General features: G+C 38.7%; 1 protein-coding gene and 1 pseudogene across 1 annotated transcript; both read left to right on the forward strand.

Moving 5' to 3' along the window:
- The first annotated feature begins 11,615 nt into the window (after positions 1 to 11,615).
- On the forward strand, positions 11,616 to 175,950 carry SKAP2 (src kinase associated phosphoprotein 2). Its single transcript, XM_019726141.3, has 13 exons — positions 11,616 to 11,895; positions 21,547 to 21,652; positions 22,260 to 22,285; positions 30,602 to 30,709; positions 106,682 to 106,759; positions 107,782 to 107,865; positions 119,867 to 119,991; positions 120,865 to 120,928; positions 121,281 to 121,418; positions 154,625 to 154,702; positions 160,225 to 160,337; positions 173,048 to 173,149; positions 173,566 to 175,950. Exons 1-12 carry the CDS (start codon positions 11,829 to 11,831, stop codon positions 173,138 to 173,140), a joined length of 1,080 nt encoding a protein of 359 aa, XP_019581700.1. The 5' UTR covers positions 11,616 to 11,828; the 3' UTR covers positions 173,141 to 173,149; positions 173,566 to 175,950.
- Positions 175,951 to 279,842: 103,892 nt separating this feature from the next.
- On the forward strand, positions 279,843 to 279,931 carry LOC141567076 (U6 spliceosomal RNA; annotated as a pseudogene).
- Positions 279,932 to 288,358: the final 8,427 nt, after the last annotated feature.

Below are 288,358 nucleotides of genomic sequence, written 5' to 3' on the forward strand. Positions count from 1 at the left end.
CTCTGGGATTGACCATGTGACTTGCTTTGGCCAATGAGATTTTAGCAGGTGGGATATAATCAAAATCTCTGGGCATGCTCTTTTGCATCTCTGCCATTGATATGAGAAGAACATGCCCAAGACCAGAATCATGTGGAGTAGTGCAAAATAGCTATAGCTGAGACTGGCCTGGATTAGTTAACCTTCAGCTGCCCAGTGGCCACTCCACAGATACCTGAGGATAAATTACTGTCGTTTTAAGTCAGTGAATTTTGAGATAGCTTGTTATGCTTCATTTTTGTGGCAATAGCCAATAGACAGTAGAGTTCTTGGATTTTCCTCTTTCCTGACCTTATTCGCCACTTCTGGTTATTTTACTGCTAGATAGTATTTATTCATCAGACATTCAACAATTATTTAACTACTAGGCAGCAGGTATTGTGCAAAGTTCTGGGCAGACAGTTGGAAGCTAAACCTCCATGCTCCATTCACATGGAGCTCCTAGACATTCCCAAAGGAGAAGAAGGGTATAGGGAAGAGATAACACTTGAGATCATTCTGAGTTGGATAGCAAAGATTTGATTGACCTGATTCATCATATCTACACTGATGTACCATTAAATGGACACATTTTTTTTTTTTTTTAAGTAGCTAGTTTGTTAGTGCATAGATGTTAGGGATACATACAAGAAGAAGATACAAGTGGTTTAAATAGTATTTAGAAATTACATTACTCATAGTGTTGTAAAAAATGAAACTAAGTTAATGAAATCTTTTTATTTTATTCAATTTGATTGTGTATTCGTAACAGGTATTGCTGTTCTGATTTTTAACAAACAAATTTTTTTCATGATCTACTGCTCTGGGCTCAGATTGTGATTCTGCCCCTGTGATACTGTGATTTATAGTAAGAAATAATAAAAGACATAAGTTACTAGGAAAAAAGTTTAAAACTATTAGTTTAACATTGGGTAATATCTGTTGAGTTTAGTTATTTATACCAGGGCTTCTCAAGCTATCTATGGTGAAGAATCATTTGTTTTTTATTGTTAAATTTCTAATCCATACTGACTGATAATTAATAAAATACAATTAGAGATACTAAGGCAAGGTCAAATTGCTATGAAAGTTTCTAAATACTCTCACTTTTTTTTTTTTTTTTTAACAGGACTTAATTGGGGAACAGTGTGTACTTCCAGGACTTTTTTTTTCCAACGTCAAGTTATTGTCCTTTCAATCTTAGTTGTGGAGGGTGCCGTTCAGCTTCAAGTTGTTGTCCTTTCAGTCTTGTTGTGGAGGGTGCAGCTCAGCCCCAGGTCCAGTTCCATTTCTAGTTGCAGGGGGCGCAGCCCACCATCCCTTCCGGGAGTCCAGGGATTGAACTGGCAACCTTGTGGTTGAGAGCCCACTGGCCCATGTGGGAATCGAACCGGCAGCCTTCGGAGTTAGGAGCATGGGGCTCTGAGCCACCAGGCCGGCCCCTAAATACTCTCACTTTTGATGCTTGTCTTTTCATTCCCTGGTAACAGTTTGTGGATGGGCATCTGCCTGTAGACTATGCTGAGTGACACTGATACTGTCTCTTATGAAAATCAAGAATATGAATATATTTGAATGCACAAAATTTGAGGACTTTTACTAATATTTCATGTGTCAAATTTGTTGTTTTCTTATTTCAGCTTTTATTTTTAAAATTAAGAATGATATATAAAATTCATTCAGGCCACATCTCAGAAAGACATGTGATGTCTCATGACTGAAACTGAAATGACTGAATGACTGAACATTTCAAAGTGACTGAAACTTTAAACTGTGAAAATCATTTTCAAATATTTTTCAATTAAGAAAAAAACCAAAACCAAACAAACCAAAAAAACCCCACTACCACACAAAAAGGTAAACCACAAAATTATCTAGAAAAGCAGAAGACACTTTCTTCTGTTAACTGCCAGAGGAAATTATTTCAAATATTATCTAAGATTTGCCTTTTGGCAGGTTCTATGCTGAATCTGTTTTGTCAGGGATGCCTAATTAACATGGATGATATGTAAGTGCTTCTCTTTTGCAAACACTGTGCTGCACAAATTTTATATATTATATTAAAATATAGTTTTACCTTTAACAGTAATATTTTATTTGAGACAAATAAGTTTTTTAATGTTATTCGAACAACTTAGAAAATATTTAACCTTGCCTTATTGATATATGGTCTAAATAGTTCTTAATTTATTTAGGTTAATAGCATGACAATACAGGTATTAAGGATATATAATGTATTTTTCTATATAGAAAAGCTCACAAAACAGTATTTTCCTCAGGTCAGTTAATGTGTGTAGTGTGCTTCTCACTTTTGAAAAAACAAATATTTCCCTGAAAATGTTCCATGTGAACATTGTGCCCCCTAAGTACATGGCTATGTTTTACTTGAAAATATAAAAATGAGCAGTATCCTCTTTAAATGTGTAGTAGTTAAGTGCAATAAATGAAAGCATGTACTTTGGGGATGCTTTGGGAATTCCTTTTTTGTGCTCCAGAAAGTTAAAGTAATTTTTCTAGACTTTAAAAAGTATACCTTTTGAAAGCACTCCATAAAAATAAAATAATAATTTTTTTACCTCTCTGAAAAAAATTAAGATGGCTATTAAAAATATAAAACTGAATAGTCACAGAAATATAAAGCAAGCTGGCTGGAGCGGAATCTGGTTTATCAGCGCTTTTTCCTCTGGTGTGTGATTCTTGGAGGAGGCATAATGCTTTCAGGATCAAAGCCGAGAACTAAAATGAGGAAACAAGTTCCCAACAGACAGCAGTGTGTCTTCAGAATGTTGACCAAATGGACTGAGGGACAACAAAGCTCATCAGTACAGTACATTGAGTAATTCTTGATGTCCTTCTTGTGCCACAGACGTGTCTGTGGCAGTCCCCAAATTGTGAAGACTGGGTCACAGCATTGACTTTCTTTCCTTCTCAACATTTAACCCATTAAATCAAATTTAACCCCAAAACACATTAAAAGTAGTCATCCAAAAAGTAAAACATAAAACTTGGATCTCATTGGAAGAAATGAGATCCAAATTATCAAGGACAAATGTCATCAAATTATGCTGTTGGGGATGAAGGTAAAAAGATTGTTTTGTGTTATGAAATGGGACTGCACAGAGGGTGCCAAAAAATGTGTACACATTTTAAGAAAGAAAAAAACTGTATTAAAATTGTAATAGTCAATATATACCAATAACAAAAGATGAATAGAAGTCATGTGTATACATTTTTTGGCACCCCAGTGTATGTGTGTGTGTGTGTGTGTGTGTGTGTGTGTGTGTGTGTGTATCTGTATTTTTATATATGTAAATGTAAATATTATCTCTATATAATATTCATATCTTCTCAATCTTTCCTTTTTAATCTTTTGAGTTAATATTTGCCTTTTATTATTCATGCGTTGAATTATTGCACGTCCAGCCTCCTGCTTTGGTCCTGGCTGAATTGTATCTGTTGTATAGCAATTATTAGCAGACCATATTTACAATATTGAAAAAAATCTTGTTATGTAGGTTTTGAAAATGTTTACTTCCATTTTCAAAAATCAAACGCCATAGGTCCAGTGTTGTATTTATATTTTCCAGAATATATAGTAGATCAAGTTTATTTCCTCAGGGGAGCACATTAAATAATTTTAAATAAGAGCTAGAGTTCTTACTTAATTCTTGAAGAGTAAAGCATCAGCACCGAAGCTAAGACTTTATTTTGGTCCATTGCCTTTTTCTTTCTTTTTTGGTGTGCCTAGGTCATTAAGAAGAACAGCCTCCGTGTGTTAGCTACCCTTATTGTGGTAAACACTTTGCAAAATACACATATTCCAATCGTAACATTGTACACTTTAAAACTACACAATGTTACATGTCAATTATGTCTCATTAAAGCTAGAAAATCAATAAATAAAAATTAAAAAACCACATGCCTCACATACTTGTTAGGAGAATGAGGACAAGTGTACTTAATTTTTTCTCGCTAGTTAAGGTTGTTTATATGTAAGTGGACCTCCCCAGTAGTTTTCCAGATTAGTTTTTTTTTCAACTTTCGCGGAGATATATGAAAAAAGGCCAAAAATAAAATGAGGATGTGGAGGATGGGGAAGGAATGGAAGAATTTCTCAGTATAGCAATATACAATGCAAATTATAGGCAAATATACACAGCAGTGCTTAAAGTCTTGTAAAAATGTTTTTTTTTCTTCTTAGCTCAGTATTCGGACACTATAGATAAAGGGAGAATTTGAGCCTTTTAAATTCTATTTAATTTTACTACTATTGGTCTTAAAGTAGCCACTTGTAAAACACTACTGTTTAATATTGACAACTTTGAAAGTCACTGAAAAAAATTAAATGGCAATTTAATGTTAACAGCTACTTATGGTTATCAAATCCATCAAAGTCCTTCATGAATATATTAAGCACAAACCCACTGAATTACTGTTGCTGAAGACAGCTTGGTATTTTAAAATTGCCTGGTGAGAATAGATGTATTATAATAAGAGGAAGGACTCTGATCACAATTTACTATTTTGCCTTTACATAGAGAAAAAAACACACCCTTGATCAGTTTCTAATTATTTAATGATCTAAAACCTGTGCCAATTTAGCTATAAGATGATCTGTAGAAGAGTATTAGAAAAATTATGTTTCATCTACATTCATGTTCTTAAGCAATAACTATAATAACAAAACAAAAATAAAATAAAATTCCTGTAACAAAAATAATTAATATGGGTAAGGACAGAAAATTGAGTAAATAGCTCATATTGAGCCAATGATGATTCAGAGCCCAGACGTGAGTCCTGCAAAGTTTAATCCATGAGGCAGTCATGCTATTCAGTGTCATTCTTCTCGAAGACTATCTTCTCATTAAATGTTGGTAAGTATGTTGTGGGACCAGAGCTATCCTAAAGAAAGAAGAGGCCACACAGCATAAAATATGCCCACGAACAAACACCTTGCTTGCTTTACATGGCTCGTCCTGAAACCATTCCTTGGAAGGTCCATGGAGCCTGCCTTCTTTCAGGGTGTTCTAAATTCCAAAATATTGTCTCAGCTATTTTTCATCCAAACCACAGTGTGCTTAATCCCGGTATCAGAAGACCTGAGTTCTCCAATCAATCAAGACTGAAGTGCAAAGGGTGATAGTCATCAATCCACTCTCCTACGTCTCTAACTGCTGGAGTCCCAGGGAGTGCAGGTCATGGTTACCACGTTACCACTTAGATTAAGCTCAAGGGTAACTCTTCCTAAGTTTGTTATGAGCCAAGAATAAAATGGAATCTTCAGGGTCACTCAGTTGGGCCTCTGAGGTAGAAAGTAGAAATTCTGATGAAAAGAAATAGGGGAGAATCAAAAATTCTTTTTATGCACATGCTCCAAGTTCAAGGTAACCTCACCAAACCAGAGGAGTAAAACAGCATGGAGAGGGAGGGGGTATGCAATCAATTGCATATAGGACTAAGGAGTGAGGATTTTCTTGGCATGCTCCTAATACACACTCCAGAACCAAAGCTGATTAGAATACAAGACAGGGATTTGGGTCTATCTCTTCTCCGGGGTTCCATCTAGAACATAATGGCAGCCTATAAATCAACCTACAAGAGTAAGGCAGAGCCATAGTCCAAGAGGGCGAGAAGGAATCAAAATAAATAGGTCCCTTTACTGAATGTAGGTAAAGTAAAAGACATGGTCTCAGAACCCAGGCAGGAGAAACTCAGTTACTAGGACTAGGACATAAGGTCAGAGCCAGACTATCATTAGGGCTGACCTTGTGATGGTGCGGTCTCTGAGAATTTTGAGTCTGGATAGGGGAAATCAACTGTAGTTAATTGGACAAAAGAATTGTTATCTGAAAAGAGAATCAGGTAGCCTTTGACAGGTCCAAAATGGGATGGACAGTTCTCTCAACCTTATTCCTAATTTGTAGAATCCTAAAGACACACAGCATCTTAAGACCCCAAATCCACTCTATATTAAATTGCTTATTAACCTTACATTAAAATGATTGGCCAGAGCAGCAAAATGCCTGAGTATATGTTCATGTGTATGCAAATGAGATGGAGAGCAAAAGAGAGAATATGTTTCCTTATCTTGCTAAATTAATAAATTATACTAATAGGATTAATAATAATTATAACCTAAATATTCAAAAGACAAGTTAGTGAACCACATATGTCAGAACCTGTTGGTTCTGGTGGGGTTCTGTATCACTTCTTTTAAGGGTAAATGACTTCATATGAATCCTAGTGAGAATATAATCTTTTTCCTGCTGATTGCCACCACAATGATAAACTTATACCTACTAGCCCTAGAAGATTCAAATGAAGAGAGGGACAAGAATTTAGAAAATAAAACCAAATCTTCATTTCTAAAAACTTTTAAAAGAGCCCTTACTAGATGACTCAAAAGACATGATAGGTTTAAAACTTTTAAAAATGTATTAGGCTATAAAATAAATATGAAATTTCAATTGCTTCTTTTATCTAATATACTCTTTACTTAATGATAGTATAGGTGTATGCGTGGAGGCTTTGCAATAGAGCTCCTGGAATTCCCTTTTCTGTCTGTTTTTGGTTAGAGTGGGCCACAGAAGAGATTTTACGGGAGATTTGCAGAAGGGAAGCAGCAGACATCTTGTAGCTCCCATGTATATTGTAGCTTATCTGCTAGCTCACCTCCACTGTCATGAGGCAGCAGAGGGTCCTGCACCTGCTCCATCTCCTGCTGGTTCCATGTTTCAGCTCTCTGACTCTAGAGGCAAGTGTGTGTGTAACTCTGTAACGAAGGACCCTGGCTTCTGCGGAACATTTGCACTATAAAAGTCAGAGGCAGCAAGAGCTTGACTTGGGTTTCAGGTTGTCCTCATGAACTATGGCTTGTGCCTCTGTGTTCCTGCTGGGCGTGAATCTCCTCCAGCTTCCCTTCCTGACTCTGCTCTGTGGACTGCAAGCTCCAGCATCAGTTTAACCCCACTTTCCACAATTGTGTAGGGTCAAATCTCTGTGACAACTTCCTTTATATTATATCAGTCTGTATTTCTATCTCCATTCTAGTGGCTTTGATTCTTTGGTTGAACACTAATAGAGACTGGGATAGTGATGGTATAAAATGAAAAGCAGGTTGAGAAAACTATGCAAATGAAAACATAGGCTATCTTTCACGGGAAAAGAAGGATGAGTCAGAGGGCAGAACCGAGATCCATGGAGAAGTTATTCCAGGTGGGAGTAAAACTGTGTTCTGATCAAGGAACTTTTTACTTTTCCTGGTTGGATTTCATCATTGCTATGAACCAGTGATCTCTGTGTACTCTCATTGTCCCCACCGCTTTTGAACAGGAATGTCCATAGTGGTTATTGTATGCCTATCCCACCATTGTATGTTATGTGGGGAGCAGATAACTTGTCCTTTTACTTTATACATCTTCAGATCAAGAGAACTGTACTTGACGAGTGGATTTAAGAAGCATCATCCACAACTGGACTTGATTTACATGAGATTCTGGAGTTTGAGCTGCTGAGACTTTGGAATGGGCTGAGACTTTGCAGGTGGCTTTGGGAGGGGATGGGTGTATTTTGCACTGGGAGAGATGAGACTCATTGGGGGCCAGAGGGCTGAGTGTGGTAGTCAGTTTTCAATATGGCCCCAGTGATTCTTACCTCCTGGTATTCTTTCACAGCCTTGTGTAGCCCCTTCCCTCTATATACCAGCTCTGTGTCACCAATAGAATATGGCAGCAAAGTTATGCCACTTCTGATATTAACTCATAAAGATATTGCAGTTTCTGTCTTGGTTGTGCTACCTCTTGGATCACTGGCTCTGGGGGAAGCCTGTTGTCATGTCAAGAGGACACTCAAACAGCCCTGTGGAGAAGTTCATGTACTGAGGAACTATGGCCTTTTGCCAATAGCCAAAGAGGACTGGAGGACTCCAAACAACAGTCATGCAGGTGAACTTTCTTCAAAGCTGGTCCTGTAGCTATGGTCAAGTCTTCTGTTGACGGTAACCCAGCCTACAGCTTGACTGTAACCTCATGGTAGACCCTGTGTCTGAGCCATCCAGCTCATCTGCTCATGGATTCCTGACCATCAGAAATTGCATGAGATACAAAGTGTTTGTTTTAAGCTGAGTTTTGTTATGCAGCAAACCATAACTAATACAATGCCTAAGACCTTCTTCCACATGCCTATGAAAGCCAAACAAAAGGAAGATAGAGAGAGGCAGAGAAAAATACATCGTGTTTTAGCTCACTGTTTTTCTTCAGTGCTCATTTATATATTTTTAAACCCAGGCCTGTGGGCAAATACTTATTTAGCTAAGCTAAATTTGAAAGATGTAAGGAAGGGGGTTAGCTTTAGTTACACGGAGGTATATAGTCATGTGCTGTATAACAACATTTTCGTCAATGATGGACTGCATATAGCCTAGGTGTGTAGTGGTCTATACCATTTAGGTTTGTGTAAGTACACTTTGTGATGTTTGCACAATGACTATAGTCTACCGTATATATATATCGCCTACCAACCCATTTCTCAGACTGTATCCCTGCTATTAGGTGGCACATGACTGTATATATACCGTCTTTGAACTGGAGGATTTACTCTTTTTATTTTCTTTTTTTTTTTAGGATTTATGTTTGAGAAGACAGATCATGAGCTTTTTCCAGAGCCTAGTCTTCTTTTTTTTTTTTTTTTTTGCAGAAGGGTAGAGCAGCTGCTACCTCTCTTGGGTTGAGATTTAAACTCTCATTTATTATTCATTTTTACCTAATATGACTGGTTTAAAGAATGTAAAGTATGATTTGATTTCCTTCCTAGATTTTGTTATGGAAACAAGAGAAATAAGAATATATTTCTTCTAGCCTCTGTTTATTTGTCTTTCTGTCTTATAATCAATTTCAGTAACTTTAACAATAAACAGTAAAAATGATAGAGTATACAAAGCACTACTGAAGTGAATCCATCATAAACCTGTGTCTGAGAATGGTTTCCTAAATAGGGGAAATGTGTTTCATACAAGAAGTCCATTTTCTGTTATTGCCTTTTTTATTTGGACTACTAGATGCTATATATTTTAAGGCAATCTTAATAGTTTCCTGTCTCTCAGTAACAAGAATGACTTGTCATAATGAGCAGTGTAGACACTGTCCATTTGATCCACTCCAGAAAGCTGTCTATTTGATACAAGAGTAAATCACCTCAATTCCTTTGTGGAATGAGTGGAGTATAAATAAATAAATGAGCCACAAGAATAAAAAAAAACCTCGTCAGTTCCATCAAAAGGAAACAAAGGATACCGTGTTTCCCTGAAAATAAGACCTAACTGGAAAATAAGCCCTAGCATGATTTTTCAGGATGACATTGCCTGAACATAAGCCCTAATATGTCTTTTGGAGCAAACCTTAACATAAGACCCGGTCTTATTTTCGAGGAAACACAGTAGGAACATTTGGAGGCCTAGTTTTATTTTTATTTATTTATTTTTTTACTTTATTGGGGAACAGTGTGCACTTCCAGGACTTTATTCCAAGTCAAGTTGTTGTCCTCTCTATTTGAGTTGTGGAGGGTGCCGTTCAGCTTCAAGTTGTTGTTCTTTCAGTCTTAGTTCTTTCAGCCTCAGTCAGCTCCAGGTCCAGTTGCCGTTGCCATTGCTAGTTGCAGGGGGTGCAGCCCACCATCCCTTGCGGGACTCAGGAGTTGAACTGGCAACCTTGTGGTTGAGAGCCCACTGGCCCATGTGGGAATCCAACCAGCAGCCTTCGGAGTTAGGAGCACGGAGCTCCAACCGCCTGAGCCACCGGGCCGGTCTGCCTAGTTTTATTTTAAAAAATGCAACAAGACAAAGAATTATATGTGATAACAGTAAAGGGAGGAAGAATCCGCACTAATGTAAAATGCTCATGAAATAGTTTCTTCCTTCTTTAGGAAGGAAGATAATTGTATAATTTAAGAATAATAATTCTCACAATTCTTTGAAGATGGAAGACCTATGTTGTAAAATGACTCTATTCACTTTTATGTCCATGGAGAATAATTCTAATTTTTGGTATTCTTTCTATAATTCATCACATTTCTAAATCTGAGTGGGGATTTCAGATTCCATTTTAGGAAATGGGTTTGTTTTGGTAGGTGTCTTTTTTGTTGTTATTTTGCATGTTTTACTTCAATTGTAAATTTTTTGTTTTGGGAAGAATCCAAAATGTCCCCATTTTCCCTTTTACAATTAATGTGGTGTACCTCTTAGAGAATTATACAAAAATAGCATTGCATTTGACTACTTAATTTTTTTCCTATTTCTAAAGTGTTTTGTATGAAATATTAATAGAACCATTTTTCTATGTCAGGTGTAGGGTTCCAGGTGGAGATGTAAGTTATGGCAAATTTTGTGCCCTATTGGAGCTAGAAAGTAGTAAAATAATTCTCAAAATCAAATCTCAGGATGTCTAGCATCAGAACCACCTACAAGGCTTGTTTACGATAAAATAATCAGGTCCCACCTAAACTAACTCAATCTCTGGCAGTAGGACTTGAGAACCTGCATTGCAATAGGCTCTCGCTGTGGTTTTAATGCCAACTAAAGTTAAAGGGCTATTGATCTAGTGAGGGTTGGAGGGTAGAGGAATAAACAATTTACATTGCGATTTGGAGCCACAATACAATCTTCAAAACACAGGATCTGGGAAAGAGTTTTGCCATGGCAGTTCCTATTGGAAGAAATATAAATATATATATATATATTTACACACACACACACACACACACACACACACACACACACACGGCACCAGAACGTGTCTTTTTTGGGTTTTAGAGAAAACCTGTAAAACCTGTAGACTATAAAGATAGAAGACACTCAATAACTGTTTGTTGACTAAACGATCAGGTTGGAGCGAACAGATTTTGTAAGTCCATTCTACTAATTACCATCAATTGGTTGCTTATAGAAGGACAGTGGTATCCATGTTTATTTAGCTTTCTCTGTATTTTTTAACTCAAAAGGACAGTGACTAGAAGTTTCCACTCTTAGTTTGTCGGGGAAAATCAGTCCTTCCCCCCGCCCCCCCAAGAATCGGAATTCGGTGCAACAGTAACGTAAGCCAATGGGATCGCGCTCCGGAGCAGCTCGCCCGGCCTCTCAGGGAGGATTGGCGGAAGGTGGGCTTCGTCACCTTCATTCAATCGGACAAAGAAGGCCACAATAGTATAGGGTGGACGAAAATGCCTGTGGGATACCAGGCGAGGTGTGAGACCTCGGCGACGCTGACCGTTGGCCAGAAGGTCTCTTAATCGGGAAACGTGAAGGCACTGCGGGGACCTTATTTTCCGACATCCTGGAGAAACGGCCAGCACGTTTGGGGGTACCAGTAAGCAAAATGGCAGCGGGGCGCTTCAGGCGCCGGGTCAGGTGACGCGGCCCAGCCGGCTCCCTTCCCACCGGCGGGCCCGCTTCCCACCAGCCGCTCCTCCTCCCGCTCCCTGACGTAGCGGTGGGCGTCGCCTGTCCAGAGGCTTTTTTCGGAGCTTCGGAAAAACGAGGGAGACACATGCGCAGTTGGGTTCCTCAGGACTTCGGGCCTTCGCCCCGCCCATCGCCCCGCCCCGACCTGCCGGGCGGGGCTGGGCCAAGAGTCCAGCAGCTGCAGGCTGGGGATTCAGTGACTTCCTTGTTGTGAGCCCCGGCCCGGCAGTGTCCGGAATCGTAGCCCCGCAGTGCTTACTCGGACCGCTAGCCAGAGTCTAGGTCGCAGCCGCAACCCCAGCCCGTCGTTTACCCTTGCAGCACAGGTCCTTTCCCCGCACGCCCCGCGCTCCCTAATATGCCCAACCCTAGCAGTGCCTCCTCTCCCTATACCCTCCCTGAGGAAATTAAGAACCTGTTGGCAGGTAAAGAGCGGGAAGGGGGCGGGAAACGCGGCGGGGGCGGGGGCGAGCTGATGGGGACTGAAGCCTTCAGAGTCTCTACCCTCCCTCCCCGCGCTCCCCATGTCTCCTGGCCAGTGGGAGTGGGAGTGGGAGTGGGAGTGGGGAGAGGGGTCTGGCCGTGTGTGTTCAATTTTGGTGCTAGGATGGTGGGGAAGCCTATTCTGTATGCATTGTAAAGACACCGCGCGCGCGCGCGCGTGTGTGTGTGTGTGTGTGTGAGAGAGAGAGAGAGAGAGAGAGAGAGAGAGAGAGAGAGAGAGAGAGAGAGAGAGAGAGAGAGAGAGAGAACATGAATGAGAAGTGAGAAGTGTGAGAACTGGGAAGGGATCAGTAATCAAAGAAGTAGTTCTTTGCTGGCCTGGCCAGTGGAGGAGAAGGGGGTATAGATGCAGAGAGAGGTCTGAGCTACAGGTGTTAGGGGTTATGGAATGGGAGGCTTGATCATTTCTAAAACTCCCATTTTTCTTGAACATTCAGTCCACCTATATTTAAGACTTTCAAAGAGGGCCTGATTCTTAAATGGCCACTTGTCTTCAGCCTGAGTAACATATTAAAAAGGAAGGATGTGTTAAAGTCCAACTTCCTGTCACACGATGACAGTACTTCATGTTTGCACTCTTATCTTCCCCTTTTCAGCTTTAAATTACCATTTATAGGAACTTACTGTACTTTAGGAGTTCAAGATGCGGTTGGTCAATGCTATGAACTAGATGTGGAGATGTGTATTTTCACTAAGGGCCACTGGAAAATTTATATTTCTGCACAAAGTAGAAAATACATTAGGGTAGCACAAATCTTACCTATGCTGATGCTCTGGAATTCTTACCATTATTCATTTTATCATACATACATCAGAATTCTGGAAACTGAATTTTGATAGCTTTACTTTAGTTGTCTCTTAAAGCATTTCTCTTTCAATATTGGTCATGAATACCTGGATTTAAAAGGTTCCTCTTAGATGCCTATGTTGCTTATTTTAACTTTTGAAAATCAATTTCTAAAGTGAGACATTTTAAATAGTATGTTACTGTTATAGCGTGAGGCCAAATCTAACATGCTGTTATACTGTTTTGGCAGTTAGCATCATGAATACGATAGAGAAAATAAAATCGATAGTGTATGGATGCAGACTTATGTTTGTGTGAACATGATTACAGTGTAATGAATGCATTTGTGGTTGGGTTCGTATTTTACTCTAAGAAATGCTTGTTGTCATTAGTGGATACCACTGAGGGAAATACTGAAAGAACTGTAAAGACTGATTTAAGGCAGCTTTTATTCCATTATATGAGAGTTCACATGAGTACTATTTTGTTTTACTACAGTTAACATTTTTGTTGTTGTGATACTGAAATTGCTGTTTTAGAGTGTTATTTTAGTAACCAGATCAGAGTGGGGTTTACCATTACCCAATATTCGAAGTCTAGGTCTGAATTTTTTCCCTTTATTTTAGGTATGAATTTGTGAACTTAATAAATAAAGCACAGACCTCTGGGTGCATGCTATTAAAGCTTGACAGCTGCCACAGTAGACAGTTTGCTATTTGGATCCATAATGACACATTTGCAGATAATATGATATGTAGGTTATGAGACCCTTTATTCTCTGATCCCCATACAAATGTTTCATGTGGCCCTTGTTTGAGTAATTTAACTGAAAGCTCAGAATTACATAATATTTAAATTATCTGCCAATACTAACTTCCTATATACTTTAGCCATCTCTTTCTCTTTAGTCAGATAATGTACTTGCATAATGTCTGAAATCAGCATCTTAAAAGTTATCTTATTGACATTTCCAGTATTTTTTTATTAGAGCAAATAATATTAAAACATGAAGTATTAAAAAGAAATGTTAAAATATTAAAGTTTTTGAGATGATAAATTTGGCTTCTACTTTATTTTCAGAGGATATTTTCAAGGGTATGAGAAAAAAATATTTTAAAGAAATGAAACAAGTGAATCTGTGTTTTTCATTTTTCTTTTTTAACTTCTTTAAAGGTGGTTGTTAACATTTTATGTTTGACTGTAATTAAAATCTTTTTTTGAGGTAAGGAAGGTTTCAGTAATAAAATGCTTTCAGCAGTATTTTCAAGTTTTTCATCCAAAAAAATTCTGTTAGGATTGTGCATGGTGATTTGCATAATTCTAATATGTTGGGTAAATAGTACATGGTTAGATGTAAAATTACTAAAACTATAGAGGAAGAGTTGGTATTGATTTGAATGTTAGAGATATTGCTGGCTTACCTAGTTCTTTCTTTGAAACTAAGAATTTGAGATATTGGTAGTGGTGGTTATGGCCAACAGTTGAGTTGAGTGCTCTTAGAATGCATGGCACTGTGATAGAATTTCAAGGTAGAGAAGATAAGGAACTAAACTTTTCTGATGTTTAAAATCCCTTGCCTTCAGAAAAAAGAATATAAAGTCCAAAGAAAACGCCTTTCAAAATAATATTGCTTGGACTTTTTCCTTTGTATTCCATGTGCCAATTATTCAATTCATTATATGTTGTGTGTTAAATGTTTGACATTTCAACTGCTTGATAGAAATAGGTACTCAAATGTATTGTTATCAATTTATTTTTTCTTATTATTTTTCTTTATGATTATAACAGTTTTAGACTTTCCTTTCAATGTTTGTTTTTCCCTCCTTCTCATTCCTTCCTCCTTTTAAAAAAAAAACATTCTACAGAAATGCAAAAACCCAGAAAGGCTATCATTCTCAATTTACATTTAATGATACTCTTGAAAAAGTGGCTGTGTAGTTTGATTGTTAGTTGTTTATATTTCTGTGGAATCAGTATATTAAATCTTCAAAGCCTATGCTTTTTGTAAAAGTGTTGAATTATTCTTTTGTTTCATGAGTTTTTGTTGTGCAAAGCAAATTTTGAATATTATGCCATATGTGCTACAGGAAATCTTTAATTTTGAAAAAGAATAACAATGGAAGAACAGATTTAGGCTGGATAGTTAGAATTAAAGGATAATCCAAAATCTTGTTCATTTAATCTTTTCCCACATCCAAATATTTTGACTAGGACTAACAGCAAGAATAATCTTGATTTATGTGAGTTTTTCCTCCAGGCAGTCAAGAAAGTGAGAGGAACTGGAACAACTGGCCCCCCCCAACCCCCTTCATTTGTTTAATCACCACCCTTTGACTGCTGGAGTGTTAGTGGTTTGCAATCAGATATTCTCATTCATTTATTTTTGGACAACACATTTAAAAAGGAGAGCTGTAAGAGGATGTTAGTTTCTTTCTATTAAACTAGAAAATGAAACCAATGTTAAAAAAAGAAAATAGGGGATTATCAGTACTATGAAAAATCAAACCAAACCAAACAAAGTGGCTGTATGATTTCTGCAAAGTGACCCTGAGATTTTGTTCATCCATCCAGCAGCCTTGAGTTGAAATATTGCATTTTCCCCTATTGGGAATTTCCAGAACATTTTTTTTTTTAAACCTTCATGCATTATAATCAGTAACCGCTTTAGGGGTACTAGGTAAAGAATACAATTCAGTTGAAACAAGCAGAGTTTTATTTCAATGCCGAGAAGAGTGTGGTTTGATTTCCACCTTTCCAAAGTTCCATTTATAATTTGGTCAACACTTGGGCTTTATTTTTCCTACCCTGTTTCCCCGAAAATAAGACCTAGTTGGACAATCAGCTCTAATGCGTCTTTTGGAGCAAATATTAATATAAGACCTAGTATTATATCCAGTATTATATTACATTATATTATACCCAGTATTATATTGTATCATATTATATTATACCAGGTATTATATTATATTATATTATATTATATTATATTATATTATATTATATTATATTATAAAGACCCGGTCTTATAGTAAAATAAGACCGGGTCTTTTATTAATTTTTGCTCCAAACAACACATTAGAGCCGATTGACCGGCTAGGTCTTATTTTCAGGGCAACACGGTATGAGTATTATTTATGGTATATCTAGTATCCCATAACTTTCTTCTGGGGCATTAGCTGAGTATGTAAAGGGAAGAGTGCCACCTACTGAGTCACCAATAGTCACCTACTTCTTTAGCACCTGGATTTTCCTATAGAGCAAGAACAAGCCTGTCCCGTTTTGGCAGGAATAACTAATGAGCATAAAGTTGATATGAGAACATTTTATCTCAAGGTGGAATCAGTCTAATATACCTCTAAGATTTTCTCTGCTAGAAATAAGAAAATGTGGTAGTAAATCAAGGGACCAGAAATTTACAGTTCCTTGTATGGTTCATGTAACATAGATGAATTAAGATGTGATGTTAGGAAAATTGTTTGCCTATCTTAAGCGTATGATATTCTGCTTTTTCTTCGGAGGGCATCTTTGGTTGGCTTGTTTTCCACATGGGTTTCCATTGAAAGTATTTTCATTTCAGATTACTAAATAAGACATTTGATAGTACACACAGGTATTATAGTGACTCAATCCAAATTATCACTGGTTTTCTTTTTTAAAAAAGGAATCTAAATATACTACAAATGAGAAGTATATAAAAAAAAACTTCCAAATGGGTTTATCTCTACGTTACCAGCATTAAAACACTATTAGAAAGAAGATAGAAACAACTGAATAAGAAAAGCCTCTGGTGATTTGAAACAGTTCAGTTGTCTCTCATAAATTTAAGATTAAGTGTCATATATGGGTGATAAAAGTGGCATAGGCTAGTTTTTATATACTCATTATTCACTTAGTTTGTCTTTTTCAATTAAAGCCAAGTCTATTTTTTTCATTCCACTGAGTTTACATTTCTTTTTCAATCACATACTGAACACATTATAATAGGTGCTGCCTAAGAGTGAATATGGCGTAAATCTCAGACTAATGTGTTATTCACTGTGGCTTCTTTGAAAATGCGTAGTAAAAAGATTTTGATTATCATAAGGTACTGTTTATCATGAGCCATCTTTTAGAGGTGAAAGATGTTCATCCCTATCTTTCAACAGCCCAGTTTTCTATCAAAATAAATCATTTAGCCTGCAAAACCAATTTTGGTAATTTTGTCAGATGACTGGATTGTAAGACTCAGGTGTGTTTTCTGAGAACTCCTGGTGGTTATTCACATTTCTTCTTCCCTATTTGAAAAGTCCACAGTTCCACTATAACCTGTAAAACTGCTAAGTAATCAAGAGAAAGACATTGATTAGAGCAATCAATAACTTTTCAATTAGCCATTTTCCAACTTTGGGCACTTGGCTTCATTGATCTACCTGTGCCCGGTTTAATTGATTTTGTAAAAATGTATTCACCAGTAGGTGTTTGGTCAGACCACACCCCCCTGTACCAGAGAAGAAAAGCATGGCGTCTTGTTCTGGTGCCAGTTTAAGTTTGGCTGGGATCCTTACCACATTAAGTTTGGTGATAGCACTTCAGTGCACACAAACTGAAACCTGGCCCAATTCATAAAGTAGAGAAAGATATGGAATTAAGTAGTAAAGCCATGTGGGGTGTGGTGTGATTAGTTTTACACTTGTTTTATTGATCTGGGGCTGAGCAAATAGTAGTGGATTCAGTTTAATTCTTGCCTCCCTCTCCTATACAATTCAGGCCATCACAGAGGGGTGTGTGTGTGTGTGTGTGTGTGTGTGTGTGTGTGTGTGTCTGAATGCATGTCCCCTCAGGAAGATACCGCGTAATTGGGAACAGGCTGAAGACACCAGGTGTTACCTTGGTGACTTGTTTACAACCTGCAGCCTGGCAGTTATATTCCAGGCTGTTTGCTGTTGGAGGATGGGAAAGGCATGTAGTCAAACATGGTTTCTTTGAGTGGGAACCTGTGCTATGTACTCAGTTTCGAGAAGCCAACAGTTAATTTTATTGTTTGCAAGAATTTAAAAACTGTTCTAACATTGTGTGGTTTCACATTTTCACTCTATGTGGAAGTTGATGGAAAACAGTGTGTGTGTGTGTGTGTGTGTGTGTGTGTGTGTGTGTGTGTGTGTGTTTGATACCTGTCCTAGCCACTTGAGGACTCTAGGGGAAGCCCTGGTGGCAGTTTTTCTAGGGGGTCCATATGTACATAAAAAGAGAAAAAAAGGACAATTTGGAGTACTAGTCGGTGATTTGGTGTACGCTGAGTGTTTGCCTCTTAGGGGTTGAGATGGCTATTGAGAGCTTTCTAACTTAAACTGCTTGAGGATTGCTGAGCCAAGATATGATATCTTTCAATTCTGTTCTCAGACAACATTTATCTGCAGAGCAGTTGTAAATCTGCTCTCTTCAGAGGCCCTTTCCCCCAGATCTTTACAGTTGTACCGGGAGGTAAGGTTTGCTTCTGACAGCGTTGAGGGGTAACAGGAGCAAACCCCACCGCCATATGGGATAACTTTCTCCTCCGTGATGACTGGGGCAGAGGCTGATGGAGACGGGACTAATTCTGGGGCTGCCGGAGAGCCGACCTGGTTCTAGGTGGCTGCGGGCGGGGCGGCGGTGGGGTTTAGACCCGTGCGTTGGGGGCAGCCACGAAGTGCCCTTTCTCCTCGCGTGCACGGTGGGTTCCACGTTTCTCCTCTCCTGTGGCGAGTGCGTGTCTGAGGAAGAGGAATTCTAACTCACTAGTCCAAGAGGCGAGGGAGGAGGCAGGCTGACCTTTTCTCGTAATCGAATTACTGCCTTTCCCCGAATTACAGGCAGTCTGGAGTCAGTGAAATCGACAAATTCACCGAGGGACACGACCCCTAAAGGAAGGTAGAAGAGGGCTACCGTGCTCGCTAGTTTACCGTTTGCAGGGCTATTCAGAGCACAATAAAAAGCTTCAAATCTCTTTTCCAACCAGCCAGAGGAGGGCTTGATTCGCCCAGGACTTTTTTATTGCTTGCTTTTGAAATATTACCCTGGCTCTGAGCTACAAAGCCGCAGATCCAAGTCCCATTTGTCTGGCGAAGGCGCTGCCCCAAACCTAGTGCCCCCGGCTCACAGCTCCGATGACGGGGACCCCGGGGTTTAACACTCCGAGTGTCGAGGGGCGGGGATGGCAGAGTCCGAGCATCTCCCAGGAAAGCCCCCACTAACTTCTCAGTACTCGCTCTCTGCTCTGGGACCCTGCTCCAGGCCCCCGGCACTTCCAGAGGGTCTCCTGTGCCTGGGAGAGGCTGGTTTCGTTGGATTCGAAATAAATGGGCACATTGTGGATTTTAAGGAAGAACCCAGATTTCAAAAACTTAGAAACCTAACCGAGTTCAGTGGGCACCAACAAACTAAGATTGCATCAATTCCATTATAAAGTTCTTAACATATTGTTAAAAAAAAAAAAAAAAAGGAAGAAAATAGCAAAGCAGTTCCTATGCATTCCATGTCTCTTTTGAGAAATATTTTTAAAAAATCAATGTTTATTAAATCTTTTTCATTGCCCTAGACTCTTTTTCTGGGATAAGTTTAGGAATTAATACGTTAAGACTACTCTAAAAATACAGATCTTTTCTCTTGCCCAACCTCGGAATCTCCTCCCCCTGGAAAAACAAACAAATAACAACATAGATTTTTCCCTGAAGTTTCACTCTCAGCAAGTATTTCCTCGGGGATAGCAGGGATCCTTATTTTAATAATATTTTTTGGGGGAGTGTTAGGAAACACTAGATAGAGCGCTGCAGCTTTTTATGTTTTCTGTTTTTATAGAAATGAAATGACCTTTTAAAGAAATAACTCTTGGGCTATAATTCCTGCTGTTATTGCTTCCGGAGATAGAAAATAGATCCCGTTTATTTAAACTTGGGTTGTAAAATGTAAAATAGGCGATTAAATGCTCGTGGACGAGGGAATTAAAGACAAACATTGAGTGAAAGTAACATTAAGCAGACTCTTCACTAATCATCGGGCCAGGGATTCTCCCAAGTACTGAGTCCCGTTGGAGAAATAATCCGCAGTAGAGATGCCATTCTCTCTCGTCCCACTTTCTTAGTAGACTTATTGTGACCATCTTAGGGAAGCCAACGATCTTTTCCAGTTCAGCTAATATCTGGATATCCAAAGAGTGTCTGCTCCTTTGGGTACAAAAATTTTGAGTTTAAAGGAGAGCGCTTTTCTTTTTGATGTTTCATTAGTTTGAACTCACTTTAGAAATCTGAGTCTAATGTGCGGTGGTATTGGATTATGTCTCTATGCCCCCCTCTTCGAAAAATATGGACAGCTTAAGGAAAGAGAACCTGGGACACTTTGCTTTCATTGCCTTTTGATACTTTTAACATTAGTCATTAATGGACCTGAAAACAGAAAGCTGTTTAAAAAATATATCAATATTAAATTTTAATTCTTTCACTTGTCAGATTGATTTAGTGAAAAATGATCTTGACACATTTACTGTGAATGCGTAGAGTAACAGTTTAATCAACTTTGTGCATTGGATCAAGGTATTTTTCATTTTAATCAAGAATTTAAAATCGATTACATTCTATCTCAAATACTAGGTTTTAAATTGTTAATTATAAGTACAGTTGAAAGACTATTGTACTGCTTTGAATTAATACATGTAATATTATTGTATGTTTTGTTACCATCTTTTTATCAATGTGAGTTAGAAGACAAAGTAGTTAAGTAAAAAGAAAGTAAAACATACAGACATCTATTCAATATGAAATATGGATGGTTTACACTCATATGTATTTAAATTTTTTAAATGGTATTCTCAGTATTAGGGAACTCAAAGTGAGATTGGAAATTCTGAATATAAAATTAATTTAGAGTTGTACAATGTTTCAGAAAAAATAAGAATGAGAGCTATTATAAAATCATACCAGTAAGGATTTGTAGGAATTTTATACCAGAGAGAAGTAAAAGACAGAAAAATTTAGAAGTTTACTAAAATTTAAAAAACGGACGCTACGTTATATGGAAATGAGGCCATAGAAATCTGATCTTTAGGTTACTCTAGTTTTAAATAGTGGATGAATCTATTTTTGCCACTTCTTCCTTTATTTAAAGAAATATTTCAAGGTGGTAATACCAAGGCAGGAAGCTAGAGCATACAAAACCACACAACTGATTTATCTTTTTTATTTGACGGTGGCTGGCCAGAGTGGGTGGGGCAGGTAGGAAGGAGGAGGGTTTGGTTTGGGAATCTGGCTAGAAAAAGGGACTCTTTTTTTCTTTTAAAGCGTTAAACATCGTGTACATCTAAAAATGAATTACACTGGGAAAAACAGGCCCTTTCCAGAGACATTAACTTATATTGACATAATATTGTGAATGACCTGTTCATGCAGGACCTTAGAAAATATTGTAAAATGATAGTAACACATACATAAATGCTCTGTGCTTGCTTTTATATGAGAGAATTTGTTTTATGGGGCACCGTAGTTGATTAAAACTTGTGTGCTTCTTCCTGGTGTAATGATGCCAAACATCCAAATAGCATTTGCTGTGCTAAGCATAAGCAGAGCATACAAATTTTATTAGCTAAGTGGTGAACAGATTTGTCCAACTTAGTATTTGAAACATACTTCAACTGTTATGCTTTGGATTGATAAATAACTGTAACAAATTGTACCGATATTAATACTTATGGGTAGAAATAATCATTGTCCTATTTGTCTCCACAAAAAATGATTCTTTCTTATAATTTGTATCCTGTTTCTTATATTTCATGGTTTAGATGTGGAAACATTTGTAGCAGACATACTGAAAGGGGAGAATTTATCCAAGAAAGCAAAGGAAAAGAGAGAATCTCTTATTAAGAAGATAAAAGATGTGAAATCGATGTAAGTCCCTTACTTGCCTTTTATTACTAATTTCTTACTTAGAAGCAACTTTCTAATTAACATTTCAATAAAGAATTGATTGTCACGGAATTAAATTTTTAATTGTTGTAATTTAATTGCTGTTAAATATTTTTAAAGGACAAAATATATTTCCGCTATAATAATTTCTAAAAACTGATGTGTTTATCATAATATCCTTTTTTGTGAAGCTTCTTGAATATATATTTTTCTAAGCATTCTAGCAAAATTCAACTGTTTATTTTGATTAGTTGAGGATATATTTGGTTTAAATGATAAGATATAGTTAGGTTGAGAATTTTAATGTAAATATGGAAAATAATAATCTCCAGATACTGAAATGAATAAATATAAGTCATAGGTATTAAAGATAAATCCTGATTTTACTACTATAACTTAGGTCTTTAAAAATACTTTTATTATAAATCCGTAAACTTTTTGGAATTGTCATTTCAGAATAGGAAGTAGTTTTTTCCTAAATGTATGTTTATAATATAGATTTTTAAATAGATTTGAATTACTGCCACTGATTGGACCTTATTTTGATTTGTTACCCTCATTTTAAAATATAATGTGTTTTTTTTTGCAGCTATCTTCAGGAATTTCAAGACAAAGGTAAATTTTCAAGTTTGTCAAACTTGAATTTTTTTTCCTTGTAGTGATTTTTCAGTAGGATAATCTAACACGTACTGAAATGTGATCATTGGAATAGAAATTTAAATATCCGACTTGTATACTTAGACTTTCAAGATGAGAGTGCTAGCTCCCCCTGCTGAGAAAAAAATTAAAAAGCATATCCAGAATCTACTCTGCACTGTCTTCTGATGAAGCAATTTTCTGTATTTATCATTCTTAGGTTTTATGTTTCTTAGAGTACATTGTGGTAGAAATGTGTTAGGAAAGGCATTTACTTGTGGTTGCACATGGAATAATTTGGTGAAGCAGAGGTGAGCTACCAACCCAACGCCATTTAACACTGCAAAGGAGACTTTATGGTAGTGATGGGAGCAGGGGGCCTGTCGCTGGGTGCTCCTAGGTAATGTTTCTAAAGGATAATTGTTTTAAAAACAGGATCAATTTTTGTTCGAGAACATGAGTGAAATATTTTTCTTGTGCTGGTTTTTTATCACCCTTGTGATTCTTTTGATGCAGGTAAGTGTATACCATAGAAATTTTCAGTTTCGTTTTTTTTTGGAAATATGTGAGAGTGCTGATAACCTGATTGTCTTCCTTTAGATTCGAGAGGCAGCTGCTTAGTGTACTGAAAACCACATCAGGAAAGGCGTAGGAAGTTCCTACTATTTCATGTCTTCAGTTCTTAAGGGAAACTGGGTATGGCCCTTACTTCCATGATGCTAATTCATAGGTCGTGACCTGAATCCTGTGAATGCTGGTCTGAGGGTCACAACATGAGATCAGTTAACCTATGTGGAGCTAGGATCTAGATTTGGGGAAAACAGTATGGCGTCTTCTAACTGAGGCTAGCAGATACCACAGAGTAATTAATTTCTCTGCCAGCTGATAAGTGAGAGAGTAATGACAGTTTCAATAAACCAAGTACTTAGCCAGACAAGCCTAAAATCAAACAGTTCAAAGGAAACCACAGTTTCTTTTTACGTTAAATCATCAAGATCATTGTGATTGGAAGGAACGAGAAGATTTTTTTTCCATATTAATCTTTTTAACACTGTTAAGTAAAGAGCAGAGCAGGAAACTCCTCTCCACGAATATCCACTTCTTTATAGCCTATGATGAACTCTTAACTATGGGATTAATCGTGTTGCATTTTGCTCAGTTGAATATAGAACTAATAAATTTATACATTTTAATTATGGTAACTTTTGTACAGTGCACTGTTTGTATTAGATTCTGCCTCTCTTCTTAAAAGGTGTATTTTGTCCCAGTGATTATTTATCAAACTCTCATTGTGACTTAATTATTTTTATACATTGCACAGTTTTAAGCTAAGCAAGCACGATAATATGAAGTCATTGTATGATTGCATATGATTCAGTAATAGGGTAAGAACTTTCCCTTTGGTACGCTGGTTTAGGACTTGTTCAGGTGTGTGGATATTAAAATTACATTACTGAGATACATTCTTTGTCTCTAAAGAAAATGGAAATTTATATAGTATTTGATAGAAATTGAAAAATGAGCCTAGAATAAGAGTTCAAATAACACAGAACTCAGAGATTCCCCATAATCATTTTCCTCTGAATAAGTCATTTGTAGTTCAATACTGCTCTATTGAGTTAACTAATCACCATGGGTGCCTGCTCCAAAGTAAGCCTGTGGATAAATTAGATGTATACCTTGGAGAAATATGAGAAGCTGAGTAATTTTATGCCATTTTACTCTCAAAGTATATTCAGCTTTGTTCTAAAAGGACCATTCTTGTAGTTTGTTAGGAATAATAAAGGGAAGTTACTGCACATTTAATAGTTGCAAAGTAATTACTCAAGATTACATCTTTTTTTCAAAAATAGGAATTTATTAATGATCAGATTCTACATTGAGTAAATTCAGTGCATCTATGTATATTTTGATAGTACTGCTTTTCTTTTCTTTTCTTTTCTTTTTTTCATACATTTTCCCCTTGGGTTTTGGATTGTCTTCTTCCAAGGAGACCTGGGCAGATTCCTTTTGGCTGTTTTCCTTCTCTCTCTCTCTCTCTCTCTCTCTCTCTCTCTCTCTCTCTCTCTCTCTCTCTCTCAGGTCAATATGAGGTCACAATGAAGTAAACAGAGGCTGTTTTCCTCCTTTTTACCTTTGGACTCCTATTTGTTTCACATACTTTTTTTTTCTCCGAAGGATAGTTAAATACCATCTTAATATCATTATTGGGAGGAAAAATGAGCAGGTAGTGAGTTCTTAAAAAAAAAAGAATTAATTCAGATTTATTCATTTCTATTAAGCGAGTTATTAAGTTTCTCTAAGGTACACAGCTGTCTGTTATCCTTTTTTACTTCCCTCCCACATCTCCTCATCCTTTACGCTGTAGATACTAGCCCCCATTGTGAGACTGAACAACATAGAATTCACAGTCTGAAGTATTGCAGTTCTTAAAATTATTTGAATTGATACATTTGTTGAAACATTAAGCTGCATAGATCTTAGAAGATTTATTTTTTAATTTCTATTTTTTTTAGATGAGAGTAGTTTGTATTGGTAGAAACTTATTTTATTACAGTGGCTCCTAGATATTGAAGCTTGTCCATTAAGTTAATTTTCTACTTGCTATTTATATTCATTTCCATGGCAAGCTGTGGTCTTAATACTCCCCTTTTCATTTCTTTAATTTATTAAGGTCTTCATTTTACCTCTTCATATCCTCGAGTCTAGATTCTCCATTGAGGAGGTCTGACAAATTGTGACTTTAGAATAAATGATCAGTTGGCTTTCTAAAATCTTTAATTTTGGTTGTTCATAAGATTTGAATCTAAGCAACTAGAACTCATATTGCTTAGTCTAGTCCCTGTCATTCATTTGTAATATTGCCTATTTTATTTAGAATAGAGAGTTCCTTCTTATATCCGTCAAATATTGTACTTGACAGACTATCAAACCCTAGTTTCCTATTCTTAGTTACCATATAGCTTAGTATTATAATATAAAGTATTCCTGAACATAAGCTTTATGCACTAGTTGTGCTCATTTTAGAATAAATTTAGAATAGAATTATGATTATTTTGGAATTTGTTCTCTGTCACATAATAAAGTCATAGGTCTCTTAAATGTGACTTGCAAGAATTATTTTTGTAATGAAAATGTATTACTAATTGAATAAAAACTGTTATTGACTGAGTATAAAATAAAATTTTCTAATACACAGAGGGTGCCAAAAAAATGTATACACATTTTAAGAAAGGAAAACTGTATTAAAATTGTAATAATATATACTGATAACAAAAGAGGAATACAAGTCACATTTGACGTCTGCAATTACAAGAGGTGCTCAAAGTGGTTACCATCCGCGTCCAGACACTTCTGATTACGGTGAACTACTACTGCTTGAGCAACGCTGACCAAAGTATCCACTTATATACATTTTTTTGGCACCCCAGGTATATTAGGCAAATGATAAACAAGATTTGATTGTAGTTGTATCTTGCCCTTATATTAGTCTTGTTTTACTTCAGTGATGATTTAAGTATGATTATTTTCTTTATAGAATGATTAAGATAATGTGAAGATACCTATGCATGATACATAGCAGGTGTGATTCAACTTCATTTATCAAGAGAATTTAAGTAAATCTTGATTTATAATTTAGTGTTCAAATAGTTTTTGAGGACATTATAAGTTGTTAAAAGAAGGGCATACATATAAACACGAGACAAATATTTCAAGAGAATATTTTTCAAATTTGTAAAATATTAGTGTCTAAAGCTTTAAAAAAATGTGACTATATTGATTTCAATTCCCTTTAGATGCCATAGCTAAAAAGCTCTCATTTTCTCCTTTAAAATATTTTCCTCTAATTAAAAAAAATTAATAGATGTTTTTACTTAAGACCTCATTGATATTGTTAAATATGCATAGATTTACGTAGAAAGCAATTTTCTTTGACCTTATTTGTATTATTAAGTTTATTAATGGACTAAATTACTTTTTAAAATAGCAGGATTGTTAAGTAAGAAGGGACCCATTTTGGTTTATTCTGATGGAATCCTTAAGAACAGCAGCAAAGTCAGAAGTTTGGATGACATTTAATTTCCTTTCCTTTCCCCTTGCTAACATAGTATGTAATGTTGAAAATTAGCTCCCCTAGTGAAATCTGAGCAGATAACTTGCAGCTCCCCCCGCCTCCCATCTCTGGCTTTGTAAAAATGTGTTAAGCATGTTCAAAATGACAGGGCCTGTAGTATTAGAAGTATATTTCAGAGTGCTTGAGAAATGGTATCCTTATTTTACAACTCTGCCTCATATTTGCACCCAATAAATTAGCGCTCCTCTGGCAGAAGAGTTATGAAGAGACTCTTCTTATTTGTGGTGAATAAATCTTTGAAAGTTTTAGAATTAAACTACAGATTCCCTTAAGAAATGACATAAAGTACAGCATTGGGAATATAGTCAATAATATTGTAATAAGTATAATATGTATCGTGCCAGGTGGGTGCTAGACTAATTGGGGGGATCACTTCGTAAATTATATAAATGTCTAACCACTATGCTGTACACCTGAAACTAATATAAAGTAATATTGAATGTCAACTGTAATTGAAAAATAAAAAAAGGTGGGGGTAAGGAATGACAAGTTAAATGCTTGTCTATTTAGTTGTGTATTATTACTTGAGAAATTAGTTTGGACAAATGAACTGAGTGGAAAATTAGAAATTAATTTGTTTTCACTCGAGTAGTTCCTCCCCCCCTGAAGTTTGTCTTTCATGTTCTGTAAGAGGGAATGATTATCATACAAATTTTAGGTATGTTACTTAGTTTAGTGTTTACCCGACTGTGTTTAAAATAGGGCTGTATTTGACAAAACAAGCAGTAAATTGGTTAAATCAACTTCAGTGGTGGTAGGGGTCATGACTGTTCAGCGGCTGTTGGGCTTCAACTCTAGGCATTTAGGAAAAGCTTAATTGATAAGGAGCCATATGAAACAGGAGGGATCTTAGTGACTTGACCCAACTACTATAAATAAAAAAAATGTTTTGCAGAGAACTATGCTGCTGTGGTACGATGAAGCCTGGGTTTTGCTGTGATATTTCAGTTGCCACTGCAAATGGGAAGGGAAGTCTTGGACCATTGTGTTTTAGACTGTTAACTTTGTATCGTTAATTAAACTTTTGAAAGTTGTGGGATAAATCAAATGCTTTTCTAGGGAAACAAGAAACAGTATTAATGAGCAACAACCCCATAATTATCCTTGTGAGTACATAACAGGGACACATTCATGTCTTTTCTCTGCGCAATAACTTTTACAAAGAAGTATTTTTAAACTGATCATTAATTTTATGACCACAGAAATGAGATGCAAAATTTATGCTGTTGTCATTGGCACAGGCTCAAGGCACCACTGACATTATGTGTGATTGTAATCGAATGGCTGCCAACTAATGATTCTGGAGACATTTCATTTGAGCATGCTTTTCTTCTAGATGTCTGATTAGGCTGTAATGCTTTCAATTATGTCTGTAAATTGTATTGGATACGTTTACCTGATGCCCATCGTTGCTTTGGAGTTCAGCTTTCTATTACATAAACACAAGTTGAACATTTTCCTTTTAATTTATAGAACTCTTTGCAGGTATAGCTGCAAATACTCAGCCCCTGGGGAGAAAAAAAATGCCTTGCCCTACTCGACAGCGACCCCTGTGTTCAATTAAAGTTCCTTATAATGCAGCAGCTCTTTAATGAGTTGAAAAAACTCATTAGGATGGGGAAAAGGGATGGTCATCACTGGAACAACAGTAAAAGGAAGAAGGCTGTTTTGAAAAATGACCTTTCAACTTAATGTGGGCGAAAAAGGAAATAACTCTGTACCTATACTGCAGAGATTCTTATTCTTTACTTTCGGAGTTAATTCAAAGAAAGCTTAAAAACAAAAAGGAAGAAATGAGTTTAGTAGCAGTACTTCATTTTTTTTTGTCTTAGATAAATATAAATACCACACATTGTTTTATAAAACAGCATTTCAAATGAGCTGCAGGTCTTAGAATGGGTAAGTTGACAATTTCACGTTAATGTATATAATTCAAACTTTTTTTTTTTTTTTAACAAAAACGAAAACCACAGAGATTTTTAACATGTGGGTGACCAATTTGTGTAGAATATTTGTAACTGAAATATTACTGAATTTATAGCTTTAATAATGTTCTTTTTGTGCGTGTGTGCATGAATATAGATTGGTGTGTACATGTGTATATCTACATGGACGTACATGTAAAATATATAGTGGACATTATCAAAGGAAAACAAACTAATTCTGATTTTCAAAACTTTTTAAGTTTTAATTTTTTTCTGCTTATTTCCACATAGAGTTTAATAGATTTAAGCCTGAACATTTGAATATTTTTCAAAACCTTTTCCATATAACCATTGGTTTTATTGTTGTAGTTTTATATTCATAATAGTGTAATATACTAAGTGCTAAGTTCTGGTGATGTATTTGAAATATCCTAATACCTTTATTTTCACAGCAAGATTTATGGTTATAATATGAAATATCCTTAGAAAATTCACATCATGAAAATTCTTATTTATTAAGAATATAAGGATACTCTTGCAACTAAGAGCACTTGAGAATTTTGTGATCTTTCCAACGCATATTCCATGAGCTATCATTCCATGTTCAAACATATTTTTACTAGCGCTTTATGAGGCTCTCTCTTACCTCATGTTTTTTCGAAATCAGAGCACTGTTCTTTCCATAAGAGAAATATTGTAAGGGATCACTGAATGTTCTGAAAAATACTTTGAACATCTCATAAGAAAGAGAAACTAAGATATGAAGAATGAGTAGTATATGTATGTGTTCCTTGGGATTTTAATTGGGGAAGAAACGTCACCATATATGGTGCACCCAGTGGTGAAATCACTGAGAACAGGAAGATCGTCATCTCTCTATTCTGCTCTTACTGTCTTGATGGGAGATATTCCTATCTTTATTTTCAGGATAAGAATGACAAATGCTGATGAAATATCACACAATTGTAAGAAAATAGAGATGAATGTTGATTTTTTTTATTACTTTGACAGTGTTGTCTTGAAAGAGGCTATTTCCCCTACCAAATATATGGTGAAAAATAGGGTGCTACCCATCAAATGGATGTCAGAGGATACAGATATACTTTTGGAGAGATGAGTAGCTTTAATCTGGACCTGCTCAGCAGCTATGGTCTCAAAGTAATACTGTAGGTACTCTAGCGTTCCTATGGAGATTTTCACCACACTTTTCGGGTAATCCCTACGGTGGTTGGTTTTCTCTTGAATTGTTAACAGCTAGATAACAGGTAACTAGAATTAACAGTTAGATAACTGATTTAGTGTTAAATATATATTTTCTTTGTTGTTGAATATAGGTGAAAAATGAATGCTTATATATAACTGGGATAGCAAATATCTGATTCACTCTTTTTTAAAAAAATATTCTAAATGAGTATGTGGGAAACACTCAAACCACAAAGTTTAATTGTGGGGATTAAATTACTTCAACCAACCAACCAACCAACCACCCTCCCACCCACCCAACCACTCACCCACCAACCAACCAAGCTGGGATTTGAAAATCATGTAGAAAACAAGCTAGAACACTTTACAATAGATTAAAAATACTTAGTTGCATTTTCAAGAGCAGGAATCCTTTTTGGGAAAAGTTGCTTTAAAACTCAGATAAACCTTTTAAATTCAAACAGGGTTATTTACAAATTAGACACCTTCAGTTTTCATTCAGAGAAATGTTATACCATTTTTTAACGTACTCTAATGTTATGGGATTTTTAATGAAAACATAAAATGTTCATATGGCTTTGAATTATACATTTCTCATCATAATTTTTCAAATATCGAGTAGGTAAATGGTAGGCAAATTGAAGTATTTTTTCTGTTGTGCTTTCCATGTTTTTTTTGTGTGTGTCATTTTGGTTTCATTTGTTTTATTCGTTTATTTTGGATACAGACTCTGTTTTACCTTACTTCTACTTTTTTTGTATTCATCTTTATAGAGAGCATCATAATTTTGGAACTTGTATCCTTTTGTACTAGAAATAAGCAGTTGTATACTGACCTTCAAAAACTCCTGCTTTATCTAAATTACAGTGGATATACATTAAAATAGGACCTGTTTTTTTTTCAGTTCAAAATGTTTTCTTTGTTTTTCCATGACAGTGACTGAATTTAATAGGAAAATTTACCTCTTCCGACAAAGTAACATTTTTTTAAGATGGCTAAATTATAAGAGGCTTTTCTCTGATTCTTTTATAGGTGATGCAGAAGATGGAGACGAATATGATGACCCTTTTGCTGGACCTCCAGACACTATTTCATTAGCTTCAGAAAGATATGATAAAGATGATGAAGCCCCCTCTGATGGTATGTGATATTTTCCCATAGTATATACTTCTTGACACTCTAACGCAAAACAATGTGGTGAGTAGAGATGGTGGTCGTGTCAGAATGCAGATAAATACAGAGGCTTCAGTTAACTTATCTTTAAGGAACAGAAGAGCTCTCTCTAGTGGTTTTCCTAAGTATGTAGTTCCTTCTTAGGAAATTTTCTTCGCTAGAATTTTTAGAAGAGTGTTTGCATCATCGCATGAATATTATTAGTAAATTTGTTGGTTAATTTAATATTATCAGATTCATGCTTAATTTTATTGTGTTGCTAATGGCTTGTTGTATTATTTATTTTATAAATAATGAAAAAGGTTTTTGATCTCTTTTTTCCTGAAAACTTCATACATAATGAGTTCATAAAATATTAAATCAATTATTCCTACATTGCCTTCTCACATTGAGACAGGTTTTCATCAAATGCTTCTTTTAATACACATTTTCATTTTTCTGATTGTCACCTAAAAATGCTCCACATTACGCAGTAACATTATAGTGCTTTGTATTAATTGAATTAGCAATAAAGTTGATTATTTATCTCTTAGTGATGTTGAAAAACTTGCCAAAGTTATGAAACTTGTTTTTAGTGTAGTATGTGCTTTCTCTGTTACAGCCCGTTGAGTGTGTCTGTATTATAGAGATCTTGAAAGGGTGATAAGTAGTTATAAACTAAGAATGTGTATCGATAAATTAGCCGTGCATATTAATTTGTGGCACTCAAAGTTTCACATAGACATAGAAATGAAGAATGCCTTCTGCCTCTATATGATGATCAGACTGTGCGGTTCTGTCTCTAAATACAATTGCTGAATGAAAATATGCTTCCTGCAACAGAGCACTCCACATTTTATGTTATCCAGATTATTCCCTCTGGAAACATAAATTGCTTTTATGAGGTATAAAATTATGTCTATTGCAGAACAGGGATAAGTCAAGTACATGCATAAGTGATAAACATTCTAACCACTGATTCAGAACAACACAATCTTTTTTTTTACATTCAGAACTTCATACAGTGTGTAGCAATAATAATCATATCCATTTTAAGTTGAATTTTACATTTTGACAAACATTTAATTTCTGTTTTTAAAGAGATTTCTGTTTCCTATCTATTTTTTTTTAAAGATACTTACTATCCGAAACAGAGCATTACTCTTTCTAAGGTGATCTTCAAAAGCATTTGTACTAGAAAATATTTTATAAATGATGAAATGATATTTCCAGGCAAAACATTGAATTATTATATGAGTTGAACTATTTTTCAGAAACATTACAATGATTTGTTTTGCTTCTCTGTAAAATGTTAGTAAGATAGAAATGAGTATGTGTTTATGTATACATATACAGAGACAGAATGTTTATACTCAAGAGAATGTACATATATACATATACACATACACAGAATATGTTCATAGAATATATATATATACACACACATATACATACACACACACATATACACATATATACACACTCAGGATTTCTCAAAATAGCATAAATATTTTGATGTACAAGGAAACATTATGTGCATTCTTTAAAAAAATTGAAACCTAAGAAATCCAACAATTAAACATCTGTGGGAGCCAGTGCTTTGTTAGAAAAAGTGAATTGTTATTAAATTATATTGCATTTACATGATTATTGTGTTTTCTCTTTTATGAATAAATAATTTATATATTTATTTTTATAACCATATATACAGGGAATACATTAATAGCAGAAAAATATTTATTGTTAAAAGATTACTTTATCAGTATTTCAATATTATTTAATAACATTTATGTATAACATTAATTTTTTGTTAAATATTGGTGCATTTTCATTAGTGTTTATGTAAGCAATTCTTAAGCAGATTGAAAATTTAACTTTTAGTATTATTCTTTATTGGTATATAAATGATATCATTTTTGATAGTTTTACATTTTCTTCTAAGAATATTATAAATTAATTTTAAAACCACCACTTGGACTTTAAATTCCCACTCTAAAATATCATCTAGTCATATCAGTTTTTCTCCCTGCACCTTAGATTTTGTATATGTTTTCTTTCCTTTGCTGAATAAATTTACTTTCATTATGTGACCTCAGTCTAATGATATATTAATTATAAAAAGATAATGCATTTAACAATAAGTATAACTAAATTAGCACAGGTCACCCAAAGGCCTTTTGTCAAATCAGATTGTTGTTTTGTCCTTTTGACTTTTACCTTATGGTAGGCACTAACAAAGTATCTGAACTCTGATGGATTATAAACTCTAAACATGATATGTATTTTTCATAATGTTAATGTAATTTTCAAGGTACTGAAAAGGTCAAACCTGCACATCTCTGTGTGCATTCTAAGTCTGTCTTTTCCTTTAATATTTCTTTTTCTCTGTTCCTCTGGTTCAAAAGTTCACTCAGTTCCCAAATGGCTACCTAATTTTCCAGTTATTCCCTCAAGCCATATGTGTTTTGGTTTCTTTATGGTTTATTAGGTACTGTAGGAAAGTAGCATAAGTTATATCTTCTAATGAAATTCAAGCACACTTCAGTGATGCTTCGACTTGATTGCTGGTAGCAATTAAATCAGAGCCAAGGAGAATAATGCATAATCTCACAAGGTCCAGACATCCTATAGAAACTGAAAGGGGATGAAAACAGAAAACAAAAACAAAGTCTCCCAACCCTGCCAGACACGCTGTTGCCAGCCTGCCCCCTCCCTTTTTTTTTATTGGCCAACTGCCTGATTGATAGCAAAATCATAACTTGCTGCATGCTAACAGGCAGAGTTCACGTGTAGGTTATTGTGAGCTGAGAAAGGGTTAGATGGAGTTTTGATTTTCGCATTGGACCTTGGTCCACCAGATTAATGGAATTTCAATGAGAGGCTAGAGTAGCCACAGCTTTGTCAGAGAAACAGATGGAGATTCTATAGTCATGTCTACTCATTAATACTAGTTGCCTGAAAGGTGTGCTGCTTCTCTATACAAAAGAGTTGATATAATTGATTTTTGAGTGGTGCATTGAAAAAAAGTACCTTATTGATGACTAGAATTGTAACATTGATGGTGACAGATTTTTGGATAGTTTGTAGCTTAAAAAATACTGTACTTTGTAATTTTTTTCTTCTCTCTCTTTGGACGTGCTTTTTATTTTTATTTTTTTGGGGAGAAATACATTTTAAGACCAATGGCAAAAAAGGAGAAAATGACACGCTAAATTACCTTTTAAGAAAAAGAGTAGGAGAGTCTGTATTTTATTTATAAATGATTGCATGTCTGCTGTTAGTTTCATTTTGATGTGGTAATAGTTATGTAAAAAAATCATACTTATTAGAAATTGCATTATATTAGCTTTGTGCTTTATCTTTTCTCTGGAAAATTTAAAACAAATCACAATGGGTTCTAGACTGTTACAGAGCACCGTTAGGAGTTTTATGCTATTGTGTGTCTGGATATATTGAAGTGTTAATGGTGCATGTCAGTAATCAGATAAAATTAGACATAGTTGACACTTAAAATCTTAAGGGAGAGTATCCCTTATTGTATACGTTAGAGTGTTTGTTTGGGCACTAAGGTGGTAGATGCAGGGCAGCCTTCAGACACTGTATAATGATTTGGGTTTCCATTTTTCTGTTCTGAAATCATTTTTCATTCATTTTCATCATTTGTGGAAGAAAGCTTCTAACCATACAGCATTGTGGAAAGTCCCTGAGGTGAGGTGAAAGGATTTAGTGAGCTAGAAGACATATCGCTTCTGCCCGTCGATGATAGGTCGAAGGATCCCAGTGGACATTTGCTACAAATCTGATTCAGTCCTAGAGCATAATCACTTTGTGGATAAGAATCTGGAACCTCTAGGGTGTGAATATAGGAAGGCTAAAATGAAGCTAAAGAGATAAAACAGTCATTTATTTCCCTGATATCTTCCTAACTAAAAATTCCCAAGTAACACACGTTACTGAGAACTGTGGGCATTGCAAGGACATAGGTTTATATGAAAAAATATTGATTTAGGAATGGAACTATTTTTTAAAACTTGGAGATAAAGAAAAAAGCCTCATTTGATCATAGCTTATAATAGTAAATAATGATTTTCTTCTTTGTTTGGTATACTTTTCTTTAAGAAAATCCAGTGTATGAAAATTTGGATTTATAAAACATATAAATCACTTATTCCAAAGGATTGCTTTGAAAAGGATTATCTCCAGGATGCCTATAAATAATGAACTCTCACAATGCATCTCAAAGAAGCTTAGCAATAAACCCATCTGTGTGTACACATAAATTTAATGTGTAAATTTTTACCCATTACACATCAAACTTTTGAGTAAGATTTTTTTTGTGTGTGTAAAATTAGGTGTAGCACTAATCCAGCAGAATATGAAACAATGTTTAAAACCAGGCAAAAAAAGGTTCTTTCAATAACTTAACCATTTAGGATAAATGTTTTTCTACAATATTATCATATGGTTTTTGATACTTAAAGTCATGTTTTTGTACTCTGAGAATTTAGATTAGTTTTCAACTTGCACATATCTTTGCATATATAGCATATATCATTGTTGCATTTGTGTTTTTTTTTAAACTTTTTTTGTTATTTCAATATGTCAATTGCTAGCTTGTATGTGTTATAACAGTATAAGAATAATGATTATTTTAGTCCTGTAATGTGTATGGCATAGCTTCAAGTACTTTGGTAGAAGTGAGAGGTTATAGTTTAGGGAAATGATAAGAAGTAGAAGACATGTTTTTAACACTCAAGATATATGCTGTGTGATTGGAGATATAAAATACACAGATGTGAAATATTTTTATGCTACAAAGCTATATATGAATAAGTAAAAACACATAGCTGTTGAGAATCATCTTTCTAAGTTTTATGCCATTGAATGGGAAAATGTATCAGAATAAAACAATGTGGGCAAATAAGCCTATGACAAAGTAGGTTATATGAGAAATATTGCAAAGGTAATAAAACTCAACATTATGAAATACAATGCATCTTTAATACAGTAAATTAGCAGTTACTTATACAGTAGATGAAGAAGGGAGCAAGATACCTTGACAGGACAATGGGGAATTCAAAGATTTAGAATAAGGCAAAGTTCCTATTTTTAAGAGACATGTAAAGAGATGGAAAGACAAGACAATCACCTAAAATAAGGTAAGTAGCAATCTAAGTACTAGTAAGGCAGATCCCCAAAATAGTAACTAGTATGTATTGTACTGTGCTTCCCTGAAAATAAGACCGGATCTTATATTAATTTTTGCTCCAAAAGACGCATTAGGGCTTATGTTCAGGGGATGTCCTCCTGAAAAATCATGCTAGGGCTTATTTTCCGGTTAGGTCTTATTTTCGGGGAAACACGGTAATAGTCAATTGATTTGGTCTATACCAAGGCAAAAAAATTGGTATCACTGATTTTCTTCCTTAATTTGTTGACTCAGTCAATTGTATGTTTTGGCACCATGTTGAACAAACCAAAGCATAAACTTTACACTACATTCTGAGAAGTTGTGGAGTAAATTGTGGAGGGGAGGGCCTTTTGTTTAAGTGAGTTTTCCCTGCTTCTCGAGGGTTCCTGGAGAGAAAGTGGGAAAAGATGCAGAAAAGAACATTTGGAGTGGAAATCCAAAAACCAGTTTTCTTATTAATAATATTGCTAATAATTTTGTTGTCAAGGCCGAGTCACTTATCTCTCTGGATTTGTACTTTCTGGTTTGTGAAATGAAGAATTTGGACCAGGAGATTGCTTAGAAGTTGCCTAGATCTCTAAATGCTTGTGTCCGCATTTCAGAATTAGTAAATTTAGTGGTGGCACAGAGGTGATTTGCCTGCAGAAGGTAATAACCAGAGGTGATGTTGAATGGGAAGGAGTGGGAGGGGTCTGGGCAGTGGGAGCTGAATACTGAGTGAAGTTAAGGATTCTACCTTTGATTTGGTCATTAAGACATTCCCGAAGCAATATACTGATGTGATGAATGCAAATTTGAGGGAAATTGCCCTGGCAGTTTAAACGTATGATGAATTAAGGCAAAGAGACCATCTAGTGGAAGCAGCAAGCTAAGTGCTTTGCTACATTATTTGTAATCTTGACAGCCTCTCTGTGAGGTAGATATTATCACTATATGACAGTTGAGGCAGCTCGAGGATGGAGAGGTTTAAATGATTTGCCCAAGGTCACGTAGCTACTAAGTGGCAGAACTGAAATTTGAATTCATGTCTGTCTGAGTCCAAGGACCTGTTCTGCTCTCGAAACCACTCTCCGTCGCCTCTTCCCCAGCTAGGATACTGTTGCTTTTGGGGGTGTTGATGAGAGCCAGGGTTAGTGTGGTGGACATTGCATTGAAAAGGAAGGGATTTCTAGCTCCTTTCTGCCCAAAGTCTGGTTGGCAGACCGGCAGGATCAGTGTCACCTGGGAGCTTGTTAGAAATGCAGAATCTCTGTCCCCACCCAAGACCTACTGAATCTGAATTAGCATTTTAACAAGATCCCCAGATACACATTCAAGCTTGAGAAGCTCTGTTCTTCAGGCATTTATCATATTGGCCCACGCAGCTAAGAAGGAGCATGAGCCAGACCATGCCCGTTGCTCTTGGGCTGTTTGTGCAAATGGGTGACCTGGCATGGCAACGGGGCAATGCCTTGAAATAGATAACAAATATCCTTCTAGTGTACACCTGCCTTAACTTCCAGCACTCTTCTGGGGTCCCTCAGCACCCTAATACTTGGCTTCCTTGGCTGCACAGGGCCCTCTCCCGAGACTGCTGTCTGTGAGTAGTTGTCTCATTTTGGAACCTGTTTTCAGTGGCACTTCCCTGTCAACTCCAAGTCTGGGTTAAGCACATAGGAAAGGTTCTGATCAATTACTCCTAGGAATATTTGCACATCAATAGAGAAAATGCCTTAACCCGAGGGAGTTAAGTCCCACTCATAGATCTTTAGGTATCAGTCTCAGGCCAGTGCTGACGATGTTTTTGGCTGTTGCAGAGTACCATGTCTCACAATGTTTAAGCACAGAGCAGGCTTTTCTTCCTTGCTGGCATCTGTGGATTTGACCTGCAGACTTCGGAGAAGTGGCAGTGGAGAGCTCCCTATTTGCAGGTGTGTCTCCTGTTTGAGTCAAAGTATGAATTTAGAGTTTGACAATGGAAAAGCAAAGATTCTTTAAGACACTGGACTGACCCATTTGATTTTAGAGGAAGGCATGCTAGCCTAGCACAGGATTCCAAAGAAAGCGTCCTTTCTCTACAAGTACCTTAGAGGGGGCTGTGCTGGTGGTTGGGGGAGCATCTATAAGAATGGAAATGTTAAACAATCTTTAATTAATATTTATTGGGAAGCAAGTCTGGCACTGAACTAGGTTTATTCAGAATCAGATTATTTCCTTTAATTGGCTCAAAACTGCCCTGTGAGGGAGACAGTTTCCGTATTTTGCTGTTGTGGAAACTGAGCTTCAGAAAGGTCTAGGTCTCTTGGCCAGAACATCCAGCTCGTAAGCAGCAAACATCACCTCCTTTGGCCCTTCCTTCTATGTCGTGCTACTTAAAAAAAGTAGACTAGTTTTTTTTTTTTTTTTTTTTTAATTAGAAGAGATATGCTATGATTAAAAATGAAAAAGAACAGAAGTGTGTACAATAAAAAGTAAGAGCCCTCTTTTCCACCCGACCCTGGCCCCTACATCTGCTTCCCAAAGCAGCCACTTGTTACAGTTCCTTCTGTTGGTACCACAGTAGCTGTGGACACTGTACTTCTAGTTTTTGTCTGATCACCTTGAACAGTGTCTGTTGTCTCCCTCTTATGATGGTTGGTTCTTCACATGTCCTCTCCCACTTCTGCTTCCTGTTTTTTTTTGTTCTCTTATTTTTAGTTCTTTTTGTGTTTGCTTTCGACTTAAGTAATGTTCTTCCTAGTTTGTAATGTGCCAACCTCAGTGTCTATTGACTCTTTGTTATTAAATGTGTGCAAGTCAGTTATTAAATGTGTGCAAGTCACCCCTGCTTCTCCTATCCATTAACCCCAAAATTATTTAGGGACCCTATACTGTAAATATAGTTTAAACCAAAACGTTAGATTGTGAGTCTAATAATAGAATATAAAACTTCTTATTTACCAAGAAAGTATGCAAGACCTGCTAACTCATGCCTCCATACTTGACAATATGGCTTTCTTACACTTCTAAAGGATGGTAGTTATCCGTTGGCCTTAGGAGTCAAAAAATTGGTGCAACTCCAAACCTTCCATCTCTTCTCCTACTCTTCAACTCCAGTTTTGTTAATTAAGTTATGTTTGTATTGTTACGGCCTCTAACAGTTATATTTGATTCTCCGAGTTCACTGTACTTTGTCTACAAGTTGGATTGTAAACATTGGTCCTTGTCATTCATGTTTATTGGTTTTCCTCAACTGTCCGGAGAGCCTTGGCTATTGACTCATGTTGATGAGTGAAAGACCCGGTTGAGTAGTGTATGTGAGTAGCTGGGGGCGGGGCGGGAGGTGGGGGTTCCTTTGCTTTTGCATGTCTGTTATGCCAGCCTTTCCCTTTTAATGGGAGGTCTGAGAGGGGGGTTGAGGAAAGTAAGGAAGCCTTGCTTCGAAGCAGCCTGCCTACAAGGCATCTTAGTGAGGAGCAGAGAGGCAGAACGGGACCCTACAGCTGTCAGAATAAGTAGCACATTACTGAGGGGGAAGTTGAATGCTTTTATTTCATTCCTAGTTACAGGTTTTTTTAACCCCTTGTGGTTTTTTGTGTGTGTGTGTGCGTGTGTTGGTCTGGGGGCAGTCTCAAACTCTCTGAAGCTCTGCTCAGCTTCCCTCCCAGCTTTAGTTCCCTCCCTGGGACCCCTCAGAGGGCTAGTGCACTTTGTTTAGAGAGCGGAGTTCGGGATTTAGTTCGAGCACAAATGCCTTTACAGCTAGCTGCTTTGGACTGGAGCGTTCTAGCTTCTTTGATTCTAGTTCTTTAAGGAGTGACCTCCTCACCACCCTGTAATTCTGCTTGTAGCATTTCCGAGGCTTCTTTGGGAAAACTAGCACTTACTCTCCTTGGTGTCCTGGCCTTTGGGATCCTCTGCTGTGTCTTCGTCACTCCAGCCTCATCTGCCTTCCAGTTGCTGGGAATTACTCAAAATTACCCATTGAAGATACTCTTTCTTGATTGCCAATGTTATTAAGGCTTTAGTCTTTAAAAACAGCAACAAAAAAGAATTTCAAGGGGACTCTTAGGAGGAAAGGTTTGTACTCAGTCTATGTTCCCTTTTTAATGGTACCAGGAGGCCGCTTTATTCTAAAACATTTTCACAACCATTTCACAACTGTTCCAGTGATCTGTTGGCATCATTCCTTGGGGAAGAGGTATACTGCCTGGCTACAGATCAAAGGTAGTCCAAATACGTATGTCAATCAAGCTTAGATATAGTCACTTGGACTGAATGCTAACTTTCTAGAAGAACCCAGATGCTATAAGCAATAGTAAAAAACTATCCATTGGCCTAAAATAATTACAATCTTACTGTGTGGATACAAGACACAATGCCTAATAGTTGGGAGCCATATAAACTTTGTTCAAATACAAAAATGTGTGCCATTGACACTCAATACTCTAGGAGGTCAGAAAAGGAAGAACCTATTACAAACTGGTGTCAGTGAATGTTTTATGGAAGAAATTGGAGTTTGAACTGGAACTTAACAAGGATGGGTAGAATTTTAATTAGTAGACGTGGAGGGGAGAATGCTTTTCAGATAAGCTGAGGGAATGGGGACAAAAGGCAATGGAACTGGAAATAGGCCTAGTATGAGGAGCTGTGAAAAGAGTAAGATGACTGAGAAAGAGTGACGAAGATTGGGAGATGAAGATGCAAGAGTGACATGTAAAAAGCACGGGCTCTGGCTTCCGGTCCTCCTTCGGCCACTGAGTTACTCTGGCCAAGGTACTACTTTCATGGATTGGTTTTTACTTCTTTAAAAAGAATTCCATTGTTTTAGGCAAGGTGGAATTTAAGTGTAGAAGACTTTAAATGGTGTCATAAGGAGTTGATTTCGTAGACAAAAGGAATATTCATTTTAGACTTTTGAGCAAGAGAATGTTGCAATGAAAAATATTTTAGAAGTATTTTGCTAGTTGTGGGATATAGGTGGGTTGACGGGGATAACAACTTTAGTCTGTGAGATAAGAGAACACTCCATTACGCCAGATGTAGAGTAATCGGAGACTAGATCAGGGTAGGGACCCTGAAATTGAAAAGGAAAGGATACATTTGAGGAAGAATGGACATGACGTGGCAAGTGGATATGTGTGGAATTTTAAAAAGAGAAAAGCCAAAAATGATTACAAAATTCTAAATTTGGATGACTGGGAAACTTGACTGAAATGTGAAAATTGAGAAGAGAATAAGTTTGGAGGAAGATAAAAATGATGATGAGTTTGGGGTTGAACAATTGAGTCTGTGGTAAGAACAGACATCCAAACTAGTAATTAGTTAGAAATACAGGAATAGAGCTTAAGCGAGCCTGAGCTCGCTCTTCTCTTTCTAGTTTCATCCCTTTTGGGGCAGATATGGGGTGAGACCTACTTTGTTCACCCTAAAAATGAAACAATGATTGGAACAGGTTCTACAATGATCATACAGCTGGGGTCAGATATTGGCCTCTTCATTACTTATCTCTGTGACCTCCAGTAAGTTGCTTAACCTGTTTGAGTTTCCTCATCTATCAAGTGAGGATAAATACACCAACTATATCCTATGGTTATTAAGAGAATTAAACAGGGTAAAGCACATAAAATGGTCAGAATACTTCCTGGCCTGTCATAAGGACATAATAAATGCAAGATATTACTGTTATCCAGCTTATTTTGGGGATTGCCTTCAATAAATGTTTCTTTCTCTGTTTGACCCAGCTATGTGCCTGAGATGTTGTCTGCTTTCTGTATTATATAGCTCTTCTGTTTCACTGGCTAAGTTGGATTTTGTAGGATTTGCAGTTGGAAGTTTTAGAGATCCAAAATACATGATCATTTTTTAAATTGAGTATTCTATGTTGAAAATTGTTCATGGTTAAATATGCTGTAGCAAATTTATCATGCTATTTCCCTTTCTACCTCTCTGTGCCGTAGCTTTTCCCTGTTGAGTAAATAATGAGAATATGAGAATAAAGGACTTTTATACCTGGAAACATTTTGTGGATTGGCATCATGAGCTCATGAAAGGAGTCCCTCATTTTATACATGAGCTCAGTAACCAGTCACTAAAAAAATTTGCAAACTTGAGAGTATTTGAATGAGCTTGAACTATATTAGATTTCATACACTGTATGTGGGGGAAAAAAGTGAGGCAAAAAGTGGACTGAAATTATTGTGAAACAAGGATACCAATTAATGTCTCGTTAGTCTCATTCAAGAGCCAAATGGGATAATGTTAAAGAAAATAGCAGGTCCAAACAGAAAGAGTAGTACACACAACTCAAAATACAGGGCTGGAAAGTCATTAGTAGCAAATAAAGGCTCTGTTTATAAATAAACCCAGAGTGGATTATGGCAAAAAATTGTTTTTATTTTTACACAATTAAACATGGAATACAGTATTTGGTATCTGCTTACCAAAGTATTTTTTCAAACTGAGAGTTGATATCTAGGATTCTTGCTTCATTACTTGAGGGAAAATTGGCTACAGCATGCTATAGATGTTAAAATAATACAGATACGACTGAGGAAAATGTCCCTGCAAGGAAGGAGTAAGAATCAACTTGAGTACATTATTTTCTTGAGGAGCTTTTTCTCTACAAAAAGCAACTTGCAGTACAGAATTAGGGGTGAGATTAAGGCACCCCATTTTCAACTGGGCTGTCTTTTTATTCTTAAGTTCCAAGAGTTCTTTATATATTTTTGCTATCAGTCTCTTATCAGACACGTGATTTGTAAATATTTTCTCCAGTTCTGTGGCCTGAACTTTATTGATGGTGTTCGTTGAAACACAAAAGTTTTTAATTTTGATAAAGTCTAATTTATTTTTTCTTTTGTTTCTTGTACTTCTGGTATTATGTCTAAGAAGTCATTACCTAACTAAAGATTCTCAAGGTTTTCATACTTGAGACTAAGCTACTTCTCAAAATAATGAGTTCTTTTACTCTAAAGAATTGTGAGATTAATATACTAATTAGAACAAGGACATATTTTAGCCCACCTTTAATGTTATTGTTATTGCTGCTTAGTGCATTTTTAAAAAATTGTGCAAATGGCAAAAAGTAATTTTCTTGCTGTGCCTTTTGGGTTCAGTGAACTCTCGAATGCTGTAGCCTTTAACATCACTGAAAAAAAGAGTTCTTGTTTTATGTTGTTGCATATGATATCACTCTTCTCACTTTGAGTAATATCATTCATGCCTTTTGAAATGTAAATGCAGTAAGGTTTGGTGCATTACAAATATAAATGTGTCATCACATAGCTCTTCTTCATGTCAGTTTAACAAATGATTTCAGAGAACATATAGTCTAAGTAGATTATTTTGTTGATTTTCTGGCTCTTTTTGGGCTAAGCTTTGTCTATGTATAGTTGTGGTGGTGGAATTTAACGGGGGGCTGGGATGATCAGCTTAGAAAAATGATTACTATTTTTAGCTTTCAAAACGAAAGTTGGTTTGTTTCTTTGAATTTGTCTCTTCTTTGTAAGGACACGGAGGTTTTTCTTTTTTCTTTTTTCCTCCTTCTGTGTCAGTCGCTAAACTGAGCAGTCTGGCCAGGTAAGGAAACTGAGATACCAGGAAACCGTGTAAATTATCTAAGCAGTGCTACTCAGTGTGTAGTCTGCAGACGGGTCTGGGTCTGTCATCTATTTGTTACTAGCTTGCAACAACATAAGTACAGAAATTGAGAGTAAGCCCTTAATGGTGGAAATGTTTATAGCACTTTGACATTCGTGCATTATACAAATATGTGATCATTATTTTTTCTTGTAATTCATATATATATACATATATATACATATGTATGTATGTATACATATGTGCGTGTGTGTGTGTGTGTGTGTGTGTATATATATATATATATATATATATATATATATATATATATAGTGGTGTGTGTGTGTGTGTGTGTGTGTGTGTATTTCTTTTTAACCAAAGTATTAATTTGTGATGTCTTGGGAGGAAACTGATTCTTCACTACAGCTTGAAATATTGATCTAGGGTTAGAAAGAGATTTTTATTATTATTTTTAGTTTCAGGTATACAAAAACAACATAGTGATTAGACATTTATATACCTTACACAGTAATAACCCCAATAAGTCTATTACCCGTCTTATACTGTACATAGTTATTACAATATTATTTAACTGTATTCCCTATGCTGTACTATATATCCCAGTGACTATTTTTTAAAAATTATACTTGACATTCAATATTATTCTATATTACTTTCAGGTTATGGCATAGTGGTTAGACATTTATATAATTTATGAAGTGATCCTCCTGATAAGTCTAGTAACCATCTGACACTATGCATAGTTTTTACAAAATTATTGACAATATTCCCCACACTGTACATCCCCGTGACTGTTTTGTAATGACTAATTTATACTTTCCAATCCCTTCACCTTTCTCACCCAGTTCCCCAACCCCCCTCCTATCTAGTAATCATCAGTTTGTTCTCTGTATCTATGGGTCTGTTTCTGTTTTATTTGTTCATTTATTTTGTTCTTTAGATTCCACATATAAGTGAGATAATACGGTATTCGTCTTCCTCAGTCTGATTTATTTTACTTGGCAAATAACCTCTAGGTTCATCCATGTTGTCGTAAATGGTAAGATTTCATTCTTTTTTATGGCAGAGTAATATTCCATTACATATACATACCACAGTTTCTTATCCAGTTACCTGTTGATGGGCATTTTGGTTACTTCCATATCTTGGCTATTGTCAATAATGCTGCAGTGAACATAGTGGTGCGCTTATCTTTTCGAATTAATGTTCTGGATTTCTTTGGATAAATACCCAGGAGTGGAATTGGGTCATAAGGTAGTTCTAGTTTTAATTTTTTGAGGAATCGCCTTAGTGGACATTTTCCATAGTGGCTGCACCAATTTGCCATTCCACCAACAGTGCATGAGGGTTCCCTTTTCTCCTCATCCTCACCAACATATGTTGAATGTTGATTTATTGATGATGGTTATTTTGATAGGTGTGAGGTGATATCTCATTGTGGTTTTGATTTGAATTTCTCTGATGATTAAGTGACACTGAGCATCTTTTCATATGTGTATTGGCCATCTGTATGTCCTCTTTGGAGAAATGTCTATTCAGGTCCTTTGCCCATATGTTAATTGGATTGTTTGTTGTTTTGGTGTTGAGTTGTATGAGGTTTTTTTAATTACAGATTTTGGATATTAACCCCTTATCAGATATATCCTTGGCAAACATCTTCTCCTATTCATTAGGATGTCTTGTCATTTTGTTGATGGTTTCCTTTGCTGTGCAAAACGTTTTTAGTTGATGTAGTCCCATTTGTTTATTTTTTAACTTTGTTTCCCTTGTCTGAGGAGATATATCAGTAAAAATACTACTAAAGGTAATGTGTGAGAGTTTACTGCCTATCTTTTCTTCTAGGAGTTTTATGGTTTCGGGTCTTACCTTTAAATCTTTAATCCATTTTGAGTTTATTTTTGTATGTGGAGTAAGAAGGTGATCCAGTTGCTTTTTTTTTTTTTTTTTTTTTTTTGCATGTATCTGTCCAGATGTCCTGGCAGCATTTATTAAATAGACTGGCTTTACCCTAGTGTTTATTTTTGCTTCCATTATCATAGATTAAATGACCATATAGGCATGGATTTATTTCTGGGCTCTCCATTCTGTTCCACTGGTCCATGTATTGGTTTTTATGCCAGTGCCATGCTGTTTGGATTGCTATGGCCTTGTAGTATAGTTTTATATCAGGTAGCGTGATACCTCCAGCTTTGTTTTTCTTTCTCAAGATTGCCATGGCTGTTTGGGGTCTTTTGTGGTTTGATATACATTTTAGAATTATTTATTCTAATTCTGTGAAAAATTCCATTGGTATTTTGATAGAGATTGCGTTGAATCTATAGATTGCTTTGGGTTGTATGGATATTTTAGCTATATTAATTCTTCCTATTCATGAGCATGGTATATACTTCCATTTATTTGTATCTTCTTTCTTTAATTTCTCTCTTTAATGTCTTACACTTTTGAGTACAGGTCTTTTACTTTCTTGGTTAAAATTATTCCTAAGTATTTTATTATTATTATTTTTTGATGCAGTTCTGAGTGGGATTGTTTTCCTAATTTCTCTTTCTGATAGTTTGTTATTGGTGTATAAAATGCAACTGATTTCTGAATATTAATTTTGTATCCTGCTACTTTACTAAATTTATTTATCAGTTATAATAGTTTTTTTGGTGGACTTTTTGGGATTATCTCTATATAGTATCATGTCAACTGCAAATAATGACAATTTTACTTTTTCCTTTCCAATTTGGATGCCTTTTATTTCTTGTCTGATTGCTGTGGCTAGGACTTCCAGTACTATGTTGAATAAAAGTTGTAAAAGTGGGCAACCTTGCCTTGTTCCTGATCTTAAGGGGAATGCTTTTAGCTTTTCCCCAATGAATATATTAGCTGTGGGTTTGTCATACGTGGCCTTTATTATGTTGAGATATGTTCCCTTTATTCCCACTTTGCTGAGAGTTTTTTAAAAAATCATAAATGGTGATGGATTTTGTCAGTCACTTTTTCTGCATCTATTGATATGATCATATGATTTTTATTTCTCATTTTGTTGATGTGGTGTATCACTTTGACTAATCTGTGGATATTGAAGAGAGATTTCATTATAGTAGTCTTAGAACTCTTAACTTCTAAATTTTGGGTTTTTTGGGGGGAGCCATACATCTCCATTCATTGTCGTAGTCATATTTTAATTTAAATATTAAGTTCATTTTCACTTGAGAAATTTTAATGATTCTAAACCCATATTTCTTGTCAAATATACTTACAAGTTCCAGTATCATATTCAGATATTTAATTACGTTTTCATGTGAAAGTCCTGAGAGCAGTCAATGAGTTTGGGTGTTATGGAGCAATGGGATAGCTGCAAAAGTTTTCATTCAGAAGATCTAAAGACAAGGTTAATGTAATTTGAATAATATCTAGTTCTTTTTCATGCCCCAAAAGCAGAAACAGATGGTGTCATACTTAAAAGTCTACCAGGAAAGTAATTTCATCTCAGAGATGTGCTTTTGGTTCATTTTATTTAAATGTCTTCAAAAGCTCCTCCCCACTTTCTAATACCACTTTTAAGCTTTACTGTTTTGAACATGCCCATTGCTTTCTTTAATACCAAAGGAGGTTGATTAAAAACAATATTTTAATATCAAAAATAGTAAAATGTCTTACCATGGAGAAAAAGAAATACACACATATTTCTTTCATTGACTAGGACTTGTTTTGGAATTGGTATCCAGGGATCTGTGTCCTGGGATGTATGCATGCTATAAACCTCTAATATGCTTAGAATAGGATTTCTTTGCTAAAAGAAAATGTGTCTTATAGTAGGTGAAGAATTGATTTTTAAAAATATAAGTCGTGAGAGAGAGTAAAAGTGTTTTATGTTTTAGGCAGTGTGTTAGATGGAATAAAAGTTTAATTCAACAGATTTTATTTGTTTTGTTAGACCGGGGAAATAAAATGATTAATAAGACATATCACTGTGTTTAAGGATCTTATAGATTAGTAGAAGAAAGAGAGAGATAAATATCAACTCCAATTCAAGGCAGATTGATAGAATCACTACTATAAGACAGATAAAGGGACAAAGAAGACCATAATTATGATTGGAATAAAGACAGCCTTCATAGGGGACGTGGCATTTGAGCCAGGTATGGGACAATAAGGTTTATGACATGTGCAATGGAAGCATTTCAGATTTGTGAAACAGCCTGGTAAAGGGATGTATTGGTTAGGACTCTCAGTGCGTGGGCCAGGAAAACCCAGCTCAAACCGGTTTAAGCAACAAGCATGGAATTTATTGGTTTGCCTGTGAGAGAAGGATAGAGCTGGAGTCTTGCTTCATGGCCACCTGAACGCAGGTGGGTGTTCAAACTGTAGTCACTATTCTCACTCACATCCTGCTTTGCTATGTATAGCTTCCTTTAAGATGGCCACTAGCAACCAGCAGCTTCTTAGGTGTTTTCTACCAGCTTAGTAAACTGAATGGAAAAAGAGATCTCTCAGCAGTTGTAGCAAAAGTCCTTGCCTTGGTCACGTGTGCATCTGAATCAATCTCTAGGGTCTGGGCAAGAAAGGGGTTAGGAGGCTGGGGGTCATAGTGTTCCAATTGGCCAGAACTGGGTCATATGTGCAGAAAGGATTTGGGGGTGGGGGAGGGGCGGTGAGGTCAGCTCTACCTGAACCACATAGAGGTTCCAAAGGAACATTGAGGCACTCTTACTGATAGAAAGAAGCAATTCAGGGCAGGCAAAAACAGATATCGACTACAAGGTATGATGATATAAAGGTATGACTAAACTTAGACGTTGTAAAGGCATGTATAGGGAGATAGGAAAATAAAGGGCTGGGGTAGACAGTATTTTCAGATACTCAGTCAGCAGTGGGTATTTCAAACTGATTTGAGAGTGATATCCTTAAAGCAGTAGGTTAAAATCATTATTTAGCATGCTAAATTTTGGATTGATTTATAGAAGGAAGACCTGGAGGCAAAAAAAAAAAAAAAATGCTGTTAAGAAGGTTAACTGTCTAGACTGGTTAACCTTTTTTTTTTTTTTTTTTTTTTTTAAACCTGTTTGCTGTTTGGCTATCCTATTCTCTCTCTCTCTCTCTCTCTCTCTCTCTCTCTCTCTCTCTCTCTCTTTCTCTCTTTCTCTCTCTCCCCCACCCCTCTCCCTCTTGCCCTTTCTCTCTCTCTCTCTAGCAGTATAAGTATAACTAGATTAAATAGATGAAACAAATACTAAAAATATGAAATATTACAAATATAAAGGATTAAATAGATGAAATGATCACCTACTTTTTAGCATCCATATAGAAAGGTAGAGTTGTATATATTAGAGCTAACAGCATATAGATTTTTAGATTATTTGAATTCATTGTCTACAACAAACCTGCCTTTTAATTTAGTTTTTTTCTAATTTGCCTTGTTTTACACCAAAACTTGAGGCAGTTAACAAAGATAAATATATTATATACCAAGGTTAAAAAATGAGTTAGGGAAAAATATGGGGAGAAGGAAGGTAGCTAGCAAAACTAAAGTGAAACTAGGATTAATATTTGTGTCTCAAATGTGTACCATAACTACTCTAGACTTTTGCTGGAGACCAACCCCTTATTTGGCCCTGAGCTTTTTATCAGCCAGTGTGAAGAGGGAGAACTGAACAGGTGTATGATTTATAGTGCCATTGATATAAAAATAAATAAGATACTCAAGAGACGTGTAGCTCTTAGTAGTACTGGAATCTAGCAAAATGTCTTTCAAGGGGGCGCCCAAAACAAGGATGCCATATGGCGTGATAAACAAAACCCTCAAGAGTACATTCAGTGACGCTCTGGAGTTCTTCCTTACAAGATCCATCAACATAGGCATGTAGCATAACGCCAAAACACAGTTTAGGGCAAGTCATTTAATGCAGGGACAAAATAGCTGTCTGCATCAGGGGTTGGCAATCTATGGCCCATAGACCAAACTTGGCCTGCTGTTATTTTTATAACTAATTTTTAACTGGGACACAGCCACACCCATTTGTTTACATATTAGCTATGGCTGTTTGTTTGCTACAACAACAGCAGTAGGTAGTTGTGACTGAGTCCAAATGTCCCACCCACAAAGCCTGGAATATTTCCTATCTGACCCTTTACTGAAAAAGTTTGCCAACCTCTGGTTTAGATAGACAACTCTCTGATGGATTGGTTTAAAATGAAAATTAAGATAGCATGCAAAGTGTGGAGAGCGGAGGTTGCAGTTTATAAATTTGTATTTCATTTAGCCAAATCAGTATTTGTTTTTTGAAAATTTATACCAACCCAGAAAAACTCAGATTTGTGCCTTCTCTGGAATGAGTGGATGATCTGGCATCCCTGGGCTTGTGTGTTTGTCATCTCCTGAGATGCACCGTCTCTTTTCAGTTTGCATTTCGTACTATTCTGTTACTTCCCAGCCCTGGTCTTCTTCACATACTTTTTTTGGGGACTGGAGAGATTTAGCTCTTGGCCAATGAATTAGAAGAATAGCCGAGATGTACATTCTTCAGCTATGTTCAAATACATGTATATTTGAAATGGTGTTGGATAGCAGAGAAATTTAGGATATATTTTTTGATTGCTGCTTGGAGTGTAGTAATCTGTGTTGCTAATTATAGTCATATCTGTTCAGCCAGCAGAATTGGGAGTAGGGGGGATACTCAATTAAGAAGATAAGCAGCTTGTCAAGGATGTGTGCCTACATAGAAAACCATCACACCTGTACGAGACAGTGGTCTCAGGGATTTGGCCCAGAGGCAGAACAAATTTTCCGCTGAAAATAATTTTAGTTCTATACCAATACAAAGACAGTTGGGGAGTCGAGGACCAAATGACATATCTCTTATATTTACTACTTGGGCTCATCAGTTGTCATATTTAACAAAGGTGATAATGGATAAGCTATCACCATAGAAATAAATTAATAAAGATCAGATATGGCAAAGAAAATACTTATCAGATTAGTTATTAATTATTACTAATTATCTAATAAATGTGAATCTATCAGATTAAGCAAGTAGGGATAAGGGTTGTATGGAGCGCATATAAGACAAGTAAAAATTTAAAAGTTTGTTGTGGGAGGGGAGATGGGAGTGAAGAGAGACAGATTGGTACAGTTCTGGGGAGTTCAGGCCTGAGAAGTCCCGATGGAAGGCTCAATGGTCACCTTGATGGTTAGGGACAAGGGAGGAAAAGTACTCAGAGGGAGCCGAGGAAGGACCACTGGTTGACTTTGTGGTGATGCCTAAGGTAAACCCTGACACTTAGATTCTTTTCTCAAGGAAGTGATACCATCTATAAAGAAAATGGAAAAGTGAGTAAGAAAGATCAAGTCTGTGGAACTTGAAGGAGTATTGAGAAATTCAGTAAAAGATATTTAAGAGAAAGTCTGAGCTATTGGATACAGATATGGAGACGATTGATTTATTTGCCTAAACATGTTGAATGTCATGAAAAAGATAAGACTTGCCAGAGATTGTAGGAGATAGATGAAGAGGTTCAGAATAGGTTCATCTGCCCGAACTTTCCTCACAGGTAAACCAGAATTGCTGCTTTTGCTTCTAAACGTATGATCCCAATTTACAGAATTTTAGAGGCCGTTAATTACTTTCCGTCCTTAATGTACATTAAGGGACACATTTTATCTTGACAGTTTTCTTTGGCATTCATTTAAATCTTAGGCTTTTCTCTTTGTTTTTATTGTCTAATTATTTTCCTGCTTGTAATTCGGGTATCATGTTTATTAACTATGGTTTGCCCTGGCAGCTTAAACAATATTAAGTAATATTGAAGGCAGACCAGATGCACTTCTAGTATCTGAAAACTAAATTTTCAAAGGCTTTAAAGGGGCTATATTTTGTACTTCATCATATCAAGGATCAAATTGTATTATTGTGGTTAAGTGTACAGATGATGGTTTCACATATACACCTGGGTTCAATCCTAGTTTATCGTTATGGCTTTGGAAAAATTATTTTCCCTCTAAACCTGAGTTTCTTAATTTATTAAAAAAATAGGGATAATTGTAGTATCTCATAGGATGATTGTAAGGACAAGTGCCTGACACACAAGACTTGTCCATTGTTAGCTCTTGGCTATTATAATGTGTCATAAAATGACTAAGGGATTAGATGATTAGATAATTAGTTTTAGTACATATTTTCTCTGGAATTTTAACCCATGTTTGAATCTAGGTAATTTAAGTTGTGTTAGATGGTATTTCATTTAATCATGTCATACTGTGAGTAGCTAAATGATGTGTTGATAACTCTAGGGTTGTTTTTTATGATTTAATATTCAACTTTTTTACTGTAAATATGGCAGGCACTTTAATATAGTGGTTCACACATGTCACAACCTATGTTAAATTTCAGTGATCCGTTTCTTTTTTATTGGTGTGAATTGTGTTTAGCTTCCTGTCTCTGTTGGACAGTAGGAAAGTAATGAAACAATAGCATATGAATTTGATCAAAATGAGCCTTAATCTTGAGAACCATCAGCTGGATTATTTTGCCAGAATAATAAAAACGTGGATACTTATGCAATTCCAATGGCTCTATTCTTTGGTTGGATAATTGCATACTTGATGGCCAAAAAAAGATACATAGTTATTACAGAGTTGTATTATGACAAAATTTTATAAACCAAGTTGCGTTTTAAATGTAGTAGGAGGTAACATTTACAGAACTTGTTAATGGATCCTATTTTATAAAAGGAAGAGTTATTTTTTGTGACAATTGGTCCAAATTTTAGAAATCACGTTTTTAAGTAGTTGATTTTTTTCTAAAGAGGTAAACCTGTATCATGCAACTATATGTTTGATAATTAAATACAAATTGAAGCCTTAATATTGTTGCTTGAACTTTATCAACTGCAATTTCGCAAAGTTGTCCTTTGGATGATAAAAATATATGAAATAGAAGTTAGTGGTGTTCGTTATATGCATAATATTTGGATTTTATATAGTAGTAGCTCCTTTCGTTTAAGATTGTTCCCCGATACATTTTTTTCTTGCTGTTTTACTACCCATTGAGCTTTTATAAGGTATCTTATCATGAGCTGTTTCTTCTCTGTTGACATTATTTTAACTCCTCTACTCTTTCTGCTCTGATTTTCACCTACCACTAAAGTACATTTAATGCATTTTTATGAATCTTTATGGATATAGGAGCCTATTGACCTGTGTGAATACCGACACTTCTGTGAACTAGCTGCATTCCTCTGAGACTATAAAAGCATTGCTACTCTATTATTGAATCCAGAAATATGAAGGTTGAATGACTATTTATCCCCAAATTATGATGAGGAAATGTGTCCTAAGAAGTTGAAATGCTGATGTCCATTTTAAATTTTACAACAGTGTTCAAACAAGCGACTTGGAGTATACATACACAGTTTTAGTTAGATAAGGAAAAATGAGTTAGGTATAGTTTGGATAAAGTGTAGCCTCTGAGATTAATTTCTCCATCACTGTGGCTGTCAGTACCCACAACAGGGATTCACATAGTGCATTGCACAACTCTTGTTAGCAATTCATATCCTATCCTTCTGCAATATGCTAGAAAATGGATTGGAAAGGGTTTCAGTGAACATCAATCAAATTAGTTTATACCTGTGATTTGATTAATCCTTTTTTAGAAGACTTGTAAATTCAGTCCTTGCTTTTGTACTTACAGACTAATTAACCAAAAAACGTTTTTGCCTTATCAAATTTATTTATTAATCAAATCTCATTGATCTGTCAACTGGTTTTTGAAACGAAATCCAAAGGCCGTCTGTCAGCATAATTGCTAACATATTAAGTCAATCAGCACATATTTATATTGTGCGATTATATATTCTTAGGATTTTAAAAAATCAAGTCTGAATTTTTTTATCTTTAATATCTTAATATTCTTGATTTTCTTATCTTATTATCTGACCTACTTAAGCTACAGTAGTACAAAACAGCTGTTTACATTCATAGGTGATGGTAGGCTAGGGAAAGGTGGTAATAAAAAAACTCAAAAACTCTCCCTTAGCGTAAGTTTTCCCAGCTGCTTCTAGGCATGTAAACTGCCTTACATTTCAGAAGTATGACTAAAACTGACATTGAATTTCTTATAATTGCATAATTTAACAGTATACATCATCTTTTCCTACCATGATTTGACTTTGAACATTTCTTGAGAGGTTACTGTTTCTTTAGCATTCGTTAGCTATCACAAAGTCAGAAGTGTTTTTTTAGTGAATAAAAACATAAATGAAATATTTTTCAATGAAATATGTAAGTCAATTATTAGTCATGACACCATCACAAGTAACTATTATCTCTTCATAATTCTCTTTTTGGAAAATATGCAGAATTTTACTGTCATTGATTATAAGTAAAAAAATAGAAAAAGTATAGCTTTATTTTTCACAACAAAGCCATAACTAAAATACCGGTACTTTGGTTTTTGTTGCATGTGGATCTTAGGCAATTGGGTCAGGTTATCAATGTATTTTGCCAGGGCCTATGATGAAATGCTGAGATGGTCTTACTTTTTACTGTATAGTAGTTTATCATTCTCAGCTAATATTGGGACTCTTGAAACCTTGAACAATTCACTGGTATGGTATTTAGAATCTGTTGTTAGGGTATGATAGGAAGGATGTAGTGAGTGCTGTAATTGATTTATCCCCATCCTACTGAACCTCCCGCTCTTCTTCCACTTTGTCCTCCCTTGGGCAATAATCACAGGGTGGAGCTGCCAATCTGTAGACTTAATTTTTTCCAGCAGTACCATCTGGCTCCTTGGCACCAGAAGTTATATCGCTTCTTTGTGGTTGCTGCTGAATTTGTCATATTGTTAGGCAGCTGATGGGATGTTTCTTGCTATTTGATCCTAATATTCTTTTAACTAATTATTGATTTTTATTTAGAGAATCTTCTTTAGCCATTTCAGAGAACATTGCAGAATTTTATTGTGAAAGGAATAGAAAGCACCTAAACACATACTATGTGGCAGCCTTGAGATTCTCCTCTCTGAACTGTATTCTATTTAGTTCGTTAGTAGTCCTCCCTTTCAAGGGAGATTAATTTAAACTTAATTGTGGAGGTTTTCTGTTTCATTTGAAAACGTGTGTCTCTGTTTAAAAATTATTTGACTGTGTATTTAAAATCCTGTTATGACTGCTGTCATTTCCCAATAATGAATATTTAGAAATCCGTATCAGGGGCACAGATAACCTTTTAACATCCAGCAATACTTTATTCCCTTAAAAAAAAAAAAAGGCCACTTGTGTATATCTTGTGTTTTATTTTGTAGATGAGGTAATTTTGCTGTCATGCCTAGTAACACCCATAAACAGTTTAAAAGAATAGTTGTGAAAAGCACATCTGAATTTCAGTAATTAAAAAAAAATTTCCTAAGCACGCATTTCTCCACACTTAAGTAGTTTTTTCTTATTACATAGTAAACTACATGTTTTTGGTGAAGGCAAAGAGTTACTTGATCTATTTGTTTCTAAAATAAAGATCATAAACAAAAACAAATTATTGCTTAAACTCTCAAAGAATCTACACATAAAGCAGTTCATTTTGACATGCGTTTACTTTATCATATAGGTTGCATTCATTTTTAATGGAATAAAATATGTCTCTTAGCAAGTTTTTAGATGTGGTCATTCATATACTAGTGTTTGGTTTTTTTCTGAGTTTAAACTAACTATGTATAACCGATGTTGGATTGTAATAATGACAGGGTACTGATATGTTAGAAATATTTACTTCAAATCCTTATGGTTTCTGGCATGTGGGTGTTTGAAGTTCTTAAATGGTGCCCTAGCTGGCATTATTTTAATACCACTGTATTAGAAGCCCACTAACTGAAAACTGGATGAAATCAAATATATAGCTGCACTGCTGTAATTTGGTCATGTGGTGATGTTCAGTCCAGTTGTTTATAATTGTTTTGGTTTCAAGTATATAGAGAAAAGGAGCAATAAATGTCACTCTGTAAGAAGAGCTAAATCAGATGCCAGTGAAATGATTCATGTGCTAACTGGAATAGTTAACATGCATTTTATTCTACTGTCTAGCAGGAGGAGGTGGCTATAGAAAAATGAATTCTTCACTGAATAATTTACAACAATTATATCAAATTTTAATAACTTCAGCTAAGAAGGCATACATATGATTCATGTTCTCAAAATCACCGACATTAGAGATTAACTGTGCTTTCTTTAAACAAAAATGTACGCTTATAAATGTTTTTAATTGGTAGATCATCGTTAGTTTTATCTTTATCGAGTAGCATCATTTGATCAGTTTTTAGCTGTAACTTAATGTGAAGCTAAAATATTACAGTTAATCTGTTGTCTCACATGCCAGCTCATTAGAATTTGCCCCTTATATCAAAAAATGCCCTGAATTGTTTGTTGGCTTTATCTTAACTCAAATATGTAAAGGGGACAGTAGAGCATTTTTCTTTGGAATCACAAAGAGTTCAGTGACCTTTCTGTGGCAAATTATGTAGAAAGAAAATATTTATATTCATTTAAAATAACCTCCGTGAAGAAATAGTCTCATTACCCTGTTTGATCAATTTCTTGTAGCCTGAGCTGTAGCATGCGGCTGTTGCCATTGGTTGATGGAATACACTGAGTAGTGGCTAATGGTGATGGGCTCATCAGGAAGGGTTCAGCCAGCGGTCAGCAACAAATAATTCAAGACTGTTTCTAAGTTTGTGGCTGGTGGAATTTGCTTCTTGCCCCAAGCCAGCGGCATTGCTGAGCTGGGCTATTTGATTAGAAGAGAGGCATATTTGCTTCTTAGCAACTGCACATTTGCACAACCCATAGTCCTCTACTGCCTCTTTTCCTTTTGTGATGGGAGAATAATACTTTATTGTTGATTGACGGACAAAAGAAGTTCTAATACAGGGCGAGCTTCTAATCATTTTTGTTGTTGGCTTTAAATATTTTCATCTACACGTAACATTTTTTTTTGTTGAAAAAGCACAGAATAAATGTATGTATAGTGTAAATAGGCATGGAAAACCCAAGTGTGTTAGAATTTTAATATGCATATTACCAAGGAGGTTTGCACAGCATGAATACAATTGCATACTGTTACTTTTTTGCCCAGCAGGCTCAATGATAGGAAATCAATTCTGACCCTAGTGTATGTGTGTACATATATATCCATACTCTGGGTGTATCTTCCAACTAGAACTAATGCTAGAGAAAATTTAAGTAATAACGTTGAAAGAAAAATTAGTGGAGTTTTATATGGCTTCATCAAATTTAAGAACTAGTCTTTACATAAGAAGTCAAATTTTAAATTCTCATACATGTGGATATATAGAATTTGGGACATTTCTCACAAGAATGAATCTGCAGAAGGAAATGTGTGTCTTTAGAATACAAAGGTATTTATAACCCAGCAGTTAAGAAACAAGTGATAAAAGATAAATTTGGGAAGGATACTCTGAGTTTTATGATCCTGGGAAGCCAGGACCAGAAAAAAATAGATTTATTTTTCTTTTTTAAAAACATAGTTTTATGGCTTTTCTCATTCAAACTATGTGGTTAATACTTGAGTTTCAAGATTTTAAGGAAGATGGTATAAAAAGTGTTATGACCACAGATGATATTAATTTTACTCTTGTATTATTTTTGATAATTAAAGAAACATACCTACTATACGTTAGAGCAATAATGCAAAACTGTTTGAGCCTAGGTGTTTTGATACGCATAGTTTAAATTCATTATTTTGTATAAATTGTTGATATAAATCATGGTAAGATGAAATGGCATATGTAAGATTAATATAAGGTTAAATTTTTTAATATTCTATAATGTTGTATTTAGCATAACATAGGACTTTTTTTTTTCCAACTTAAGGGATGTTTTTTCTATTTTTGTCTCCTAAGGTTCATGACAGATATGAGAGAGTTTCCATAATTTAAAATGAACAACAAAAAAGTGCATCGGTGTGAAAATTTCCAGTTAACAAATCTTGAAACGTGTTTTGGGATTTAGGGAAAGTTAAAAGCAAGTGCAGACATTAACATAGACATAAAGTGTATATGGGCAAATACACTCATTTCCCAATAAAAGGACCTTAGGGCATATCAGTGTGCATAATATGACCATCACTGTATTTACTTACTAATAAATAGCCACTTTAGTGGCAACCTAGAGCCCCAAAACAGGAACAGGAGTGAGGTTGAGTGATTTACTATTGCAAGGCAGTAATATGCACCATCGTATCAAGCAGCTGTCCCTTTGCTATTTCGTTAACATCTTTGAAACAATTCCTTTAAAAACAAATTGGAGATCTAGGAGGAAATGGAAAACACATTCAAGAATGGTTTTAAATTGTTTAAAAATTAACATGCCTGCAAGTAAATTGCCAAAGTTAGGATGTGAGTTTGATGTTATATAAATTAAGATTATAGCTTTTGCAAACGTTTTATTTATAAGGTAAATTATGAGTTAGATTTAATAAGCAAATTGTTCTTTAAATTACTAAACTCTTGCAAATAGTTGCAAAAATGGCATTTAAAAAACTCTATAATCTACTACATTAAAATTACTTGTATTTATTAGTCTATATCATTAGATGGCATTTATTCTAAGTGTCCTTTTTCCCTGTTAGCAATTTCTTATTTGGGTGTATGTAGTAAAAGACAGTTTCTTAGTGGGACTTTTATAACAATTGTCACCTACAGGTAGGGGTATCTATTTTATTATCAACTAGGTTCGTCCCTCCACCTCTCATTGTGACTCTAAGAAATACTAAGTAACGTACAAATTGTGTTGTCCTTTTGGACTTCAGTTTTTACAAATATGTCCATTTGCTGGGGGTGAAGGGAAACAGGGACAAATAGACGTTTCTGGTGCTCTTCTTGTAGATAAGGAGGATATAAGAGTAGAGAATGAGCAAGGAGAGGAGGTGGAAGAAAATAATGGGATTTTATTATCTGTTCATCAGAAATTTCAGTGTTTAGGTAGCTTGCTTAGGTCTTTAAGGTAAAGTCTCTAGAGAAATATATCAGAATAAATTTCAATGGCATGCATTGCGGATTGTTGTTTTATTATTGAAGAAGCTATGGCCCAGAGACATTAAGTGATTTGTTCAAAGCCACATTAGGTTGGAGCTGTGGTGGAAATTTAGGTCTTTTTTTTTTTTTTCTTCTCCAAAGCTTATCATCTTTCTCCTGTACAACACTAATACTTGTCCTGCAGGCTTGTAGTGTTTAATAACATATGCTTTGGATACTGACAAACAGGAAATGAAATCTCTGATACCGTGTTTCCCCAAAAATAAGGTGGGGTCTTATATTAAGTTGTGCTCCAAAGGACGCATTAGGGCTTATATTCAGGGGATGTCATCCTGAAAAATCATGCTAGGACTTATTTTCCGGTTAGGTCTTATTTTCGGGAAAACATGGTATTATCTTTGTGACCTGGCCACACTATTTGGCTGCTTTATAGTTCATTTTCTAATTAGATTAACATAAGGATAATAATAATATCTATTGCATGAGGTTATTTGAGGCCCCGATGAGATAATGTATGCAAATTTTCTTTGTGAATCACAATATTTTACAATAAGAGATTGTTGTTTTCCTAAGTTAATGGTGTATCTAAAGTCCAGATGTTTTGAAAAAGGTGAATTCACGTTTCTTGATTTCTAGCCATGGGAATTATATAGTCTTTATATAGTTTAGAAAGTCATTTAGTATGCTACTTCCTCATCTGACAGGTGAGCACATAAGACTTAGACTGGTTCATTGGCTTCTCAAGGTCACTATATCTAATTAATGGCATCACCACCCCTACTGGCACCATGTACTGAACTTGTATGTACCAGGCACTGTGCTGGGTATTTCTAATGTGCTATTTTGAATCCTCATACCATCCTTATGTAGGAAGTGTTATACCCATTTTACTGGTAAAAAAACTGAAATTAAGGGTAGATATGAAAACATATTAATTGAAATAGATATTACCAAAATAAATTTCACTTTAAAGCTATAATCATCTAATTATTATTTTCCTTAAAGAAGGAAAATAGTGACAATTCATACAGTAAACTATTCCAAAAACTATGCTGAGGCACATAATACTAATTTTCAGATGATTTTTATTTTCTCCATGGAAGATTTATCTTCTTAATATAATTTTGCTTGGATTAATAGAGAAATTATTTTATACAACAATAGTGCAAAATGCCTGGGGAATAGGTGGTGGCAACTTTATGATATTCAGTGCACTGGGAGAAACTGGTCAGTATAAAATATTTAAAAACGGGTGAGACAATAAACAATTGTGGGTTGATTTATTTTTTTCAAAATGGTCTTATAGTTTCTCCCTCACAAATAATCAAGTGGTATGTTGTGATAATGCATCTTGGGACTGCCTTATAGTGAGATCACTTTACAAGGATGTTCTTTTGTTACTTCAGTAACTACCGTATTTTGCCATGTATAATGCACACTTTTTTTGCACAAATTTGTGAGGGAAATATAAGGATGTGCATTATACATCGGTAGTACTAATTCCGTATCTATATAAATGTTTTACATTCTTTTATTTATGCTGTGAGTTAAAAGTGTAACTCTAGAAATCAATAATGGTATCCATATGTAAACTCATACTCTGTAATACAATAATCGGTTTTGTTGAATTTATGGCGAACTTGCAATGACGAAGAGCCTTCTACCATATTTCCCCGAAAATAAGATCTAGCCAGACCATCAGCTCTAATGCATCTTTTGAAGCAAAAATTAAGACCCGGTATTATAGTATATTATATTATATTAGACCCAGTATTATATTATATTATATTATGTTATGTTATATAAAACCCAGTCTTATATTAAGATAAGATCGGGCCTTATATTAATTTTTGCTCCAAAAGACACATTATAGCTGATGGTCCGGCTAGGTCTTATTTTTGGGGAAACACAGTATGATAAATATCGTAAATTTGTTACTGGTACATAAAATTTCTTGTACCTTGTATCTGATTTTGTGTTTTGTAATTATTTGTTACATAAAATTTCCTGTACCATAATATGTTAAAAAATAAATGCTAAAATTTCTTTATAATGCAAAACAAGTACCTAAATGTAAACAAATAAAAATTTGAATTAAAAGTTAAAATGAATGATTTTTTCCCCTGAAAATTTGGGCCAAAAACGTGGGTGTGCATTATACACGGAAAATATGGTAAATCTCTTTTTGATGTTTAACATCATCTGCCTTTTAATTAACGAATTTTGTTTTATAGCTAATAGTGTTTTAATTAGGGTAGAAGACTATATAATTGGTATATAAAATAGCACTTTTAAAATAAATATTTTATAGTATAATTTTTTTTTAAATTAAATTTATTGGGGTGACAATTGTTAGTAAAATTACATAGATTTCAGGTGTACAATTCTGTATTACATCATCTATAAATCCCATCGTGTGTTCATCACCCATAGTATAATTTTTTAAGTAACAAAATTCTGGGGTAATTAAGAAAATATGAGAAACCTAGAACATGTGAATATTTTGAGGAAAATGCTGTCAGAATAGATAGGAATACTAATACGAATTAATGATTTCCTGCTAGGGAAACACAAAATAAGACAAGGTCTTATATGACCCTGCTTGTGGTCATATACATTAAAAATTGCAGAACAAAAGCTAAGGGTGATGTAATATATACTATAACATATATGGTTAGACTTTGTTTAACCAGAAGTGAATTAACCAGATTCTCTTTTCAATACCACTTTTAGGCAAAAAGACAAATTCATGTAAGTGCATTTTAAAAAAAATAAGCTCTTTGTTGTGTCTGACCTAGAATTTGTGCATACTCAGCTCACTAGCTAAGACCTTTTATCTTGAAAGCATATTTTAATATAATATTTGTATTTATAATTAAGACTCGGAGGCACTGTAAGATTTAAAAATACAAAACTTCGGTGTGCTGGTAGGCTTTGTATGGAGATACAACAGGATGAGCAAAAGCTTGGAATTATCCCTGAGTATGATGGGGCTGTAATAAAAGGATTCAGTAGAACTTGAGATATAAGGTGCTACCATTGTGGACAGCCAGTTGTCAATGGATGACTTCAAATTCTAAACCCTGTTTAGATTACAAGCAGAGGAGAAGATAAAAATTGCAGTGTGGGAAGGTAAGCTGGTATTTTTATGAAAAGTGGTCTGTTCACAAACAGTAAAATAAAAAATCAACAGTGAGACTACATTAAATTAAAAAGCTTCTGCACAGCAAAGGAGGAAACCATCCACAAAATGAAAACGCAACCTACTGAGTGGGAGAAAATATTTGCAAATCATATATCTGAAAAGGGGTTAATATCCGAAATATACAAAGAACTCATACAACTCAATAGGAAAAACAAAACAAAACCCAAAACAAAAAGCCCCAAGACCCCCCCCCCAAAAAAAAAAAAAATCCAATTTAAAAATGGGCAAAGGGCCTGAATAGCCATTTTCCCAAAGATACTCAAATGGCAAACAGGTACATGAAAAGATGCTCAACATCGCTAATCATTAGGGAAATGCAAATCAAAACTACAGTGAGATACCACCTCATGCCTGTTAGAATGGCCATCATCAAAAGGACAAGAGATAAAAAATGCTGGTGAGGATGTGGAGCAAAGGGAACCCAACCCTTGTGCACTGTTGGTGGGCATGTAAATTAGTGCAACCACTATGGAAAACAGTATGGAGGTTCCTCAAAAAATTAAAAATAGAGCTTTCAGTACCATCCAGCAATCCCACTTCTGGGTATTTATCCAAATGAAATGGAGCACTATGTCAAAGAGGTATATGCATCCCCATGTTCACTGCAGCATATTTACAAGAGCTGAGACATGGAAACAATCTAAGTGTCCAGTGACAGATGAATGCCTAAGGAGAAGGCGCTGTGTATACACAGTGCAATACTATTCAGCCATAAAAAGAAAATCCTGCTGTTTGCAACAACGTGGATGGACCTAGAGGGCATTATGCTAAGTGAAATAAGCCAGACAGAGAAAGACAAATATTGTATGATCTCACTTATATGTGGAATCTAAGAAACAAAACAAACAAAAAACCTCAAACTCAATGAAAAAGAAATCAGATTTGTGGTTATCAGAGGTTGGGGGTGGAGGGTTGGGAAACTGAATGAAGATAATCAAAAGGTACAAACTTCTAATTACAACATAAAAAGTACTGGGGATGTAACATACAACAAGATGACTATAGTTAACAATGCTGATTAGTGTTATTTCAAAGTTACTAAGAGAGTAGGTCCTGAATGTTCTCATCACAAGGAGAAAACCATTTTTTAAATATAATTATATGAAGTGATGGATGTTAACTAAACTTACTGTGGTAATCACTTCACACTAGATGTGTGTCAAGTCATTATGCTGTACACCTTATGCGGTGCTGTATGTCAATTATATCTCGATCAAACTGAAAAAAAGAAAGTGGACGGTTGTAGGAAAAGCATAACGGTGGCCTGGTCACCAACTGTGAGGCTCTTGCAATGAGAACCAAGATGGAAAAAGCCTGATTTTTGCATTTTGATTTTGGAGGGCGAAGTGTCAAATCTTAGAAATGGGATAAAGGAAGGTGAATAAATGAAGTAACTGACAGAAAAAGGAGGGATGGGCAAGAACTCAGTTTGTAAGTCCAGTGACAGGAAATTCATTTTGGCATTTATTCGTTCAACAAAATGTAGGGAGCGTCTCCTATGCTGAATAATTCCTACTGTTAAGTATTGGAGATAGAACTTTGAAAGGATAAGCAGTTATTGAAAGTAATGGGGATGTTACATGAATGATTAGATCACAGGGAAGGGAGTTAAAGTGTTCGCATATCCATGTAAAGATGTCCGTTAGAGTCCTGAACTGTCGTACGAAGTTAGAAGACGAGAAGACAGAAGTAGTTATATAAAATATGAAGCCATCGATATAAAAATTGAGGTTATACTGTGAACTCGTTGAAGACATTGAAATGGCAGAACAGCGAGTTTTTGTTAAATGAGAGGAGGAGAGGAAAGGTACAAAAGAGGTAAAGGTGGCTGAAGGGGGAGTTAAGATGGCACAATGACACAAAGAAAGAGACAGCTTCATTTGAGAGAATAACAGAAAAATTATTCTCACAGAAAAATATTTCTCAGAGAACTGAGAAAAATTATTAGATTCGACAAGGAGGACTTTATTGTTGATCTTAAAGCAATTTAAGTTATTTTTTATACATTATTGTTAACCAGAATGCATACGTCATGCAGATTTCCTTAGTTTTTACGTGATGTCCCTTTTCTGAACCGGGATCCCCGTCCAGGACACCACATTACATTTAGTCAGAATGTCTCCTTAGGCTCCTCTCAGCTGGAGCGGTTTCTCTCAGACTTTCTTATTAATGTCCTAGACAATGGAAGTCAGCAACTTGGTGGAATGTCCCTCGGTTGGGATTTATCTGATATTTTTCTCATGCTTAGGCTCAGGTTTTGGGTTTTTGAGAGGAAGACCCCAGAACTGAAGTGCTGTTTTCATCTTTTATATCAAATACATACTGTCACTGTGATTCTCTCTGTCGATGTAAACCTTGATGGCCTGTCAGAGGGAGTGTGTGTCAAGTTCCTGCACTGTAAAGTACTCTTTTCTCTTCCGTTTTACTTATTTTTTCATTTTTGAATTTTGATATAGTTTGCATATATAGCAAAGTTGCAATAATCTACAGGCAATTCCTGTATACCCCACATAAGTCATGCGCCCCTTACCAATGGGGATATGTCTGAGAAATGTGTTGTTAGGCGATTTCGTTGTGTGAACATCACAGAGTGCAGTTACAGAAACCTAGATGGTACAGCCTGCTACACTCCTGGGCTGTATGCTATAACCTGCTCGCAGGCCACAAGCCTGTACAGCATGTTACTGTACAGAACCACGGGATTAAATCAAGCACAAGAGAAATGATGCACTCAAGAAACTTGGTACATACAAGCTGTATGAGGCTGCTGCCAGCGTAACACGGCGTACTGTTTTACAGCAAACTTTATATAAAGTAGGAAGAGGACACTTGAAAATGATGATAGAAGTATAATATAGTAAATACATAAACCAGCGACATAGTCATTTATTATCATTATCAAGTATTAGGTACTATACATAATTGTATGTGCTGTGCTTTTGCATGACTGGCAGCTCCCTTGGTTTGTTTACACCAGCATCACCACAAACACGTGAGTAATGTGTTGTTGCCCTGTGAGCTTACGACATCTGCAGTGTCACTAAGTGCAGACTAGAAGATAAGAATTTTTCAGCTCCATTGTAATCTCTGGGACCACCGTTGTATATGTGGTTCATTGTTGACCAAAACATCATTATGTAGGGCCATCACTGTACAGCAGGTTTCCAAATAATATAGTATCGTTCAACATTGTTTTCTATAATGTTGATGAGGTGCTGTAGGAACTTAACTCATGTTTATATCAATTAGCCTGTGGTAAAATTGGTTTTGTTAAACATTGTTTCACTTAAAGTCACAGAACCAATCGACACCATTAAGTGAGGACTTATTGTACATAGATTCACCAAATGTTTATTTCTTTCTCCATATGTGTGTGTATGTGTACATATATATACACACACACATATGTATATTTTTTTCTGAGCTACCATTTGAAAACAACATGGAGATATTGTGCCCCATTACTCCCAAATAGTTAAATATGTATTTCATAAGAACAAGAATATTCTCTTATATAGCCAGTGTACAATTATCAACATCAGGAAATTTTGACATTGATTATTACTACATTATCTATCCAAAGTCTTTAATCAAGTTTTATTATTTATCCCAATAATGTCCTTCGTAGCTATTTTTAATTCTGGGTCCGGGATCGACTCCAGGATCACAGATTGCGTTTAATTATTATGTCTCCTTGGTCTCTTTTACTCTGAGACAGTACCTTAGCTTTTCTTTGTTTTTCTTGACCTTGATAGAGTACAGGCCAATTCTTTTATTGAATGTCCATCAATTTGGGTTTGTCTGCTATTCCCTGATGATGAGATGTGGGTTGTGCATCTTTGGCAGGACTTCCACAGATGTGATGTTCTGTTGTCTTCAGTCCATTATAGCAGGAGGCAGTTGAAGTCTGTTCCAGTACTGCTGATGTTAACTTTGGTCACTCGGCTAGGCTAGTATCTTCCAGGTTTCTCCACTTTAAACTTACTGTTGTCTTCTTTGTAATTAATAAATAGATAAGGGGATGTTTTAAGACTATCTAAATAGCCTGTTCCTTGCTGCATTTTCACATACTAGTTTCAGCATCCATTAATGCTTTTCTAATGATATATTTAGTAGTTGGCATTCCACTAAGAATAAAAGTTTCCCTTCTCCATTTATGTATTTATGTCAGTTATGGACTTATAGATGCTTATTTTATTCAATGTGGTTATAACTTTCCCTTACTATCATTATTTTGATGCTGAAATTGTCCCAGATCTGGCCAGCGGGAACCCTTCCAGTTGATCCCTGTGTCCTTATAGTATGATCCCATTAGTTTTAGAGCACTTCATTTAACAAGATGTTCTAGGTCCTTTGGTACCGAAGTCCTGGGCTTGGCCTGTTCTCTAAGAAGCCTTAGATCCTTTTACTGGAGAATTTTGTTTAGAAATCAGGATCTAGGTGCTCAATGTGCTCATGCTGCTGGTGTATCGTCGATTGTAGGTTCTCGTAGTGGGAAGAGCTGGGAAATATGTGTACATATAATTTACATAAGTATTTAAACATATCTTCACATTTCTATATTTATTTCTATGTCTATTGTGTAACTGGTTTCCAAGATGACCCCCCAATGAGCCGTATCTCCTAATGTTCCACCCTTGTGTAGTCCCCTCCTCTTGAATCTGGGCTGGCCCTGTGACTTGCTTCTGACCAGTAGTGTATGATGGAAGTGATGCCGTGTGGCTTCTAATGCTAGGTCAGAAGAAGCCCTGCAGCTTTGTCCTGAGCCTCTTAGAATGTTCCCTGTTGGGATGCTTTCTCTTGGAAACCATCAAATATAAGATGTATCAAAGACTTCTATAACGGCCATGCTAATACTTAACTGTCTTTATTTCTCAGGACTTTCATTCATGCTTATTTTTCTCTAAAGATGCTTCCTCACAATTTTCCCAATTTTACCTTTAAGCCATAAATATTTTTTACCTCCCCCTTTCTTTGAAATCAAGTTCCTTTCCTCTCTGAAAATACCATTCAGAATTTAGCTCCTTCATGTCTTTTGTAGGCCCAAGTCCCCTGGTTCTAATGCTGCAGTCACTCTTCATTCCTTTTAGTGGTTGTATATACTGCTATATATGGCATGAAGTTTGTCTGTCATTATTTGTAATAAAAAAATAACATCTTTTTCAGATATTGGAAGCAAAACATGGTCCTTTTAGTACAATGGTAATTGATATTTTTTGAGCGCTTGCTGAGTGCTAGGTATAGGGCTAAATGCTTCATAGGGATTATGTGGTTTAATCCTTACAACCACCTTATGCATAAGCATTCTTGTTATGCTCATTTTACACAGGAAAAAATTAAAATACACAGAGGCTAGGTCACATGACCAGTAAGTGTTGGAATGAAGATTCAGACCGGAGCAGTCTTAACTCCAGGACCTGCCCCACCTGTTTAATCACTTTTAAGTATGTAATTTGGTGGTATTGAGTACATTCACAATGTTGAGTAACTATCGACACTATTTCCAGAACTTTTCCATCATCCCAAATAGAAACTCTGTACCTGTTTAACAATAGCATTCCCCCTCCCCCAGCCCCTGGTAAGCTCTGTTCTGCTTTCTGTCTCTATGAATTTGCCTATTTCGGGTATGTCCTATAAGTGGAGTCATAATATTTGTCTTCTTGTGTCTGGGTAGCAAAATGTCTTCAAGGTGTATCCATGTTGAAGCATGTATCAGAATTTCATTCCTTTTTAAGGCTGAATAATATCCCATTGTATATGCAGAGGGTGCCAAAAATATGTATATACATTTTAAGAAAGGAAAAAACTGTATTAAAATTGTAATCCAATGAATGACGCTAGCATTCATTTGATTAACACCATTTTTTGAGTGAACGTCATACTATACATTGCTACGTAATTCAATTCAACTTCGAAAAGTAACACATAGATAACATCTCTTGCAAGGTGTACATTTTTTTGGCACCCCTGGTATATGCTGCAGTTTGTTCATTTGTTGATGGACACTTGGGTTTTCTACCTTTTGGCTATTTATGAAAAATGTGTAACCTGCACTTTTAACCACAACCCTATACAGATGTATAGTTATTTATTGCTGCATAGCAAGTAACCTAAAACCTATATATTATTTTATTATTAAATAATAAACATTTTATTATTCTCACATTTTCTGAGGGTCAGGAATTTGGGAACAATTTGGGAGCATGGTTCCAACTTGGGGTCTCTCATGAGGTTGCAGTCAACGTGTTAGCTGGGGCCACAGGCACCTGAAAGTTCGCAGGAGGTGGCAAATGCATGTTCAAGGTGACTCACTCACATGGCTACAAGTTGGTGCTGACTATTGCTGGGGGCTCCAGTTCCTCCACACGTGGGCCTTTCCACTGGCTGCTTCAGTGTCCTCATGACATGGTGGCCTGCTTTCCCCAGAGCTAGTGATCCAAGAGAGAACCAAGTGGAAGCTATACACTTTTTATAACCTGTCCTCAGAAGTCACATAGCATCACTTCAGCTTCATTCTGTTCATTAGAAGCAAATCATTGACGTTGACTGACATTCAGTGGGGGAAGGGATTAGTCTTAGTTTACCATTTTGAAGGGAGGAGTGTCAAGGAATTTGTGAACATATTTACAAATCACCACAACTGGTAAGCATAAAGGAGAAAAGAACCGTAAGTAACAGAAATAATCTCTGCTAAAATTATAGTATGTATCAGTCTCAAGACATTTTTCTGGGTGTGTCCAACCTAACATTCTAGATACTGTTTTAGAATCTGATTTTTCCATATTACATACTGGAGACATCTTTTCATGATGCTGTGTTTTTCTGTATACCAGTTGTAAATTTTTCAACTATTTGCTGAAAGTGGTATTTCATTGTTGTTTTAATTTGCATTTTCCCCCAAATTTTGGGAGATATAATTGACGTTGTTGCATTTCTTTTACTATTAGTGGTGGTGGATTTTTTTCATATTGTTAAAACTTATTTGTATTTTTTGTGAATTGCTTTTTTATATATTTGCTCATTTTTAAAATTGGCATGTTCTTTTTCTATAGTAAACATACATTACATGTTAAGGATTCTAAAACATTATCATGTAAGTTGTAAATATTTCTTCCTTCCTTATCATTTGTATTGATTTAAGAAAAATAAATGTAGAATTTTAGAGTTAGAAAAGATAACAAAGGAAATGTGTCCTCGTATAAATGTTTTAGTTACAAATGAAGATACCTTATTCTCTCTCCCTCCCTGCAGCTCTCTTTCTATTCCTCCCCCACCAAATCTTAACCTGTCAATACTCACTTCCCAGGTATTTTGTGCTCCTCTCATGGTGAAAGAGGATATGATTAATTAGTTGCTATTTGCATTTAGCAAATAAGCATTCCTTAATAACCCCCAACAATTAACCACTGATGATGTATTAGGTAAGAGCCATGAGCTAGTGGGAGAGATTTTGTGTTTTTTTTTTAAGTTAAGCAACTTCCTAGGTTTCTCTAATGGTACCTTACTGGTGACTGCTTTCTTTGTCTCTTTATACAACCATGTCTTGATCATGCAGTTGTTGCCCAGTAAATTAAACAGAACGTGGGTGTCTAAATGACACACCATTTTTATACATTATCTCTTTCCAAAATGGGTTTGAGGTGACTAAGGTTTGGTACTTCACTTATAGTGCTGAAAATTGTACTTTGCTAAAAAAAAAAAAATGTTGATTTAATAAATTAAACTACTTCTAAAGTTATCAAAATGAAGTACTTATTAGTAAGAAAAAAGTTCAAAAATCTACTTAAGAATTTATCCACCCTATGATCTAAGATAAGGTTAAAATGTTTAATACTTAGATAATTTAATCTTATTAGAAAGCTTAGAGCTTTCTGGTGGGAAAAAAGTAGTATGACTTAATATTAGGATATTCATCAGAAGGAATAAATTATTTACTGGAAAAGACCAGCATGTTTTACATTCTTCCTCTTTGGCTGTATATATTACTAAAGTGTATCTATCACAAGTGATAAGAAACTTTGCCCGAGTTTCAGAGATGGGGGATTTTGATGGGATAAACTGAAGCAAATACTGTGTAGCAAGAGGAATATTGGATTTCTGTGGCTCTTATCTTACATACCTTTAGGACTTTCCCTGTTTATATGGTGAAATACCTTGTTTTGTCTACTCCTTTACCCACTTCTCCCTACCCGTAGGAGTATGTGAGGCGAATTATTATCGATAACATATATTGATTTTGCAACTTCTATAAATGAAAATTCAAATTTTACTAATCCTTGCTTAAAAAATATAAGACATCATAAATTATATCATTTCCAAAAAAAAAAAAAAAAAAGGGTCAACTTAAAAATAATTGGGCTCCTGTTGGGAATAGCAGCTCAATTTATTATAGAACCAGATGACTTTAGGGAATTTTCTTTTTTGCTTTTAACTTATTATGACCATTTCCAAAGAGAAAGATTTGATGAAGCACCTTCAGCTAATATATCAAATATTTCTTAGATACTTAACCAGTCTTTTATTCTTGTGTTGGTTTCTTTTGTGCTCTAATTTCCTAGGGCAGGCTCATTTCCTGACAGCCAGGCAAATTAATTGTTTTTAAAGCCTGGATCTTGCTGCTTTAAAAAGTCTGTCAATATTAGCAAGTGTAAAACTTGACTCATTTAATAGTAGCTCTGTATTTCATTCATTTTTAAAAAACGAATCGTTTTTATTCTAGTATGTGAGAGAATCATCAACTGTGAGAGCTGAAAGTGCTCTCAAAGATTATCTTATAGACGAGGAAATTGCAGTACTGATGTGTTTTGTTGTTCATGACTCATCCAAGGTCACACAGCCTGTTAGTGGCAGACATGCTTCTATAACTTAGATTATCTGTCTCTTATTTAAGATTAAGACTTTCTGTCTCTTGGCTTTATTGGTCTAACTTTCTTGCCGGGTCATACACAGTAGTAGTCACTGTTTATACTGCTAAATAAACACTTATTTTAACATTCAGAATGAGGAAAAAGAAGCCTTTCTAGAGAATTTGGCATGATTTCACCTACTGAATGATTTGAGAGTTGTTAGTCTTCTCCCCAGGCTATGGTGGTGAAGTGGCTTCTCTTATCTGGATACCGAGCTGTGAGGAATTTTTATGTACGTGTAGTCCACTTAAGACTTTCCATTTCTGATTCTAGGGCATAGGGTTAAGGAAAGAGCCCCTGGAGGAGTCCTGAAACTTTTTCTCATCTTGGAGAATGAACATAATTTCTGGTCAACCTAGTTGCTTTAAGAGTAGTTGGCAATTGTGCTTTTGCCTGTTTCATATGCAGAAGTTTAAAGTCAGGTAAAAGTAAGCCTGTAGGACCTGGGAGGGTTATCCTAGAAACAGCAGGTAGGTAAAGAAGTTTAGCATTTCAGAAATAAGGTCCTAATTTCTAGCAAACTCCAAATCACTGCCAGTCGGTAGTAGCCTAATTGCCATTAAGAAAGAATTGGTTTCTTAAAAGGGAAAAATAATGGAGAAAACTTCTTAAGAGCTTTATTACATTCTTTTTCATGAAATTATTTCTGCAACGTATTGATTAATATCTAACTTTAAGAATTTTTATGTAGGCATTTCACCATTATGATTTTGAAATATGGAAAGTCCTTGCAAATATTCTTAGATTGCCTTCTGTCTGTCTGCCTTGTAAAAGATCCTTTTAGTTAAATGGACCATCCTCCTTAAATGATGTCATTAGCTCAGATTGAAAAGACATTGCCTGCAGGGAAATCATTTAATTGAACTAAAGTGCCTTATTTCTGTAGATCTTGGAACAGCTCGCTCACTCTTTTCTTCGGATTAGATAATTTATATGAGATAATTTTTTCAACTCTATGAATGATAAAATGTTAAGAAAAGTAATCTCCCTTTTAAGGTATTTTGGTGTTTCATAGTTTTCCATTTATATCAGAGTTAGAATTGATGGTTCTTAAAATGTAGACTAAAGTCTTGTATTCAGATAAAAAGGGTAATAGTTCATTAGACTAAATTATCAGTGCATTTGGGTTATACAGGTCAGTGGTTTCAAAATAAATGTTTGTGACTTCTATAGAAATGAGTCAACTAATTTCACTTTTCAGATCTTTCCCCACTTTTACTGCTTTTTATTTGTTTTGTTTTGAGTCAGGTTTATTGAGGTATAATTTACATGCAATAAAACTCATCCTTTTAAAGTGTATAGTTTGATGAGTTTTGACAGCTGTATGGAGCTGGATAACCACTACCACAGTTATATTGAGATAAGGTACAGAACATTTTTGTTGCTGCAGACAGTTCCCTCGTGCCCCTTTGTAGCCATTCCCATGCCTTCATTCCTGGCTCTTGGCAACCACTGATCTAATTTCTGCCCCCATAATTTTGCCTTTTCCAGAAAGTGGATTGATGTGGTAGGTAGCTAGGGAAGTTTGGCTTCTTATACTTAGCATAATGCTTTTATGATGTATCCATATTGTTGCACGTATCCGTTGTTTATTCCTTTTCATTGCTGAGTAGTATTCCATTGTATGGCTGTACCACAACTTGTTTATTCACTAATGATGGATATTTTGGTTATTTTAAGTTTTGACTTATATGAATAAAACTACTACAAATGTTTGCATCAAATCTTGTGAGGGCATATGTGTTCATTTCTCTTTGAAGTGGGATTGCTGGGTCATATGATAAGTGTATGTTTACTTTATTGCAAACTGTTTTCCAAAGTTGCCGTACCATTTTGCATTCCCATCGGCAATGACAGTAGCATTTGCTTTGCAGCCTCGTCAGCACTTGGTATTGTCGGTCTTTTCATTTTAGTGTTCGTGATTGTACTACCATTTAATTCTACTACCTACCTATCTTTATGGTAATCCTTGAATCCTAAGAAATTAAAATTGGAAACAACTAAAGCATAGCATCTACCTGCTTATTAGTTGAATCTGTTTTAAAGATACTAGGTTGGTTTGGCTCATGGTTCTAAAACTGATTATAATCACTCAGTTCAAAAACTTTTTCATTGAACTCAGTACATTCTAATCACTTTTGTTATTGTGGGAATGAAGCCATTATTATCAAGTATATCCTAAACATATGACATGGTAATGCTGGCTGAAGCAACACATGACTCTTCAACTCTTAGAGTTTGTCCTATTAAGAAACATTTTCTTGAATTTCCTTGGCCATTGTATATATGCTAACATTTTTAAAAAGTTAAGACAAAAAATTTTAAAGTCTCAAGCTACTCTTCAAGAGGTACACCATTCTACTGTCCAAATGTATTTCTTTAAGGAAGACATTTCACCATATTTGACTCTTAAAATCTTGATAATTCTCTACTTTGAAGTGCTCTGATGTCTTAGCATAATAGAAAACATCGCTGTGCTCAAGGCTTTTTACAGAGCATGACTATTTAGTAATAACTTTAAGGTCCTGTTGTTATGTGGTTCCTGCTTCTTTACTTGGATTAGCACGTTTTTGAAAGAGGAATAATTATTTACATAAAAATTAAGGGTGAGTGAATGCTATCCTACAATTTCTTGATAATCTCCAAAGCGTTAATTATTTTTCCTTTAGAAATGCTAGGATATTAGTATGAAAGCAAATACGAATACAAAATGTTTTGTTAAAATAACTAATAAATGAAGGCTCTTATTGAGGTAGAAGATAGCACCAAATAGAACAATATATTAAATCACATCAGTAATTATAACTGGTAAAACCTTTTCTTAGTATTGTTTCTGAAAACTGGTTTGCTCTTAAATAACTGTACCTCATAGGTAGTTTCCTGTATCAAAATGTATCATAACTTGTGTTGTAAAATTCACATGTAAGATTTCTACAAGTTCACCTTATTACATTTAGATGATTTCATGTTATGTAGCTCTTCTATCAGTCATTTGATGTGAACCTCACCCAAATCAGTCGCAACAACATCCAATTTTCTCCTAGTCTCTAGTTCACTGCTAGGTCAGCAAACTTTTATGGAGAAGAGAATGAAAGGGCAAACTGGTCTGAAACAGGTAATAGGCAGCTTTTTGTATCCAGGTGAGAAGGTTCTTTGCTTCCAGACCTAAGTAATTAGGGGGGTAAGAATCCTCCGATAATTCAGCCAATAAAGGTGTTTAATGATAGAATGAACAGTTAGAGGTGATTAATTAGCCTGGGCACTTTGGGCTGGCCAGTGTGCATGCAGTAGTACATACTGGCCATCAGCTGGTAAGCATGCAGTCTTGTAAAGGGCTTTCTGCTCTGACACTGGTCATATATCATTGCAGCTGTGCCCTTTGATTACTGGGAGGGCTTGCAGAGTGATTAATAGCCAGGATCAATGTTTCTGCCCAGCACATGACATTTGGTCACAGAGCAACCATATACTTATTCCCCTTTGGCACAACGCTTAGGAGGAATGAAGGATGAGACCTGCCAATTTATAGCTGAGGAGCTTCCAGTTTATAAAATGAGTCAACTTTGACTGTACAAAATTATTCCCCATTGAAATAATTAGTGCAGCATTAAACACAATTAGAACTAAAGCTACAGGAGCATGCTTGCTGAATCCAAGCCAGTTGACAGATGGTTAAGACCTGATATTTGGCTGCCTGTGATGACCAAGAGTTATTGTTTTGCTGAGAAAATAAAAAAGCTTGAAAGGGAACAGTGGCTACTTAAAAAAAAAAAAAAAAAAAGATTAGGTAATCTGATGCAAAATGCACATTTAAAATACACTGGAATGTTAGAATATTCAGTGTGACAACTCTGTAAATGTCTGTAACACAAACGATTGAATGTCTTTGGTGAATGATGCTTATTAATACAATATACAGCCATTTAAAGCAGATGCTGTTTAAAACAAAATTGGTTACTTGAGAGCTACTTTAATATGATACAGTCTTATTTTGTGACATATGCTGGGCCTCCACTTACTTTCAGTGCCACTTGTAAAGCCTGTTAGAGTAGAAGGTTTCTCAGACATCAAATATTACTAAGAAGTTAACTATATAACAAAAATGTTTGAGTTAAAAAAATCTTTTAATCGAAACCTTTACCTTTGAAATTTTTAGATGTGTAAATTAAGCTCCCTTATGTTAAATATGCCAGCATAATTGAAAAAAGATTATTTTCCAACCATCTAGTTCTTTCATAAATTAAAGTCTATATTCTCTATTTAGTAGAGTAAAACATACATGTTGTAGCCTTTGGTTTTGATAATAATACTTAGAACTAACAGTGGTTCCTATTGCGTTTGAAGTACTGGCATTTAGTTCACAGGGTATTTATTATTTCTACGCCACTGCTAGATGTGCTGAGTCAATTTACATTCTGATCATAATTATTCCAAAAAGGCTACATTCAGAAAATTGTCAAGGTCTGTTGAGTATACCATATAACTTTATAATTATTTCCAAAATACCTATTTACAAAATATCTATATCTGTGTGTGTGTGTGTGTGTGTATATATATACACACACACACACATATATGCTTAAGTATATATACATATATACATATATATACATGCTTTCATGGGTGTGAGAATTTAGTATTTGGAAGAAACACCAAGAAATTGATATGAGTAGAATTTCAGTTTTCCAACTTACACTTGATTAGAGCTAGAGTTGCCTTTTCTACTCATGGTAACAAAAAGTCAGTTTTCTAACCTGATTCTTCTTACTTCTGACTCATTAAAAAGGGATGTAAGACTAATATGCTGTTTGATATTTATATGCCCCTTTGTTTACGGTTAAAAATGGGTAGGGCCAATTTAAATTCTGGCAGTTTGGGGTTAATCACTTAATTTATGACATGTCTCCATTTCTTAGTTTGTAGTGTAAGAAAGACATGCTAATTATTACCTGGATTTATATACTACCTTTTTTTTCTTAAGACTTCTGAGTGCTTTGTGTCTGATTTCTTCTATAAAATCTTTTCCTTTTTTCTCTTAGCTACTGGGAAGACTAAGGGATACAAAGGTTCTGTGCCTTATTCAAGATCCCAGCCAGTGACACTGATGTCATAAGAAAGCAGAGCTTGTTTCTCGTTATCTACCTGCTCTTCTGTTCCTATCACTTTGTAACAACAACCAGTATAATGGTCACAATCAGCTCTCATAGAATCTAATGAAACATCTTTAACAGTATGTTATAAATACTCAGACCCATTTTCTTTTTTCATTCCTTGGACCTACGGTGATTCTGTTCTTATCTAGCCATACATAATATATTCTCTTGACCAATACAAATTTCTGAATTGGTGGGAGTTTGAAAAGAGGTGGTTAAAAGTTACTGATGAATGTGGATTCGAGCAAAATTCTGAGCTCACACCAAGGAATTTAGCTTCATTTTTACCTAATCTGAGATAGCTGGATATGGAGTGCATGAGAGCTAAAAGTGAGGCTTGGATTTCTACTTTTCCTTCATTTCCTGTCCCATGTGGATATACAGTATGTGTTTACATGATTAAAAATTAATTTGTTATGGGGAAAAGAGATGCAAAGAGTTGAGCTAATTACATATTAGGTAATAGCCCTCTGAAAAAGAAGTGATCTGCAGGAGGAGGAGAGATGAGATTTTCCTAACCTAAAAACACTGGAGAACTCTATAGGTAGAATAGAGTCAAAAAGTTGTATGTTCACAGAAACAACATATTCTAGAGCTGTCACTTTGGGGAGGAAGTGTTTGTTTAGGTAGAGACAAGTAATTTACATACTAAAGAGGCCAGAACCCTACTCTAGCTGGGACACTTGTTTATTGTAATTAAGGTCTTTTACCTTTGCCTGTGCACAAGCGCGTGCACACACACGCACCCTTTGAAGGGGCAGACTCACTTCTGCCCGGGGTCTATGTCCTGCCTAGTACTCTGCCTGGACTATTCCCCACCCCCTCCTCCTACTTTATTCCCTCGTGACCTGACTGGCTCTTTTTTATCTCTCAGTTCAGTGTAGAGAAGCCTTCGTGGACCACCCTTTCCAAAATACTCCCCCAACCTCTGCCATCAGTCTGTCCACTAGTCTCTTTTATATTCTCCACAGCACCCTCCATTATCTGAAATTATCTTATTTGTATGTTTCATATTGGTTTCTTCTCACTAGAATGTAATTTCTCTGAGGGTAGAGCCCTTGTTTGTCTCGTGTAACACTGTATCCCCAGTTCTAGAATGGTAGAAAATCAGTTGAAAGAATGCATTTAACTTCTTTGTATTTTCTGCCTTTTTACTTGTAGGTGGGAATTACATGGAATTAAGGTAGTCGTTTCTATGCTATGTTACTCTCTTGGAGGGGGTTGAATTCTAATCTTACTTAAAAAGAAAACTTTTTCCCTGGGTCCTAATTTCTCCTGTCATGACTACTAAATAGTTTGTATGGTATTGCTAATAGTATATTTAGACCCAGAGAAGAGGGGGACCCTGGTTTGGATCCTATACATTAGAGTGCCCTCATGGGCCCTTCTCTAGTTGTACTCACGTCCACAGGTCCAGTGATTGCGGTCAAGGGCAGGTGCCCAACTCATGTATACACCTTATTTCATCTCGCCATGCTCTGGGTACCCAGTGTCCCTAAAAACCTTTCCCAGGTGGCCACAAGTTTGCTTTCAGGGCCTGTGTGGGCCTCTTCCCTGGGTCTGTCATCTGGTAGGTGGACGATAGTACTGGTGTGTGTACACCTGTAGGCGTAGGGAGTAGCTACGGGTTTTGTGCAGGGGAGTGTGGACACAGTATGGAAAGGTGGGCATGTATGCAAAGCTCCTTGCGGGGGTGGGATGGAGCCAGAGGTGGGAAGTAAAGAGATGCAGAACTCAGGAATCGAGATGCTAAATTTAACCCTGGTCTTTTTCTACATTACCATAATGGTGTGTATTTGTTAAATTTGAAGGTTAGGCCATGTTTTAGTTAATAGTTTTGTGAGCTTGATATATAGCATCTTAATATTTAGACGTACGCTATGTGGGCCTCCATTTCTACAGGCCTGCAGAGGTCAGGGGAAGGGCTGAGTGTTGTATCTAAAACTTATTCTTCCTCAGGATCCTAAAGGCATCGTCCTTTTCCCAGAACTTGGGTGTATTACAATGGTTGAGCAGGTTCTTAATGAAGGTGAAAACTATTTGCATACCTTAGGAGCAAAAAGCCTGACAAGTCAGTTTTCCCCCAACATTATGAAAATTTTCAACCATACTGCAGAGAAGTCAAAGAATTTTACAGTGAATGGCTATATACCTACCACATAGATTTATCATGAATACTTTCCTGTCCTTGCTTTATCACACATCAGCTTCCCACCCCTCTGTTCATTCATTCAACTCATTTTTTGATGCATTTCAAAGTAAATTGAAGACACGGGTATACTTTCGCCTAACTACATAAGCATGGGAATTCATTTTTTATAGGGGATTGAAAAAAACCTTACTCTAGACACTTTATGCTTCTAAAACAAAATTTTCCTGTAATTTGATGAACTTAATTATGTTCACTCTTCAACAGTGAGTTTGAGCTTGGGTCCGTCTTCAGAAGGTGCTGATTTGGTGACTGTTGTAACTTGATATAGTACATGGTGATTGACATCTGATTTTGCTCACGTGACTCAGAGTCAGTGAAGAATAGGAATGCCTCAGATCCTTCAGACACAAATTCTAGTGGGAGACCACAGACAGCAACACAGAGAATGATAATACAGGGTGGCAAGTGGTGGTATTCTGGTGCTTGTTTAATCACTGGCTCTTGGGAGGAAGAAACTCTGATTTGTAGCATTTGCTGATTTCCATTGCGTAAATATTCCCACCATGGCCATTTGGGAGGAAAAGCTTTCCTCTATCAGCTTAGGTCTGAACGGTTGTGGTGGTGGTGGGAGTTGTAAATTAACGGACAGTAGACAGATTGGACAGTAGACAGATTAACAGGAGAAAAGATGAGGTTTATTCACACTTGTGTGGGAGCACTCAGTAATAAGTAACTCCCTGAATAGCCAGAGATAAAGGGTTATATACCAGCTTAATAAAAGGAGGGGGTTTAGGGCTTCCAAGGATGGAAGATTCGGCGAGGCTTGTTTACACAAATTTTTTGAAATGCCCCGTGCCCAAGGCTAGTCGCCTCCCTGACTGGAGACCTCTGGAGTGGGGTGGGCTGGGGTGTTATGGCAGTGGACTCTTGTACAGCTCTGTTTTAGTCAGATAAGGGCAGTTTAGGTGAGATTTATTTCTCCATCTGCTGTTGGGTTTTGGTCCCTTCAGCCAATTGATTCCAATAACCAGTGCGATGTCACCGCAGAGTTGGGAAGAGATGCGCACAAGCGGCATGTGATTCAGCTCCCGCCGCCCCAGTGCACCGCCACAAGTGTGTGTTACAAGAGGCCACTAGAAGGATTTCCAGCCCAGAGGATGGGGCTTAAGCTGACTCTTGAAGGATGAATATGAGTCAAATGAGCAGGCGCTGGTAATGCTGGATTAGTAGCTTGTCTGTGTAGGTACTGGAGGTCCTTGTATATATTGCTAAGGAGTTGGAGGTAACCAGGGAGCTAGTGGAGGATATCAGGTTAGGGGAGTGGCATTTTTTCCTCAAAACATCAAGCTAGTAACAGTATCGCTTAGGACCAGAATAAAGGCAGGAAGGAGAGAGAAGAGGGGACAAAAAAGAGATATTTAGGAACTTGTAATAGGACTTGGTTGACTGACTTGAAGAGTACAGAGTCAGTGATAACTTCTAGGTATCTGCCTTTAGCAAATGATGGGGGATGGTACATTTCACCAAGATAATCCAAGGAGGAGAACGATTTGGGGAGATTTAAAAAATAGTAAGTTGGGACTGCTTTGGGGACACGCAGGTTGCAATGTTGGCAGTTAGATATGGGTCTGGAGCTCAGAGAGCCATCTGGAATCATATGTGTATTTCAGAAGAGGCAGTCGTAATTTGTTACATTCTAGTGTACTTTCTGTGCATGTTTCTAAAATGCATTACTTAATACAATCTTTTTTTTAGGTAACTTTTTTTGTGTGGAAACAAAGATAAACTGTAGCCATTCTCTTCAGAAGATGCCTTAGCTAATATTTATTTATTACAATTTGATATCGCATGTGGTGATTGACATTTGACTTTGTTCTGGGAAATCAGACTTTATGGCTGATTGAGACTTATCATTACCTTATATTAACTATCAGTTACATAATTGCCGGTTTAGGTGATTCTTCAATGCGGACAAAAAAATTCTTCAACCTGTGGACAAGTGATTTAATAATGTCTTATAGCATATGTGGCAGTCAGTAAAATCATCAAATTCTTGTTCTGTGTTAGGATTGTGTCAGGTATTGGAAATTCATCAACCCTGCCCCTGTTAAACTTAACGTCTAGTGGAGAAAACAGATATGAATCACACAAGCATGGAAACATAAAAACAATATTAACTACAAGTTCACATGCTGTAAAGGAGAGGTACATGATGCTGACAGGGGAATGTGACCTCGTCAGGGGGTCAGGAGGGCGTCCCTGAGGAAGAAACAGTGGCTGTAGGGTGGAGAACAGTGTGGATAAGAATGGATGGAGTGGATGCTGCTAAGAGGCTATGTCAGAAGTCTGCGGAAGAGGCAAGCGACAGTGGCTTGATCTAGAGAGGGGATGACCAAGACAGAAGTGATGGAGATTTTTAGGAGGTCAAATCATGGGACTTGGTGATGGATGAGCAGAGAGGAAGGTGTCAAAAGTCGAGTTTTAGCTTTCCATTTAAACTCTCGTATTTTATTTAGGAGTAGTCACTGATTCAGTATTCAGATGAAAAAAAGAAGGCAGCTACACAAAGCCTAGGCAGAATACTTAGCTTCCTTTTAAAAGGTCTCCATTAATAAGTCTCCTTTTGAACTAAGGGTATGTTGCAAAATTGATTCATTGACTATTTTAGTAGCAGGCACATATGCAGTATCTGCCAGGAGCAGAACACCCAGTTGGCATTTGCAGTTCCGTCTTCTTTTGACAGGTATTTGGAATTTTTATGAATTGTAATGATATGCAAAGTGAGCAAATATGCCTTAATTTTTTTACTAGGGAAAAAACCCCAAAAAACATTATTTTTTCCATTGGGTTTTAGATGCATGCTGCTGTGTTCAGAGCTAATGTTATGTGAGACACACTGTTTTCTACACACTGTAAGAGGATCACATTTGTACTGATTGTATGTTTCTGAGGGATAAGCTTCCATTTTTCTGTATTATTAAAAGTATGTCTGTTGGCAGGGGTTTAGTGAGACTGGATAAGTATTTTCTTTTGTTCTGTTAATGAAAATTGACAACAGCTCTAGTTATCTTGTAAAATGAGCACTGGTAAATAAAGTAACATCATAATGGAAAGTTTTATGTTACAGTGATCTCCCTGTAAGCTTTGAATTATGTAACCACACCCTTAATACAGTACAACTTCAGACCCAAAAGAAACTTAGTATAATAGTCTTTCCTACTGTCTTAGCCATGATTTTTTTCTCTGGTATGTTTCACTGGAACAAATTGGAGGAAAAATTGAGCCCGTGACCTAGATATTATTCCTCATGTGAAAATAAATGTTGCTTTTGGAACATTTAAAAGTTAGGAAAGCTGACTACATCAATTTGGTTTTATATATTGAGAAATTATGACTGAAAGGGTCATGTATTTTGAAGTGTCTAGACTGGCAAACTATGGCCTGCCACCTGTCTTTACATAGTCTGTAAGCTAAGAGTAGTTTTTATATTTTTAAATGATTGAACAAAAATCAAAGTAATAATATTTTGTGACACAGGGAAATAATATGATATTTACATTTCAGTGCCCAGTTTGTGCTACGCAAGCATTCTCATTAATTTTTGTATTGTCTATGGCTACTTTTGAGCTGCAGCGGTAGATTGAGTAGTTGTGACTGAGTGAGAGTCTTTCTGGCCTGAAAAGCCCAAAATATTTACTGTCTACCCCTGGCCTAGATAGCCCCTCTGTAAGAATGGAAATTATTGAGGTCGTTCAAAACCAAGAGCCTGGTTTTGAAAAAGGCATGACAGAAGTATGAATTGAACTAGCAGAATAAAACAACTCTACTACAATAATAACAGCAATAGCTAACATGTAGTGCAGCTTTGCTTTTTGCCAAGTACTCTTTTGAGTACTTTATACACATTGACTCATTTAATTCGCACAACAACTCTGAGCTTCCAGTTTTTCTCATTTTACAGGAAGCAGCAAAGAGGTTAAACAAAGAGGTTAAACTGTCCAAAGTCAGTCCGTGCTGACAACAGGCTAGTTGAGCTGACTTTCAAATTTATCTCAGTGTTTTCTCACAAGTATTTATCTTGTAAGTACTTTCTGTTGGTATTGCATTTCTTGAGTACGAGGTAAGGATATTGTGCTTTGTACAATGGCAATTGCTTGTTCTCACTGAGGGCACCACCAGGTTGTAAGATGTTTGTACTCGTAAGAGCTTCATCGGTGTAATTCATCTAACTTCAAATTGAAATGGTTTCAAGTGTTTTTCCCATTGTTTATGTTTAATTTATGACCAATCCAATTGTTTTCACCGTTTTTTGTTTGTTTGTTTGTTTGTTTTTTTACATTTTATGTCACTTCCCAGATCATCAAAACCCTCCAGTGGATTCCCATTGCACTTAAAATCCAGCTCCAATTTCTTCACAAGGCTGAGTGAGGTCTCAGCTTCAAAGTCATCTCCTCTGAGAGACCTCCTTGAGCATCCTTTCTAAAATGAGCCTCTCTCTCTGCCCTGTGTTGTCCTTCATCCCTGCTTGTTGCCTAATAACACTCATCACAGTTTGTAATGTTTGTGTTTATTTGTTACTTGTTTTTCGTCCACCTTCTTCATTATATTGTGAGCTCCATAAAAAAAGGGCTCATGAGTCTTGTTTACCATTGTAATCTCCGTGCTTAGCACAGTACCCAACATGTAACAGGCTCTCTCTGTGAAAGGAATGAATGAAAGAGATCTACTTTCAATGCTACCATTTAGTCTGAGACTTCATCACAAAGAATTACTGTGGCTGCCTCCTAAACTAAAAGATCTCTGAAATTTCTTTTATGCTCTCAATTCTAACCTGCAAGGCTGATTTTATAAAATGCACCACTGACAGAATCACTCCCCTTATCAAGATCCTGCAGCAGTTGGAGATTGCTTACCGAGTCAAGTCCAAATTGCTTTGCCTGTGTTGTAAGGCTCTCCACAATCATAATCTTGTACTTTTCTTTCACGTAATCCTTTGCTTTAATTAGGCTGACCTCTTTCACATCAGCATTTGTCTTTTATGCTTACTATCTTCCAACACTCAGAAGAAACCCTAAAGCTTCCGTGCATTCTCCAATAAATCCAACCCTTCATCCCTAAATTCCCATTGTAACTATTGCCTGACCCACCCTTAGAACTTCGATCTTGATCATGTACTTGAATAGATATATTCTCCAAAATAAATCTTGTTTGTACATTGGTATTGAATATTCATTGTGAAAGTTTTGCTTCAGAATCCAATAAGAAGCTAATCCTAACTTCAGACTATGTTTTATAAAATGATAGGAATGGAGGTGCCTTGACATGTGGTTGTCAGTTTTGGGACTAGAGAAAGATTCAAATGATACCATTTCTGTCTTGGATATTAACTGGGATATTTGATACCAATGAACATGGTTGCATTATCTTTATTAAATTCCATTGAGTATAGTTTGGCTTCAGATTTTTCTGATCTGTGGCATGTTGAAAACTGTTTATAATATTAATGGAATTCCATTCCATTAGTTCAGAATTTGTGGTCATAAGAGCAGGAAGTTGTATTCTCTCTTTAAGAGAAAAATGGGTTTATTCACTGCAAAAAACGGTTGTAGAAAAAATATCTTCTTAACTTTATATATACTGTAGTATATATAATACTTGAATTATGTTTACATTACTTAATCATGAAATATATTTCTTTTAGACCTATTAAGAAATATGTGTTTCATATAAGGTGTTGCCTTCTTTCCCAGAAAAGTAGCTTGCTTATGGTCATCTAGCTATGGAGCAGAAGAACTTGAACTGGCAAAGCCAGCCCTGTCTGACTCCTGAGCCCGTGACTTTGACCAATGTGCTAAGCTCTTCACAGACCTACAGATGATCACAGTGCAAAATAATGAATGCAGTGATAGAAGTGTGCCCATTGATTCATTGCTGTTCTTAATGTCCTTTTTATGAACTTAAAAGTCTGAGCATGTATATAGTACTGATTGTTAGCAGAATCATAGACTATGGAGCAAGAAGGGCCTGGAAAACTGTCCAATATTGTTCTAAGTGCTTTACATAAATGATTTCATTTAATCTTCAAAACAATCCTATGAGATTTGTGTTCTTATTATATTATTTACTTCTGCAGGCTAAATAGAGATTAAATAATTTACGTTCCCAAGGGAGCCTATGCTAAACCCAGCCCTATACTTTTAAGCGCTGTGAATTCTGCCTCCCTGAAGAGTTTTTCACAGCTCATAAAAGTAAAGGCTTTCTTATTTACCAGTAATGATTTTCTTGGAACAACTTTTAGACTTGCTTCTACAATTCTCATAGCATGGCAGTGTTCTAAAGTAGGTCTCGGTGGTCAGAAGTCAGTTCAGGGTCATGGAAAGGATTCTGTTACCTTTTGATGTACTTACGTAAAATGTAAGTAATGATGTCGTCATGTAAAAATTTATAGCTCATAAAATTATACATTTCCAGTATTTTGTCAGTTTAAATATATACAAATCAGTTCATTTATAGATGTTGAGTTGTAAAACAATGGGTATGTCTTATTTTACCAGGAACGTAGTTTATTTTTCTGTTTGTTTTTTTTTCCAACCTCAGAATACCTTTTATGCTTTTTTTGGGCATGTTTTCTTATTACAAGTATTTTGTTGTTTGTTGGTCTTGACACCACACTCTGCACACACAAAGTGACAGCCTGTTACCCTGGTAGTCTTATGGTTGCGTGTGTGCAAACAAGGGCCAGCTGCTTTCTGCAGACATGTTAGGTCCTCATTTATATTCCCACAGTGGTGATCTTATTTTGAAACACACTGCTACCCTGTGGATAAGCTGAAGAATACACTGCCCGGGGTGCAGATCGATCAGTCTGTTATCAGTGCTTAAAGGCATAGCAGGAATAATGAAAGACGATTAAAGCTAAATCATTGGGAGGCCTGTAAATCTGAGAACATGTCACAACTTCAAAGAGCTGTTAATGTATACTATTTAATATTTAGCAAATTTCGTCAGAAGCAACTTTTATTTCCTGTTTTTCTGTCATCATTTAGTTTCTTTGGAGAGCAAAGGATCTCACAATATCTCTGGAAAAAAATCCATAATTTAGACTTTCTTTTGTGTTATATTCAAGTATCTAGAAAGATGATAACAACCACCACACTTCTCTTTCTGCCCTAAGTAGGAGGGTATTTTAACCTCATCCTTTGGAGTTAAAGGAACAAAATGGCTACCATCTCCAGACAGGATGTGTTTTATGTTAAATGTTTGAAATGTTTGTTCTTTCCTTTAAATTTAGAATATTTTTAAGCATTGAAAATGTCTTTTCCTCTGACTATCAAATCAATGAGTTATTTCAATCTTCTGCCCTCCTTGGAGTCCCAGCTACCATTTTGGTTCCCTCATAGCGTACCCGATTCTACATTTGGAGACCCAAATCACGGGTTTGTGAAACAGAACATTTGGGAACTGGAAGTAGTTTGGAATGGTGAGATCATAGGATGCAGATGAATGAATGGTGAAAGAAGATGAAGAGGTAGGCAAGGGCCTTGGGTACTGCGCCAAGGAGCTAGGCTTTAGGAACCATTGTGAGATCTTCAGGCAGGAATGACACACCAGATTTGTCTCTAGGTAAGAGCACTTAGCAGATGTTTGCAGAATGGCCTGGAAGACCAGAGTAGGGAGAAGTGGTTGTGGTGATGCAAGTGCGAAATGATAAGAGCTTAAACTAAAGACATGGTAGTGGGGAGTAAGAGGAGGGAACTAATTCAAATATTTCAGGCATAGAGTTGATGGGACTTAGCGATGTGAAAGTGACGGGAAGGAAGTTGAGCTAAGTCTGAAGTTTTGGGATGACTAAACAGACGGGGTACCGTTCGTTGAGATAGGGGTTACAGGAAGTAGAGGAAATGGTTGGAATTGGGCCAGTTGTAGTGAAGAGAAAGGGTAGTTCAGTTTTAGACACATTAAATATTGAAGGTGAACAATTTAGTCATTTGAAAATGCGGATTTGGACTTCAGGAGAAAGACGTCTGCTGGAGTCTTCAGCATATAGGGAACAGTGACAGTTATGTGTGCGGCTGGATTACACTGGGGGGTGTGTGGAGTTTTACAAGAGAGAACGCTGAAGATGGAATGCTGGGCGGCTGTCAACAGGAAGGACTGTGACAGGAGGGCAAGAGCCTGCAAAAGTAGATTGAAAATGATTAGTATAAGATGGCCAAGAGAGAACGGTCTGACTAGGAGCCCAGGGAGCAGAGATTTTTAGGGGAAGGGTGAGTAGTCAGTAGTGTCAGTTGCTTCAGAAGTGCCAAGAAAGATAAGTACCAAAAATTACCCATTAAATATGTAAATTAGGAGGTTGTGGTGATTTTATGAGGTATCTGTGGAGCAATATGGGCTGAAGTCAAACTGCAGTGTATTGAGGAATGAGGAATAAGAAGTAGAGAACACATTTCTTTTTAAAAAATCTAGGTCGTAACGAACTATGGTCCACGAACTGTGGTACCTGGAACACTGCTCAGCAACAGGCAGGAGGGACTACTCATACACGTGACAACTGGGATGAATCTCCAGACAATTGCGCTGCTTGGAGACTGAAAAAATCCAGTCTCTAAAGTATGATTCCTCTTATATAACAGTTTTGAAAGGACAAAATTATAGAAGTGGAGGATGGAGCAGTGGCTGCCAGAAGTCAGGGAGGGGGATGGGTGTATAAAGGACAATAGAGGAGGTCCCTGTGGTGTCGGGACTGTTCAGTGTCTTGACTGTAGTACACACGTTAACCTACGCAGGTGAGAAAATTGTACAGAACTTAACACACACACACACTCAAATGAGCACAGGTAAAACTGGGAAAATCTGAAAAAGATTGGGTGGTTGTATCAACATCAGTATCCTTTACGATATTATGCTACAGGTTTTAGAAATGTTACCATTGGGGGAAACTGGGCAAAGTGTACAAGCGCTGCTGGGTTACGTCTTATAACGGTATGTAAATCTATAATGATCTCAATAAACATTTCAAAAAAAGATCCAAGTAGTGAAGGGGAGGTAAGAGGGAATAGCCAGGGAGAGATGCAAAGTTAAGGGAGGGACTTGATCACGTGTATATGTTGCAGGAGAGGCAGCAGTGGGGAGGGAGGGATTCAAGATGCGAGGGAGAGAGAACTGTCTCTGAATCGGGAGGAAAGTATGAGGATGGGTGTGAATATAAATGCATGTGTTTGTGTGTGTGTGTGTGTGTGTGTGTATGTGTCTCTGAGTGTGTGTGTCTATGGGGGAAAGCTGAGGGTTCCCTCTTAATAGTGTCTCTCCCCTACTCCATCTCTCTATCTCTATCTCTGTCTCTGTCTCTCTGATTCATAAAAACGACAATCCTAGTCATTGCAAATTATCTTTTTAGTTAATGACTGTGACAGACTTGGGTATCCTGACTTTAAAATAAGGTTTAGCAACTCCTTATTCCATATCAGCATGTATGACATGATGCCATTTATCCACCAGAGGCAATAACAAATAAGGTGTTTGTAAGCTTATGGTAGCAGCATCCTGCTCTTATTTTTTTAATTGCAATTGATCTTTCTGATCTATAATTTGAATCAGCACCACAATGCATAGTTTACTATTTATAGCATATCTCGAGACCCAGCGTTTTAGAATGGTATTGCATGCTTATTAGGCTTTGGTAAAAGAAGTTGTGGCATCATTCACATTCATTCAGGGAAAGAGTGTCTCAGGATGATCACCCTGAACTAAGGGGTTTCGAGCTGCCTAGGGATTGGCTACTCACTGGGAGAGACCCTTTCAACTGGTGCATGTATACATTGCATGCAACTTGATTTTGTCCTTTCCTCCACTACCAAATTCCAGCAAGGCAAAGACTCTGGAATTAGTACTCGCCTTTTTCTGCCTTTCAAGATGCATGTTGCTCTTTTTGAAGCCTGTCTCTCCTCCAACTTGTCCTTGATGTGCTTTTAAAATCTGTTTTGACCTGTGAAAAAGATTGACGTGTGGGAGAAAGAGAAGTGTACTAAGGGATCATTTTCCAACCCTGCTTTTCCCACCCGCCCTGGGTTGCACACATCACACCTTACAACCTTACCCTTGGTATTACTGTTTCAGTTAGATCGGGTTTATGGATTAAGCTCGTGTAACACTTGCTGTTTCATCATATGTTGTTGCTTTTTAGGTGTAAGGTATGAGCCTTTTAGAGGCAGAACCGGTGTAGTCTGTGTCTTTATGTCTCCCCAGGGTCTAGCATGGTTCTTGACATCTGCCAGGTTCGTGCTAAATGTTTATTGAATAATGTCTATCGCGCCTTGTTGGTGCAGAATAGAAACGGTGTGAAAAAGATTATATTTTATTCTGAAATAAAGTTCATAATTGAAGTTATGAGGTTTAGATGGAGAAGGAAGAGGGAAAAATTGTTGGGATGGCACTTTATCTTGCTATCCAATTACAGAATTGCTGTATTAAACTGGTGTTTGTTTATGCACCTTTGGAGATGTATTAGCTAGAAGATGCAGAATAAATGTAACTGAGAGAAGCGTGTAGCCTGCCAAGAAGTACCTAAGGGGAATGCCAACTTAATACAAATCATCTTGCCTTCATCCTCCGGAGGGCAATAAATCTCAATTCATATAACCTGAAATGGTAAAAAAGGAGGGTTTTCACCTGTTTATCCTCAGTAGTGAGACAGGAAGAGAAAAAAGTTGATAGGGCATCTCATTCCATTCTGGTGCCCTTCGCCAGTTCTGCGAGAGGGCAGGAGGTGACGTGTGTGGCTGCTAATTGTAGGCTTACAGACTCATACCTGAATCAGCCCCTTTGTTTGGGGGGAGTTTAAAAAGAGTCTAAATTCCAGTTCATACAAAGTGCATTTCTGGAGAACATCATCCTCATCCCACATGGAGATGTGTTTTATAGATGACGGAGTTGTCAAGGCCACGGCCATCAGGGGACTGAGTTAATAGAACCGCGCGAAGGTTGGTGGAACCAGCTACGTCTTAGCACTGAACCCAGCATTGTCGTAAGAGTGCAGAATTTCCCATTAGTGTTAAAAGTTTATTGATTAAATATTCTAGACTCTGTGCAGAAATAAATGAACATGCAGTGTAACTATAAAGTGATATTTTATATCTGCCACCGAGTGAAGTTACATGCCGTAAAAATAACTGGCTCCCACAAAACAAACACACACATGGATTGAGTTTCACTTGGAATTTCCTCCGGCTGGCTGAATATTTGCCAAGTGCTTTGTAAAGTGCTGCATACAAAAAGATTCAATAGGCCTTGGTTTTTATGATGTTTACGTAGTGCTTATGGACTTCAATGAGTTTTATTTGTGTCGGAGGCGATAATATAACTTTATGGTTCACCATGGTTACTCTAATTTCACATAAAAAGTAAAAGTAATCTTGGTGTAAAGGATGACCCCTATAATATATGTCTTTGTTTAATAATCCTTATTTATTCAACATGATTACGTTCCAGGATTTGTGCAATGAGAATAGGCAGATGAATAAAACTTTGAATGTTTCCTCAGTTAAGTAGCTTATGCCCAAACCTGCCTCTCCCCCAGTCAGTTTGTCATCAGATATAACTTTTTCTTTGCTGCTTTTCCGGTGTCATCTTTTAGCCACACATTGAAAGAATGACCTGCATAAAAGTGCTTCAGCTTTTACTTTGATTATTTAAACTATTTTCATAACAGTAATGATTTTTGCTTTATACACAGTACTTATTCGTTGTTTTCAGATCTACCCAATCTGTGGTACTTTCGTCAGGTTTGTATACTTTTTGACAAACAGCTTGTTAATTTCCATTTTATAGATGAAGAAAGTAAATATTAAGTCACAAATATAAAGAAAGCTGGCTACATAGTATTTATTCCATTTTACTAAATATATATTTATTCTGTAAATATTGGTGCATTTTTCTACTAATTACACACACAAGCGTGCATATTTCTGTATTTCCTGCATAAAATCTACATATGTATTTCCTGTGCAAAATCTACAGCTGACTCCAGCCTAGATTTTGTACCCGTTCCCTGATATTACAAGTTCATTATAACTTTGTGAATATCAGTTACATCACCAACTTATCATTAGATGTACAGTAGTCTGTTGTATTCTTGAACTCTACTTGCTGACTTCCTTTCCTTTAAACCATCAAGGCAAGTTTGGACAAGAGTTCAGATTTGTTTTCTCTGTTCAATCTGGGAGAAGAGCTTTAGAAACCAGCCTTTTTGATTAGAATAGGCTGGTATACCTTTTAGTTTGCGTCTTCAGGTCCCAGACTAATTATTATTTAAAAACCTTATTATCACTAGTGATACCTGGGGTAAGTTGGCATATTAACAAGTTATAACACTTAATCTTGCAGAAACAATGCCTCCTTTCTCTGTTAGAGGAAATTTATACCATCTACTATAAACAATAGAAAAATGACTGCTGTGTTATAAATCATAACCAGAAGGTTCCTGAGGAGAGTTACGATTTTACTTCCTTTACAATATTATTGGGTAAGCCTTACCTAAGTATACTTTTCTCCAGTTTTAGTGTTATTTTTTTATACATATAAATAGTATGTGATAAAGAAAAGATTTCAAAAACCATCTTTCCATAAATCAACATATTTTAGTATTATTAGGTTGGTGCAAAAGTAATTGCGGTTTTTGCAAATTTTTTTTTTTTAACCTTTTAAACCACAATTACTTTTGCACCCACCTAGTATTAGAATGTAGAATACTAGAGTTGGAAAGAACCTTACAAATTAGTCTACATGTGAAGTCTAGAGACATTAAATCATCTAGATACCCACAAAAAGTTTAAGGGCTGATAGAAGCAGTCTTCCGTTTCCTAATTTGTTTTTTCTTTTTCTTCTATCAAGAATGACTATGCTATTGCTATTTTTTTATTGCACAGTTTTTCTCAGTATATACATTATGATGTGATACACCTGGTTACAAAAATCTTAACACACACACACACACACACACACACACACACACACAAACACAGAGTCACATTTGCAGTCTACCAGGGCAAGAATCAGCTATTTTTCTTTCCTAAATATTCAATTCTCAAATTGTCATCATTTGTGTAAATTTCAGCTTTTGCATATAAAGAGTATCTGATAGCTTCATTTATTTTTTAAAAAGTTGAAAATACCACCATTTGCAATCATGATAGACATAATTAATTCAGGCAAGAATCATCAATGAATGCTAAAACTTAGTGGGAGAAAGTTGGAGAAGGAACAGGATATTTACGCCATCTTAAAGAATCTTCCCATAAGATGCTTTTGCTTTTAAACTATAAAGTGAAAAATAGTAATGTGACAATGGAGAAATTGGCAGATACTACCTTGAATAGGTATGAAAATTAACATCGTTTGTGATGGCACACATTGACATCACGTGCCTTCTGATATGGTGTACTGCACCATAAGAATGGGATGAAATTTGAAAATGAAATTTTTTTGCTTTTGTATTTTTGTAATTCTTTATAATAAGAAATTCAAACTTTATATATTTATGTCTGAATCCACAAAGAAATTTATGGTGTAACTAGATCAGTTTCAGTGTGACCACTAATTTTCCTGTTTGGGGATTTTCTTATATGGAAAATCTTGATAATTTTTGTTTATTAATATGATTAAAAAACAACAAAAGAACAAGACAAACAAATGAGAAACAGAAACTCATAGACACAGACAATGGTTTGGTGGTTGCCAGAGGGTAAGGGGGGCGGGGGGTGGGGGGTGGGATGAGGGTAAGGGGGATCGAATATATGGTGATGGAAGGAGAACTGACTCTGGGTGATGAACACACAACGGGATTTATAGATGATGTAATACAGAATTGTACACCTGAAATCTATGTAATTTTACTAACAATTGTCACCTCAATAAATTTAATTAAAAAAAAAAAAGAAAAAAAAAACACACAAGAAAAATTGTTTTATTGATACTCTACCTAGAAAATATTTGGTATTATTTAAATAGAAATGAACATATTTATAGAAATCTAAAGTCTAAGACTTGAAGATAACATTTTCTTCAGAACATGTAACTTCAGTTGGTCAATGACACACAAGATTGCTTTCTCATTATATCCTAAGGAAGAAACTAATGCAATTTAGTTCAGTTAAAATGTATTAAGGAGGCCAGCGTTACATGTTTGATCTTATATGGGTGTTATTTTGTTCTCTGGCTATGAATATAACATTGGCAAATTGACTTGCAAGTTTATGGTTTTGGTTACTTGGGTGTCTTAAGTAAGACTATGAAAGGTTTTTGAAAGAAGTTATAAATTGCCTTCCTTTGAAATACTCAGTTACTGTCACCTTAAAAAAATATTTACTGTTTCTTAGAAAAGTATTTTAGTTGTTTTTTTTAAAATAAGCTGTTGATGAACATCACTATGATTTGAAAAATAAGTCAAACAGCTTCCCTGGGATTTATTGGGCAGCATAGCATGTGTGCATTTCACACATTCACCTATGTACACACATTTTACGTGCGTTTGTATGAGAGAAAACATTAAAATAATCATATGTCCAGATTCTTAAGGAATTTCATCAGGAGGTTCAAAGGCAACAGTAGACGTAAAAGATTTCAACATGAGTAAATATGTAGTTTGCACAATAGATGTGTTTTTTTAAAGTTATGTATAAAATGAACTTTGCAATATCATAGTTTAAATATACCAGAGAAATACCACTTTTCAAGATGGTATGAAATAGCATTGGTGACTGTGACCTCTAACTAATTTTTATGATTCAAAAGAGTATTGAAATTTATTTTTCTTAGCTGTTGGCAAACTTCTCTACTTATGTAATGTGCCATATTCTTGACATGGACAGATCACCTATAATATTGAGCTAGTACTGCTGTCTTTTTATTCATTCTATGTATTAGCTTCTTTCAGTAAGGCTAATTAGAACCAGTTGTCTTGTGAGATTTGGTAATGTGTCTAATATAATAGCAAATTTAACTGACTAGCAAATTATTTTGCTTAATATCTGAAAAGCTATTAGATTTTAAGATTGTATTCTTAACATATACAACATACCATATAAGACATTTTGCATTATATTACAGATGTCATTCTAAATTTTCAATGCTAGTTATTATTTTAATTTATTATCATTCATCTTTAACATTACATGTGAATGTATTATTACTAAATAAGGTTAAACATTACCAAAAATTGAAGATTGCGGTATTGGCTTTTAGCTGTTTTAGAGACTAGGTGTTGCATTAAAGTAGAATTTGGAAAAGGGAATATTACTACAAATATTGGATTAGAAAGTAAACTGGAAATGCTTTTCTTCCAGACTGTTATTCCCTTTTTTCTCTCCCCTTTACTACAAGTTTTTTGAAAGATCAATTATCTTTTCCTGCTGCCACTTTCTCCTGTTTTATTCCTTAATTACTACTGGCTTCTGTCCACACTCCCTCTTTCCTGATATCTCAGCAAGATCACTGTAGTGTTCTAATTTCCATAGCTAGTGAACAATTCCTAGTACTTGTCTTTTTTTGTCTTTCTGAAACAACTGATACCACTGAGCATTCGTCCATTCCTCTCCTAAAATTCTACTCGTTTGGCTTCTGGTCAGCCCATTCTCTCTTAGTCTTGTCATACTGTGTCTTCTCAGCCTTTCTGTGGCCTCCTCTTTCTCTTGGGAGGAGTGAAAGGTATAAGACTTAATAGCTTGTTTGATATTCCTTCTTAGACACAACTAACCAGAAGTTGTACATGTAAAGGCGTTGTTCATGTTATCTTTCAAAAAAAATTAATTTCATTTAATAAATATATTGGGTTAGGAAATAATTTTTCTCTCTACGCCTATTCTTTACTCTTAATTTGACAGGAATTTGCATTTTCTTTTCCTTCCACTAGTCTCAATTAGGGATGCATAGACCATCTGAATTGCAGTATCTTTGTTAAGGAGATTTATGTTGCGTCTTTAAATACAATTTAATATATTCCTAAAGAGGAATCTGTTATATCATCTAATTGTTAAGGATCACTAAGCTTCTTTATTTTTTATCTTTATAATATGTTTCTATTAGCACAGAGCACTTTATTTACAATATTGTCAGTCACTTTACAGTATGAAAATGCATCATTTTTTCCATTCAAATGCTTTTTTGAGATTTTCTTCAAGTGTAGAACTTTGAAGTACCGTTAGCTGAGAACAGGGACTTTTATTTTATACATAAGAATTCTCTAAATGGCTCTGTATGTATGAACCTTTTTTCTCGGCTGGAAAACTTCCATATATCTTGACTTAAAAAATTAATAACAAAACAAGCTTTATGAATAAGCATTCTAGAATCAGCCAGAAGACTTTTCAAACCAAACATAGGGATATATTTCTTAAGGAGTGTGAGCTCAGTAAATCAGGTGCCTGGAGTTGGGAAGGGATAGTGGTGAGCCTATTTGTAAACTTTGGGTTTCTGAATGTTAATTTTAAGCTTCCTTTTTAAAAGGCCAGTGTTTGGAGAGCTTATCCTGTCAGCAATATCCTGTGTCAATTGTCAGGCCATGTTTAACGTGTGGAGATGTATTAATCTGCCATAGCTAGCACTATAAGAGGCTGGGATAAATAGAGGGCTCAAGCAGATGAAGAGGGATTAACTGTGTGGATTGAGCAAACTCTTCAATCACTTAGCCAGTGATTTTACAAAGGATTAGCTGCTGCTTTTACAAATATTGATTACTGATTTGCAGCTCAGAATGGAGATGACATAACTTGTGCAGTTGCTGTGTGGCGTGCTCTGTGAACTGTGCATCATTCATATTAATGGATTTGTCATAGGCATTATAGACACTGACAGATTTATTATAGCAGCAGTTGCCAGAACTGTTATGGTTCAGGTTGTGTCAGCATATCTATTAAAACTTCAGGAGTTTAGAAGTTTATGTTATGGCCATAAAATTCATTTCCCAAGTGGATTTTGGAATACCAGTTATAGCCTGGCACAATTATTTTTATGCATATTTTTACATGAATCAGTCTGAAGGCATTTAAGTTGAAATAGAACAACAATAAAAACATTATTGTGTTATTTTTGTAATATCAAAAAGTTTAGATTTGTTTCATTTAAAAAAAAAAAATGTTGAATTAATCATCAGTGCTTGTTTTCCAACCAAGAACATGTCTAGTCCATGTGGACTTCCAAAAATCCACCAGTATTTCGTTCAGAACAGGGTTTGTCTTGAACAGCCTTTGGTTGGAGATTTTCAGAAAATACAGAAATATCTGGATAACTGAAAATCAGTGACTATTTTGTTTCATTTAAGTGACTTTTTTGGAACACTAAAAATCAACAGTAAGAATTATCTATATCAGAGAAAATATCTTCCTTTAATCTTTTTTAAGAAATTAATTCCCTGCTGTTCGATGTTATTAAACGTTTAACGTTTTTGCCAGTATCATAAGTTAAAAACTAGTATCCTGTTTTAGCTTGTTTTCTTTAGTTTTTGTTGGGTTTGTTTATTCATTCAGCAAAATTTAGTAATTATTGTATCCCAGCACTAATCTAGGCACTGGGGATACACAGTGGAAGACAACTGTGATTTCTGAGCTCAAGGAACTTACATCTATCTCCTTACCTAGTGGAGGTAGGAGAATTGCGGTAAAGACAGTTAATCAGTAAACACTCATCTTTTCTCATACTTATTGGCCTTTGTACTTATTCTGTGAATTGCCTGGTTCTATTCTTTACCTGTTTTTCTGTTAAGCTGTTTATCTTTTTCTTATTGATGTAGTTCATTGTCTATTGTGACATGCAAATATTTCCCCCATCCACCCTTTGAAAATGTCATCATTTGACAAATGAATGATTGTATTAATTTTTATCCATGTATGGAATTGTAATACCATATCTGATTTCTTTTTCTGGCAAGAGATCATTGGACCAAGTGTTAAATTTCCATAATTTTCCATCCTTTGAGGAATTTATGAGTTATTTCTTTTCTCTAATTTAATGTATTTTGATATTTTTTAAAAGTACATTGGAAGTTTGGGTCTTGCGTGAGACGTGAGGCTATCCAGATGAAGGGAACTTAATTAATTGATTTAGTAATAACTATTGTCTCATTGTTAGGAAGATCAATATAACATTCAATATGTAAAATAAATTTTTTCAGTGAGAAAATACATCATGATCTATTCACACATTATTTAATTACAGTCTGAGTTCGTAGAAAAACCTGTAGTGGAATATCTTATCATAAGAGCTTACCATACCTGGATCGATTTTGAGTAAGTTGTGTTATCTCATTTATTCCTATGGACATTGAGTGGAATGTATACCTTTTGGATTTTAAGTCTTGTCCATGTTTTTAAGAGATCATTGTGTATTTCAAATATTCACGAGCAAATGACAGAGTCAGAGTTCAGACAGTTTTATCGCCTTAAGCTCCCATGAGGTAACTACCAGCATCTTACATTGCAATGTGAGACTGCAACTGACCTACCTTTGGTGTGATGTTCACCTGTGGCTGAATAGCACTATTTGTTTACATGAAGTTGCATCATTTGTTTCATGTTGCTAGCAAACATTTTATTCCATGTAAAGTTCTATGAATTTTTTTCAAAGTTTTAGTTTTGACATTTTTAATTTTAATAATAATAAAAAAAACTTTAGTGGTGAAATAGTTCTGGTAATGACAACACTTAACTGGGAGAAAAGGAGACCATGAATGATTGGGCTATGTCAGCTCTGTGATCCCAGTGCTGGGATTGTCCACACAGTGAGCGAATTACTGGATTGCCTTATGGTGTCCAAGTCATAGTAAATAATCAGTTTCTGTATTTGGCAGTTGATTTTTTATATCATGGATACTCATTTTTGAAAAACATGCTAAAATCACATGGCTAAAAATGGGCACATTTTATACTCTACATTCAGTCCCAATTTCTGTTTTTTTTTTTTTTTCTTTTTATTGTATTTCTTACTTTATGTTGGTGGTTATAAAGTTTAGAACTGAATTGGAGGGTTGTTAATTGTGAAAGTAGAAGAATTAGAAGGATGACTGCTTTGTTCTTAACTTGTCGTAGCCCTTTCTTGCTATTTTGTCTTTCACTGTGTTTTTCCTCATCAGTTTCTTCTTCCTATACTCTTCATCAGTGGGGGACCACATTAGTTATGGTGAAAGATGGATTAAGTTTTTATAAAATTATTTTATTGACTCAAAAGTTAGATACTCTGTAAATAAAATCATCATCCTCATTATCATTTATATGTCTGATATTTCCCTTCTCTTTTCATTGTTGTGCTGATTTGAGAACTGCATTTTATCTACTTACTGACCTTCTTTTGATTTTGTATTAAACGTTATCTTAGAGCATATTTTATAAACCCTATAAGCAAGTGTTAAATGAGGTTTTAAAAATATACTGTTACCATAGGCAGAAAGAACAGGGCCGCAGGGAGAGAGGGGAGAGGAATGGAAACAGGAAGTGTGGGAAATGAAGGAGGAGATGAGACCATTCTTAAGAAAAGGTGTAGCTACAGCTAATTGTAATAGATTATAATACTGTTAGCATTGTAGGCAGGGAAAAGTCTCCACCCCCTATGTCGCCATGACAGTTCCAACCAGGACCAAGTAAGAATAAGGGAATCCTACCTCCCCATGGGAAGAAGTGGTCAACGGGGACCCACCTTGGGAATTCCTGTGATGCCACCCCTAAATCTTGAATATTCTGTGGCCTCATTTGAATAAAATCTAAGCTTCTTTGTTCTTCAGTGCAGTTGCTCTTCTTCTAGGCCTGCTCACTCCTACCGTCTTGAGAGTGTACTGTACTACTTCCTTTCTTTTAATACATCCACTGCTTGCTCGGCTTTGTGTTGCTTATTCGGTACGCCCCTCAATTCCTTCCTGTTTATCTTTTACCAAGAACCCCCATTTTTCGGTAACAATACTGTTCAGAGCAATGTAGATAGTTTACTTAAGAACTGTACGTCTACATTTTAAATAAGTACGCTTGGTGATTTGACGTACATTCAAGTTTGAGAATCACTCTTATGATCACTTGCTCAAAGTCTAGTGAAAAACACAAACTTATGACCACATTATTTTAGCCTAAGACTGTAGGTACCATGTGAATGTCACTCTCCCTGGCTGGTCTCACACATGGCTGTGAGCAGTCATTCCCCTCTGAAGCTAAGGTTCAGAAAGAGGAGTAAGCACGTGGTATATACTTTTATTTTCAGGTACTGGGGAAAAGCTATGCACTAACTGTTCCAATACTGAAGTTTGAATATGTATTCTCTAGTAATTTACTCAGTTACATGGGTAACAATACTTTCTAAAACTTTCAGTTACGCAGGTGTACATATTATTACCAGTTCATACTGAGGAGTATTTGAGGGCATTTTATCATCCTCACTGACGTGTTCTTTGGATGTTGTTTATGTGAAGTAGGTATATGTTTAAACCTTTTGCAAGCTAGAATTATTCTGGCACTCAGTTTGAACTTTACGGGCAGTTGATTTGTTTTTGTGTTAAGGTGATCTTCATCCAGGCATATGTCCCTGCAAAGCTATTACACTTTATGAACGTATATGTAAATTTATAAATAAGAGCATATCAACATTACCCGTGTCAAGGGTGCTTGATAAGGGACATGGCTCTTAAGCAGTAACATAAAAGAGCTGTGTTAGTTTCTTGCAGAGGTCCATCTTCTGCTTGGGATTTACCAATAGTTGGATGAAGACAAATAGTACTTGGGAAGGATTGTCTGGAAAACGTGCAGGGTGTCTATTCCTATAGAGACTCTATCATCTTATCCTTGAGCTTACTAGTGCTGTTCGGGAGCTATGGACAGTACTTGGCTACCTGGTTTTTGTACTCCGTAGACTTGCTTTTACTGAATTTTGCTTTGGCGTTATGCTGTTGGCTCGATATGAGTGATGTTATACAAAACAGCCCTAATAACTTTTATTTTACTTACTGTAAAAATGTTATTGCGGATATTTAGAACACATGGGAGACATTTTTTTCTCATTTCAGTACCAGGAACCGCAAACAGTTGTTGTATGTTCCTCCCTGAGCAATCATCTGTATTTATCTTATGGGCAGTGAATCACATAATTTATTATTTTTTGCTTCATGTTGGTTGTTATACAGCTTATAAGTGAATTTTTGGCCCACTTCTACTAAGTGTAAATGACTTTGTAGTTTCAGTGTGTTTTGTGTTCTGCCCTGAATCCTAGTTTTGCCTTTTTTTCACTTATGTTTTACATTTTATTTATTTTTTTGTAGTTTACTTTTTGAAATGTAAAATCATGCCATTTATATAAAAGTTGCAAGAATAATACAAAGAATTCCCATCATACCCTTCACTCAAATTTCGTTAACATTAATATTTCTCTACACAGGTATTTGTTTTCTCTCCGTCTGTATACACACACTTTTCTCCTATTTGGTTTTAATTTCCTTACCAAATGTATCTGTACAAATGCCTGTGAAATGCCTTTTTGGGGTCATGAGCAGTGTATTACTAAATTAACAACAATAATAGATAAGAATGTATTAATTTCATACCTATATTGAAAAAAGAGACCTACGGAAAGAACTGTTTCAGATGGAAGATAAATTGTGTGTGAGAGAGAGAGAGAGAGAGAGAGAGAGAGAGAGAGAGAGAGAGAGAGAGAGAGAGAGAGAGAGAAAACACATGTGTCTTAAGAGGATACTTAAAACACTTTGAATGGCAGAAGAAGGGAAATACCAAGGGCTTTTTGATTTAAATAAAAATTCGGGAGCTGTCTTCTTAAACAGAAACAGGTAATAAATACTAAAGCATGAATAATGAGAATGTATTTACTTTAGTAATCCAGCCCAATTTAGTAATCAAGTAATAAGAGTAGGTAGGACGAAAGTAGAGTCTTTATTCAGAAATGTTTACTTTTTATTAATTTAAGTTAGTCATAAAATAATTTCATATTTGATAGTTTTCATACTATTTTCCACTTATGTTAACCACCTCTCAATAATAAGATTCTTTGAGGAGATGGGAATAGAATGACAATTGTTTATATACTTGTTCTCTTTCTTCAAAGCAGAACCAAAAACATGAACTTTGTTATGTCCTACAGTCTAGAGGGCATTCTAACTCTGTATATTCCTATTTCAGATACTTCAGATATGATATGATGTTATTAATGGCTCTAAACTTTTTGTACACAGAATGGGAAAAATAAGTGACTAAAAATGAATGTAAAGAATAATACAGGCTAGAAAAATGTTATTCATATTCTAAAAGTAATTGTACAAAGTTATAGCTTAATACAACATAAAATAGTTGCAAAAGACAAAAAATAAATATTTGCCCTGTAGCCTGTGTGAAAATAAAACTTAGTTGAATGAAAAGGAGTTAAAGGACTCGTTCTAAATTACATTCATTTCTTATGTTCATGCAGTTTGCTAGAGGAATCTGCATACACAAAGAGCCTCCTTTTCGTTCCATAAATATCAGTTTTCCCATTACTAATTTGTCCCATGTTTGTGTCTATGTGTTTGTAAACCAAAATGGAAGTCTTTTAAAATGAGACGATTTTAGGAAGCAAAACTGACTTCTCTAAAATCTTATAGAAAATGGAACAAACGTTTTAGACTTTTAAATGCCTAATATTTTTAAATGTATCATTCTGTTGTTAAGAAAATACTTTTAAATAACCGTGATTACTTTAATGCCATAAAGCAGTAATTCAGTGATGTTTTCTTACACAGTTTCTATAGATGGCATTCACTTATTCCGTTCACAGCAGAGCATGGTATTTCAGAGAATGGGCTTTGCTGGTCAGGTCTGGGATCCTGGCTGCACCACTCACTGTGTGTGACCTTGATTTACGACTTGTAACAGGGAGCTAATAACAGTTACCTCTCGTGGCTGTGTGAGAAGGAAATGAGACGATTACTATATCGTACTTAACTCATGGCAAAGTCTTAATAAATGTTACCTGTTACAGTTCTTATTACCTCACTGAACCACGCTGGTATTTGTTTAAGTATACTTGCTATTTATATTTGATGATGTTTTAATAAAATATGCTTAGCACTTATAGTCTGCCTACATTTTTTTTAAGTGGCTGAAAACAACACAAATTTATTACCTTACAGTTTTGGAGGTCAGAAGTCCACTAGACTAAAATCAAGATGTCTTCCTGTAGACCTATTGGAACTCCCACGAGGCTATTGGAGTTTCCATTTCAAGAAGTAGTGTTAATAAAGGCCAACTTGAATTATCCTAATGGTTATTCAGCTTTTGCTTGGTAGCTTTCAAAGCAACTTGACACTTTACAGAGATGGGGAGGGGGAGACTACTAACAGATGGCAAACCTGTGAGTTGCAACCTCTGCTTTTTGTCCCCAGTGTCATCACATGGGCCACTATATCAGTCTTTAAACCCTTGTCCCCAAGCCTTACCTCCCTGGGAATTCTGTGGTCCTACTATTAAGAAGTTGATTATCTTTGTGTCTGAGCATCACATGAGCCCCCCCGTCTTTTTTACTTTTTAAAGGAAATATCATGATAGCCTCAGAAATTACCAGTATACTAGTTCGTATATTCATTGCTTAATCCTTTCGGAAGAGAGTAATAGTGGTGAGAAAATAAGCTCTGTGAAAGAACCATTCTAAAGTAACATAATTAGTAATCTTTTACTTACTGTAGAGGTTATTTTCTTAAAGGTTGTTGTTGTCTCATTTGTCCATTGAATACATAATAATTTTCTTTTTGCCACTAAAAAAACTGATAAAAATATTTGAAATCCCAAATTTTCTGTGTAAAGAGAATTATTAGAATATGAAAATATTTAATTTATATATTTATTTTCTTTCACAGATATTCCAGGCCAAAATTCTATCTGGAAATGAAACCTTTAAAATGACATAGGATTTTAATTTTAATATTAAGGCTACATTGGGAATATAGTATTTTTCTATTTTTACACAAAATGATAATGCATGAAGTATTGACACTTAAAAATAAACTTCAAGTCTGGTGGCCACTTCTTAATACCAGGAGGTATCACATTTTTATAATACATTAAAATTATTCCTTATAGAATTAGAGATCTAAAGGAAGTTATCAGTTGCTCTACAAAAAAATATGTTGTGAACAATCTCTACATTTGATATCTTTGAAAGTTGACTCCATCTTGGGCCTTGGCTATTTATTACTGAAAGGACAAGAAAAAATATTACTGTATTTATATTTCATGGAATCCTAGAGTTGGGAGGGCCTTAGAGATGACCTAACCTAGTTTTTTTTTTTTTTTTTTTTTTTTTTTTTTTTTTTTTTTTTAATGATTTGGATGAGAAACTGATACCCAGAGGGGCTTACTGACCTGCCGAAGGTCACAAATTTACAGAACTGGGGTTTCATTACAGACCTCTTTGGCCTATACGTGCATCTTGAAGTCAGTATTAATGTAAAACTAAGCTTCTAGGTCTCTGTTATATATACCCTGGAATCATTTCATTTAATATTTATATTCAAGTTAAGTTTAGGTTTCTCTCCCTTGTTAGGGCATAGTCTTTCTCTTTTGTTTTGCTAGTGAATTTTTGGACTTAAAACCTTTTAGAATAATAAGAAAAAAAAAGTCAGCAACTGCGTCTTTGTAGCTATTATTTGTATCTATTCTCTAGAAACTGGAGGAGGGCATCTAAGTTTATGTAAAGTAAAGCGTAATTAAATTGCGCTTGTGAACTGAGTCCTCAGCCAGTAATAGCTCTGGGAACTGAAGATCAATGATACACTGTTTCCTAAAGCTAAGTTCCCAGTGTGCGCTTCAGCCAGAAGTGTCTTGATGTCCAAGATTCTGGACATCATCTGGGAAGATACAGGAAACGGAAAGCATTTTTCTGTTTTCATACAAAATTATAATGCGTGAAATATTGCCACTTAAAAATAAACTTCAATTCGGATGACTACTTCTTAACAAAAATGAACTCGAATGGAGAAGTTAATCTAGAAATAAAATAAGCACCGAGATGATCGGCGTAGGAGAGGGTATTGCCACCTTGAGATGAGAAACTGAAATGATTAGTACTCTTAGAAAATTGAAGTCTAGTATGTGTTTTAAATATAAAGCAATCATTAAGTGGGGGGATACTATTAAAAGAGTCTATCAAATTTGGGAATGCTATAATCAGGCATTTAGTAAAGTTTATCACATGTAAATTTAGAAGAGATAAAAGGAAGCACTAGGTCCTTTTATGTGGTCAATTTATGGAACTCAGTGTCCTGTCAGGTGAAAAGGAAGAATTTAAAAAGACGTAGATAAACTCATGGATGTTTTAGTCATAGGAGTTGAGAGAAAAAAAGATATTGTTGAGGGACTTACCATTAGCTTTTTGTAGTTCGAGGAAAACAGTCACATTATGTGGTGACAGACAGTATTTGACTGACTAAACCAAGAGCCTGACTCAGAGTGAAAATTATTATAAGCAGAAAACAATCTTTTTTATGTATCTTCTTTCTTTTCTAATATTAGTGAAACACAATTTTCAGTTGTGTAAAAGTAGATGGAAAAATTATACTGATTGAAATTTTAGAGTTTGTGTAGAAAACTATGTAAATGCCAAGTAATAAAGGGAAAAGCCAGTAAAAGAAGACTAAATGGAAGCCAGTAAAAGGTGAGACTCAGAAACCAAACAGGAATTTTGTACCAAGTCAAGACTGAACAGCCATATAACTGAATATATTAAAGCAGTCAAGCTCCTAATATTGTAATACTTTATTAATGGCAACATAGTGAAAAAGGAGGCTTTAGATTCCTTAGAAATCTAGCATTTAAAAAATAATCATCAATGTTGCATATCAAAAAATAAAAAGGATAAGGAAAAACAAGTATCTATTTTGAAAAAGTCTCTGAATCACATCCTTTGACACGTATTTAGAGTCCCACAGGAAGAGCCGAATTGATAGAAAGGAAATGGAATAAAAAGTTAATTTCAGGACTCAGTAGTTAGAACGTCTACAGATTGAAAAAAAAAATCTTCTCTTAAAATTGCACTTTGAAATTGATGGCTCACTATATGTGTTAGAAAAATAAATACATATGTAGGAGTGTGAGACTGGGATATAGTTTGAGAGTGTGTGTGTGTGTGTGTGTGTGTGCATTAGGAGATATGTCAATGTGGGAGAAGGCCCAGGAATAGTCCACTGAGACACCCAGTGCTAGACAAAATTGCGAATTCAAGTTTGTTTACTTAGATTATTTTGAGAAAAGAGGCACAAAAGAGAAAGGATGATTGGATCTTTCTTTCCTCTAAACTCTGACTCTTTCTTCCCCCAACTCTTAACTCTCTCTCTTTCTCTTCTCTGCCCTCACTCCCTCTCCTACTCAAGGGATTTCCATGCTGTTCTAGGCCTTTTCTTCCCAGGAAAAGCATTCTATGACCTGGACAATTTTTCCACCTTTCTCTATCTTATGTACAGTAATGCAGCTGTTAACCTTGCTAATGCCAAGACTGGTTTTATACCCAACCAACCTAACATCTGAAACATGCCTAAATACTTCCTGCCAAAGAAAGTTCATTTTGAAATAATTTTTAATAGTTAAAACTTTTCCATAGATAAAACTTACTTCTTAAATATATTACTAGTGTTTAGGCATCCCCAGTATTTTTTTTATCCCAGATTCAAGGAAGAAAAGTTAAAACAATAAAATTGCCAAGATTGGGTAATACCTTAGTTTGTAGGTAATTTCTTTTTTATTTTCATACTTTGGAGCTCTTCTCCATTTTTTTGATTCTAGAATCTATTCCTTTAGCTTGCTGGTAGACTATGTCCACTCTATACACAGTTTGATTTTAAGGCAAAAGTTTCAAGACACATTGTAGAACTCTTGAGTTATCTTTTAAAAACAGAGGACTTGTGAATAAAATACCAACCTAAGAAAGTTTGGATTCCACTACTGCCTTTTCCCCACTGACTTGCTAGGAATATAGTAGGCACTTGATACTTGTTTATTTGAAGCCACTGTGACCTTGTTGCCATTTTTGCATGTTTCAGATTCCCAAATTGCAAGTTAGAGGAAGACCCATTCCTTGTCTGTTCTTGGAGGGTGTTAATTTTAATATCTAATATTTTGAGCTGCTTTCGAAAATTAGACTATTATATAAGCAATACATGCTCATTTTATAAAAAGGAAACTAGTCTATGTCAATATATACGCGTATTTATTTCCTTAGGGTACCGAAAGCTTGTGGCCACTTAAGCCCATGTAGTAAGAGTCTGCAGCAGAAACAGGATGCCCTAGAGTATAGGTTAATTTTTTTTCTCTCCTTAGTTAGAATGTAATTCTCCATCAACCACTTTCACCTAAGGAACAGGAAATCTTTGAACTGCTTTTAAAATAACTACAATGCTTAACTTGCACTGCTACCAAATCATGCTTTTCCCTCCCCATCTTTCTGATTAAAATTCTCTAAGCAACATTAAATAGTCTTACATTTACAATGGCATCCATTTATTTGAATTAATAATTGCAGTTATGCTAACATATAATAATAATATTTAACTATAACAATTAATAAAAGCTAACATTTACTGAATGCCTACTATGTGCCAAAGGATTAAGACTCAGTACGAAATTTATTTTTGGGACAAAGGTGTGAATTTTGATAGTGAAACAGAGCTGAGAATGTAATTGTGAATTTGTTGGACTGTTGTGTAAGTAGCTGTGTTGTATAGTTTCCCATGGTGAGATAATGTAATTGTGGTGTTTGGCACATGTTTGGTTGCTCTTTTTTAGTTGCCTGTCAGATAGGTTGCTATTAGTCTTTACTTTCCTTCCACGTGTCATGATAACTGCATTTGTATAGTCTTAATTCTTTGGATCAATGCGAATCTTCTTCATTGATGACATACTATATTGATCATTGAGGTATAGTGGTATGAGGTCTAAACAATGTGAAAATTTGTGTTGTTTTTAAAGAGAAATTACTACTTTCTATATCTTGTTACAAATTTTCAATTTCTACCATCAAATAGTATTAGGTGTTTATATGTTTACGATGCTATACAAATCAAATAGTTCTTGTGAGAGCATAAAATCTAAAGTATCAAAAGGGATTACTATTAATAAACTTTGGGCTTTTAAAAATTTACATGTATATTAAACAAATCCTAGATATTGGACATGGTTTAAAAAATAAATTTGCCTGTGAGTACAACTAGGAAGAGAGAATATTTGCTACAGATTCAGAGAAACACATTTTAGCATTTGTTTTAGGAGAAAAATTTGTTTTTGAGGAAAAATCATTTTATGTTTTACTTGGTAGGAATACGGACATATAGGTAAGAGTTGATATGCAACAAAACTCTTGAAGAGTTTATCCAACATAAATATAGAGATGCTTGTATGATTTACTTGAAATTCCTGACTCCTCTTTCAGGGATTTATTTCATTTATCTATAATAGTTTCCTAGTCCTTTCCCTACACTGTAGATTGAAAAGTATTGCTCTTTAGAGATCATTCAGTTACATTATTTTACTATATTTTTGGGAGCATAATATATGAAGATACGGGAATACAGAACAATTTTTTTCTCTCTTGAGATTTATAGCAGGAGAGGAACTAGTCTATGGAATGGATCTGAAACAAAATTAATGGACTTGGATTTAATTAATTTGGGTAATTAAAAGTACACTGAATCTAATGAAATCTGGTACTTGATTTTTCTAAAATGGATTACTCACTTTTTTTTTTTCCTTCCTCTGTTTCCCACAGGAAACCAGTTTCCTCCAATTGCAGCACAGGACCTGCCTTCCGTTTTAAAGGCTGGCTATCTTGAAAAACGCAGAAAAGGTAAACTGTAAGATTCTAAGGTTTTATCCTTAGATAAAATATGCTTACCGTATACATGTGGAGCCAGTATTCTCTTTCGGTGATGGAAGAGTTTTAAGACTCTTGAGAAAATCTGGATTACATTATCCGAACCACAAAATGCAGCTTTTAGCTCTCAATAACTTTCAGTAACAAAACATTGGGTCAGGTTTTTAGCTGTCAATCTCGGTTATTTGTAAATGATTCAGGAACTATTTCCTGCCTCTTAGAGGAAGGCTGCAGGCCACAACTGTATTCTCAAGGACGAGACTTCTCACCAGTTTCCGACTCAACTGAGCAGCACGTTATATACGACACACACAGTGTCTGCTGTGGTTCAGGTCCAGCCTGGCACATTGTCTGCCATTTTCTATTATTCGTTCAGTGTTCCTCTTCATTGGCTATGATAATTGGGAGTTGACCATATGGTCCCACTCTTTCAACACCAATATATAATGGAAATGAAATATGGAGGTGGTGTTATGATACAGGAAATGAAAAACAGAAAGTCTCTTCATTACCATTCTGCTTATCTCTCTGGTGGTCACTTTGGGCCATTCTATTTATATTCCATTTGCTTTTCTTAGCTTTCTTAGCTGAGTTTAAAAGCTGAAAGAGATAATAGAAATAATCTAGGTCAACTCCTCCCCCTCCCTTTTCTAACAGATGAGAAAAAGAGGCCCAGATGCATCAGTTATCTCAAGGCTATATGGTCAAATGCCTTTTTGATGGCCCCTGTCAGGAGAGTTTGTTAGCTCGCCATGCCGTTGAGCCCATAAATGTAACAGCTCCTCCTCTGCTTCACTTTATTCCTTTAGGCTTTGTTCTTTGTTTGTCTCTAGGAAAAGAAGATACAAATTAATTAGCCCTAGAATTTGAGAGCTAAAAAAGAAGCTGAGAAATCACATTAACTAACTTTTCCTTTTACGATAAGGAAATGGTGTGTTGTGTTTACATATGTAATGGGTATTATCTAAACTGTTCCTTTTCCGCCTTTGTTGTAGATCACAGCTTTCTGGGATTTGAATGGCAAAAACGGTGGTGTGCTCTCAGTAAAACGGTATTCTACTACTATGGAAGTGATAAAGGTATTACTGGTGTTAGTACTGCTATTGCATGAGTGCTTGGCAGGCCATTTTAACCCTCTTCCTGTTTTGGTACAAAGTAAATTGAAGACAGATGAAGAAAAAATAACTGAGAACTTTAATAGGTATGGTCTAAGACTACTTTATAATTCTATTTCATTATTTGACAAATGCTCCAAATTCCAGGATGCCCTAAAAGTTAACCTGATTGTGTTTTATTGAATTAAAAAAGAGAGTAAAATAACTCATCGGTGTGGCCTTTCAACCTTAGGGAATATTTATCACCCAGGCTATCGTTGTATGGAAAAGTTAAGACCATTAGGATCGTGAGAGTTTTAAAGGGAGGAAAAGATACTTTTTTCCTTGAAATATTCGAAAAGAAAAATTTAGATAAAATGAAATATGTGGAATACTTTTCTCAGCTTATATTACAGATTTAAATAATAGCAGATATCTATACAGAAGTTACTGTTTGAAGTACCTCAGCTGCCTAAGCACTTTAGCTGTATTAACTTGTCTAAATACAGCTTTGTGTGGTAGGTACTATTATTACTAGCCCCGTTTATGTTACTGTTAAAGCTGAGAACAGAGAGGTTAAGTAACTTGTTCAAAGTCACAGAGGTGGTAAATGGCAGATGTGGGATTTGAACCTAGGCATAATGGTTAGAATCCATATTCTTAACCACTGTGGTCACTATATTAATTTAGAAACTACAAGATACATTTTGTAATTTCATTTGTTAGTGAATAAATCTCTTAGTCATAATTCCCCTAATTTTAAGTTTTTTTATTTGAACAAAGAAAGCCATAAAATATTGAAATATAAAGGCTATAAACTTTTTTAGTTTTGCTTTTTTCTAGAAAAAGATCAGAAATTGAAAATTATAAAGTAAGGGTCATATAAAAATAGCTAACATTCATTTCCAGAAAGGACACTTGAGAAAAAGGATAAAAGTCCAATATCAATGAATATGACTTTCCCATGGAATTCTTATCAGTGTTGTTTGGAAATTTATGTTTCACTTGACATTATTTGCAGATTTTAGGTTTTTTCCTTATTATATACATTAAATACAGATATGCATGTATTTCAGAAAAATTTGAAGTGCATATATAATGCTAGAAGTTGATCTCACCTTTTGGCTAATGGGATTACCAAATTAAGAATTAGCTTAGTGGGTAGTTTGCATTCTATCACCAGTTTACAATACGTTCAAGTGTGGTAATGGCATCAGTGAGGTGTAAACTATAAACAGCTGTCAACAGGCAGACTTCTTCTGCTAAGGGTAAGTAGGTGATTTGGTCAGAAACTTTAGAGTCCAAGTTCAGTTATGATTATCATAGGTCATAAACATGTGTTACTATTATAGAAATATCATTTTGTACAGCATTGTGAATTGAGATCAAAATCTTACTTTTCTACAAAGAAATACCCTCTAGTCCATAAGACCAGGGGAGGGAGGTTTCAGATTCTTGTGCCTTTGGTTCAGTTAGGCTCTCATTTCTAACTTCTTTAAGAATCAGATGTCTAAATGTCTTTTTCTTCCGCCCTCAGTCCTAACTCGTATATACCAACTGTTAGGTCAAAGACTAGTAAGTTTTCCCAAACCCTAAGGAGTGTTTATATGTATTTCAAAGGCTACTGTTCAATACATAAATTCTAGGTGCTTTTTTGAAGGGGTGTTAGTTAAATTTCCATTTCTAGTCTTATTTGGTGAGACCTTGTGGTAATAACATTCTTTGTAATTTGTATTTTAAGTCCTTTGTGATCCATTTAGCCACCTCTACCACCACTGCTTTTTAATAGTTACTACTTTAGCATTCCTTTTCTATGTGGATATTTGAAGATCTGGTTTATATTTACTTAAACTCTTCCCTATCTGCTCTGAAGCCTTCTGTTTCCATGGAGATTTCAGATCTGTTTCTAGTGGTTCTTTTCTCTGTGGCTGCTTCCTTTGGAATTCTTGGCCAGTTCTCCTTTTAGGGACTTGGGGGGCAGGGGGGGCGGCGGAATCTATTTTAAGACAGTTTTAATTGCTTGTTTGGCACGATCTGACCTTCCTTCCTTTGTATCTTTTTCTTTCCAGGAAAATGTGTCACATGAAATTTTTATTTTCTTTTGTGAAATCTGATAGCTGATTTGTATAGTCTTGTTTACTGTATGTGTGAATCATTTACCTAAACGTTGGAAAGGGCTATTTAGATATATGAGAACTATAATCCTCCAACTAAGTAGGATTTAGATAAATGGATTATAGAGGCACAGAAGGAGTTGATACCACTTACTAGGTTAAACTGTACTTTGTTACTGTTTGACAGATACATAGTTCATATTTTCTAACATACTGTGTGTGCCAAAAACCATTTTGACCCATCAAGATTGTAATGGCTTAGAAAGAGTAGTTCCAGTCTCTCGGGTAAATAATGCCTTACCTTTTTGTACCCATAAATATTGACTGTATTTATTATTCATGGCCATTTGGGGCCCTTAAATAATATGTGTGTGTGTGTGTGTGTGTGTGTGTGTGTGTGTGTGTGTGTGTGTGTGTGCGTGTGTGGAGATATATATATATATATATATATATATATATATATATATATATATAGAGAGAGAGAGAGAGAGAGAGAGAGAGAGAGAGAGAGAGAAAGAGAGAGAGAGAGAGAGAACATATTTTATCACTTCATGAAATTGCGTCCATCTTTTCATTCTTTGATTGTTCAAATTTCATTCATCAAGCTTCTTTTGTCCTAGATGCTCAGACTGCCATCAAGGTAGTTATTTATTTATTTATTTATTTGATAAACATCTATTGGACACTTGACGGATACCAGGCACTGGGGATCCAAAGCTAATCCTGCCTTAGAAGTACGCACAGTTTAAGTGGAGGAAGAGAGGAAGTCGTGGGATTGGAGGTGGGGGCTGGGTGGGCAAACTGATCATTTCAATCAGGTATAATGAGTGATTTAAATAAAATATCTTTGGATAACATAGGCGGGATGGCTAACTGCCCAGGGGAGTTAGGGAATACTTTCTAGGAGAGACCCTTCATTGGGCCTTAAAGGATGAGTAAGAGTTTGTGGGATGAAGAAGGGTACAATGGGCATTCCAGGCAGGGGGACAGCCGAGATTCTGAGTCGCAAAGGCCTTGGATGAGACCACAGTTGGAATCAAGGCCGAGTGTAGAGTGAGTCAAGGAGGGGGCACATCAGGCTGAGGAGCGGGTTAGGAGCCCGTGAAGCCTCGGGCTCCGTGACCAGGTGTAGGTTTTAGGAAGCCGTTGTGGTAGTATCGTGGAGGATGGATTGGGCTGGACAGAGGCTGGGCCAGCCGGATCATTTTGGAGGACACTGAGCTGGTCCAGGCGGGAGAGGTGATCACAGGCTGCTGAGAGGCAGATTGAGGAGAGGTGCAGACCTTTCCGGCTCCAAAGCCACGTTCCTTGCACAACTGCGTTGTTTGCAGCCCTTCCGATGGGCCTGTAAATGATGGCCCCTTTAGGAACCTGTTCTAAACTCACGTTTTGTTTTGCTTTTTTCCTTTTTCTGTTTACCCTCCATGTGATCTTAAATCAGCATTATGAACCTTACTTATCTGTTCCCATTTCTAAGGGGGGAGTGTTTAGTTTGTAGTATTTTTGCTTTCCACTTACCGGGTTTGCTGCCCCTATCCTCACTCCCCAGTTAAAGAAAATTCTAACGCCATCCAGTATGTGGCAGCTGCAAGTAGCCTTGGTCCTACCAAGTGATTCTAAGTGTAGATCAAAAGGTATTTATTACATCAGGTGGTTATAATTTTTTCACTGTGATATCTTTTCAATATATAATAAAAGTCATTAGAAAATTGGACTTAATATGGATAATTTAAAATAACGAAACTTTCAGGTTGGCAGGGAAGTAAAATTTTTCATTGAAATTGACCTTTCTGCCCTCTTACTTCCCCCAGAACTTCACCATTGATAGGAAAAATAGGACATATCTGTTCAGTGTGGATGAAAATTATAAAGTGTCTTTTGATGTTGAAATAGCATCATAGTTTTAATATTTAAAAAAATATTGTTAAAGTGACAGAGTGTACAATTGAAAGTTTTGTTGTTTTATAACAACTTTAGTAACATCTATAAAAGCTTTCCTTTTTTCTTGATTCATTTGATGGAGGTGAATTCCTAGGTCAAGGGATCAGCATTTCATAATTATATCATGAGCATACACATAAAATGTGTAAATAAACTCTGATATTTAAAAAAATTTGTATTATAATTTTGTTTGTAAATAAGGATAATACCTTTGTTATTCCTTAAGAAATAGGAATACTTAATTCTATTTTTTATCAGGATTATTGCAATTTTATAGACTTTTGGGCCTTTGATATACAAATAACATTTATTACAATAAGTGTTAAATACGAGGCCTTTATTTTCTGCCTTTATAGTTCTCTCACCTTGTAACTGTACAGAGGAGTTAAAACGTACATCTGATATTTAGAAGGATTCCATCAACATGCAGAAACCAGGTGCAAACTAAGTCTTATGAGGAGTCCGATGATGGTGAATCATGTTGGTTTGCAATAAAACAGGACACAGTTTGATTTAAATTTAAAATATAACGACATCTATCTATAGATTGAAGACATAGAGATCGAAGGTAGATCTGTTCTAAATCAGATTGTGCACTGCTATTTCTATATGTAGAGCTATTAGTATAGAGATGTTTTTGTGTCTGTATAGATGGATAGATACAGCAACACCTATACCGGAAGCTTTTCTTTGAACATCTGTGTGCCAGGTATTATTACTACAAAGTGGGATGATACATTGGGTCAGAGGAGTGGGCACGGAGGACCCATAGAACAGTATGCGATGTAGAAGCCGGCTGCCTGGGCAGTAGGTAAGTGACGGCTGTGTGCCAGGAAGGGGCGAGGTTAAGCTGGTACATGTTAGGAGGTTAGCCTTTCCTGTCTAAGGGACAGGTGGTGTGTCTGAGCATTGAAGGTCAGTAGATGGCATGACAGACTCTGATTGGACGTTGGAGAAATCACGTGGACAGCTGTCAGGAGCAGGTGAGACTGAAGGCAAGATGTGTTCTGAAGTTGAGAGTGACTAAAGAGTTCAGAGAGTTTGTTTACCATCTCAGGTGCGTGAAAGAGCTGCAGGTTATCGGAGATGTTTGTCGTCACTCTCATGTTCCATGAGGAGCAGCGGTGTCCTTTATTTAGTTATCGTAGGAGGCTCTAAGAGGACAATACATAAATATATATTATTATGAAGCTATTCTCTGTGTAATGTTTATCTTAATAGCTATATGTTATGATAGTCTCATAGACCATATCATAATTATTATCTAAATTTCAGTTGTAGAGGAAAGTAGTAAGCATAGCCAAAAAAGTAGAAAGAGGGTTTTAAACTCCCAATCTATAAAAATGCCTGTAACTTATTTATTCTCCATTCACAGATACCTCATACTATCTTATTTTTTAATCACGTTTATACCTGTGGTTGAAAATGTGGGGCTGTACAAAAACCGCTTGGTTTTTATGCTTGCAGTGCACTTTGCTTTGCTTTCAAAGAAAAAAAAAAAAGGTTTTGGAAATACCTAACATTTCCTGCCACCAGACCATATCAGCCAAACTTTTAATTCTAAGTAACATGCTTCCCTTTGGACCCATAACTATTGCCTGAGTTTATTATTCAGAGCCATTTGGGGCCCGTAAGTAACAAATATATAGAGCATATAGTATTTTTCACTTCAAATAGTAATAATTTGATACTTCCTCACAGTATAACTCAAAACCCCAGAAGTATGTTTCTGAATTAGCATTAGTAGCTGTATTTCCGTGAGCTGTATAAGCAAGGACAATGTTCGTGTATCTTTAACTGAGGGCCTAGAACAACATGGTAATCAGTTTGATCAAGTTTATTGGACAGGTTTAGTGTTAAGGGGTACATTTTCCTCTTTACTGCTAACGAGCATTAGTACTTATAGAAATAACACGAGTTATTCACTAGGGGGAAAGGCCTTCTTAAGTAAAAGAAGCAAATGTTATTGAAAAATTTCAGAACACATTGCATATCTTTCTGTTTGCTAGCCATTTGTCCCCAAGTAGCATTCTTAGTATGAATGGCAGAAACCACCCTTGTTTAACTGTGCAGAAAAGGAAATTATTGGGAGAATATCGGCTGTCAGACAAAAGTGAGGGGCAGGCTAAACCACCAGGCTCAGAAAGCAGGCAGGGACGAAGGGCAGTAAGGCGGCGAGAACTTCAGCCCAGTCCATGCCCCGAGAGAGTCCACCTGCGCCCCTGCTGGCCCTGCCTGCGAACCCAGGACTGCTCTGTTGCCATGGTGCCCTGGCACCAGTCAGGGAATGCTGCTGCCCCAGGAATGGATTCTGAGCGCTCCCCTCATTCTGCTGTTGCTCGGTGCAGATTTAGGTCCCAGGCTGGAGAGTCTGCTCGAAACAGTAGAGGTCTGCCTCCTTCCAGTGTCTGTGGCAGGAAGCTGGCTGTACCCTGACAACCTCAGGATGGAAATAATGAAGATAGTTGGGTGCTGGGGATTCTCAGATGACAAATGCTCGCACCTTATAGGGATACTCAAATGATCTGGAATCATTTCATTGCTATAGTTATACTGTATTTAAAATGGTAGGAAAGTCATTGGTGTTTTAAGCCTATTTTCTGAGATCCAGTAAAGCAGAGAAACAGTAAGCACATTTGCAAGAAAAATAGGACTGATTGAATTTTAGTAGGTGGTCGTGAGATGGAGGGAGAGGACATGGGAGCCGCTGATGAAAGAAAGGGAGCAATAAAGAGTGGTGTTCAGTTTTCTGGTTGGGAGCGTCCTTTAATGGAGGTGCCAGTTAAGGAGAAGGTGGACCCAAGACGAAAGATCCCAAAGGTTGGGGGAGTGGACATGAGGTGCTGTCCGTTGTGGGCCTATTGGATCCATTGTACCCATGGGCCATGCAAGAGGTGAAACAGATATAGTGAGCAGATGAAGATTTGGATATACAATTCTGAAGCTGGACGAAAATGGAGGATTATGAGTCACAAGCATATTGCTAGGAATTTAATCCTTGGAATTGAGTGAGGTTGCCCAGTGAAACTTGTAAAGTTGGAAAAGAGGAAGGTTTAGACTATAACCTATTATGGCTGTGGAAGAGAGAAGCAAACGCAGAGGAGCCTGTAAAGCAAGCTGAGAAAGTTGGACTCAAGTCGCGGGAGGAAATGTAAGATCATATTTATCTTCTCTACCGAGATGTCATAAATTACATGTTCTAGAACAGTGGTTTTTCAAACATTGAATGTGTATCAAAATCATCTGGGGTGCTTGCTGAAAATTCAGTTCCCTGGGCTCACCCCCAGAGATTCCTATACAGCAAGTACAGGGTGGTAGCCCTTTCTAACATAGATGATTCTGGAAATATACCTGGAGAAACACCTTTCTAGGAGACAGTAGGAAATGATTGAATAAGCAAGGCTTTGGAATCAGACTTACACGAGAGTCCTGGTTTTTACCGCTTACCGGTTGGTGTGGCTGTGAGCAAGTTAGTTATTTTCGGGTTTGTGTTTCCCATCAGTGCTGGGGATATAATAAATACTTTCTCTCTCTTAGAATGATTACAAGGCATATATGACATATGCTGCATTAAGTTCCTGGGATATAGAAGGAGCTCAGTAGGTGTGAGTTGTCTCTTTTGGCATTTAAAAATACCCAGAACACAGCTGTAAACCTAAAAGCCAGTGAAAAAGTAAAAGGAAATAACTATCATCAACTTTGTGCATTTTGTTTCATAGGAGATCAGCACCAACTGCTTTTTACCTTGAACCTATTGAATTAGAATTGTATAAAATTAAGTTACTGATTTAATAGATTTTATTATCTAGTTTCTCCTGGCAGCCTTCAGTTTTGTGGACATTAAATTCGAACAGCATGATGTAAGCAAGGTTAACGTGTGAAATAGAAGCTGAGGGAAATTTAATAGAGGGACGAACACCTCAGAAATCCTGAGGTCACCAGTGTGTTGTAATATAAAAACTAATACTCAAGTTAATACTAGGTCATCAATAATATGTTAAATTATATTTAAAATAATTATTTGAGAAGTCAGGGGAGTGTATATTTTATAAAGATGTCCATTATAATTACACAAACATTTTGGAATTTTGGCACTTAATGGAATAAACTTCTGCTATTTGGGCAGTTAACTTAGATAAAAAATTTTATTAGTCTTTGATAGTTCTGGGTAAATGGACTTATATGACCTTGTTTCTCATTTGATTGGCATTTTACTATTTTTTTTTAAAAAAATCTGTCTCAAGTCAACAAGTATCCTTGAAACTATCCCAGAAAGCACTGTGGAACTGACCTGTACACAAATTATTATGGATTGCCATGGAACGCTAAGGTTTTCTCCTTTTTCTCTGTCTAAAAGAGATGCACATGTGAAGAGAGAAGAGCAGAGTCTTATTAGAGCCAGATTCTGTCCATTTCATGTCTTGAGCTTCTCATCTCACATTTGCTAATTGGAAATAAGGCTACTTTATGGTTATGGATTTGCAAAAGCTATTGAGAAAGCTATGAATTTCCTTTCATTTTCTTCAAACTTTCTGGTACGATATTCTCACCGGCCCTCCTGCCCCCCTCAGATATTTATGTGATTATTTATCCTTGAATACTCAACAGTCAGCTGAATAGGTCTAGATTTTAGTTTCTCTTTATTATTTTTACATAGTTAAATAGTTAACTACGTAAAACAACAATACTCTTTGTTTTGTAGCTTATGTCTTTCTTTGGTGGAATGAGTTTTTTTTCTGTAACATCTTTGATTATTGTGTTGGCACTGCTTTATTTGTTACTCTTCTTCCAGGACACCAATTTTTTTCTTTGATATTTTTGTTAGTCTTCCATATACATTTTGTCACTCTTTCCCCTTATTCTTTTTTTCTACCTACTGAGGGAATTTTTTTTTAAGTACGTATATCTGATCTGATTTTTCAGTGGTGTTCAAAATTTTTAACTTTTTATCACATTAATATATCATTTGTTTTGCTGCTGTATTTCTCATTTCCTTGTACAGTACTTTTCTATTATTTTAGCACCTCCATTCCAATTCGACTCATCTCAGCCATTTCTCTTTATTTTATGTTACATTGTTTCATCTTTAATCTTTTTCAGAATATTTTTTTTCTTTTTACTTTATCAAAGATGCAAAACAATTGTCTAACATTTATTTCTGTTTCTCGTAGTCTTCTGCTTTCTACATTGTGAGTGTTATGTTACGTTTTTGTGTTATGGAATATTTTTATGGCACTTGTGTTTGTTTGTTTGCTTTTCCTCTTTTACTTATCCTTGGACAAGGATATACTGTCCATGTGTCTATAACCTGGGATGCTTAACTGTAGTTTGGATCAGTCGCTTCTCTCTGGTTCATCTGACTAGAGACTGCTCACGTCCCTCTCTTAGACTGTAACAGAAGATCTAATGCATAGCCCCATAGCATATATCTGAGGATTTTATCTAAAGTGGGTCTGCTAGTCTAAAGAGGGAATCAGTTCATTCAGCTGCTGGTTGTCTTATTCCTAAATAATCTAGCACAGGAAGGTATCCTGCTCCCTGCTGCTCTTTTAAACTCAGTCTTTGTAGTGCTAAGTTTGCATCTCCAGATGTAAAGTCCCAATCCTTGTGCATTTGCCATCCCCACTCCTTACATTGCTAAGAATTTTAGACCCAGATTAGAGGTAGAAAGCATGGGCTTTAGATCATATGAGCCATGTGAGTAGAGCAATTGAGCCCTTGTGCAGTAAGAGAGCCAGTTTCCTCCAACTGGTCCTGAAAATCCTGTTTTTCCTGGGAAATTAAAGGAAATCTCTCAAAATTGTCCAGTATGGCTTTGATATTTTGCTTCCAATTACTTCCATACCTTAAAGTGAAAAATTAAATTTTTTTGCAGTCTAGTGGATCATTGACTAATGTTTCTGGAACACTTAAATTTGTTGTGTGTGTGTGTGTGTGTGTGTGTGTGTTTCAATGAGAAGGTGGGAAAGGTCTGGTAAGGTGGTTAACAGCTTTTGTTTCACCATCCTTATTACACTCTCTTGCTTGTTTTAAGTACTCAGTATAAATTTGTTGAATGAGTGAATGAATGACTTAGTCTTCTTGGGGCATTTTAGAAGAACCAACTGTGCTTAACTATTATTTTAATACTTTTTCCTCAATATTATTTTTCTAGTTAAGTATTTTGCAAAATATGTCCCGGGAGTACCAGTTCCATAAAATGCTCTGTGAAAAAGTGTTCTATGGACAAATAATTTTGGGAAATGCCACATTCTGTATCTTTCTCATAGAAATTCAATCAATATGTAAATATATTAAGAACTTCAAGAGGGCCTGCACTAACGAAACCTGCTTAACTTTATTTAATTCAGCATTTCCCAAACTTATTTGATCATAGAAACCTATTAAGATCCCATAAAACACACTTTGGGAAATGTTGGTCTAATTTTTATAGTTTTCCTGAACCTCATAGAGTTCACTGTAGACTTTTCCAACAAAGCAAACTTCAAATTTTTGAATCTGAATTGTCTATTCAATCATCCAAAGAGATGTAAGTTATGACTAACTATGATTAGAATATCCAGATTTAAGGCAGAGATTGCTAACTCAGATTTTTTTCTCATTTGATGTTTTGAACAAGGTGTGATCTTGGTGACCTTTTTAAAAATGTGTGTTATTTCAGGAATTAAATTAGTATAGTTAAGAAAAGGAGATAAGTATTATTTGGTGCATTGAGGTGAAAAAGCCCTTCATCCCCCAATATGGAAGCATTTCTACATTTCCCCCAAGCTCAGTAAAAATGACAGTTGTCCTTATGATTTTAATATTGTGTATTAATCTAGGAAATAAACCTATAGCTGCGCCACTTTTTCTCTCAGAACGGTATTAAGTGGGAGAACTAGGAAAGCTGATTTTATTTTCAGTCTCAGAGTATCAGATCCTTTGTTGTATTCCTACTTTGTCTTTAAAATAATATCTGACTAAGTTAAAGCTCAAGTTATCATTTCTTTCGATCCTTCATCACATGGGGTTCAAACGTGCTTTACCAGTTTAATTGTTCACTGACTGGTTAAGAAACCTACTTTTTTTTCTGGTTTTGTTTGGGTAACTAATGCTTCTGTATTTGCCTTACCACTTTTCTCCAACCAAATACTTTGTTTTCCCCTCACATCTCTTAATAATTAATTTTGTTTGTTCTGCTTTGCTTTTTACATTTAAAGTTCAATTCATACCAATTTAGAATTTTTTTTTTTTTTTTTTAAGTTGTGTTTTTAGAGGTTTTTGAATGGTGAGGGTGGGAGGGTGGTAATGAGAAGAGATAGTGGTAAATAAAGCCCAGTGAGTTTTCAACTAGATGGGTTTTCCCCCTGTAGTGAGTTTGTCTATTAAGTTCTGAGTTCCAGTTCCTGAATTTTCCATACATGAAAGTGTCTTATTTCTATTCATCCTGCTGAGTAAGACCACTATCTGCAGACCTCTTCTCCGATTCCATTAAATACCCTTTTTTTTTTTTTTTAATTTTATTGGGGAATATTGGGGAACAGTATGTTTCTCCAGGGCCCATCAGCTCCAAGTTGTTGTCCTTCAATCTAGTTGTGGAGGGTGCAGCTCAGCTCCAAGTCCAGTCACCATTTTCAATCTTAGTTGCAGGGGGCACAGCCCACCATCCCATGTGGGGATCGAACCGGCAACCTTGTTGTTGAAAGCTCATGCTCTAACCAACTGAGCCATCTGGCCGCCCCGAGATATCCTTTTTAGACCCAACAATCCTAAATACGTCTATGATTTTAGAATTAAAAGTGATATCTAGGAACATTATTTAAACATTATACTATGGAAGCAAGTATATTCTTTCCAAGAACTGACAAAGAAAATCTCAATAAGAGAAAATCGACCGGGTATTTATACTCACTGTAGTAATGAAATTCTGACTTTCGTTTTATCTTCCACAGACAAACAACAGAAAGGTGAATTTGCAATCGATGGCTACAATGTCAGAATGAATCACACTCTCAGGAAGGATGCGAAGAAGGATTGCTGTTTTGAAATCTCTGCTCCCGATAAACGCGTCTACCAGGTTGGAGTGCTTACGTCGTTTTGAAATGAAGTTGATAGAATGTTCTGATTTTTTTTTTTATAAGGACATTAACATTTTGTTAAAACAACTCTCCCTGACATGTTAGAAATAAAGAGAATACTGGTTTTTATACACTGAACGTTCACATAAGAGGTAATACATGTATACAAAAAATTCTGATTAATAAGTGATATCTTCTTGAAAAAGAACAAGTGATATGTAATTTATCAGTTACTTCACATATTGCATCTTATATCTATTTTAATAGAACTGTGTGATTTCTTCAAAGAATTACATAGCAGAAAGAGTAAAATTATCAAACGAAAAATATCAGAGTGTTACTGCATATTGTATTGCTTAGGCTTGTGGGAGAAAACGAAGGTAAAGGCACGTATCAGCTTTGCAATTCAAGAGCTATCAGCTAGCATCAATATGGAATGTATGTTTAATAAGTTTTAAATATCTGAGATTGCAGTTGAAAGCCAGTTAATTAAGTTGTCAGGTAGTGTGTTGGAATCTGACAAGAACATTTTTAAGAAAACTATATCCAGCAGTCTAAAGAAATTCATGGGTGTCTTCTAATTGTCAAGGGCAAATTTTGTTCATCAGTTCTGTCTTTGACATTGATGAAGAGAAGCAGCTTTTTTTCTTGCACAGCTGCCAGCTGCTGATCAGAGTTTCAAATCCATCATCCTCTGCTTCAATTACGTAAATTTGTCAAAATTAACTGTACATTATAAGAAGCATCCTTGCAAGAAAAGTAGTACTAGACATGAAAAGAATTACTAATGGTCTTAAAGAACTGATAAGAGTGTGACATACCTTTCATTTCTACTGTGGTGATTTTTCTTGTTATTGTTTGTTTTTTATTAGTTCACAGCAGCTTCTCCCAAAGATGCCGAAGAATGGGTACAGCAGCTGAAATTTGTATTACAAGGTAAGTGCGATCCATTGAACAAGTTATCACAGTCTTTGAATACTGAATAACTGAATGATTTGGATTTTCATATATAAAAGCTTATTGAATTTCTGTGAGAATGACCACAGGGACGTGACTGGTATGAATACAGACCATGGACCTCAAATTTACAAAAGTATTCTATAAGTACCAATTGGCAATTTTGGAATTCACATATTTGTGCAACCATCAATTTTTAACAATGTTTTAAGTTAAGGATATAGCGTATAACAATGTTGCGACTTTGTAGGGCTGCATTAATTTAGAAAATAGGGTTTGACAACCTCTTTTGCATTCTTTAAAAATTTGCTTCCTGAAATGTGTTTTGTAGATATGGGATCTGATATTATTCCTGAGGATGATGATGAAAGAGGAGATTTATATGATGACGTTGATCATCCTCTACCAGTCAGCAGTGCGCCAGCAGGCGGTCAACCAATCGATGATGAAATTTATGAAGAACTTCCAGGTATTTATTATCTGGCGAATCATTTAAGGATTTTAGAGCTTTTTTTTTTTTTTTTTTATGTCATCAAGTTGACAGTTTGCGTAGAAAATGATGAGCTATTAAGAACAAGGACAAAGAAAATCTTCAAAACTCTATTTTACGAAAAGGGTTCTGCTTGAGATATTTCAAGTGAGTGGATGTACGCTTATGAAAAGTGAACGGAATGTTAAAATGAAGCAGATACAGTCCTGATCTCCTGGGACTTTTGGCTCATTAGCATTGTTTATGCTACATAATTTTTTAATTAAAAAATTGACTTGCCTTACAGTTTTTTCCACCAACTCACACATCATTTTTTATTTATACATCTTGGAACTTCCATTAACCAGAAGTTCTGTGCACACCCCATATGTCAACAACTTCTGCCTCATACATTCCTTGCTGTAGTGTGTGGCGTTGTCTTGGAGGAATATTGTTGAACTGTAAACAAAGGGCTTTTAAGGCTTGAAGTTTTCTCATTTGATGGTTTACTACTGATACGAATAAGTTTTCTTATTATACATTTTCAGGTGTGGTTTAGTGTTTATATGCCCCAGGATCCGTTATGTAACATAAAATTGCCTATTAGCTATTTGACCTGTAGTTTTGAGGGTCAACCTAAAACAGAAAAGCAGGCATCTGGAACTCAGGATACTTAGAATATGAAAATATTCAGGGAATTATTGCATTACTAATACTCTAGGTTGAAGTGAGCCTCTCTCTGGCTGTTAGAAGTGTCAGTACTCAGAGAAGGAAAGGGGATTATAAGCAACATAAGTGAGATTTAACTAACATCTCATGTAGAGAGTCTATTTTTCTCTGAATAGAACAATTGAACAACAGAGTATAAACCTTTAAAGTTGATTTCAAAAAGACTTAAAACGCTCCAATTTAATGTACAAGTGTTATTTTCAGTGAAGTCAGCAGAGCATAACAACTAGCAGATGGACTTCAGAGTCAGAAAGGTTAAATTCTGGCGGTACCGTCTAGCTTGGTGACCTTACAAGTCAGTTCCTCCATCTATAAAATGGGGATAATCTCATGGGCGGGGGAGTGAGGTAATGTATCCAGCGCTCTTACCACAGTGCTTGAATCATCGCAAGCCCACAAGCCCATGTTACATTGCACATCGTCATTGTTTTCATTGGTGTCTCTGCTACGTTCTTGCAAGTACTTGTATGAAGGTATAATAATCATTTTCTGAACAAGTAAGATTAATGGTTTTAATGGTATCATAAATTCAAGATATAAAAACTACTCAGAATAGGCATCTATGTGTTGTCTTTTACTACCCTAGAAGAAGATGATTAGTATAAAAGCATAATTTTGTCGAATAGTAATCTGTATCTTTCTGTTAGTTTAATGAGCTATATGTTCGTAGGTCCTTCCTTTCTGATTTATTGTATGGAAATGCCACCTGCCATAGCACCAGTTCTCCTCCAGTAGGGAAGAGTATTCTCTGACTGCTTGCTTTTAGGCACCCCATATCATTAATACCATTATTTCAGTTTTTAAGATGTCCGTAAGAGCTTGTGGGAATGTATACTGATGTAAAATGGGGGGAGTGTATTACCTTTAAACATACTGTTACTGTCATAGACATTATTCCTTTAAAACCCTGCAATGAATGGATTACATTAGAATCCTTGAACTAACTGTTAAGTTCTGCATTTCTTCAACTTGACCATTCTCTCCCCGCCCTCCCAGTAAAATATTGGTAAGGAATAAAGATCAACTATTCATAGTCATTTTCCTAACAAAGACCCAAGGAAAATCTTCTGTAAGTAGCTTGAAATCTTAGAAATGTGAAACATCTTTTATTTTCTCTTATTACAGATGTGCTTCATTTTTTTGGCCTGGGGCCAAATAATTGTTGGAAATACCTAGTTACTCTTTAAGTAGTCTTATTTCTTGCTGTGGGACTGGAAGAAATCTGAGCTGCTCTGGGATTCCTTGGCCCCTGCCTGGGATCCCAGTTGCTGTACAGAGTGATTGAGCTCGATAGAACCTACAACTGTGCTCCTGGGAAGGAAGCTGGTATAGGCAGCTGTGGAATATCTAGTTCTTTCTTCCCCAGTGGAACCCAGACCCACTGCAACATCTGCACAGCTCAAGTTTGTCCAGTTTGAGCCAGCCGTTACAAAGGGGATTTTTCTTAATGAAAGCCCTACAGTTGTCTCAGTGTTAGAGCTTTTGTTTGATTAAATATCTAAAACTAGAAAGGTAACTTTTTTCCGTTAAAAAATGATCTCTCTTTCAGGATAAGAATTAAGCTAATTGCTTTCATTTCTGTAAAATAGGAATATAATTTTGAGAGGAGGCGAAAACAGTGGAAAGGCAGTGAACACATTTACAAACTGTTGGTCTTTTTCCAGTTCTGTACAAAGAACTGCATTTCTGAGAAATCTGATTGATTAAATTCCCAGAATGAATTAATACTGCCATTTCAACACAATTTTCTGTCAATTACATATAGTTGAAAACTAATCCTCTTAGTTGAAAGATGAAGCATATAAATGTTGAAGAAAAATCTAAGCAAACATTCAACATGTTACTTTAAATCACAGAGTTCTTTTTCTGAGAAAGTAAAAGCTCTTACTCTAATAAATGTATTTTTTAATGTAAAATAAACCTGCAGTGTTTAAGTCTCAAGAGTAAGAAGAAGAAAACATTGTTTAAAAAAATTGTATTGCAAAATATCCCTTGAAAAATGTTTATAATTCTGTGGGAGTGTAAGTAGTTTCATTGTAATTGTTTTTCAGTTAGAATATTCTAACTTTATTACAGCAGCTTCTCTTTAATTTCTTGTTCATTAATTTTTAACTAACTTCATAAAAGAATAAGAATAAATATGTAAGGTTTCTTTGCATTTAGGGGATTTGTGCATATGTACAGAAGAGCTGAGGGAGTGCCATTTCTGGGGAGTAATCAAGGTATTTGGCTTTTCTTCAAATACCCTAATGCACCTTTTATGTCTTAGTACCTATTAGCATAGGTCAGTCAGGTTTGCTTACATTGTAATATTACTAGAGCATGTGTGTGCTAATATATTGATCAAAGTGTATTAAACGGTTTCATAACACAGTAATGAGTTCATAATTTCAGAAGTTATTGCTCATTATTTCATTAAAAATACAGAGGAGCGCTTTTGTTTGATTTTGAATCTTGAAAGGGAAAAGCAATACTAGGGAAATTGCCGTAGAAATCAACCCAGCTTGCTCTTGTCTTCTAGTTACCATGTCACTTGCTTTCTTTTTTTCTTTAATGTCAGGAAATGATGCAGAAGCAACAACAACAAAACAATTTTTCTAGATAGAGACTGAATGGAATCAGCCCAGTAACAAGAATGGTAACCGCCCATTAGCCTATTAAATCTGCAGCTTTCAGGGGAATTGCATTTGAAATTCTTCTGGCAAGTGGACTAGAGGAGAGAGGGCAACATAAAACAGGAAGACAAATTTCCAGTTCCATTAACCTATTTTGTTAAAGTGTTAATTCATTTTTTTTTTTTTTTAATGTAATGACAGATTAAACTATTCTGAGCCAGAAAAGGATGTTTTTGTCCTCTGGTCATTCGATTGCGTTTTAAATTTATTCAGTCCAACTATCCGTATCGAAAATGGGATATAAAGCAAAATGCAGCTGTAATTTTTTTCAATGAAACTGTGATAATTACATAAAAAAGAACAGTGTTTGGGTACTTAAATTTGGAGTAATCTCCAGCAAGTGGACACAAGTGGTAACTTAATAAGGGGTTACAACTCTCCGCCCCCAATACATCATAGCTTTATTTTCTTGCTGAATAATTATCACTTATATTACCAACTTAATATCAAGATTATAGGGGATCCTGGAGTCTTTAGTATTAACATCATTATAAGTGATGGTAGGTTGTGGTTTCACCAAAGAAATTTTCTCATTATTTCTTTAGAATACAATGTAAAAATACCAGTGACTTTCACAGAACCACATATATTCAGAATTTTAATATTGTTTGTGCAGGCAGCCTGCTGGCATTCTTTTTTCTCCAACTATGGTACTGAATTACAAAGTTATTAAGGGTGGTGATAGAGTGTCCTCATAAATGGTATGGTAAATATTTTTTTCCAAGTATGTAACTAGATTAGAGTCGATTTTTTTGGATGATGTTAGCTCTGAACTCTGCTGAGAGGGTTATCTGAAGTTATAGAATATAAGGGAAACATTCATAAATTAGGGTCACTGCACACAACTAATTGTTTCTATTTTTATCTTTGCTGAATATAAATGTGATTTTAGTGTTCTTCATAGAGTTGCCTGTGTCATAATGTGGTGTGAAGCTTTGGAACAGTTGTGCCTGTCATGCAGCTTTTCTCTGCTTTGCTCTTGGTGTGGCAGATGATTTCTTGTCATTATAAGAGTTCGTTTAATACATATTAAAACCCCAAATACCTGTCTGTGTGCATGCAAAACATATTTCCATTAGTAGAAATATAAACTAACCCATCTTTGCAACTTGGAGCTACTTTAGTTGTTCTTGACCAGGGGAGATTTGGGCCCCCAGGCTACACTTAATGATTTAATTAATACTTAGAGACATTTTTGGCTGCCACAACTGGTGTGTGTGTGTGTGTGTGTGTGTGTGTGTGTGTGTGTGTGTGAGAGAGGGAGAGAGAGAGAGAGAGAGAGAGAGAGAGAGAGAGAGACAGGTATCTAATGCATAGGGGCCAGGGACGCTGCTAAACATCTTGTAATATAAAGGACAACCTCCCACAAAGAATTACGTGGTCCAAAACGTCAGTAGTGCTGAGATTGAGAAATCCTGGCACAGGGATGTATAATAGACAGCTTTTGGTTTATCACCTTTTTATCTGTATCTCCTGAGTTGCAAAAACCCATAATCCACACTCAGTATGAGAATTTATTTTTATGGACCTGACATAGGTTTCCTTACATATATGAAACTAGGATTACATAGAATGCCTCTGGATCATAGGGACCAGCTGGACTTGTCTGTCACTGTTTCTTTCGGGGGATTGAAGTGCTGTCAGTCTTAAGAGAAAGGAGAAAACCATGAAAGACAAAAAAGGAGGGAAACATTTTTTCTATTTTCATAAGCTACAATCTGTGAAGGAAGAGTCTTCTTTGATATTGTACATATGTACCTTTCTTATATAGGTACTTGGTTTATCATATCCTGCTGGGGTTCTTTTGAGGCGGAATTGAAAGACCTGTGTGTGAGGTATTGGATTTTCTGTAAAAGGAGTAGGGCATCTTGGAAGAATGCAGGCTAAGAAATTCCAGGACCACCTGGAATTTGACAAGTAGCTTTAAGAGGAACAGGAAGCCCTCTTATGGGGCTTCTCTCCCTTCTTGGGCCTAGATTTTGAAGAGATTAATGGAAGAATGGCAGGAAAAATGGTCTCTGTTTCTGGAGGTCGACAGGGAGTCCCTGAGGCAGCCCCAGAGAGGCTCAGTGAAGATGGGCTCACCTGAGTGTACGTCACAAACCACACGCGATGGTTCTTTATTATTCTTTGTTCATTTCCCCTTTGCTCTTGCTGAGTCTTAATTTTTAATTTTTATTTACAGACAGTACACGCTCACTGGAAAAACCTTAAGCCATTCACCCCCCAACCTAAATAAACATTGTTAACAGTTTGATATGAATCTTTAGTCTTGTTTTGCCCATTTACAAATATGCAAATGCATATACAATTTTTTAAAAATGAGATCTTTTTTCATTTACTTTCTTCTGCCCTTTTATTTCCTTTCATTTTCTTCCTACTCTCTTATTACCTGCCTCCATTTCTCATTCTTTTATTTTCCTCCCTCCTATTTTTCATTTCCATCCTTTCTTTTTTCTTTCTTACTTTCATTTCCTTCATTCCAGACATATTCTTGAGCACATATTGTGTTCCAGGCACTTTTACTAGATGCTAGGAATCCCCCTGCCATTCTTATACAGGCCTCAGAGTATAGTTATCTCTGTCTTTTCTGGCCCAAGCCTTGACTTCTACACACATAATCCCCACGTTTATTTATGTCGTACATATTTTTGCTATATTTATGTCCTGAGTCTGTTGTTTTTGCTTTTCTGATATAGGAATCCTATCTTCTAGCAGATAGTGTAAATATTAACCTTGTGTCAAAGCTTCATGACAAAACTATGGTGACACCTTCTTTCCAGCCATCCTCCACTTCCCCTCCTTCTCTCCATCTGCCTCTTATCTGCTGGTTCCACCCACAGCCTCCATACACAGAATACCTTGCTGTATATCTACACCCAGAAGTCTCTGTGGTTGAGAGCAAGGACTCTGGGAGCAAGCACAGATTGCTTGTCTTCTGGCTGCAGTACGTGCTAAGGGGCAGAGCTTTGAATCCCAGCTCTGCCCCTTACCACGTACTGCAGCCAGAAGACAAGTGAACACCGCAAAGGCAGAGAATACAAGAAACAACAGTGAACTGGGTAAAATATGTCAATAACATTAACTATTGATTATTTTGAAATAAACTTTTTTTTTAAATTTAAAAAATGGGTTACACTAAATTTATCTAACAGTTAAAACATTACCTGGGGCAAGATGGAGATGTGGGTCGTGAAAGCATGCTAAGTGTTGTTTTGTTCAGGAGCAGGAAGAAGAGAAATGCTGAGTAACTTCAGTCTTTGTTAGGAAATGCATGTCAAAATTACAAAATAAGTACTCAATAAATAGAGATGCAACCTCCGAGTTCCCAAAGCAGCAGAGGGGAAATAAAAGGTGATCACAGAAAACAACTAAATCCAAGAGAAGGCGGGAAAAGAGAAAAAAGGAACAAAGAGAAAATATGGTAAAAATATGCCCCAATGCAAAAGTAATTACAATAAATGTAGCTTGATTAAATTAAACTATTAAAAGACAGAAATAATCATACTGAATATTTTTAAAAAGAATCTAGCAACATTTTTCTTACAGGTGATATACTTGAAACAAAATGACATAGAAAGTTTCAAAGTAAAGGAATGTAAATAAATATACCTATCCAAAGAAAGCAAGTATAACAACGTAATGCTCAGACAATATAGAAGATAAGGCATGAAGCAATAATAGAACTACAGAAGGACACTACATAATGATAGTAAAAGAAGGTAAAACTTGCATGCATCTAACTATTAAGCAAAGAAGCAAGTACATTTTTGTGAAGCCACTACAAATTGAAATCTATAGAGCAAAAACGCGTAAGACAAATCTGACAAATCCTCAATCATAGTGAGAGATTTTAACATACCACTTTTAGAAACTGGTAGACCATGGAGGCAAAAAATTAGTAAGGATATGGAAGATTTGAACCAAAGAATTAATAAACTTCATATAATCTATCTGAAAAGATAAGAAAGATATATGTTCTTTTCGGTACACATAGACTATTCATGGAAATTAACTATATGTAAGTTCACAAGTGAAATCTCAACAAATTTCAGTGACTCTGTATCATACAGACCACATTCTTTAATGACAATGAAATTTAATTAGAAACCAACACTAAAAAAATAGTTAAAAATACCAGACTCCCTGTGTTTGGAGGCTGAAAAATAAACTTCAAAACAGCTCATGAGTTAAAAGAGGAAATCACAATGGAAATTACAAAATACGTAGTTCTGAAAGACAATGGAAACAGTACAGATAAAAACTATGGCGTGGTGCTTTACCGGGAATTTCGAGGGAGACAGTGATGAATAAGACAAATGAGAGAATCCCTAAAGAACTGGAATTGGGAGAACATTCTAGAAATTATTGATTGATTGGATTATTTAGCCACCAAATTCTAATTTTTTGGACTCAATGTTTATGTTACATTGTCTAATGGGAATGTAACATTCTAATGGGGACCATTAGAATGCATATTAAAAATTCTGAACCAAAATGTAAACAAATGTCAGCCATTCTAATCAGACTAAAATGCTAACATATATAAAGCAAGAAGAAACATTACACTAATGTGGCTGGGCTATTAAGATTTTTCTGTGAACCTTAGGTGAAGAATCCCAAAAGTGTGCCAGAAGGTCAAATATTCACACTGTAGGTTTTGTATCTGTACCCGGTAAAGCACCGTGCCATAGTTTTTATGTGTGCCTAACTGAGTACTTCATCCTTTAACACCAAGAAATCTCAACAATTAGTTTCAAGGCCTAGCTTCAAATCACCTTTGTATCACACTTTTTAACTGGAGTCTTCCTTCCACAGATATGATTTGCCTCCCATGTAGAATATAAACAGGTCGGAGCCGGCTTTTGTTTGTAATTCCTCCATGCTTTCAGACGACAGAATATGATAAAATTTGTAGCGGCTTCACAAAAATCTACTTGTTTCTTTAGGTCCCAGAAAAAATAGATACACACACACACACACACACACACACACACACACACACACCTCCATGAACACATTGATTGCAGCAGGAGCGCATCAAGCTCCAATATTTTTGCAGATAGGTCAGCTGGGAATATCAACTTCCTAAGAGTACTCAGCTGCTTACTTTAAAGCAATGATTAATACGAATGGACAAGTTCAACAAAATGTCAGTGATAAATATAAGCACTTTTCATATCTGGTCTCAGCAAGTGCTGCAGTGGAATAAGTGCAAAGCCTACAAGAAGGTGGAAGAAAACCAGCTTAACTTAAGCTTAAGTGAAACTTTACCTTGATTTTGTTTCAAATAAAACCTTCTTCTATAGATTTGTTCCTCTTTATTAGAACTTCATTAGAACTCTTGCAAAGAAATAACAGCTCCTCATATCTGCTGACCTTGAGCCCCTGTGTCCTTATTACGGGAGTTGAGCTGGGGCAGGACATGTTTCTGGTAGATGAACAAGGAAAGCAGATGCAGAGTGGCCGTTTTCTAGCTCCCTTTGGAACCAGATCCCAGATCTCCTGCCTCCTTTCGGGGCCCCTTTCCACATTCCTCGTCTGGGTTCACGGTGCTACAACCTAACTCTGCTTCTCTTGAGCATTAAATCCTTGGGAGAACTGTTTGTCCCGTTCTTCATTGTCTGTTCACCTGCTCACTCCTTAACTCCTGGCAGTTTGGTTTTCTGTCCTTATGCCTTCACTCAGCTTCCCCAAAGTCGTCAACGCTCTCAGTCATCAACCTCATCCGCAAATTCATCTCTGGAAATTTCATTGTACTGGTCACCTCTTTCTTCTGGAAACTGTCTCCTCCTTTGACCTTTCCTGTTTTGTTTTCTTGCTGCAGATCATATTTATAAATAAGCATGTCAGCACTGTTTTAGATCCCCTCATCTCCTGAGGCTTGCTGATTGTTTCAGATTGTTTTCCTATTTATCCTGTATTTCTTTAGTAGTGAAGCTTTTTGTTTCTACTTTGTCTTTTCTTATCTTCTCATCATTTGATGTTATTTTGCATTTAATTAATTGATTCAACAAATGTTTACTGCAAGTCCATTATATGCCAGATTCTGTTCTAGCTGTTGGGGGTTTAGGCATAAAAAGGCAGACCTGGGGGTCTCTATTAAGATCATGACAGATTGTAGTAAGCGCTGCAAAGATAAGAGCATGATGTGAGAGGAGTCACTATTTTATAGTCTGTGGTCAAGGAAGAGGTGACTTTTAAACTGCAACCTCTTAGCTAAAACTGGCAAATACAAAAAGCTAAGGGAAGCACCTTCTAGGCAGAGGGAGCACCATGCAAAGGCTCTGAGGCCGGAGAATGCTGAGGTGTTCAGGAATCAGAAAGGAGAACCACAGGCAGCCTCGCAGAGAGAGGTTAGAACGAGATTGGAGAGGCAAAAGCCAGGTCAAGCCGGGTCTTTGCAGGAGGAACTGATCCTTAATACGTCTTGTGTGCATCGATAACACTTGGGAAATGTGTACTGAATTGCTAACGTGAGACGGACATGTATGTTATGTGAGGTGGCCCATGTACATCAAATGCTGTTTAATGGTCCTATGTGACAAAACAAATGGATTTTAAGAGCTCTTGATCTCTTTATTCTCTCCTTGGGCAACGTTATACAATTTTGTGTGACTCCATATACCTACATGTGGTTTGAGCATGTAAAGCATCTTCACTTTGTAGCTAGTTCATCAAAAGAATTTAGAAGGTGACATGATGATAATTAGAACAACAGTGGCTCACAGTGTGTGCCAGGTATTTTCCTAAGTGTTATCTCATTTAACAAGCATACTTATTTTATGGCCCAGCTACTTTTACTATCTCTATTTTACAGGTGGAAGCTAAGGCACAGGCAGATTCAGTAACTTGTTTAGAGTCACAAGCTAGGAAGTGGTGGGATTGGGATTTGAACCTGGGTATTCTGGCTCTGGAGGTCAAGCTTTTAGCCAATAACTAGACTACCTCGCAACAGAATTGTGGTAAGAATCCTTTGTTCTTAGCTATCAAGTAAGCAGTTACTGGCACATGTGTACAGAAAACACCAGAAAGGAGAATATACCAACGTTTTCATAGCTAGCCTCTCCCCTGAGCTTTGGCCTCACATTTCAAGTGACTTTTGCCCATCGTTTCAAACTCGTATCGAAGATCAAATTCACCATCTCTTACAAATACTGTTCCTCCTCCTTTCTTTTCTATTTCTATTAACAGCATCAATACCCATGCACATTTAAAAAAATAAAACAAAACTCAAAACTATCCTTGACTCCTTCCTTGAGTCCCCTCCCCGCCCCGCCCCCCCCCCCCCCCCCCCCAGTCCAATCAGTTGTCAGTTGTCACTGATTCTGCCTCTAAAGCATCCTTCATCCCCAGCTTCACTTGCTCAGGCTTTAATGATTTCTGGGTCATTGTCAGAGCTCCTAAGTGCTCTCTCCACTTCCTGTGTGTCTCTGTCTCTGTCTCTCTCTGTCTCTCTCTCTCACCAGCCAACGTGATAATCTGTTCTACACACTGCCAACTGATAGATCTTCCTAAAATATAACATGGTCAAATAATTGCCTTGCTCAGTAATCTTTATGGGTCTTAACTGCCTAGTGAATCAAGTTCAAACGCCCTGGCCAGGCCCGAACCCCTTCCATGGTCTGACTCACGTCTACATTTCCAGTCCCATTCCTGTTGCTCAGACCCCTCATGCTCCAGACCGACCGAACTCATAATCGCTCCTTACTCCTGCCCTGTGCTTCGCCTCACTGCTTTCGTCACCCACCTAGCACTAGGTACCTTGTGCTAAATTAACATGTTGAGTTAATGAAGTAATTAGAGGACAAAAAAATTCACTCAAATGGTGTATAGATAAAACTGTTGGTTGATTAAGTTTTTTATTTTTTCATCTACACAATCCACAACTCTCCCATATTTTCTAATGTATCTCACTATTTATAAGACACAGAGTGGATGCTAAGATGACGAATAAATAGCCCCTGTCCTCAAATATGCTGTAATTTAATCAGAGAAATGGGTGTATGAATATCTAGCTATAGAAAACACCAAACCTAAACACATAGAGGTAGATCCATGAGCATTAGCTATCAATCATCTATCATCTATCTATCTGTCTGTCTGTCTGTCTATCTATCTGGTATCTATCTATCTAGTCTATCTAAATCACACTCTTACCAATTCCAAGGTCCGACAGTGTTAACTATACACTTTGGCCATGTTTTCCTTATCCACACCTTTTATAGTCACCCTTTATATATAAAGAACCTTCAAAGTCGCCCATCAGAAACAATGAAAATGCCCTTGTTGATTCTGTGTGTTTATCACACCACTGCACAGTACTGGTATGAATATAGTACTTGCTCTAAATGTGCTTAGGTGGAATCTTTGTGGTCTTTCCATTCAAAACAATTCCACAGTGCCCTTGAAGGTTCTGTATATTTATTGGGCACAGTATGGTATTTTTATAGTATAGGATGGTATAATACTAAGCACAGTATAGTATTATGGTAGACAGCTAAATACAGTGTTATAATATATCCTCTACCATTCTCGGTATTAGCACTTTTATTAAGAATGTCTCATCTGATAGTAGGAATCTGATGCATATATAAGAGACTTGAAAACCTTTATAAGTTGATTAATACTTTTTCATTTAATGGGGAAAATATTTTCCAGAAAACAGAAGTCTGAAGTTTCTTTTTTAAAAAATTATTTTTTTCTTTTTCTTTTTTCAATTAAAGTTTATTGGGGTGACAATTGTTAGTAAAGTTACATAGGTTTCAGGTGATGAAAGGAGAACTGAGTCTGGGTGGTGAACACAGTGTGACATATAGATGACGTATCACACAATTGTACACTGGAAGTTTCTTAAGGCATATCTTTCTGTTGCTCTCAAATGTGGGATGGCTCTCCACTGCCCACAGGATGAAGCCTGCACTCCTTACTTCGGGGTTCAGAGGTCTTCCACAGGCTCACTGAAACCTCACACTCGAGCCCAATTTCTATTATGCTACACCAACTTGCCCATTTCAACCGACTGACTGACTTTTCAGTCTCCCCTAGACATGCCGTACTTTTCCAACCTCACATTTTTGTTCGTACACTCCCCTCTGTATGGAGTGCTCTCAGTTCAGTTTCTAACCAGATCCTCCCCACTTTCCAGGCCCAGGCCAAATCCCGTATTCCCAGAAAAGCCTCTCCTACCCATCCCAGCATGAAATGACCTCTGCTTCTCTGAACTTCTATAGCAGCATTCATTTGAAAATTAATCACACCATGTTGTGACATTTTTGTTGTTATCTAGTGTTCTCTAAAGCTTATAGTAATATTTTACTTTTCATGTGATTATTTATTCATCAGACAAGCAAATGGATGGATCTTTATAACTTATCTTTATTATATTTACAAGCTCCTTGAGGGCAGGTACCAAACCCTGTATTTCTTGGCATGCCCTAGAGTACTTAGATAAATGCCTTCCTCATAAAAAGTCAACAAACTAATACCTGAATAATGTAGTCGATAGTTAGAGGTGCATGAAGTTAAATTAGGAGAATATCTCTCTCTCTCTCTCTCTTTTTCTCTCTCTCTCTCTTGCTCTCACTCTCGCTCTGATGACGCTTTTCCTAGTAACACCAGTTACTGCAGAATTCTAAAAGAATGAGATAACTAAGTAGCACATTATGACTAGTACACTGAGGTATGGCTGATCTCCCAAAGCCTCATTAAAATCTAACATTACTGTTCCAGTGAGCATAGTCTCAAATAAATAAACTCATGAAATGGAGTACATTGAGTGATGAAAAGCTCTAATACCATCAATCTTGTGTGCCATTAAAGAGAGATCATGCACTGAAGCAGCGGGACCAACCCGAGTTACCAGTTCCCTGAAGTAGGTTAGTTGTCTCAAGTAAGACATTTCCCAGGAAATGACCTTCTCCTTTGCTTCCACGCATTCATAAAAGACCACAGGTAACGTAGGTTTAAAGAGCACAGGACCGTAACTCTGATTTTAGAAAGCTAACACATGCAAGGACAAAAATCAGAGGGCTTAATGTAACTGGTAAGAAAATATTGAGCTTCATGTTTAAAAATAATCTCAGATATGGGAAGTTGCATAAGCAGCTTAAAGGATGGTGAAACAAAGGTTAAGTAAGAATCAGTGATTAGAGAGATGCTTGGGGAAAGGATTTAAAAAACTGTATTTCAAGCCACTGCTTTGATTCAGTGGGCATGGAGGAGTCATTGCGGGGTCTCGAGAACAGGAGAGCTGAGGTGGAGATTTGCTGTGCTCCCTCCTAGTTCCTTATATTAAGCCTTTGCTTCCCTTCTCCACTCCACACCCTTTCCTTCAATTAGGCAAGCTCCTTTCTCAGCCCGCTTGTTTACGTGTCCTGCTCCACACTTCACATCGCATATTGCACTCTCTCGTCCACAGATAACCTCATTTCACGTCCCTGGTCAGCCTATGTTTTCTTTCAGAAATTACCTTACAAATCATTTCTTCCTGGAAACCCAGCTTGATTGTGAAGGTTGAGGCGAAGGTCATCTGTAGCCATAATAAAATCTAATCTTTTGCTATGTTGCTTAAGATATAATTGTAAGAAACAGTGACCCCAAAACATGTAACCATAGCTATCTAAATGCTTTATAATATGTGAGTTTTGAGCCTACTTGTTATATTTGATAGTTTCTGAGAGCCCAGCATTCATTTAAAGGTATTCTGAAGAGATCATTTAATATTCTAATACGTGAACTGTAAAGAAAGGACAAAGAACATGAAACGTAAAATGAAATGAGGAAAGAAAAACCCCAACATTTATGTAATTCAATGATTCATGCATAAATATAAATATAAATTATTTATTAGGCAGCCATTATGTGTCAGGCAGGTGCTAGGCACTGGGGATGCAGGCGTGACCAGTATGACTCAGAGTTTGTTAAGTAGAAATATAAAATATAACAAATAATAAGAAATAGTTTCGGAAGAGTGATCGGAGACTGATAAGAAACAAAGATCAAAGCCGAGTCTATGCCAGTAGATGAGATATCTGAAAGGACCTATTCAGTCAGTGCTGTGCATACCTGAGGGGCTAGATGTGGTTCTGAGCGCTACCTACAGGACATTCCGAAGATGAAAATAAAGTGGTTACGGTCCGGGTGTATATTAAACAAAGACCCTTTAAAGAGTGTTTAGATATACCAAGCAGTCGGTATATTTGGAAGAGGCCAGATTATAGCATATTCATGTCATAGGAAAAGAGGGGCAATTATATTCATGAAAAGATTTAAGAAAGAGTTAACAAGAAAGAAAAAGACTAAATACAACTGCCAAGTCCCCTCAACATTTAAACCTATTTTTTTTGGTCCCAATGACAACAACAAAAAAAACTTTCCAAAGGAAGTGGTAGAAGAAACCCCATTGCTTGAGACATTAAAAACCAGATGGTCCAAAGCCCCAGAAAATATTCACATGGGATCAATCCTTCACTGGGTGAAAGCAAAGGGACCAGACTAGTGCAATTTTTATTTTGAATCTCTAGCTTAGTAATGCTATAAAAATAAAGAATTACATCTCCTTGGACTTTAATTTCTTAGCTCTTCTCTGTGTTCTTACAGCATTCTGCGTTGATTTCTATTAGAAGAGTACACAGGAATTGCCTGTTTACTTGGGTGTCTCTTCTGCTAGCTACAAGTATTGCGAACTTGTCAGGTTTTCTCCCTTCCGCTGCGGGAGTGCTGTGTGCCCTGGGTTCTGGAATGCTCCTGTACAGTGGTTTTGCACTTGCTTCTGCCACAGCCCAGGAGTTTCACAGTTTTTATGTTAAATTTCTTGGCTTGGGAATACCACACTTGAAGATAGTATAAATTTGGATCTCACACTATACAGGCTTGGAGTTTTGATTTCTCACAGGAAACCCTTTCCCTCCTCCTCTGACTTCCATGGTCCAGAGCCCTGGAAAGACAAAAAAACTTCCTTGTGGCTTCCCTGGGGTGGGGGTTAGGGGGTGTCTTACTTCCAGCTGTCCGCTTCTCATGGCCCCAAGGCCATGTGTCCTGTATCCCTGAAGATGTTAAAACTCCAGCCGCAACCCCGCCCTGCACAGAGTCAGTATTCCTCTTTGAGCAAGTGGGGAGAGACAGGCCTGTCTCATCTTGGTTGGCCATATTGCTAGAGGATGAATTTCTAGTCACCAGTAATCAATTCTTGCAAAAACATTACAGTAGAGACTTAGCTTAATTATAAGTGCTTGATTTATAAACTTTAATTCAAGTCAAATAAACAAAAAAATGTATATATACTGTAGGCAAGGCTCTATGCTAGGGGTCTAATATCTTCTGTCTCCTGAGTGCTAATAGGATTTAGACTCTTAATTACTTCTTGACAAGAAATTATTGTTGAATTTATGAAGGAAGAGATCTTAAATGGATACTGAATTCATGAAGTGAATGACCCTCAATGGTTGCTTATTACTATTTAGGGGAAAATGACGTTTGTATTCGTATATACAAAGAATTACTCAAAAGTTATACCAAGGTCGAGATCCGTCCAGATCCAAATGTGTACCTTGGTTTTATAAGCTAAGAATAAAACATATTTGCATTTGAGGTCATATTAAATGAGGTTAATATGGTTACATGAGAATGTCTTTAAAATGGGGTTGGCATTCCAATCAAACGAAGTCCTCCTAATTTACATAAGGTATTTTATTCCCTGTGCCATCAGTCGTCTCCTCTCCCAGAATGTCAGACCAGTTTTTGCACTATTGATTTGCAAAACTTACATGACATAAACATTATGTGACAGAAGTTGTTTATTATTAAGAGAGAGAATATTATCTCCCAGAAACTTGTCATCTGGAAATAGGAAAAATCACACAAAGTAATTTTATTTGTATCATGGCTTTTTTACTGTTGGCTACATTTGTGACAGCAGATTTCATATTAAATATTAACAGTATTTTGTTTATGCTTGAATGTGTTATAGTAGGACGTAGATTTTACTCAGAATCTTCCTGGTTAGAAAGTGTATCATCCCAGCTAAATGACATACTTGCGGGCTAGTTATAAAGATCACAGACATTGTCTAAGAAATTTACACTACCACTCTAGGGTCAAAATTTTGAATTTTTACTTTACCCCTGAATCTCATCAAGTTAACTGTTTTTGGAGGTCAAAAATGGTAATATATGGTTCAAACTAATACGTAGAAACAGTTGTTAGCAACAAGTATGGCTTTTAGGAAATCATGGATGTTAATATAAATTGCATGGTTATAATGAATGAGTTATGGAAACAATTACTCTAATGCTGGAAAGAGTTATTGTTGGACTTTTGATATAGAAATCAAATTAGAGTTTATATTTTTCACTTTTAAGAACACTAGGACAATAAAAAACATTATGTTTTATTTGTGTTTCTTACTGGGTCTAACAAGCCTTCCTTGTAAATTTTTATGTAACTTTGGTGACATCTACTTTAAAAAAGCCTAACTGAATTGTGTTGAATCTTTTGGGTTTGTGAAGTGTGCCTATGATTTGTTTTGTTTTGATATTACTTTTCAATATATGAAAATACCCAGGAGACGGGCTCCCGCTGAATTTTTGGTCACTGTGTCATCAGTGCTATGAGTGCACATTGTCAGTTGTTTAAACATTGTTGAATCCACTGTGGGCTGGCAAGAAGCATCTGGGAGCCAGACTTTTCCTGTGGACACATGCCAAGTAGTGTATTATATTTCCTCACTAAAGGGAACTCTATTGAGATAATTTTTCTTCTTGAGTTGTTTTAACCCAGAAATTATTTTCCAAAGCTAAGTGAGGATCATATGATAACATTGTTTATAACTACCTGAATTCTATAATAGCTGGTTGAGAATTACTTTTATTTAGCTAGAGTAGGTGTAAATAAGTCGTGCAATTAAACTACATTCAGATCATTAACATTATTCTCCTAATTAGACTGTTCAGGAAAGTTCATATGTCCTTTCATGTATTCTCTTTAAATCAATGATTTACTCTAAGGAAGGACAATAAACATTGAATGACCCTTTAATTAAGTACGATAGTTGGGCATGTCATTAAATTTACATGTGTGATTGCATTATTTAATTAGCTGGAAATAAACCCTAAATTGCATTTTAATATATGCAATTATAGCATAACATTTATGTTAACTAAAAATGCCAGGAAAAGTTTGTAAAATGTTACATTTAACTTAAAAAATTCAAACAGTTGTGGTTTGGGGATGAGAAGGCAAGAATACTTTGTCATACTGGGAAAGAGGCGAGGGGTTAGTCTTGGAGTGCTGACACTGCCTGGATTTGGGGACCCTTGGGTGGCAGGGATTTGTCTTTCCAGAGTAGATACGATTACTCCATCTGCTACCCCAGGGACACTGCTGGGAGAGACCTTCAAAAAGTCAGATCTGGTTGACCTGCCATGTATATTCAAAATACCCTGGCTCTTGTACGTAAGCGCAGACATTTTGTTTATGTTGGCTTTATTTCTAGAATCCAAGTAAGAGACACTTTGCAAATGAAAGTTCAACCTGTCCCATTCGGGGGCCCAAACTGAGCAAGTGTGTTGTTTTTTTAAGCTCAAATGTTTCTTCTTATGTACTTTGAAGAACATCAAATACTATTTTGCAGGAGCAAACCCCCAGACCTCCATCAAAGGAGCCTTCTCTTCTTCCCCTGCAGGTTCTACCTTGCTTCTTCTTGGCAACTCCTCTCTACAGAAATACTCTACTTCTAGATCCTTCATTTTCTAGACCCTGTAACATATTTTGTCATGAATTTGTGTGTCCAAAAAAATACCTCTTATCTTAGAATTGAACATGTCTTGAAAACGTAATTCCGAAAGTCTGTGCACAACCCCTCATAGGTACATGGAAATTTGTGCCATTCTTTCGTATTATATAAAGTGCTTTAATTTGCTGCATTTTTCATGTCTCACCGCAGTCAAATCTGGTGAGGAGCTATAGCTGTCTTCCTCAGGATTAATCAATCTTCTTAGGCTCCTGGCTAGGACGGAAGCTGCTTTCAGCTCTGCTTGCTTCAGGGCTTGGCCTTCCTCTGTTTTTTCATCATATTCAGTCTCTGAGAAGGAGGTGATGGGAGATGATTTTTCCATTTGCAAGCTGCCTTCCAACTGAAAGAAAAATGGACGGGGCAAATGCCAAGCTTTTCACTTTCTATGGCCATTACAAACATGACTCTTCTCCTGTTTTTCTGCAGTGTACACTATTTTTCAAGGGAGGCACTTTTTTTTTTTAGTCTGTCATGGTTAGCCAAGTTATTTTGTCATTGAAGAGTGTTAAAAATAAGAGTATATGTCAGTATGACATCATGAATATTAACTTTCTCATAGGTTGTTATGGCAGTAGGTTAAAGTGCTGTTTAATTAGTTAGCAAATACAGGAACAGGTGATCTATGTAAGGTCTTACATCAAAAGGGAAGGAAAAGTATAGCACCTCAGAACTTGGGCTCTGGAGGCAGACTGCCTGGGTTCAAATCCTGACCCTACTTCTTACAGCTGTGTTATGCTGAATAAGGTCCTTAAATGTTTCTATGCCTCTGTTTCTTCATCTGTAAAATGGGAACAACAGCAATACCTTCCTCATAGGGTTTTGAGGCTTGAATGAGATTTATGTGTATAGTGTTAGCATGGTGCTTAGTACACAGTAAGTCCTCAGATTATTATTATAATCACTGTGATTATAAATCTGTGTACTGGGCATTGTGTTGCCTACTTTACCTTCTTTTATCCTCACACTGATTTTCTAAAGTAGATTTTGTATTTTTATTTTCCAGATTGAAAATTGAGGTTCAGAGAATGTAATTAGCTTGTCTGTGTTTGTACAGCCAATAAAAGAGGGTAATATGAACTTCTGGAATATGAATTTCATTTGCATTTCTATAGTTCCATTGTATCTTTTGGGATTAATATGAAATTAATCTCTGCTTTACTTATTTCATTATAATTAATTTTCCATTAGTATTATTTAGTTAGATATACCTATAGTTTGAAGCTTAAAAGACAAGTGACATTTGAAGATACAGTGTTCTAATTAATTTACTTCAAAGAATGGTAGAACACAAACCATTGAAATGTTATGTAAAAGAAATCCTTGGAAGACACGGCTCAAGATTAGTCATTCTCAAAATGTGGTCCCAGGAGCAGAAGCATGGATGGGAACTTGTTAGCAATGCACATTCTTGGGCCCACCCCAAACTACTGAATCAGAAACTACGGGTGGGGCCCACAATCCTTGTTTTAACAAGCCCTCCAAGTGATTCCGATGGCTGCTAAAGTTTGAAAACCACGGCTCTAGGTAAACAGCATGTCATGGAATTATGCCAGGCACATTGATGTAGCTCAGAATATCTACTCCCAAACTGGAAATTATGCATTGCAAAGGGAGTATGTGGTGTTAACAGAAAAATACAAGTGGGGCTGTTACTTGATAATTGCCCTATAAATATTAAATATCCAATACTGTGTGCTCCGTCCCTTCCATTCCTTGAATTTAGGGCTTCTGAGCAGGTGGTAGTATTAGTTTCAGGCTCCGCCAATTGAGCACAGATACTAAGTAATGGAGAGTGACTCCCCACCATCAGCTTCTCATGGCTGAGACTCAGAGCCAGGGATCAAGGTGGTTACTTCTAGCATTTAGCAACTAGGAATCTTCAACTAAGAGGAACTGATGCTAAGAATATGGAGAGAAAGAAAAAGCAATAAACAGTCATTATCATTGCATCTTTTTCTTTCTTCAGATACAGTTTAAACGTGGAAGTAGCATATTGAAAAGATGAGTGAGGCTGAAGGATATAGGAAATAAATAGGGAACCTGCTGCTGTATCCAGATTTAATGGTGGAAAAAAATAGACAAAAGCAGTTGTCATCTTAGAATCCATCATAGCTAGCGAGGAAAAAACTGGCCATCAGCCAAACATACTTGCCTACATTTTAGGAAGGCAGAGTTCAGAAAATTCAGAGAAAGAATAGGTGCAACTGGATGGTATTAAATGCAAACAAGTATTTAAAAAATACCATTTAATCTCAGATGATCCCAATGATGAAAAAAGGGAGAGAAACTAAAATATGTGAATATTCTTGTGCTAGAATCTATCCAAAGAGTGCAACTTTTAAACATAGATTAACCACTGAAATAGCCAGATAACCAAAGAACACATAAAATAGCTGAAATGTGTAAATTATGCTATGTACAGCAAAAGGTATACAATTGCTATGTGATTTTTTTTTTTTTTTTTTTTTTTTGGAATTTGCTAGGGGCAGTAATTCAAAGAAAACAACTCAGTTTCTATTTTATTTGCTCCTTTTCTGTCAAGAATTATCTTCCAACTGATAAGATTGGTAAGAGGTAACAGAAGCCCAGAATGGGCAAAGAGATTCAAATAAAATACCTAGATAGCCAAAATCCATTTAGTTTTCACTCGACAAACATTCATGGAAAATATTTTTTTGTCCCAGCCTGTGTTAGGCTGTGTAATATAAATATACTCTTGGGGAGTTCACACTTGGAGGAAAAATAGACTTGTAGAGAAGTTTCGAGTCCTCTATGAGAGCAACGATAAGGGAGATCTGCTCCGAGGCTGTGAGAGCATCCTAAATTGGGGGACATTTGAGCCATGTCTTAAAGGAGAGTTTGTTTTTTGGCCCAGATAAGACTACATCACAAGACAACTTGTGAATGAAGTCACTGAACGGCTGTCACTGATTTTGAAGGAAACGTACAGGATGAAAGAGAGATGTTAGACGTATGGAGTCTTTCAATTGAATTGTGAACTTTTTAAAAAGAGTAGAAAGTTGTAGTATCTTAAGTTGGTTTCCCTGAAGCAGACGCTGCGACAGTTTTATATGTAGATGTATTGGTGAGTGATCTTGGAAGATACCCTTGTGTGAAAGGCAGGAAGGCAGAATTGGACCAGAGAAGCTGACCCGCAATGCAGCTGTGACCGAGGCCTCAGCTGGACTTGTTCGGGGAGCTGTGGGATTGGGATGATTCTTCAGAGTTGTGCCAAATTGAGGCAAAGGGGCATGTCTGTATCCCCACACCAACTAATCATTGGCTCCAGGCTGTCCTCTGGGAGGGGTGTGACCTTGAGTGAGGCAATTTCCTGCAGCCAAGGGCAACGCCTGGGGAGGGACACAGCTGTGAGCCAGCAGCAATCTGAGTCCTGCAGTTGGAGGACGGCTGTGTTGGCCCTGAAGAGGACCTCTGGGAGCAACACTGCATTATCCACTACAGGTGGATTCTGCAAACTGTAGACAGTTGAGGAACTTTGAAGTGGACTCCAGAGAAGCTACTAAAATAAGGCGTCCAAGAGTCCTTTGTGCGATCTGAAAGATGAAATGGTAATTACTAGAACCAATATGGGTTCAAAGAAATTTCGGACATATAACTGTACTTCAGTAAGGCATTTGGCCAGGATCCTCATAAAATCTTTTTTTTTTTTCTTTTTAAAAATCTTTATAGATACAAAGACCATTAGATAACTGACCATATAGCTGTGCCCAAAGGGTGGTGGTGAATTGATTTTGTGAGAATGCCTTAGAGCTTAATATTGTCTCAATATTGTCATACCATCATATTCATCAATGTCGTGGATGAAGATATACAGGCAGTGCTCTCAATAGACCTAACTCATGGATCAAATCTAACAAGATGAAATATGATAGGATATCACACTTACTCCAGAAATCTCGTTGCACAAGTATGAGAAAGGAGAGACTTGGCTCTACAGCAAATGGGAAAAACACAAAGAGATTTTGGTCAGTAACTCAGTATGAGTCAACCGTGCAATGTAATTCATTCCTGAGATTGTGTGCTTAGGGAATATAAAGTAATTATCAAAAATGTTCTGGGTTTCATGTTGTGGATCAACAATATTTAGATATTTAACTAAACTGCCCTAGGAAGCATAAGGCAGTGATTCTCAAACTTTTTGGTCTCAGGAGCCCTTTACAATCTTAAAAATTATTGAGAACCCCAAAAAGCTTTGTTTATGTGGGTTATGCCTCTCAGTATTTACTGTATTAGAAATTAAAACTGAGAAATATTAAAAATGTTTATTAATAAATTTAAAAATCACAATGATAAGCCCATTACATATGAATATGACATAGTCTTAGGAAAAATAGCTGTATTTCCCCAAAATATCAGTGAGATGAGTGGCCTGGTTTCCATTTTTACAGATTTCTTGAATGTCTATCTTAATAGGAGACATTTAGAGTCTCATATATTCTTTTTTATTCACTCTGTTATGGTATGTTGTTTTAGTTTAAGTACAATCAGCATATGAAGAAAAACCAGCCTCACACAGATATGTAGTAGGAAAAGGGAACTATTTTTTTTAAAACTTGTATTTATTTAAGTGTGTTTTTCCAGGACCCATCAGCTCCAAATCAAGTAGTTGTTTCAATCTAGTTGTGGAGGGCGCAGCTCACAGTGGCCCATGTGGGGATCGAACCGGTAACCTTGTTGTTAAGAGCACCGCCCTCTAACCAACTGAGCTAACCGGCCACCCCAAAAGGGAATTATTTTAATAGTCCTTGCAGGTAATTGTGGATATTCTTTGATACTGTACTCAAACTTGACCAGAGGTACTTAAATGTTAGTTGCAATGTGGAATCCAAAACCATTATCAGTGAACTTTTCAGACTCTGTTACATTAAAATCCATGAGTCTGTCTTGTTTTGAATGGGTCTTCAACCCATGTGTGTTTTTGTAACTCATTCATCAGTCAGTTGGAAAATATTGGTTCACTACATTGTGCATAAATATTGACACAATGATGATACGATGAAAAAAACCCCACATTCGTTAATAGCACCACCAATCTCATTAGAAAAGTCTTTAAATACTAGGGAGCTGTCAAGCTTCCAGTGGAAGATACAAGTTTCTAAAATACAAGTTTCTAATTTTTGCTTGAAAGCTCAAATTTGATCATTGGCAATAAATAACTGTTCGTTGTTTTCTTTGAAATAAGAAGCTCACTTAATTCATTTCTCAGAAAATTTCTGCCAAATTCCCAAGTCTGAGTAGCATAGTTTGTCTGTCAGTCATTCTTTCGAGTGAAAACAGTGTCCCATGGAAAAAGCTGCTGGTTCAGCATGCCAGTCAGTCTCTGCGTATCTGGAAATGCAGCAGAAATGCTTTATGCATTCATCCCATTTTGTCACACAGAATACTAAAAAGCCATATACTCAAGGTTACCGTGGAATAAAAATAATTTTTTCTGCTTTATCAAGGACGTTCTTAGGTGAGACTGGCCTGTTTGTTTTTAATACTCGTGCAAGGCGGTGAACAATACAGTGACAGTTTGGTGCCACACTGTGTTGATTTATGCTCAAGTGTCAGCAGTTTACCCACCATGGCGTTGCAGCATCAGTGCAAATGTTAGCACAACGAAAAAGGCTAATGTCTTAATTTTATTATGAAAATAGTTTTGATCTCATAGACCTTCCAGCCCCCAAAAAGGCCTTGGAAACCACGGCTGGTGCAAGGGATATGGAACCAATAAGTCTAATGGGCGACAGTTCCTCTTATGGATCTATGTTTTCTCTTTCTTGGATCTTGAAAATTAGGTTAAGGAACTCTGCCCGTAAAGGCGACGAGTGTATTTACATAAACAAATGGATGAAACAGAGCCAAAGCCTATAACAAATGCACTCTGCATCTGTGTATCTACTTTCCCCCTAAGGTTATAATAGACAGTTGTAGATCCTTATAAAACAGCCACGTTACAATTAAATGATCTTAACACAACCTATTTATCATTAGGTGGTATTTTTTTTTTTACAGATTAAGACTTAAAACAAACGAAAATCTAAATTGAGATGAAATAATTTACTGTCTAAAAGGGGATTCAGAACAGTTCAAATGAAATACATATCATTTGGGGATAGTCTTATTAAAAATGAGAATAAAGAAAAACCAGAAACTGAATACAGGTCGTCTGCAAGGAGATGTCAGTTGTGGTTATGGATACGTCTTGGATGACTTGAAAACATTTTTATTTTTTGCTTATCTTTGTTTTCTGACTTCCAACAATGAACAGATACTGTTTTTGTAACAAGAACAATAAGAAAAAGGTTCATTTAAATTTTAAATAAAGAACTTACATGTAGCAAACTATAATTGTACCAGAAATCCAGAGCCAGACAGCAGTTACTATAATTGAGAAATAATTTCATTTGGACCTTCTTGGGTTAAATGAATTTTAATGTTGCAGCATTTATAACACATTTTAATTAAAAAACTAAGAATTTGAGCATTATAGAATAGTTAGAAGAATTTCATATTATAGCCTACGGTGAAGATAAAACCCTGGGACAAGGAGCCACGTTTCATAATTTCCCCTCGTCGAGTAATCTTTAGGAGTCGGATCATTGCCTGACTCACAGCGGCTTCTGACAGAATCTGGCCTGTTAAAACCTGATTTTTAACCTGTGTGCTTTTCTCACCTGCCGTAGTTGCCTGCAGGTGGTCAAGTTTATGTAAGACGCTCCTGAGTAGAGAAGTACATTTAGAGCAGCCGCAGACTTTTTCAGAAATATCTGCAGTGCAAGGTGAGCAGAGCAGGGTCCAAGCTGCATGACCTTGATCCCGTCACTCAACACCCCCCCCGTCCCCCCCCCTTGTCTGGTTACCCTTTAATGAAAGCAGGAAGTTGAACTAGATTATATTTAAGGTTTCTTTCCAAGTTTTCGTCCTTTTCCATTGTCAAATGAGATCCTTGCTTGAATTTGCATTTTTTTCCTCACCATCCTAGCCATGATGTTAACAAGTTTAATGTCCGGGAAAAATAATTATTTTTGCGTGTATCAGATTAATTTTAATATCATAGTGCAGAAATGTGCTGCAATCTAATGGCATGTCTTTCTGCTTTTGAAGTGCAATGATAACCTTTTACTGTTAAGCCCAATAAGAATAGAATGTCAAAGCTGGAAATTGGATTGTATGATTGAACAACTATTGCTTATTGTGTTACCTTTTATATCACATTAACCTTCTTGGTTGCTAAATTAATAAATGGTTGCAAAACACCTAGCTCCTATGGTAATGAACTTGATAGTACATGCTAATTGTGCATTTCCGCCTCCCCTGAGAAATCTGATTATCTCATTGTCCTCCCCAAATCCTGTTCAAAGTGCTATGGAATAGACATTCTTTCTACTTTACAGAGATGACACTGAGAATTAGAAACAGTGTCAAGGTTACATGAGTAACTAGAACTTGAGCAAGAGTTCCCAGTTTGCCTGATTTCCAGAAGAGTAAACATGACTCTACGTTCTTTCAGTCTTATCTTTCTGTTTATTTTGAAGTTCCTATAATACTAAAAGGCACATGCTTCTAACTTTATAAAAGTATATCTTTTATTGCTGTAAAATATATGGCAGTCTGTTAAATAGATACAAAAATTCTTTACAAGTGTCCTATTTTAAATGACCAGTAGTACAGGATCCATAGGCCCTTAAGGAACTCACTTTTCCTCATTGTCCTAATTTTGAATTCCATTGCCCACATCCCTTTGACTCTACGCTTCCACTTTCCTAACCTTCCCACCAGCTTCATAGCTTGCCCCAGGTATGAGCGAGAAGAGGGGGTGAGGTGCCATTTGTGTAAATCCTTCCTGCATTTCTCCCTCCTCTGCATGGTGCTGCTAGGACCAGCCAGAGGTGTCTTCGCTTCCCCTTCCCGTCTGCTCGCTTTTCTCCCCACTCAGGAGCGTCTTGCACGCAGCACCCTGGAGCCTGAACCTGTGGTGCCACGTGCAGGGTAGCCTGTTGCTCTGAAATGTAGGTGAACTTCTTTCAGATCTATGTTTGCAGAAAAACTCACCTTTACCCTCTACATTTAAACGTGTTTTCCTTATTGAAATTAAGTGAGGAAGAAAAGCTGGTTGGCCTGGAAATAAATCCGTTTGCAATTACAAGTTGCATTAGAGTCCTTACCAAGTATCAAACACTGCGAGCTGGCTTTCGGGGCAGTTGAGTATGTGCCACGTTCGAGGTGGGGAGGGAGAGCTGGGAGAATAGAAAGGAGAAGATGGAGATTTGGGGCATCCCAACATGAAATTCCGTTTTTAAATCATCACTAAATGATCACTTAAGATGTACCTCAAATGCAATGCTATGGTAGGACAGAACTCACCCACTTCCGTGAAAATGTTTTCCAAGTCCATGAACAGCCAATATTCAAATGAAATTTTGGGAAACAATCCATCTACAAACTGAAGATTTTAATGAAAATCAAAGAAGTGGCGCTATGGCTCAGAGCTGGGGCTGTAGAGGCACAGGCTGAAATGGAAAGCCCAGCTCTTGTTCTAACTGGATGTGTGAACCTGGACAAATTATTCAAGCTCTGTAAATTTCACTTTTGCATCCATAAAATGATGATAAAGGTACTATTACCTATAACAATAGAATTGTTACAAGGATTTAGTTACATAATAAATATAAATGCATATAGTATGAACATTTAAGCAATAAATATTAACTGGGGACAAATACGTAGTCACGTAATCAAATGAGTCCTGGACAGCTAGGGATCTAAACCCAAGCTTTATTTTGGAGCATAACTGTCGGTTCTGTGTTTTATATCTTTTGAAATACATTCTAATTCAGCAGCGCTCTTTTCTAAAGGTATTTAGTGAGAAAGGTAATCATTGTGTGCGTCAAAGATTTGTCTTTTTTTTTCCGTTTTCTCTGCCAAGTTTTATTTATTTTTCATATTTTTTATTAGCTGAAGGTGTACAAAACAACATAATGATTAGACGTTTGCACCCCTCACAAAGTTCAAAGATTTTTCATGTGTTGTCATCTTCTTCTCCCTGGAAGACATGATAAAATCAATGTCAGCCCTGATGTGAACGTCACACATCCTGTTTGGGTGCTAACACGTTGTCCTTAGCCTTTTTCAAGCAATGCCAGTTACATGTGCCATTTGCTTATCACTTTCCTTTTTTTTTGGCCATTTATCCTTTAAAAAAGAACATTAGTAAACCAGAAATAGCCATTTTGTAAAACCTGCATAGCTAGACAGATTTGTGATACTTATTAGGGTAATAATCCATCTGTTACAGAACTGGATCAATTTGTAAATTAAATTGATTACTCGAGCAGGAAAAAAATAAGGTCTTGACTTTTCCCACAGTAAGCGTTTCCTCAAATAGTCGTCATCCTAAAAAGATTTGGAAAGACTCAATTCTCCACTATTCTTCCTCTCTTCACTCAACTCAGAAAGAAGGCTCAATATCTATTAAAAAGAACAATGAGAGTGGAGTTTAAGCTTTTGGATTCTTTCGGGTCTGATTGCTCCTGGAAGTTTCATATTTTTGATAGGGTTTAATGTTAAAACCTTTCAGTGCCTACCAGAACATTTCTGATACTCATCGATTAGTTTAGTAAATGTATAACTCTATTTGAATTATCTTCTGCAATGAGTTCACTTTACTGTTATTTTCATCTTGTCTGATCAAAAAAATCTCCTGATGATTCTTCTAACAATGTGTGATTGGAATAATAACTTCACATGTTGAAGAGTTTTGTGCTGCAGCTGAGAGGCATGTAAATACAAGCTGCTTATTTGCAAGAAGCTTCCAGATTTCCAATATGATTGCTATGGAAACCACATAATGAAAACCTTATAACCATCTGTGTGGTTTGATGGATTTACTGCATAGCTGAGCTGTTTTTGTTTACTGTTATTAAAATGTTGAATGGAATATATTAACCCACAAACATTGACTATTTGAGGTATTAATTAGTGTTGTATAATGACATTGTGCCTCAACACCAAAATAAAATATGTTTAATAATAAACCTAAATAAAACAACATGTGTGTATTTCTAATATATTGTGAAGGTGATTATTGCCTAGAATTTGAGTCACTTGCCCTTATATATTTTTTGAGTGGTGTGGACAGGTTTGTTCTGTTAAATGAATATAATAGGATATATTTTCATGATTTTTGACTCCATTTGTTCACTCAGTATTTTTTAAAATAATTTTTCAATTATAGTTGACATATAATAATATACTAGTTTCAGGTGTACAATATAGTGATTAGACATTCATATAATTTATGAAATGCGCCTTGATAAATCCAATACCCATCTGACACCATATGAAGTTATTACAATATTATTGACTTATTCCCTATGCTATATATTTGCTAAATATATTCCCTATGCTGTACTTTACATCTCTGTGACTGTTTTGTGACTACCAATTTGCACTGCTTAATCCCTTCCCCCTTTTCACCCACCTCCTCAACCCCATCTGGCGACCATCAAAATGTTCTCTGTATCTCTGAGTTTGTTTCTGTTTTGTTTGTTTATTTTGTTTTCTAGATTCCACATATAAGTGAAATCATATGGTATTTGTCTTTCTCTGTCTAATTTATTTCATTTAGCACAATACCCTCTAGGTCCATCCATGTTGTTGCAAATGGCAAGATTTCATTCTTTTTTATGGCTGAGTAATATTCCATTGTATATATGTACCACTTCTTTACCCATTCATCTACTGATGGATGCTTAGGTTGCTTCTGTAGCTTGGCTGTTATAAAGAATGCTGCAATGAACATAAAGATTCAAAAATCTTTTCAAATTAGTGTTTTGGGTTTCTTCAGCTAAATACCCAGAAGTGGAATTACTGGGTCCTTCTTTGTCTCTTGTTATAAAGTCTGTTTTGTCTGCTGTAAGTATTGCTACCTAAGCCTTTTTTTTTATTTATTTCCATTTTCATGAAATATCTTTTCCATCCCTCTACTTTCAGTCTGTATGTGTCTTTTGATCTGAAATGAGTCTCTTGTTGGCAGCACATGTAAAGGTCTTGTTTTCTCATTCATTTAGCCACCCTGTCTTTTCATTGGAGCATTTAATCCATTTACATTTAAAGTAATTGTTGATAGATATGTAATTATTGCCATTTTATTCATAATTTTGATTATTTCTTCTCTCTTTTTGTTTTTTTAATTTTTTTTATTGGGGAATATTGGGGAACACTGTGTTTTTTCAGGACACATCAGTTCCAAGTCAAGTCACTGTCTTAAACCTAGTTGTGGAGGGTGCAGCTCACTGGCCCATGTGGGGATCAAACTGGCCACCGTGTTGTTCAGAACTCGTGCTCTAAACCAACTGAGCCATCTGGCCGCCCCTCTTCTCGTCTTAAAGCAGTCCCTTTAACATTCCTTGTAATACTGGTTTGGTGGTGATGAACTCCTTTAGCTTCTTCTTGTCTGGGGAGCTCTTTATCTGGCCTTTGATTCTAAATGATGGCTTTGCTGTGTAATCTCGGTTGTAGGTCCTAGCTTTTCATCACTTTGAGTATTTTGTGCCATTCCCTTCTGGCCTGCAAAGTTTCTGTTGAGAAATCAGCTGATAGTCTTATGGGTGTTCCCTAGTAAGTAACTAACTGTTTTTCTCTTGCTGCTTTTAAGATTCTGTCTTTGTCTTTAACCTTTAGCATTTTAATTATGATGTGTCTTGGTGTCACTCAGTGAACATCTTGATTGTATCATATTCAAGATTCAGCCCAAGTTGTTTTCCCTAAGATTAAACACACACACACTCACACACACATACACACACACACACACACACACACACACACATACACACTCACACCATACTTGATTTGTTATCTTTTATATGGAAACTGTTTGTATTGTTAGTTCAAATAAGATGAGTTGTTTGAATATTGTTAAGAAAAAATTGATGTATGAAACGCAGAAAGATTTGGATTAAAAATATCAGTACTAGGTTTGAAATGGAGAAAGGAAGTGTTGTTGATGAGCATCTCATCCTCTAAAATACTGCTTCTTCAGCATCTTACATGGATTTCAATTTGGATACGTCACAGTAAATATTGATTCTTAAGTAAAAATTTTTAATAGTCTGGTAATTTAAGAATAGACTGTGCACATTATAGGTACTTACATTTTAATAAAATAAGAATACATTCCTAGTAATAAATTTCTCTGAATTCATTGTTAACGTTGCCAAAAGCAGTTTTTCTATTTAATTACTGTAATTAGTTTATGTGATAGCTTGACGCTGACTTTGAGTAGAGTCTAAATCTCATAGTCTCTTAAGAGCAAAGTAGGGCTTGATGTGGTTATGGCTTTTGACTCGAGGACAAGCGCCCTTAACTATTTTTTAACTTACTCTTTACTGTTGAATGTGTGACCAAATCGTAAGAGAGGGCGTGCTGGAGGAAGAGCAAGTAAGTGTGAAAAGTAAGGAACGCTTTCTCCTTCACCTTTAAAAAAATTAATCATCTGTAAAATGAGTAGGTTAGACTAAATACTGCAGATGTCCCTGATACCTTTAAATTTATATGAAAACACACTATTCACCCATTTATGATAACTAGTCCTTGAGATTTGGTATAAGTGAGATAACTGTTGTTGAAAAGAGACAGGATTTAGTATCAGACTTTTTATTAGGTCTTCTATGTAATAATTACTACTTGAACTATATGAAATTGCCAATGTTAGGTTCAACTTAATATTATAAAGTGCCAAATATTTCCAGCTGTTCCTTATATTGGAGCTTTCATTATTTTGTTTGAATTGAGTTACAAAAATTCAAAATAGTTATATTTGTCTTATAAGTACAGTAACTCTCCAGCTTTGTTTAAATGCTGGTTTTTATTAATCACCACTTTCAAGTTTGCCTGAGACTTCTAAATTTACATCTGTAGTCCTGACCTCTCTACCAAACTTTCCAGTTGCTCATGGGCATTTCCTCTGAGGAGCCCCACCAGTATGTTAAATCTCTCATGTCAGAAACACAACCCCTTATGTTTCCTCAGCAAAATAGCTTAGCTTGGCTATTCTCGTTTTAGTAATGATGTTCCTATTTCTCAGTTAAATAAGCTCTAAACCTCAGTCATCTTCGTTGCTCTTTTTTTCCCCCTTAGCCTTTCACATCCAGTCCGGCACAAAGTTTATCAGTTCTAGTTCCTTTAGTTTTCATAACCATCTCCTTTCCATTTCCTCTGCCCCTGCAGCTCGGGACCGCCTTCCCCTTTAGCCAGACTCCCAGGTCCTTGCCCCCACGCCCCTCCTCCAGGATCTGACCCAATGGGATCGGATGACCATTCCTCAACCATAGTTTCTATCCTGCCCTTTCTCTGCTCAAAAGTCTTCTGGGGCTTGTGTTGCTTACCAAATAAAAGTCTAAAGTCCATAGCAGATGTTCATGGCCATTCCTCAACCATAGTTTCTATCCTGCCCTTTCTCTGCTCAAAAGTCTTCTGGGGCTTGTGTTGCTTACCAAATAAAAGTCTAAAGTCCATAGCAGATGTTCGTGGCCCGTCAACAACTGGTGCAAACCACCAGCATTGCCTCCCACCCTGCTCGTCCCCTCTGAGGACCACATTTTTTAGCCAAAATGAACATGATGGTGCCTTGTTCTTTTCTTCATGCTTCTCCCTCTGGAAGTTTTCTCCTGCCCATCTCTTCTTATTCAGATTCTCTCCATCCCTCAGAGCCTTCATGGTATCCCCCCGTTGGGTGGTTTCTTCTCTGCAGTCCTCGGGTCCCCACATGTCAGGTTTCTGCCCCTCCTCCCATTTTCCTTTAGACCCTGTCTCTGCCCCCTCTGGGCTGTCAGCTTCCTGAAGGCAGAAGCCCCCTAATGTTCTTGCCTCCCTGGTAGACTCTCTCTCCCTTACAGGTACTTAATAGTCAATGAAGATTTATCGGTTGGATTATTTAACTGTCATATTTGCTATATTTACATATTCTGTGGGTTTTTTTTTTTTTTTTTTTTTTTTTTTTTTTTTTTTTTTTTTACAGTTTTGGGTTTTCTTGAAATTATGATTCTTTTTGAACCAGTTTTTCTGTGGCATGTCATTTTGTTCATATGTCCTGCCGTAAATAGTTTTAAATTGTATATAAATCCTTAGGTGAGGAAAGTGGTAGTGTAATACATGTTTCTTTGATGTAAAAGAATTAAATGGTCTACTGACTCTGTTTAAAACTCTTCTCATTTAATTTTAGCATATTTCTTCCTATTACTTGGGGAAGGAATGTAGCAGGAGCGTGTGGAAATAACATAGTTAAGGTACTGAATATATGCAGGATAAAGAACATGGACTTTATAATCACAGACCTAAATTTGAATGACAAACATTGGAAATTTCTTCACCTTTTTGAGTCTCAATTTACTAGTTTGTAAAATGGGGATTTAAAGATTGTTTACTTATGAAACCTTAACATCTGCTGCAGTGCAGGACACCTAGTAGGTCCTCAGTGTAATTTGGGGGGATTATCTGAAAGGGTAAGGATCCTGTTAGTGTCCTCCTGTGAAGATCAAGTGAGAAAACTTATGAAGCCTCTAATACTAACAAGTGACTTACAGGTATTTTTATATCACACATTTGTCTTTGCGGAGCTGATATTTTAGGGCTCATGATTTTATTCTCTGTTGTGCGCCTGCCACAGTATCATGTAGGCAAGGCATCATTTTACTGGATCTCAGGGCTTTTCTGGATTTAAGGTTGTCCCAGATGAGTTTTGGTAAGTATTTAAAACAACGTATGTACATATCTTAAGTTTATTAAGCCAACTGATAAGGTTGCTATTTGGAAATTGCTAGAGGTTTATTTGTTTAGCTTTAGATCGTGGACAAAGGAATGTGAATGTTGGTGGTTTCCTTCTTTGCAAAGGATGCTTTCTGGGTTATACACTTTGAGTTTTGCTCTTAGGGTGGCGTGAGGGCCGTATTGTGATTCCCAAGGAAACCCTTCAGTGTGTTGTTTTTGTTGTTTCTTTACAGAAGAGGAAGAGGACACTGCCCCTGTCAAAGTGGAGGAACAAAGGAAGATGAGTCAGGACATTGCTCATCACACCACAGGTAATGGGTTGTGTCGCTTCCTGGGAAAGTGGCGCTCGCTTTTGTTCACTTCCTTTTAGTCACTTTCTCACCGCCCTAAAGATGTTTGTGCAGCTCCCTGAAGTTGGCTCCTTCAGTCTAGATATCTTATGGCTGATAAGCTGCTTAGTCCAATTTAGGATGCATGAAAACCACTTGAGGAGGATTTATAAAGTAAGCCAATTTATACAAGGTATTCCTTCCTGAATTACTTTGTAATGACTCAATTAGCTTTCATTTCTGCACAAAGGAGATTTAGTTGCATAAATTAGCTTATCATCATTGAGGAAGTGTCACTGCTAAAGGACAGTTTATAGATACAACATGCAGTTGCTGTCAAACCTATAAGAATGTAATATAGACATCTGTGTATACTTTATGCTTGAGCAGAACAGACTTCTGCCATTCAGAGACTAACAGGGGACAACCAGTTGCCCAGGGGACTGGCAATGTAGACATCTCTGAAAAGGTCAACTTGACACAGCCTCTGACAATCGACCCACAGCTCTGTCTTCTTTGATAAAAATCAGATAAACTTAAGACCGCTAATTGATCTGCAGCCTGTTTAAATGTTGGCCATGCATATCTTCATTGCATATGATTAACACAGAAAGCAAATGAATTGGGTAAGAAATGCCAGGGTCCAGTGACAGCAGCTTCAACATTGGAAAAGGACACTGGTGGCTAGAACGCTAGGCAGGATATTCCCATTATCCATTTCCACTTGGCTCGTGGCCCCAGGTACTAATTAGGCCTGAGACTAGAAAAATAACTATACACGCTGATGTACAAAAGCACATGATATGGGCAACTTTTCTTGCTGGTTGTTATTTGGAAATAGCCGGAGATAAACCATATCTGTAGTGCAAGCATGAGGTTAGTTTTGATAAACTAGCAATGATTTTACACAGAAAGAAGAGAAGGACTGCCTTCTTATCAGGACTTTACACCTCTTCACAGCCGCGTGTCAGCTGGGGCAAGGTCTGCCATATCATCCCACGTCCTGCAAAGAGCTCTAGTTGAGGGTCACCTTCCCCTCCCTGATATGTCCGTACATCACTCTTCCAAGCTGTCAGAGGCAGGGTGGACAAGAAGTGTGTGTTCAGGAAGTAGCTTTCCAGAGTCCTTCCTACTGTGACATGTGGAAAGGAAACAGAGGCCTGATTTCCGGACCTGAACAGGAAAGCAGGAGCAGGTTGCTGCAAAAGGTTTTGGTTTGCTTTTTTCAGAAAGGAAGTGAGGACGAAGTCATTAGATGTTCGCTCTCAGGCCCTGTAAAATGCAGCTATAAAACACTAAGGCTGAGTGAAACCTTGAGGACGATGTTTGGTAGTAATTTAAGTATCTATGTTTTATTACGTGTCATAAAGCTTCTGCCAAGAGCATGTAGTTTCCTTTTTTAAAATTTCAATGCAGGTGTAGAAGATAGACACGTATACATATTCTTTCCACAAATATAGTAAGTATTTTGGCTTAAAGCAATTCTATTTTTCAAAAACCCTTTTATAGCAACTATCTCCTAAGTTTTTGCCTTTGAGGGAAGGGGGAAAAAAAATCAGTTTTTCCTCAGAGGAATGCAGTAACTAGACCTAGCTTTTCATGCAATAGCTATAAATTAGCACTGCAATAATTCTTATCTTTAGTGACATGAAATTCTTTTCAAGCAACAGTTTTAATGCTTTTGCATAGCAGTGACCTTTGCTCTCGCTAGGCTGTCAAAGATGTAACACTAGAAGTTTGTTTGCTGTGCAGGGCAGTGAATTGACAAGGGTATTACTATCTTGCTGAGCATCACATGATGTGAACTTCTAACCTTACTCAAGAATGTTACATATTTTTCACACTGGCTGATTTTACTAAAAAAGAAGGAAAAAAGTCAGACTGTTGTAAAATACGTAAGCACAAACAAAATTAATCTTGTATTTCTTACAAGTTCTTTCATGTTCGAGCTTATATATCTTGCATATATTTATTATATGTACAGTAAAGATTCCCTTTGATTTTCTTTGAACATAGTATATATAATACGCTTACCTTTCTAGAATAGTTTTTAAACCTGTAATACTGTTCAAGGAGAGATTCTGCATTATCTTATTATTTTACATTTCATCGATTGTCATATTTTTAAAAACCTTTTCATGTTTGCAAAACTATCTCCACCGTTTAGTTTCTACTTTCGTAATAATTTTATTATTATTGCCCAGCGATCCGTTTTGTATTTTTAAAAAAGCAAGTACATTGCTTAAATCCTTCACAGGCTGGCTAATTTACAATGTTTTTTTTGTTTTTTTGTTTAACCGTTCATGCCTCTCAGGACAAGAAACATAATGAGGTGATTTTGTTGTTGTAATTTTTGGAAACATAGATCATCATGTGGCTAAAATAGGAAAATTAATGCATGTGGTAGAGACAACTAAACAGACTTAATTTGTACTCAAAATGTATGTTTGTCTGTGGTTTATGACATTATGCTCCATCCAATGTTCTGCTGTTTTTTTTTTTTTAAATCACATCCCACGTGGGTTATTTTTCAATGTATAGTGAACAATGTTAACTTTTGTGCACCCACCGTGCTTCTGGGGCTGTATCTATGTGTATGTAATGTTTTGTGTATGTTTAACCACAGTTAAATTTTTACAAAGTAAACCAGAAGAGCGTGCTGCTTTCTAAGGGAAAATTAATTCCTAATTTTATGTCTAGAATTTAAACCAAGAATCTTAATAGTACTTCCCTGGGGCTAATAAACACACTGCCAGGTTTTCTCCCTAGTTGTGATTCTTCTACTTTGTAACGAGTACTGCACGCTAAAATTGATAGAATAGTGAATTGTATGTACATGTAACCACGTAACATTAGCAACTTATTGTTCTTTACCAGAACTCACATACAGGACACAGAAAAAGGTTCCTTTTTTTGAGTAACATCATCATCAAGAGTATAGAAAGCACAGTAGAAAATGCCTCTTTCCCCAGTATGACCAAATCGCTAGCTCTGTTGCCTCTTACAGCAGTGAGATTTAATGAAATGCTCACCATGCACATCTAGGGAGAGATGCGTCTTGCACACTGGGGGGCGGGGGTGGGTCTGTCTACCCCTCATGTGCTCCTGTGACTCCCATTAGTGTTAATGGGAGATTCTCCAAGTGCATCGAGCGGAAGAGAGACCCCAAAGTGATAAGGATGATTATGTGTTAGAAATCATCATCTACTTTTCCTTCTTTCTTCCCTCCCCCCCTTGAGAATATATTGAACAACAACTATTGTGAGAAAGTCTGAAAAAGGGAAGAGCAGGCAGCAGGCTGGATGGCTGAGGAAGCTAGTAGGACGCCCTAGCTAAGCCAGAACTTCTGCTCTAGTTTTTTGCCCAAGTTTTGTTTCTTCAACCTTTTTTTGGATCCAGCCTAAGGCAGAGCGGCATGGGGAACACACAGGAGCCTTGACTGGGGAAACCAGCGACTTAGCTCCTTTTACCTCCTGGCCAGTGACTGTGGGGGAGGGCCTTGCATGTGAAATGATGTCATCCTCTCTTTGCTCTAATTCCTTGACTTTTAAACTGACACTGACGGACTGCATGGGGCACAACATTTGACCCATTTAGCAGCTGATTTAATCTGACTAGGATGTTTCAACTTCTAAATCTCTATTTGTCTAAATAAGTGGTTTTTAAAGGAAATCAGTCACTTTATTATTTAGTAATTTTTTTCAAAAAAAAAAAAATTGACAATGTTTGGAGTGATCTGTCCAGCCAGAGTGCCCTCTAGTGTCCATTTATAGAATTTACTTAATCTATGCTTTGGGGGGGAAAATGTAATGAAGGGCTGCCAGGAGATGAGCGTTGTTAGTTCTTGGTTGGATTCCCAGGCGTGTGCACATCCCTGCTGGTATCAGTGATGAGTGCTCAAATGCTAGAGTCGAGAAGTCAATAAGGTATCACTCTCTCCCTGTCCTTCGGGGAGATCCCCCTCTTCCTCTTTCCTTTCTATTCTCTTGCCTCCTGCCATTTCCATCCTCCCTCCCATCCCCCCATTTAATTCTTAGAAAAACAAAAGGAAAAAAATATAATAGGGGGCTTTTGCTAGGCTGTGTAGTCTAGTCCTTGTTTATTTTCTTAAAAGTCTAATTGAGAAGCAGCATCTTACCTCCTAAATATTCAGACTCCGTATTATTCAGATTTTCTTTTTGGCTTAAAAAAAAAGTCTCAGGTATTAAAGAGAATTTCACAAATTTCTAATGAGCATACCACTTTGTATGTATCACAAACGAGGTGTAATAAGACGAACGCCCTAATGACACACTAATGTGACTAGTTGTGTGGAAATTGCCAAGAAGCCTGCTGTTTGAGAGGCATGTAACACAAGATGACACCCCTGATGCAACGTGTGTCTCCACAGCGATCCCCTCTGAATTCAAAGATGACATTCCAATGATGGAAGTTGTCAGCACGTGTATGTTCTGCCTGGGTAGTGAATGCGTGGACATCTTATTGATACGACTTGCATTCTTTTTGCGTGAACTCATCAAAACTCAATTATCATGAAATTAAAAACAGGAAACAGTTCTCAGTGTAACAAAAGCACCCAGTGTATTTAACTCTGTGCAGTGTTTCAGGAGACCCACATTGTATAAGTGACAAAGCATTTATTACCCGGTTTATTGTGGTATTGCAGAGCGGAGAGCGCTAAATAATCAATCAGTTAATGGTCTGTATGGCAGTTCGAACACATCACATCCATTGTGCTTATGCTGTTAGAAGGATGAGCTGATAACCGCAGTGTATGTTGCATGTTTATTCAGAGCCTAATGTCCTAAACTAGGGCTGACTGAAATCTTGAAAAATGCAGCTTCAGCATTGGCAATTTCTAAGTTGTTAGATATTTCTAAAATAACTTTGAGAGGCTTTGGGTACAAAAGTCCCTAAAGAACCCTTTGTATTATTTCCACTTTATCCTCTTTCTTTAACCATCTTTAGGTTTTAGAATTAAAAAAAAAAAAAATTTGTTCCCTAGAAAAAATTTGTTCTAAAATTTGGGTTAGATTTATTCCTTAGCTCCTTTATTATTATTATTTTTTATGAAGTGTCCCAGATTTTGTAAGGTGGTTATTTCACAATGTATTTATCACATCTCATGGATATTGCCCATTATGCAGTGTGGGTCTCTTTTTTAAAACAGGTTTCAAGTGGGCTTATGTTCGTATGTAAAATAAGTTAGAAGTGCTGGTATGATGAGACACACAGACAGATTTCAATGACAGATTTTACATAAACAAGAAAGAGTCAGAAAAAAAGACATTCAAAATCAGATTTTTCTGAAATGGTCCTTAATTAGACGATAAAAGGAAGTAGGATTCTTGTGTGGATGTAATAAAATGTTTTTTGAATCAGTAAAGAATTTTTTTAGATTATTTTGGTGGTTTGGGGTGCCCTTTAATTTCTCTGGGTTTATTTTTAAATGAGGGTCCATTACATGAAAGCTCTAACTAGTGTTTTCTCTTTCTTCTTTCCAGGCGATAAAAGCACTGATTATGCTAATTTTTACCAGGGTTTGTGGGACTGCACAGGTTCTCTTTCTGATGAGTTGTCATTTAAACGTGGTGATGTGATTTACATTCTTAGCAAGGTAAGAAGATACCCCAAAATGACAACTGTAAAGGGTGAATACAAAGCTCGATTTTTATCCATTGGATTACAACACTGGGGAAAAATGCCAATTGGAATTCTTCTAGATCCTTGGTAACAATTGGGAGTTCACAATAATTAATTATTTTGTCAAGTGAAATATAATCAAAATTTAAACACAATCAGATAACAGGATTCAACTTAACAGTGTGTTTACCTATCACTTCAGCCTTTGGCTCACATCCACTCACTGCCTTCTCCAGAAACAATATACTTATGTGAAAGTTAACATTGTAAGGTATTAGGTTATTTATTATGTTTTTCTTTCCTCTTCCTTTTTATTCTTCTGTGTGCTTATTCTGATTTTGTCTGCCATTCACTACTGGAAACACTATGTTTATAGTACAAGTTTTTCATCTTTATGTAAATACATCGGGTGTTCCGACAATTTAAGAGCAATGCTTTTCTATTCAGACAGGTTTAGGTAATTTTTTTTAAGTTTAACATAATTGTATTTGTAAACATAATAGCAAAATACATTGCTACAAACTCATCTTTATATATAAAAAATCATGTCTCTGCCTCTTAAGATACTGGTTTATTCAAAATCTTTCTGTCCTTAGATCTAAAAGTTTCTTATTGTGATTACACTTCTGATGACGTGTGTGAGTTCCCTTAAACTTCACATTTTAACTTTCCCTACTGTAATATGGCTATTAAAAATTATCTCCTTCCATCTACTTTATGAGACTATTTTAGAAACAAATGATGTATGGAAACTATTTAAACAGAAGTATGGAAATGTTATATAAATCACAAGTCTAGGAGTTTAATGTGGTTTCTTGATTAGAAAAATATTTGGGGCTTTTCAGAAAAATCATATGACTTGTTAGATACAGAAGACAGTTTGGAAATAAATAAGATCACTTAATGAATTTTAACAATAGGTGGCCAGTACATAAAATTGTAACAGAAAATCATGGAATGCTTGCGTGAGGGATCTTAGGGATCATCTATCTATTCTTCTTTTTTACAGGTTAGGGAACTTGGGTCAAGAAAGTGAAAGAGCCAGTACTTAGCTAGGCATCCTGACGCCCAGATAGGGTTTTCTGCTCTGTTTTTCTTTTTCTTGTGCTTCTATCTGTCTTCCTTCCTTCTTCCCTCCCTCCCTCTCTCTTTTCCTCTTTCCTCCTTCCTTCTCTCCCTCCTTTTCTTCCTTTCTTGTGTTTTATTTGAAACTGTCATAAACTACTTGTAATATGCCAGAACACATTCTAGGTACCAGGCATCCAAAAGAAATAAGCACTTGTAGATAGTTGGGGGAAAATATTTAATAAGTAAATATAGCCAACTGTGATGATTGCTAGTTGGGGTTCCCAAAGCTGAGACTTGTCATTTATTTCTCAGTCCTCTGCTCATCAGTTTGGGATTTTTTTTTTTTAAGATGCTTTTTTGGGAGATGCAGATAGGTATATCACAACTCTTGGATTAAGTCTATTATTGAGCATTTAATTGTCCTGAGTTAAGATAACAGTTTTTTTAGTTAATTACTAAATATAAGAACCAAACTGATTAGTTTCAGTTCTTGACAAACTCTTTTGCCAGCTTTCCTCAAATTTACCTAGCTCACAGTGCTTTCACCAGTTTAGCCACAATTGTGTATAAAATTGAAAGGTTGGTTAGCTTCCACTTGGAATTTCAGATTATAGGGATAAATGGCAGGTAGCCATTATATTCCTATGGTAAAGTAGGAAACTTACAAAGCCTGTGTGGATTTGTTCTTCAAACCTTCTTTCTGAGTCACTGTTACTGGACACCTCAGAGTGCCAACATCCAGGACAGGCTGTGAAGCAAGCAGCATTCCCATAGGCATGTCTCCTTCCTACCATTGCCTTAGAAAATCGTTTTCTGTTAATACGAAATTAAAAATATAATCGTATGGGTGTACCATGCTTCTAGGATTCCAGGGGAGGTAATCCCGGCACTCCCCAAACTGTTTTGTGCTGATTGTAATTTTATGTGTGGAGCCTGACCATAGATCTAAGGTTAGTGGTGGCCCAACATATAGGAAGAGCATACGACCAACTGAAATTTCTAAATGCTATTTGGGTATGGACTGAGAAAGAATACTTCCTGTATCACCCTTTTAAAAGGCTTGAAGTTTCACCTTCAGCATCATTTCGTGAAGGGCCTTCTAGAGGTGGGTATTTTGTGTGGAGCTCATTTTGGTTTTTGAAGGAAGAGACAAGACATTGTTTGCCAGCAAAATGTACCATTGGCTGAATGATTACCTACCCATATTTATTCAGCTGTGAAACCTAGTAGACTCAACCAGGTAAATCTTGGTGATGGTAAAAAGAAAGGACACTTAGCGCTCCCTTGATGGAATTTGGACAAATTCTGGGCCACTGATAGGTGCTTGACTGTTGGTTGTCAGGTTGCTTTGGGGTTCAGTATATTTTGCTTTGGGCAAGTTCAGAATGGAATCTCTGGAGACACTAATAATTTTTTTGTGGCTTGGCCTTCTGGTTTTTATCAAAAGTTTGGCAAACACAGACCATAAGTTAATATCATAAGTTTATTCACTATATGAATGGTGACAGCAGTTTGAATGCTTGGTATTATTATTTATAAATGCAGAACTAAAGGGCCTTATTAGAATGAAAAATTGCTCAAAAGTTTGTTTCTAGATCAAGGTAGAGCTGATGTTATATATTGACAGATTTTTTTAAGTATAATAGTATAGAAATCACGCATTGTTTTATGCCTAGAAATTTGTTGAATCTTTCTCAGAGTTATATTTAGGCTTCGTGGTGATGGAATGAAATTTTACCATTTTAATTTATTTTTTACACCATCTAGTGGCTCAGAATGAGTGGTGCAGGTAATTGCCTCTAATGTGCACAATCAAAATGATGTCATAAATCCAACTTTAAATCGAGCTATGGGTTATTACTTTCCTATCTCATGTCAATAAAGTATTAGCATTAATCATGAAAATTTTTTTCATCATTCTGAATTAAATATAAAAATTGTATACACAAGGAAGAATACGTTTTAAGGAGTCTTAACATAATATTTAAAGAGACGTAGAAAATATGTACTTTGTAAAGAAATGAAAGCCATGACTTTCTAATAACTAACACCATTGAAAATATTTTAAAGAAATACAGCTTGCTTTAATAATTCACTGATCTATAATTTGCAATATTTAAGTATCACCGTTTTTGCCTTATCTTCCAGAAGGTTGTCATTTCTGAAGATGCTCTTTAAAAAAAGAGTTTAAGAAAAGATGCATTCTTTCAATATAAATAAACATTGAAACAAATCAGGAAACCAAATGACATGCGTTATAATAAAGAGGGTTTTGATTTTGTAAATGTAATGACAGAAATAGATTTAACTATTTTGGTGATTAGGCTGTCTTTAAAATTCACTATAGAAATACACTTTGATTCTAAAATTCAGCTTTCTTTTTCTATTTTTGCAAGGAAGCCTTGATGGGGTGTCAGCTGTGCTCAGTCAGCCTGGGGTGATTTATTTATTTTAGATCGCTTTTGAGAGTTTTACAAATCAGCCTTTGTTTTAAAATTTTTGGTGAAAATCAAATGTTGCAATTAAGAAAGAAGAGCAGGCAGATACCCTGCCCCTCCCCCTTCTCTTCTTAACATTTTCCAATTAGCAGCTGTCACGTGACCCCTGGCTGAGCTAGCCCCTCCTTCAAAGGGTCGGGCATTTTCTTAGTTTTAACCCTTGAACCTCACCAATAATAAATCTAAATACTGCTTGCCTAAAAAGGTGAGCCAGTAGCATTTTGCTTACAGTTCTTTTCATATAGGGTTGCTGCTGTTTTTTATGTATTAACATAAAACACTTTAAATACTTTAATAGTTAAGTGGAGATTTAGAAATCTCCCCCTATCGTCCTCCCCCTACCCAAAATGGAGCACATTTTCTAGAGTGGATAAAACTGGAATTTGTAATTTTAATAACAGCTGCATTGTTAGTGAATTAACTCTGAAACACAAGGCCTGGTTTCAGATTAATTTGATGGGGAAGAAATTGTGTTTGAAATAGAAACTCATATTTATTTAGGAATCGGTTGTTTAAAATCATGCTAAATTCTTTTACTAGTCTTCATTTCAATTTTATAACCACCTCAAACGTGGACATAATATCATTGTTAATAGTATTTTCTTAGAACTGTGTTTATGAAATTTTATAATTTTAATCGCAGGATCCAGGTTATATAGCTATAGGCATATTCTGTAGCCCCGCATGCTTCTCTGGTATGTTATTCTACTTGCTGTTCTGGATTTACACCCTCTCTTAGTTTATCTTTCAATCTGTTCCCATCGGTAAATTGCTCACCACATTCCTACTCTTACTTTTAAAGCAATAAATTATTTTTAGAGACTTAATGACAGAAGAGCTATGCTTCAGCAGGAAAGAGGCATGCTACTTTGTCTGGTATTAACAGAAAAATAAGAGAGTTAAGAATCCTGGAATATTTTATCTAGTCTAGGGCCTATGTGACTTGAGCTTTGCAGCTTTTTGAGAAGTGTTTTCATTAAGTCAAAAACAGGAAATGTAGGTTGTCCACTAATACACAATTAAGGGCTTTTTTTTTTTTTTAAGTGTGTATCAGTTGGAGTTCCAAGCATGGCCTCCTTTTATATTTGTGACTTTTTCTAGCGATTGGTGGAGGCTGTCACTGATCATTTGCTTCTTGTTGTGAAAAGGTAAAGATTCCATTTCTAGGGCGTTGTTTGGCTTCAAACCTACCAGAAAAATGGAATAAATAGGAAGTCCTGGTGAGCTCTCCTGGCAGAGGGAAATACAGGTGTTCACCTCAGCTCTTAGTTTTTCCTCTGTGACCCTCTGGCCCATTGTGCCACAAATAGCATAACCAACTGCTGAAGAGTAACTGGGACGTCTCAAAATAGGACACACGTTCTTGACACAAAGCTAGTTCCCAAACTGCTGTCCTCTCTTACAGCCTTTAGGGAAGGAGCAGTACTGCAGTTTGTACTTGTGACTGCGTTTGTTTGGGTCTGGTAGCATTTAGTTTTTAGGCTGTCAGGACGGGATGCTGTGGACGGGGTACAGAGAAGCAGGAACCGGGCAGACCTGCTAGTACCCACCGCTCCCGCGGAGCAGTACGCAGTTTGTGGAAACAGCACCAGTCAGAAGATGTCCTTATCTACCTGGGAACCATGCTCGAGGACTTCCCTATTTTCTCTTGCATAAGATGGAGGAAGCATTCCGGGAAAATGTTGACAGATGAAAGGGGAAGGTGTTTGTGGAGGCAGGCTGGCAGGCTGAGCCCCTGCAAGGGCTTTAGAGGTCGCGGAGAAGACAGAAGGCCATGCGGGAGAGGCCAGGTGAGCGGAGGTGGCTGTGGAGGGGCTGCAGGGCCTATGGGGTTTGATTCTATGTGGATTAATCAAGTGTTTGCCACAAGCCAAAAAAACACACAAAACAACAACAACAAAAACAACCACTATGCTGATCGTTTTGTTTTAAATCCTAAATTGAAAAATCCATGCTCCCATATGTTCCCCCCACCCCAATCAGGAACCCCCTCAATGTATGTATGGCACAGTTTCACTCCTTTAAGATATCTCCCTCCACAGCCCTTTAAAAGTCAGATTCCCTTTGGCTGAGCAGGGTAGAGAACTGCCTGTAATCCTCAGATTGCTTTACAGTACACTCCAAAATACTCAATTTTTTGTTGCCCTGGTATTTTGCCACACCAGTTAGTGGGAAGGGAGAGGGAGAGAATGAACAAGTATTTGTTGCATGCCTATAGTATCCTGTCTTAGACTCAAACACTTGCATTCGTAAGAGGAGCCGGTGGCACAGGTGGTGTAACAATTTTGCAGATGAGGAAACTGATGCTCAGTGAGGTTATTGTGTAAATCGCCTGAGGACACCAGCTAGTAAGTACTTTCTGGAATCAACTTAGATCTGACCCTAAAGCCTTTTCTCTTTCTGCTTTGTTCCCCCTAATGGGCCACGACTAGGATTATCCGTGTCTCTCTCTCAGCCCTGAAATCCTTGAGGTAGACAATATGTCGTAGGTATTGTTGTATGCCCAATAGCTAACGTTATGGCAGACAGATGTTTAATATGTTAATGAAAAAACAGTTTAACATAGGAAATAATCCTGAACTTCTTAAAAGAATTTAGAATCATAGAGTCAGTGGAAACTTCATGCTAGCCCTTCACTTTATAGGTGAGGAAATCTTGAGGCTCAAGATAATGGGGGGGAAATAAATAAAAAGCTGAAGAGAAAAGGACTACACTGTGGAGACCTTAAAAGACAATGGAGTTTCTGCACTCGAGCTTCCAGCTTGGCCCTGAGCTTCTTGGCAACCAGACTAAAAAAGGGAGAGACGAAGAGCTAATAATTCCTTTTAATCATAAAGTCGAGATCTTAGCTTTTCCCAGTACTGGCTACTTAAAAACAAAATTCTCACATGAATTTCTAGAATGTTCACTGATTATTGGACCTCAACAGCTTTTTATAATCTGTACAACAAGCATAGAAAATACCCTCAACAAAAAAATTTAGTATGACAACAAAAAAAATAGTATGACAACAGATTTCATAAAAGTAATTCTGTGAGCGTCCAAATACATAGTAATTTGACTTTTTGATTTATGTTAAGTATGTAACTGGATTATTGTGGAGTCTCAAGGAATGAAGCAAACAGACAAACAGAAAATCATCCCTAAAGAACTTAGGTATTGCCCAAAGTTGCATACATAGTTAGTAACAGAGTATGTATGTTACTACTCTGGGATCAGACTTTGGATCTTCTGAGAAAGTAATCACAAGAATAATAAGAAGGATCTGACAACCCAGCAAATTGTCCCTTAAACCTGCCACACTCTTTCTACCTTTTCAGGGTTCCGTCTTTACCTCTTCAGTACTTCAAATAAATTCAACGGAATTCATTTATTTGAAGAACTGGAATTATTTGGTCCCATTCTGCAGGAGACAGTTACCTTTTTTTCAGCAGGTGAAATTTAAGCTCTTTAGATGAGTTATCATATATAATGTATTGGGAAACGTGGTGGGCCACAGCCAACCATGTGTAGGAGCAACACACTTCTGATTGAAAAGCTAAGCATGTTTCGGAACAAATCTTTGTTGAATCATTATCGAAATTCTTCAAGTATGTCTAATATACACAAAGGAAAGGCTATTCCTTTGGAAACTTCATTTCTTAAGAAAATATTTAGGATAGTCAACTGGTGCATCATCCAAAATAAAGATAGGGTGTGTTTCATCACCCTGTACATATTTATTGAACATGTTTTACACATTCTGCAGTGCGGGGCATACAGATTTAGTGTCAGACATTTCCCTGATCTCAGTGAGTTTGTACTTTTAGTTGAAGGGACAAAACTACAGTATACATGTGGGTATGGATTAGATGATTCGGAGAAAACTTCATGACGGATGGGTAACTTGAGTCGGGTCTCAGTCTCTGGTTGGGATTTGGATGAGGGAGGAGAGACGTCCTCTGGAGACGGAGCACCACGTACAGAGGTAAGAATGCATGTATTGTGGAAGGTTGGACGGTGCAGACCAGAGCAGTGAGCAAAGAATGTTGGAAAAAAGCTAAGCTGAGGCGTTCATAGTTAACGCGTCGAGGAGCTAGTATACATTCTTGAGCGGAAGAGTAAACTGACAAAGGCAGCTTCTGGGAAGAACGGTGAGGCAGAGTTGATGATGCAGTGATCCAGGGTGAGACGATGAAGGCCTGAACAAGAGTAGGGACCGTTGGAATAGAGAGGAGTTGGGTGAGCCTGAGAACAGTTAACAGAGGCATGTATTGGTTGGTGAATACACTTGGTGTGAGTACCAAGACCACGTCCTCCTGAGCTGGATTTGATCCTCCTTTGCCTAACAGTATTTACCATCGTCAGTTTGAACATCACTTTTTACTGTACGGTATTGTAAATGTTGACTTGGTAGCAGTTTGAATTAAGTGTGTCTTGACTCTGGCATATAAACCAAAATTTGTTCTAAGAATTAAATTCTTACTATCAGTTTGCTTACTTGTCCTTTGTCTTTCTTGCTTTAAAAATGGAAGACACAGTGCAAGAAGGAAAAAAAAAGTAATTCTTCAAATGAGAGTAACTCAGAGTCACACCTGCATAGTAAATTATAAAGTAATTAGGTTGATTTCCATAAGCCACCGGGAGACTTAGTGTCTTCAAGCAGGTACATGAATGGTGGCGTTCAAACGTCCTGGAGGAACTTAGAGATTGTTAGTGTCAGTTTCCTCATTTAACAGGTCAGGAGACTGATTGGAGCAGCTAATGTGTAGATAAAAATAGTAAAACACTGAGGCTGTCAAGTTCTTGTGCATTTTAAGAGGACCTTTGAAATGATAGATGTATGAGAAATGAAAGAATTCTTGCAAAGTTTCTAACTGGAGCTAGGAAAAAGGAAGTGATTGAAGAGGTAGTCTTGAAGAAAGTATTTCCGTATTTTAAATAGTTGTCTAGTTCTTGTACTGCTGCCGTTTTATGAATAATTTGAAAAATTGAAATTATCATAGTGCATAGTTGGAACACAGATATATGTTTGAAGAAAGGACCTTTTTAACACCTGTTGCTTTCAAACAGATTGGTAACTAATTTATGGAAGGGGTAGTACATCGCAAAATCTTATTAGTGTTTCAAGTTTCTGTAAAGGCAGCATTCTTTTACCATATGGTTAGCAGAAAGTGGATTAACATACTTGAAAAATGAGAATCATGGTGCTGAAAAGGACTTAAGTAGTAAATGTGGGGACCTTATTTAAGTGTAAAATAACACACCGACAGAGACAGAAGACGTAGTTGTGGTGGGTAAACATGGACATATGTTTACTATTGTGTTGGAGAAAGCCCCTGTTTCACTTTATCAAAACTAGTCCTTTTTTCCTGCCTTATTACATAATCACTTTAATTTATTGCTTAATACCTATTAACTGAGGCCTAAAATTTTAACTACAATAACAATGATTTTAATGGTATGAATATTGAAAACAGACGAGTTAGACCACAACTGTACAGTGCTGCTTTACGATTCTTTTCTTGGATTATTAGGCAAGTTTGGCTTTCTTCTTTGACTGCCACATTACATTTTGCCTTGAAGCCATCTGTTTTGCAGATACTGAATTTCGTTTGAGTAGGATTTTTATACAATAAGCATCACTACACCTCTGGATCTTGATAGCATTACTACGGGAGGAGAAAGAAGCTTTGTGTTAGTAATTACCTAACATTGTCAGAAGCTGACTGCAGGCTTCTTTCTAGTGATAACAGAATAACCGCATAATGTAGCTTTATAGCACATGATTAATAGAAAATAATTACACGTCCTACAAAGGGATGCAATATTTCTTATAAATTGACTAGAATGGTTTCCTGTAGATTAAAGGACTCTTCATTATTTTATCAGTCCTCCTGAAGTGCAGTCACTTGCCCATGTTAGCGTTTCAGTGATGTGAAGAGCCGAATAGGCTGAGGGATACCAGATGGCAGATCGTCTTGTACCTGAGCTCTTGTGTGCCATAAAGATGACATGGTGCTGCCTAACCTTTCCAAGATTTATATGCAGCCTGGTATGGTTTTGTCTCTTTATTTTTTGTTTATGAACAAGATCAGGTTTGAGGGTTGTTGTTTTTTAATGACCCACCTGTGACTTTTAGAATAATCCTCTAATCAGTATGTGGACCACAAGGCAGCATTGCATGGATTGCATTATTTTCCATTGTAAGTAATGTGTTATTCATAATCACATTTGTTTGGGGGAAGGCAAAGAAAGGCAGATTTTCTTCTTCCAAAGGCAACCTTGCATGATACTGAATCTTCAGGCCGAAATTTAGAATACTGTACTCCAGGAAGCATCTTCATTCCAATTTATAGGCTGCAAATGGTTTAATTGGGATTCATGTTGCTCAGGAGGCTCATACAGAGGGAGGTAATAATAAAAGTAACGGCTTCTGTGTTTGCAGTCTTGTAGACATACTCAACGGCGGCAGTGGAAATCCATAAATTTGCCTACTAGATTTTTACCTCACTATATTTTATCTTACCTCTTAATTCCACACAGGAGTATTATCTGGAATCCTTTACGAATGTAAAATAATAAACATTCTGTTTTTTTATTTTTTTTTTATTTTTACCCTTTTCTGATTGAAACCTGTGATATTTTAGAATACTTTTATGAGGTGTGCATTTCACATGCTTTTCAATTATTTTAAATTAAGTGAAGCAGTTAAGATGCTTTTAGTCTAAAACTTTAATTTTTTTCCTAGAATGTTACTTTTAAGGGATTTGTTTACAGCTGAATAAGCTCCTCCCTGCTGTTTACTACTGTGCTTCCTACTTAATGAATCTTACCAGTTAGCGTCATGCAGAATTCTCTCACGTGTGAACTATGTCATTGGTCCTTTGTTGAAGTGATTTGCTGGAAATCAATTTCTTAAATTTGGATGTGAGTCAGCTTTCTGAGAACAATAATATTCTCTTAATTGAGAGCACAGGTTATAACCAAAGCAGAATATTATAAAGTAATATGAACTTTCTGGCTTGTAATTTGAATCTAAACATTGAAACTCAGATTGTGGGCCATTCTCTGAAAGCAGGTTTGGGTCATTGAATGTGTTCTCACTGAACGTGTTCTGTGTCTGCCCTTTGGGGGGCTGGTTCCTTTACTCTTTCCAAATAATCAATTGGAAAAGTCTTTGGTTGGCATTGAGTAAGAGCTTTCGCACTTACGCTTACCCTGTTAACCATCCATTTTGAAATCTTACAGGGGAAGCCTTTGGCCTCTGAAAGGTTAAATACATTTGTTTTGTTAAGCATTAGGCTCTAATTGTATTCATTGCCTTAAAAATTGAAAAGGGCAGTTTTATTAGGTACCTATTAGGATATAATGGTCGCTAATCTTAGCTTTCAGTAAGCTGGTATTTTTTTCTGATAAATACATCCTTCATACACTTTTGTCATCATCCTTGAGTTTTGGGCAGCAGACTATTTTCGTTTCTTAGATAGTTTTGTCCACTAGTTCACATTATCAGTGAACTTTTAAAATCTTGTATCCACTGCCTCATAAGCCAGGGCTATGCCCTAATTAGATTAAGAAGTGTAGGGTTCTCCCCCTTTTTCTTCCACCTTATTCTTTCAATAAACCTAATTCTGATACATCTCACTGTTAAAAAGCACATAATAAATTTTAACCCGATAATCTCTCTATAGACTACATACCAATACACACATACTAACGTTACTACATTTGTTTTGAAGAACTGTATCATTTTTTTCCTTCCTGGTCAATAGCAGACTAATCAGTACAGATGTTAAGTCTGTGCCTGTATTAACTTTCCTCCCCACATGGAACAATATGCATATGCACATTTATCTATGACTCAGATGTTGGAAAATCATAGCCGATTGAATTACGGTGGGGATTGATTTTAAAAATTTATCTATATGAAAAATTAAATTTGGGTCCTACAATGCTTTTGCAGAGTATTGCTTTTGAAAGATATTATTCTTGAAACTTGTAATTCATTTTACTTTGTTTGTATCTCAGTAAACATAAATAAATTTGAGATAAAAATACATTAGTCAATCTGGCAGATATATGAGACCAGTTACAGAGTGTTCACGATGCCTAAAGCGGTGGTGTGTCTATCGGGAGACCGAGGGGAGAAACGAAAGTGGAGGTTGGGCCCACATTGCAAAGTAAAGGCAAAAGTGACGCCCCAGTCACTCTTCTTTACAGCTGGGTTAATATTTCACCATTATAACTTGAGATGCTTTTATTTCCCATTGATCTTCCACTGTAATGGTGACTCGAACACCACCTTTAAATTCTTTCTACCCATCTTTTATCTAATGTAGTTTATGATCAATAAAAAGAACAATTAAATGCCTTAGGGAAGCTTTTTAAAGGGAAACCTTTTGTGAATGGTTTTGTAAAAAAAAAAGATATTTCTTTTTGGTGTTATTGGTGTGTCTTTATTCTCTAATGTATCTGTTTAAAATGTCTATACTTGTAGATTAGAATTTCTACATTCTAAATAATTTTTGGTTATACGAGTTTTTTAAGTAGGAATTAAGTAGTTCACTGTGAAAAAGAAAAATTGTATCTTTGCTAGATGATAAGCTTCTTGAAGGCAAAGATAGACTCCTAAGGATGGGGTTGGGGGGGTGGGAGGGGAGAGAGAGAGAGAGAGAGAGAGAGAGAGAGAGAGAGAGAGAGAGAGAGAGAGAGAGAGAGAGAGAGAGAGAGAGAGAGAGAGAGAGAGAGAGAGAGAGAGAGAGAGAGAGAGAGAGAGAGAGAGAGAGAGAGAGAGAGAGAGAGAGAGAGAGAGAGAGAGAGAGAGAGAGAGAGAGAGAGAGAGAGAGAGAGAAAGGGGCCCCGATAGCTGTACATAGTTCCACTTGCTAGGTTCTTATAAGTGACTGTTTCTGTGTTCTACACAGTAATAAACAGGCTTTGTCTTATACTTTAATTTAAATCTTTGCCTAACAGCATTTTTAAAGTGTCCTGAAACAAAAAAGATTAAAATGTTTCAATTTGCAGCTCCAGCTCTTGTAACTTTATAAAAAGAAATAACATTTCTAAGAAGTTGCATACAAACGACATTGTACTTCCACCAGTCTAAAGCTTAATATTGCATATTGTTTTCAATTAGGAATACAATAGATATGGCTGGTGGGTAGGAGAAATGAAGGGAGCCATTGGCTTGGTGCCGAAAGCCTACATAATGGAGATGTATGATATTTGAGAGTCCTGGGTAAGTACATTTTAATCCAATATTCTGTAATAGCTCATATGTTCTCTTGGTCTCTGCATTATGAGTCTTTGCCTTTTTGGAAGTCTTTGTAGTTTTCTGATAACACAGAAATTATGCTCCCAAATCATCATCTTTTAAAAAAATCTGGTTTAATTTAAACAATAACTTCATAAAATTTGCTTTGGAAATAAATAGTTAGAGAAAGTCCCTTTCATAGTAGCCAGCTGTTTTTCCAAACCTCTTCCTCTTTAGTAAAATACCACTTTTATGGCCTTTCTGAGGAACCAAATTGGCAAAAGGTTGAGTAAACATTCATTTTTCCTTGGCTAAAGATGTCATTCTTTTCTAAGCAGAAAAAATCAACATTTTGATTGCAGAAAAAAAATTACAATGCAACTTTCCCTTTCTGCCTTCAGGAAAGGAGGATTCTCCGACTCTGCCAAAGCTTTGGATTTAGAATCGTCATGAAAGCATGAGTGACTGCTCATAACCTTTCTTTGTTGAACGTCATTCTTCGTGATTTTATGTATTCATTATAGTATTCCTCGGATGTGAAATTAAATGAAGGATATTACTGTAAATTAGAGGCAAGCAGTAAAGTTATACCTGTTGCTATTTTGCAAAGACATAATTATAGTTTTTATTTACTTATTTGATTTGTGTGAAGAATTCAGCACTATTTTATATGTACCACATAGTCGCTGCTACTTATGAGTTGCAATTTCTCTTGATACTGGACATCAATTATTTTTTTAAACTGTAATACATAATTTCATAGAAATTCAAACTGAAATCATGTAAGCTTTTGGTAGATGCTATCTAAAGAGTAAGGATGTGTTAAAACTTTGTAGATGATTTACCTTAGTATTTATTTTTCACACAAGAGTAACACATTTTCATGAAGGAATTTGTACTGATTGGCAAATTTGCTTTATGTGTAATATAGCCACAAGAAAGAAAACAAAGATAGAATTGCAAGGGGCAGGGCTGCTGTTACCTTCTGCAACCCATGTGCAGACCAGAACCATGGTTTGTGCAAAGCCTTGTATCAATAACAAATATCCTGGTTAGGTAATGGGCTTGCCAACATTTACTACCATAGTTTTGTTTAAATTTAATAAAATTAAAAATTCATTAGAAACCCCATTTTCCATGAATATAATGGCATAAAGAATCTCAATGTATTCTCAGAGTAGGAAGCCATAGCCCCAGCCCTCTCTTATCCTGCCTGGTCATGGTGATGCTCTTAAAATCCTACCACAAAACAGCACAATTCCAGATGTGAGTCTCCACTGCACCCCTCCGTGAAAAGAAAAGAAAGACTCAGGGTGGAGAGCATAGATATCCCAGTGAGCACACACACCAACAGGTGAGTGAAGGGTAGCTTTAGCGTGACATTGATTGGAGCTCTCAGCTGTGCTACCTGAGCAAGATTTGCAGAATTATATCATTACTTATCATGTCTATTTGAAATCAGAGGTATTCTAAATGCCTATAAAGTACCAGTATGGCCTTACTATAGTATATCAAAATGCACTGCTGAATGGATAATTATTTAGAGTAGATATAATCTCCTCATATTGACTCACTGATTAATAGTAGGTGCTACCTTCATTGAACTTTTCAGATCTTTGCTTTAAAAAGATAAAGATTCTAACCATGCAAATAAGCTGATAATATTTTAAAACCTCCATTATTTACATAAAACTATTGACAAGCAATATTTCAGAGCGTGTATGTTACCATTATCCCCTCAATACCACGATCATGTGATTTGAAATGTTAAAAAGTACTAAGTTTAGGGATTGTGGGTAAACCCGAGTGTATATTAATAAATTAGACACTGTTGAGCTAAAGCTTTCAGAAATTGATCTGTGCACTCGTTCATCTTTTCCTAATAGCGAGCCCTTGGAATAGATTGAAATCATCTTGAGAAAAGTAAGACAACCGGAGATGAAACTAATGGACTGGTTTTCAAAGCCTGGGAGGTTGAAAAGCAGAAGCAGTTGTGGGTTTGCACATGTAGGCTGCTTGTGGACTGGATGCAGGTTTCATGCTCCTGGTTAAAGCGAAGGTTTTAGCCCTGGGCCAGGAGATGGCAGCAGCTTTTCATTGCAGACCAAGCTGCTTGGAAACCCCTCCCCCACTCAGACACAAACACACAGAATGTAAAGCATTCAGAACATTTCTGCCTCCTTTTACAGTTAATCCAGGAGAGGGAGTCCTTTGCCAACTGATGGCCAACAATTCCAAGCCAGACAGTCTCTCCATGAATGGTGACAATACAGAAATCAAGTATTACTTCTGTCCAAAGCTCCTCTGGCCTTTGTTCTTTTTTTAACTTGAACCTAGGTGGGGAGATAGGAAATAAAACAAAAGATTTAAAATTGGAGTGACAGGAAAAGTAATCATTACTTTCAATTCATGACAACTTGATATTCATTTGGTGAAATCATTTGTACACTGCTAGGGAGAAAGTTTTCTTTACACCCTTGACAATATATCACACACTATTCAAGATCATAATAATATCATTAATGTGAATTTAAACAACATGGCTTGTTAGAAAATATGCTAATCGCTATGTTCTCATTATGTTTGCTTAGCTTTTATTTGTTTTTCTATGAACAGTTAGAGAGCTAATTTTTTTCAAAGGTGATTGTAAGTCATATTTTATATAGCATTTTGCTTGATTATTTGCTCTGTACTGAATTTGTACTCTATTGCCATTAGATCTTACAATAATGTTCCACTCTGCAAATTTTTAAGGTTCAAATAAAGTTTAATTGTTTGCAAACTGTTATGATGCTAATAATTCAACAGCCTGCTGTGTTACTAATGAAATTACTTTGTTATGATTAATTTGGAAAATAGTGTGTTGATTGTAGTAATTAAGCACAACAAGGTGAAGTAAATGATTCTAATGCCATCTGGCCTCCAAACTGAATGAAGAAATGAAATAGGGCTGTCATCTGAATTTATTCAAAGAAGTAAGGATAGTACAAATGACTTGTATTGCTGTCAGGATTTACACTAAACCACAGCTCGCTGCATTCTGTTTTTACCACTTTGTTACACGTGACACTTTCTTTTATGAAAAAAATGTTGTTTAGCCTGGCAATTGTTTTCAATACTTTATATTATTTTAAGTTGATTACTTTTACCTTGTGTTAATTTAATTACATAAAGTATTATAGGATCATAGAAAATCACTTTTCAACCATTCTGTACGTGAAATCTATATATGTAGAGGTTTTTTTTTTTTTTTTTGCTACTAGTGTACAAACACGTGGAATATAGCCTTTCATAAGAAGAGTCCATTCAACTGTTTCTAAAATGTTTCTAGTTAAGACTCTCTCATAGTTCTTATGATTTCTACTTTTTCTATACTTTCTCCAGTCTAATCTATTTCTACTCACTTCATAGAGTCTGGTACCTTCCAGGGTCGTGATTAGAAATACAACCCACAACCGGTTTATGTATTAGAGATCCAGATTTATAGTTCAGTCAGTATAAGAAAACTGATCCTAACATACATGTTATTTAAAAGCTTAAAGTTCATCAGTGAGACTGAGTGAAGAATTTTTAAATCAGGTAAAGTACTTCTAAATTTCAGGTAAGTCAATTGTTTATATATCAATTGTTGAATGGAATTGTACACTCAAACTGTGTAGATATCGCTTTTATTTCTCTTGAGTTCAGTAGATCTCAGGATATTGAAAAGCAATCCTGTGGTAAAAAGAGAGGTGTGGTGGAGATTAAAACTGCATCAAACCCTAGGAAACATAGCTTCACCCAGAGGTTGAAGGAATATCATTAATACATAAAACATAAAAACATTTGTTAAAATGGCCTCGTTTGTTAGTAAAATCCTGAGTATTCCGAAATACAGAGAAACAAATAAATAGAATATTATTAAAGTGACTTTCTACAAACGTAACCTACATCCAAGTGCATTAACTGAAAACAGTTGATCGTCTGAATTGGGAACAAGGAGTTTGTGACATCCTCAACTTCAGCCCACGTTACCATCCACGGCCTTGTTGTTAGTCCTCCTAGAATATCTGTTAGAACCCCTGATAGGGTAACATTTTGATGTGATGAGGTAAATACTTACAAGATTATGTGATTGCAGTAACGGGACGACTACTTCTAATTTCACTACTACTGTGTTTCAGGGGCCTTTGCTGCTGCTTTTGGTAGAATCTGCTCTGTCATTACTCGGTCACACACACACGGTTTATTGCCAGCGCGGTACTTCAGAGTATATGGTGTGGGTCCAGTGAATATTTGTTAGTTAACTGATCTCAAGACCTGAGATTTAAGAAGAGCGTGACTTCTCTACCTGGTAGTACATTCATCGGCTTGTATCAGTTAGGACATTCGCTTTCTGACTGACAATATTCTCTGAGTCCAAAAACCCGTCCCTTTTACTGAGTCTAAAAGTAGTTTCATTGTCCCCATAATACCATCAGCAAGTGGATTGGATTTGATTGTTGCTAACTGAATTGAGTTGAGTGTGGCAGCTGGTCTTTAGATGTTTCCTCCCTTCCTTTTCCAGCGTTCAGTGTTGTCACACTTTCAAAGAAGACAGGTGATTCAGGCAGCTGGGGGCAAGCGGTCTAGTTTCGCTTCCCAGTACATCCCAAATCTGCCCCCAAATGCTGCCCCCGCTGCATGCCACCTGGGCGACATCCGGAGCTCCTGATCTTGGAAGCATTCAAGCTGTCCTCAGATGGATCAAAAAGGAAGTTCTGTAAGTGGGAAGTTTCACAATGATTGCCAAATCCAACCATAATCCAACTTTTGTCTTTTTGCCCTCTGCTCCCCATTTCTTTGAAGCGGTCTGATTATGTTGAGTGCTGTGGCCCCCAACATGGCAGGAACCCGATTGCAGAAAGTGGTCTTAGTTGTATCTTGCTCAGTTTGTAATGTTGGGAAAGAGGCTGGAGGTTGAGCATGACAAAAACAAACAAACACGTGTGAATATGTGAAAAAGAAATTGCCCCCAAAGCCCATCTCTTAAATGCTTTTCTTGATGTGATGTTGGAACTTTGGAAAGTGTTTCCGATTTCTCTCTTCACCATTTTCACGGTTTCCTTTGCTGTTCACCATTACTCAGAGATGTAATACAGCATAGCACTTGCCTGTTTTCTGTTTACTGGCCTCAACATTGTCCTAGAAAACTGTCACTCCTGCTAGAGTAAAAGCAGGTGACATTTTGTAGCTTGAGCCTCTTATTTAAGGAAAGGATACTCTCAAAGGAGAAAATTAATGGCAGCAATGTATGCCAATTAAAAATGGCTGCTTTAGAGGAGGAGAAAATTCCAAAAAATAAGCTGATTCCCATACACAGCCTCCCTCTCCCATCTCCTGGGAGTCCATTTAGAAAACCTTGTGTTCTTAAACTATTATGCCAAAATGATGATAATTTAACTAACTAGAGATAGCAATAGCTAACATTAACTATTTACTACTTGTCGTGTACTTTTCATTCAGTCTTCTAACAACCCTATGAGGTAAGTTCTGTCGTTTATTCCCATTTTCCTGATTAGGAAACTGAGGGTAAGTAACTTATCCCAAGGTCCAGACCTAGTGAGTTACCCAGCCTTCCTCCCTCAAATTCAGCACCCTTCTGCTGCCCAGGACTGTGACAAATGCAAACCAAATACTTTATTCTTTGTATGTAGCAGGCACTCAATAAAAATGTATTGCCCGTTCTTACAAAATAGGCTGGAGCATGTGAGAAGAATACCATGCTTCCCCGAAAATAAGACCCAGCCAGACCATCATCTCTAATGCGTCTTTTGGAGCAAAAATTAATATAAGACCCGGTCTTATTTTACTATAATACAAGACCGGGTCTTATCTAACATAAGACGGGGTCTTATATTAACTTTTGCTCCAAAAGACGCATTAGAGCTGATGGTCCAGCCAGGTCTTATTTTCAGGGAAACACGGTAGTTCAAGGATGGACAGGCGTTCAGCCGAATTTGCACCAGTTAAAGCAGACCGTGGTGACTGTAAGGAACCAAAAGCAGCGAATCCACCATGGAGAAGAGAGTAACAGGAATATTTCTCTCCACAAACTTCCAGTCTGGCTGAAAATAGTCAGTCCAGGCAGCAGAGGGACGAGAGAAAACACCAGGCCAAAGGGACCCTTTTCAAATGACCTTTTCCTATCCCCTCCCCCTCCTCAAAGTCAAGCCCAAGGACACAGGCCAGCAGGGAGGCCTTAGAGAGGACAGTAAAGCTGGCTGCTTCTGTCTCAAACGGTTTTCAATTCTGTAGTTGTTTTGGAGGGTAGGGTTTAAATTACTGTGTTTTTCACCAGTTTAAAGGATTGTTATTAAATGGTTCGAGACTTTACAATTAATAAGCAAACTTCATTATACAACTTGTATAATTTTGTAACTAAGTGATGGCAATGTCTGACATGAGACTTTTACTAGTGGCGATACGAATTCATTTAAGGAGAACTTTTATTAGCATGTCTGGCACTTAAGTATGAGGACTTATTCCTTGGGTACCTGCGTGGTGCCTTGTACAGGGCTCCATAATGAGTCTTCTGCTGTGTATTTTAAACAAACCTTTAAAAAGAAAATCTTTTGTAGCTCAGTGATTGGAGGCTGGCAGGGTTCGGGGGCTTGGGAGCTAAGAACTGCATCCATTATGGGGCTCTGGAATTTAGCTGAAGGAGGGGTCAGATTGAGCCCACTCGTGGTCTAAAATGCACCCTGAAATATTGGCTATCTTACAGCCCCAAATGAGAGGATGTGCGGAAGGTCGCTTTCCAAGGGGTACTTCATTCTGTATTGTACCCGACCTGTTTCTATGCCTAGTCCTCAGAATATCATGCAGGGAACAAATGACTGCATTGTTCTGATTTCCAGCTGCCCTCTAAGTGGATCCTGTTGGTGTACAATGACCTGTCCCTTGCAGGTGGGTACACAACTCCTTCCTAATTCCAGTTCAGCATCCAGGGTACACTTTCGTAGAGTCTCCAGCACTCCCTGCTTTCATCTCCTTGCTCCACTTTCCTCCTCCTCCTCAGGTTTTCCCAAGGAGCTAAGTCATATGAGGCATGAGGCCTAGAATTCTTATCACTCTGCAGAGTTATCAATATCAGTTATGTTCTCTGCTTTATGTGAACCCAGCAAAAGCAAGGGATGCAACTATGTGTTTACCCTGTTCTGTGCATCCAGAATCGAAAAATTGCAACGTGCTTATCTTGTGAGTGCGCGTTGTTACCTATCTGTTGCTTTGCTTCAGTCGGTCAGCACATTTGCTTTATTCTTTATTATCATCTCCGGGCTTGCTATTTCTCTTCCTATCTAATTAAATGATTCCATTTTGAATAATTGCATTTAAGTACCAACAGTGTGCTAGGGGCATTTCAAACATAGAATTCGACACAGTCTTTCCCAAGCAGACTCCTAGTCTAAATACAATAGACAGGACGTTAACTCTGGGAAGGAGAACAGCCCCGGGTAGCTCACCTCCGTGCAATTCTTAGCAGGTTTAATCACTAGCAGTGTCCTAAGACTTATCAAATTTTGTTACATCTGAATCGAGGAGACTAGCTTGGAAACAAACTGAGAATCCTTTCACGTATATATTTGAATGTACAGAGAGGAAGGGATGGTTTCAATGTTGGTTCAGATGAAAACATTGGTTTTGGGAAATTTTATGAAATGCCTGTAGTTCGTACTGAATTAAGTGTGAGGGGAACCAAATTGCTGGGTTTGAATAACCTGAGCATCTTTTGCAGAGTTGCTGCCAATTATGGTAAAGCACAATTCTGGGAGCCAAGAATGACCCCTCCCACTTTGGGAAAAAGGACTCTTTTCCTTCAGTGGGAGACAGAGGTGTACCAGTGGTATTCAGCTGGCAGTGGGTAATAGGACGACCACTGGAACTGCAGTCAATCAACATTCTAGTTTCAGCTCTCTACGCCTTGTGCCCTAGAAAAAGTTCCCTTGCCTGCAAAATACTTGTTCTCTCTACCTCACAGGGTGTCGTTAGGCTCAAGTGAGGTTATATTTGGAGGTGACTTGAAAAATCAGTGACAGTGTTAAATATGTCTTTCCTGCATCGGAAGACATGAGAACTGAAATGGAACGATGGGTCAAAATAAAAATTGCTCCTTCACACCAAAAACAAGCAAGGGGAAAGTTTTTTTTTAACACTCAGCATTAGCTGTAAGATTGCTTGGAATAATGATAGTGAGCTGTTGGTTTTGTTATTTTATAACGAAAATTGATGTGGGTCATCCTGAAGGAGTTTGGGATTAAACTCTCCAATAATCTTCAATACAATTTTGAAGGAAGCCGTTGGTTTCCAAGCCTTGGTCACTTTCTGTTAATGGAGATTTCAATAACAGAGATGTTACTTCTGTCTGTAAAATTTCAAAATGAACTTTTCCTTTGATACATAAAAACATGAATCTGAATAACAGGCTTTAGGTACATGTTGTCTGTAGTTGGTTGGACTTAACAGAGCATTTCTTTTTGGAATAGACACTCTAAAGAAAATGTTTATACAGATTTCCTTTGAGCAGTATCTACTCTCTTTATGAACTGTTTCTTCCAATGGGTATCTGTGATTGTTTGCATGTGAATACACACTGTAGTTAAACATTTTCTTCAGGTGCCTATCTAGAAATAAGACAAGTTTATTTGATGGAATTAGCTCTGTAATATAGCACTGATATCTCAGTTTGTAGTTTGTAAAAGTATGGGACTAGAAATAAGGGCAAACCAGAACATCATTACATGTAACCTTAATGCTTTACTGTTATAACTTTAGGCAAAGCTAATAAAAAATGCAAAGGACTCTTAAATAATTTAAATTATCTAAAAAATTGAGCATATTCCTTCAAATAATAATGGCTTTCATGATCTGATTTTTTAAAATTCATTTCTCATGTCTTGAATAACTTAGAAGTGTAGATATCAAAGTAAGTTTGAGTTTATTTAAGATTATTAAATATACTTGTTATCACACAGCATCATTGAAGATTCCATTTTTTTTAGCCTAGCAATGATAATCTGTACTGTTATGCAGTATATAATTCCAGTAACACGTTTGGTAATGTCGTTATAGTATAGAGTTAATTTTCAGCACTTCTCTTTAAAATAGTGCTCTGTAATGTGAATTCTTGGTTATTTTGAACCATTAATCAATTCCATTAACTTTTAAAAATAGTCATATTACTTACCTATTATTTACTTTCTAAAATAAAAGCTTCTCTGACCATCTTAAACTTTACAGGGAAATTATCACTTTCATAATGTATTTTCTTTACTATACTCTTTTGGTAAAGGAAAGTAGTGGGGAATACAATAAACTGGGGTAACTGATTAAAGTAAAAATCAGTCCATTCCTAAAACTTTGTTCTCTTTTTCTAAATGATTACAGTAGAGAATTTTGACTTCTAACCATACCATCCTTTGCTTCCTCTGGTGCTGTGGTTTATAGCAATAAATACTCTATATTGATTACTGCTTAATTCTAATGGAAGTATACTAAGGCTGGAAACAAATTATAGCTTAGCATTTAGTGCCTTAATTTTTAAACAGTTTTAAAATTTAAAAATTAATATAATTGCCCCAACTATACTTCTATTATTGGATCCATATCATGCTATAAAATTATTCTCATTTCATATCTTTTCTAGAGATTGTTTTGTTCACATATTTTTCCTGGCACTTCCTTGCTATTTTTACATAACTGAAAATCTGTCATTTCCATTTCAGCTCCGGTTTGGAAATATGGAAGCCATATCAGAGCAACACATTAAAGATTAGTATAGAAGCACAAAAAATTAATGGAAGAGAGCCATGTGGAGAATTTAAATTTAGTCAGATTTTTCAAATGTGCAATTTTGATCCATTAATCTGGTTTGAGACTGCTGAAGAGAAATATTTCTCTCCAAACGAGGTTTTTCTCTTTCAATATGTACTGAGAAGAGAAACCTCTCATCCAAAATAAATACTGTTGTTGTTTTTTTTAAGAAAAGAGTGAAGCAAGAGCTGCCCTAATACTCTGCTATACTTTATTCTTAGTCAAAACAGATTGCCATTTACACACTAGGTATTAAAGCTAGTTATAGCCATTCAAGGTGGTCTCTAATATGTGTTAAGATATTCAATACAAGATTTATTTTCAAGCTATTTTGGGGCCAGGAGAGAAGTTGTTTTCCTTGTGAAGGGAATTCTGTATTTTACTTCATTATTTGTAGATTTTTTTTAAAAAAAATATAAAACAGAGACGGGGAGATCAGGACTGGCTGTTTCTTTGAATTCTAATACAGTATGTCTTCTTAATGAACCTGCTGCCGTCCCCAGAAAACGGCTCCCTGCAAATAAACATGCTCCAAGTGATTTAGCCACAATGTCCAGACTGTGTAAACATCTAATTATTACAATAAAATTGTCAATAAATTTACGTTACTGCTCCCTTTTCAAACGTTAAACAACTTTTTCTTCGCTTGATAAAAGAGCATAAATTGCATTTTTATGTGTCGGTGTTTTTGTTTTCATTACACTTCTTGCCGCACTCTAAACAAAAGACCCCAAGCTTTAATGCCCTGAGTTATTCCTGGATGAAGAAAACTCCTACAGTTGTTTATTAATGTGATGTGCTGTGTTTCCTTTCACAGGGAGGTGGCCTCGGAGGCCTCACAATCTCATCTTTAGTCATGGCATTAAAAAAAAAAAAAAAAAAAAAAAAAAAAAAAAAAGCGATAAAGCCAGTATTGTAGTCACTGCGGCTTTAAGAGAGACACAAAGAATTAAGGCGTCTTCTAATCCACTGTGAGAATGGGAATTTAAGTTATATTAGAAGCAAAAGATAAAATGGTAAAAATGCAATAATTTCCTTTAACAAAGATTACATCCAGTTTTCAGAATTATGATATCACGTTGAACATAATTGTGGAAGGACCCTCCCAACACCCCGTATTTCTTATATAACTGGTACATTAACATTAGAAAAGCAGAGTGATATTGAATTCTAATGAGGTCTGGCCTATATGCTCTGCTAGGAGAAGAATGAGGATAATTCATTTGTATTCTACACGCGCTCGGAAATCCACGAGCATCCCTGTGGCTTCAGCGCGTGGTGCTGATCATCTGTTCCTCCTGGGGGGGTCGGCTGGGGGGGAGTCATTGCTTTGAACAGCATCTGAGCTGGGGAAATAGTTAACCACTTTCCTGCACAATGTTGTTTCCTAACGACTCTTTAATATGGTGGTTCTACGCATGCATTTGCTTTACCTGTTCTCTTCAAGGATCTTAAAAACTGGGGTACCCCTGTTGGGGATGGCGCACCTCTGTCAAAGCCAAACAAAGAAACTGGGGTGAACTTCAGTGGGGTAGATGCGGTTTCGCCACCCTCAGTAAACATGTCGCTTTTAAGTAAACAATGAAATGACAGTGAGGTATTTGTTCATTAAAAAAAAAAAGGCTGATAAATGCTCCATTTGATCTGATATTGGCTGTTCAGGAAAAACTGCGCCCATTTGTGAGTCTTGCTGACATTCTGAGAAAACAGCCCATTTTGGAGAGTTATATTTAGCAAAACCAAGGAATGAAAGATTTTTAGCGAATTGCCACGTAAAATGATCTGCACAAAAAGGCATTGGGGAAGTGAGTGAAGGCCTGTGCCAAACAGATGGCACCCCCTGCTGTGTTTTTGATTGAAAAAGAAAGGTAACATTTGCAGCCACGTCAAAGAGACAGTGATCAGCTAAACAAATTGGTCTCCGAAGTACCCCATCGCTGGAGCAAACCCCGCTGCAGGGTATCAGCGAGGCTGTATTTCAAAATAATGCTATGTTTGCGTCTTTCCTAAGTGAGGGGAGATGTCCCCTTTTTGTGCAGCAAAGGGGAGACGCGATCTTTGCTGAAGTTGGCTGCGGTGTTATCTGCAGAATAAGCAACAGAACTCGGAAGCACAAGTGCCTGTTTTCTCTGATCGCCACCAAACGTCTGCAGACATTTGGGAAGACCCCAGCAGCTTTTCATATGGCGTTCGCTCCCCAGTGTAAGGGCTCCGGGGTGTACAGAGAGGAAACTGGTATGTGGCTGACAGGAAAACAAAACCAAAACCCCAAAACACACACATGGAAAAAAACACACAGCGAATCATCACAAAGGCACACATGGAGGAGGAGGAAGCGGTGGAGATGACCAGGAAATCTCTCCTTGCTCTTGACTTCAGTTCCAAAATACAAACATCACAAATGGCAAAGAGCGTGTCAGTGCACCCGAGTGTGAGTGTCTGTGAGGGAGGGGGGAGATTTTTTTTTTTTTTTTGGCTCATCTCAGCTGGCAGCCTTATTCCGCTTCAGTAAAGACAAGGTACAGAAATGTCCTTTGGGTGACATTCAAAACTCGATATAAATCCTCCGCTTTATGAGACTGCAGTGCAATAAATTACTTAGCCTAATTGTAGATGTAATGAATTACCATAATTAGTCATGGGCTACATTAAATTAATCAGCATGGTACATTATTTTGCTAAATTACATCTTTGCCTTCCAAAGCCACCAGTGCAGCAATCAGTGCTTTTTGCAAGAGGGGAATGATGCTATAATGAGAAGCCTTTCTGCTCTTAGAACAGTGACAGGATATGAATTTTGATGGGAGGCAGGGAGGTTTGGAAACGCTGGAGTTTCAGCTTGTGCCTGAAGTGTCTTTGGTTGTTAATAGCACCCCTGTCCTCCTGCAGGGGAGCAGTGGGCTGTGTCTTGCGAAGGTTGTGGAAGACCCTCTCACAGGGGAAGAAAAACACTTAGATGGTGCTTTAAGGCAAATAATATAGCTGATACAACAAGTCACAAAGCAGTGGGGTGGCAGAAAGATAATGTCTTTGAAAATATTAATAGATTTAGAATGTTCTCTTACATTGGTAGATGAGATTTATAGTTACCAGGTATTTTTTTTTTTTTTTGTATGATGATGATTATATTCATACCGTTTGGATCCAAGATAAAGCCTGTAGCTATTCTTGTTTTTTACTTAAACCTCCAGCTGTTCCAAGTCTTGCTTCTTCTTCTCAGTGGGTGGCCTGGAGGCAACCCACATATGATCTAAATATTATTCACTACTCAGGAAAATGTTGGGCAGCTCACAGACCCATATTTCTGGGGATATAAGTGCCTGCTTGTGTGGAAGGTATTTTGTGTGTGTGTGTGTTTTTTTTTTTTTCCTTACAGTGAGGCTGGGGGCCGTTCTGTCCAGCAAGCCATAGAAAATAAGAGCTATTCCACCCGTGTTGACTCTTGGTGTGAAGCATCTTTGTACGCTCCACTCTTTGGAAAAGCAAAGCTCATTCTCAAACCCAGTTGCCTGGTCCTTTACCTTCACGTTTTGTTACGAAAGAGAGTTTCTGCAATGAGATTGTCTTGATCCCAGAATAGGTTCTTTTGGGATTTTACGATATTTCCAAGAGCCTCTTGGTTTATTTGGAGAGAAGAACTGTTACCGACCTGCTCATCTGTGTGAGGGAAATCCAAGCAGGGCTCTAGGACAGCGTCAGTGTTTTTGCTTACACACTTGTCAGCGTACACCACAGGAAAATGAGTTAGCCACCAATTTGGAATTTGGGAGCAGTATTAGAGTGGAGTGATACGAAGAATGACTGTGATACACACACAGTCTTTAAATAGTGGAAGTGAATGAAAACCTAATGTCCAAAGACGTGTACAAATAAAGCTTGGTCACAGCTGTAGAAAAATGCAGAGGGATGCAGAAAAGCTCTGTATTGTAATTTGTGTTTTTGTCCTGGTGGGAACCCATTTAATTAGTGCAAGAAGGTATTGAATTTTAGCTTATCATGCATATTGTTTTCCAGCTGTACTGAAGATTGCCAAGTTTCTAATGGCCTGACCCTGTTCTGTAAATCAGCAGTAAATTGCGGCATTTACACTGAGCAGAGGCAAAGGGCTCATTCTGTTGGGTTTGTGCTGTCACAGGAACCCCGGCTCAGGGATTAATGGGCTGATGTTAAACATCTGTCCCCTGTCTTTGGGGGGACGTAAACACACAAAGAGGGACTCTAATGCCATCTACTAAAAGATCTTCAATGAGAGGAAGCCCTTGCTAACATTTCCATCCAGTGGCACCTTAGACACATTGCCTCTTTATGCTAAAACCCCACAGCACTAAGGGCCCTATAAATAGTTTCCATGTGACAGCTCGGAGAAGAAGAGAGGTTTCCTCCAGACATTAGTTGTGCTAAAAGATTCATCATTACCTGCAGTCACGAAATAAATCTTTGATACTTACAACTATAATATCCATGCTCTACGTTTTATTGCAGATATAGGTAGACAGTCATTATTTCTGACACTTTCTCAGCATTACAAGGAGGACTCTAGGGGAAAAAGTAGTGTACAGTGTTACAGACCTAGACTGATACAACCACATGGAAACCAGGTACTTTACCGAGCCATTGTAACCAATACAATATTCCCTTAATGATATTAAACAATCACATAGATTCCAAATTCAATGTAAGACTCCTATCTAAAAACAACCTCAGTTATCTACAAATTAAGTTGCCAAGAGGGACATTTATTATTATTATTTTTTACATCCTGTGGTAGTTTAGAAGACATACATTCCTGAATGACAATGGACTATTTTTTTTAACATTAAAGTGTATTATTATTTAGGGGACATTAAAACAAGGCAATGGTCAACAGCAGTCACTTTACAGCACTTGTGGGACATCAGAAATCAGCACATTGAGAAGCCTCCTGCTAAGAGGGCTGGGCGTGGTTATGTACAGCAGACACCAGTCACAGAAATCGCAGTAACGTGATGTAGCAACAAAAGAGGTGTTAACGTTGTCTTCGGCCACGAGCAATTAAAGAGAGAGGCTCTTGCATGCTGTTTTGGAGTCCAACAAGTGAGTTATGGAATCCTGTCAGTCCCTCGTCACCCGGAAGTCACAGCTTTTAGCAGTGGTGGTCTACTTGACAAAATCCCGGACGTAACAGCGAGGGTAGGATGTCAGCTTCCCTTTCTAGTTTCATCATCTATTTCTTGGTTCTGTCCTTTTCGATGATCGTGTTCGGAGACCAGAAGTTAAAGCGAGGGTGTGTCAGCACCTAGTGGGGAGAGGATTTGCCAAATCCAAGCACTCCGTGGTGGAGGTGGGACGGCTGGAATGAGTACCGTCACTTGCTGCTAAGGCAGGAAGCTCATGGAACCCTCCTGTCGCTAAATGAGCACATGTTCTACTGCAGCCACTCTGCAGGGCCATCTGGTATACCTGGGGACCACCTGATTTCACAGACCGGTCCCTGGGTCCCTGAACTCAACCAGAAGTAGCCACTTCTGAAAAGAGTCATCAATTCAAAAGGAACCTTCATGCTTGCATGTTTAAAGCCACGATAATTATTGGTAGTCTCTGCATAACAAATGTAATTTCAATTAGACTCTTTTTCTAAATTAAAAACTATTACTTGTGTGTAATGAGTATTCCTGCTTTTTTTTTTTAAGTGCATTTTTAATGTTTTTATTCTAGGAACATTAAGAGCATTGAACAAAAGATTGTCCAATTACTATGTAATGTTCACAAATATGCAGAATCCTTCATTTCTGTGGGAGTAAGTGGAGCTAGTGGAGCAAGGCTGATTATCACAGACATTTTCAACACCACCCTAGTTGGGACAATATTTGAAATCGTACGGTTACAGAACAGACTGTTTGGTTTTGAAGAAAAGTTGCAAGGGGTTGTCTAAACACTTATTCGTGGCTTAATATCATAACATTTGATAATGTTGTGTTTCCTGTGTTAAAATAATGCTGAAACTTCTACCCACATTTAGGCTTCTAAATAAAATTCAAAACATGATGTCGACCTCTTATTGTATATGAAAAAATTGATTACACCCCCCGCCCCCAAAATTGGTCACAGTACATAGGATCATTTTAGTGTTTTCAGGCAGATTCCAAAAAGATGGAATTGAATGGAAAAATCAAACCTGAGATCCTTATTTCCTTACCTTGCTAACTGGTTTCTGTGGTTTTTACAGCCTGAGAACTTATCTCCAGCACATGGTCTAGCAGTTGGGACATTATTGATGAAGAGGAGTGTCTTTGGGTTTTTTGCTGGCATCAGGATAAAAGACTTTAGAAAAAGTGAATATCCATATGTAATCTCTTCATCTGACATTGCATCACCGACCTCAGGCTTCTGCATATTGTTGCTTCTTTGTATCGGGAGAGAATTAAAAATCACCTGCTAAAATGCATCTTGGATGCTTGTTTCCTATTTTCTAAAAGCACGTTGGTTATTTTGCCCTTGAGCCTTAAGAAATGTTGCTGATTGGCTGTTTGTTATTTTTTAATAATATATGGCATGTATCCAAGTAAGCATTCCGATGACCTCGACAATAAAATGTGATTCTTGGCTGCAAGGTCTATTGGGGGATGGCAGGCTGCCAGCCTCTCATACATCATTTACAGGTGGCTGTTTCTGACAGGCCAGTGTTAGTTATTGTAAATGAGTGACAGTCCCTATAACTCACCTGTAAGCCTTACTCCGCTGGCCAGGGCTTCCGAGGTCCCCTGGCCCCTTCACCACAGATGCTCCTCCCTCTCGAAGACCCACTTGCATGGACCCTCCCGTGGACGCTGCTGCCTGCCCGAGCTCATCAGTACATGGAGGTACCTTGTATGTGATTGACGATAATTAGGTTTCAACTGCCTCCTGATGCAGAAATACACACCATTACAGCATGGCCAATTCTGCTCTAGCAATCTTGCCTCTGAAAGGGTATTGATTCACTCTTTCACATTTTTAAAAGGTCATGGCAATAATTCCATCTGAACTGTGCTAAGTGAAAATAGTTTGTAGAAATAATATGGTTGCTTCTTAGTTCCATTGTAATTGAAAGCCACAATGGCTTGTTTTTTTAGTATATTTTAATTACATGTGTCTCTTTGCCCCATCGTGCCCTGATGAAGTGTTTGTAAAGTTACAAAGCAGGCGGCCCTCTGTGTGTTAATGTTGTCTGACTTTGTGGCAAAGAGGATTTCTTTTTTGTTTTCCTACTATGTAAGGCGAGGCCTAACCAAACACTCAGTCTCACTACCTTATTAATTTAAGAATTAGAAAGAGAAGACTTGAACCTTTTCCCTGGCACTGTCATCTGCCTGCCTGTTTTAATGAGATTACAATATATCGGCTTTGGTGAACAGGATGCTAAATTTGCTTACTTTCTGCAAATTTTCATTGTAGCTCAACAGCACTTTCTGGGTTGACTGAAAAATATTATTCTCCATAGATATCAGACCAGAATAAAGCGAGTTCATTATGAGAGTGTATAGCTCCTGTAGTGTAACCGCCCTAGCAGGTGACAGGAACCTATGAATGATAAAGCATAAATTGCCGGAATATCCAGGCTGCAGTCTGAGACTTTTCTGCTTTTCTGAGGTAAAAGAGTTTTAAAGTGCTTGAATTGCATGTTTTGTGAAAGTGGGTGATCAGATTTTATGTTGTGAGCTGCTCTGGATGTCTCTCCTACTTGGTGGGGTGGGGGGTGGGGGGATGATGGTGGTGGTGGGGGGGAACGTCTCAGCTGTTTCTAGTTTCAAAAATGAGCCTATCATTGTACTTGCAAACTAAGGGGCATATTCTCATCCCGAGAATGGGGATTTACGCCCATAATTACCATTAATGCTAATGGCATTCATATCTGTACAGCCCCACACATCAAGATGAGAATATATTTCCATGTCTTCACGCTGTGAAAGTCCATTTAATATCATTCATTTTACAACTTATTTTTTAAGATGCTGTCCATATTCTGTCATGGTGTACATATGCCTGGTTGAAAGTAAATGTGGGAAATATGGCGAAGAGATGTGATAGCTAAACTTGTTCGTGTAGATGAAATATTGCCAAACTCAAATCCATTCATACTCTTTAAACACAACGCTCTATTCGGCTTTGAAACTGCTGGCACACTTTTCACAGTGTTATAAATTTGTCAGCCTAATGGGACATTTTGTAGATGTTTTCCTTTTTAAGTGCTTTAACAGGAGTAGGTATTCCATTGATCCAAAAATTCAGCTCAGCATTTCATTTCTTAGACGAGAATCATGCATTTAATGTCTTATCAGAAATTAAGTGCTGGATGGTGCCCTTCATCTCTTCAAGGAAAGAAAATTCACTCCCGACTGAACTCTGCTCCTTTCTGGCCTCTGGGAACATCTCAGGAGCAGGGCATGGCTTGCAGCTGGAAACAGCGTCATCAGAATCCGAGGCAGTTCCAGCTCTTTATTGATTATGTGATCATCTTTCTGCATCAGGCCCAATAGCCCTATTGAAAGGCGTCTTCACATCTGTGCTGGCCAAGCAAATTCACGTCCAGGTCTTGATTTCTCTCTCTTGGGACTTTGACCATTAAAGGAAACGAATGGATCCATCTCACCTGTCCAATCTCTGAAACCCTTATCTTCAAACCAAACCCAAAGCAAAAGGGTTTCATGTTTAGAGCATAGAAATGAGAAGGGGACAGGTGTACAGAAGTCCTTCCTGAGAGGACTCTCCGGGTCTCCTCCATAGGTACTCAGCCTCCTCTGGGGGAAAGAGAACAGCTTCACGACGGATCTCAGATGGCTGCTCCAAGGAGCGAGGTCACTTCTGAATGAGCCAAAGATGGCCAACCGTGCCCAGCTGGGTGACCTCAGGCAAACCACTGGACCTCTCTGAGCCTGTTTCCTCATTAATAAAGAATGAGCAGGATGAATACTGAGTGTTTTCCCACCTTGAAATTTTATAACCAGTGCCCTGTTGTATTAAGCTTTTATAAATATTAGGATTGTGGTGAATTACAATTAATAACCAGAAGAAACACTGGTTTCCAAGGGATTACGCAGGTGAGGAGGTGAGACTCTAGAATATCTAATGCCTTGACACAATCTGTGGGTGGTGCAGATAAGATCCCGTCCCGGAGCCTAATTACCAAGTCTACCCCCTTTCCCTTGCCTTCATCTTGGTGTCTTAACAGCCTGCCTGCTGGAGATGCTGTCAGTGGCACACAGGGCAGAAGGCAGTGGGCACTCGGAGAGGAAACTGTCCCAGCTCTCCCAGCTCTCCCGGCATGACCAAACTGGCAGGTGAGTATTGTTTTACCTCGCCAGTCACCAACAGTCTCTGGGCTTTTTCCTCTTAAGGTAACAGTTCCTCAATCATACTGATCACAGAACTTTTTTCAGCCCCACAGACATTGCCGTCCCAATTCCCTTGGTTCCAGTATCATTTTGTCTTTCCCCAGGGCTCTGTACACCCAAGGCCCCTTCCACTCCACCAACGGTGTTCTGGACAAAGGAAAACACCGTTACTCCACTTTAATCTCATGGGTCACCTTCCTCTCATTTTTGGAAATCGGGCTCTTTAGCATTATTTCAGCGCTGATTGGGCACCTACTGTGTATTAACATGGGGCAAGGCACCTGGGATAGAGTTGAAAGAAACACTGTAGCTTCTGGGGCTTGACTAGTTAATGTTTGTACTGTAGTATTTAACAATCTCAAAGGACTTTCCCGTACATTTCCTCTTGTGCTTTCCATAACAATTTAGAGAGGTAAGCTTAGCATATGATAGATACTATGGTGTGGGGGCGGAGCCCCAGAGAGTAGTTTCCAGGCTCTCGGCCTCACATAGACAGGTGCTGGCTCAGGTAGTAAATGGCCAACTGTGATTGCATGGCCATCAGCTGTGGCTAGTTGGCCGTCAGCTGTAACCAGTGAGCCATTGGCCACAATATAACTGCTGTGGCTACGGAGAGGAGGGAGGGGAGAGAAAGAGAAGAAGGATGGGGCTAGCAAGAAGATGGCGGCTGGGCTGGCAAGCGTGGATGGCGGTTTGCGGACAGTGTGTATCCAGCCTCCAGTGAGAGTATAGTGCCGCCAGAGAGAATAAAGTGGTATGACTCCCCTACCTATGGCTCCGTGGGTGTTCCTTTTTGGCCTCACCATATCCTGCGTTCTTGTATGGGGAGCGGAAGCAGAGACCCCGCAGGCCTCCCCGCACGACAAATGGCGCAGCGAGCAGGGTCCCCCGCACAACATATGGTTTCCATTTCAGAGAAACATGGAGATGAAAGACCAGACCAGTTGCTCAAGTTCCCGTGGGTTAGAAGTGTGGAGTATTGCCTCCACCCCAACTCTTCAGACGCCAGACCTCTTTCGCTCACCTCTCCAGCACGTGCCTCCTCAAAACCACAAGTCACGACAAAGGTATTCCTGGTACCTCCTGAGAAAGGTGGTAAACCGTTCTCAGGGTGTTCCCCATTTCTGGGATGCATCTGACATTGTACGTGAAAGAATAAAATGAGGGCCACGGTGGTTCTCGACAGCTGGGAAGGTGTTTGACCCAAGTCTGTGCCTTGCTTGTTGGATTTGTGCCTCCTTCATGTGCTGAAGCAAGGGCAGCCCTTCCACTCTGGAAGTTTCCAATCTCACAGTTGTGTACTTTTCTGAACTTACACCATTGAAAAATATCAAGGTCAGACCATGATTGAAGAACCTCTTCCTCTCTTTTAAGTCGCTGTGCTTATATGATATTGTTTTCCACTAAAGAAGGTTCTCTTAAAAATGAGGTTGAGGTCCCTAAAGAAATTGCTTCAATCAGCAGCAGGGCTTAATGACTGTTAATGGGAACTGGAGATAGGATAGTAAGTGTTACTTTGATTAATAAGAGAACTGCAGAGAATTTAAATTGTGCCACTGATGGATTATTTTCTTCAAGCTTGATAAGCACTTCTCATTTGTTCTTAAATTTGGTCAATACTGTTAAAGGCAGCAAAATGAAGTATAATTAATTCTATTACTGCTGCTCAGACCAAGTGTTACTAAGAAACAGATTATGATGCCGGCGACAGTAGAAGTCACAGTGTTGACAGTTGGACGCTTTGAATACCTGTCACTGCTTGTTAGCCTGAAAGAATGAAGGAAATATTCCTGTATCCTGATTTTGAGAGACCTAAAACTGCTCGTTCATCTGTGCATGTCCCACTGACCTCATACAGGGAATATCAGTGAGGGGATCAACTGACACTAAAATTATCCTGCTTTGCAAGTACAGGGAGTAAATAAAAGGTGGAGATAATACCTCCGTTAAAACATTAAGAGCTGGGTTCTCATTTGGATTAATCACTCAGAAAATGGGATATTGATTTGATGGTGAAAGAAACCTTTGCCTAGTTCCTCTTTTGCTACGATTCTGCCCTGTATTATGAACCATACTTTCCTTTACCTTTGCTATTAATTTTATCCAGAACTATTGATAAGCGGATGGTATTAAGAGAAAAGGTACCTAATTTCCGTAGACAATTTTATTTCCATGAGTACTAATACCGAGGATGCCTCAAAATTAGACCTAAGTCTTCCCTTGTTTTCTGTAAACAGCAGGCTACACCTGTGTTTTCTGAAAAGGTTTTCTTTTTTTTTACGTTTTTTGGGGTTTTTTTTGGACCCCCTTTAAATTTATCCCTATCTATTTATTTAGGGGCACAAATACTTTATAAGTCATGCTAAAAGTCGTGCCTGCCTGTGGATTCATCCATAGAAGGTCTTGTGTACTGGTTCTCAGCTTCTTAATTCAGTGATTTTTCTCAGCCTTGCAGGCCATTCACTAGGGTATCTCTGGTTAATTCAAGGAGTGCTCCCAAGCCTTAAAACGAAAGTAAAGTAATATTTGTTTTTAAATAAAAGGTGTAACGTGCCAGTTGTGTTTCACACAATGCACCAAATAATAGTAGGCTCTCACAGCTTCAGAAAGACGGGACTCGGACGGCCGCAAACACGCGTCCGTCTGTTTCTGAGTTCTGTTTCCAAGTCTTGCGTCTCCTCCAAAGTATGTAAAGTCACTGGGTGAGTAATCTTGGATGACTAGAAAAATCTAAGTGTGGTGGGCTAAGAGTACCATAGTAAAGTTCTCTGAAGCTCTACTTCTGATATTAAAAATGTAAATCTTATCTGTTATGAGTTGAGAACTGATTCTTTTGTCCAGATGTCCCAGACACATAATTTCTAAAGATGCGAGACTTATAGGAAGTACATTTCAGACCAGAATATGAAAGTCAAACCACTCTAGAAGCCGTTGGCTGGAGAGCTTATCTTTGGAGACAGAGGACAGTATATGAGAAAGAGCCAGAGCCAGCAGGCTGCCAGGAGCCTGGGTTCTGGAGCTACTTCTGCCTCAGCAGAGCACCAAACGACCTTGGACCAGTCTCTTATTCCCCCTGGGACTAAGTGCTGTCCTCTGTAAGGGGAAGGGTTGACCCAACTGATCTCCCACATCCTCTCACCCTTGAAAATGCTGGTCTTTGAGGAAAGTTCAAGCAGAAGATGTTTAAAGGACCCTTTCTAAGCTTTTGGCTCAAAGTGATGTGATCTGTACAGGTACTAGAAATACCCACTGTGCTTCAAGCTCATGCTCTCCTGGGGTGAGTAATTCACTCTGCAAATGGAAAGTGCCCACCCCTCCCCCCACCCCACCCCCCACCATATAGCAGGCCTGTGCTCTGTGCTGGGCATAGAATGATGCATGGTGCGTCAATCTGCCCTTCAAGGCGCTTACATGCTAGTGGGGAGCCAGGCAATAAGCAAGTAAGTACAGAAACCATCAAGTAAGATATCCTCTCCTAAGTGCATTGAAGAGGTGCAAACCAGGAAATGTTTGCATGATAAAGTGGGGTCAGAGAAGGCTGTCTGTCAGGGGGAAATGGACACTGAGAAAACTGACCACTGGAGAAGGGGGAAGGGGAAATGTGGAAAGGATATCAGCCTGCTTGCCTGGCCGATTAAGGCCAAAAGAAGCATGGTGCCCGTTGCCTTGTCAGAGTTTTTCTTTTCTATTACATATACTTGTGAAGTGCTCTTGTTAATTCAAGACAAACCAAGCAGAGAAAAGATGGTTCCCATTGCTCTTTATCCAGTCATTCTCACCTATAGCAACTGGAATAATTTTGACTTCAGTTTTTCCAGATTGCTGCAGTCAATGCAAATTTAAAAACTTCAAGTTGGGTTATTGCCATTCGTATGTTTGCCCCTAGAATTTGGTACAACTTCTGACTTTAGAATGACTGTATAATGCTCAGAGGCGTGAAACGCCATTTCAAGTAATGGCTTTCTTCAGTTAATATAGATAAATATTGATGGCAGGCAACAGTAAAACAAGTCATTAAATTCTTCGGTGCAAGTGTGTCCCACACCTTGCTGGAAGCTGCAGAAATCATACCAGGCTCCCAGAAAACCACTGCACGTGGTGAGACAGACAGCACATTCCTGGCTGCCTCGTTCCAAATTGGAAAACAAGGGCACCCACGTGAGAGACAGGGGATTGGGTTGGAATCGCACTGCTGGCCTATTCCATCTACTGATCTTTCTGCTCCCACCCTAATGAATTCCTGGGTGAGCCAGAAACCCTTGGAAAATGACAAATCATCGACAAATGGGAGCTCTGGTGCTCTGAAAACAAAGAAACTTTACATCTAAACCGGTAACCCTACAAAAACTAGCTAAAGATTCGGAGGGGTAATACACCCCTTCTCTCTGCTGCTGTTTCGATTATTTCATTTACATGTCTTTGTGGCGGTGAGGAACTTGGCTTAGATCACAGAGAGGCGTGGAGGGGCTGGCTTCCGGGGCCAGATAACACGTCTGTTGCTGGATTCCTAGGACGAAAAATGAAAGGAACCGTTCCCTCATAGCACCATCCTCAAGGATTCCAGCCTGGTATAGATTTTGAAGCTCCAGTGTGGGGTGTCCTTTCTGCAAGGTGTTTTTAATGGGCTCTGGGCTGACAAGACACCCCTCTGATAATGAGGCAGAGCCCCGTGTGAGGAGAAAGCTCTATAATGAGGGAGGAGGACAATCTGTTACAGTTATGTGGTTACTTGGCCATAATATCTTTTTGAGGTTTATTAAATCATATAAAATTTCAATTTACACTGTAATATTCTATAAAAGATGGAGCACACAGAAGTAATAAGTATGACAACATTTCTTTCATTTATGAATCGTAGTGTTGATTGTGTTAACACTGCCACATCCAGCAGCAGGATTATTTATGTCGGGACAGTAATTTTCTATCTCCAATTTAATTTTGTAAAAGTTAATTACAAATTAGAATAAAACGAATGCAGTTATGGAAGGCAACGAAATGCTAGATAAGATGTTATTGGGGGAAAATATTTACTCAGGCTTTTCCTGGCAGAGACCATTGTTATGGAAACCCAGTGGCTAACAGGGCTTTTGGCACCTCATGTCACCCATGGAAGAAGAGAAGCTCTTCGTTTTATCTCCTAGGAAATGAATTGTCCACTGGACAATTCATAGGGAATCTCCGTGGACATTCTCATGAAACCCTTTCCTTTGCCGGTAGAGCAACTGGGGCCCAGACAGGTTCCAAAAGTTGCCATTGTCCTCCAGCAAGGTCGTGACACAATGAGGGCTAGAATTCAGGTCTCCTGACACAAGGTCAGTCAACTATCGCATCACTTTAATGTGGGTGAATATTTGTTTCTGCCTTAAAAAGTGGAGGAGAGGGTTTAGCGGAGGCAGAAAGTTTCTCCATATTTCACCACGAGCCAATCGGTCCCTCGGAGACAGAAAACTGAAATGCAAGGGTCCCCTCGATGGGGCCCTTTTCAGTCGTCTTTCCATCTTCTGTTGAACTCTTTCCATCTTGCTGTCAGTGACAACAAAGTTTCTTCGATAGACTTCCTACCAAACAAACCCAACAGAAGAGCCAGTTACAACCCTGCGGGTGTCCCCCTAGCTAACCCAGAACCCCAAGAGAGAAAAGAAACTGAAGCAGAAGTGGAAAAAGCCCCAGGCCCTGTATACGAGTATAAAACCCCAGTCCTTCATTTACTTTCCCTGTCATATCTCCCCTGGGACCTGAGCAACTGCCTTGGGCCTCTTGCTGACAAGGCAGGTGAGCTCAATGACACCCACTTATTTTTCTCCACATTCACTCCCCTCTTTCCAGTCACATGAGCTCTTCCCCTTCCTGTCTCCCCCTTCGCACTTGAACCATTTTAGGTCCCTTTGAAATATCAAGATTGACTTGCTAGGCGAAAGACTTTTATATTTAGTTTTTTTAATAGAGCAAAAGTGACTCTAAATTTGTTAATATTCTTTAGGTTACATAGGACAAATTACAGATAAGTGAATCAGTAATGAAATTTGTAATGAGAATTTCTCAAGTATGAAATGTTGGCGCAAGGAAAGTTAATTGCGGGATTTTACAGCCATTACAGTTTATATCACAAATGCAAAAATGACTAGGGCCATTTAATTACAGTAGGAACACACTAAATTTTTATGGAGTGCCATTTTGTTAAAGAGGTACTCGGAGCATTAAGAACAAATACCGTCCTAACAGTGGGTCCAGGTAGCTTTCACAACATCAAATAAATATGCTATTGCTACAAAATTGTTCCTTAGATACTATAATTGACACGATGACTAATGAGATGGGTTTATTCTCACAGCTTCACATACTCAATTTACAGTGTCTGAAAGTTATTTTTTTCTGCCATCCATAAACCTGGAAGGAACCAGAAAAATCCCTCTTGGAAAACACTGTCTCCGCGCTTCTCTAATTAACCTTCAAAAATGCATTTTGAAATATAGAAGTTGGTGCCTGGCATAGAAATTGGATTGTCTCAGAAAAAAAAAAAAAAGACCCAAGTGCTAATTTGTTCCTTATTAAATATCTGACATGTCAAAATTACAGGCAGTTAATGTTTCTGTGCCTTTCAGCAGGGCTGGGGATGGCTTTTGCTTCCGGCTAGGGAAGAGTGGGGTGTTCTGTGTCCCAGTTACCCCAGAGCTGTCCCCACTGACCCCACCCCAGCCCAATCTTCCCCTTCCCCCCTCAATCTAGCCAGGTTCCTGGGGTGGCAGATCCTGTGGTATGTACTGGAAGGAGGGTGTCCAATGGGACAGACATGGAATCCTGGAACATCCCCCATCATTCTGGGCTTGGGGGATGGGGCCCCTCCTTACTTTCTCATTGCAGGTCTCAGGAGCTTCCAGAATAGAAAAGAAGATTTCATGGAGAAAAGAGCTAGCTTCCCCCTGGACCCCTGAAAATGTTTCAAATTGTTTTGGAAACCTAGGATGGCAGCACCCTGATTGTTTTTGGAAACCTAGGGTGGTTGTACCTCCTTCTATTATCCAGTGAAGCCCCAGGGAGGAGATTCTTCTGGGCAATGTTTTTTTCCTACCAAAAGCAAATGAAAGACATATGTGGTCTCCTGTGTTTAATCAATGGAGCCAAAATTCAAGGACTGTTGGGTTAGGGTTAGGTTTAGGGTGAGAGTTAGGGTTGCGGGTCACGTGTCATTTAACTTTCTTTAGTCCACGCCCTGTGTTGGGTCCCCTATGTCAGTGCTTCTCAGACTTCAGGGTGCACAGAAATTCCCTGGTAATCTTGTTAAAAATGCAGATTCTGATTCAGTAGGTCTGAGGTGGGACCTGAGATTCTGCATTTCTAACAAACAACCAGGTCCTGCTGTTGCTGCTGGTCCATGGACCACACTCTTAAGTTGCAAGACCTTGTGTGGTGTGTGTGACTCAGCTTCCAAGAACCTGTTCCATCCAGAGCCAGTCAACATGCTTGTCCATGATATGCAAAAAACAAAACCAAAAAACAACAACTCAAGGAAAAGCTGACATATTTCCAAGCTGTGCATTCTCCTGTTGACTAAGCTGTTTAATTTCTGATCTAATTATAAGGCAACAACATAAAAACATTAAAGTATGTTTACTGGTGCATAGGATTTATTATAAAACAAAAGCTTTACATTTACTGAAGAGCTGAGCCTACACCTTCGTAGGTATACCTGCTGTGCAAGGAAGCGTAGATGAGGGTATTTGCGGAGCATCTCTGATGTGTGCAAGACTGGATTAAAGTTCAAAGCATCTTAGCCTTGGTGGGTTTTGATTTTACTTCCATCTAAGGAGGGTTAATTTAACCTTGGCCTTCTTCATGGTAGTGATGTGTGTGTAAGACGGTACTGACTCTGCAAAAACCCCTAGGACCTAGCACAGGTTTCCTGAGATGAATTCTTGTTCATGCATGAGAATAAATTCATTCACACACTGTTACTCCTTAATGTCTCTAAAAATGTTTTTATAAAATATGTATGCTTCTAAGTCCAAGGAAGACAGGAAACACATTTTCACACCAGCTTCAAGACCCTATAGGAAGAAAGTACAGGTTGTAAAAGAATTTTCCGTGGTCCGTGTCACTGTATAAGGTTAGCACACCAATTCTACAGTACATTTAGTAATTAAAATAGTGAATTGACTCAAAGGTTCCTGGGAGAAGAAAATATTTTATGAAGTTAGCAGCAAGCTCCTGCCCAATAAGTCGATGGGACAAGGGGCATTCTGTCTTCTATGAAAGCAACACTTGGCTTGACCCTGATTTAGAGACCATTTGTGGATTCTTGGGAAGTACCATTGGTGTCATCCAAGAAACTCATGCATGCTTGAAATCAGGACATTTTCTTTCCTTCACCCAATCCCTCTGATTGCATTTGATTATCTAGTCTGATGGCATGTCTGATTGTGGTTCTGGAGTTTTACTTCCACATTGTTTCTCAAACCCTTCCTCTACTTTCTGTCCTCATTGGCCTCCAGCCCAGACCCCCCCTTCTTCCCCCCCTGAGGTATTGCATCAGCCTCTCACCGGCCCCGGAAGCCATACCATGACTCTCCCAGCTGTGCCACTGTCACAAGAAACTTCCTAAAGCATAGCTTTGATCGTGTCACAGCTGCCCCCTCCAGAGCCTTCCACAGGCCACAAAATTGTCAGCAGATTTCTTCATGCAGGCTTGGTCCAGCCTCCCACCTTACGCACCCACTGGCACTCTGTGGTCCATGCTGCATCATTATTCCTGCAGAGATTCCCCCGTTCCCACGTAGGGCCTCTGCTCTTATTCCTCATTCAACTAGGTTCTCATCCTGCCCTCAGTCTGTGCCTACTGCAGTCTTACTTCTCTTGCAAAATTCATCCTTCCTCCAGGAAGCTTTTTCTGATCTCACAAGAGGACATTATTTTCCAGTCCCTTTTAACCTGTGGCACATGACTTGTGATGCACCACGTTCTGTCCTGGGAGGCAGGGAGTCTTATCTGTCTCCACGTGGTGTCCTCATAGTGGGATTATACTAGGTCCCTCTGTGGGTGGGTGGGGCCATGGAAGGATGTGTGTCCCTTCTGGGTTGAGCTCTTAACTGCTAGAGTGAGCCCGTCCTCCACGTCTGTCTCTTCCCCTCTCCTTGGAGACCTTCAATGTTTGAGGTGGTGGCTGCTTTGTCAGCTGGGGTCCTTGAGAGACCATGATGAGCAGAGAACCCAGCTGACCTGCAATGGTCATGTAGCATGAGTGAGAAATAGACTTCGAATATTTTAAGTCACTGAGATTTTGAGTTTGTTGCCACAACAAAACCTAGTCTCATGGGCTGTAAGATCCATGCAGCTAGGAATTTTGCCTTTTGACTAAAAACATCTATGACATCTAACACAGTACCTACATGTGATAGGAACTCACAAATTACCTTTGGAATTACATTTCACCAACCTGTGTCCAGTGTCAAATGAAAGGCAGGAATAGCAATGAGCAGGCAGGTGGTGTTGCCTAATGGTGAGAAGCAGGCCCTCTGGAGTCAGGCCACCACCTCTTAGCTTCACGATTTGCACAAGCGACCCCTGCACCCTAAGCTTCAGTTTCCCTATCTGTGAAGGTGATAACAATACAACCTCCATTAGAGGTAGGACTTCCAGGTTCCCGTGTGAGATTATGCATACACACCTTGTAAACAGCCAATAAATGTCAGCTGTTATTAATTGTTCTTCTTGTTGTTATTATTATTCATGTAGTCAGTCTCTCAGTGCTGCAGTGGTACTTACTGCGACTTGACTACAAGGGCTGGACTGGAAGAAATATCTGGAAATCAAATAACGTTAGGGCTGGAGTTGCAGTGGCCAGAGACGAGCAGACTGCTGAGGGCTGAGGCTGTCTCCCCCAGTCTGCTGACCTCAGGTCACCCAGGCACCCAGCTCTTCAAGCAGGTGAGCAGAGGAACCCAGCAGGCCAGCAGCAGCTTTCTGACCACCTCGAGTAGATCAGAGGACGTTGGTCTCTACCCACATCTGCTCTCAGCGTCCTGACTTTAAACTCTAAGAACAAAGGTATGTGTGTTGAAACCAAAGACTGAGCATAAGCCAACGTCACCAGTGGGGAAGAATAATAAGCAAATGTGTTAATTAAAGCTAATTAGTTTTCTATTTTTATCTCCAATCATTTCTTGGAACCAAAAAAGAAATCATTATAGTCCGTTGCGTCTCCAAGGAAAGGTATTGTATTTGCATGTCTACATGTGGGCTATATTTTCTTTCTTTTTTAAAAAAATTATTTATTTTTTTTCAGTTACGGTTGACATTCAGTACTATTTTATATTAGTTTCAGGTGTACAACATAGTGGTTAGACATATATATATATAATTGATACACTGATCCCCCAATTAATCTAGTACCCACCTGGCACTATACATAGTCATTACAATATTATTGACTATATTTCCCATACTGTACTTTACATCCCCGTGACTATTTTGTAACTACCAATTTGTACTTCTTAATCCCTTCACCTTTTTCACCCAGCTTCCCAACTCCCCTCCCCTCTGGCAACCATCAGTTTGTTCTCCGTATCTATGAGTTTGTTTCTGTTTTGTTTGTTCGTTTAGTTTGTTCTTTAGTTTCCACGTAGAAGTGAGATCATACGGTATATGTCTTTCTCAGTCTGACTTATTTCACTCAGCACAATACCCTCTAGGTCCATCCATGTTGTCACAAATGGTAAGATTTCATTCTTTTTTATGGCTGAGTAATATTCCATTGTATATATGCACCACCTCTTTTTTATCCATTCATCTATTGATGGACACGAGTTCTTTCCATGACTTGGCCATTGTAAATAGTGCCACAGTGAGCATAGGGGTGCATATCTTTTCAACTTGGTGTTTTGGATTTCTTTGGGTAAATACCCAGAAGTAGAATTGCTGGGATATAAGGCAGTTCTATTTTTAATTTTTTGAGGAACCTCCAAACTGTTTTCCATAGTGGCTGCACCATTTTGCAATCCCAGCAACAGTGCACGAGGGTTCTCTTTTCTCACATCGTCACCACCACTTGTTGTTTGTTGACTTATTGATGACAGCCATCCTGACAGATGTGAGATGATACCTCGTTGTGGTTTTAATTTGCATCTCCCTGATGATTAGTTATGTTGAGCAGCTTTTCATATGTGTATTGGCCATCTGTATGTTCTCTTTGGAGAAATGTCTATTCAGGTCCTCTGCCCATTTTTTAATTGGGTTGTTTGTTGTTTTGGTGTTGAGTTATACGAGTTCTTTATGAATTTTGGATATTAACGCCTTATCAGATGTATCATTGGTGAATATCTCCTATTCAGTAGGCTGTCTTCTCTGGACTACGTTTTCTACGTCACACAATTTATCAGAATCCTAGACACAAGATTTTTAATGTGGTTACCTGAGATCATGCCTGAGTCTTACTTACACTAACATATACTTGTCCTTCTTAATAAAAGAATAAATTAACTCAAAAATTTTTCTTTGCATCTATTCACTAGTATTTACTGAGTGGCCACAGTCCCTGTCCCCAAGAAGCTGATATTCTAGAAGAGGTACAAGCAAACGGCTGACTTAGTAACTCAGGAGAATTATGGCAGACAGGGAGAGGCTTCTAGAGGATGTCACGGGGCTCTGTTCTTGGCCTGAGTGAATATTTTCACCATTGACTTGGCTGAAAACAAAGAAGAAGTGCTTATCAAATTTATAGACACGAGTACGCCAGTGGGCAAAGCAGCTACTTTATAGATGCCACAATCAGGATTCCAAATGTCCTCAATGGGTTGAAACATGGCTGAAACCACAATGAGGAAACTAATAAAAATAAATGGAAAGTCTGATATTTAGGTTCACAGAATCCAGTACCCAAATGCCATCACAGTGGTTCGTATGAAAAACACTGATGGGTTTCAGTGGGTATCCGCTCAGAGCGTGCCAACCACAGGGTGTTTGCTTCACGTTTGAAAGGCAGTATTGGGCCACAAAGACCTTGTCACTGAGTTCAAATGGATGCCTCCGTTGAACAAAAAAACAGAGAAGTATTAAGATGGTGACGTGTCTGTAAACAATCTGAAATGAGGAATAGTTAAACAGAAAAGTACTATTGACAGGTTCAAAAATATCAAGAATTGTGGAGTTAAAAATGGAGAACACAGATTCCGTGTGTTCCAGAGTGTCGATGTCAACGTGGCATGGCATGTCTCATAACTAATACCATACCGTGGTGGCAGAGGGCCCTTAACAGAAATGAGCCTGTGGTGGAAGCGTTCATACGGTACTGAGGTGGCGTTAGCATCCCCTAGGGATCTGTGTAAGGGACAGAAGCTTTGACATGGGCCCTTGCCCCAGATGGCTCTGTCCAGTCCTGCACCAGATTTGTGAATAGGATGGCCTTCTTCTGTCATGGGATTTTCTGTTTTCTTACAGGATACACTTCTAATTTTAAAATGGAAAGCAGTGGAAAAATAGGATTTACTTTACATACATTTGCCCTAATATACATTGAAACATGTAAGTATATGAAACATATATTTTTCAAAAAGTCAATCAGTATACAAAAGTGTTTAGCTCTCTTGCCCAATTTACAAACCAGACCGTGCCATGTGGTATATGTTATGATTGGAGCATGACCTGCCATGCCAGAAAAGTGGGATGACTGGATAACCATTCCACATGGTCTTCTCCATGCCCACTGGACAACAAATGAGTGGAAATTCCAATGTGAAGGAAGTTTATGTGGCTCTTTCCCCCCCATATAATAGATGCTCTGTCGAGTAGTGTGTTTCGTGCTGTGACAATTCATTCCTGCACTTGTGACAGGACCGCCGGCTGATTTCACTATGCTCAATTAGGAGAAAATGCATATTTTAATCTGCCCCGTGGTGAGGTAACACTTTGCTCAGTGGCCTTGGCAAACTGGCCGTTTAACCATTTAGATGGGTGGAGGCTTTCTCTCCAGCCTGTCATTTGGCTGCCAGCAGCTTCTCTAGGCTCGTTTTGTTGCCAACACTTCCCAGGTTTCAGAGTATAAACAATTAAAGACCACTTCATCATTCTTTGCGCCACTGTGCTGCGGCCCAGCTCCTTCGGCAGTGGCCGCCATCCTGGCTGCTAGCGATTAGCCTGGTGCTGTGTGCACACACTTGAAAATGTCTTTCCCTTTCTCCTTTCCTGCCCTGGGAGGTTGAGAGCCCAGCATGGAAGCCTGCACATGGCCTTTCTGCCCGGGATCTGCTATTTCTGCCCCCAGGCCAAGGACAGAGTTTGGGGTCTGCCTTTGTTGGATCTGGGCAGGCTGTGCCAGCCAGCCTGGCCCGCTCAGGGCTGGCGTTGGAGTCCGGCAGCCATCCTGGAAGGTCTGCGGATGGCTACTCCTTGCACTGGCCATCTCACTGCCATCTTGTCAGCGTGGCCCACACCGCCCCTAGAGAGAGCGAGCAAAATTTTCCTTTTTTTGTTGGTTATCTAAATCGTGAGGTGATCCTCTTGAAGTATTTTTCTTCCCTTCTTTCTAGTCCATCTTCCGTCTTCACCTGGCCTTTTAGGTCCCTTAGATTTTCAAGTATACACACACAACCTTGGAATTAGACAGGGGGAGCCTAGGGGGGAAATCAGAGTTGGTGGATCCATCATGCTTCAGGCCCAGAGGGATCTGGAAACTGATCTTGGAACTTCCACTAACTGATTTAAGTTATTAACCTCTCTGAAATCATACTTTTCTCATTTTCAAATGGGAAGAATAACAGTCCTGGCCTGGCTTCATAGGGTTTCTGTGAGCTTTTATTTATTTATGTTTATTGAGCTTTCCCTGTGCTCCCAGGAGGTGCTGACATAGGCACAACATCTCATTTAACGCATGTCACAACCCTCTGATTATCCCCACTTTATGAAGATAGGACCAACCCTCCGAGGGGTTAACAACTGGCCTCGTGAAGGGCTGAGCTCGGTGCCTGGGGAGCGGGCAAGGGCTGGAAAAAGGTTTGCTTTGTTTTCTTCCAAATCTCAAAAAGTTCCAGACTGGAGGTGAAAGCTGGACCCCCGAGGGCAGAATCTCACAGAGTCAAAACTGAGTGTCCCAGTGGCAGATACAATGTCCACAGAGTGTCCTCAGATACAAGCACTTTCCTCTTCCCATTTTGAAACTAAGAAGAATCCCCAGATTTTCCATTGTCCCTGATATGTTTTTCAACCCATTCTTCCTGGATGGTTTCCTCTAACACGGCAGTTGACAGCCTATGGTCAGGCTCAGGACCCCAGCTGGACGCAGGCCCAGATGCTCCAGGTCTCTGCTGCGGGAGCCGCAGTCACTGAGCACTTCCTGCAAACCTGCCTGAGGACCAAGACCAGACGTGAGGTGGGGACCAGACAGCCATAAATTCTGTGCAAGTTTATTCCATTTCTGATGCTTTTATAGAGCTTGTGACGTGCTGCCGCAGGGCCCTTTCACGACATCACCGCCATTCAGGGCTGCGGGAGATACCAGCCCCAGGGTCCAGGGATTGTTGTCTACAGAGGAGATCACAGGCCACAGCAGCCTTCCTCTTCTCCTCGCCCCCCTTCCCACCTGCCCCCTCCTTGTTCAAGCAAAGCAGCACTACAGGATCAAAGGTTCCTAAAGGAGTCCTGGGTCCCATGGAAATGGTTGAGGAGAAACCAGCAGCACTTGCACCCTGAAATGAGTGAGGCCACCCCAGAAGGCACGCTGGAAGATGGGGCCAAATGACTTGAATGTTCCAGGTCATCATTTTCCCTGGCTTTTCTGTAGAGATGTGGTGTGTCCCATCCTTGTTGCAGAATTTCTTTTTGTCGCTGCACAGCCTTTCCTCAAGACCTGGCTCTTGATATCACAGAAATCGTCTCCCACACATAACACTTTTCCTGCAGAGGACCCCTGCTGCGGAGCTGTGGTGTGTGGTGTGTCTATTTGATGTGTGGATGTACATGAGCCGGGGTGAAGGGCGGGGAGGTGGGCCTGAGTTCTGTACTTAGGTTTGTAGAAGGAACCCACCCTTAGAGCCTCACAACCCAAGGCATTTTCTTCTGTAGAGGTCCCTGGCTCTTAGACAAAAATGCTACAAACCCAGCTAGGAGGAGACCCCACCAGAACTACCATGGATCACTTCTTGTTCCCTTTGACCATTGTGTGGTTTCTTTTCTTTCATAACTTAGCGTGAGGACTCGCTCCACTAGAAATGAGAGGAAGGGAGAAAATGAGGGCCCTGGGCTTGCTTTAATGCTCTGCTGTCACCATCTTGAGATTTGGAAAGATTTTTAAACAGGAAAGCCCACAAATTATGCAGCTGGTCCTGGAGACAGCAAACATTTGTTGGCACTAACTACTTTCTAAGTTAATGGCTCCCACAGTTGGCTGTACCATCCAATCATCTGGGGGAGCCTTTAAAACGCCCACTGCCCAGGCCACACCACAGACCAAAGAAATCAGAATGTCTGGACATCAGTATTCTTTTAAAGATCCCCAGGTGTCATGACTCCAATATGACTCCAATGGAGTCACTATTCCAGGCATTCTCATGGTAAGAGGTATTATTACTTACCTGGTGCAGATGAGGTAATGGAGGTCCAGAGAAATTGAATAGTGAACTCAAGCTCACACCCCATCCTGGGGGTGCCATGATTTGAACCCAGTCTAACCTGAGTCTGAACCCCAGTTCTTTCCATTCAACCACGCAACGTAAGCCAATCTGATCTGCGGGTAGACTTGGTCATTTGTAAATTCTACTGGTTTCTGAATAAAATGGTCAGGTATCCAGCCCTTTCTACTCCTAAGAAATTACTCCTATGCCTTTCTTTACTCTTGCCAAGAGAAAGGGAGCATAACTGTCCACATATATTTGGAATTCTGTGTGGGACAGGTGGGCAGATATCCAGAAACTTCCCACAGCTAGCCAAGCTGCAACCAGCTGGAGTTGGTTCTGCTCTGAGCAGGAAACATGCCTGACTGTTCCCTCCATGGACACCCCTCACCCTCTTGGGAAAGGGCACCTCCATTCAGCGAGAGTTGTCGGGCCTCTGCGAGGATGCCCTGCATTTGCCCTTCACGGGGTCCAGCCTGTCACCCCCTCTCTCCCTGCCAACACGTTCCGAGCCCCCGAAATCTGCGGGACATCAGAGAATCTGCTCTGTTGCTGTGCAAACACTGCCTAAATGTGCACGTTCTCTCATTTTCGCCTTTTTCCCAAATGAAGATTTTTTTCTGATGTATATATACATTCATTTACTTTTCAATTACTGTTGACATACAATATTATATTAGTTTCAGGTGTACAACATAGTGATTAGACGTTTATATAACTTATGAAGTGATCACCCTGATAAGTCTAGTACCCATCTGACACCATACATAGTTATTACAATTTTATTGACTATATTCCCTATGCTGTACTTTACATCCCCGTGACTGTTTTTATAACTGAAAATTTGTACTTCTTAATCCCTTTCATCTTTTTCGCCCATCTCCCCAAACCCCCTCCCATCTGGCGACCATCAGTTTGTTCCCCATGTCAATGAATTTGTTTGTTTTGTTTGTTCGTTTATTTTGTTTTTAATCTTCCACATATACATGAAATCATATGGTATTTGTCTTTGTCTGAGAAATGAGTCGTATTCCATTCTATATATATGCCATATCTTCTTTATTAATTTGTCTATCAATGGACACTTAGGTTGCTTCCGTATTGTAAATAATTCTGTAATGAATATAGCGGTGCGTGTATATTTTAGAATCAAAAGGCAAACAATCCAATTAAAAAATAGGCAGATGACACGAATAGACATTTCTCCAAAGAGGACATACACATGGTCAACAGACATATGAAAAGATGCTCAACATCACTAATCATCAGAGAAATGCAAATCAAAACCACAATGAGTTACTACCTCACACCAATCAGAATGGCTATTATCAAAAAGTCAACAAATAACATGTGTCAGTGAGAATGTGGAGAAAAGGGAATCCTCATGCACTATTGGTGGGATTGCAAATTGGTGCAGCCACTATGGAAAACAGGATGGAGATTCCTCAGAAAAATTGACAATAGAACTACCTTATGACCCAGCAATTCCACTTCTGGGTATTTATCCAAAGAAAGACAAAACATCAAATGAGGATTTTTTGTACAAACCCCCAGAGTTTCCTTTCCTCAGAGTTCATTGGCTCTATGCCCGTTTATTTCTGACCTGGCCTTTCCCCTCAGCCTGGGCCCAGCCAGCCCTGGGATGACAGGGTGTGGAAGGCGGTGGTGGGGGGAGCTTCCACGGGGCCTTCCTGCTGCAGATGGTGGCCTCTTCCAAATGTGCTTCCTGCTACCTGGCACCTGCCCCTAGTAGGACACACCCAGCTTAGGAAACAGAAAATGTGCAGGGAAACCTCCTCAGCCACAAAGGCAAGCTTGCCAGAAGGCACCCACAGGCCCATGAGACAACAGGCCACAGGCCCCCACTCCTGCCACCCACCCAGATGCACCCCAGCGCGTGGCTTGGAAGCTGCCTGAATCCTTGTGCCCTGAGGATGTGTTTCTAGCTTGCTCAGTTAGGCTTCTCTTTCTCTTTTTTGCTCCTTGGCAGCAAGCCTGGTACTTGTCTATTGTGCCCACAGGATTAAATGGTCATGGTAAGCCCTGTGCCATCCCCTGACTTTCAAAGGAAGGACGCCAGGGACTTCAGAGCGTACGGAGGACTTCAGGTAGAAGAGTCTGAGGAAAGCTGTGCAAAGGAAGTCAATTGTTAAAAGCAGGTGTCCTCAGGTTTAATTTGTGTATTTGGAAAGAGTCTAAATTAAACAGGTGCTCAGGGATTATTTACCTTCCCTATAGTAATTGGCTTTCACACAGAATAGAAAGCTTTACCAGATAACAAAGACACAGGCCAGAAATATCTTTGCCCAGACAGCTCATGTTCAGCGGTGAGGGACATTTGGCCTGGCTGGGATCGTCGGCTGGCTGCGGGCACCAGTGGGGCAGGGCCCTTCCTCACCTTGTGGGCTCCAGCCCCTGACTAGCTCCTCCCAGCCAGTCTAAAAGAACAGGCCTTTCCATTGACCGAAAACTCCACAAGCCTGCTTTCTCCCTTCTCACCCAAGGATTGGACCTGAGGTGCCTGGGATGGTGCCATTGGCCTTGGTGAGGCTGGAGACTGATGGTCATAAAGGTGCTCAGAGAGAGGACACCTCCCTCTTGGGAGATGGGCGGGCAGGCTGGGAAACGGTGCAAAGCACATCTGTACACCCCGTCACAATTTAACCCAAATGTGCCCAGTTTCAGTGTCTGTGGAAGGTTCTACAAGGCCAGGATCATGGAATCAGAGAGCACAGCGGTGTTCACCTCAAAGGTGTCCGACATACTTGTTAACAAATGTCCCCCTCTGAGTCCGTGGGGACAAGTGAATGGACGGAGGTCTGGGGTGTAATTATTCCCGTAGGTAGCTTGAATAAGCAGAATCAGCCATCGTACATTCTTCCCAGACACACTGGTATCTTATTAGAAATTCAGTAAATAGAATTTAATGCAATTGAAAAGAAATCCAACAGACTCCAATCTAAAGAATGTCATTTCAGGAAAATAGCAGCCACTTACAATTTATTGCTCCTAAATTGGAAAATCAGTTTTAGAACATCGTAAACTTTTAATTGGATGCAGCACGAAAACAGATTAAAAACAGAAAGGAGGGGAAGGAGAGCTCCTATTTACCGAACACCTTCCATCGTGGGCCAGGCACAGTCATATTTTTTTCATATCATCTTCACAACAGTCGAATGAGACTGGAGTTTTTTCCTCTGAGTTATAAGTGAGGAAGTTGAGGCTCAGCAAGGAGAAGTTATCTTGCCCCACATCATGGGGTAGAAAGTTGCAGAGTCTGGATTTGAAATCAGGTCCATTGGGCTCCAGGTCCTGTACTCATTGAATCTGCTATGAAATATATGCGTAAGAGTATTTCCTTCCTACAAATAGTAACAAGTGTTGGAGAGGCTGTGGAGAAAAAGGAACCCTCATACACTGTTGGTGGGAATGCAGACTCGTGCAGCCACTATGGAAGGCAGTGTGGAGGTTCCTCAAAAAATTACGAATAGACTTACCATATGACCCAGCAATCCCTCTCCTGGGTATCTACCCAAAAAATCTGAAAACATTTATCCACGTGTGCTCCAATGTTCATTGCAGCTTTATTTACAGTGGCCAAGACATGGAAACAACCAAAATGTCCTTCGATAGATGAATGGATAAAGAAGTTGTGGTATATATACACAATGGAATACTATTCAGCAGTAAGAAAAGATGAAATAGGACAATTTGTGACAACATGGATGGATCTTGAGATTATAATGCTAAGCGAAATAAGTCAGACAGAAAAAGCAGAGAACCATATGATTTCACTGATATGTGGTATATAAACCAAAAACAAAAGAGCAGACAAACAAATGAGAAACAAAAACTCATAGGCACAGACAATAGTTTAGTGGTTACCAGAGGATAATGGGGGTGGGGGGTGGTAGATGAGGGTAAAGGGGGATCAAATATATGTTGATGGAAGGAGAACTGACTCTGGGTGGTGAATGCACAATAGGATTTATAGATGATGCAATACAGAATTATGCACCTGAAATCTATGTAACTTTACTAACAATTGTCACCACAATAAACTTTAATTAAAAAAAAAAAAAAAAAGAATATTTCCTTCCTTCCACAAATTAACCCCAACAACTGCCACTTAAGTGGTTTCAGAAATCGATGTCTTGACCATGGCTGTTTCTGCTTCTCCATCCTTTAGACCTCTCATGGCACTTGAAACATGGTGCCATGAGAGAGACAAAAGACGGCACGGGAAGGTTCAGCTAACTTCTTTCTAAATTGCGTTCTGGAAGACGTCACCATCCCCATCTCTTCTGAAACATATTTGGAAAGTGGGTGCTACTATGCCCCCAATCTCCAGAACCTTGACCACCTTTCTAGATTTATCTCTGCTCATTACAGCACCCCCACCCCCCACAACTCCCAGCTTGCTCTGTACTTGGTATTTGCCATTCCTTGACAAATGGTGAGAGTTTTGGCTGACGCCGGTTCTCCTTTCTGAAATGTTCTTACCTTCCCTACCCAGATGCTCTTTTCTCCAGGTGGCATTCATGTGGCCAGTGTTTGAATGTTGTTGATGACCAGGCAGGGCAGTGCAATGCGAAATGCTGGCTTTCTGTGGACAACAAACCAGTTCTAGAAGTACAGATAGTATTACAGGTAAATTAAAAGACCCGTGTCTTCCTCCTCTGCACCCTGCAAACTTGTGTGTGAACTTTTTTGGGGCCCTGGCCCAGTGTGTCTGTCTCTCCTCCATGTGGTGAGTTCCCAGAGAATGTTTTACACCCCACAGAGCTCAGCATGGTGCTTTGCAAATAACAGGCATCCAGTGTGTGTTTGTCATACTTAATGCCATGATTCTGAGGGCACAAAAATGTTCTCCTTGAAGCCATCTACCACTACTCGGTGAAGTTTGGAGTTGAGAAGGTTCCAGAAGGAAAGTCAATATGGACAACCAGTCAGTGCGTGAACACCAGAAACCCTCTCCTTTGCTAGCAGGTTAGTAGGAGCTGTAGTCTGCAGTTCCTTTTCTTCACGGAGACAGAGAAGGAAAGTCAAAGAAAGGCCAGTTTGCAAAACAGTGCTTCCAGGAGTTTTATCTGCAACAAGAGTCTTTGTAAGAAATGAGAAAAGGAGTGGGGTCAGCTAACACAGGTCATGTCTTCTCTGCAGGTGCGCCCAGGGGCACTGGACTGCTTTTCCAGGAGGGAGCTGGGGAACCCTCATCCTGTGTGTGTGGTGTCCGTTCTGCCCGGGTTCTGAGAACAGGACTGGCGTTTGTCACGGGTAACCGCACACCACAGGGCACATGCAGCCGCTGTTTCACAGCGCTTATGAACCCAAGTGACACTTTCATGTGTCATGTTAAGTCACGTCCCGCAGCTTCTTGGATCCAAGAGAAAGTGACTGGCTCAGAGGGAGTTGCCACATTTCTTTCTTTTCATTCTCTTTTACCTTCTAATTAATTTTCCTAATGGTCCTCCCTCCTTTTTTTCTTTTTTTTTTTTTTTTTTTAATAGTTTGAGTATTTTATTCAACTGTGTTATAGAAAGATGCTTGGGAAGACATAGCTCTTTCATATCTTTCTGCCAAGACTTTATGTTCCAAACCCTGTTTTTTTCAATGCCAAGGTGTTTTTTTTTTTTTAAGATTTTAATTAGAATATAGCTAAATATAATATTGTATTATTTCAGGTGTACATCATAGTTATTCAACAGTACCCACCTGACACTATATATAGTTATTATCATATTATTGATTATATTCTTTATGCTAAAGAAGTGATCACCATAAGTCCACCAACCATCTGACACCGTACCACACTATCACAATATTATTGACTATATTCCCTATGCTGTACGTTACAGCTCCATGACTGACTTGTTTTATACATGGAAATTTGGACCTCTTATTCCCCTTCACCTTTTCCCCCTCTTTTTAAATTTTGAAATTACAGTTGACATTCAATGTTATTTTATATGAATTTCAGGGATACAGCATAGTGTTTAGACATTTATATAATTTAAGAAGTGATCTCCCTGACTAATCTAGTACCCACCTAGCATTATACATAGTTATTACCATGTTATTGGTTATATTCCTTATGCTTTACTTTACATCCTCATGACTATTTTATAACTACCAATTTGTATTTTTTAATCCCTTCATCTTTTTCATCCTGCCCCCAATCCCTCTCTCGTCTGTCACCCCAACAAATCTAATACCTACCTGACACCATACAACATACATAGTTATTACATTATTGACTTACTCGTATATGCCTGTCGTGCAGGGGACCCTGCTCGCTGCGCCATTTGCCATGCGGGGCGGCCTGCGGGGTCTCTGCTCCCACTCCCCATATAAGAACGCAGGATATGGTGAGGCCAAAAAGGAACACCCACGGAGCCATAGGTAGGGGAGTCATACCACTATATTCTCTCTGGCGGCACTATACTCTCACTGAAGGCTGGATCCACACTGTCTGCAAACCGCCATGCGCGCTTGCCAGCCCAGCCACCATCTTCTTGCTAGCCCCCCCTTTGCTGCTAGCACAGCCACAACAGTTATATTAGTGGCCAATGGCTCACTGGTTACAGCTGACGGCCAACTAGCCACAGCTGATGGCCATCCAATCACATTGATGGCCATTTACTACCTGAGCCAGCACCTGTCTATGTGAGGCCGAGAGCCTGGAAACTGCTTTCTGGGGCTCTGTCCCCACAATGCCTTATGCTGTACCCTACATCCCCATGACTACTGTGTAACCACCAATTTGTGCTTCTTAATCCCTTCCCCTTTTTCACCCATCCCCAACCCGCGCAGTGTTGGAAGTGCCGTGAACCAAGGCCAGCTGCCGCTAGGGCCAGGATCAGGGCTGCTCAGCCAGGTACGGGATACACTAAAGCCAAATGCTGCTTGTCTGGGTTCCATGAACCTTTCAGAGACCCTAGCAGAGTCTGAATCATGAGCCAAGGCAGGCAATTGGTATGAAAAAGCCACTGGAAGCAGCTTGAATATGCCCGAAAGTTGGGTGGGTAGGCTCTCAGGGTACCCCCAGGGCAGGGTGAACATTAGCCAGCTGGAAGATAGGGCTCCCACCTGCTCTGCACGCAGGGAAGGGGAGGACTCAACAAAGAAACGAGGCTTTCGCCAGCTCCTCCGTCCAGGAGCAAGCTGCCTTTCCAGCCTTCGTTGTGAAGCCAGAGAACTTAGTTCTCCAACCTGTGTGTCCCTGTCGCCTCTCCAACTACTGCCCCAGCGCCGGAGCTCAGAGCTAGTAATTTCTGTCGGTAAGTCCATGCACGGTCTATTTAAGAGGGAGCTGCCCTCTGTCTCACTCAGCCACAATCTCCGCTGGTTTTCACCACAAGAAATTATGGAGACTTCTTTCTCTGGCACTGGAACCCTGGGCTGGGGAGCCTGGTGTGGTTCTGGGATCCCTTGCTCTTTTTTGGGGTGGACCTCTGCTGCAGAGATATCCCTCCCGATTTTTAATGGTCACACGTAGGTGTGGGACCAGCCCGTTCTGCGTCTCTGTCCTGCCAACCAGTCTCGAGGTGGCTTCTGTATGTCCTTAATTATGGGGCTTCAGCTCAGCAAGATTTCAGGCGATTCTCAATGATGGTTGTTGTGTAGTTTAGTTGTAATTTTGATGTGGTTGTGGGAGAAAGTAATCACAGCATTTACCGACTCTGCTATCTTGACTGGAGCATCCTAATAGTCCCTTGATGTCATAAACCATACATCATGTGCACCATCTTCTTGGATTTTTCTCCCTCCAAGTTATTAACTTGTCCAGGGCTTTCACAGGGAAAGTTTCTAGGACGTGGGTGTCTGCTGTCCCCAGGAGGACACTGGTGATGTGCAATGGCTCTCTATGTTGTGTGCACAGATAGCAGTCTGTGCTGGGCCAGGGTGGTGCTTTTCATCCACCAATGGCAGAGAATGGAGAACATGCCAGGAAACCGACCCCCACCTGGTGAGGCGCTGTGGCCTGAGCCAGCCCCAGAAGGTACTGGTTCAGACAGTGCACCGCTGAAAGCCTTAGGAGGAGCCGCAGGACCTGAAAGGGGAGGGCAGGCGTTCATTAGTGAAAGAGGGTTGACAAAGGAGATGGAAATCACAAGGGGTGTCCTCCCCAAGAGCCAGTGAGGGCCTGGAAATGATCTTTTGAGTTCAACTTACTCTGATCTGGGCTGCTTGAGATTTGTGAAAGATCTGCTTGGAAAAAGGCCAACCGATACACACGCTCTGCTTTTCATGCCTAATATGATTAGTGACCACAACTGTGGAGTGATTACTGCAGTCTAAGGACTGTTTATACACCATCTCACCTGATCCTCAGGGCGGTGCAAAGAGGTGGGAACCATCCGCCTGGTGTCACAGAGAAGGGCGGAGAGGCTAAGTGACTTGCCTACATCACAGAGGTGAAAAGAAGGAAGCTTGGGACTTGAACTGGGGTCTCGCTGACACCAAAGCCAAGTCACCCTCATGCTGGGCACAGAAAGCAGTTATTTCCTTGGGGCACTGGCCTTTGTGATAAAATTCTAAGATTCGTCTCAGGTGAAGCACATATTTGGCCCACTGTATGTGCTGCCTAACCTAGAAAAGTGCCACCATGAAAGCCAGATGGAACCTGAGTCCTTGGTAAGAGTCTTGGTATTTTGGCAGATTCACACCCTTGAGGAGATGACTGTCTATGACGACAGTTGAATCAAAGTCTTGAGATCATTTTTCATGCGCCACCCAGATTTATTAGTGGGGAGTGTCTTGTGAGGACACCTGGCCAGTGCTTAATTTGACCCAGTAACCTAGAAGCAAGGAGCCCCTTAACCTGTCCCACTGAGGCAGCCCTGCCCCCTGCAAAGACACGTTGATGTGTGCCTCATAAATTCAGCCATTGTGTCTGCGAGTACCTTGGCTAGAGCTGGTTTTGTGAGATATCAAGGTGCTGTGCCGTGCACCTGTGTATCTGAGAGCAGAATGTGCGCTGCAGAGGTGGAAAAAAAAAAAAAAAAGACACTGGAAGGAATTCAAACACAATCCCCTTTTGTTAGCAATAAAAGAGGAGCGTGCAGCCTGGAGTAACTTTGTGAAAGATAATTGAAAGAAACTGATGAGTTTCTGCTTTCCACCCATATCCTCTAATTCTTTGGCTAAAATTTCAAGTACCCAGCAACATAATGCTTTATTTTGGTCCCCATCAGCCAAGATTTTAATGGGAACCTTCAGCTTTTCCTTGTCCCCTCCTCTGACCTGGCCACAGTTAGGATAGGAACTATATTGCAGCATTGCCTCAAAATAGAGCACTTGGTGGAATTTCTTCCTTTGAATGTTGCTCTCCTCCTGGGTAAATCAGAAAATCGCCAGGCCTAAGTGTTTAACCCTTTCCACACCGTGGATATGCCTCCTGTTCCAAAGAGCAGAGCACGTCACTGGAAAAGAAAAGGTCAAAGATAAACCATGATGTGAACCATCTACCTGGAAGGTCAGCTTCAATGACCCCTCACATGCAGACGAGAAAAGGAAAACAAAAGAAACACATCTGCTGGTGACTTAGGCCGTAGTGATTGTGTGCACACTCTGCTTTCTAGGGAGTTTTTCTGAAGACACGTACCCGGGCAGACCAAGGAAGGGTCAGGGGCCTTGGTTTCTTGGGTGGTGCATCTCTGTCGCTTTCTCTCCATCCAGTCAGAATGAAAGATGTCTCTCAGAGGGTCTTCCCCAAGTTCAGAGGAGAACTGGGAGCCAGAGAGTTTAATATTGACAAAGATTGACTTGTCAACAAAGCTTGCCACATGCGTTCTTTCATCTCTGTGGATGGGCAGCTTCCTGTCATCTTTTATGCCTTTTGTTAACTCTGACCACAAGCACTTCACAAGATGGCCCCAGTCAGGAGCCCAGCCCTTTCTTTTGTATGAGAATTCAGCATTTCCATGGTCTTCTCTAACCCTCTTTTTGGTTGTAATATGGATATGTGCATCCTGCACTGACCAATACAGTGAGTTCCCAAGGGAGAGATGGCAGCCAACAGGGGCAGCCATGGGACAGTTCAGGCTGAGCCCAGGAAAAGGAAAGCTTGGTCCAATACCAGGTTCTCTGTACTCATCCTTTTTGGGAAGAAAAATCTCTCTATACATGGTGGTGTCGCCTTCTTACCTTTTCTCTTGAGCTGTCCAGTTTTCAAAGCAGATTATAGAGCATTATGGAGCATATGAGAAGAGCCTAATCTGGCTTTAAGACTAGTATCCCCTTCACCCACCTTCGCAACTCATCTTTAATTAAGTACATGTGAAATGCCCCCACGCTGTTCTGTGGCGGGTAACAAACTGTCCTGGTTTTTCCAGGGCTCTTCTGCCTAAGAAACCTCCCAGTCCTGGGCTAACTGGGAGGATGGGTCACCCTCACAGGAAACAGCAATGGTCCCTTGGCTATTCTGATTTAGTGAGCTTTGGCTCACGTAGGAGTGACCCCATTCCAGGGGTTGTGTGGCTGAGCAGACAAAGAACTTAAAATAGGAGTCTTGCGATGCTGTCCACTTGCTTTTTCACGTTAGGTCAATCAAGTACTTTTCCTGTGTTTCAATGCTTTTCTTCCGCGTGGATGGTGGGACTAATACCTATTGGCCCAATCATTTGAATGCTGTGAGAATGAAGTTACAGAGCAGCTGCAAAATAATCCAGTTTCATTGGAGCTGGGCATTACCTGAATCTAAGTAGAATGATTGTATAAATCTTAATGGCCTCCATCTTCTGGCCAAACTGCCCTGGGTCCAGAACAATGGTTTAGGTCCCAGTTTCTAGCCTATGACAGCATGAGGATGTGGCCACGAGGCCAAAGAGAGGCTGTCACCAGAGTAGGATGATTGCATGGAAATGCTGCCACGTCCTCGACACTCAACAGCTCGAGTTCCTCACGCAGCAAAGGTATTGTGGGATTCCTGGGGATACTGACAGGGAAGGGGGAACAAAGCTCTGAGGAGCAGAAATTGTATTATAATTATTAGCCTGAGAGGTCTGGATTAGATTGTCATCCCTGACTCCAATCTGTTCATCCACTTGATACCTTAAACCTGGAATGTTTGGGACCAATGAACACCTCAGTAAGGGAGTGCCTCTGTTCTCTCTCTCCCTCTGTCTCTCTCTCTCTCCGTCTTCCTCTCCCTCTCTCCCTCTGTCCTCTAAGAAAAAACACTAATAAGCCCCATTCATGTTCCCTCCCTCCTGTACGTCCCAGAACATGGCCCGTGTCTGTTCCTCTGTGGTCGCAGTCAGTGACCTTTTCATTCCTTGACTAAGCCCCACTTGCTCCTGCTTCCAGGCCTCTGCCTTCCCTCTTCCCTCTGCTTGGAATGTTCTTCTCCTGGATCTTGTAGATCTTTTCCTAGCTCCTTGTTGTTCAGATCTCAGCTAAAATCTCACCTCTGTGGAGAGACTTTTCCTGACCATTCCATCTAGAGTGGCCCCATCTTCTGTTACTTTCTTTCACATGGGATTTTACCCATTAAACCACTTATTCCTCTGTGATGTTTTTGTTTGCTTATTTGCTGACTTCTTCCTGTGGAAGAGACAGCCATGTGCCTGCTTCTATCCATTCTCTCCTTCCCTAGCAGAACCCCAGCAGAACCCCAAATCTAAGCCAGGCACGTGGTCATCCAAGAACAAGACCACATATCCCAGGGTTCCTGGCAGTGAGGTGTAGACACATGACTCAGTTCTGGCCAATCCAATGTAAGTAACAGTGCCCTTAGGAGGAAGAGGAGCACTCACTTTAGCCCCTTTCCTCCTTCCTGTTGTCCAGAATGTGAATGTGACGGCTAGGATTTGGGCAGCCATGTTAGACTCTGAGGTAAAGGCCTCACGCCAAGGACAACAGAGCACCAAGATAATAGGATCCTGGGTCTTTGATGACATCATGATGTGGCCCTACCATCCCTAAGTCAAGTACCTCTGGACTTCTTTTATGTGAGAGAGAAATCGGGTTCTAACATGCGTAAGCTGTCATTATGTTGTGTCTTCTATCATTTACAGCTAAACTGACTCCTAACTAATGCCAATTCCTCCCTTTGTGCCCTCCACCTTAAGAGCATATAAGCCCTATAAAAGCAAGGATCTTGCCTGCCTTGTGCAATGCTATATCCGCAGCACTGGAATAATGCCTGCGCACAGTAGGCATATCCATCGAAATGCTTATTCACTGGATAATTTGCTTGTCTCTCTTCTTACTTAATTTTTTTGGTTTATGGCTCCTTTTCCTCTCTGCATTGCACGATTTTAGTTCTCTTTTGATCTCCCTCAAATCCTCTCCTCTCTACATGTCCCCAAATTATAGGCATTTCCCAAGTTTATGTCCTTGGCTGAGGTGGGAAATTCCTGTCATTTCCATGATGATGTCTATATTCTTACAAGCCCCACGTGAAACTTCCCTTACTCCTGATTGGACCAGGAGTTATCACTGGACCCGGGGTGACCCAGACACAGCCAATCCACAGGCTTGTCAGGAACCTATGTCATTTCATTGTATCAAAGAATGAACTATACGAGTGAGATTCCTTCTATCAAGAATATGTTTTCGCTTTCATTTAAATTGTACTTTATATGAAAAATATTCATGAACACATAAAAAAAAAATCACTCCTCAAGATTTTACCACATTTAAAAAACATTATACACAGGGGTGAAATTTCTACTCCGTCTCCTTCCCATACTCCAGATTTGCCCATTGATGCAACTTTCAGGATGTTGTAATGAGTATCCTTAGATATATAGGTTTCCACACTTGTAAGACAGTTACTAAAAGGTAGGATTGTTGAGTCAAAGAGTATGCATTTAAAAAGTGTAATAAAAGTTACCAAATTAATCTCAAAAATGGTTATACTAAGTTTACCCTCCTATCCACGTTTATGAGAATTCCTGTTTCCTTACACTCCAGCACTGGCTATTCATTTTAATATTGGTCAATTAGCTAATTAAAAAAATAGTACCTCTTCTTTATTTCTACTTTCTTGGATAGTGTTAACGTCGTCTCCGGAGAATCAGGTGTGAAGCTGGAGTTGAAGGGATGTGGAGAGGGAAACTGGGAGGTGAAAATTGCATTTTGAGGGAAAGGCAGGTTGAGGCCAAGCAGGGTTGTGGCCGCCTGAGGTGATGAGGCAGCAGAAGCCATAGGAAGAGAAGAGACCTAACGAGGGGAGGGAAGGAATGTGAGGAGATGGGGAGAGACAGCGGTAGCTGAGGCGTGTGGTGTTGGAACAGGAGCTGGGCTGCACACACACCAGCCATGTGGCTGTGGTGACACCTCAGGGGCTAAGGAGCCTCCGCATCTTCCCCTTGTCATTCTCCTCCTCCTCTGTGATGCCTGGCTTTGCCGTGACCCCTGTTCTGTTGCTTTTCCTGAGAATTCCCATTCTTTGTCATGAGGAAAGCCCCTGTCCCTTCTCTCTCTCCCCACTGTCCTCCGTGGGGCTCTGAGACGTCCTTTTTCTCTGTGTCAACTCCACTCGGCGCCATGGTCCCTATGAGGGCATCTTCTGCTCCAGCCTCCTGCTCCACATTTCTCCTGGCTGGCGGGATGCCTTCAACACAGTGTCTGGCTGGCACTTCAAGTACAGCGTGTCCAGACTAACCCAGCTCTCCATCTACCCCCCAGTGGAATCCTCTAGATGCTCCTATTTCTTTGGTCGATTCCCACCAAACTCCTGGTCACAAAGACTTGAAGCTGTAGACATTTTAAAAATGTTATCTCCTCTCATTTATTATTTTCTTGTTTTATTTTTAACTGTGGTATTGTCTGACCGTGTGTGTGTGTGTGTGTGTGTGTGTGTGTGTGTGATAACATGACCATCTTAACGACTGTCAAGCATGCAGTTCAGTGGTGTTATTTACAGTCACACTATAGCACAACCGCCACAGCCATCCTTCTCCAGAACTCTTTCCATCTTGCAAAACTGAAACTCCACACCCATTAAACAATGACACCCCATTCCCCTCTCCGTAAAGACTTATCTGACCCCTCAGTCACTCTGCCCAGTCACCAAGGATGGAGGTCAATCCCCTTGTATGTCTGCAGGACCTGGGATAGTACCTGCCGTATGCAAATAAGTCAAGAAAAGTGAAATGAATGTATGTCCTACTTATGTCACTCCTGTAATGCCCAATCATTGCTATTTATCCAGCCTAGAACTCTACGTAGTTTATTTTTCTGTCTCTGCTTTGTTTTGCTGATGAGGAAACCGAGGCCCAGAGTTTAAGCGACAGCCTGGTTAACACAACCTATAAAAGGCCGGCCAGGTGAGGCTGACAGCGGCCCACGTCTTAACCACCAGATCTTCTGCTCCCTTCGTCCATCTCTTCCCTTATTATGGCCCCCTCAGGCGTCGCCCTTGTCTGTACCCCCCGTGCTCAGGTCGGCAGCACTGGGGGGGAAAGTGCTGCTCTCCCCCCTCCACACTCCCCTCTCTGATTCCTTCTCCGCTCACTGCTGTCACGTCAGGTTTGCTCAGTCCCCTCTCTTCCCATGACACCTCCTACTCGACTTCCCCATGTTCCTACAGACAGGCCTCTGTATCTGCACATTCCCTGAATGCAGTTCAAGCTCACAGTCTGGCATTTGAATCCTCCCACAACTGCCTTCCCATCTGCTGCTACATCCCCATGTCACAGCCACGCTCTGATTTGCATTTTCTGATGTCTGTACCTTTGCTTTTCCTGTTTCTTTTGTCCCAAGTGTTCTTCCTCACTCTCCCACTCAGAGCTGTGTCTGTTTTGTTTGCCATCACCTCCCCACGACCCAGCACAGTGCCTGACACATAGTAGGTGCTCAACAAGTTTTTATCGAATGAGTGAGTGAATGAATGTTGTGGTTTAAAGTTCTGTCTCAGGTACCACTTCCATCAGGATTCCTTCTTCAATACTCTCCACAGGCTTGGATGCCCTCCTTTGTACTTCATTTCTTCCTACCTTTCCACATGCCGTAGTCTGAACTAAATTAAACTTTTTCACTGCTTTTTGTAGCCTCTCAATTAGATTGTAAGCTCCTCGAGACTGAAACTCTATTTTTAAATATTTATATACCTCTCCCGGTACAGACTCATGAGCTCACATGCTCACGTGCACAGACACACACACACACACACACACACACACACACACACACACACACTCTCTACAGACACAGTGCAATGCTAAACACTGGCCTCGTGCATACAGCCACGTCACTCAGCGTGTGTTAGTTTATTTGAACCTAACCAGCAGATAGTATCCCTCCTACCCTCTCTTTTCTCCACAAGCACTGGGATTTCATCTCTCCTCTCCACCCCATTCTGGCCCCACATTCTCCAAATGTGGCCACTGTAGCGTTGCCAACTGGCATCTGTGGCTGGAGGATGATTTACATTGGCTGTCATGCTATCAGCTTTCCCCACACAGCACAACAGGTAGAGGATAAAAATGGATTCTCGTAAGAACCTTAAATTTATATGTCAGAGAAGGACACTAGGTCAAGAATGGTGGCAGGGGATGTCCAGTATAAACCTGACACTCACTGGAATAATAAAAACAGTGAACATTTATTTAGGGCACTTTCCCAAGGTGCCAGGCACTGGTTCAACACTGCACCCTTCATTTAAACCGCCCTGTGAGATGACTATCATCCTCTCCACTTTACAGCTGAGGAGTGAGACAGAGAGGTTAAGCAACTGGCCCAGGATCACACAGCTGGTAAATAGTAGTGCCCAAATTCAAACCCAGGACCTGCACCATGTAGATTCTACCCTCTATCTTCTCCTTGAAAGAAGCCAGACAATTGTCAGAGAACACAACCCTGCGAAGCATCTTATCCTGACTGCTTATTTTACAGGTGAGGAACCTGAGACCTGACAGGGGGAGTCATTTGACTAAAGCCACATAACACTCCCGGGTAGAGCAGGCACCAAAGCCCAGGCTTCCTGATTTCCAGCTCCATGTCCTTCCTACCGTTCCGTACACCCAAGGGCAGGGCCTGGTTTCTTCCAGAATGTCCCGCCTGTTCTTTAATGAGCTACTTATTGAGGGGTTTTGATGGCAAAATCCATTTAGGAGAAGAGGGTTTTTGTTTTGTTTTGTTTTGTTTTCTTAAGAAGGAGAACATACATGGAATGGGGAGATGTTCAGGGCAGCAGTTTGAAATGAAGAGAGAGGAGTGTAAGTAAGGAAAGAACCAAGATCAAGAGTGATGGAGGGAGAAGGCAGCCCCAGATGCCCCAGGGGAGGCCGAGCTTGTCGGAAGAAGGGAGAAGGTCAACCAAGGGCTTCGGATGGAGAGAAGTTAAAGACAAACATTTCCTCTGAACTGGAGGGGGGTGTGGATATTGAGGGGATTGTGGTCATTATGGTCAAAGTAGAAGCAAATGGGGGCCATGGGGGTAGATCTGTGGCTGTGACGATTCAGGTGTTACAGTTTCTCAGCAGGCAGCCAGTGCAGTTGAGAAAAAGTGCCTGTGCAGCCAAGACTGAAGTTCTAATTGTACCGTCATATCTGTGACCGGGCAAATCACGTCACCTTCTTCAAGATCTCAAACTCTCCACAGAGTTGTCATGGGGAGCAAAAGAGATAATGGAGGTGAAGTCATTTTGCAAAGTGGGATGTGCTTTACAAGTGCCTTGTGTTCTTAGCAGGAAAGCAGTAACATGGTTAGGATTTTGGCCCGGGAAATGGGAACTGTGATCCCTGCATTGAAAACATGCTTCCTGATTGATGTGTGCTGGGTGCCAAGCCTGAGTTAGACCTTAGAGGAAATACAAAAATAATCCCACAGGCAGTCGAGGGCGGTGGGTAGGATAGTCATATCGGCACAATACCAGGGAGGAAGCGATGAGGCCGGGAAGAGGGATGAGGGACGGGGAAGAAGAGGAAGGAGCAGCCAAGCATTACTGAGGAAGCCCCGAGTGCCTCCATTAGAGCAGCCTCCAACGAAGATGCAAATGGCAGCTGGGTGTGAGGTTGGTGGCAGAGGAAGGGGAGCGGAGCAGGGGGAGTCAGGACGTGAGCAAGAGGCCTGGTGCTGGAACTGGACGCAAGAGGGAAGCTAAGAGAGTTCTTTCAAAAGGACGATCCCTAGTTCTTGCCAGTTCAGTGATAGGAGGTGGGGGGCAGTGAGAGACTCACAGAAGAGGCGGAGCCCAAGCAGTGAAGGCTGGGGTGGTCTTGAGAACGGAAATAGGGACGTCAGAGAAGGGTCCTGGTAAGAGCATCTGTGGGGATGATATTCTGCTCCCCGGGTGCTCACAACAAACCTGAGAGACTGGGCATGGCATTCTTATTTTGTATTGTGAAGAAGAATGCCTCAATTGTCAGTGCTGGCAATAGATCATTTATTCAGTTGTTCGTTCAACAAGTATTTAATGAGTACCTTCAATTGCCAGGCTGTGTGAGGAACTGCACATAGTGATGGGCCCAGGTTTTTGTTTTTGTTTTGTTTTTCACTCCCAGCCTGGCGCTTCATTTGCCATCTCCAGCCCCCAGCTTCAAGGTTCTTGTATCCATGAATAGCTGTTCTCTGAATCACCACATACTTTGCACCTTGTCTAGCACACCTAGTCCAGTCTGCCCTCTATTACACAGTGAGCCTTTCCCTACTTCTTCCCGCAGGTTATGATCTATTTGAGGACAGGAACTGTTTTCATCTTTATGTTTCCAAACTTACGGGAGGCTGGTCCCTCAAGAACTGAGCACAGAGTGAAACTGAGCTGCATCCCTGGATAGATAGATCCTTCCTGGGGAAGCCAGACACCAAAATCATGTCCTGGTTTGTCTAGGGTCTTTTCAAAGTAGAACATTTCATTTGAAACAACTCCTTTCTACAAGGCACTTAGAGCAGTTTCTAGATCCTAGGTAATTAATCCATGTAACAGCCTGGGGGGAGTGGGAACAGGAGCAGGAAATACTGCATTCCTCTGACCTATGGAGAAATTAAGCACAAAACAGTCAAGTGCCCTTCCTGATGTGATATAGGAAGTCAGCTGAGGGCCCAAGGAGACTAATTCTTTTCCTCCTGGTCCCGAGTTTTGTCCCAACAGCTCTGCTGGGGTGGGGACTGTCTCTTGCACACCAGCCGGCTACAAGGCTTGGATGCAGAGCCGTGACCCAGATTTCCCAAGGACTGAAACATTTATTTTCTCTGGTATTCAAATGGAAAATTCTGGGTTAAAAGATATTTTAAAATATTCACAATCCTCACTTTCAAGTTAACCTAAGATTAAAAATTTTCAATCATTCCTTCAGGACATGAATTTGTGTTTGTTTCCTAAAACGGTGCTAGGCGCATAGTGGATCCTTACGAAATGGTTACTGAATAAATGAGTTTCTGTGTTCACGTATTTAACTTTGGTAAGATTGGATAGAGTCCTGTTTTAATGGCTAGGTAAGCCTAATTGAAAAAGATCAGAGTCTATTACTGTTGAGCTTTAAGGGTCTTTGTAGATTTTGGATACAAGTCCTTTATCAGATATGCGTTTTGCAAAAATTTTTTTCCCATTCTGTGGCCTTTCTTTTCATTCGCTGTACAATACCTTTTACAGAGTAGACACATTTAATTTTAATGAAATATAACTTATTAAGTTTTTCTTTCATGGATCGTGTTTTTGGTTTTTTTTAATCTAAAAATTCACTGCCAAACCCGAGATCACCTAGATTTTCTTTCTCCCTATGTTATCTTCTAGAAGTTTTACAATTTTGCATTTTACATTTAAGTCTATGATCTACTTAAAGTTAATTTTTGTGCAGAGTATAAAGTCAGTTATCAGATTCGTATTTTTTTTTTTTTTTTTTTTTTGCATGTAGATGTCCAGTTTCAACCTTTGGTTGGAAAGATTATTTTTTCTCTACTGAATTGCATTTGCGTCTTTGTCAAAGATGAGGTAGCTATATTTGCGCGCTGTATTGTTGACTATATTTCTGTACTCTCTAGTTTGTTCCATTGATCCATTTGTCTATTCTTTCACCAATACCACACTGTCTTGATTACTGTAGCTTTCTAATAAGTCACGAAGTTGGGGACTGTCAGTCCTCCAACTTTGTTCATCTTTAATATTGAGTTGGCTGTTCCGGGTCTTTTGCCTTTCTATCAAAAATTTAGACTACCCAAAGTCACTTGTTGACATTTTGATTGGAATTGAGTTTAATCTATAAGTCAAGTTGGGAAGAACTTAAAGTTGACAATATTGAGTCTTCCTGTCCATGAACATGAAATATCTCTCCATTTATTTAGACCTTCCTTGACCACTTTCATCAGAGTTTTATAGTTTTCTTCACATAGATCTTATACATATATTTTTAGATTTATACCTAAATACTTCACTTTTTTGGTGCTAATGTAAACCAAACCAATTTTTAAAAGATAAGTTGAACTAATTGTTATTTTTTTAACAACTTGGCTGTTTCTTCTAATTTTGCAAATTAAGCCAAATTGGTTTGCAGAAGTGGAGATACACTCAAGTTGTCAGCTCTTCTTATTTATATCTAATGATTCTATTCATATAGAATAATTATCAACTACACTCTACTTTTGGATATTTGCATGCTCATGAGATCACATAACCCTGAAATTGAATAGAAGTTGAATTAGAATTTTCATTTATCATCAGAAATAAAATGCATTGTTCAGGTCAGACTATTTCACCAGACACTGGATCCCATCCTTCCACGATAAAATTCAGAAGAAGAATGAGGAAATGCTTATTACTTTGTGGTGGACCTTTCCCTTCCCAGCCAAGTAAAAACTTGGATCTTAGAACAGAAAACTTCTCTGTGTGGCTCAAATTTCTGTGTTTCATTTGAAAATAAGGTAATGGCCAACTATCACAATAGGAAATTAAGAAAGTGTTTGACCACACAACTCAGCCTCAGTTTCTCTACCTAGTGACTGGCGAGTCACCATTCTCAAACCTCAGTGTTTAAGTGCTATGGACATAGGAAGCCAATGGGCTGAGATCCTCAAATCCACTTGCTGTGGACCAGACATAGTGTGACATCAATCAGAGCAACACCTTCCAGATTCCAGCAGGCAAATTTTCATGCTTTGACTTATTATGGGTAGGTTTTTAAAAATAAGCTATATGAAGCACTCCCTTCCAAAATGTAGCATTTGAAATAACTGCAGATTTAAGAAATGAGTCCCCAACAATGGCCTGTCCAGACTGTGATGCCTTCTATGCTTTTCCACGTGGCAGGTACACAACTCACCAGGTAACAAGCAGCTCTCTTCCATCAGTACTTCCTCTCCATGAGGCCAGCCGCCTTCTCTTGGGTCTTGGTTCCAGGAGGTCCTGCCTGCTTTGCTTCAGAGCTCTCTGAGGAGCTAGCCTTGAAACGCACACCAGCGCTGTGCTTCACATGCACCCATGGGCTCATTTGCTCAAGCTTGCAACCTTGCAAGCCATTTAACACATGGGCTGTGAAGCCTGATGACCCATTTCTGGGTTTCAGGTGTCAGTATGGACTCATCCTCGCACCAGGACGTTCTCCCTTGAAATTCTCTCTCCCCAGGACTAAAACACTCCTTAAAGCATCAAGGTCAAAACTCCTCATCTCAAGTGTCTGGCTTGAAAAGCATTGCCCATCCAAGCATCTCATTCCATGAAACAGAGTTAATGAATGCCAGCCCACAAGGTTGAAGCTTCCAGTGAAACGAAGGGAAAGTGTTTGGAGTTCTTCAGAGGAAAAAGGATATTTAGGAGCTAAATTGTATTATAGTCCATGGAATAAAAACACGGTTTTTAAATTGTAAGACCTGGTGACAGTTTCTGCAGTGAAACTGTGTATTAGAGCACATGAATTTCAATTTTCGGGTCCAACATGCTCAACCTGCTCTGCAATAGTTTTACGGCAGCCTTCTCATGTAAGTTCTGTGATTTCAGTTTATTAGTTTCTGGCACGGAGACCTGTGTTTTGAACGAGTCCTATAAAATGTATTGGGGAGTTATTAGTTTCTTTTAAAGAATGTGGTACTAAAACAAGTCTTTAATAAAGTGTTTTGAAAGGCAATAGACTGAAAAAAAGCTGAGCAAAACTTCAAGCTAGTAATGAACTGACTACGTCTCTAATTATATTGAATTTACAAGTAATAGAATGAGGCAGAGTTAGCAATTACATTTGAGTGAAATTGCGTGCCTGAAAGATGAGGAATCTCCCTTTAAAGTTAAGAAACATGAATAAAAGTGCTGTATCATTACATTTCATTTTCAGTATCTTTCACTCTAGATTTTCAAAGATCTAATAGGTTCAAAAACAGATTCTCCAAAAAAAATTTTGTAGAAACTGGTGGTTTTCTCAAACCTAAGTTTTGTTTTGAATTTTTTTTTCTTCATAAAGTGTTGAGTGTGCCATGTAGTTCTAATACCCATGAAGTTTCCAGGTGGTACCCAGAGGAAAATTTGGAAAGTGATTAGAGAGTGCTCAATAGAATTCCTGCACATCAGGCTGAAAACTCAGGAGTTAAATAGGTTTGAGTTCTCCAATAAAACAATCTAATCAAATGTATAAATAATTGATTTAATGCTCATAGAACTACCTCAGTATCATTTGTCTTTAATAAGCCAAATCCACAAATAAATAGGGTGCTGGCTGGCACTGAGGCTCTTGTCTCTCATGATGTGACTCTAAATGGAACCCTATGTTGACCAGAGGATCATCTACCTTTTGAACAGATTGCTCAAAGGAGGACAGCCTGGAGTAGGAAAGCCCTGGGCTGTTATGGGGTTTGCATTGTCCAAATCACGCTATTCAGTCCCACACTCACAGTAAACTCAGCTCCAGTGTCTGCAGGTGAAGGCTGAGGGGCCAGGTGACAGGACAGCAGTGAGCCAGGAATTCTGAGGCCAACAGCTCTGTTTCAAGGGAGTCCTTGTTCTCTGTTGTTTAAACACACTTTGAGGTCCTGAGAGCTTTCTGTCTCATCTCCACCACACCAGATAAGTATTATTATTACTATCCACACTTAGTGGATAAGGAAATCAGGATTTAGAAAACTTAGCATCATATACAATGTCCCCAGGACAGAGCCAGACTTCAGTTTGACATTCTGGTTTTTTAACTGCTAGACTATACAGGAATATGCGATCTTCCCCTACGATACCCAGTGCTATAGGGCTCTTCTGAAAGGTTGACAGGCACAGGTATCAAATAGCCGCCTGGGGAAACTGAGGTGCAGAGAACTCAGTGACTTACTAGGGTCACACACTATTGAGTCAAGGGCAGATGGGGGATTGTATTTCAGGGACTCTGCCTTCCAGTTGGAACTACACATATTTGGGGCTTGCGCATGACATTCACACAAGTGGCCTGGCCACCCAAGCACTTCCATCCTGGGGTTGGGCCTCAGTTTCCTTATCTGTCACATAAAGGGAGATAGATTAGCAAGTCCTTTGAGTTCCATTTTATCACGAAAATTCTATAGCCACCACAGCCAAGAAAGATGCTGCATTGTGCCATCAACTATACTTTACCTTTCTAGAATGCAGGGCTATGACCCTGGTGGAAAACTTAACAAGTGATGGCACTACTCCTGTACCCGACTCCTGGTTACCTGCTGAGTGGCAGCATGACCTCTTCTCCCCCAACCCCCACTCCCAATGATAAAAGGACCTTGGGAGGCTTAAACTAAAGTATTATGGCTTCTCTCTAACTGCTCACTACCATCTTGGGCGAAATTTGTGCTTATACGGGAATGGTTCCATATTCCTTTATCCTCCCCTGGAGCCATTTCAGCCACCGGATTATGAGTCCTTGAATCAAGCAGTGAGAGTTTACCTTTAATGTCCTAGAAATCACTGTAAGACATGTCGCAAGGATGAAACAAAGTCATTTTCACCTGAGGCTTTGATAACCCTTTTAGTCAGATGCCTTTGCATAAAGTATAATCCTGGGTGAATTTCCTCTGCCAGGAGTTAATGCACTTACAACAGCGCATTATGGCAAATGCCACTGCCTGTCAGTTGTTTAACATCAGGACCATAAAGAACCCGTCTGCTCCAAGTCGTCTTTCTCTTTCATCTCCTCCCCGCAGATTGGCACTTGCTTCTGTTTTTCTGGTCCATGGATAAAAGACCAAAGAATTGATTCAGGATTTGGACTTCTGTGTAGAACTATATTAGTTTTTTTTGTTTTTTTTCTTACCAAAATCCAATATAATTTATATTCTGATTCCAAAGACACCAATTTAGGTGACCTTTAAGATGACCCCTGACAATAACTGACATACTAGACCGCAGATCACCATATATGCAGGGTCGTTGTTTATCTTTTGATATATTCAGGCGTCTGCCCTCTAATATTTATGTGCCTCCAAATAGTTTTATTATATGTCATCATTCTTATTATCATCGGCATTCTGATGCCTGTTTTCTTTACTTTATCTGTTAAACAGAGGTATGTTCATTGTTCAAAGTGATACATCATAAAAGGTAGAGAAAGGTGAACCCTTTGATATATTGCAAGTCTTTCATAGCATGAAATAACTATTGCCTATTATTTTACTCCTGACGTTTTTATTTTTAAGGGAATTTCATTTGATTTGTGGTGCTGACACCTCTGATATGTTGTTTCCAGTGACCTTACATCCAAAATCAGTAGTGTGTGACATTTGATGGCCCAGATAAAAAACATTAATGGTGGAAGAGAGGGTTTATTTTCCTGGTCATAAATTAAGTTTAAATAACTCTGAATTTATTTTAAACTCTCCAGTACTTTTTACTGTCCAAGCAGTGAGTGCATTTATTACTGGGGGACTACCTGGGTTTCCTACACAGAGCCCTTTGCTTGGCTGTTTGAATCCTTTTCTCCCTCACAGAAAACTCATCTTCCCTGTAAATGCTGATTTGCACAAATCATTCTTTAATTTCCACCAACAGGGATCAGAGAAAGGGCTGCTTTATCAGAGACGTAAACGAAAGCATTTTTGTTGTCAATCAGGTTAAGAAAAACGGAAGTTCATAAAATATTCATGGATGTGGGCAATCCGGTCCTGAATGAATTCTGTTTTGGAATCAGCTGTAGAGATGCAGGCACAGCAGTCATGGCCTGACCCCTCTGTAGCCCTGTGTGAAAAGTTTCCTTTAGACCCTGATTTAATTTTCACAAAGGAGGAAACTCGTTTTTCCCATTTTGATCTTTAGAACGTTCCATCTTTATGTATATGTCTCTTGTACTCATTTATTAGATGTATCGTAAAATTGTACTGAAAATTTCTCAGTTAAAAAAATTTTATGATTTAAAATTTTTTATCTATATGTTTGAAAATTGCCTTGTCTTTTTTTATGGAGATATAATTCACATACCATAAAATTCGCCATTTTTAAGTGTACAATTCAGTAGTTTTTATTATATTCACAAGGTTGTGCAACCATCACCACTATCTAATTCCAGAATATTTCCATCATCCCAAAAAGAAACTCCCTGTACCTGTTAGCAGTCACTCATCATTCCTCCCTTCCCTCTGCCCCTGGCAACCACTAATCTACTCCATCTCTGTAGATTTGCCTATTCTGGATACTTCATATAAATAGAATCAGAATTGTCTATTTATACAATTATAAAATACGTGGCTTTTTGTATTTGGCTTCTTTTATGTAGCATATTTCTCAGGGTCACCCATGTATCAGAACTTCATTCTTTTTTGTGGTTGAATAATATCCCATTATATTGTTGTACCACATTTTGTTTATCCATTCATCAGTTTATGGATAAATTTTACATTTTAAAATTTCCATCTATGTGTTCAAAAGCTGCCTTATAATTAATTCCCCAGGCATTTCTCTTGTTTGGAATAGTTTTAAAAGTTAGATCTTTGAAAAAAATGTTATAAAATATATGTTATTTTAGTATCTTCAATAATAACAATCACATATTTCTTATTGATTGTGTAGAAATTCCTGTAATACCTTAACCGTGGCATTCACTAAATATAAATTCCAATTTAAAGATTACATGTGATTCTTGAATATAAGGAATGCTGTTCAAATGGCTTTTCATGAAAACCAGCAGCCTGAAACCTCTTCGGACCCAGGGCATTTTCCCTTGGAGTACAGTGATATCCGATACCTGTTTATCCTTTACTGGGCTGTAAATTCTTTGCAGGCAGGGACTATATCTGCTTCATCTTTTTCTTTAGAACCCCAACACAGCACTTTGTCCTAGAATTCACTCAGCAGACAGAAGTTTGATGAATGGATTAATTATAGGCTATTCTGCTCTTTGTACTCAGTAGGAAGAAACTTTAGAAAGGCATCTTGGCCATTACCAATTGGCTCCCACTTATATAAAGAGAAGCACAGAATTCACACTGTATTGCTTGATGCATGTCCACCAAGTAAGTACACCTATGTGACCACCACCCAGATCAAAAACCACAATGGACCAGCCCCCCCCCCCCCGAAAGCCCTTGGGCTCTCCCAGTCAATGCCCCACTCTTCTCTCCAGTGGCAGCCACTGTCCTGACTTCTAAAACTACAGGTGATTTTGAACTTTACACAAATGGCTATTCCTTTTGCACTCATGACATTTTCAAAATAAGGATAACAGGCAAAGTTTGCCTCTTATAATAAGGATATGCATGACATACAATCTTTAGAGCCTAAGCAACACAGACTAAAGTGATCTGAAGGACAAAGGTGACAACCAGCCTTCACTTCTGACTACACTGCATGAAAAAAAAAATTCCGTCCCAAAAAAAAAGTTCTGTCGTACTTTCTTATGTTTTAATGATCATTCATGCTATTGCCTAAATTCCAAGCAGAGAAAAGTGTGAAGTAGGCAAAGTTCATCCACCTCCTGCCACCTTGGATTTTTCTTCCTTCATCTCTTCTTCTGTCTCTCAAGGAACTTGTCTTAGTCTGTTTGGGCCACTGTAGCAAAAAACACCATAGAATCAGTGGTTATAAAAAACACATTTATTTCTCACTGTTCTAGAGGCAGGGAAGTTGAAGATCAGGGTGCCAGCAGATATGGAGTCTAGTGAAAGTTTGCTTCCTAGTTCATAGATGGTGGTCTTCTCGCTGTGTCCTCACATGGTGGAGGGACAAGGGGACTTTCTAAGTTCCCTTGTCAGAGTTATGATGCAAAAAGATCTTGACAGAGTTATGATGCAAAAAGATCTTGACAGTGTGAAGTGACAGCTCCAACCTCATTGAATTTAATGGTGATAAACATAAGGTTCTGTGATCAGGATAAATAACTAATGACACACCTACAGGATGAGAGAGGCTGACGAACATTCATTCAGGTGTAAAAAAGTCCTAGAGATTCCAGTTGGCTCTAAGGGCAACATGGTATGGCTGCCAACAGACTACTTTAATCATAGACTTATCCAGAACAAAAGAAGTCAGTCACTGTTCCTTTTTTTTTTTTGCCATAGTCAGAAGCATTTGGGGTATTTTATTTGGTTTTGAACACCACATGTAATGAGGAACATGGTGAAACAAAGGAGGGGTAAAGAAGAGTGAAAGGAGGGTAAATGATGGGGAAAACTTCTCATACAAGGAATGGTTGGAGAGTCTGGGCATCCTAAGTCAGAGGTGCTCTAAGGTTTTCTCACATTTGAAGGGAAATGAGAGGTGGCATGGAGTAGAGACACTAACTTATGAATGACCTTGGATGGCATCTAATCTTTTTGCAAGTTATGAATGAGTTTTGACCAGACGATCACTAAGCTCATTCCAGAAAAAAGCTATGAATTTTATAACCCAAAGATGTATGTGGTTCAGTCTTAGTGTCCCATTCAAAAATAATTTAGCAGCCAGACTTAATTAAAAGCCAATTCCATTAAAAAATTCACTTTCCTCAAAAGACACCATTTTTACCCCACACTCATTCTGATCCATCACCCTGCATTCTCCTCTGCTGCCTTATTCCTTCTAAAAGCCCCAGAAGAGAACTAACATTTGTCAAACACTTGATGTGTGCTAGGTCACTTTTACACACAGTGCCTCATATAATTTTCACAGGAACCATGCAAAAGATATATTATTATGTTGATGACCATTTTATGTGTGACAAAAGGCCTCTCAGAGGGCGTCATTTGCCCTAGGTCACAGCTGGTAGGTGGAGACTGGGATTAGAGCTGAGGTCTCCCTGTCCTAGTAGCAGAAGCCTCACAGAGCCTAGCTAGGTTTGTCTCAAGTTGGCCTGCTCTGTTTGCCATCGGTGGTGCATCTAGCTCCATGCTTCCAACCTCGTTTTTAATCTGGGGACAGAGAGCCAGGCTGATATTATGTGGCAGCATGCTTTTTACTAAGAAAATGGTTCCTCAGCTCTCTAGTTTGCTCTTCCCTGTCAGGATTCCTCTGCTTCTGGTTTTCTCAATGCCCAAAGTACGTATCAGTCCTTCGCCTACTCACCAAGAAGCACATTGTAAAATGAGCTGACCCAAGGAGAAGGGACTCCAAGTGACAATTTTACTTCCTTTAAACTGCTGCCAAGGCCAAATGCTTGACCTGCCCTTAGTTCAGTTCACTTGTCTTTTATGTGCATGGCTTGCTCTCCAGTTTCACAAAGGCTGCTCCATAGCCAACCAGAGACACAAGTGTTGTTTTCAGTACCACTGTGGAAAGGTGACATTGTTCAGAGGCCAGACAGTAGACCACAGGGCATATTGGCTCTGGTGTATTCAGAAGGCTCGTTTCTTTTTATGAGAAAAGAAAATTGGCTCTCCACACTCAGTGCCTATCTCAGTGATGCTGACAAATGTTTATCAAATAAATGAGTGAATGAATGAATGAATGGGTGGGTTCTCAGTATCATGTTCAGCTGCTACTTTCAGAAAACTCCCAACTATCAGTTAGGTAGGCGAGGGATGCTGCTCCTTCCTCCCTGTCTGACTGAGTCTGGCAGCTCATTAGAATTCTGATTTTTGAAGGTCAAGTAGGAATGCACATTTGTATAATATATAGTAATTAAATCTTCTTGTTTGTTAAATAATTTATTAATGAAGCAAAGCTGGTTCCAAGGATTTGTGCAAAAATTTTTTAAAAAGGCATAAAAGAAAAGAAATATGGAAGAAAAAAAAGGAGAAAAGGAAAGAAAAAAGAAATTTTGATTCTACAGATCAGCCCTCATCAGAGTCATACCAAGGGCAACTTTGAAAGCCTGTTAAACTCACCACATAGCAAGAAATCTGAAGACCCACATCCACTTCCTTGTACCCATTTGCTCCAAGGGAAAAAAGCCATGCAAAGCAAGAGAGGCAGAGGAAAATGGATGACAGGGCAAGAAAACCCTACCCAGTAAAAAGAAAAAGGCTAACGTGTCTTTTAGCTTCTTCGTGAAGGAAGGTGGTTAGGTCACTTCACCATGGTGCAAGACAAAGTTTCAGGGAGGGAAGCTGACCTTCCCTTGGTTGGGATTGAATCTAGAGTTGAACAGTGTGGCATTTTGCATTTGGGGAGTCTCTACCGTGCAAGAACGCAATGTCTCATTACTGTGGGGCACTGATAATGGCCTGCTAAGCTCTTTCAGCCATTGCTGATGGATGCCTTTCAGAAGACCTCCGCAGACGAAACACCTCAGCCAATGACAGGAACGCCCTTCTGCTGGATTTGTCATCAACCCCAGCACATTTCTATTGCCAGGAACTCACGCTTTATCAATGGCCATTGAGACTTCTGATTTTTCTTGGAGATCTGGGAGGGTCAGGAAGTGAGGGAGGAAGAAGTGGAGTCTGGTTATCTCTTGAATTTTCAGCAGGAATTCGCGCTGCTCACAGCCAGTAATGGCGAGCAAATGATTGTGAAAACCAGAACCTCCCCCACCTCTGTTCAAACCCCACCTTAACACCGACAAATTCATTAACCAAGGATTCTTGAAGAGAATGATTTGATGAGGGTAATTTATTGAGATGGAATCTTTTGTCATCATTTGTCTTTGAAAACACAGAAGAAAACTGCTTTCAAGGGGACGCAGCCCGCCAACATGAGCAATGGCGGTTGGAGCATCATCAGTTACAGCGGACTGCTCAATTTTGTACCTTTTCAGCTAGTCAAATATCCAACAACCACAGAGGGAGGGAAAAAACACATCCTTACTTTCTGCGTCTTAAACTTTTCCAGCACTGGCTTATGAAAATATTTGGGGTTGTTCACTGCTCTGCTCTCTGTAGCATAAACATTTATTTAAATGGGGCTGTCTCTAGTAATGAAGAATGAAGGAAAAACAATGGTCTGATTTTGACAAATTAACTTGTGATTTGGAGAGTCAGTGAAGCAGGGAAGAGACATTCCTAACTATACTAATTAAATGAGCTTGCAACATTTATTTTAATGCAATGGAACCAGCCATATGAAGATGAACATTTTAATTTATTTTGCAGTGACATTATGAAAAATTTCACTGCTGCAGATTATCTACAAAAACAAATCTCATCAGCATCTAGGTTTGTGCAGGAAATTTCCATCTTTCACATGAGCCTGACCTTCCCCAGTGGAAGCAAGTGTGAATGAGCTAAGTTACTTGAAAAGTTTTTCTGAAGGTTGTCTTTCCACTGAGGCTGGTCTTCATGTTCAAATGACTTCTGTGCCAAACACATTCATTTTTCATGGTGCGGCGTAGATGAAAAATTCCAAATCCATTCTACGGGGAATGCAAATATAGCTCATTAGTTCTAAAACATTTTTCATGAAAGACTGCAGAGTATTTGCCGGCAGATGAGGCTGCATAGTTCCAGCCAAGAATGAACACCACATGTCCCACTAATTGTTTTTTAAAGTTGTTCCTTTCCTCTCTGGCACCCAGTAGCTATTGAAAATAGGAAACAATATGAAAACTGGAGGGGGAGCCTCACATATTTTGACATTATTCTGCGCTTGGTGTCTTGTCCTTTTTCCCCCCCTCCCTTTCTCTACATGTAGTCATTCTAGAAGGAAAAGGCACAGTTTTATAGATGACTGAAGCATTTTTACTTCTTCTTGAGACAAATAGAGTGCATATTTTCTGGAGACTCAACTATTACCTGAGGGCAGTGTTGCAGGAACTCTCCTTCAGGGCCACAGGCTATGGGACTGGCTGGCGCAACACCAGGCAGACAAAATGGCCTCCTCCCAGAGGGGGAGTGGGTGGGCTGCTGGCTGCTGGCCACCACCACAGCCAGCGTAAAGGAAGTCACGCAGTCCAGATGTCGTCCAGACTGACATTCCCGTTGGAGCTCTGCCAAGGAACCCTGGAGGAGAGCAGACCACCTCCCTTTTCAAGCCAGTGCTGCCTGCTAGCTATTATTGCTCAAGGTCTGGTGGGTACAAACCTCTCTTGCTCTGGAGACCCTTTCCCTCCACCCCACCCCCACTCCACCTATTGTTTCCCAGCTGAGGGGCTGAGATGGTCTAGCTGGACCACACTGTTCTGAGTAAACCTCAGTTCCCATGTAAGGCCTCTCTATAGTCTTGGCTTTTTCTATCCAACTCACCACATATCATTGTGACTGAGAAGAGGCCGTACCCTCCTGGGGTTTTGGCCAGTTCTCTTCAGGTGTGGACTCAGCACACACTAGGTTGGGATGGGGGGGGAGCGCTTCCTGGGGTCTGCACTCACCAACAGGAGCTGGGCTTCCCACTCTCCAGTTCTCAGCTAGCGGGAGCCTTGCAGCCCTGCTCCTTGCACTGTCCCTCGGCCTTGGGCATAGGAAGCATCCGAGAGCGCGTTCATACCCCAGTGTATCCTCTGCCTTGGTATCTATTTGCAGGACTAGTGGCCACTGGCCCAGCACATGCATGGCCTGTGGGGTGGGGTGAGTGCACTGTTTTCCCCGCCCTGACCGGAAAATCCTCAGCAGGGTCTGACATCCCTGTGCTGCCCCCAAGCCTTGTGCAGTTACCTGGACAGCTCCCTGGTCTCCTGGAGGACCCAGCGCAGTATGGATTAGGTCTGAGGAGCAGGATAGACTGTCTGCCTCCATCTGCAGGGTGGCAGATGTCCTCTGGAGAGGGTCAGCTTGCTGAAACGTGTTATGTTCTTTGGAATCGAGGGTGAGACTCCTCATACGTGTCCATGGTGTTGTTTAGAAAGGTAACTGTATTACTGTTATTCCCTCAGTTGAGGACATTGCCTTCAGTTTAGCTCCTATCAACTATTTGAGGAATGATTATTTTGTGTAAAAAAAAAATAAAAAATCACTGAGCTCAAAAGAATAAACGCATGGCTTTTTGTGGCAGAGAATTAAAACGAATTACAAACAAATTCATTGATAGGACAAATTGTTCCCACTTATTGGAAATTATTCCCACTCTACCATCTCTTCGCAAAAGCCAAATAAACCAGTTGAAGATTAGGAAGAATATAAATCACAGGGTAAGAAGGGCTCATTTAGGTTCTGTTGGGACTCAGCTGATTGCTCCATGGAGAATTCCTACAGTGTCCTATGAAATGATAGAATTGGGTTTCTTGGAATGAATATGACAGATTTGAATATGAATCCCTAAAAATCATCTTGGAAACTGACCTTATGCAGACAGCCCCGCACCCATTCTGCCCCTTTTAATGGCCCTCAGTTTAGATCCCTGTCGAAGCCCAAGATGACCTGGTACACAGTAGGCATTTAATGAATGTTTGTGAAATGACTAAGTGAGGAAATAATCTTTTAGGAGAAAAAAGGGCACGCTGAAGTAGAAGTGGGCCTTGGCTGTAGGGACTTCTTTGGAGGCTTCCAAACTCAGGAAGGATGGGGTCCCGTCTCCCCAAAGCCAACCTACTGCCTAAGAATTCCTGATGGTGGAGGCAGGACCCTGGGGCCGTCTGCCTGCATTGGAGCCAGCTCCAAGTCTCGCGAACTCTCTTTCCTTGGGCAGGTTACAGCCTATGGATCAGTTTTCCTGTCTGCAAAATGGTAATGGCAATAAGAGGGGCTTCTTTATCGGGTGGTGGTGAGGGCTGAATAGGGTAAACTACATAAAGCTTCATTTCTCCAGAGGGTCCACTGGAAAGACAGGAAAAGATGGAATAAGGGATCTCACATCTTCATACAACTGAGACCTCAGAGAGAACCTTAATAGGCCCCTTTAGCTCAACTGCTTGGTTTTACAGATGTGAAAACTAAGGTCCTAGAATGGAGACGGGCGTATGTAAGATCCCATAACTAATGTCAGGACTGGAGCTCCTCCCAGGAGTCCTCTGCTCGGATTTTGAAACACGCTACAAAATCCAGACACACTCAAGTCCCACGTAGGCAGAGCAGCAATATCACTGCTTAGTTGCCAAATATTTCTCCAAGATCTGTACTCGGCACCCTTTTGGGCTTCTGTTCAAGAGGCATTTATAATGTAGTTGGAAAAATAAAAACATATGCAAATGAGTGCAAGCATCATCCATTGTTAAATCACATGGCACAGTCTCCATATAGTCAGCACATGGGAGACAGAATAATGGGTAGAATGGGAGGGGGGACATCATTTGCACAAACTCCCAAATGTGTACTTTTATAGAATATGGCGGTAGTTGCCCTGGTCCCGACCCCACCTCTCTCAGGGAAGAGGCACACTTCCCACAGTTTATTCTGTAGCAGGTCACACATTCAACGTAAATTGCAACTTGTGTGGGCAGAAAATAGATTACACCTTATTTGCCTGTGACTAAATTGGCCTTCCCCCTGTCCCCACTAGTAAGAGGGGGAAATGAACTAACTGTCCACTCTGGTTCCATGTGGTCCAGATCACTTAGCCATCCTTTAGGCAGTGTCAAGACTTTTTGATAAAAATGTTCCATCTCTTAGTGACACCCCTCCTTCTTCTTCCTCTCTGGGGGTGTTCAAGTACAAGTATATGGAGGGAGTGGGGGACCAATGAGGTCACACTGAGCAGGAAAGATTGGGTGTCCTTGGGCATTAGGTCCTGGCCTCCAGGTCTCCTGGTGCTCTGTGCTCCCCTGGGAGCTGCCTGCTCGCTCTGTTGGCACAGGCAGCTGGGGTCCGAGGCAGCTCGTCTTGTGCTTCTGCTTGGGCAGGGTTCTGCAACAGTCCTGAGCCCTGACTCACACACTCTGCAGACTTTCCTAGAGGGGCCCTCATCCCAGGGACCCCCTCTGGCAAGCTTTTCCCAGCCCGACTCTGAGCAGCTTCTAGGTCCTGCCTGTGCCACATGGACTCCGAGAGATGACGTGACAGCCAGACCTTAAGATCTCCATTTTAGTCTACTTGACATAACATAATACCATATACTGGGTGATCTAAACAACAGAAATTATCTTTCTCACAGTTCTGGAGTCTGGAAGTCCAAGATCAAGGTTCGGCAATGCTGGTTTCTGGTGAGAACTCTCTTCTTGGTTTGCCTTCTCACTGTGTCCTCATGCGGCCTTTCCTCAGTGTGTACACATGGTGTTCTCTCTCTCTCTCTCTCTCTCTCTCTCTCTCTCTCTCTCTCTCTCTCTCTCTCTCTCTCCCTCCCCTCTCTCCCTCTCTCGCTTTAAGGCCACCAATTCTATCAGAGGAGAGGAGGACCCCACCTTCATTACCTCAGTTAACCTTAATTACCTCCTAAAATCACTGTCTCCAAATAGTCACATTGGGGGTTTGGGCTTCAACATATAAACTAGGGGTTGAGGGGCACACAAGTGAGTCCATGGCAATCTCTCTCTACCTGGCCATACTGTGAGGCCAATTTCCCAAGAGAACTCTGAGAGGGGATCACTTTCCAGAGTTCAAAATAGGGCAGAAGGGACAGTGGCCTCTCTTGCCCCGACACGTTGCTTACTTCAGGAAAAATGATACGTACGTGGCTTGTGGATGAGGAAAAGAAGCTAAGATGACATTTCTAACAGCAAAGCAGAGCACCTGAGACTTAAGAGACCTGAGTTTTAATCTTTTAATGATTTTCTGTGTGACCCTAAAGTGACATAATCTCCCCTTGGGCTTTATCCCTTCTTTCCTCACGTAGGAGAAGGGAGCTTTTGACCTGCTTCTTGAGGTGGCTGAGGGGAGCCAGCAGAAGACATAATTGCAAAAGTCTTTTTTTGCAAACATGAGGATGCTTTTAGATGCTGTAACTAAAAGTTATGCAGAAGAATATACCTCCTTTCAAAATCCAGGAACTCTGCAGAGAAAAGCATGAGCGCTAACATCTGAAATCTTAGTTCCCTGTGGTCTGCAGGGTTGGTAAAAGGGAAAATGAGTCTTCCCATCCAGGGTGAAGGGCAAGCTTGGGGAAATTCGCCTAACTGAATGGAGATGAATTCTATGAAATTCGGGAAAGCACAGGAAACATTCTGCACAATCCTCCAGTGACAGTTTGTCAAAGAAAAGCAAATCCTTCAGGACATTCTCTTTAATATACTTTTAGTAAATGTTTTATTGTATTGGATTAAGGGAATTAAGGGAACGAAGGATCCATACCATATTTTTCAAAAGCAATATTTTTAGAATCACAAATTATATTGAAATTTTTATACCAAGAAAATAAAAACAAAGATCAGAAGAACTAAACAGCATTTATATATGTCTCTACAGAGATATATATGTATATTAGCAAATTGAAATATAGCAAATACCCGCAAAAACACCCACATAAAAGAGATGCAAATTATATTTTTGACACATTTTCAGCACAATCACCTAATACAATTTTCTTTTATAGGCAGAGGTAATAAATAGTGCAAATGTATATTTATGGTGTATTTGACAAATGTGTTTGCTTTCAGTCAGAGGGAAAAGCTCCAGTGATTTTACGGTGGAAATGCATCTCATCTACCTGGACTAATTTGCTCTTTTTCTTCTGGATTTCTCAGTGTGACCAAGCCTGAGGTGGGTGCCACCTTTTGGTTTCAGAGCTTGGCACATGCTTGGAATAAGGATTTGGAGCATACTTGAAAATCAAGATGCCATAGTGTGTGTGTTTAGATCTTGTCTCCTTTCTAAGACTTTCCTCTCCTTGAGAGTCAGGACAATGTCTGTTACTTCTCCACAAATCTTTCCACCTCCAGAAGAGGGATTTGCATGTAAGAGGTGCATTATAAGGCTGTCTTTGTTTTCATTCTGCCAGAGTGGTGGTGTGGTCTTCAGGGAACCAGGCCCATGCTATGTGCTCCAAAGTGATGCCACATGCACTTCAGCAGGTTGGAGAATCTGAGCAGTGACTTACTCTTATCGAAAGATACAAGAGTGTTTCCCTAGCTGATGAGCTTAACTTCCAAGTTAAGTGTTCCCCTTTAAGAGCATCCATCTCTCCAGTGTGTCCTGTGGGGGTGCCAATGTTGACAAGTCAGTTTGGTCAAAAGGGGCAGACTTTAGATTAGACACATGGAGAGTGGCACATCCGACAGGTCCAGGTAAGAGAGAAGCAAGTCCAGTGGCTCAACCCTGGCAAGGAAGGGGCAGCCAGAGGGTAGGAGTAGAAAAAGAGGTTGTGGGACCTTGGACCCTTAGCTAGAGAGCCCCTGCCTCACCTCTGGCTGCCCTGCGGGGAGGCTGCCTTGGGCCTTGAGTGTGCTTACAGCCCGGGGTGAGCCTGTGTGTGAATTCACCCTCTCGGAGCAGATAAGGGGCTATTTCACAGGGCAGGGCAATGGGAATAGAGAGGGACTGGGAGCAGTCATCAGACCCACACCAGAGCACAGTGGTGCTCACCTGGGGAGTTTCTGGAAAGAGTATTTGGACTGGTGGCTAATTTCATCACAGACATTCAGCTGGTGAACAGTCTTTCTCATCAATGCCATGAAGTCATAGGTTCCTAGAGGCAGCAAACTTATCAGCCTTCAAATGCAAAGGGACTTCAGGGAAATGAGAGACCATGACTCTTTGGCCCTTCCTCTATTTGGTTCCCTTTCTTAGTTCCATGTCTGGTAAGGAGGGCCTTATCAGGAAGGACCTTTATATGTGCACTTCCCTCTGCAGGCCTGAAAGGGAGCCCAAACCACCCCCGCCATGCTGCTGTGAGCAGATCTATTTAAATTTCTTTAAGCTTGGGTGACGTCCTCAGATGAGGAGTTCTAAGTACCAAGAATTATTGTTATTACTATATAGTTACTGCCTAGCATGCAGCGAATTACCCTGCCCTGCTGTGTAAAAGATGTATAGTGGGATTGGAAGTGTGGAAGGAAGAGAGACATCGAGACTGCGGGAGGAACCAGAGTGAAATGTACTGAAAAGAGATTGGGATAGGGAGCGCCCCATGCATGGGGTCTCCACCAGGTATACTCTTATGGCTGGAAGCAAGTATGATTTCTTTCCACTCAGCAAACATAAGGTGCCATGAAGACGCTAGCCCAAGAGAGGAAGCATGGCACGGGCTTACAGCCCTGGATTTAAATCCCAACTCCAACACTTATAACTATGTGCTTTGGATGAGCTAATGAGCCTGTCTGGACCTTGGTTTGCTGTGCTTGGCACGTAGAAAGCTCTAAATAGTTGTAGCAATTATTATTACTATTATTACTACTGCTATTATTGGGCCTTGAACCAGTTGTCAGTGATTTGCAGAAGGAACTGGTACATAACCTAAAGCATTTTTTTCAAACAGAATCCAGGTTTCCTGGGAGGAGTCACTAAAGAGATCCAAGAGACATAGTGGTTCCAACGTGGAACCACTGACAGGGGTCAAATGGATACCTCCCAGAATTGCCAAGGACCCCCACGGGGGGGGGGGGGGAGCATTTCTCAATTCAAGTTAAAAATAGTCATTGAGAGGTGGCAGTCTTGCTAATGGGTTTGTGTTTCTGGAAGAGCAGCCAATGTGGCATATGCTTGATCAATGAAGAGTGAGATCAGTGACCTACATCTGTCTTTCCATCAAGAAATCCTGAGCCTGTTCTGGACACCAATGCTGCCTACTGTGCGTCTGGTTTCTCCCAAGCCCTGAGGAGCAGATGTGAGCTGGGAGGTCTTTGCTGAGATGTCACATCTCATCTCTGTTTCAAGCACCCACACTAGGAGGGCCTCTGCAGTTTACAATCACTACACAAGCCTTGGGAAGTCTATAATAAGAAATACCCCTCATGGTTCTGCCACAGAGAACTAATGACAAAGGACGTAAGACAAAGCATCAGGAAATATGAGTGACAAAGTGAGAAATGACCAGAGTTTGGATTCAGAGTCCTTTCAACTCCAGTGGTCAGGAGATGCTTCACAGCTTCCTGGGAGATCTTGGGGCAGCTCAGTATGAGAACATCCGGTCTAGAATGCAGATAACCACCCTCCCCACAATGATACACTTAGGTGATGTATATATGCTGTCAAACCAAGATAAAAAATGGTTGCCCAATCGGTTGGTAGTTGAGAATGGTAGTTGGATTGTTTTACACCCAGTTGTTTGAAGTGATCTGATGATTTGGGGACATGTAACTAAAAGCACTTCCCACTCCCCTTTCGCCCAGGAATTGAGTGATATGAATTAATTCAAAAAAAACCTCGAATAAAAACTATAGTTTCTAAGTGGGAGGAACTATTGGGCTGTTGGGTGTATAAGCTGCACCTCCTCATCTTTTGCTTCTTTCCCTCACTTCCCATCTTCCTTTTACTCATCCCTGTGCTGGTCTCTTCTGGATGGTAGAACTTTGGGAGATAAGCATAGTAAGTAGCCACCCATTGGAGCATTAATCGAAAGTTACCTTTTCCATCTTCCCTCTTAAAGGCTCAAGAATTATTTCTCAAACTTCTCTCTCTCTGTTAATAATAAAACAAAATAAAAACACTTTTCAAAAACTGAAAAATACCCCACTAAATAGACTAGGCTGTGAGATGCCAAGCAATTTCAATTCCATCGGTATATTTTATTGACTCTTTTCTACTTCAGAAAACAGGGCACCTGCGAAGACTGAGGAACACACGAGATTCCTCCCTCAGGTGCCCCTCGCACATGCGTGTGTCCTGTTTTGGAAGGAGGCCATTTTGAAACTTGTTCCTGGCCATCATTCTAGACCTTCAGTAAATTAATTTAGGTTTAATTTGTGGGGGAAAACCCACAGAACCACCTTTTCTATACAGTAGTACCTCGGTTTTCGAACGTCTCCATTGACGAACATTTTGATTTACGAACACTGTAAACCCAGAAGTAAATGCTTCGGTTTTCGAACACGCTTTGGAAGTCGAACATATCACACGGCTTCTGCTGAGTGCAAGATCCTGAGGCCTCGCTGTCGGCTGTTTTCGAACGTTTCAGAACTCGAACGGTCTTCCAGAATGGATTACGTTCGAAAACCGAGGTACCGCTGTACATGGTAGAATTTCACTGGGTTGCAAAGTGGGGTTGGAGGAGTATGAACACTTAGTCCCAGTTATGATGCAGGATTTCAGGGGCTGGATAAGTGTGCTCTGTGTCACACCTCTGCTTCCTAGACAGGGCGAGAAGAGGAGGATTAGGAAGGCCTCACTGGTGTGTGACAAAGCAATGGGCTATTTTGCACCCTTTTACTTAAAGTAATGAAAGAAGAATTGCGTGCTCTTCTGGATTAAAGTTTTCAACAGATGACCTGGCTCTGTTCTTTTAAAAACAAACAAACAAACGAACACAAGAGGAGTGAACCACACAACATGCCAATGAGAAGAGCAAATACTTTGTTGGAGATCATTTTTACGGCAAGTTGTTCATTGTGACCAACCTGACAGTCTCTCCCTCCTGCTCCTTCTTTCAGTTTGGCTTTGAGGAAACACGCTTCCAAGTTTGAGAATTCATCTTGTCTGATTAATGATGTGTACATAGAGATTTTGGTCTCATCTTCCTACTCTTGGTCTTTTTTATTCCGTTGTTTGCTGTGCTACAACCCTGCGGATAGATGGTTCTGCCGTGATAAATGTAAAGTTTGCATAAGCCATGTAACAGCAGGACAGCCTATTATCACTGTACATTTTCCATGGCTGTGCAAACCTCTGTAGGCTATTTTATTGCTAATAGATCCATAGAGAAACAGTAGTGATTTTACGACTCTTTTTAAAATGGAAATTCATGTTTGAGAAATACAACTGGGAGGAAACAGATGTAAACCACTTAAGCATTTGCAGAAAATTGAGATGCACACTCTTATTTACAGACCTACATAGCCTCCATCGCTTTATTTTCAAAATTAAAATAAGCAATCTGTTTACCATGGGAAATGAAGAACTGTAAACTTGTTGTTTTTCCTTTTATACGGCAATGGCCACCATCGTTGGGTTTAATGGCAGAGCCGAAACAGGATGGCAATTTTTTCCCCTTAGATTTTATTGTCTATAACACATTCCCTCTGTAATCTGTGTGAGAGGTAGGCAAGTGGGAAAGATTTTAGCGTAACTGTATGTCTGAACTCGCATTATGCTTTAACGGCTAAAATGATTAGCAGACACATTAGAAAGATTTTAACCAAGTATTTAACACTACCTGTAAATGGCTTAAAATATTGGAAGTGTCAACCAACCTCTACAAAAAGTACTTTTATATGTTCAAATACAAAAGCGCAGTCCCTCCAAAAATATTTATCCTTGCCTCCTCCCAACCTCCTCAGAGCTTCAGGAATTGGGACAAATCTCACGTTTTGGAATGGAGATGTAAACTGAAGTATCATGAAACAACACAGCAATGAGATATCCGTGTATTGGGTTCATTAGAGTAAGTCCCTGACGACATGTGAATTCTCCTCTGATTTTTGTTATTTTAAATTTTGGAACCACATTTTAAAAAATTGTGGTAAAATATACATAACATAAATGTTATCATTTTAACCATTTCTAAGCGCATGATTCAGCAGCATGAAGTACATTCACATTGTTATACAACCATCACCACCACCCATCTTCAAAATTTTTTTTATCTTCTCGAATAGAAACTCTGTACCCCTTAAACCCCAGTTCCCTATTCCCCGCCCCCGCCATTGTTCTTTGTAACTTCTGTTCTACTTTCTGTCATGATGAATGCGACTAACTCATGTAAGTGGAGTCACACAATATTTGTTCTCTTGTGACTGGCTTATTTCACTCAGCATAATGTCTTCAAGGTTCATCCATGTTGTCGCGTGTGTCAGAATTTCCTTCCTTTTTAAGGCTGAATAGTATTCCCTCATATGTACATGCCACATTTTATTTATACACTCACGTGCTGACAGTCAGCTGACTTTAATTTCGAGGAGTGTTCTTAGCCCTGTGGGGTGGGTAGCTTGCTATTACTGAGCACGGCAACGTGGGCCACAGCAAATGAAGGAGAAGGAGGACCGCCCAGGCCAGACGTCAAAGCGAGGCAGGGAGGTTTCCTGTGAGCTATGGATTTCTGCTGTCTGTAATCCCTTGCTCTGTGAATCTTTCGCTTTCATCCTAGATCTTTGTTTTAAATGTAAAAGGAGGCTAACCTAGACCCTCTTCTCAGGGACTAGATAAGATGCCCTTCAGCCCAAGGTCAGAGACTAGAACATGTGCTCCATGCTCCTTTGCAGCCCGCTGCCTCCCCCAAGCCACTCACTTCCCCTGTCCCAGACAGAGGCGTCGGTGGGAGACTCCCTGATCATGGCCTTTGGGTCACATTCAATGAGGCACAGGCTTGGCCAGCCAGGTTCGGGCTCACCCATCCTTAGTGAAAACCACACTGAATTGAGACGGTATAAAGGGCACTCAGACACCTATTTGCTGTGCACTGTCATACGCTAGAGGAGTTCAACCACTACCCTCTGTCTATCTACCTTGTTATTTCATGGCCCATGTGATGTATAGGAGCTTCTGTTTATGGCCCCTTGGTGACAGAAGCTAATTACAGACCCATGTGGAAGAAGTTTCGCGGCTTGATTGCTGTTGCTGCCATCATCGTCACCACCGCTTTCCATGGACTCGTCTGTGTTCTCTGCATTGTTGGGTGTCATGATTAACCAAGCAGGATAGTTCACAGTACCTGTGAAATTAATTTCTGTCACCAGTATATTATCCAGTAATTAAATAACCTTGGGGTTTGCCTAAATATCTCTGACATTTTACAAGGGAAAATGGACAATTGTCAAGAGAAATCGTGTTAACGGAGATTCTTTGGCATTACATGTGTGTTGTGGCATTACCATTGACAAAAAAAAAATGTATACATACATTTATTTATTTATTCTACATACTGATGCTGTGAGGTCTTCAGGATAGCTGCATCATTCCCATTTTGTTGATGACGTCAGGTGATTAGTCCACGGACTTCACGCCAGTTGCTCTTTCTTCTGAGGCAAGCCTACATCTTCCCAGGGATGCAGGCCTCATCGCACAGCCTTTTTGCTTTCTCTGTTGATGCCCTCTCCTGTACTGCTCTCACCCTTCCTCCTTTACTTAGCATTTCTGCAACCATTTTCTCATTTACTTCCCCCTGGTCTTCCTCAAAACTTTGCATTCAACTTCTGGCTGCCCTCACTTCTCCACCCACCTTCTCGGGAACAGAGGAGAACACACAGGTGGGCCTCTCCTCCTGGCTCTGGATGCTGCCAGGCCTGGACCACCTACCTCTTCCTCCTGGTGACAGTCTCCCAGAGAGTTTACATGCATTGATGTGCCTTCATGCAAAAGTGAAATACAGCCTCTGCTAAATTCACTTCCTCTATACCTGGGACATGTTGTCTGTTAGACATCAAGATAGTTCTTTTGTTTATTTGTTTGGTTAGCAATTTGGTTTGTCTGTGACCTTAGGAGCCATAATCTTTTGCTTTCTTTAAATCATTGCGTCTGCTCCAAATCACCCCACATACCTCATTCACACTCCCAAAATGGCTTGTCACTCTCACTAATACCAATATGAATGCCAACATTTCTTGAATGTTACCTAAATATCAGACATGTGTCTGATAATCCTTAAAACAACCCTGTGAGATAGGTTTAATTGTTAAACCCACTTCACAGATGAGGAAACTATGCACAGAGCGATGAGTTAACTTGCTCGAAGTCACACAGCTAGTCAGTGGGTAGGTAATAGGGGTTTGTACCCAGACAACCTGACTCCAGAGCACATTAACTGCTCACCCCAGCTGGCTCCCTGCAATGTGTCACTGTCTGTCGTCCTCCCTGTTGCAGGGTCACCTGTGTGTACTACTTCCTTCTTGAAGAGAATGAATAGAGTACTTGACCTTGGCCTGCTGAGTGGAATAGTGATGAAGTTCTTCCAACTTTCCTGACACATCTTTTTTTCCTTGTGATGGCCTCCTGAGCAAAGCCAATTCATCTGCTGATGACGCTCAGGAACTGAATGACTGCAAACACGATCCTTGGTTTTATTCCAACTAACAGCGAATTCGAGGGTTGCCTGGCCTGGCTGGGCATGTGTTCTTCTTAAGTAAGGTGACTTCTCACCATACATCATCTCTCTTGTTTTCCTCTACCTTTTACAGAAGCTTCAGGGATTCTTTTCAATCCTCTTCTCTTCTGGAAGATGAAAGAAAGCAAGCAGCCCGCCCAGCCTTGTCTCTGTCCCTGGATTCCTGGTGCAGCTCTTCTACCATCACTATCTGAACCGTCAGCTCTGTCTCACTTCCACACCAGCGAACTTGCCCCATGGGCCACGGTGCCACATACAGATTCATCTTGGTCACTATTATTCTAGAAACTTCTTGTCTTTTTTCCCACCCCCTGCATGTTTTGGCTACCACTTACCCACTCATTTCCTCCCTCCTGGGATTTCCGTCCATCTCACCAGCTCCTCCCAGATACATGCCTTCATTGAATATGTTTTGAATCTCATTGCACCCTGTGAATGGGAAGGGGGTGCTTCTATCCCCGAGAGATGCTTCTAAGGGAATCCACTTCCCACTTGCTTAACCTGATAACTTCCTCCTCCTCTGGGAAGCCTTTCTGGATCACTTTATCAGTCACTGAACCTTTCTCTGAATTCACAGGATCTACTTTCTGGCTTTCGCATTCTGCAATTCATCCCATTCTGCCTTGTGGCATTTCTTGTATCGCTGTCATGCATTGTTATTAATGTTTCATATACTTATGTTTTTTTCTCCTCAACTAAATTTTAAGTTCCTTGAAGGGGGTTATATTTCTGTATATTCTTCACACTGTCGTGATTTCAAAAAGTTTGCTATTTGATGTAAGCTCTGGTTAAGTAACAAAATACATTTTACTGAGTGCCCAAAGCAAAAGGATTAGGTGAGCCATTTTGAAATTTCTTGAGTTCTAGTTAGTCATTTTCCTTTTGCCAATTGGGATTCTAATTCTAAATGAGTGAATGAACAAAGGGGCTAACAGCAAGCGAGTCATTCTCTAGTTTATAGTAAAAAAATATTTTTTCAGCATGACTCTGTATGGCCCAAAAACAAAATTTTTAAAAAGTATAAAAATACAAAACAATTTTCACATATAGCAGTATTATTTACTGCTTAAGAAGATGCATGTAATGTGCTGAATTGTGCCACAAAAACATTCATATATTGAAATCATAACCCTTAGTACCAATGGCGTGTAACCATATTTAGAGATAAGGTCTTTAAAGGGGTAATTAAATTAAAATTGGGTTGTTAGGGTTGGCCTTAGTCCAATATGAATGGTGGCCTTATAAAAACAGGTAATTTGGACACACAGAGAGACACATCAGATACACACAGAGAGGCACAAGCTAAGGGGTGACCACTTCAGGACACAACAAGAAGATGGCCATCTACAAGCCAAGGAGAGGCCTCAGGAGAAACCAAACCTGCCGACATCTTGATCTGGGACCTCCAGAACTGTGAGAGAATAAATTTCCATTGTTTAAGCCGTCCAGTCTGTACTATTTTATTATGGCAGCTCTAGCAGACTAACACAATGCAATTTGTACTAAAACAAACTTAGGATTCCTTCTCTGTCATTTAGTCACAGAGTGCTTTGGGGCATGTTATTCACCTTGTCTATGGGTTGCCTCATCTGTGAAACGGGAATACACACCCATGTGTCTGTGTTGCTGGGAGGTGGTGCAGCTCCAAGATTAAAGACGGGGCTTTGGAGTTGGACTGTCCAGAGTTTGAATCCAGGCTCTGCTACTTCCTAACTGTGGCATCTTGGGAAATGTTCCTTAACTACCAACTTCATGATGTTTTAATGAAGATTAAACAAGGCCTTGTCACACAAATTCTAAGTCAATATTGGCTTTTCTTTCTTATTTAAGGGAGAGGGAATCTTAGCCACTGGGTCTCAAATACAAGCTCATCCTACCAGAAAATGAACATGTCAAGTTGTTTGGGCCTGCTGCCGTTAAATATTAATTCTTCTAACTCCCTTTTGTTGTGATTCCGCACTCACAAGGCCACCTTCTTCCCCAGGGCTCTGCCAAGCAAGAGAAGACCTTGGTGAAGTGGATGGAATATCCAGTTCTTCTGACCATTGTTTTTCTCACTGTGGCTCTGCCACTTGCCAAAAGGCTTGGGCAGTTACTGAAATTTTGTCTTCATTTTCTCGTTTGCAGAAAGGGAATAATGTCACCTGGCTCCCAAGATGAGTTGAGGAGGATAAGTGGTAGTAGAAATAACACCAGCTAACAAATATGGAGCATGTAGTATGGAGCAGGCATGTGCTAAGTGCTTTAGAGATATGACCTCATTAAATGAGATATTGATAAGTCTTGTATAGTACTTGGCATACCATAAACACTCAATGAATAGTATCAGGTAAGTGGATGTGGCAAGTAGATTACTTCTCATGTAGTTTATTTCTAGGAATAGAATATGCTGATTATGCCATCTAAATATTCCAGGGCACGTAGCAGATTTCTGAATATAAAATGATACATTGCTATTCGGCTTTAATGCATCCATTTTTCACAAATGTGGGTAACATGTGACCATTCCTGAGAAATAGATCCCCACTCCGTCAGGTTTCTTAAGAGAAAAAGGCCAAACTTAGACTGTAGAAAATTCACCAAGCTAGTGAATATAGGGGGCTTTTTGTTTTTTTGAACTTCTGATTTTGGTAAACTTTATTTTGAATGAGTCTGCTATAATGCATTGTATGACTTTAGCATAATTTACGTAACCATTTCCCTATTCTAAGACATCTAGACTTAATCCTCTCCGCCCGCCCCATTTTCATAAATCACACTGCAGAGAAAACAATTGTGTTTTAAAGATTTTTGTTTTTCTTGGTTTGAGCTGTGGAAATATTTTCGAAGAAACGAAGTGAGGCTAGGATGACGTCAATTATTTAGTTCACCAGCCTACCCTTAAAAGACTCCAGGAATGAAAATGACTCTCTTTCTTTTGTACCTCGTGCCCATGATAGCCCATTTGGAGGGAGGCGGGTGGGGGTTGAGATGGGGACTAGGCTAACAGAGGCAGAGGTTCAGGAACGTCTCCCTGGGGTGTGCAGTGAGTCACTGCTGAAGCCATTTACAGAGAGCGTGTCTCCTCTTCTATCTCATCATTTGACTCTAATCGCCAGAGCCGACTTGCACAGCAGCACTCCAGAGTCGTCGCTTTCAACAGCCATATCTTAAGGGGGTGCATGCAGAGCAATCAAGACTATTGAGAACGTAAGTTAAGGTTATTGCTGCCAGCCACACGCATTCCATTCGCAGGCTGATTAGTACACTGAAGAGCGCTCATTGACATTTCGTGGTTTAACATAAAGATTTCTTGTGCATAGCTCGGGAAAGAGAGACAGATTTTCAAACAGCTGTCTAATATCTCTGTCAACATAGAAATTAAATAGATTTAGGAACTTCAGAAAAACATACGCACATTTAATGCCCAGTAATGATCAATTCCAATTTCCAGTTGCAGAAATAGGAATTGTTTTCAATGTGTTCTGTGGGTTATTCCAAATAAACATCTGGCATCATTTTATTTCTTTTTAATCATTCGAATGGTGATATTATAGGTCTATCTATTTATTTGTCCAGCTATAGAGCTGATGATACTATGAAGATATTGAAATGAATCCATGTTTCCATCAGCTTTCAAATGAAAACATCACATAGTTTTAAAGCAGCCGTTTCACTTTTAGATTTGGATTACACACTTCCTTCCTCCAAACTTGTTAGCCGTATTTTTTTTTTTTTCTTTACCAGTGATAATGAAAGACAGATACACCACCTCGTCTCCAGGGTCAGAAATGGGTTTGTGTTTGAAAGAGATCTACCCTTTGCTTATCATATTGTAGAGAGTGAGCACACGGAAGAATAATTCAAAACTCCCAATTCTGGTGTAATGTTCTTTCAGTTGACTTGTTAATCTCAACCAATCAGAAAAACAATTCTCATACAGACATCTTGTGCAGTGAGCGGAGAGGGTTTGGCTGTTCTGGGCTCAAATCTCAGTTCTGCTCCGTTGTAACGTTGTGACTTTCATCAAAGTCATTCTCTTTCTGACCCCAAGTTCTTCATTTTTAGTGCAGGTTTATAATAATCCATGATTCCATGAGATAAGGCATGTGAAGCATCTCACACTGCACACAGGAGGTACAGAATAGACGATAGCATCCTTATGAGGGCAAATCCAAAGCCACAGAGCCCTCACCGTAAGCCTCCTCAGGACTCAGCTTGGGAAAATGGGCTGAAATGAATTAGGCTGGGTACCTGCACAGGTAACGCAGAGTAACAATAATAACGGCAACAGCAAACTAACTTGCGTCTAGAGGCCCAACCCCTTCTTCTCTCAGAGGACCACCTCAAACACATAAGCGGTCCAGCCTCTGGGCAGGATGAAAACATGTGAATTCACAGTCAACAGGCACAGGATGCTGCTGAGAGCAATAGAAACTAATCAAAATTATAGATCATTTTAATCAGAGGTCACTTTGGAGCCCTGAGGGCAGTTATAGTGACAGTTGATTTAGATGAGTATAATGGTTGTAAAGAAAACACAGCTTTGGTCTTTAAGCCCTATAGCTTCCTTGGTTAATTATACAAAAAAATGGCAGAGGTACAGTTCTCCAGGACCTCCATAGATGCACAGCTGGGCTCCCCCGTGCCAGTACGACATTCAAGGAAAGCGTGGTCTAATGTGGTTTGCCTACTGCACTAGCTGTCCTGTCCCCCACGTGAGGGCTCTAACCACGTTCCTCAACATTGGGTAATATTTCAAATGCCCTTTGCTTTACCCAAATCAAGTCCCTAAAAGCAGCAGTTCTAATTTTTGTACTGATAGGCAAGATGGCATGTGGACAAACAGCTTTGGATCCCAATGCTGGCTCTACCACGTCCTAATTGTATGATCAGTTTCCTCATCTGAGAAATGAGAGTAATTGTTAATGAGTGTAACTGAAGGAGTCAGTGCCTGCAATACGTTTTGTCCGGTGCTCAGCATGTAGTAAGTGCCCACTAAAATGATGGAATAAATGGTAGCTACTCATAGATGGGTTATATGGATTCTAATAGTACAATGGGCAATTAATTTTAGCTAAGTTAGATTTGCTTTAGGCTGAGGCTTCTCAAGGTAGATTTAAAAGCAAACAAACAAACAAAACAAAACAAAAACAAAAAAACAACCTTTTAAAAGAACCATAGAAATAATGCTGGCCCACAGATTTGAGACCCAAAATTGGTAGGAAAAGCCAAAGAATGTTACTTGCTCTACCTATCACTTCTATATTCTTGCTGATTTTTTTTTTCTCTGCTTGATTTATCAACCACTACATGTCTTCCTCAGTGATGGTCTATTTGTCAGTTTCTTCTTAGATTCTGTCAAATGCTTTTTTTATTTTGAGATGAAGAAAGGTTTATTCAATTTGTCCAAAGCGAGACGATAGGAGAACAAGATCTTTCAAATCCATCTCTCCCCCAAAGCAAACGTAGGGAGTTTTTATGCAGCAAGGGAGTAGGGGAGGGGGAGTTCCAGGGAACTGAGAGAGAAGTCTTTGTTTCTTTAGTCATAGAGGATGCTTTTTTGTATCCGACTTCTGGGCCTCAGCAGCTGGTCGCAACTACCTTAAAGACATTTTTTTCCTTCTGCAAAACAAACTCATAGATTCTCCTTGAGACCCTGAAGTGATCTCCTCCTGCAGGTTCCTTCTCATCATTTTTCTTTATTCATCTTGAATGTCTTTGCTGTCTTTCTTCTGGTCTCTGGTGGAGGGGCGATAGCTCGGGAGGCCCTGGGGTATGCAGGGAAGGACTGAGTTGTGTGGGTTTGGGGTGGGAGCTGGAGCTGACACACATGTTGTCAAATCCTTTTCTATGTATTTTGAAGATTTGTTACTAAGTACATACAAGTTCCTGGTGAACTAATTTATATATATATATATATATTGGTGCTCGTTAGCTACAGCAATGCCTTTTACCCAAGGTCTATTTTATCTGATATTATGCCAACTTTCTTTTGGCTAGTATCTGCTTTTTGTGAGTGTTCCATCAGATCTGTTCTCCCCATCTTCTGTGACATGATTTCTTCCTCTTTCCCATTTTTAGCTGGAGACTTCATCCCCTGAGTAAAGACTACATTCCCCAGTCTCCCTTGCAGCTAGGTGTGGCCATGCGGCTAAGTTCTGGTCAATGAGAAGAACACAGGTGGGTTGTTCGACAGCTTCCAAGCACTTATCATAAGAGGCAGTGCAGAATGTGCCATTTCCTCTTGTTCATCCTTCCTTTGTTCTGCATCCTGGAATGCAGATGCGGCCATCTTGGACTCTGGCAGTTAAAGTGACCCCATGTGGAACCATAAAATAGAAAGAGCCTAGGTCTCTAATACCAGGGAATGCCACGGACACCAACCTATAGGAGAGAAAAAATAAATTTCTGTCTTGGTTAAGCCACTGTTATTTGGAGGTTTCTGTTACTTGCAGTCAAAGATATTTCCCAATGAATACAGCTGTTATATATATTTTTTTCTTTTGCTTTGAAGTTTCCATATCCTTATATTTCATGGATGTTAATTATAAATACAATTTGCCTGGAGGTTTTGTTTTGTTTTTACTGTTGTTGTATGTTCTCTTTTAGTTTGAATCTGATTTGATGGCCTTAGTCTTTTAACTAGAAAGTTTAATACATTTCCATTGAGTGTGATTATTAATACATTTGGATTCATTATAACTGTCTTTATCTTATTTTGCAGTTTTTATTTGCCCAGCATTTCTATTTTTCTTCTTTCCTCCTTTTAGACTTAATTTTATTCCATTTATTCTGCACTACTAGTTTGAAGTCTATTTTTATTCTTTATAAAATATGCTGTTTAACCTAGCAACTTTATTATGCCTATTTAAGTTAATAATATCTAAACAGTATCAGTAAGAACTTTTCAAATTCTGTATACAATCCTGAATTTGTTGATACTGATAATGTTTGAAGATTTTTTTCGTAAAGTATGTTATAATATCCTCTTCCTTCATGGAAGAATTACACAGGTTCTGGCCCATTGATAAAAACAACAAGCTCTACAACTGGTATTTGTTTCAGAGTCAGCCCTGAGTTTCTCAGCCTTGCCAACACAAGGATACTATTGGTTACTGTTCCCCTCAGGAACCACATATTTTGAAAAAAAAAGTAGCATATGGTAAGGATTTTATGTATGTGTTTATTTATACCCTGCCTCAGTCCGCTGAGGTTTTTAAGACCACTTACAGAGATGCAAACCTTATAGTAAGATAAAATAAAATATAAAATAGTTGAGGGAATTGAGGAAAGGAAACGGGCCTTTATTAAATAACTCTTATTCCCATTTTTATTAATCAAAGACATGAAGCTGACAGTCAGAACTTCTGATTAGCACAAGATAACCAGCGTTAGTCCAGCACTTACGAAATTCTACCAGAACCATGAAAAATAAGCTTCTTCTTTGGCCTGCTTGCCTTATACAAGTTCCATTACACTTTTGGAACTATTATAAATATCTCTAAGGACCCATCCTTACCCTCACAACCTGTTAAGGGTCCAGGTACCCTATTTTAGGAATCTCTATTCTAACTTCCACCTGAAAGCTGGAAAAATTCATGCTTCTCCCATCCCTCCCACTCCTGCATAGGCTGCTCTCCGTTTGGAAAACCCTTTCTTGTCCTCATGTCTCAGCCTAGATATCACCTCCTCCTGGAAGCCTTTCCCAGACCAGCCTCTGAACTTGAGCAGAGAGTCTGTACAATGGGCTGCCAGCACACCAGGATGGGGCTTGTCCGAGCTTCTGTCTCCTCATGTGGTAATTGCCTGTTTCCTTGCTTACACCCTCCACTAAACTGTGAACACCATGAAGGTGGGCTCTGTACCTAGGTTGCACCTCCAGTGTCCAGAGCAGTACCTGGCACAGAAGGGAGTAAACAGTAAGTGATTATTTGATGTACCGAGGTATGGGTGTATGGATGCATGGATTGATGGATTGATGGATGGATGAACTAATGATGCTAATGCTGATGGACAGTGGATGTAACTGACACGAATATTCCAGATTACTGGTTGACATCTACCCTTCTCCAATAGCCTTGAAAAATATACCTACTGGTGAGACCCATTGACCAGTTTCTAACTCCCCAAACTGAAGAGAAACTGGCCACCTTTCACAGCGAGGCTTTAAGATGGCTCCCAGCACTCCCTGCCTTCTAGCATTCATGGCCGTGTGTAATACTTTGAGTACAGACTCCCTTCTAAAAAAAATAGATTATGACAGAATTTATGGGGTGTTATTCTGTAATTAGGAAGTCTGTGGCTTCTGTCTTGGGTTCTCTCTCTCTCTCATTCTCTCTCTCTCTCAATACTTACCCTAACGAGAGCAAGCTGCCATATTGTGGGTATCTCTGTGTGATGTTGAAGCACTGAGGCCCTCAGTGCAACAGCCTGCCAGGAACTGAGCCCAGCTGACAACCATGAGAATAAGCTGGAAGAGCATGGCCCACGTTAGATGGCTCCAGGTCAGCATCAGGGCCACGATGCCCGTGGGTGGGGAACCTTCACCATTACTTATTGCTGCAGTCCTCAGATCCAGTCCAAACACACGTCCAATTTTCTGGCATTGTTTGAAGCCTCTAACATTCTTGACTAAAGCACAAAACAGGCACACAAAAAGCCCACTAAGAGTTTTAAAATGTTTTCCCTTGGGCTTCCTATTAAGTTCTTTTTCAAGTATGTCTTATTGCTGATGTTTTTAACATTTAAAATTAGCTATATGGGTCCCCTATACTCATATATCCTGCTAATATTTGAGCCAATTGGATTAAGAGCTGAGTAATGTACGTACATTGATTTTGTAAACTCGATCATCCTAAGTTTCTTGGACAACTGCTTAAAATTTTAGGCCTAGGGTCTAACAGTTGTCTAACGTGTTTAAGTGTTTTTTTTCCATAAGTAGAGAAATAAGAAATATAGTTTTCTTATACTAATTGCTAAAAGCAAAGAGCTACAATTTCTATGACTCTGCCCATGCTTGAAGTGTGTGTGGTGACACCCTGAAAGATTAATAATGCTCTGAAATAATTAGCAAATTAGCTATTTCCTTTTTTCCTTCTCTTGAGGGAAAAAAAATCGGCCTGATGAAGTTTCTTATCCAGGTGTAGGAAGCGAGTACTTGCAGATAGCACGCTTTCATTACACCAGTAGCTCTCGGCTCTTCATGGGCCTCTATCACCTGGGAAATGGGTAAAAACTCAGGCCTACAGATTCAGGAGGCTTAGAGAAGGGTGCAGGTGTCTGCATTTTTATTAAGTCCCCAGAAGATTGCAATGCACCGCAAGTTTAAGAAGCAGTGTATTGTCTTCTTAGATTATCCGTTCCTGCCTTCCTGTCTGCTCCAGGCTGGGACATGGGTGGAGCAGCTGGGCCTGAAGCATCACGCATTGTCTGACGATTGGAGAGGACTCAATTAATCTGTGATTTTCCAGGAACTAACTGAGAAAACACTCTTTAGCCGAGAGAGGGGCTGCATGAAAACAACCTCTTGCCCTGCTATTGGGTCAGCCAGCTCCTTAAGAGATGTGTGCGGTGTGAAGGCGAGATCTTGGGACAGTGAGAGCAGAAGGCTGAGGTTGGAATGCTGGCTCTGCCATCACCACTGAGTGACCTTCGGTAGGTCAAAGTCATTTCCCCGAGACTCAGTGTGCTCAGATGTAAATGGGAATAACGCCTACCTCACAGAGTTGCTGTGAGAACGAACGGAAAACATCTGGCCCAGGTGGACAGTTAGTCAACATTGGTAAGTTTGAGAGCAGACGCCTTGTGTTTGATTTTTATGTCTTTGTGATTAATCATCCAGCAGAATGCTTTACATACAGTCAATAGTCAAAGAAAACCCATTGAATGAACACGTTCCTGACAATAATAAAAATAATGTACTCAAAGTGATGCAATTCATTGACAAATGGCAGGCTTATTCTGTCTCTGAGACTTAACTGGTGAGATTTCGAGGCAAATGGATAAATAACGGTGGTAAGTACATATAGACTATTAAATAACAAATGAATGAATAAATGAATTGTTGAAACTAAACTACTCTGTGGATATTAAATCACAGGATGGCTAAATATCCACATGAAAAATGGTGCCAAGTGTTTACATTTGTTATTAAAATGTAGTCAACTATCTCAGTTACATCCAAATATCTGGAGATCTGGGTGAAGTTAGCCAAATGACTGATTACTGACTGAACTTTTCATTTTCATTGAGTCTATTTTAAGATCGTGCAGCCTGAGCCACTCCTGAGGACACACCAAAGGAGAAACGTGAGGAGAAGTCATCCCCATGGGTAGCCTTGGAATGTCTCAGGAGCTCAGGTTGCAACCAGAGCTTCAATGTCACCACAGCCACTGTAGGTTCACAGCGAAGGAGTCATTTCAGAGTCTCTATTTTTAGGTTCCATCATAATAAAATCGAGCTTTGAAGTTTTCCAAGACCTTTATCTCATAGATTTTAATTCATGAGTATTGCATTATCACTTAAATTAGATACATAATCTTCTCAGGGCTATAAAGTCCAGCCGATGGCCAATTACATTTTAATCTGTTTAATAAATTTTCCTAATAAAATATCTGATCAATGAATATTTGTACTGTGTGTGCTTTATACTAATACACGGTGACATAAATGTCTAGTCAGAGGCACGTGTGTACCACACACATCAATATGATTCAGGCTCTTCTGTCTTATAGATTTATAACTAATCTGCTTTCAATGTTTTCTGCACTTGGGGGGGCAAAATCCCTTGTTCAGTTCTAGTGTCTAATATTCAAAGTTATGTCTAGATATTAGTCACTAAACCAAAATTAGTTACCTACCACTAAGTGTTTTGCATGCAGATTTCATGGGGTTTTACTAAACCAAGCATTGCAAACCTGTGGTGTGCCAATTTGCCGCTGCTTTTAAGTATATTGGCTACACAATTGTAAAATGAACGAGGCAAGAATGTCTCACCCTAATTCATGAGTCGGATACAGCAGTTCAAAAAGTTCAGGCGTCCTACGAGCTACTCAAGTGAATCGGAACATTTCCCTTCTTAGTAGACTGCTTTTCGTGCAACGTTTTTCTCTAACCCCAGGAAGAGAGGATTAGGTAAATAATGAATAAACCTGTCTCATTGAAGTGACTTTGACATTTCGTCTAAGTTTATGTATTAATTAAGGTAAGATTGTTCTAGTCCCCCAAAAGGGTTTTGTTTGAAGCAACTAGACTGAAATATAGTATAAAAGTGTATGAACACTCTGTTAAATGCACAGATTTAACCCCGCTGTTTTGCTCCTAATCATTATTAATTGCCTCCAGTGGTGGACATTAATTTCCCTATTGCAGCAACATGCATCTTGAGCTTGGGCATATCCTAATACATCAAATGGGACAGGTGATATAATTCAGTTGGTCACAGCTGGAAAGGAGACAGCCACCCACATGCAGGCAGTCTGTCAACCTTAGTTACACTGCAGACACCACCACAGCCTCCGAAACAACATTGTACATTTATCTCTGGGGATAACTTTACAAGAAGTATGGCCGCTTGATTCATCCTATTTAATCTGTTATTGTCTTAGCAGCTACAAGAATCAAACAGTTGAAACTCAAAACACTGAATTTGTTTCTAGTTGTTGAAGGGGGAATAACAGAGACATATGGTTGGACTCACGGTGCCGATAAAGTGGTAAAGTACTCAGTTCAGAGTGGATTATATTTTAAGATAGATGTCACCCAAGGATTTAGAGTGAGCTGCTGATAATGTTCACTGTGATGAGACTTCAGGATCCTGCCTTGTTCTGTAGACCTTTAGGAGATCTTGACAAGTTGCCCATAGTACCTTGTGTTTACATGTGACCTGCTCTTTGGAGCAAAGTCATCAGCTTTGTCATCCTTGAAGATAACTTAATGCTCCTTAGTAGTAACACAGGAAGCAGAGGTCAGGCGGGTATTAGAGTCCTCAGTTGTGTGGCTGAGAGAAGGAGACCGTGTTGAGTTAGAGCCAATGTCAAATCTATGACTAGGACTCAATTCCCAAGTTTTGGCCAAAGAGCCCGGCTCTCTCTGGCAGAGGTACTTCCTCTTCCTCTGCAGGACTCATTCCAGGTTAGGGAAATGCAATTCAAAGCCACAATGAGCTATCACCTCACACCCATTAGGAAGGTCTTCACTAAAAGACCAGAAAATAACTGTTAGCAAGGATGTGGAGAAATTGGCACAGTTGAGTACTGTTGGTAGGAATGTAAAATGGTGCAGCCACTATAGAAAACAGTATGGTGGTTTCTCAAAAAAACAAAAATAAAAGTGCCATATGGCTCAGAAATTCTACTTCTAGGTATAGATCTAAAAGAATTGAAAGCAGAATTTCAGAGATATTTGCACAACCATGTTCACAGCAGTACGATTCACAGTAGCCAAGAGGTGAAAGCAACCCAGATGTCCTTTGACAGATGAGTAGATCAAGAAAACGTGGTCTATGTACATGCAATGAAATACTGTGCAGACTTCAAAAAGAAGGAAATCCTGTTACATGCTACAACATGGATGAACCTCAAAGACGTTATGCTAAGTGAAATAAGCCAGCCACAGAAAGACAATGACTATATGATTCCACTTCTATGAGGTATCTAAAGTCATCAAAAATCATAGAAACAAATTATAAAGTGCAGGGGAGGGAATGGATGGGGGAGTGGAAATTAATGTTCAAAGGGTATAAGGTTTCAGTTTTGCAAGATGCAAAAGTTCTAGATATCTGTCGCACAACAGTGTGAATATACTTACTACTGAACTGTACACTTAAAATGGTTAGGATGGTAAATTTAATGTCATGTGTTTTTTACCACAATAAAAAAAATATAGCTAGAAATATAAATAGATAGAAAAGTCTAGAGGGATACCTCATACAATGTTAACAGTGAGTGTTAGAATTGTGGGTGATATTTTCTTTCTTTTTTCTTCTCATATACCTATATTTGTAATTTTTCTCTATGATATGCATTGGAATTCTGTCCAGCAGTTCGTCATAGTAACTACATTCCATAGAAACACCCCAAAGCCCATAAGTGTCTTGTCCAAGAACACAGAGGAGTGAGCAGCAAAAGCAGGAGGGGCATTGAGTGAGTCTCTCACCCAGGGAGGCAGCAAACACATCCGTGCCCCTCTCTTGCTCCACATTGATAGACATATTATTTCAAAGCAGGATTCACTGGACCTTCTCTAGCAGCATTCTTGGGATTCTCCTCACCAACACCCCAGCTGCCCCAGTGCCCAAAGTCAGCACAACTAGGGCCTTCCAGATGCGTGCAACTCCTTCTGGCACTTTCTTTCACCTGTCTTTTTGCATCCATCACACCCTGCCTTGTACAATAGTGCTGGATGAACTTATTTTCTCTTTCTCATTAGAAGATAAACTCGTTGAGGGTAGGAGCCATGTTTGCTGCCTTGGTGTACCCCCAACCCAGTGTGTACTCACAGAGACCCATGGAGGGAAAGCTGTGTGATGGATGACAATGAGTGAGTGAGTGACAGCAATCACTGAATTCACAGTGAGCGCATCAAACAATCAAGTCATCTAGGCGACATTTTTCTCACGAGTTCTCGGTTGGTTTTTATTTCATCCAAAACAGCAATCCTTATCCTCAAGATTTCTTTTTGAGCACTCCAATTTTTATTCCTTGCACTTAATAAGAATTATAATCAGCAGAATTATAAATTTTATAACTATGTCATCTCCATTCCATATTTTAAATAATATGAATCCATTTTTACCTCAGTAAAGGCAAATTTTCATTAGTTCAATTTGCTGTAGCATGGATTTCAGACATTTTATATCAAGACAGGATACATGTATTATAAAATGATCTTGTCTTATTTTACGTCTCCAACTCTGTCTCTAGGGGGAAAGTTACAGGTGGGTCCTATTTTGTATGTGAGAGATGTCTCTTTGTGTAAATAAACTTGTCATAAATCAAATTATAGTTTGAATGTCGTAGGGGTATCACTGCTCCAAAGGAACTTTCTAGACGTGTTCCGTAGAACAAGTTTTGCCCATCAGGTACCCAACTATCATTTGTACAGTTTGTAAATTTTGCTCTATGAGATTTTCCAAAAGTGCATCATGACGTTTTACCCATCATTTTTATTATTAGGTTAAAAAAAAAATCGCAATATACACTCATAGCCTTTGCATGTAAGGCACACCAATCAAATCACCACAAAGACTCAGGATTTCATACGGCAAACCTCAGGCTTGCAGTGGCTGTCACTCCTTCCTTGCTTTCATCTCCCCTGCTTTTCCAGAGGAAGACTCTTGCAGGATCGAGGCCTGAGCAGTGTTTTCTTCCAGGCCCTCCACCACAGTTTATTTCTCTCTCATTCTGCTTTTTCTTGGAAGAGTCTTATCGCCTCTGTAAAGCCAGCCTCAAATGCCTTGGTCAGTTTTAACCTGGGGGGCTGGCTTGGCTTTCGCACGTGGCCCTCCCTGCAAGGTTTGCTGTCCTTTCCCTGCCTGCGAGGAGATCTGATGCCTGATGTTTGGACTGTTTTCCACCGGCGTAGAGGTGAGATCCACAGCCAGGTGGCTGATGGAGCGCTTCAGATGGCAGATAGGCTGTGTGCCGCCAATGCCGCCTCCCACCTGGAGCTCCTCTGGGGTTGCTGTCAGGGACTCGTGCATGACATTTTTGTTATCTAGGCAGACAGTGTGTTTGGGTTAAACTGCCAGTGCCACCATGTCACCGAGTTTTCTGCTGAGCCCGAGACAGGCATTCCTTATCAGTGATCGCAACAGCAGGAGGGGAGCAGCTGCCTCTCCAAGCAGTCTGCTTCCTGCAGCCATAGTGTTTACAGGGCATCACAGGCAGCCACCAACTGGAATTAGCATTCTCTCTGAGCCAGAGAGGAACAAAGACTGCTCTTGAGAACCCGCGTGGAGGAAAAAGCATGACAAAATGTCCTGTGATTTCAGAGATGCCTTTTGCCACAATGTGCAGCCGTGCTGTTAATTAAAAGAGTTAAACTTGGAAACTAGACTTTGATGCAATATGTTGTTTCCATTCTTGGAAATACATTCACGAGGAGCTAATAAATAATCCATGAATGCTAATCTTTTTAAGTCATTTCAAAGGGATGAAGTCAGCCTGGATGATTGTAAATGCAATGGCTCAACCCCAACTCCATTAAAATGGAAAGGTGTGAACGGATTAGACACTCAACTGCTTTTGATAGAAGTTTTAAATTCAAATACCACACCAGTTGTTTTTTAGCAAATGGAGTAATTACAATAATATTTTCTTCATTTTTAAGGTCAGATCTCTTGGTGTCGACACGCCTGTGCCTGATTGAAATGCAGCCGGAATCACTTTCCTTGCATTCATTGATTAAATGTGTGTGTAGCTTAAAGGTAACATCCACCCTTATTTCCACTGGAGGGGAAATAAATAAATATTCCAGGTGTCTCGCTACCAGGTTGGAAGGAGAGTTGTAACATTTTCTCATTTTAGATATTATTAATGAAACTGAAATTAACCTGATTTTTCACCCTCGTAAGTCTTCTTGCTGAGAAAGGCAGCTTTTATTTAAAGGAAAAGTGTATTCTCACTGCCTTAGCCTCTCAAACCTATTGTGACTTTAATTTAAAAAAAACAATGAGAAATGAATCACCGGGTGATAAAGTTAATACTTCTAATATTTTGGTAGCATAACTGCCCAAAGCAGATTTTGTAAATAGGTATCTCCTGTGGGAATTGTGGTATATTAACAAATTAGTATTTTACTAGGATTTGGGTCAATACCTGATAAATTTCTTATAAAGGGAAAACTAACAAGATTTTATTGTTTCAAGTGGGCCTGGCATTTTAAATGAGTCAGGGAGGAGAAATGAAAACAAAAACAAAACAGATCTCTGTTTCCTCTAAACTTAAAGGTCTCTTTTTGCCGCCTGCTTCCTGGCATCGGAGTTAGGCTGAGAAGTCAGCCACTGAGCAGAAGAAGTTAAGTGATGGAGACGGAAGCAGTCAATCCATTTAAGACAGGCAAATCTGCTTAGAGCTGGACCCCCAAAACCTCCAGATACACCTTGCCTCTTCTGTGCTGTCAAAATGCTTAACTTTCCTGCAAGCAAGCAGCTGTCGGTCTACATTCAGGATTTTAGCGAAGCAAAAGGATTAAGTGCTGTGCAACAAAACCAGGTAATACTGACCAAATAAGGAATGATTGACTCATCTGGGTTGAATCTGGGCAGAGTTCTAACCAGGTTTATCAGGATTATTACAGAGCACCTTCCAAAATACGTATCAGCAGAGATTCTGATTCTGGGACCCGTGGCACCCAGGTGCCACGGGATGGCAAAGTTTCAAAATGAATTAGAGTTTTGGAGAAATCTCTAAAACTAGATTTGGAGAAATTAGATTTCTCCAAAACTCTAATTCGAAAAAAATGTATGCACCCTAATGTTTATTGCAGCACTATACACAATAGCCAAGACATGGAAACAACCGAAATGCCCATCGGTAGATGACTGGATAAGAAACTGCGGTACATTTATACAATGGAGTATTACACAGCCATAAAGAAGAATGAAATCTTACCATTTGCAACAACATGGATGGACCTAGAGAACGTTATGCTAAGTGAAATAAGTCAGACAGAGAAAGACAAATACCATGTGATCTCACTTATATGTGGAATCTAAAGAAAAGAATAAATGAATGAACTAATCAGAAACAGTCTCAGAGACATAAAGGAAAAACTGAGGGTTGCTAGATGGGCGGGGGAGTGGGGATATGGGGAAAGGTGAGGGGATTAGAAATCCCAATCGGTAACCACAATATTACCATGGGGATACGAAAGTCAATTTGGGGAATATAATCAGTAATGTTGTAAAGATTTTGTAGGGTGTCAGATGGACACTTGTCTTATTAGGGAGACCACCTCGGGGATGATGTAGATGCCTGATCACTGCACTGTACACCTGAAGCTGAAGGTGAACAATAATGAATGTCAACGACAATTATATATATATATATATATATATATATATATAGCTACAAGAAGCGGAGTACAGCATTAGGAATAGAGACAGTGGAAATGTAATGGCTGTATGCGATGTCAGAGGGGTACTGGATGGGGGGAGAGGGTTATCACGGTGTGAGGGATATAAATGATAAATGTCTATTATATTGTTTTGTACACCTGAAACTAATTTAAAAAATAGGCAAAATAAACATATTTTAAATAGTTAAAAAAATGAAACTCACTTTTAATGTACTGGTCTTCTCACATCAGTTTGCAAGGAAGGGAGCAGAGTGGAGAGACCCACGTCCTGTTTGCCTGGCACAGTTCCACTTTACTCTTTCTGTTCTACCTATTATTAATAGTGTTCTTTTCTTCACTCAGTGTCTGAGTTTGGAAGACAAGTCATATGGTCACCATAGACTAGAGCAAAGCCTGGATATTGTTAGACCCAAGGAAGGGAGTCGGCCCATTCGTCCTTATGCACAGCAGAAACGGCCCATTCCTGGTTGTGTTGTCTCTGTGCAATCACAGAAATGTCTTAGCCTTCTTCTTTCCCCTTGGGTCTCAGTCAGTCCTCCCTTTCCTTCCTCCCTCCGCCTACTGCCTTTGCCCACGGCTAAGACCAACTTCATTAGTCCCAGAATCTCACCTGTACCCATTGATCTGGTCACGGTCCATGAAGCTTCACACAATAGCTGAGGCTTCAGGTGAGTTCCTGCATGAAGGGGAGAGGAGAAATTGAGGTTTCTGGGGACCCCTTAACAATGACTAACAAGTTAAGCTACCTCCTAGAGTGGACCGCAGTTAGGTGTGTGGAGAAGAGAGTCAACCCAACTTTGACACAAACACACCATGCAAATAAGCAGTTATGGGCTTGGAGTCTGAAAAAAAATACACACACATGTATCATCACTCCCACGTACACACACACAGGAAGACATGCTTGTAGAATGATAAATACGTAAGAAAAACAAAAGGCGAGTGGACATTGCTCTTAGGCTTCTCTGCCAGGCAGTATCCGCCGTGGGTAAGACCTCCAGCCCTGGATTCCTACATATCTGAGTTTGCAATCCAGCTGAGCCACATACTAGCGACCTAAACCTGTTTTATTATCTGTGCGATGGGAATCATAAAAGCATCAAAGCATCATTGAGAAGTTTTGAAGATTAATGTGATAATGGAGGTAAAGTAACCACAGTAATTATTCATTAAATGTTAGCTAGCATGGCTATTGTTATAGATATACTATGACAGTATCATGATAAAGGTACATTGTGACCTTAAAAGAATGTTCCCAGAGCATAGTATATGCTGCATAAATGTTAACTGTTATTATTATTACAATTGTTAGTTCAGCCAGTGTAGCCATTTATCACTACAATGGTAAGAAATTGCCAATCTGGTTCTTGACGGTGGGTTTGCCATCCTTTGCTGCTTTTTAGGCTTTCACTCATGTGGGGGTGTCTCCAAGGCTCTCCACCCCAGCTGCAAACATACAAGAGGCCCGGAAGTCAATGCCTTCACTACAATCCTCTAGATTTCTCTCAGACCAGCCTTCAGCATTTTCCAGTATAAATTTAGGAGAGTTTCCGATCTAAAAATGAGAGAAAAAGAAGGTAGGGGGGTAATTTAGTACGAAGAAGGTTTTCCCCACTGGACATTTTTACAGCCTCATACTTAAGGAGAGCCCTTTTTGATAGTACTACTCTGTTTCATAGTTTGGTGGCATGTACAGTGGCGCTTTTACACTGAAAAATAAAGCCTCTAAAATTAGATGGTGGCCGTAAATTTTTAATGGGCGCCTTGCACCGTTTACACTCTCACTTTACCTCCTGTGCTCCACTCAGCTGGGACAGCCCAAAGCTGCCAGAAACTTGCAGCTTGATTTGCAGCCAGTTCCACGTGCTGAGGAGTGGCTGCCCATGGCACTGAATGGTGGGCAAGGCAGCTGACGCCCTCCCTCTTCCAGGTGTCATCACCAGCTGCTTCTGCCATTGTGGAGAAGCCATTCTCTCTTGGCCCCTTTGACCACAAGCTGCCTGGGGTCAAGTCCAGCTTTCTGCTTACCAGCTGCATAACCCTGGGCAATGGCTTGACCACTGTGAGTCCATTCCTCATCTGCAAGACAAGAATAACAATAGACTCCCCTCCTGTGGTGGGGATTAAATGAGAAAATGAATAGGAAGGTTGTGGGCATATATCGTAATTCCTTATAACTGTCTACCATTGGCGTTTACTGAGCAGCTAGTTTGTGCCACGCCCCATGCCAGGTGCTTGTACCGGTGCTATGGTGTTGAATCTTCACAACAGTTCCATCTCCATGTACATGTGAAAGAACTAAGGTTCAGGGGTAAAGTCCCTTTCCTTCAGACCCACAGGCGATGAGTGTAGAATTGGAATTCCAACTCGTCTTGTTTGCTTTCAAGGTCTTCCTCTTCCTACCACACACGACGCAGAGGCTTTATAAATAGTACCTTCCCTGTGAGGCTCAGGGTCTGTGGACAGTGATCTTGGCTTGGCTGTGGGTCCTTTCCCTCAAGCAGCACAGCAAGGTCTGCTCTGGGCTTTGTGGTTCCCCCAGAGACATGTGCTCAGCAGGATGTGAGGTGTGGGGTGCTCACTTACCAGCCTGGCTTATCTGCTTTGGGGCAGGCCCTTCCTGGCTTGGGCCTTGTGGCTTCATGACTTGGCACAGTTACAGTGACCACAGTGAAGCCACTAGTTTGCCTCCGAGCCACTCAGGCCCAGGGCCTGAGAGGAAGCAGGATGGAGCCTTGGTGTATATTTCAAAGGCTAGAGATAAAGGAGTTGACCCCCCAACTTCCCACCTGGTTTTATCTAGTAAAAGCAGCCATCTCTTTATCCCTTTGGTCCTCCCGTTATTTCAGGAACTGAAAACTGAAAGAAATGATTTTTCTCTCTCTCATACCTGACTCACTATTGCAAATGGCAGTTCTAGAGACCGTCTCTCAGCTGCTTTTCTCCTCCTATATAGGTCAGCTGCTGGTGGGCTACCTGGTGGCCATTCCCCCTTCTTCTGTCCTATGTCAGGATTTTCCTCTGAGGAGTCATGGTTTCTTTTCTCTCAGCCCCTGAGCTTTGCATAGGCACCACCTCACCCCCAGCCTCAGGGGTACATCATGTGACTCAGTCCAAGCCAATCAAAGCATCGAATTCCACTGACCACAGGATGGTTCACCACTACACATCAACCCACTGAAATGGAAAGAAACCTTTTCCAGGACGTCTCGAAAACCATTTTGAATTGGTTGCCATTAAGGATGGAAATGAAGTTTTCATCCATATTTACATACTTCCTGGCATATGCTGGGTACCCCTGGAGGTACATGTCCCCAATTTTGAGCAGGATGGTCCTACAGGTAAAGTCCCAAATCCTGTGTACTCTGTAAAAACATCTTCACAATTTAATGAAAACCCATCTTTTCAGCCCCATGTCTTACTACACTGACTCTCTTGCCATTTCTGGAATAAGCCACGCTCTTACGTTCCTCTGGATCTTTGCACAAACTCTTCCACTTGCCTAGAATGCATTTCCCACTCCTATGCCTCAAAAATTCTACCCATGCATCTATCTAGGCCCACATTAAATGTGTCCTGCTCAGGAAGCTTTTAGTTTCCCAGATTTTCAGCTGCTTTCTCCTTAATTATTGCATGCGAGTATACCTTGACCTGTGCTTACCTGATTCTCTTCCTCACTGGACTATGAGCACCTCCCAAGCACCTCTTGTCCAGAAGCTCACATGCGCCTGAATAAAGGCTTATTGGATGGATGGATGGATGGATGGATGGATGGATGGATGGAAAGATGGACAGATAGGCCATTGTGCTTAGAAAAACCAGTTCATGTACCTGCCACAGCTTCCTGGCCCAACTCGCATCACTTTCATGTCACAGTAATGGTGAGTAACATGTAACCCCTTCTTACACTGGCATAATTCTATTTATTAATTGCCAATTTCATAACAATTCATTTCACTGTTCATTCCTGTTAAACTCTTGAACACTTAATAGGAAAAGGAAGGCCAGCTGCTCATTTCCCTTAGTCTGCTTGCTTCCTGACAGCCGCCAGGGGAGGAGTCCATCCTAGTGCTATGGCAGGGACTGGCTAGCTGCCCACCAACCCCGTTCCCTTTCCTTCTGGAGTACACAGCTAGATTATATTTCCCAGCCTCCCTTGAAGTGCGGTGTGGCCATGTGACAGAATTCCAGCCAGTGGAGCATGGACAAAAGTGACATATACCATTTCCAAGTCTGGCCCATGAAAACCACCCATGTGAGATCCTAGGTTCTTTCCCCACCTCCTGGTTGGATGTGACAGGTTCTGAGGTCCCTAGGGAGTAAAAGAGATTTCAGATGGAGGGAGCTTGTGTCCCTGAATCACCCGGTAGAGAGCTACTGTCAACATCCACATTGAACTAGGTTATAAATGAGAAATATCATGTTATCCTCGTAAACCCAGTGATATGTGGAGCTGGCTTATTCTAACTTATAAAGCCAATTATTACATTTTGATGCATTTTGCAAGTCAATTGTTAAATACAGTCACTATGAAAAGTTAAATTTTACAAACTAACAATTAAATACATTATTTTAAAAAGGTAATAATACTCAAATCGCATCCCAATCTAATACAATACATTTATCATATTTCACTATTATGTACTACCCTTGAGGTTATTTTTGTGAAAATAATGGGTCATTGGAGTGTTACAAATATCTCTTCCCTACTCTGCAATCACTAATGTCACATTGTGGCTTTGAAATCAGTCACGATGGCAGTATTTACACCATGGAAATTGGCAAACACTACAAAACAGGATTCCCCTGCCCATTGGGGAAGGTTAAACATTTACCCGTACACCATTCTAAGGTATCCCTCTTACAGGAGCAAATACTTCCCTAACATGTTGCCTTTCTACTTTAGAAATAGAGAACATAACAGATTAAATGCACATTGGCTAAACCCAGCTCGGCATACAGGAAAAGTGCCAGACGGCCACAGCAGCAGCCCAGAGCCCTGGCAAATGAAGCCTCACACGGCGCTCCACATGGCGGAGCTGAACGTGACGTTGTGTGCCTGAGATCCTCACTAATCTTCAGAGCACGAGATTATTAGGACCGAGGCGGGGCAGGTGTCCCTGCTCGCTTTCACGTTTATTGGGTGACAAGGGTAAATAAGAGGGAATGGAAATGCTTCCACCCACAGCTCTTGCTGGAGAATACAAAAGTGGGGACACTCTTGGTTCCTGTCCAGATTCTTTGGGGAAGGGAATTTCTCCATGTTGTAACTCTCAGCAAATGCATAGATTTTGGCACCTGCGTCTGGAGTGGACCTATGCAGAGCAGCAAAGCCGAGAGGGTGGGAAGTCTGTGCCCGAGGCAGGTCCGGGCTGCAGGTGCGAGGACAGCAGGCTTTGGGCCAGAGCCTCATTGACAGCGTTTGAATTCACCAGGTTTGCACATGGCGAAATGATCGAAATAATTATCCTTTGTGGAAGCCATAATATTTCACGTAGAGGAAGGCAGTCAGATCCTAGGGCAGCTCCGTCCTCCTCCGCAGGATATAAACTGCTGAAGTAGACCCCAGAGTGCAGGGCCATTTGCGAGAGACATCACACAATTCGCAGGACGTTCCCGTGCAGACACTGAATGAACTAATTCTGCTAATAGAGTATTTGATTTAATGGCACATTAAAGGGGAAAGGGGACGCCACACACATCCTTCAGCTCAGCAGTTGATGGGTTACTGTAGCTATCATGAGCAAAGGAGCCAAATTCTCCTCTGCCTTTCATCAGAGCAAGTGAGAGTCGCAGGAGCAGACACAGGTCATTTTACAGGTTGAGTTTTGGTTCAGGAGCTTGGAGCAAAAATCATCGGGTTAACGCAGTTCTTTTGCACTGAGGTTATAATGACTGGTTGGAAAGACTGACCCACACAATGATGATGAGTTTCTTTCCCTCTTTGTTAGATAGATAGATAGATAGATAGATAGATAGATAGATAGATAGATATAGATATAGATATAGATATAGATATAGATATAGATATAGATATAGATATAGATATAGATATAGATATAGATATAGATAGATAGATCATGCCAGAGTGAAATGAAATAGAAATAGGAGTCACTTAATGGATCATCACATTTCCTTTCTGACTCATTTGTTTTTAGTCTTATGCCTTTTGGTTCCTTCTGTCATTTTTGAGTGCTTCCAATGCACCAGACTCTTTACATGCACCCACATGTATTTACATGTATTTCTTTGTGTAACCTGGGAGGGACACGCTACTGTCATCTTTACAGATGAATAATCTGAGGTGCAGAGAGGCTAAGTAAAATTCTCAAAGTTGCACAGCTAGTTGGAGCCAGAGCTGGGTTTTAAATCCAAATTTCTGTGACCTAACCATAGAAGCTGGTTCTTTATCCTACAAAGTACTGTCCTTTCAGCTGGAAGGTGGAGGGACAGTAGGACTCATCAGCTATCATCACCCAAAAAAGCGTAAGCCAGAAATGATTTGTTTAGAGAATCAAACAAATAAACAATATATTTGAAGCAAATCTTTAAATGTTCAATTTCAAATTCAGTTTTTCAATTTTTAAAAGTGTTTCCCTAAAACAATACAATGGGAGTTTTATGGTAATTTGTTTTTCAAGAGAATTTCACTTCTATCATTTGTTTTCAAGATACATATATGAACCCTAACTGAAAAAGATGGCAAGATTAGAAAAGGTGGCAAATTTTAATGATTTTGGTTTGTTCACTCTGTAAATTTATAACTCCCTATTTATTTTTCTATTCAACTGCCAGAATGCCCTTTCTGAAACTGAAATCTGATCAGGTGAGTCCCTTCCAAAGGTTTTTCTATAAAAAATGGGCTGAACTCCCCAGCATGGCTCACACATCATGGGGCCCAGTGCCCCTCTCACTCCATCTGCCCGCCCTCTCACTCTGACTTGCATTATACATGTCAACCACAGTAGGCTCCTTGGAGATTCTCCAAGACTTTGCACTATCTGCCTTCCCCATTTTTTGACTGGATAATGTGTAATTCCTCCTCCTTCCTTGAAAGCAGCTCCATGTAATGTCACCTGCTCCAGAAAGTCACTGTGGACTTCTTCATGTCCGTGCCCTACCTGCATTTGGGGCTGCTTAGCTCTGTCCCTATTGGAAGCCTAGGCTTACTTCTATCATGGCCCATGTCGCTTTTATCACCTTTCTCTACTTTACGGCTTCCTCAGGCCTGGTACAGTGATTCGATCCTAACTGCATGATAGAATCACCCAGAAAATCTGATTTAATTGGTGAGTGGTGGGCAAGGGTTGAGAAACTCTGGCCTCCTCAAGGTTAGCTAACCCACTGATTGAATGGATGAATGAATGAATGAATGAATGAATGAACACACTGAGGCACAGAGCCTGAGGTGCTGGCCAGCCTCCACCAACCCTGGAGACTTATGACTTGCTTTGCCCTGAAGTTCTTAGAATGTGTCTAAAATGGCTTCTTGGTCACGCACCGGGTCAGGGGGCTGTGAATTCAGAATGAGTATGTCCATGGACCCCTGGTTTGACTTCAAGAATACAAATGAACTTCCACTTGTCCCAATACATAAAATGTGAAAGATGATTCCTCCCACAAAAAGGAACAAAAAAATGCTTTCTGGAGCTGGGTGGCAGACGCTGTGAAGTTACCCATTTTGACTGAAAAGGTGCCCCTTTCCTCCTTGATCAGCTTAGGCGAGAGCTCATCTCAAGTTCTGTGCCAACGGAGAATTCCATAACCCTGGGCAACTGGAGGGTGTAACAGCACTTCCCAATGAGCACTGGTACTACCTCCGGTGCTAGATGGCATATCATCCTGACTTGGGCTGCATCTATGGCAGAAGCTTCCTGTAAGCCCATCTCTGAGGTCGTAAGGGAGGAAACCCCACCATCACAGCCAACCTCATTCTGCCATTGCTGCAAACCGCAGGCACAGACAGAGAGCCTCCTTGCTACAAACCTGACCCCCCTCTATCTGCATTCTGAGGAGAAAAAAGCCAGAAGTCCTAGAGACTTTAGCTCACAGAGCGCAATCTTACCCGCTATAAAATAGTTGACGATCTCTTGCATTTGAAAAACCACAGATGCTTGCTGTGCCTTCCAGCACCAGGCAGGAGAAATGAGACAAACAAGCTTGGAAAATAAATCTGACTCTCTCACTGCTCCAGATAGCCGACAAGTGTTCGTCCATCTGCCGCGAGCATTCACACTGTGAATTCATTGATTTGACAATACTCTCGCATAATTGATGGAGGGTGAGACTGGCTTCTTGACTTGCCTCTGTGTTTGCTGTCTGATATCTTCCCTCCTCTTTACATGTGACGATGAAGGAGAAACCAAAGATTTTTCTGGCACTTTCTGATGGGATAACCCATAGACTATTAGCTTTCCTGAGACAGAATACTTTTTGAGTTCTTGCCTGGCAGGAACTGTTTAGCACCAGGAGTGCTTCTTTCCACGGACATATTTTCCTCATCTTCACAACACTGCATGTATGCTTTCTACCTTGGCTGTCCAACTGTATTCATAGGTAATGACAAATAGCTAAGGATCTGTTGCTATACCTGAAGTCTCTCCCTAGGAAGAGGGGCCCGGCAGCAGCCATGAACTTCCACAGAACAAAGATAACTGCAGAATTGTTGTATGAGATATTAGCCTGGGGAATAATACTGATCTTCCTACTCTCAGCTTCCACAACGACCCGTCCGCAACTCTTCAATTGTGGCATTCAGATGTCACCACCATCTCACTAAATGGAATCAAAACAGCTGTGAGGATGGCTGCTGTGTTTTATAGTACAAAGTCATCATAACTTACTTTACAAAGCAGCTAGCAGCTACCTGGCAAGCGCGCCTGAGATGGAAAAGCCGATCGCAAAAGGATAAACATGAGTGTAAGTTTCTGCATTCATGGGGTTGGATGCTGGAAATATCCTAGGATCATCTTTTGAAAACTCCATTATTAGAACAATGAATAAAGTTGCACATTGCTATTTCCTTTCTGAAATTGGTACATTCAGCCCACATCATACTTCTACAACGTGGTGGATCAATACGGCATTCTGACACTGTGAACCACTTGCTGTCCCCAGGGTCACTATATCACATCTCTACAGACAGCACAGCAAATTTCTTTATCACAAATTCCATTTTATCTTCGACTTCTAGTATAGAATTGGGAATATTTCTACAGGGGGGAACAATATCCATGAATCAGTTTTTCTCTCTTAACCTTGTAGTGTCTTGTGAGAATTCCGGCATTCAAAAACTGAGCAACTACATACCAAGGGTTTAGGTTTCCTTGGAAATGGCACTAACTGAGAATTAGCAGTTATTAGTGGGACAGTTGAAGTCTAGAGCTAGTTAGCACATTTAGTTGGAGCAAAGGTGTTAATGAAAGCAGTATTTGCATTTATTTCTCATCAAGGCTAAATGAAACTGGGTAGAAGAGTCAGGTCAAGTTCATCTTCTGGGGGAAAAACAATTCAGAGCACATACTCTCTTAATAGTGAAGCAGTCACATAAGAATAACAGCCAATATTATTATTCACCCTCATTATTTTGACTCTAGCTTTTGGGTCAGGGCACCTATACAAAGGCGTATCTGTAGACCTGGGCCCCTGGGAGCCACATACAGCTACACAATGTGGTCATGGCACTTCGCACGGGCTGCCATTTTCTAGAATGCAATACCAGGGTCAACTCCCTCTGGAGAGCTGACTCCTCTCTGAGGCTCCATAATGCATAGGAAGTCTGGTAATTCTGATGTGTTTTCTCAGGGCAACACTTGTTTCAATGCTTCCCCCTTTTAATCAGCGCAAAGTCAGGCCCGTTTCAGTGCTGATGGGCCAACACCAGCCGTAGGGAGTACTCATGGTCTGTTTCCTGCTCATTTAAGGGATTTAGGAATGCCTGGCAGACAGCATCTTATTGGAACCAATGAGCCCCATATAAAGCTTAAGGGATGTTGACAAACGTGCTCTTGGCTTTCATAGAATTTCTTCCTCTGGCGTCCTGGACAGCCCCATAACTTGTCCCTGGAAAGGGAGGCTTCAGAAAATTGCACTCTTTATGGTGGCAATTCAGTCTCACATCTGAGTCTTTGACAGTAAAGTATTTAAATTTAAAAGTGTATTTTGACATAAAGTCTATGGAAGCCCACTCCCTTCCGTTATTTGGAAAGTCTCACCAAGCAGAGACCTTGGGACTGGCTGCTTCATGGCTATTTCGTTTTCCCATTCAATCTATTTTCACTGAAAAGGAGACATAAGCAGTGAAGCCAATATAGTTTTATTGGATCCAATGCACTGCCACTAAAACAAATATATGTACACTCAGGCCAATACACTTTTATTAAAACAAATAGAATTTAATTCAAACCAGCATTCAATACATTTTCTCAAAGCAATGAAATTAAGCTCTACCAGTATTTCTGCTCAATATGTTTTCCCAATCAAATCCATTTGAACAAAGTGAAATATATTTATCATAGATAACACATTTTTATTAAAAACAAATTCAATGAAACCCAAGTTTCCCTTTGAACTGATAGATAGAAATTCTAACCAATTGTACAATTAGATCTGAGAAACAAATGTATTTTTACTTTAGCAAAAAGCATTTCTATTCAGGCCCACTTTAAAACACACTAATGAATAATAAAAGTTGCTCCAACAATGTCTTTAATGGAGTATTTTCTCAAAAGTATGTCCTTTGGGGTTGAAATACAATCTAGGGGAAAAAAAAACACTTAGGGAAAAAGAACAGTTATGGGAATAAATTCAGATTTGTAATGATTGCACATTGCAGCCGACCTACGTGTACTTTGAGTGAAGTTTGTTGGACATGTGCGAGCATAAGACATGCTTGGGGACACTTTGTAGCTGTGTTTGCTACTATACCACATTATCCAGAAAACTCCTTCCTCATTGGTTTTCAAACATAAGTTCCCATCTGTCTGAGGCTAGCTAGGGATTACCGTGCACAGGGAGAACTTGATGGAATGGGAGGTCGTGTATTTGTGTGGCTCTTTGGAGGGGATTTCCATTTCAGTGCCTAGATCACAAACTGTCTTCAAATCTCCCGAAGAACCATGGAGAGGGAGAACTCACTCACTACATAAAAGCAAGAGTATCCAACTGCATTGCACCTCTACCCACGGCCACCACGCTCCTGAAGAAACACATCTGGAGAAATGACACCTACCCCTTCAGGACGCATGAGGGCTCTAAACCCTGGCCGGCGTGAACCTTGTTCTGTCTGCCTCTGTAGTGATTCCCACACTCTGTTTTATCTGCTTCCACCCTGCTCTAAAGCTGTAAGTCATAGGAACAGAAACAAAGAATTCTACTGCATCCACTAAGCAGCCCAGGAAATGGTCTTTAAATCAAGACTGTGGGTTCCCTGTACTATTTCCTCCTTCCTGCCTGGTGAAGGGCAAAAAATAGAAATTGTGCCACAAGTCACTGGGCAAATAATTTATTGACCTCTGTGGCACCCTGGCCTTGAATGGACCAGACCTGCCCTTCCTGAAACACACTTAGTCATGAAGGATACCTTGAGAGCAGTTAGCAAAAGACGATCAGTGCAGAATTAGATATAAAGGCAAAATGTTGGAAACACAAATATCTAGCACCCTGGGGATTGGCTAAATATTCGTAATAATATCTTCCTGATGAATTCTACAGTATTAATAGCACAGTATTACAAGTATTCAAAGTGATATCATAGAGAGATTTATTGAACGGGAAACGTACCTGGTATATTATTAAATGAAAAAAATGTTTAACAAAACATTATGTGTAGTATCTTCGCAAAAGAGACATGCATATCTTATGCGTAGACAAAAATGGGAAGATGACACTAAAATGTTAATAGTGGCCAAATGAGTGGTGGGGTTACAGATTTCTCTCTTTTAAAAAATTCTGTATTTTATAAATGTCTTACAATGAGCATATATTACTTTGGATATAAAAATTATTTAAAAAGTGATTAAAAGAAAAAAGAAACGATGGTATTAAATCCAATCGAAAATGTAGTGACCAAATATTGGGTCTGCCTCTGTAATCTTTTTTTTATTATTATTCTTTTTAATTGTTTTTTTTTTAGTAGTAAAGATTATGTATGATGCTAGATGGGCACTGGACTTATCAAGGGGATCACTTCATAGACTGCGTATACGCATGACCAAGGTACTGTACAACTGAAGCTGCCTCTGTAATCTTAATTCTGCCGTCCGTTCAGAAAGTGGAAGTATTCCACCTCGCATTCTTCATCTTTTTTGCAAGATTCTATTTGAGGACCTTGTTCAACTGGTCATCCAAGATGCACTAATACAAAAACCCAGGTAATAAATTTCTCCTTTAGTTTGTTCCCGGAAGTAGTGGCTCAGCCAATAAAGATGTGCATGATTTATTTTGTCAGATGATATAATTATGTCACCCCAAATTTTCCTTTTTGCTTTAGCCCAAAGCCATGCCTAGCTGTTCTAATGATCTCATCTCAAACGTCTGGTAACATCTAATGCCGCTACTCCTTTTCACTAATTTCAATTCTACTTTCTTCCTCTATCGTTCTGTTTTGTATTATACTTACTTAAAAAGGGATCCAATTTACTTTGGAAATAAATTTGAATTCCAAAAAAATTCCTATAGTGTGCTTGCTTCGACAGCACATGTACTACAATTGGAACAAAACAGAGAAGATTAGTGTGGCCCCTAATTTGTGAAGCATTCCATATTTTTTGACGGTTGCCAGAGGGGAAGGGGTAGGGGCATGGGTGAAAAGGGTGAAGGGGAATAAGAGGTACAAACTTCCTTTTATAAAATAAATACGTCATAGGGATATAATGTACAGCACGGGGAATATAGTCATTATATGGTAATAACTTGGTAGGGTGACAGATGATTAGTAGAGTTACCATGATGACCACCTCATAAATCATGTAAATGTAGAATCACTATGTTGTATACCTGAAACTAATATAATATTGTATGTCAATTATACTTTAATTTTTAAAAATCCTATAGAAGTAAATCCTAAACAAATATAAATATTTGATGATGATTATGCAAAGAAAGCTTCTGCTGCCTTTTTGGGGATGTGGTGTGTCCACAGAGCCCCAGCTACCCTGGGTGAGTGACATGACACTTGAGAAGGAACCCTGGGGAGAATTGAAGCTTGAAAGTTATGTCATTCCCCTGGCTCAGGTGCAAGATCCTCAGCCCTCTGCTTGGCACTGATAGGGATGGATCAGCTTCCCTGCCTGGAGGAGAAGCTAGGGCGCCCCCTGTGGTCTGGAGGTATTGGGTAGGGAGCCCAGGAATGGAAAGTGTACTCTCTCCTTCTTTAGGATCCTCCATGTACCTTTCTGGGGAGGATTTGCTCTTGTGGGCTTATTCATGCACCTGGTTCCTAGTCATGGGTTCAGCCCCTTCAGTTCAATTGTATCCTTATTTGGTATTTTCCTGTGCCCCACTGTGAAGAGGAGAATGGGGGCAAGAAGGAAGAAACAAAGGGGGATGGTTTGGTGGTTAGTGGTAGAGAAAGAGAGACACAGACAGACAGACAGACAGAGAAACAGGAGACAACAGAGTCCACAGGACATGTTTAATTAATACCGACATTTATCCAGCTGCCTTTGAAACACAGGTGGAAATAATTGCTGTTCCTTGTATTGTTTTAGATGAAAATGGTAGAAATAAATGGAACTGTCAAATTTATAAACCTTCCCATCTTCATTAAAAATCAAGAGTTAAGAAATGAAAAGCAGTAGGCAAGGATACAGGAGTATTCCGAGATTTCTTTTTTATTTCCCACAAGGCAATGTCCCTAACAAAGACTGGCATCGAGGCATCCTGTTTTCTGTCCCACTACAACAGTTATTTCATTTTCTCCTCCTTCGGCAAGGGTCGATCAAAGCCCCACCCCCACCCCAAGGCCAGGCCTCTCCCAGCCTGGACTTCTTCATGGACCAGTCATCCTCACTCACCTTCAAAGCATCCCGTTCACCAGTTCTTCCTTCTGGCCCTGGGTAAATGCTGTAGCTGTCTGTGCATTTGCCAAACTAAACCATTACTTTTATTTTGGTAAACTAAACCGCTTAATAACCCTTAATAACTCTCATCTCCATTTTATGGAGGTGGAAACTGAGCCTCAGAAAAGTTGAATAACTGACCCTAAGTCACACAACTCCTGTGTAAACCGAGTGACAGAGCTAAGATTCAGACCAGTCAGCCGACACCAGAGCTGCTAATCCACTCGTCTCCTCACTGCTTTCCTAGGAAGTCTCAGGGGTCATCTGGCTCAATGTATACCTGGTGCAGAAAAGGAAACCGAGCCCAGAGAGGTGAAGTGGCTTGCCCAAGGTCACCCGGATCATGCCAGTTAACCTTGGACTCTCTCCACTCCACCACACTGCATAGCTCATTATATTCAAATCCTTTAGCTAATACATTCAGATGCCAGAAACCTGCCATTAAAATGACTGCCAGTATTTTCTAAGAGAAAGCAGCTTAGTTCCAACCTCATTCTCCATCATTTTCTTTTTAAACCAGAGGCTTAATAAACAGCACAGCTGTGGTTTTGTTTCATCTCCTTTCATTTCCTCTTGCTGCTCTCAGGTGGTGGTGGTGGTGGTGGTGGTGGGGGGGCAATCATGACAACATGGCTCTAAAATGGGCCAAGAGAAGGGAAAGGCTTGGAAAAGACAGGAAGAGTTCTTTCTCTCTCTCTCTCTCTCTCCCTCCACCCCCCCAATTCCTTTCTATCCCAATGTCCCTCCTGTGTCCCGGGGACTCCAACCTCAGTCTATTGGGCTTCGGAAATGGCCGAAGCCACAGACTGATCTATGAGAGAAGGAGAAGGCAGACACACCAGGGAACCAAGAAGAACTTTGGGTTCACATCCCACTTGCCATGGTGCGGAGAGCAACATGTCATTTGCTGCTTCTGGAGGGGAAGAGGTCACTTGCCTGTTTCTACCAGATTCGTAGACCCTATCAGAAAGAGACCAGACAGAGACATTTAATATTTGTTGAAACATGAAGGTTTAACTGTTGACCGAGACACAGAGAGGGGTAGAAGCATAGATTTGAGAATCAGATGGATTTTGTTCAAAGTCGGGACTAAGTAGTCAGGAGACTTAATGGCTCGGCTGGGAGTCTCGGCAAGTAGCTTAACCTCTCTGGACCTCAGCTTTCTCACCTGTAAGATGAGCAAGCCATGAGCTTTCAATGTATATCTCATGATTTGGAATTAGAGTATTCGAAATCATTTGGGTTCCTCGTTTAAAATAAGCAGAATAACCCAATTCCTGTCCATCTGGAATTCAATTGTCCAGTTTGGAGTTTCAAAGGAAACAAAGATATTAACGGCTGGATGTCATTGGGGTAATCCTAAAATTTATTAAGAGGCCTGTGAGTTCCATGATGATTGTATCCTGGAGGCAATGCACAATGCACATAGTCAGACCTCAGATAGACAAACTTGAATTTGCCGGACCACTCACGATGAGTAATGGTATGCGTGAATGTACACACACACACACACACACACACACACACACGTGCACTCACCCACAGGACCATGGAACCCACTAAAAGGAAGGAGTACAGAGTAAATCATTACATTCAACCACATGAATTCCTATAGAACTCAACAATGCATGTAAGTTTTCTCCCTAATATCCCAACAGGTTAGAGTAGCCACAAGCTTTTAAATAATGTACTTATTATCCAAACCCTCGCAGACATTTTACTGAAATCCAGAAGCATTCTGCCAAGAAAAGAAAGGAACTAACGAAACAGAGGGTAAGTGGTGTTTCCCAGCTATTTCATCGCATCACAACTTCAACAAAACCAAGCCTGTCCTTGCCTTGTCCCTGATGTCTCTGCCAGCAGAGTGAGTGAATTGGGGCAGATTTTGGTTTTAAATGTGTCCTAATGTTATTTTGGCAAATTAGCTTACATGGCTGGACATTGTGTTCCAGCCACAGAAAATATTCTTTTCCTGTCAGAAGCTCCGACAACCCACCGCCACAGTGAAATATCATAACCTCTTAACATTTTTCTTGATTTCTTTAAGAGTGAACATTAGACATATTAAGAAAAACAACCCAATCATTAAGCCCTATGCGGTTCTCCTAGGAGCCAGCTCTATTGCTTTAATCAGATTATGGACAACTCATTCTCAGCCTGGCCATTTGTCTTCTTTGTTTACGCACACTCCAAGTGGCATTCTTCGTAGCATCAAAAAATAGTCATCAAAATTAAGAACAACAAAAGACCTTTCATTATTTACAGCGTTAAGTAACATCTATTTGCTTTCATTAGTTTCCAAACAACGAAGTACACTGGTTCTGATTAAGCCTGGCATGTGTTAATTATATCTGAGGTCTGGGGTTGTGCTGTCTACAAGAAAAGATTACTTCAGGGTGAAGCCTACGCTGAAATTGGAGGTTCCCGGGCCTCAGTAGTCACCTGCCTTCATGCGCTTCCTCAGTGCAAGTTTCCAGCCTCAGAATGGCAGAGGCGGAGGTGAGCTTATCACAGAAAGTTACATTTTCTCAGTTTGGTTTTGGTTTTTAAGCCCTCAGCTTTATCACCCGTTTTATGGGCTGGAGTTAAATGGCAGTACAATGCAGTTTGCTCTCTTACTGCTCGGCACTAACAGCCATCATGAGCCATAATTAGAAGTAAAACCACCACATAAATAACACGGCAGAAAAATTGCCCCTTGGACGAGCCAGGCTTTGGCTATGGGAAACTTCAGCAGGTCCTGGGTATCCATCATACTTAAGGGGCACTGCGTGTTTTAGCCCATATTTGTCTTACTAAAGCCAAAATGGGAGCCGTTTAGACTTTCAAATAAGCTTTTAAAAATAGACAATGCTGCTGGAAACAGACTGTCTGCTGCTAAGTGTGATGTACAAACCCTTCTCCTGGAGGCCAGGACAGCTGCAAGGACTTGGAGCCCAGAGGCTAGGAAGGGGGAAAAAACTGTCAAGGAAGAGGATGGATGGACTCCTCCCAACAAAGAGGTCTAGACATATTTCACTACAGAACTGAAAAGTTCCTGCACACCGTGGAGTCTGGGAGGCCACACTTCCACTGGGGAACCGGAGAAGTTGGGTCGCCATGCAAATGTCACTTACACTCAGTGACGAAGCAGGGAGACTAACCTTCATGAGCACCTAGGCATCTTACATTGATTTTCTTTCATTCTCATAACTATCTTAGGAAGTCAGAGAAAATAAAATACATCGAATCCTACACCTGAAAGTGACTCTGAGGAAACAGGACCAGCAGCTGGCTTTCTGCATTTGGCCTGCCCAGACAGGAATTAGCATAAGGGTGACATACAATCATCAGAGCAATATCCTTTTTTCCTGATTTAACCTCTTTCGTGCCAGGGATTAGGAAACAAACCAGATAGAGTGAACCTATCATGGAAGGAACATGCTTTGCAGTGGACAGTGTTTTTCAAAGCCCCAATCATTAAAAAAAAAAAAAAAATTTGATGTAAGTACATCCACTTGCTTTTTATAATAAGTCGTATGTATTTTTCTATTGATCAGCTGAATAGTTAAGATCTAATCTTCATGTGGAATGAAAGAGAACATTCCTTTGGATATTCTAAAAGCCCACCTGTGTTCTCTAAAGAGGGTAGTTTGTTTTCTCCCTTTTCTTCCTTCCTTTGCAAAATCAATCAAACAAAATTAAAAATAAAAACAAAACAAAATTCATCAAAAACTCTGTGTCGAGCGTTGTTTTTTTTTCTTTGTTTTTTTTTTTTTTAATTGTGTCTGGCATTAAACAGTACAGTGAAATGGTCTTAAACGTCTGTAAGTAACACAGCTCCGTTTCACAGGTGGATTTTTGTCTGCATTTTTATCAGTGCTGGTTACATACTCATATGGCATGACACTGACATGTTTCTTTTAATTAAGATATGAAGTGCTTTTTTTTTTTTTTTGTGGACCTGCTATATTCTGACAAATTTACTACACGTCTCAGAAAACACATAGCTTTGCCAAAGTTGGTGAGTAGCCCAGCATGGTTTATCTCCAGCCCACAGCTCTTTCTCTGAATTCAATACTGCAGGCACAATTTAATGCAAACCCAATTTATGACTTAATGCTCTAGGGACCATAGTGGGAGATTGTTACATTATTCTTTTCTAATCCTATTTGTGTTTTAATTTGCTAAGTCTGTAATGAGGTACATGCCTTGAATAGATTCAAGATCTTTCACATTGCTTTTGACTTTGTTTAATATAATAGATTTTACAGTTTGCATTAAATACCCAGGTGCTACGGTCAGTATTATCTCTTTATTTTCTCAACTAGAGTGAATAAAATTACACTGTGAAAGTAATTGTGTACATGTTTTCTTGTTTATTGTAATGGTTTATTTCCTATTATAATTTTTGATTCAAATTACATCTAGTTCTCCAAAAGTCAATTCTCTGTGGGCTCTTCCTTCCCCGTTTCATACAATTGTTAGTCTCTGAAGAGAATGGAGACTTAGCTGATAACTGAGTAGATGAGGAATAATGGAATAAATTTTCCAGTCTAAGTTATGATACTTCAATTAAATAAAGAGGAAGAAAGGGAGAAAGGAAGAAAGTGAGGAAGAAATGGAGGGAGAGAGAAAGGGAAGAATGAAAGAAAAAAGGAAAGGAGGGAGGGAGGGAGGGAGGGAAGTCGCTGTGTCACCATATACTCACTATTTTATTTCTGGTGTTTGGCTGCAAAGTATAACACCATCCCTAATCACAGCTGCTACATCACCCAACTTCACCGTGTGTCATTTGCTGTCCCTAACTGTATTATAGCCAATTATAGCTAAATTCTCTGTTCTGTATGCACAATCAAGGGGCGTCTGGAACGCATTTTGCTATTTTCTGAATCCTATTATTGCAGACATGTTTATTACATTCAGAAGATGGCTTTTCTGAAATTACATTGGAATTGTACAACCCACCTGCCATTTACAAACAAAAGGACCTAAACATTTCTTAACAAGGAGAAAGTTCATTTAGCTCTTTCCTTGTAAACTTTCCTGTGTTGTCTTCTTCTATAACTATTTTTGTAAGATTCTTTGCTCGTCTCTATATATTTCTAAAAACATCTAAGCTCTCCCGTTAACGTTTATTTTTAAATTAATAACAGCACAGGGGGTCAAAAGGAAGTTGTAAATCAGCTATTGACACCTGGGGTAGGTAAAAGCTGCAATGTTCATTGTGAAATTTTCTCAGACTGTGTACTCATCGAAATGTATTATAAAATGGATCCTAAATTATAACTATGTGATCGCCCTGAAATAACTCCTCTAGGCTGCCTGTCAAAAGAAAAAAATTTTGTTATGTTCTTAAATTTCATTTGGGGTCATTTTAAGAAGAAAGTGAGTGGTGTTAGAAAGACACATGATATCTATTGGAAAACGTAGCACCTCATCATTAATTATTAAGGGAGAAATGGAAGTGTTTCTAAACCGCATGCATTTCTTATCCCTTCTACTGAAGTTTATAGTCTTAAATTCTCCCCACCCCAAGCTTACTTTATTACTGGTATTTGCCTGGCAGAGCCAGGGGATATTACTACCTTTTTATTTGCTATTTTTACAGGACCCAACAAAGTGCTTTTAAAATATATAACCACTTAATTCAAGTCAAGCTTCTTCAATACTCCTTTCATTCAAGCCCTTTCTAATTTGTTTTCTTCCAGCCAGGAGCCTGGAGAAGACACTGTGATTTATGTTTTCATTTATTTATTTTATTTGGGCTTTTCATTTAAGAAAAGAAATTCTGCACAACCCCCACCGCCCTCAATTCTGCATCATCTCACCCCACTCCACCCTTTTGTATTTGGGCCATTAAAAGCTTTCTCAAGGCCAGACCTTGGAGTTTTAAACAATTTCTTTGGAGCTTTGACCACGGTCTGGAGAAGGGTTGGCCTGGGGTGTTTCTGGGCACAACAAGAGTGGGGTCTTTATACCAAGCATGGTGACAACAACCCAGTGCTCTAAATTGTCATCTTCTTGTGGACAAACTCTTTTTCTTCCTTTATCACTTCACTCCCTGTGCAGGACAAAACTCCCCATACGGAGAGTCCTGAAGGAACTCAGCCTTTCCCCAATGATAAAGATGCTTTGATTCTACATGGATTAAATCCCTGTGTGCCTTGGCACCGGGATGAATATTATTGTTCACGTTGGCGTATTGTTTATTTTGGGCATTGGGCGTGGGGTGAAGGAAATCTCTAATGTGACATTTAAGACCTTGGGTTTGATAGTCCCACAGCCATGGGTTTGATTCTCGGCCCCATATCCTACCCAGTCATCTTGAGCGAGTTACTCCTCCGCTGTACACAGATTCACTGACTTGGCCAGTCAGTCAGCAAATACTTATTAGGCACCTACCACATGCCAGGCACTCAGGCACAGTGGGTAACAGGTAGTGACACAGACACGGTTTCTGCGGAAACTGATCTATCTAGTGGGGCCGACACTTACATTTACAGTAAATGTGACAGGCATGATAACAGGGGAAGCGGGGAAAGCCTTCCAGAAAAAAAATGATCTATATTTATATATAAGTAAAATTAGATCAGTTTCCTCCAGGATAAGATAGAAGGTAATATAATACCTGCCTACTGGGGGTGCTATGAGAATCACTGAGATAATGTACAATAAGACTTTGCTCCCCACAAAAGGTAAGAATTCTGTTAAAAAAAAAAAAATCAGAAGTGAGTATTGTCATTATTGCTAACTACCATCCCAGGGCTCCCAAAGAAATTAATATTAGAGAACATTTCATCTTTAAGAAAACACAAGCTTTACTCTGTAGGTCTCGTTCTTTTTTAATAGGGAGAGTTAAACAATAATGTTGTCTGTAGAACATTAAAGTAAATTTGAAGATAAATGAACTGAAATCAATAGGCTCTCTCAAGTAAAAATCTCTAGCAATCAACTCTTTATCAAACAACAGCTTCTCTAAGGCCGAAAGAACCCGACAACTTGGTTTGATCCACTTCAAAACTGGACTGCTCCCCACCGAGTCACGGATGTTCCCAGCAGAAGAATGCTCCCCCAAAGCATTCTAACCAGTTTCTAAAAGGTGTTTTCCTTTAAAGATAGCCAGGAAGCATTTTTAAATAATGAATGAATGGTG

This window comes from Rhinolophus sinicus, chromosome 4, assembly GCF_057876585.1.
Source record: "Rhinolophus sinicus isolate RSI-liver-muscle chromosome 4, RSI-T2T, whole genome shotgun sequence".
Classification (NCBI taxonomy): Eukaryota; Metazoa; Chordata; class Mammalia; order Chiroptera; family Rhinolophidae; genus Rhinolophus; species Rhinolophus sinicus.

What these genes read in the sequence shown, in the direction of transcription:
- SKAP2 (XM_019726141.3), top strand. Translation starts at nt 11,829, where the DNA reads ATGCCCAACCCTAGCAGTGCCTCCTCTCCCTATACCCTCCCTGAGGAA. An exon ending in TCAGGAATTTCAAGACAAAG is followed by an intron (nt 22,286 to 30,601) that starts GTAAATTTTCAA and finishes ATTCTTTTATAG; the next exon opens with GTGATGCAGAAGATGGAGAC. An exon ending in AATTTATGAAGAACTTCCAG is followed by an intron (nt 121,419 to 154,624) that starts GTATTTATTATC and finishes GTTTCTTTACAG; the next exon opens with AAGAGGAAGAGGACACTGCC.